Source organism: Rutilus rutilus, assembly GCF_951802725.1.
Source record: "Rutilus rutilus genome assembly, chromosome: 9".
Classification (NCBI taxonomy): domain Eukaryota; kingdom Metazoa; phylum Chordata; class Actinopteri; order Cypriniformes; family Leuciscidae; genus Rutilus; species Rutilus rutilus.
Window position 1 is genome coordinate 23,853,157 of NC_140223.1, and position 288,358 is coordinate 24,141,514.

A 288,358-nucleotide genomic window follows, 5' to 3' on the forward strand; every position below is an offset into this window, starting at 1 on the left:
GGCAAGGAGTCTGTGTTTGTGTTTCTCGAGAGTGCTTCTCGACCGCACGATGACTAACCAGTCGTCGAGATATTTTCAGGGGTGCGAGCGCTGCATTCATGCACATTGTAAATACGCGGGGGGCCTGAACGGCAACACTTTGAACTGGTGTGCGACACCTTCGAATGCAAAACGCAGTAAAGCGCCTGTGATGCGGGGCTATCTGAATGTGAAAATATGCATCATCGAAGACGATCTGGACCTCGCTCTAGGGGGGGCTTGAGACCGTTTAGGCAGGAGATGCGGCATCATTTTAGATTGCTTCAGGGTCTCGGCATATTTCTTCGAGAAAGCCTCCACCGCAACGCCGAAAAGACCCGTCGGGCTTACCGGTGCGTCCAGGAGCTTCTTCTTTTCAGCATCGCGCATGCCAGTCAGCGTCAGCCACAGATGGCGATGCAGGACCACGAGGCTGCCCATATTGTGGCCAATTCCCTGGGCGACCTTTTTAGAAGCGGCCAGAGCGAGATCCGCCACCGTACGCAGCTTTCTGAGGGACTCGGGGTCCGGGCCTTCCTCGTCCAGGGACCCCAGGAGTCGAGTTTGGAAGACCTGCAGGATTGCCATCGTGTGGAGGGCAGATGCTGCATGTCCAGCTGAAATATATGCCTTCTCGGCGATGTGAGCAGTGGCTCGACATGGCCTGGAAGGCAATGGGGTGGTTCTGAATCCGGGAGAAGACGCCAGGTGGGCCGCGTCAGCGTCCTCGACGGGAGGCGGTCGCGCGTACCCCAATTTCTCCGCCCCTTCCACCGTCGTCAGCAGCTGGGTACCCTGTGCATGGGCTCGGGCTGAGTGAGGGGAGCGCCATGACCGGGTGAGTTCCTCATGAAGCTCGGGGAAAAAGGGCGCGGGTCTCTGAGGGGCTTCCGCCTGACGGCCCGTGCCGAGGAAGGACCCGTCTATCCACTTCTTAGACGGCAGTTCTTTTGGGGGCTGCCCAGTCCAGCTCCATGTCCGCTACCGCCTCCGTGAGGATGGCCATGATCTCCGCATCCAGCGAGGCAGGGGTGGCTTCAGAAGGAGCCTCAGACCACGCTCCCAGGTCGGAGGCACTCGTAGACATGGTGTCGTCCTCGCCATATCCGAACGAGACAATTTCCCGTGCTTCCTTCGGAGGGCGGTAACTGGCCTCAGCGTAGGTGAGAGGTTCTGACACGTGAGGGCGACGTGGGCGTTGGGCCGACGCCAGCTCCTTGACAGAATCCATAGACGGAGCTCTCCGCAGTCTCCCAGTCCGCGGCTCGACGGGCCTTGTGCGAAGGATCTTGATGGGGAGTTCCTCACTGGCTCGACAACCTGATCCTTCGAGTGCCGCCTCCGCATGGGCCCGACCCAGACACAGCACACACTGCTCTTGTGCGTCCGGGAATTCGATGGGACCACCACACATGCGGCAAAGTGACATCCTTGTCGTTTTTCCTTAGCAAAAGAAAATCCACCGGAATGCGAGAGGGGATAATATCCACGTTGTCCGCTCTGAATGCGTAAATCCACGGCGAAACCAGACTCCAAATGAAGAAGAAAGATTCTGAGGTTTTTGGCGCCATTGGCTATTTGCAAGCAAAAGAGTTATTCAAATCAGACTTCATAATTTCGAGGAAAATAGATTTCCCCATACGTAATGTCGAGAGACCGACTCGATAAGGGAACCTGATTTACCTTTACTTTATTCAATGCAGAACTGTCTCGAGTTGTAACTGGAAATGCCGATTAGACCATGTCATAGTAATACAAATACAAAATATTAATAATCCTTTGAGCAGGGCTGTGATATTTATGCGTGCGATACAGTTTTTTAAATAACTCCAGTGTTTGTTTTCATACATGATAACAGTCGTGTTATACTTGTGCTTAGGAGTATGCATGCAATATCACGATTTTTGATTGTGGGTTAAAATGTCTCCACGATCTGCTTTTGAAGAAATATGGTAGTATCGTGCTACAGCGCACATTCTATCAGCTGCACTTCTGGCGCCTCAGTCCCAATTCTGTAAAACTCGACATACATTCACATCACATGTTAATGCAGCGGTAGAGTTACTCACAGGACTCTGCACTTATTCACAATCACAAAAGTTTATTATTTGCTCGTGCTTTAAAGCTTTTCTGTTTAGACATTTCATTGGCGTTCTGTTCTGACATTATGCACTTTTTCTGAGCGCGTAACCTACGCCCGAAGCGCGCGCGCGTGCACTGTCAAACAGCGCCTGATTGCTGGACTTTATCTTTCAAATCTGATTGTGCTAATACTGCCAAATACACACAAGGTTTACATAAACACAGTTGGTTATGTCTAAAGTGAACGAACAGTTGAGAGAAAATCGTATGCGTGTCGGCATCTAGATGCGTGCAGGTCTTAAAGTGACAGCACCTAGTAAACATGCTCTCACTTGCCCTTAAAGGATTAGTTCACTTTTTTTTTTTAAATTCCTGATAATTTACTCACCCCCATGTCATCCAAGATGTCCATGTCTTTCTTTTTTCAGTCGAAAATAAATTAAGGTTTTTGAGGAAACCATTTCAGGATTTTTCTCCATATAATGGACTTCAATGGCACCCAGCTATACAAATGTTCAAAGAAGGTTCAAATGTCCATCTCAATGCAGCTTCAAAGTCTCTACACGATCCCAGTCGAGAAATAAGGGTCTTATCCAGCAAAAAAATAAATAAAATGTTTTATACTTTTTAACCACAAATGCTCGTCGTGTACCATCTCTGAGATGCGCCACGCATTGTGTCATCACGTTGGAAAGGTCACGATTCACGTCATCTATCTAAGTTATTTGTCTGTGTACTACGGTTCAAAAAGGTAGGGAAGGGCGAAAAATTCCATCTCATTTTCTCCTCTGCATTTTCTCCTCTCCTCTCCTCTATATATATATATAAATTAGAAAATGACTGATCGTTTCGCTGGATAAGACCCTTATTTCTCGACTGGGATTGTGTCTCAACAATTAGTAGGCTATACAATTAAAATAATAAACCCTATTGAATTATATTGTTTTCTTCCAAAAACGAGTTCCTTGTCTTATGTTTATCTTTAACTTTAAATTAAAATTTGCTACTAACCTTTGTTTTATAGCTATGATCATTGCAGATAGGACCAACACAAGAAGTTTGCACCTTTTTGTCCATGTGGCTTTCATGGGCAGGTTTTATGAGTATTAATATTATTTGTCTTTTTCTATGTTAGTGCTAGCTAACAGTGTGCCAACACATAGACAAGCCTATTTTGTGAAGAACTGCACCTATATGTTAAATAAACTTAAACATTAGCAAAAAAAAAAAAAAAAAAAAGCTATATTTTTATGCTATAAATAAAAATTACTCTGCACATTAATGAGCCAATGTGTTATGATTTGGGATGTGGTGGACTGCTGTTGGCCAGAAAGTCCAGGGCCACTTTTTGGTCCCAGTCCACCCCTGTATATATATATATATATATATATATATATATATATATATATATATATATATATATATATATATATATATATATATATATATATATACACATTAGCCTTTAGAAATGGTCAAGACGGTCTGCTGAAGTCAGACTGAGCCTCAGAATGGGGAGGAAAGGTGATTTAAGTCCATCCGTTTATGACCAGTCTTTCCATCTTCTGATGGCTACTTCCAGCAGGATGACATATCATGTCACAAAGCTCAAATCATCTCAAACTGGTTTCTTGTAAATGACAATGAGTTCACTAAACTCAAATGGACTTCAGTCACCAGATCTCAATCCAATAGAGCAGCTTTGGGATATGGTGGAACAGGAGATTATCATCGTGGATGTGCAGCCGTCAAATCAGCAGCAACTGCGTGATGCGATCACATCAAAATGGACCAAAATCTCGAATGTTTCCACACTGTAAAAATGTATTGTTGGTTTAACGTAAAAAAGTAAGTTACCTGGTTTCCTTAAAATTTTGAGTTAATACTATGAAGGAGATTGGTTTAATTAACATACACTCAAAATATTATGTTATCTGAATATTAATTATCTAAGTTGATTTGACAAAAGATAAAAAGTTGTGATAACAAATCATGAAAATCATTTTTTACAGTGCACTTTGTTGAATCTCTGCCACGATGAAAGCAGTTCAAGAGGGTCCAACCCACTACTAGCAAGTTATACCTAATAAAGTGTCTAATATTTAATATGTATAACTGTAGATGACTTATTCCCCCAGTGATAGATTTCCAACTTATATAATGTTAATGTATTATGCAACAGTCTCATTCTCTCTCATGAATAGGATAAATGATAAATGAATGTTAAGTTTGTTTATTATTTCTGCCAGGATAAAATTACATTGTGTTTACAGACAAGTGGCTAAAAGCTTTACAAAAATATGCATTCATAATTTTATAACATTAAAACCACAATCTCACTCTAGAAATGTACATTTTATGTCTGAGACACTTTGTATATAAAGAGCTGTACAACAGAAGTAAAGTACCTTTTCAAAATATTGCGATGGAAACATATAAAAATTTGTACAAATAATATAAGAAATCTTAGCTGTACAATAAATAAAACAATAGTTCTCTATTGTCTGTTGTTATGGGAACAGTCACTGCAGTCTAAAAGAATCATCCTCTCAATGTTTATAACACCACAAATAAATCACCCAAAACTCTGCATGCACACGCTCACACACTCACTCTGACTGACGCGCATACACGCACACGCACACGCACACACACACACACACACACACACGAGAGGTATTAGACATGAAAAGTTTCTGAACACCATCCTGCTGGGTCAAAATATCTTTCATACTTTATGATATTACAAATACCTCGTCAGGACCCTTAATTTTAGAGGCTCTTTAACTGTCCTGGTAGGGCTCAGTAGGCCAGATTAGCATCTGGTAAAATATTATTCATTTAAATCTTAATTTTGAGCAACAATGTGGAAAAAGGAAGTCACTTCTGTAAGAATACAGTAAAAGGGTTGCAGATTGCAAAAGCATAAGGTCTTGACCACCAGATGTGCAATGGAGATCACATTTCATTCATGTGACGGCACACATGGGGAATTTGAAACATGGCAAGATCTGCTAGCGTAATAAAAACAAGGGAGGAAATCCTATCAGCATATTTTCCATGAACAAAGTTTAGCTGAAATGGCTTTGCTCAGTATTAGAACAGGAAAAGGTTTAAAAGCTAAAGAGACTAAAAGTACTGCTAAGGAAAAGCAACACAAAGGTGAGCAGTGCCAAGATTTGTAAGACGCTCTGTTTATCAGAAGCATAGAAATCAATAAATCACACAGGAAATAAAAGGAATAGAATCAGACATCTGAATCAGTTGCTTTCTTTGAATGCAGCAGCCAAGCTAACGTTAACGGCAGCCGTGGACAAATGGTCGTATTTGTACACATAGGGACAGCGGGAGCGGAGGCCCGGACTGCAGTGCTCGCGCAGACAGTGGTGATGCCATGCACTGAACAGAAGACAGGAAAGCACAGGGGAGAAAATAAAGTGGCGTGTTGGCGGTGAGACAGGAACAGCAGATGACAGAGATGTGATCACAGTAGTTCGGCCCATTCCGAGAATGAGAGAGACCCACAAGAAAAAGGGCAGAAACAACATACAGAAACATTACTTTTTTCTTCTTTTTTTTTTCTCCATAAAAGGCTTTTCAGTTGTTTTTACTGATTAATAATAACAATATAATTACAAATATTGTCATTATTTTATTTATTATAAAAACAATGTTCTGATTGTGCCCATTCCACCACAGACTAAACAATATTATTTAAATATAACAGGTGCATTAACTGACCACAGGCCAGATATTTGGACATATGAACATCTTCAAAGTGTAACAGGTATAATAAATGGGCACCTTCCCTCTGAACCAGAACAGTATCTGATTCTGAATTTCTATATGATGAATAATAAATGATAAAATCACAAGCTTCACACATGTTAGCAAACCAGACCATTCATATAACAGGCAAAAACTTTTGTAGCTGAAAAACACACAAACATACACTCGTTTTTTCATCACTTATCCCGCCCCATATGGTTTGACCAAATATGACACAGCATTCGTTCAGTTGATTTCATGCACAGCATCCTCCTGACACTCGCTACACTAAAAAAATCCAATAGTGTAAAATTAAGAAGGCTCAGAATAAAAAAACAAAACAATGCACAGGTCGGCTCCAAACGATCAGTTAGTTTCCATGCTCACTAAACTACACCCTCCAAAAAAGGGGGATCCGCAGCATGCCAGCGGTCCAGTCTAGGATACATACTCCTCAGACTTCCAGAAGTGTCCGGGGTGCGAGAGTCGGCGATTGAGCTTCGGCAGCTTCTCTAGTAAGTCTGTCAGCTGAGTGAATGTAGGTCTGTCCTCAACTTTAAAGGACCAGCAGGCGGACAGGATCTCCTACAGTGGGAGTACAATTACCATATTATATTATGCATCATATAATCATATATATATTACATGGGCGTGCGGCCCATATAAGCTGTGAATGCTCTGCATACCCAAGCCATTCATGGACTCTCTAATTAACATTAACACTATAAATTACTATAAATTCCCTTGTTGGACATGTATCATAAAGCGTACATGCTAAAATGTTGGGGATACTCTCCGTCATTTATTTATTAGCCGATAATCTGCCAGTTATGGAGGGTTTCGGGTAACCGGATCCACAGCAGCTTTGGCGCCTATGCTGTTGTTATGTATTGTCATCATTGTCCCGCGTTCTCATTGGTTTGCTGTCATTTGGGGGATTTCATGCACAGAATCGCTCACCCAAGAGGAAAAATGTGCAGTTGCTGCCAGATCTCGATCAACGAAAATAACATTGTGTTTGATATGAAGGTAATATGATGCCATAAAGAATCGCATGTGCAGGGTAAGATTTGTGTAGGTGCACATAAGATTGCAAGTGTAAATAAAATTTGCATGTGCAAGAATTCAATCCAATAACGTTAACACCAGCTCGAAATTCAGTATTAACTCATTGTCAGCCTAATGGTAATCAGCTTATTAAGCAATCATGATTAATTTATTTATTTAACATGTATGTGTGCAAAGTACAATTTTGGCAACGAGAACGATGCTGAGCCAAATGAAGAAAAAAGTTCTGATGACTGACGTGTTTACTGAACCAATCAGATAATAGTAAATCGAGAGTCAGAGACGCTCATTTGATTGGCTACATGAAGAAGGTGGACCCGCCCTCCTCTTCACGCTTGCAAAACTCAATGAGTGAGAGAATCGTGCCAAAACTGTAAACGCAGCTAAAAGAATGACGCAACTGTACAAATCGGGTTATTTCGGGAACTTTTTTGCCTCATGTACACAAGTAATTTAGACATTTGCAACAGTTTCTTTTTTTACACAAAGGTTGATTTTACGTGATCAATCTGTTTAGCAGTTCCTGACTCTGTTGTTTTAGGTTGCAAATTGCTGTTCACAGGCTTGCGGTGCTTTTGGCCGTATTTGTGCAAAAAAAACGTGCCAAAAGTGTAAGTGCGGAAAAAAATGGAAGTCAGAAGAACACAGTTCCTATTTATTTTGCGTTAGCACGAAGCTGCAGTTTCAAAATACATGAATTACACTTACGAATAACAGTAAAATGCTGCAAATATTTTTTTCTTACACTTGAAAGGCGATTTACACCTTTACAAATCTTCTCTTGCACATGCAAATTTAATTTACGCTTGCAATCTTATGTACATTACTCAAATGCATGCGATTCTTTATGGCATCATATTACCTTCACAGTTTGATACAAAACTAAATAGACTAAATCAAATGAAAAAAAGAGTCACAACTATAACAATTTTCATAGTAGGCTATTTCATTTTCTCCATAAGGAAATGTATTTTTTATGAAAACTGTTAACCTACTGTAAGTAGACCTACTGTAACTATCTGAGGCTGTAAATCAATAGTCTATGCATTTGTTAAAGTCATCTATTTGCATTTTTTCAGCTTATTTAAAAAAAAAAAACTTATTTAATTTGACTTATATTGCATTTATAACAGGCTACTCATATTTATTATATTATACTTTTTTTCAATTCTTAATAATAATAATAATAATAATAATTAAATAAAAAAACTTCTGGCATACATTTAAATTGACGCCTGTCATTATTTGTCATCTCTGATTTAGATGTGCTGTGCCGTTTAAAGGTGCAGTTTGTAGTTTCTGTAACATTAGTGCCACCTAGCGGAATTACAAAAATACAGCATATTTTGTCCCTTTCGCGCGTCACGCCTGACTCAACTGCTTGTGAAGGCATCAACAGGTAAATGTATGCTTCTTTCAATAAAAGGTCAAACATATTAGGAATACTTTAGCTGTGTTGCTATGCGTCATGAAAGTAAGCAACTGAGCAGCTAACCACACTGTCTAGATCGAACGCGAGCGTCTCACTTATTATAACCCATTATAAACCCATGATCCAATGGATCTGCACCAGATGCATTTTTTTTTACAGCGCCACCCAGCATGCCCGGTTAAAAAAGGTCACCGCTCGCCACTGATATAATAATATATCATTTTATTTGTACTGGGCCTGGACTCACCGTAACCTCCTTGCCCAGGCTTGTACCCTTCTGGGCCAGTAACGTTCTGAGGCCTTCTCCACTTCCCAGCTGATAGATCAAAACTTCAGTTGGTTGGTTGATGATGGGCCAGTCCTTGGCCTGGAGTTCAAACCAGATAGTGCTAAGAAAGACACATTCACAGGCAACTGATCAACTCCATTGTTGGCATGCAATATATTGTTTTCAAAATGCATTTAAAGTGATTGATCAATCAGAAAAAGTATAGTGTTGACTTGTGAGAAAAAAGTAAGCAGAAATGAAACATTTACACCCAAACCAAGCTTTTGCATTATAGGCACATTAGGTGAGATGCAGATGTGATAACAAAGATGTGGTTTTTACCCAAAGGCGTAAACATCAGCAGCTTTTGAAAAGGGCAAACAGTCTTCTTGGTTTCCTGGTCCCATCTTTTGCACGATCTCTGGAGCTAAGTAATAGATCCACCCCCGTGGCAGCTTCAGTTCATTTTCCCGCCTACACACAGACACACACATGCGTTAATGAAGCTCTTAACAAAACATACTGTGTGATAAGATTATTAATTTGTTATAATACTGCAGTCATGACATGAACCCTTACCTGCCCTCTTGGACCACTCCAGACATCCCAAACAGGCCAAAATCTGTGATTACTACTTTGTTTGAATCGTAAAACACATTCTTGGACTTTAAATCTTTGTGCACAATTCCCTTTGCATGAAGGTAACCCATTCCCTGTAGAATTTAAAAAACAGTTAAAGCAAAGACAGTATAAGTGCATAACCATTGCACTCAATATGGCGGCAATAGAAATTTAAGTCCCTTCTTTAATTTTCTTTGGATAATAACATGCATTGATGAATCATTTAAAATAAAACCAAGAACATGTCTTGCATGTTATGTTTCATACCTTTACAATTTCCTGAGCGATTTGTCTTATTTTGTTGATGTCAAGTTTAGAGTCCCTGACAACAGAGTACAGCGTCCGTCCTTTACAAAAGCTATGGATAGATAAATAGATCAATCAAAATCCAAACACACATATGTTCCCATATTAAACATTCAAAACATATACACTAGCATTCAAAAGTTCATTTTTTAAGTCTCCAATGCTCACCAGGATGCATTGCAACAATACAGTAGAAACAGTAATATTGTGAAATATTATAATTTTAAATAACTGTTTAAAAAAATGTCAAATTAATTCCTGTGCTGGCAAAGCTTCTCCAGTCTTCTGTGTCACATGATCCTTCAGAAATCATTCTAAATATGCTGATTTGGTGCTCAAAGAAACATGTTGAAAACATAATTTTTCCACAATATTTTTGTGTTTGAATATAAAGTTCGAAACAGCATTATTTCAGACAGAAATCTTTTGTAACATTATATGTCTTTACAGTAACTTTTGGTCAATTTAAAGGTGGAGTCAGTAATTTTTGAAATATGCTGTTTGGAAGTTAGTCGGCTGACACAACAACAAACGTGTAGCCAATCAGCATTAGGAGGCGTATGACGGTGGAGGAGAGAGAGAGATTTGAAGAAAGACTGCAGAAAAAGAGATGAGACACAATACAAAAGAGAAAAGCTCAGAAGAAATCACTGGAAAATAAAGGGTTATGTCTGGACAAGAGCTTTAGGACCCGTGTTAATATTAGAAACGCTGTCCAGCGCTGGAGAGAGCGAAGCGGGAAGGCCCGAAAACAGACGCGGATGTCGGGTCCACACGTGACGTGAGTAACACTGGGTTTGAGTGTCATTGTGTGTCTGGAGCTGCTGTTGGCAACTAACAACCAACTCTAATTACTATTGTGTACTGTACATTTATTTTTTGTGGTTCCTTGTCATTCGTTCATCATCTACGCTTTATTTTTCGTGAAGCATTATTTTGTTGCCCTTCTGCTATGACAAACAAACATCCTCTCTTCGATTCTGTGCGTAACGGAGGACAGCTAGCGTGAGTCTCGCTGACGACTGCTAGTGAATGCGGCGTTTAGAGTCATTGTTAGTTCACTCGACTCGCTTGCAAGGGGATCGGGGTTCGAGACCGACTCGGAGCAGGGCTGTTAGGATTGGATTGTGTGTTTTGGAGGCGGAGCAATGAAGACGGGGTGTGTTTGTTTGGGTTGATTTTGAACATCAACATTGGCCAACAGCATTTTCCAAAACAACTTACCCCACCTTTAATGCACCTTTGCTTTAATTTCTTCTTCAGAAAAAAACAACACTTTTGAATGTCAGTGTACATGAATGACACAACATTAAGAGAGAGCAGAAAGAGATGAACCTGGTGATAATGGCCAGATGGGGCGGGTTCATGCAGGCCCCCATGAACAGCACGACATTCTCGTGTCGCGTTTGCCGGTAGTTCATCACCTCCTTCTTGAACAGCTTCAGGTGCTCCTGATTGTTACCGTCAATCTCCAACAGTCGAACGGCCACCTCTCCGTGCCAGCGGCCCCGGCACACCTTCCCCCAGCGGCCTTTACCGATCAGCTCTCCCAGCTCCAGCTGCTCAAACGGCACATCCCACTCCCGCAGGTCAACGCTAGTCTGGCTGGCCTTACGGCTTATGTGGTCCTTCCAGTAGCCCCTGCAGTTGGGCAGGTCATCCACTTCATCCCCTTCACTTTCATCATCCGATCCCTCCTGTTCCTGACCGTCATCCCCTTGCTGTTCCTCATCCTGAATAAGAAGAATAGGTTTTGAGTTTACACAATTCAAAATGCAGATGTAAGCTAAAAAGTTTAAGTACTGTCTCTTTAGTTTTCAGGGTCACTACACGTAAACCCACTGACCGCAAAAAAAGCATGTGACCACCACTATAAACTGGAAACTATGCCCACAAACACTTTCAGTTCCTGAGAGCTCTATGGGGGGTAGGTGTTTCTTGCAAACTCACCACAGCTTCCCTCTGGCCTGTTGATGTCTGCTTAACATTACCCTCCAACTGGTCTGTTTCTCTGCATGGGAGAGAAGACACGCTAGACTCAACACATTTAAACATTTAGCAGTATATAAATACTATGTATGATCTCGATCATTTACAAGGGATAGTTCACCTGAAAATATAAATTCTGTTATTTACTCACGTTTTTCTGAACCCATGTGACTTTCTAATGTGGGTCACAAATAAAGGAAACATTGATGTCAACTGTTTTGTCTCTGACGTCAAAACCTCATGTGAAACATTTGAATTAAATGATATTTGAGACAGCATTATTTTAGTAGTATTATATACTATTATACTATTAATATTTTCAGTTGTGCTTTTGTTATTTTAATTAGTTATTGTATATGTCTATGTAACTTTAATGTCTTTTATTTCAGTTTTATTCATTTTAGTACTTCAACTTCTTTTATTTCAGTTAGTTGCCAAGGCAACATTTATAATTTTCATATTTCATCTAGTTTTTATATTTTGTGTTATTTCAGCTTAATTTCAATTATAGCGAAAAACAACAACTTTTTTAATAGTTTTAGTTTCCGTTTAAAAACTTCAGTGTTTCAGCATATAATTAATTAACTTTTAGCTTTTTCTCATTCAAAGGTATCAAATGACATCAGAAGACATGTTAAGCAACTTTTATGGTGCTTTTTTGGTGCTTGGCATCTAATTTTGTGTTCCACGGAAGAAAGCCAATCTAACAGATTGGGATCGACATGTAGGTGAGTAAAAAGCTTCTGAATGAACTTCAATGAAGCATGCATAATAAGTTTAAACTTGCAGTGGAAGTTCAGTGCTGCTACACTGGTTCCGTGGGAACTTAGTGAACTTAATGATTAATTTGTGATGAAGCAATAACCAAAAATGTGTGCAGTCACTGCTATAGTTCAGGAATATGGACAGAAAATAAAATGAGGAACCAAAACCAATGACACTTGCATTAAGCTGGTCCGGGGTCAAAACACTTTTAGAAATACTGAAAAAACAGTAATTGAGAAGTCTTGCCTTACCCAGTGTTGCAACTACCATCTGGATGCGTGGAACTGGATACGTCTGTGATAAAAAAAGGGATTCTTAGTGTGTGATTACATGAGCTGTGTAAGTGTACTTCAGAGTGCAGAAGTTCACCTTCAACATTATACACCAATGTTGCTACTAATTTTGTGACAGTTGTGCTGCTTGATATTCTTTGTGGAAACATTTTTTTTTTCAGGATTCTTTGATGAATAGTTCAAAAGAAGAACATTTGATTGAAATAGAATTCGATTGTAATTTTATACATGTCTTTGCTGTCACTTTTGATACATTTAATGTGTCCTAGGGATTAAAGTTAAGGATTTGAGCAATAGCAATAGTTTTTGCGTGTTAACAACTGTAAACTATACACTAGATTTTTTTCTAGCGTTTCAGATTCTCCATGCATGTACACAGAGAGCTGAAAATGCAAAATACTAAAAAAATAAAGCAATTCCCATAGATAACCCCTAGGAGGCAGCACATCACAGTCTAAACACTGTTAGCAACACTGGCCCTGTCCCAAATCCCACACTTCTTGTGCACTTGCGATCTTGTGGACTTGCAAAGGACACAAGGCCGTAGGATGTCCCATTTGTCATATTAGGTTTCAGAAGGGTGCTCATGAAGGGTAAATAACAGAGTTTTATGGTGTGGATGAACTCACCAGGGAAGACAAACTGTGGTCTATGCTGAAAGTAGCAGGCAGCTAATGAATGGGACAAACAGACAGATGTCCGCAAGGAAAAGAGAAAGACCCAGTTAAACAACTAGCGTGTTATGCATCAGTAAGAATTCCTTAGTAATGAAACGATTTAGAAATGCTTTAGTAATGCAGAACGGAACATTAAGGGCAGATATTAGTAGGTTAGTATACATTCATCCAAGAGGTTAATTCTGAGCACTGGAGGACAGACAGACAACGAAGAAGTGCCTGCTGTGCTTCAAAAAGAAAGTCCTTCTTGTCGTGTCGAATTTTAAAAGGTCTTAGACGCGGAGGGTAAATGAGATTCCGTGATATCTGTGTAAACGAGACTGACCTGGGAAGTGAAAGCGACTGTCAACGTGACCCTTAGGGGAGGGGTTGGGTGGCGGGGTGGCACTCGGGGGGTTGCTCTGACTGGACGGGGCAGGTGAGGAGGGGGTGGAGGAGGTGGTGGAGGAGGGGTTACTACTGGAGTCCAGGTGACTCAGGGATGGAGGGTGGTCCTGAAGGGAAAAACAAATCTTAGAAAACGTTCTCCAGAAACAAGGTGTAAAAATGGATGTTTGAAACAGTTATGACAAATTCTGAAATAGAAGTCGCATGCTAAGTCACTAGCATGACCAATTTGAATTGAAAAATTAAAATAAAGAAATAAAAATGATCTTAAATAATTTAAAATGATCATTACATTTATATACTTCTTATTAATTCTTATTGAATTATTTTTAAAAATGACACTTCAACTTTAAGAGACTTATAAAACCACTGAGTCAGCACATACAAGGAGTTAGCATAATGAGAATTGCAACTTCCTGGTTTGTGTGGTTTGCTACATGCCTTTTTGTTTATTGCCTTCGGCAACGTTCCGTACTGCTGCGACTCTGCCGGTCGCTCCACCTGGTTGTTGATACCTGATGGTACTGATTCTGTTCTTCTGATCTTGTTTGGAACTGAAAGAACAGGACAGAACTTTAGATCATCTGCAGCACAAATCTGTCTGAATATATATTACAACTTTTACAAAATCTTACGTTGTGCAAATGAAATCCTGCACTTAGGGGCCTCTTTAGTACATTTGTTGTGGCACTTCACCCTAAAAGAGTTGGAAGCAAACATTAGCAGGGAGAAAGTCAGATGTGGTTTTCAGAAATGTTTCTTGCCTTCACTTACTTGCAATGTTTGCATTTAACACCGAACATCATGTTCTTCTTGCACACCTGGCACGTCTGAGACAACCAGGACTTGGTGGAAAACCTGAGGAGGCACAATAAGAAAGCCAATTTCATTTGTGCTGGAAGTTGAAAGACAAACTAGTACATAATAATGAAAACAGGAAAAAGTTCAGTGGTCATTACCTGTGTGTGACATCCAGACCGATATCCTTCCTCATGATTAACGGAGAGCTTCCGTGGGTTGCAACATTATCTAGATGATGTTAAAGACACACGGATTGGACTCAAAATTAATTAAAGTTTAAGTTTAAGTTTAGTGTTAGCATGTTGCTAAGCTAATGTTGTGATACTCAAATAAGCATACATACACTACAAATCTCAAAAGGAAGCATAGCATTGCTGTCTTTGGATCAGCCTTCATGATGGAAGCACATTTGTGATTACTCAAAATGCTGTCTAGGTACACAGCTAGTCTTTTACAAGGGCTAAATAAGAAAACGTACTTCTTATACCCGCAGGATCTCCCAGGTGACTGGGCGTATTTGGTAGGATGCAGGGGGAGCGGGCAGACAGCAGTGGTGACCGTGAGGGTGAGTCTTCCCAGCCATTTCCTCCACCGTTTACCTGCACGTTCAGAAGCGGCTTATTTTTCTTCCCACTCCTGCAGGTTGAGGGACACAAAACTACATTTAGTATCTGGGTAGTTGACATCAAAAGTAACTATTATGCTATTTTAAAGGTTTCTCCTATATACATCCAAGGTAAAAAAAAAAACTTTAATTTTCTCATAATATACATTTAAATCTTCATCCTTTTGAAATACATGCAAAGTGAATTGGCTTTGGCAGCACAGAAAACAGCATCTTCTCGACATGTCGACAACACGACCCAAACTCTTCCAAGCCTCAGCTACAACTACAGTGTTTGAGGGCGGGTAAAATTAAACTTTGTTCACCAGCAGCCAATGAAGACCATAGGATGGCATTATGCAAATTTGTTACAAACCTATGTAGGTTAGTGCAGGAAGTAAGGCTGGAATTACACACGACTCGTTTCATGCAGTTCAGAATCGATTCTTTCTATTGAGAGACAATGATTCCATTTGTTGTGCACTTTGATTTTTGAGACCTTTTAAACGTAATCATTAAACAATTAATAATTAAAATAATAAATAATTTGAATAATGAATAATAAGTACAATAATTAAATATTTGACTTTAGTTTCATTAATAAAATAAAATAAAAATAAATAGCTAAAAATTTATAATAATATAAAATATTTTGCATTTTGAACAAAATAATTTGTTACACTGCAGAAACATTTAAAATGAACTATTGTGACAATTTACAATTTAACCTGAAATCATTAAAGGGCACCTATTATGCAAAATTCACTTTTACATGGTGTTTGAACATAAACGTGTTTGTTGGCAGTGTGTGTACACAACCACCCTATAATGATAAAAATCCACCCAGTGCTTTTTTTTTAAATCCCCAAAAATCATAAGCAGTGTCTCAAAAGAAGCCGTTTGTAGTTTCTGAGTGAGCTAAACACAGCTGAGTGAGCTAGTGTCGACGTCGGAGCAGCTGTAGACAAGAATGTCTCCTAAGCGATTGAGGTGTTTTGTTATAAGATGTAAGAATGAACATAGCAGTCATCATTTACTCTCGTTGTTACTCGTGGATGGGTCTGTACCAACTTTTCGTGATCCAGCTTATAGTCTCTGGTGCGTTACTTGTCACGACAGTAATGAAAGGGAGAGCGCGCACTTTATTACAGTTCATCGGAGTTGTTTTACGGATATAAAGTCTACCAGTTTATTAGGCACCCCCTGAAAAGCTGAGTATATATTTGTTTACTGTTAGTTGTAACAAGTGTTTTGTGTATGTCACTGTGTATGTTGATGATAATGAAAGGGAGAGAGGGAGTGTATGGATAATACTTTAATGTGCACTTCTTATACTGTGTTTATTCAGCTCTTATGGTGATTTTCTGGAGTAAAACTGACACTTCATCTTTTGTGTGATGTACAATAAACTTCATTAAACTCATCAGTATATTTATGGCCATCATTCGGATGCAGTCCGCTACAGCAGGCTTGGATAAAAGCAGATGACAAATAAGTTAGAACCATAACCATCATTGTCCGACTCCGGGTCGAAATGAATACTGCTACTGAGAGTTCCTGTTTTGAGATGAGATTGTCCTGCTAGCGTTAGCTGGTGAGGCTCCGCCCCCTGTGCCGGCAGCAGCAGCTCATTTGCATTTAAAGGGATACACACTAAAACGGCACGTTTTTCTCAGCCCCAAAAAATGACCATTTAAACATGTTGTAAAAAATATTTGAGCTAAAACTTCACATACACACTCTGGGGACATCAGAGACTTATTTTACATCTTGTGAAAAGAGGCGTAATAGGTGCCATTTAAGACTGTTATTTACCCTAATCTGTTTTATTGGAATTATTACAATGCAAACAAATAGAATTCCCAGAAAGCTTACATAATGACCTCCTCCCAGCAAGAAATCTTTCTATAGAACTTCTATAAAAACACATCTGCAACTTGGCCAGCACAAATATTAAAAGAATGTTGTACAAATGCAGGCGTGCAGCTTCACATGCAGGGATTTGCGGTGGACTTCAGTTCACACACAGATTCTGAGGAGGAGCTCCAAAAGAAGACTTTTACTGGCTCAGAGAGAGGAGAAGAGCGGGAATGATCAAGCGCAGGACGCCAGTGAGTCTGAGAAGGGGTCTGACCTCGGCCTTGTGCTAACGGGAAACACTGGGGCTACGTGAAGGGGCGGAAGGAGGGGGAGTGTTGAACTATTCCACCCCCGTCCAAAACCTGCCTGGACCTTGGCCATCAGTGATCTCAGATGACACAGCAGTCCGCTCCCACAGACCCAACACACACGGGGCAGGGCAACATTGCATGGTACACATATGAAAAGCATGAACTAAAATATAATGAAGGACATTTTGTCTAAGAAGGATTTCTACATTCATGCTGCAGGGCAAAATATCATTCCAAATTTTTGGAGTTGAGGCAACATGTTACGTGAAGCGAATGTTGTGCAACATATAACTGAAAATCCTCTGGATTTTTTAAAGAGACATAGATGCAATGTAACAAAGATTTTTGTCCTTTTGTGGAACACAAATGGTCACTTTTTTTGAATTTATCCAGGCCACTCATGTCAGTGTAATGAAGAACGGGGTTGTCAAAACTCCAATAAAGCACCATAAAAGTATCATAAAAGTGGTCCATATGACGTTATTTTAAGCTATGTTCCAAGCTTTCTAAACTCCATAAGATAGCTTTATGCAAACCATCCTTTAAGTTGTTATTCACTGGCAATTTGGACAGATCTCACCGATTCAATGAATAAGTCACAGCCCACTGAATGTAAATTATAAATCTCATTCTGTTCCTTTATGGCTTTATCATATGGCTTTAGAAGACTAGGAATAATGTACACAAATCATCCGTATATGACATTTGATGGTGCTTTTGCATAATTTTCGAAGCTCGAAAGCTCCAGTGCCCATTCGTTGTAAGTGCATGGAAAAGGTGCAACCAGCACTGAGGAAACAAAGTCAGACAGGTTTGGAGGAAACAAAGTCAGACAGGTTTGGAGCAACATGAGGGTGACTAAACAATGACAGAATATTCATTATGTGTGGAATGGAGTCTGGAAATTCACAGTTACATCAAGATGTCAGCATATATTTCTGTGTAGTTTCATGTTACTGTTAGCCCTGTGACTAATGCTTTAGACTTTATTGTTAAATAGTCACACCCTTCAGATTAAAATATTCCACTCCCATCACCTCCTCAGTGCATTACTTCATGAATGTACAATGAGGTAAAGTGTTTCTGACATCATTATAGAACGACATTATAGAATTAGGCTGTATCAGAAAAAAAAAAAAAAAATCAATAGATGATGCAGGCTAATGTCCAAATGGATGCATTTTTGTTACAGACAGCAGTGAAAGTGCCATCAAATGGATGTAAATGGATCTACACTACCATTCAAAAGTTTGCGGTCAGTAAGATTTTTCTTAAATGAATCGCTTTTATTCAGCAGGGATGCATTAAATGGATCAAAAGTAACAGTAGAGACATTTGATAAGGTTTAAAAAGATTTCGATTTCTAACTTTAAATGAATCAAATAATCCTGAGAAAATGTACTGTAAGGTATGGTAAGAGACTTTTGATTGGCCTTTTTGTTTTTTTGCATGCGTTTAATCATTTATAGCCACACACACAGTGACTGTGTGATTTCTGATTTCTGTGTGTAGCTGACTGACAACTTATAGGTCTGATAGGGCATTTCATTTACACAGAACCAGTGCCAGCACTTGGATTTCCTTCTGCAATTTCCGAAATGCAAATCTAGTTTGCATTCAAATAATATGCAGGTGTCAAATAGCGAATGTTGCTCTAATCTAGACAATCACTTTTAAAGTCCAGAAGCACACTCACACAAATCCTGTCATACTTAACAATACTTAACCACTTATTCATCAAAAAAAACCCTCTCAAAGCAAACTTTGAGAAGAGATCATCATGCCATGGAGCAATACATTGATAAATGAAATATTAACGAGTGCTGAACTTACTTGTTGGGTGTAGGGTCATCTATCCGGTTGGCCAGTTGGCTCTGGCTCTTGCTGCGTGTGAGGGTGATGCTGGGAAAGAGGTTTAGCAGCTTGCGGGAGGGGGGTGGTGGAGTTCGTGGGGGCTTCAGCTTGCCGGACTTTTTGGGTGGTGGGGTGGCTGGAGGGGTGCACAGCAGCCGGGAGGTGCAGTGGTTCAGCTGCGGGGAGGACGAGAAGGGGTCCGTCAGCACATCACAGCGAGTGTGGACAATTGTAGGGAAGTCCGTTGAGGGTAGGGCAGACACGGAGACGCAGGAACGAGGGGCAGGCAAAGCAGAAGAGGGGGGCCAGATGACTGGGTTGGGACTGTAAGACTGAGGTGCACGCATAGAACAAGACAGCGGGTCAGCAGAGGTACTGTCACGTTTAGTGGGTTCTGCAATCCACGGGATGCCCTCTTTCCTGAGAAGTCCTCCTGTTAAAACACAAAAAGCGAGAGACTTTAGGACAATTCAGGAACAGGTGGATGATCACTACAGGGCAGCAGACCTTGACTAAAAGTGGTATTTTTAGTATTATTTATAAACAATTATAGCATTTATTAATAATTAGAATTTTCTTTTATTTTTCTATTTTGAGATTCCATTTTAGTTAAAATTTTAGTAATTGTGTTATGTGCTTTTGTCATTATTATTATTAAATATTTAGCTTTCATTTAAATTTAATACATTTTTATTTAAGTTTTTAGTTATTTTAGTACTTCACCTTTTCCATGTAATATTGATATTTTATTTCAGCTTTATTTCAACTGACAAATAAATAATTTTTTATAGATTTTTAGTTAATAATAACTAAAAATCTTATAACTAAAAATAAATTAATAACTACAAATATTATTTATTTAATAATAATAGCACTGGGTCATAATAATAACAATGGGTTATAGTTATTAATAACACTGGGTCATAAATTAAAAGTTTTGCTTCCAATCTTGCTAACATTGGCGATAGTCCGAAATTTTTTGTGCGCTTCCATATGAGATTTTGTCAAATATCATCTCAACATGCGCATCTCATCATCATCTATTTGAATATATTGTAAAAAAGTAATTTATTCCTGTGATGTAAAGCTGAATTTTCAGCATCATTACTCCAGTCTTCAGTGTCACATGATCCTTCACAAATCATTCTATTATACTGATTTTGCTGCTCAAGAAACATTTCTTATTATTGTCAATGTTAAAAACAGTTCTAGTGCTGCTTCATTTTTTTTTTTTTTGGAAAGCAGTGATGTTTTTTGTCTATTTGAATTATTTTGATTTATTTGAAATCGAAATAATTTGTAACATTATTAATGTCTTTACTGTCACTTTTAATCAATTTAATGCACCCTTTTAATTTAAAAGTATATTTTTTTCTTAAAAAAAACAAAAAAACAAACTTAAACTTTTGAACAGTAGTGGCACAAAAACAATCAACCAATTTGGAGCAAATGTACACATAATATAAATTACAGAATTGAAGGCAGGTAAAAAGCCTAGAGCGGTGCCGCATGAAGAGTGGAAAGAGGAAGGAGTCAGCGGTGACCTGTGTCAGTAGCGCTCTTGAGACAGGAGAGGGCAGCGGTGATGCGGGAACACTCCTCACTGCTAGAGCCCAGTTTTTTCATGGTGTCTTCCACCTGGGCACTGGACATTTGCAGCAGAGCATCCAGGGACAGCTTCGCAGGGACTGCCTGGAAGACAGAATAAAACAATAATCATTGCATATAGTCAGAAATGGACACAGATAATTAACTGTACATTATTCTTGTAAACTGGTATTTATTCAGTAAACAGCACCAGATATTACTTCTTGACTCAATATTGTCTTATTTGACCAGTCTTTGGTATTTCTGTGCAGACTGATGTGGCTCTAGTAAACAGACAGAATGGAGTCTATATAGTAATTAGAGAAAGTTTAGGTGATAAAGCCCCCTACAATCCCCTCGCTGCCACTAAGACTGCTGGCATCGCATGGCACCACACTGAGCCAATGTCCAGATACCCTGCACAGTCCAGTTTTCTTTCACTGTCCACCATCTCTGTTACATTCCTCCACCCTACAACATTCCTGAGCTCTTTGGCGTCTCCCTGCCGTATTTCAATTCTCACCCAACACACACACGCTTACTCAAACGCATGACTGAGAAGCTGCCCGGCAACAGTTGTCGCTGTGGTCAGTGTGATCTCCATGGTAAATGAATAGATAACAGGACGCATGAGATAGGGCTAGGTTAAAAATATAGATTTCTCAAATTTAATTGATACTCATTTTAAAGAGCTGAAATCGATTCTTAATTTCAGTTGATGAATGAAAGAAGCTTTGTAGCATACCTCCCATCCAATACATTTTGTTACCTCTGATATGAAACCAAATCTCAGCTTTCAATTTGTCAATTTTATTTGACGAAATTCAAACAATAAATAAAGATACAGAAATCCACATCATGTCTCATGTAACCGCTCAACCCCCGAAAGACGTCAATAAAACAGCTCGTAAACAATGTCACGTAATATTAGATTTACCTCAGAAAAGCCATTCAAAACTTGTTAGTCAGCTAGAAAAATGAGCCCTAGAGAGGAGCATTTTGCTAAATGTATGCATTATATTCCAAATTCATTGTATTTTCACTTAACCTGTTCTTCAATATTGAATGTATTTTTGAATAAATCAGTCATGTTTTTCATGACAGCCACCATTTAAATGTTTATATTTTAAAAAAGTAGAATTGAGTAGAAACATAAATATTTCATTAAACATTTATTATATCATTATAACTTTTTTTTTTTTTAAATGCAAGTAGCTTAAAAATACAGTGCCTTGAGAAAGTATTCAAATGCCTTAATTTTTTCCCATTTTATGTTGCTGCCTTGTTCAACTACTTTACATTTTTTCCCCCACATTAATCTACACACCATACATCATATGACAAAGCAAAAATAGTTTTGTGATAACTTTGCAAATTTATTCAAAATAAAAAAACAGAAATAAAAACATTGCATAAGTATTCATACCCTTTTCTGGGTCTGGGACACTTGAAATGAAGCTCAGGAGCATTCCAATTTCACTTGTGGATGTTACTACACTTTGAGTTGAGTTAACCTGGGGCAAATTCAATTGAATGGGTATGATTTGGAAAGGCACACACCTCTCAATGAAAGTTCTGACAGCTGAAAATGCATATCAGAGCAAAAACCAAGACATGATGTACCGAGACATGTTGAAGGTCCACATAAGCATGTAGCCTCCATAATCCTTAAATGGAAGATGTTTGGAACAACCAGGACTCTTCCTAGAGCAGGCCTTCTAGCCAAACTGAGCAATCGATAAAGAAGGTCCTTGGTTAGAGTGATAACCAAGAAGCTGATGGTCACTTTGATTACGCTCCATATGGAGATGGGAGAAACTTACAGAAGGACGAACATCACCGCAACACTCAACCGATCTGGGCTTTATGGCAGAGTGGCCAGACACAAGCCTCACCTCAGTGAAGACACATGAAAACCCATTTGGAAATAGCAAAAAAGCACCTAAAGGACTCTCTCAGACTGAAAGAAACAAGATTCTCTGGTCTGATGAATCTCAGGTCCAAGCATCACGTATGGAGGAAACCAAGCACTACTCATCGCCTGCACAAAGACGAATGTAATACAGTATAGAATGTTTGAGCAGAGATTAGTCTGGGTTCATTCTGGCACAGATGAACCCAATGTGCTTCATGTACTTTGTCACTGCTATGCTGTGATAAACTTCTTCATCAAGATCTTTAAAGTCCTCATCATTTTTCCTACATTACTGTAAGAAATTATAGTCTGAAGACCCAGCTTTCACTCCAAGATATGTATTAGAATATGCTCCTTCCCTAAAAAGAGCTTAATTATCATAGAGACAATTCCTCCTAATCTCAGTAATATGTAAATAGTACCACTGGAGTGATACTATATCACTTATAGCGTGGGAGTGGCCATCAAGAACCATCCTGTGTTAAAAAAGGATGCATGAATATGACTATCAGGGATTTCAAACAATCTTATCACCTTAACATTTGGGTGTTCCCATCTGAAAGAATGTCAAAGATGTGGGACCGGAAGGCTATTACTTTCATTATTATCCTCAATTTACGTTTAAGACAAAGCTTAATTTATATGTTGAGCTGGAAGACGAATGTAATACAGTATAAAATGTTTGAGCAGAGATTATTTGTGATTCATTTTTGGATTCCAAAATGCTTTGTGCACTTTGTTACTGCTATGCTGCAATAAACTTCTTCATTGAAATCTTTAACGTCCTCCGATTTTTTTCATACAACAGCTATACATTTTTTTTTCTGGGTCTGAGCAGTAAATCGGAATTGAGCACAGTAAGGCTTGCAGCGTGAATGTAGCCTCGGAGATCGAACATTCAGGAGCACAGAAACTTATCAATGCTGCACAGCGACTTTGAAGTAGCTTCGCTACTGAATTGCTACATTATATTTCTAAGCGACAAGGTGGTAACATCACTGTTTTTTAAGTAATTAAACTCACAGCAAAGTTGTTCATTGAGAGAGATCCTGAAGAAACAGGTAATTCACACATGCATCTCTCATCTCTCTCGCTCTATCTCTCTCGCGATAATTAATTCAAATAAATGCTATAGTTCATTCATTCAAATAAATGTAATATTATGCACTACTTTATCTCTGCGTCTGATTCAAAGCTGGCAGAATGCTAGATCTAACAAGCAAATTTTTTACCCTTTCAGTCAAATATTGCACTGCAAACATCAGTAACAACTTTAAGTTGTCAATGCCATGGTATAACCGGGATAATCAACAGCTAGCTGTGCATTAAAACGAGTCGGGTGGTTCTTTGCCTCCATGTCGTGCATTAAAATCGTTTAATGCACAGCTAGCCGTGGATTATCCCTTACATAAACTATACTAAAAAGAAATACATCAATTATATATTGATAAATATATATTGTTTTTAAAATACAAACATTTTATAAATATGTAGAGTTAAAAATAATAGCAATTAAATGTCAAATAAAAGTGGCATGTCCTTCTTTACACATGTAATTGTGTTTGTATTACAGCACAACATAAACAAGTGAAACTGCCTTCTAAATGGCATGCAGGGCACTCAGGGGAATGGGAATCTTCCAGCATCCTTATAGAAACTTCCTTTTTGAACAACAGCCAGAGATCTCAGAATTAAGAGCACAGATCTCTTCTCAACAAATACTATCCACACATTTTCCTTACAGCTGGAAGATCAAGAGACCAATATTAACATAAGCGGAGCCTAAGTCAAACCAATAAGTGCGATCTTTCCATAAACATAAATAAAAATGAATCTAATGGACATATTATTGTTTATTTCTCCATTTCTCTATTCTCACAACAGGGACATGTACATAATGAGAGTGTAAAATACGCATCTTGGTTGATCTATACGACTTGTATACATCTGAGTTAATAAGTATGTGAATTGCTGTGTTAAAAACAGACAAGCCGGGGCAGAGAGCAGGTGAAATGACACATACCGATACCGAGGTGATGTCTGAACATGCCTTTTACCTGAGTTTATGAGCTGACGTAACACAGGGAGTGATGCTTGAACATAAAAGCAAGACGCAGCATTTTATGCAAGTTTCCGTCCAAACAAACACACACAAACTCCCACCCACCACAATTCAAATCATCCAGGTAAACTCCCCCGACAAATAATTATTACGAATAAGTCGTTGACAGTGATGGTTACTGCTGGTCTGTTAGTAGAGTGAGACTACAATCAATCAGAAAAAGTGGCAAAATGTGTCCTCACAAACAAAATAAATAGATAAAAAACACAAAGCCTCCCTCAAAAAGCCTTTCAGTGGAATTTTAACTTGATAAGCATCTCAAACAAATAGCAAATGAGGAACTTCCTCACAAGCTTGTGAGTTTGCAAGCCTCTTGACATAAGCCTGATGTGTTAAAACATAGCGTTAGTAGATATCTGCCGTTGCTAATTTCGTTTGCAGACTTTCTATGACCACAGAGGCTCTTGATACTCCACTTGCATGCAGGCAGGAAACCGACAAACATCAAAAACAAAACAGTCTTAAAATGAGACTCCAAAACATGAAGCAGTCAAGAATACTATACCACAAGATATTCTCCACTGAAGTTGTCCTTTCCTAAATCTCATATCCCAGAAACACCAAATCAAAGTCTCTCCTCAGAAGTCAGTCACGCTGTGAGAGCTGCTCCCTTCCAACCCAAACTTCCCCTCCTACTCGCCCCGTCCCTCCTCCCTTTCCCCAACGTCCCTCCCATCTATCCTTCCTGTGAACATGCCTGGGAAGTTTCTCCACAGCTCTGGACACTCCTCCTAAAAACACATGGTCACCAACTGAGCCGTTCAGTTTCCTGTGTGCAGATTAACATCCCTTATCTCAACTAAGTATGGGTTGCAGTGGTCAACTAGTCGGCTCAGGGGCAATATGCAGCTAACTAACTGCATTATTTATTTATTTGGAAGGGGTATAGTGGTAGTCCAGAAGAAATACAACCAAAAACACTTTATGACAACTTTTGTGTATGACAAATTTGTATCATTTTTTTAAATAAATAAATACAACTAAATTTGACAGGTTTGACATATCGTTTTCCATGCGGTTAAAGTGGTCAATTGAGCCACAGTGCTATCATTTAATAATCAAAAGACCAATTTCTCCCAGAAATAAAATAGTCCTGAAGAAAACCTCCGACCAAAGATATGAAAGACGATTTTGAACAACTTGTGTGTATGACAAATTAGTATATTTTTTAATCAGTCAATCAATCGATCAATCAAAAGTTCTAATTTAATTAGGACTAAATAAAATTTCAACTAAACTTGATAGCCATGCAATCAACCATGCAATTTCCACAGGAAAAGGTGGTCATTTCTGCCACAATGGCACAACTTAATTATCAAAGGATCAATTTCTACCAGAAATAAAATAAAATAGTACTGAAGAGAACATGCGCATGAAAAATTCACTTATTAACAACTTTTGTATGACAATAGTATAGCAAATAAATTGCAAATAAACTTGATAGCCAGAGTACCATGGACTTTTAGCTTTGACATTTTGTTTTCCACAAGCAAAAGTGGAAAACTAATTATCAAAAGATAAATTTCTCTATAAAAACATAAGATAAAATAATAAATAAAATAAAATAAAATGCTTTTTGCATTTCTAAAATGCCACTTCAGGTTCAGAATAGTTCAAATGTTCAAGACTCTGCATCCATTCGGTTTCTCTTGTGTAAAGGCCCCCTTAGAAATGCTTCTGACTGGGGTCAGGTGAACTTGAAACCAGCCTAATTCTACAAAGTTTCCTTAAAACAGATTATCCGACTAGTTGTTCAGGCAACCCACTGAACAGTTGATTTCAGAAATATGCAGTTTTGAACATCCTTGTCATCACCACAACCGCTAACTGAGCCGACATCACAAATTCCACATGTTCTTCAAAAAGAACCATTTATGATGCTATTAACTGAGCAGGATGTCTTTGTGACTGTGTGAAACTAAGATTAATGAGGGTTAGGCTGGCCTAAGTCGTTCTTTGACCTGTCACCATCCATTTTGTGCATGAGTGATCATCCTGTGCCAAAAGAGAGGCCACATTAGAGGAACAAAGAAGAGCAAGAAAGGGGGTACAGCACAGGAAACAGAGGTTTGAGTGAGATTGCTTTTGTCACAGACTCTTTTTTTCTTTCTATCTCTTTCTCTTTATCTTTGCCTTAAGGAAGCCCTGTAGTGGATCCACAGGATGTGACCCACAAAAAAGAAATATGACTCAGACAACCACTCCTGCCTGTGCCCTTTAGACTTACTCCATAACACACGTTGGCATGTTTTGGACTGCCTAAATTCAAACGCTCTAAACCCTGGTTAATTTAATATCAGCATTATATACCATAAGCAACTCATAGTCAGTCACCACCACAAAATACAGCAACAAGAAATAGAGAAACACAAAATTGAATGGTGCATCATGGTTGTTGCGCCACTCACTCACTGTTATTGAGCAATGGGAAATCCCATCAGACTGTGGCAGCTGGGAACATCAAGGAATGAGTCACAATATACAAAATAAAGTGTAGTGACGTCAACTCTCGGTTATTGCTCATTGACTCTGGCACACAACAGATGCGTATTAATCTGTGTTATTTTAGTATTACTATTATATTTTGTATTCATATTTTGAATTAGCTTTCATGTATATTTTTTATTTTATTCTTTAGTAACTTTGTTTTGTGCTTTTTTGTCTTTTTTAAATATTACTATTTAGATTTTATTTTATGTCAGTTTTTTAACATTTATTTCCAGTGGTTAATTTTAGTGCTGCATCTAATATTTATATTAATAATTAAACTATTTCAGCTTTATTTCAATTAACAAAAATGTTTTTAATATTTTTTTATACTTGATGATAATAACCTTGGATATGATCAGATGGTTACATATGCCCCGAAAGTATTTGGACACCTGGATTAAATTCTAAATGTTATTGCCTTACATAACAAATGTTTAAACCAAAGTACACTGTAAAAAAATTCTAACCTCTCCAAGTCAAAATGTTCTAGTGACTGGTCACATCTAAATTTTTTAATTGGCCCAAGTGCAATTCTTGTTGCAATAGTCTGTTAACATTGGCTCAATTGAAAAATTTAGATGTAGTCATGCAGTCACTAGAACATTTTGACTTGGGGATGTTTTTTTTTTTTTTTTTACAGTGTAGTGTTTATTTTAAATAAACATAGCATAAGCATTATTTCAAGCAGTGACTTCATATAAACACAAAAAGCACCGTATAAATAATTAGTTAAAAAAGAAGAGTGACATTAGTTATAAATAAAAAGTGCTAGTACCATTAGCTCACAGATGCTATACATACTTGTGTGCTTTAATGCCTAATACTTGTAGGTCAACTGTAATTTCATATAGAGCATGATATCAGATGAAGCAGGTTGTGACATCATGACGTCAGTATGACTAAACATGCTCAGATATAAAGTATGATAACAGTTTTTATATAACAACACATATGATTATAATCAGTCACAGTATGATGACACCCTAGATAGTTCTCCATTTCTAGTAACTGCAATGTAAACAAATACTCACAAAGCAGTAACAATATCAAGGGTGTTTCCTAGCAGTTCTGTAGACGCACCAGGAACCACAAGCCACACATATGCAAAATATCTCCAATGAAACCCCTAAGCTGTCTAATCATGCAAATACAACCAAATTGGCCGTAGTCCCACCTTGATGGCCACACACTCTCAAAAAAAAAAGGTCACTGTCACTGGGGAGGTACCCTTTACACCTTTGGTAACTAAAGAGTGCAAATTAGTTCCTCAAAGGTACATATTTGTACCTTTTTAAAGGGTCCCGTCCCGGGTACTGCTTTTGTACCATTTTTTTCTGAGAGTGCAAGAGGAATAGCATTCCTCTGCTCTTCCTGAGAAAGTTCTATCCCATTCTGTCCTCTCTGAGAGGGGCAGGCTGCCTATGGGTGTCCTGCCACATGCATGCATTCCTGCCCTGTGAATCACTCTCTAGCAGCCTGGTGTGATACAGCAAAGAACAAACTTAGTGAGTTAGGGCAGTGATTAGGGCAACTTAACTCAAAATTGGGTCTCAGACTATAGGAATAAAATAGAATAATAAAACAAAATAAAAGTCAACATAACTGTAACTATACTCAAAGTAAATCAAAATATTTTCCAGACTACATTAAATGTATTTTCTTGCAAAAAGAATAATGCTGACCACAATGTTTTGTGCGGTAAATTACTGACTGCCAATATAATGAATTTTTTTAATTATTAATATAATCATACAATTACTAATATCAATACATTTAATTTAATTTAAAGACATTTTTGTTTACTTTTGTACAATACACAATTTTGTTACAATTGGGTCAGCACTTGGACAATCTGGGCCATAAAGTGAAACCAGGCAGACAGACAGAAATGGACTGTTTACAATGACAAGGCAAGTATTTTGGGACATCTAAGAGAGAGGAAAACTGGAAGAGACAATAAAAAAACACAAGGAAATAAACATGCTGTCCTACCGCAGTGACCGAAGTGAAGCAGTCAGCTAATCAGAGGCAAGCCGCAAAGTGACCTCTCTCGTCCCCACTAGGAAAATTTGTTTTTATTTTTAAAGTTTTGTTCCTCAGTCTTGTATACGCTCTTTATTTCCTTGTTTGTGTGTTTCCTTGTCTATTGAAGACAAATAAGTCTACGCATTTGCCAGGCAGTCATGAATGCAGTGCTGTTCTGGTCAGCTTTGTGTATGACAGTATGGGGGCGAGGGGGGGAGGGAGGTTTGGTTGGCAGAGAGAGAGACCCCTTTTGGAGTCTAAAAACAGACCGACGGGAGAGTTTAACACAGTGGCTGACACTGCACATTCTGAGCTTTGGAGTGGGATCAGGTGTGTGGATCCACCGAGGGCTGGAACGCCACAGAGACCACAGCGAGGAGCAAGCAAGCAAAACATCTTTCCTCCCCTGTCCAAACCCTCCAATAACAGACATTTTGTAAACAGACATTCTTTAAGAAGAAGATACAGTTTAACAAGCCTGTTTTTAAAGAGAAGAGATTATATTGTACTTTCATGCCTTACATATTGCTGTATAGTAAAATAGACAGAAACAAACTTCATGTTTTAAATATTGCTGTATAATAAAATAAACAGAAACGTGCCTTATGTGATGTTTAATAAAATGGTTAGTAGATAATGCAAAATTGAGGGAAAAACGTAAAAATATTATTCTGAATGTTATCCTATTTATTTATTTATGCATGCATGTATTTATTTATATTTATTCTACATTCTTAAAGTGTGAAAAAAACAGTCTCTTATACTGTATATGTAAAAAAAAAGAAGCAAATACAGGTCATGAAGCAGGGAAATATGGTCAACTTTAAAATTCCTCAAGGCAATAACGGAACTAAGACACAAATGCATTGAGTACAAACACACATATTGCTACCTCTATGAGTTCTGTCCGGAGGTTGATGGTGTGGAGCCAGTCTGTGAGGTGTGGGTAAGAGTCCAGCACCAGCGGTCGCTCGCCCTCTGGAACACTCTGCTTCCACTCTAACTGTTTACTGATGTACTTCACCAGCTTCACCTGTAGATGGCAATCACACACAGACTGCTGTCACAACTGATTTGAGACTCACTGATGTCATACATCTGTTTGCTTTTTAAAATGACACAATCTGTCCTCTAATTCGTTTTTATTCCTTAAAACATAAAGAAATGAACTTTTCTCCTTTACTTCATATGAAGCTCTGTGGATTGAAATCCTTGGAGAAAAAACAGGATGACATCAGACGTTAAAAAAATATCATGCCAAATTTCATGTTTCACAGGACTTCAGAGAAAAAGAGCTGTTTCAAAGTGACTAATCAGATGCCACAGAAGATTGAAATAAGTACGTCAATGAGGGACAAGCATGTGATAATTAAGCATAAGCATTTTTCTCTAAACCTTCGTGTCCGCAAGCGAGCGTTGCACGCTGAATGCAAAGTGAGAACAGAGCAAAGGAAATCCCCATGTGTGACTTCATTGTAAACGGGTGGGCGATTAAAGTGTTGTGTGTGTGCGTGGTGTCAGTTAAACAACCAACTACAGTGCACACAAACACTGTACACAAGCACGCCATGTTTTCTTGTTCAGTTCAAATACCAGCCAGTGGTTTCTCCGGTCATTATCTTATCATCACTAGACAGGGTGAAGAACAACAAGCAAATTATGTTCAAGGCTTACTGGACAAAGAAAGACGCTTCAGACGGTGCCCTCCCTTTGTTGCCGTAACGCTCCCACTGCAATAAACAGTGCTGTCTATAAATAGACACTGGTTATCATGGCAAGGGAGTCTGGACTCTTTCTCACAGGGGCGTCTGTTCTGCCACTATGGCAACCCTGGCTGGAACACACTCGGGTCCCATGTGACATCATGGAGCAGCAAGACACTGCGGTCCGCAGGTTAACAGAAACCACCACACACCTGCCTCGCAGACAACCACAGCTGCAAACTGTGCTCATAAAGAAGAGCTCGTTTCACTGACTAAAAAGATTGCTTGAAAATAAAAAGGTTACTTTAGGTAAAATTTGTTAATTGGTCCCATAGGATGTTTGGTGGTGCTTTTTTTTTTATTCACTTCATTGACTACAAACTGCATGAACTGAAACAATACTGGTACTCCCCTTGTTTACATATATAGATATATATAAATAGCTGTAGATAAAGATTTAAACAGCTGTAGAGCTAAAGTTGTAAATATAGATGTAACGAAAGCTAGATATAGATACAGCTAAAGTTGTAAACATAGATGTAACGAAAGCTAGATATAGATACAGCTAAAGCTGTAAATATAGATGTAACGAAAGCTAGATATAGATACAGCTAAAGTTGTAAATATAGATGTAACGAAAGCTAGATATAGATACAGCTAAAGTTGTAAACATAGATGTAACGAAAGCTAGATATAGATACAGCTAAAGCTGTAAATATAGACAGAATTATAATTATAGGTACAGCTGTAGATATGGATATAGCTGTAGAATACATATACACTACTTTTTGAAAGTTAGTCAGTAAGAAAAAAGTTTTGTAATGTTTTTTACTGTATTTCTGATCAAATAAATTCAGACTTGGTGAGCACGAGACTCAAAAAAAAAAAAACCTTAAAAAAAAAAATGATGGTAGTATATGTATACAAATATATGATAAACTGTTAAAAATGTCATTACACAATGTGCAGATTAACCAAATTAAATTTAAATCACATTAATATTTGCTCAGAAAGGCCCAGAATGAAGATAATTGTAAGACATTACACTATAGCAAATGAAAACAATATAGTATATACATTACAAAAAGTGGTATTCTTTCAAATGTTTTTTTTTTTATTGCGTCAATTTCTTTATAACTATTTGCATGAACTTAACCCTCTGGGGTGCTGCTTGCATAGCGGACAAAAATGACCTTTAAAAATATCTAGTACAATATCGAACTAAAACAACGTTTTTATTTTATGGTACTAAATTATATTTATGGAATAGTTATGATCCCTTTACTACTTGTTAACCATTTTTTGAGCATGCATGAAAATGAAATTTCCAACTTAAACAGTCCTAAATATTGAATGCTTTGGAGCACAGACTTTGGAGCACAAAAAAAAGTTATTTGTTAAAAGTTTATTATGAAAATGGCACAACAATAATATTTTTATATTTTATATGAAATTCATATTTTCCAAAACATGATTTACTGTGAGAAAATCAAATCCATAAATCTAAAAAAAGTTGTGCTCCAAATTTGAGGTTGATATCTAAAAAAAAATAGCTTTTTTTCAGTAAGATTTTGTTTGGCTGCAGTACCAAACGTTTCCACTAGATACAATTAATCTCCCATTCATTTCCAATGCGGTCATTTTTGACTGTGAACAATACAAGTGTGACTAGTTTTCCCATGACCATTTAACCTTTTTGAATCATGTCCATACTTTTGTGTGTGTGTGTGTCAAGTGGCAAAACCTTTACAAAGTAAAAAAAAAATACATAAAGTAAATTTTTGCGGCCAAAAATGACAGAACAGCACCAGAGGGTTAAAGACGCAGTATGTTATATTGACAGCTAACGGTTGAAATGGGTACTGCAGGCCAAATTCAAAATATTGGAGAGAGTTGTTTCCCCCGCCCCGTCCTCCTCAGACTCGACGCTCACGCGGGTAACCTGGTTCAGGACATGCAACAGGAAAGAATGCAACTGACAATGGATAGCATAAGTTGATCAGCTAATGTAAAGTATACGTGTGCAATGTTTTTATTGCAGAGATTCGTGTGCTGGCTTCAATGGCTGCAATACGCTGTGTTTTCCATCAACTGGCAACCGGTGTCGAAATACTATTGGGTAATTTTGGCAGTGTGGGCGGGATCACACAGACCAAAACAAAAACAGACATTCAGACACGGAGCAAGCATTTCAACAGCATTTCCTTCAGAGAACCCAAATATTTGAACTTAGCATATTTAATGTCTTAAATTGAATGCGCTACCTACTAGATATACCCACATATTTTTTCAGATGTTTCCGATATACCTGACCTTCAACATCATACATAAAACAAGCAAACAGTCAAAACAGTCAAAATAGTCAAAATTTTAGCCTTTGTCTAATAAGAGTGACAAGGCAGACTGTGTCGTCAAGCAGGGAAAGAAGAAGTACCAGCCATTAGCCTAATGAGAACCGCAAGTGTGTGAGAAAAATTCGAACTGTTTCTAGATTTCACACACTGTTTCACATTAACATTTTTATCAAAACTCACAATCTATCTAAAGATCACCACAGAGAGAAATACACTCTGCAGTCTAGGTCACTGAGACAAATCAGCCTGCACCTGTAGCCCAGCAACCAGCCACCTGTGCAGATGATGAGCTCTTTCCATTCGCATCTCTATATAAGGTCACAGCACTCTGGAAGAACGCAGCTGCAGTATTGGAGTGCCTTACTGGCTGTTAATTCCACAGAGACACGACAGCAGTGGATGGCTTTATGTATGAGCGTATTATCACCTCACCCTTGCAAAACCGCCAAGATAGCAAGCTAGTCTTCAAAAGAGGAGCAGTGTATCATTAAAGTTTCAAGAGGTCTATAGCATTCTGAGAAGGTGCGCTGGCTCTTTTCTCAAGGTACTATTGTGAGAATGCCCCCAAGCTGATTTGATGCATCGGTCGGCCACGAGCGAACCTCAAACACAACAGGGTGTTAGCTTCCACCAGACACAGCCTGGCACAATGTGCAGGAGTACGCCTGTATTCAATGACGCCTGTATCTCTCCTCTCATCTGCCGTCTCCATTACACCTCTCAAGGGGAGGCTGGCGTATGGGGCAGGGGGGACCTGCTTAACTAAAGTGTCTGCGTGAGACCTGAGAGGATAAGTTGAGAATCTTTTGTGACATTCAAAAACAGCCGTCCTCGCAAGAGAGGCTCGTAGATGCAAAGCAAGAGGTAAGAGACACAATCCACACGGTACGATGGTGTCTGTTACGAAAGTTATTAAAGAGTATGTTGGAAACCAAGAGTTTAGCAAGTGATTTCATCATTATGGTTCCTGGCAAAACGGTGCAACAGTCATTTCAGGAAGAGGAGTGTTTCTGGCATGTATGTGTGCATGGAGAAAGACACATGATTAGATGACGTAATTTCCGCATCTTTTGTGTCGGCATGCACTCATTACTGCGAATTCACTTCATTTCATCAAATTTGACAAGCTTTGCATAAAGAAGTGCCATGGTTGTACCAGATGATAAGGTAACTGTAGACAGTAGTGGAGTGACTTGGATCCTGTTACACACTGTGTCACCAATACAAGCAAACCCGCTCCTTTGGTTTCTGACAATAACATAAAGGCATATGGGATATTGAATGCTATGTTTAAACAATCCTGCTAGCTCCAAAATCATGATAGGTCTATTAAAATCACTTGAGTAGCGCACATGGGCAACCACAAATGTGGCAATAGCAAAAAAAAATGGCTTGTCTCAATGATGATAGAATTCAAAATCAAAAAGAGAATACAAACAGAATGTTTAATAGAAAAGAACATGTATGCACATATAAAAAGTGAATAAAAATGGAGGCATTAGAAAATAAAGTGCAAGGGTGTGTGGAACGTCACAAGACACGAGAAAAGAGAAAGGGGGGAAAAAACTGTTGAAAAACCCGCATGGGGATTTCCTGATGTGAACAAACATTAGCCGGTTGAGAGGTCTATGCTTCACCGCATCTAATGGGCCTCGCAGCGATGTGTTAACTTTCCATCCATAGAAACAAAGAGCAAATGAGCCTTAAAAAGCCTTTGATGAGCTCTCACGCTACCGGGCAAAAGACTTGCATTTCCAAGAAATCAAAACTGAGACGCTAGGGAGTTGTGATTCTTCAAAATGTGTTTTTCCCAGATCTCTTCAGTCAATTATAGGGTCTATTAAATGAAAGAGCATCATCTAGGAAAATCACTCATGTACGATTAGCACTGCCCTATCTTGGATGTATTAGCTCACATCCAACAATGTGGCAATCCCTTTTCCCATCCACTGCAAATTTAATGATTCTGCAATAAGCCACAGGCCTGTACTCAAGGTAATTGGCCCAAAATGGTTCTTGCAGATGGTAATTTAAAAGGAAATCAGGTAGTTAAAATATATTTGTGTCACAAGTCAGCATACTTTACAGGTTAAACAATTTTGCAGTTTGTTAAATCAGGGGTGTCCAAAGTAACAGCCCGCAGCTTGTCTATTAAGATGTGGGCCGCCACGCATAATTTACAAATCATGCCGTTGCAAAGTCAACACAAGGTGACAGCACTAGATTTTAGGCCAGGTGTAGCAGTAAACCATGAGTGACAACTTGACAATTTGAAAACTGATTAGAAACATACATAATGTTAAGAAACATTAAACGCGTCAAAAGCAGAACGAAACAGTGCTACTCGTTTGAACCGTGCAGCACATGGATGGACCATTTATTAGCTCTGCCCAAAATGCATTTACTTGCTGACCGGTCCCGATCACGCTACCACTAAACAGAGATCCAGTGAGAAGCACAGAGTTCTCAGAATATTTCTTACAAACCACAAATATCTTGGTTATTTACACTGGTTTAGCCAGATGAAACAGTGCTGACATTATCAATAACACTGACGTGGAAAACAAGAGAAACATTGTGCGACAACAATCCAGTTATAATACTTTTCAATCCACAAACCAGCAATATTTACTATGGATTTGCTGTAGTAACACTTACTGTATGGTATTGTAGCAGAAATGTGGGAATATTAATATCACATTTTTATTATATTATTAATGTAGACATGTAGTAATGAAATATAGCCCCCAAACTACAAAAGTTTTGGTTATAAGCAAGCAGTTTTGTGCACTTTGTATATTGTGTTTGGAATAAACATCATAAAGCCATTTTAGATACCATAGAAACCATATTGCTATGTGCCATGTGTGGTTTTACCTGTGATTATCATGATCTAAATGTATGATATTATGGAAGACCAAAAGTAATTTTCATAAAAGTAGAGTCTAACTTAGTAAGAACATTTACATTTTATCCTATAAAATTTGATTGTTCAATTTTTTACAGATGTTACAGGTTTTGTTAATGAACATATTTACATATGCATCCAAACTCAGGTTTTTGGTAATGAACATATTTACATCTGCATCCTAAACCAAGCTACTACTAGTGACAACTCAACCTACTGACAAACTGCATTTTCCAAGAGACAAAACATGTGATATCATTAATATTACATGTGCGGTGATCCCAAATCTGTAGAAAACCAGTCTCACATGTTATGGAGCCTGGTATATATAATTTATTATTATCAATCATTATTATTATTATTATTAATATTAGAATTAAGGCCCTGTGTGTTTTTTGTAACACAAAAGACATTTCAAAAGTTGCCTCAGTGTTGTCGTTGTTTTCTTTTATACATACAAAGAAAGTCAATGGGACCAAATGTTCACCTGGACCCTATTGACCTTCATTACAGCCATATAGATTTGGAACAACGTAGCATTGAGTTAATGATGACAGGAGTTTCATTTTTGGGTGAATTATTTATTTTAATATGCTCTGATAGTAGTGTATTTCTGTTAAAACACAGATGACACATTATACATTTCCCACAGCAGATATCTCCCACCTTGTCTTCAGATGGGGGAGACACCTTCATTAAAAGTAACGTCATTGCAGCATGCAGGGGCAGCACCAGCACCAAATACCCAGCAACACGAAGCACAAATCTTTTTGTCAACACGAAGCACGACCACACATTTTTTTTAACCACCCTACTACTCAAATCCTGGTGAATAATTAGATAAAATAGGTCAGTCAAGTGACATCATTTCCAGACCAAAAGTTCTCAGACTACAGATCTTGGACCGACGTCATTTTTAATTTGTTCTTAAACCTCTCAAAACTTGCAAGCCATTATAACAGACGGGCTGAAGTTTGGTGAGCTGTCGGTAGATACTACACTTTTGATACTTCGTCGAGTTTATTCGCCAGCACAAAACAAGTAGAAAATGTGACTTCAATGCACAGCACTTCCTGACCAATAAAAAAACCTTGCATTTACACATTTTAAACCGATGCATGATTTGCTTCTGACAACATGCAGACTGACAGACTCTGACCACAGATCTGTACTGAGCGTGGAAAACATTTAGTGATAGCCAATGGCGTTACTGAAAGACAAAGAAGAAGTGACTCTAACACAAATTTTATTTAAAGGGCCTTCCACTTACCTAAATGTGAAGAAATAATGTGCAAGATTAAGTGGTAGACTTTCACACTTGTGTGCAGGCTGACAGACATTACGTTCTGAACATAAACTGCATGAAACTAGGGATGCGCCGATACCAGTAGATGGAACGGCCAAATTGAACTGAAGATGTGCGTATTTCACATGCAACATACATGATCCTGACTTATGACTATTAATGCCACTGGAATTTTAAATAAGTCATAAGGGTCTTCATGATTTGCAGCGACAAAGTCGTGCATTTTCAATGAATGTTGGCAACTAGCACTGGGAGATGCACCTAGGGTGATCTGTTTCCTGATACAACTGAATACTGTAGTCAAGCAGAAGTGCCTACTGGTACAATGACTTGGTGACCTCCAGACCGCCAAATCACGGTTAATATGAATGCCTGACTTCTTTACAAGGAGAGAGTGTGGGTCTGCTCCCAGACAGAGACGTAACACTCGTCTCATTGGTTGTTTAGGTTATTATGTAACACATGGTTATAGGACATCTACTAGTGTCCAGGTCCGCATCTGTTCTCCTTACTAGATCAAACAAGAACCTAAGGATTTTCTATTGTTCCACCATCAAGACAGATAAAAGAGATGTCAAAATGCAAACTGCTTGTCTTCTCCAATATCAATAAACACACAGTCTAGTTTATTCTGAGTGCTTGATGTAACCCTACTCCTAATGCAATTCGGCCTGTCACTCGCAGGCTTATTGTTCAGGCGGGGAGAGGGAAGAATGCATTGCCTGGACTTTCCAGTACTTTTGTTCTTCGGCCCTTTGATGGATGCCCTCGGTCTACACCAAAGTGCTTAGTGGAGTTGCGGCATTGCAGGGTTGTATCGTGCAGAGTCAGACTCACTTTCGCAAACCATCCCTCGGATTGGGGAATCTCGCTCACTAATCACATGCATGTGAAGTGAGCATGCTTGCTAAATATAGGAACAGCCACAATAGCACAAACACATAGCAATCTTTCCAATGACCAGAGAAGACAAACAACTAACCAGAGATTCTCAGCTGCCAGAGAGACAGCCAGTTCGTCCACAGGAATTTAGTGAGATTTTACTGACAGGAATCTAAACGAAAATTGCCATTTAGCACCATCTCTCTGTGTTTTGCTTTGAGTGTCTGGAAAAACAGATCGCCATGGTTATCAAAGTGTGTCCAGAGGGAGAAAACAAAGCCCTGCCCAACTGTTTCGGTCACACTGATTGGGACATTTTTTAAAAAGGCTATGGAAATTAAAGGTATAGGTCAACCAAAAATGAGAATTAGCCCATGAAATCATCCTAGGTGTATATGACATTCTTCTTTCAGACGAATACAATCGGAGTTCTATATAAGAAAATGGCCTGGATCTTCCAAGCTTTATAACGGCAGTGAATGGCTGTTTCTGTTTTGCTGAATGCTGAGGTAGCGCTAAAAAAATTCATATCACATTTTTTTCCCCAGGAAAATCACAAACGATTCAAGATTTTTTTCACTGTGACTGAGCAGTACAGCAAAACTAATTACCCTATTTGAAAAATGTAGCCTTACAAGGTAACACAATATGAAAGAAAAAAGAATGACAGACCATTTAGGCCAAAATAGGGGTGAGCGAAGATTAAAATCTTCATTTCATCTCTTATTAAAAACAAGAACAAAGATGCACATTATAATTACAATATAATAAAAAAAATGAAATAAAGAGTGCTTTATTTTTTCACAGTAGGTGCATTTAACAGTAGCATTCAAGTAATTGAAATTGAAACTGAATGAACAAATGTAAAAATAAAAAACTACATAGACTTCACTGTATAAATTATATATAGTATATATACTGATTCTTATTAAAGCTACTGAAGTTATTCAGTGAAGAGCAGGTCTTCAAAGCAGATTGTGGAGACATTTTTTAATCGATCACAATAAAAAATCGTGAAACCACACACCCCTATGTTGAGGTCCAATGTGTGACGGAACGATCACTTCTCCTGAAATCAGAGGTGCCCAATCCTGCTCCTGGTGTGTTACCTTCTTGCAGAGTTTAGCTCCTGACACATCAGAACCAGCTACTCTAGGGCTGCGTTCCAGTCCACTTTTAGACACGCACTTGCGAACTTCCCCAAGCACTTCCCCTCGGGCGAATCCCTGCCGCCATTTTGGAGGGCGTTCCACTTCGTGAAGTGGACGAGGGAAGTTTATATGGACAGACCCTCGTTCCCTCGATTTTGACAGAGGGAGCGAGTCTACTTCATATGTACACTTCAGGCAGCTCTATATACCACAATGCAGTACGATTGTGACGTCACCACAGATCTCGTCTAATCACCACCACAACAAACAACTCTATGATATATTAATTATATATTTTTTTTAATTTAAAACAACCCAAACACACCCATCTACATTTGGATGCTGCATTAAATTCTTAACTGGAAAAAAAATGTAAACAATAAATCAACTTCATAGCTGTGATCAAGGGCTTAGGACGTTCCAATTCAACCCATTGCAGTTTCCGCCAGTAGTGGGCACTCGTGCAACGTAAGCAATGACATACGTCCTAGTGAACGAGACGGAGGGAAGTTAGTGAGTGAAGGGCATGACAATTTTGGACTGGAGCCTAGGTCTTTAGCATTAGGTGTGTTGGAGAAATTATAAGTCCATTGTTGAGGTTCATTATCCTGCAGAGCTGATCTCCAACCATGGACAGGTGTACTCTGCAAAAACTTAGCTCTCCAGGAGTAGGACTGGATTGAGACTTTGTGAGAGGGATGTGCTTGCGCCCTCTGGCCACATTTTGGTTACCTCTGGAGATCGGGATCTTCACTGGGTATGCAAATTGTATCCTTGCAGGTCCAGGAAGTCTACAACTGTCCACTGAAAGCTTTTAATACTGCTTGCAGATCTGGCTACAGAGTGTGCACACTGGACCTACGTCTCCACAGGTATCAAAAGAGTCATGGCCACCTGCTGTTTCTTGACTTCAAAGTTAACCTTTCTCAACACCGGTGTCACCAGGGTTGTGTACACACCTTGCAGACCCAAAGATCCTAACATAAAAGCAATTACATAAGCTGATGACATCAACAAGATGGCATAAAAAAAGTCTGATGAAAAGAAAACAATCACAAAATGATATGATTGGAGAGGTCAGACAAACCAACTGCTCACAGTGTCAAAGACGTGCACCTTAACAGTGACCTCAACACATGGACCCTGATCTCCTCTTCCCCTTAGGGGAGACTAAATGGGATAGTTCACCCAAAAATGAAAATTCTGTCATCATTTACTCACCCTCAAGTTGTTCCAAACCTGTATACATTTTTTGTTCTGCTGTACATAAAGGAAGATATTTGGAATGTTTGTTACCAGGGAGATCTTGCCCCCCAATGACTACCATAGTATTTTTTTTTTTCGAGATCTGCTTGGTTACAAACACTCTTCCAAACATCTTCCTTTGTGTTCAAGCAGAACAAAGAAATGTATACAGGTTTGGAACAACTTGAGGGTGAGAAAATGATGACAGAATTTTAATTTTTGGGTGAACTATCCCATTTAGTCTCCTCTATGGTTAAGGGGAAGAGGAGATCAGGGTCCATGTGTTGAGGTCACTGTTAAGATGCACGTCTTTGACACTGTGAGCAGGTGATTTGTCTGACCTCTCCAAGTGTTTTCTTTTCATCAGACTTTTTTTTATGCCATCTTTTTGATGTCATCAGCTTATGTAATTGCTTTTATGTTTGGATCTTTGGGTCCGCAAGGTGTATACACAACCCTGGTGACACCGGTGTCGAGAAAGGTTAACTTTGAAGTCAAGAAACAGCAGGTGGCCATGACTCTTTTCAGACTATCCAATGACTGACAATCAACAAATGGACTGTCCACCCCCACCCAATGCAGAAATGCAACCCATACTCCTGACTCTGCTTGTTATTGTTCTACCTCAGCACAATCCTTGCCGCATTACAGTCATTTTATGAGCACTAGAATCTGTATACGTTTACATCTGGCAACACAAATCCATTTGACACTGTCTGCACTGTTTAACACTATATTTTACTTTATATATAGCCCTCTAGGTACTTATTGCTTACTATTTATTGTATATTGCTTGTAATTACAGTTCACTGTGTGGCCTTGGTTACCACCACACATTATCATACTCTGTTATATAAATGTTGATGTGGTTTCAAACAACATGTATTTCATTCTCTTTCTTGCACTTGGCTTATAATAATAAAAGTGAGACAAACATGACATGACCTGACTTGAACGAGTGCTATTTCTGAATTTAATCATGAGAAAAACTTGAAGCGCCTCCCTAAGACTACACAGCCAGTAGATAAGTATCTCCAAAACAAGCACCAAAACCCACCACAAAGTAACAATTACCTGTGTCTGTGAGAACTAGCATCATAAAATCTTCAAAGTTAGATAGTTTATTTAACAAAGCCTCAAGCCCAACTTGATTATTTAAAAGTTTGAGTCTGCAAGCATGAATATCTAGCAGGGAACTTGAAAGCCATGTTTTGATTCAGAGAAGAAGGTGCTTGACCTTACTAAGCAGATAAGTTTGTATTCGCGGAAAAGCCACTTGTGTTATGGTGTTTCAAAAAATGCAACCATGACTAAAAGTGACACTGTTCCACAGGTTCAACCAACTTTGGATTTCAGTTCACTTTTGTGGGAGGGGTTAACCACTGTTACAAAATACCTGCGTATGGTTAAAAATAGCATTAACACTCCACCTCTGATATATGCTCTTCTTGTTTGCAGAGCTAAACTCAGATAACAGGCTGTTTGACATGATGGAACATATTTTTAGATCAGCTTGAGGACTTTGACTAGTTTACTCATCTACAATAGACTATTGCAAAAGTATTCCACTGTAGTGATTATCATGAAGATGAGTATGACAGTTATTGAATATGAAAGCATTTACAACATCATTATTGAAAAATCGCTTCAAAAAGTTCATAGAGAGATCATAGTACAACTAATCCATTTGAATTGAGCGATTAAGTCCACATTTTCTGAGGAGACACAATCCCTATGATGAACAGATTGAATTTAGGCTTTTATTCACGTTCACATTCGCATGTTCACTTGACGTGCGAGAACCAGTGAGGTTAATTTCTGTGTTACGCAGCAAGTTTGAGCTTCCACAAGAACCAATGAGGTTCATTCGTGTTACGTAACACGTTTGAACTTCCGCAAGAACCAATGAGGTTTGTTCTCGCACGTCAAGCAGGTTCAGATGAGCTTCTGTTTATGTCCGCTGATCAATGTTTAAATGTGAATAAAAGCCTAAATTAAAGCTGTTTACAAAGTGATTGACAAGCTTCAGAAAATTTGGACTAAACCGCTCAATTCATACGGATTAGTTTTACGATCTCTTTGTAAACTTTCTGAAGTGTCAAAGTGTAGTTGCATCGCTGTCTATGGAGAGTAAAAAAGCTCTTCATTTGTGTTACGAAGATGAACGAAAGTCTTAAAGGGTTAGTTCACCCAAAAATTTAAATTCTGTCATTAATTACTCACCCTCATGTCGTTCCAAACCCGTAAGACCTTCATTCATCTTCAGAATACAAATGAAGATATTTTTTATGGAATCTGAGAGCTTTCTGTCCCTCCATTGACAGCAACATCATTGCAACTTTCAAGGCCCAGAAAGGTGTTAAAAACATTGTTAAAATAGTCCATGTAACTACAGTGGTTCAACCTTAATTTGATGAAGCGACGAGAATAGTTTTTGTCCGCAAAATAAAGACTTTATTCAACATTCTCTTATTTTAGTTTTAGTTTTTTGTGCACAAAACGTATTCTCATCGCTTCATAACATTGGTTGAACTAGTTACACATGGACTATTTTAACAATGTTTTTACCACCTTTCTGGGCCTTAAAAGTTGCAATGACATTGCTGTCAATGGAGGGACAGAAAGCTCTCAGATTTCATCAAAAATATCTTCATTTGTGTTCCGAAGATGAACGAAGGTCTGACGGGTTTAGAACGACATGAGGGAGAGTAAATAATGACAGAATTTTCATGTTTTGGTGAAAAACATCCCTTTAAAGGTCGGTTTGTGCTTTGCAAAGCACTGCCTTAAAGCACCATATATCATATAAACATTTTAATTTTCATGACACATCTGGTCATGTGATCACAATATAAAGGAGTGACCCGCTCCATGTTATTACTCAAAATAAGTGCTGTTCATTTCTTCAAGTGCAAAACGTTTCTACTTCACAACAACATTACACAAGTAAAACTTGACATCAGGATAGGGTAGGCAGATGTAACCTCAATATCTATCTCAAGAACCAGGAAATAATGTGAGCCAAGAGGGGGGTTTCCGTGACCCTAGCATTTATGACGTTAGTGTCAATGTATTAGGCCTAATAGAGAAGAAAAATGAATGATGATTGATGATGGTTTGCACCTTCAAAGCAAACATTATTATTAGGACATATCAATAACTATCATTCGCAGTCTGAATCACCCTAGTGTCATGTCATGGTACAAACTTGTTAAGTAATAACCTGCAACCTAGCATGAACAGTGTCTAGATGCACCTAAGCTTGATATTACAAGACACATAGGCAAAAACTGAATCCTACGTTACCTCAAAAGCGCGTATCTCGTGTTGGGTCAGGTCGTTAGACGCGGCGCACTTGGTCCGGAGCCCCTTCAGACTAGAGATGGAGATCTCGATCAAGTTCTGGATGAGTTTGCACTGGTGAAGCGCGTCCATCCCCGCGTTACTGCCATCGCTCCCGTCCAAATGCTCCTCATCACTTGCGACCATGTTTCCACCTTTGCTAGAGACAGTATCCATTCCTCGGCATTGGCACGGGTTTAGGGGCATGAGCGCGAACTACAGCAAACACTAGTCCAAAAACATGTTTGTGAACGCATGTAGACTAAACGGAGGTGACAGTCCTACTCCAAATGAGTTATGTACTAGTTCAGAGCGCAAGCATACTCCTCAAACATACTCGTGGTCTGGTTTGACAGCAAGACAGAACGCCTTGTCAGCTTGTTCCGCCTCAAACGTTGTATGCAGACTATATCCCGCGGAGCCCTGAGAGAAGCGCTCGCATACGTTTCACCCCCAGTCAGCTGTTTGATGTAGCGTTTCGTGCTTTGCAGTGTGGGAAATGAAGTTTTGTTTACACGCGCATCGGACCGTTTGAGATCACTTACGTAATTTTTTTTTTTAAACTTAAGTTGTTGCTAAGTATGTTAGGCTACTGCAATACGCTGTACAGCGACATTGTTAAAATCACTTTATAAGTCAATTATTATTATTAAAAAAGTTTGGGCAGAATAATAAGCTATAAGACGACATCACTTTCGTGTCAATTTTGAATTGTGCAGATGTTTTTTTTTTTGTTGTTGTTGTTTTTTTACGGAAGTGAATTTAAGCATCACATGCACATTATTGATTATGTTTTTATAGTTTTTAGATAAATGTTTGATAAAACAATAAGGAGTATCCATAAATAAGTATGACATATGCGATCTAACACCGTCCAATCCTGATAGATAAAAAAGTCTATAATTTACAAGACTCCGCCATCGTGCGTCCCTATAAATGACAATTTGTAGGACACTCATTTCAGGTTTTTCCCACCAAAACCTTACCCACCTCCCACATTTGCATAGGCCTACTCGGACCAATCAGATCATCTGATAGCCTACATTACAAACAGACTATTGTGTAGGGCTATACCATTTGAGAGACACCATTTGACCTGACAACACCTTAAATTTGACACAATGAAAGTTAGATAAAAGTTTTCCCAAGAACGAATTTTTAAATTAATATAGGCCTAAATATAGGCTATTATATAGGTTTACAATCCTATAGAACTTGTTTTGTCTCATGTCTCTTTTGTATTGGTTCAGTGTTACAGTGTTCCCATTATGTCATCAGATTCACACTTTGTATAAAAGCTGGAAAAACATGTTGTGTGTGTGTGTGTGTGTGTGTGTGTGTGTGTGTGTGTGTGTGTGTGTGTGTGTGTGTGTGTGTGTGTGTACGCGCGCGTGTGTGACTATTTACAGGTAGCCTAGGCCTGCTCTCTGCCCACTCAGACGAGAAAATACTTTTTTTTAGACTTTCCACTGAGTTAGGCCTACAACTTACTGGGAACCCTTTATGTTAATGTATTGTGTTGCTGTAATGAAATGAATATATTCTGTTCAGGGTTTGTGAAAGTGTTTACACTACTGTAATACATGAATTGTAACAGAGAGGCATGATGAAATGCTACAGCACCAACTTGCTGTATGAGACACACACTTTCCCATGGGAAAAATCTCTTCTCCTCTACAGCTTGCCAAGAAGGAGACATCATTTTAAAATGAACAGTAAGGAGGACTGAAGCCAGAGAAGAGGCACTGTAAATTGTCTTTCCTCATGAGACAGTGAAGCAGAGACACTTTTAACCAACTGAAAGGAAAAACTATAAACAGTTTGTATTAAAGCTTACAAAGAAGCTTTAGCTTGCTAAGAAAAAAATCATATATTTGGCAATAATTATGTCCACATCAGCTGTATGACAGAAGCTTTGATGTTTCTGCGGGCTGGTTGAAATGCTGCTCAAAACCGAGTCACACACACACACCCGGTATCCTCAGAGTAATGACACCGCAGAACAGGTTAGGCTTCATAGATAACAAACAACACAGACACTCCCTCCATTCTAGGGAAGCATGGGGTTTTTCTATGTATCAGTCAACATGTTCACACGCTGGGAATAACTGTAGCCTATAGATGGAGGACAGGCAGTTGTTCAAATATGGCTCTGCACATTATTAGCGGGTTATATAAACTGTAGCAGTTTGCAAATTCTGTTATGTGAATTGATAGCCATCATGCCTAATAACTCAGATAGCAGTGTTCAAAGCAATACATTCACAATACTTGAAGTAGTAAATGTAAATTATGCTTTTAAACAAATTATTTCTAAATAAACAAAGAAAAAGACAAATGCTGTTGTTTAAAATCACTTTCACTGCCATTTGGATGATAATCCTGAATAGGTGTATGAGTGTATGAATATGAGTGTGCATATAGTGCCTCCTGCTGGACAAAGAAGGTAAGGAGCAAATTTAGAATTAAAACTAGCTCACTCTAAACTACTTGAACGATATGTAACATAATAGTCGCATATTGTTGATGTCACTGTTGAAGTTTAAGATTTTGTTCCAGAAAATTCGGTTTCACCTTAGACATTTCACGTGATCTACGCAGAATGTGTCCTTGTGTGTGCAACATCAAGACAGGAAGTGATTCACAATCAGAAAAATATTTGGTTCACAGGAAATTATGACAATTGAAGGAAGGCAAAAAAAAAAAAAAAAAAAAAACACAGCTCTTTTTTCTCAACTGTAGAAAGCATGATTGCTACAGAACCTTAAAGGTATTAGGGTTTAACTTTCTTTCCAAGAATTATGTCTTAGAATTATGAATGATTGTCAGTTTATCAAAATAAGTTTGGCTTTTGATCTACAGTATACATTACATTTGTGTTATTAAAATGTTTGCTTAAGCGAATTAGCTTGTGACGTCATTTGACTAATGATCAAATGCCCCCCTTAAGAACAATGTGAATCTACTTTTAATGTAAAATTAATGTAACATTAATGTAGGCTGCCATTAATGTAAAATACTAAATTAACTATTCTATTTAAAACTGAATTTTGACAATTTAGTTGAATAATTGAATAACCGATGACAGACAAAGCAGAATCCCAGTAAAAGTGATTAATATGAAAGGAACAATTATTCTATCACTTATATACAGGCATATGAATATTTATATATTTAACTGCCCATATTTTAATTGAAGATGTGTCATAATAGCAACACTATGAATGCAAATGTAATGTTTTCACTCAACCTATAGGTTTTAATGAAATAAATAAAGAAGAAATGTACATCTAATTCATAGAAATACTGAATAATAGCCCCATTAATTACAATAATTATTAAATTAAAAAATAACAACACTAGTAACAATATGCCACTCTGGCCCTTTGTGCCAATTCTGAGTGGCTCATCTTACCCCAATGGTCTAATTTGATCTTATTACTTCAAAATAAAACTATAACTTCTACTCCACAAATCTAAAAACATGAATGTGTCCACAAATCCCTCATTAACAAACAGACACAAACAACTTTGATATTTAACATAATAGTAAGATCCCTATTTTCCAGAGACACAAAATTAGATAAATTAACCTCAAAACTGTTTCGACTGACTAAATATCACAAATTCATATTCAGATGAAATTACAAAATTAAAAATAGCGTAGCCATTCATCAAAAGTGCTGAGATTAGATTTTGTGTCGTCTATGGTCAGGAGAAAAAAAAGAAGGTGGGCCTATAGGCTATATATATAAACATGACTTTTTCCTTCTAAAAATGACATAAGTAGGCAGGCCTAAAAATACTTTTTACAGGCTTAAAGCTCACTGTAAAAATGTATTTGCTTAAACGCCCCACAGAATATCTGTCGCATGCTGTCTTGAATGGGAATTCATTCATTCATGAGTTATGAGGCTGAGTGTGACTGCAGTAGCAGCTAGAGAGCGCGCGCTCCCTGTGTGATTTTCACTCACACTATCTCTGACTGCAGCTCGAGCCCAGAGCAGTAGCTGAGGGTACGCGCATACACACACTGTAAAAGGACACGGTCACACCGATTCTAGTCAACTTTGACAGCATTTACGGACTGGAATTTCTTAATGGTTGCTTTGCGGTATGGTATATTACTATCTTTTATATTATAGGCCTAATTAAACACATATTTTGTCTAATTTATCACTAATTACTTTTCTTTCTTTTTTTTAATACAAGGCGTAATTATGTAAAGGATAATGTAGGTAGGGCGAGGCGGTTGTTATAGCGAATACAACCCCGACAGGCTGATCAGGTCTTCAATCAGCCTGAAGGGGTTGCTAGCAACTGCCTTGCTCTACATTATCCCGCTTATTACATGGCTACCTACCAAATAAATCAATAATTTGACACATAATAATGATTTAAAAAGGAGTTTATTGATTTAAAAACGATTGTATTGTTTCCGCTAAAGAAAAATAGTCCGTTCAGTCTCTATGGAAGGGGGTCGCACACCGGATGAGAAGCCGCCGCGTCGCGTCTTGGACAACTCGAGGTAGGCTATTGCACACCGGACGCGCACTTTCTCAGTTTATGGCCAGCAATATTGTTATGTTTAAGGACATTATGGAATTAAGAATGTCTGTAGCCTACTATGTTATGATTGTAGCCTACTGTACAATTAAATACAATCGTTGTGCTACTTTCGCGACACGACTGTCGCTTGGTGTCGCGACGCCTCCCCACAATTGTACGTTGATGGGCGTTCCTTCAGAGTACCTCTATGGGCGTGGTTTTGACCGAGCGGGAAATGTTGCATACCTGCGAGAGACTTTCCCCCGTCTCCATATGTTCTACTTCTATTGGATAGTCGCGTCGCGTTCAACGGAATGCATTTGCATAAAGATGGGCATCGGCCAGCTTTTTGACGCGCAGCATTTTTCCAAATGAAGCGCCGCCTTCCCGGAATGCTTTGCGGGCGCTTGACGTCACCCATAGGAATAAAGCGGAGGACTATTTTCAATCGTTTTTAAATCAATAAACTCCTTTTTAAATTAATATTTTGAGTCAAATTATATAACTTTTTTTATGCAATAACAAATACAAAACAAGACGATAATAAACAATGAACAATACACAATACAAAGGGTTACATTAAGTAAACATAAAAAATATTAAACTAGCTTAAATGATTGACACCATTGCAGAGTATTACAAGCAGCAGAGTTTTTAGAGTACCTCAAAGAATTTAAATATAATTTAAATATTATAATTTATATAAATGAAAAAAGAAGGAGTTTTCTTTGAAAATTTGCACTTGTGAATATAAAATTTGGCAAGAAAAAGTAGCAAGTTGAAAATAAATTTAACATAAGGGTCTAGTTTCAGAGACTCACCAAAAAACAAAGAAAATGTTTTGGCTTATACAGAAGTTTAAAGATAGATACCTTTTAACAAAATTTGAAAAGTCAACCCAAAAGATTTTGCAATATATACATTCCCAAAACAAATGAATAATTGTCTCATCAACCTGATGACAAAAAGAGCACAAGGGGGAAATACTATTATTAAATGTAGAAAATGTATAATTAACTGGGTAGCAATTGTGAATAATTTTAATAGAAACTTCAACTATATTTGATAAAAATATTTTTTTTTTCTGTAGGAGCCAGAAATCTTCCCATACTATATCATCAAATTTGTTATTCCAAAAGCTTACACTAGCAGGTAAAGAAATTTGATCTCTGTTAAGAATTGAACGAATTTTCTTGTTAGACAATCTGCTGAGAGGACGTTGATCAACAAATAGATTAGTGTTGTCAAATATAGGTGGAGAGCATAAAGGACCTTTAGGGCCAGGTTTGACTAAAGGTTTCACACAATCAGGAACTGCCCCAAAAACAATGCCACATTATCTAGCATAGCATATTACATAGCATAAAGTGTTCATAAGAGAGCAAGACACCCCTTTCATCTAAAAGTGTATTTATTTGTTGTTTATTTGAATAGGGACAGATACAAAAAAACATAGATTATTACATAAAGAACAATCCGATGCCTGTATCACAGTGTTTATAGCCATGGCTAATTCGCAACACCTGTCCCTATAAGGGCTTTTAACAGTTAAGATAATAAAGAGGTTTTTTTTTTTTTACAGTGAATACAGTAACATGTCCAGAAACCATATCTCATATGGCATGATCACTTTGCTGCTGCTGCTGTATGAACCAGGCTTTTGTTAGTTTTTTAAAGGTGGACAGTTTAGTTAAAGTCTTTATATTTGTAGGAAGACAGTTCCACAGATTGGCTCCTTTCACAGGAAAAACATTTTGGGCAAAAGATGTTTTACAAAATGGAACTTTAACGGTCTGGAGGGTTCCAGCCTGTTCACAGATTTACAAAGTGGCTCAAGTCCAGTCAAACATTTAAAAAACAACTTTATGTGTCTAAGATTAACAAAATGAACAAAGTTTAAAAATGTATGTTTACTTAAAATGTAACAGTGATGGAATCGAATGGGCTTTTTATCTAAAATTTTTAGGGCACGGTTATAAAGCCTCTCAATAGGCTTTAGGGTAGTTTGGCTAGATTGGGACCAAACAGTGGTGCAGTGCGACAGGTGGGACAGGATCATAGTGTTCAGAAAGACATGAGCACATTCAAATGTTAGACCGCTCCTGATCATTCTGAAACAGTTCATACTGGCCTTCATTTTTCTTAATATGACTTTTAAAATTTAGCTGAAAATCTAAAATCACTCACATATTTTTTCTTGTTCTACCTGATCGATGAGTTCACCATTCATTTTTATTATCCGCGTTCTTGTTATAGAAAAACACATAGATTTAGTTTTCCTCAGATTAAGTGTTAAACATGATTCATTTAGCCAATTAGACACTTTCTCAAGACTTTTGGTCAGTGTACTGCCGATAACAACAGGGCTTTTGCCGGACACATAAACCACAGTGTCATCGGCATACATCTGAAGGCCAACTTCAGGACACACTTCAGGCGGCTCGTTCACATACAGGCTGAAGAGAACAGGCCCCAGTATGGTTCCCTGAGGGATTCCAGTCTTAATTTTACATGGGGCAGATTTTACATGATCAATAACTACACATTGTTCTCGGCCCTGTAAATATGACTCGAACCAATGATAATGCCTGGTGTGACGTATTATAAGATGACAGTTTTGAGATAAGACGGCTATGGTTTACTGTATCGAATGCCCTCTTCAAGTCCAGGGATACTTTCCTTTATCAAGCGGCTGCACAATATTTTCCAATAATGCGCAGATGGCTGATTCAGTGGAATGGTTCTGTCTGAAACCATACTGTTGAGGGTGTATATACTGATGTGTTTCTAGCTGTTCTGAAACTCTTTTTTCTAGTATTTTTGACATTACCGGAACTAGACTTATTGGTCGATAGTTACTAACGTCTGTGGTATTCCCGGACTTAAAGATGGGTTTAACCAGTGCCTTTTTCCAAGCATCTGGAAATATTCCAGTAGAGACATTTATAATGTGGGTCAAAGGTTGAATGATAATTTGAGCATATTTTTTGAGGAAAGTTGCGTCTATGTTGTAGTTGTCTTTGGATAAATTGGTATTCAGGTCTGAAATAGCTTTCAATACCACTGCCTGATCCACTTCTCTAATTTTAAAGGAATTCTCATTTGCTGATGACAATATGTTTAAGTTGCTACTATTGGGCTCGCCATCTAAAAAGTTAGAAGCAAGATCTTAAATCTTAAAATTAATGACTTTTTATCAAACCAATTATTTAAAAAAAGAGATTTATTTTTATATTTAATATTTTGGTTGTTCCAGATAAAATCGCTATATGGTGAAAACTTATAATTATTTACTAGGGACCAGCATATTAAAGCTTGTTTATGAAAACTAGAAAGAGGTAAAGGTATTTTAGAGATGTCATAGTTGCAGCGCAACAAAAAGAGTAAACCTCCAACTGAACTGAAAATATAATTTGGGATAATATTCCAAAAAGATGTAGGATTGTTCAAAAAAGATTTTATCCACTTAGCCTCGAAAGAATTATTAAGAGTGGAAAAGTCCACTAAGTCAAAACCACCCATCCGATCAGCTATCATAACACTCTTTTTAATTAAATGACTCTTAGATTTCCAAACAAAGTTTACTATCATTTTGTCCAGCATTCTACAAATTTCGACAGACACATCCAGAGCCATTGCAGGATAGATAACTTTGGAAAGCAGCACTCTACCTGTTATAGACAGATCACGCTGTAATCAAGAATTTAATTTGCGTTGAATAGAAAGAATAAGAGGTTCAAAGTTCAGTTGTGATCTTTACATATAATTATACCGAAGTATTTAACTTCGGATTTGACTGGAATGTCACATATTTTATCATCAGTGGAATGTTTAATAGATAAAAGTTCACATTTGTGAATATTAAGAACTAAACCAGAAGCAGATGAAAAGAGATCAATTATATTTAAGGCTACAGAAACTTGATCTTTATTTTTCAGAAACAGAGTTGTATCATCAGCCAGTTGGCTTATTAATAATGATTGGTTTGCAACAGAGATACCTTTCAAATTACTAGTTTGAATGTGGATGGCTAATAATTGCATAGGAAGCAGAAAAAGATACGGCGATATTGGGAAGCCTTGACGGATGCCTCTGTGTATATTAAATCTATGAGTAGTACCATGCTGTAATTTAATTGAAGCACTGGCGTTATTGTACAAAGTTTGAATTGCATTGATAAAGTTAGGGCCAAAACCAAAAATACTCAAAGATTTAATCTACATTATCTCTTACATAATGCATCAAACGTGGAAATGACGTCATTAGAATTGCTATGACATGACTGATTGAAAAGTGTGCTCATAAAGTGACCTAGGCACACGCGAAGATACAAGCAATAATCGTTAAAACATTGTGTCATGACTGAACTCCTTTTGTCAAGGAATTGCAACTTGTGATTTTTTTTTGACGAGCGAAAAAAAGGCTATCATATATATATATATAAAACAACTTTTTTTTTTCTTTTTTTTTAAGTTGATCTATATTTGTATATGAGGATGCACACATTTATACTGGTGTGGTGTGTTTTGACTTGAACCTCAGGCTGTCTAAATGATTTGCAGCTTTGTGAATCTACACTTTATAAATAGCAATCTTTCGACTCCTTAGATTGCTGGATATACAGTGCTGGTCAGAATTATTTGCCCCCTTGGTAAATATGATCAAAGATGGCTGTAAAAAATAAATCTGCATTGTTTATCCTTTTGATTTTTGATTTTTTTTTTTTTAAAGGCAAAAATCTAACCTTTTATTAAAATAATTGAAAGTGGGGGAAAAATCACATTATGACATAAATGTTTTTCTCCAAAACACGTTGGGAACAATTATTTGCCCCCTTTATTAAATACTTTTTGCAACCTCCTTTTTCCAAGATAACAGCTCTGAGTCTTCTCCTATAATGCCTGATGAGTTTGGAGAACACCTGACAAGAGATCAGAGACCATTCCTCCATACAGAATCTCTCCAGATCCTTCAGATCCATGTTGACGCGTCTTCTCTTCAGTTCAGCCCACTCATTTTAGGGTTCAGGTCAGGGACTGGGATGGCCATTGCAGATGCTTGGTTTTGTGCTTAGAGACCCATTTGTGTTTTAATTTTGATGTTTGTTTTTGGATCACTGTCCTGTTGGAAGATCCAAACATGGCCCATTATAAGGTTTCTAGCAGAGGTTGTCAGGTTTTGATTTTTTATCTGTTGGTATTTGATCGAATCCATGATGCCATGTATCTGAACAAGATGACCAGGCCCTCTTGGATACTCTAAATGAAGAGTATTTCATTTTACACATGTACAGGGATAAAAAAAAAGGGTTCATACAGGGATAAAAAAAAGTAAATTACCGTAAATTTAAATTTTTTTTTTTTTTTTTTTTACAGCATGTATGAAATGTGACTATGACACATATGCACATATTTCACAGCATGACAGTATGTCTCATTCTGTGGAGTCAGTCATTCATTTATTATTCTTGTAGCAATCACAGAAAACATGGAATATTTTTTCCTTCTCAGGGCCATTAAAATGTCTTTGTGTCTCATATGCTTTATGCTATGGAAACATCTGGAAGTTGAGCCACTCCAGAGAGGTTGCAACATACAAAAAACAAGCTGATAAACACAAGAAAATGTTGAGATTGATCTGGCCTCATATTCCAGGCCGTAATGTGAAACGTGCTGTACTGATTTTGTCTCTTTGAAGCTTTGCTTTTATTGGCAGAAGGTCTTAATATTTAACCCGATAGCATTACCGGTGCTAGTCAATAATAAACCCGATAACGACCTTTCATGCCTTTTGGACAGTCTAAAAACACTAAAGCTGTTCAGTAAATTTCCACACTTTGTGTTATGTAATCTCAAGAAATTATATTATTTCTTTAAAAAAACTGTTTTGAATGAATAGGTCACCAATTAAAGTGATCATTCCATATCTAACTGCAGCAGTTTTAAGGTTGAATGCTCTTTGTAAAGGAGCCTGGGAATATTAGCACAGCTGTGAAATCTCACAGTGATTCTTGTTTGTACAGGCACCAACAGGGTCTGATGTCCCACTGAACAGGGAGCGTCCAACCCCTGGCTCCTAATTCAAACTTTTTTTTTCTTGCTTTTTATGCATAACATTTTTCAGTTATAATACTACTATATAAATATTCAATTATAAATAAATTTGCAATTACTAGTGCAAAATGCCCGTGCAAAATCAGTTTTTGTGTGTGTTTTTAGTAATTGTTGGTTTGGTGTGATTTAATGCTCATTGTTACAATTACACAGCAAAAGTTCAGTGACATTTTTATTTGTGCATGGTAGAAAGCACACAGTGAACTCTGAGAAAACGCTATGCTTGAGCAAACAGTTTGTGAAAAGGCAACTACAAATGATGCCCGTGAAAGAGACTGTGAACGCATTGAATAGGATATGTTTAGTTGGTGAATAGCATAGGCTACTATTACACAGTAGCGATAACGTTAAGCGCACCAGAATGAAATATAATATTCAGAAGTAAACAGCATAGCTAACATATAGATTCAGTTTACATCCACAAATGAATAAGCGTGTCGATTCAGGGAGCAGTGCAAAGTGCCCGTGCAGAATCAGTTTTTGTGTGTGTTTTTAGTAATTGTTGGTTTCTTGGTAAAGAAAACACATTTTACTCAAATTAATCAAAATGGATTTATCACATTTTGGAACCAGACTATAATATTCAGAAGTAAACAGTGTAGCTGACAGATTGTCAGAATGTTTATTTTTAAACCACAACCTTCTTGGGGCTTCTTTGACCGATACAACCCTCTAATGTCAGATTGTTTATTTCTAAACCACAACCTTTTAAAAATGATATATTTACCGATATCTTTAGCATTTCTCATCCAAACAACGTCAAACTTGGCACTGCACTTACTCGTGCCCGTGGCGAGACACCCGTCAAGTTTGAAATCCATTGGACTAACAGTTCGAGAGATATGCGGTTAACAGACAGACAGACAGACAGACAGACGTTCCTGTAATTTATAGATAGACTAGTGCAAAATACCCGTGCAAAATCAGTTCTTGTGTGTGTTTTTAGTAATTGTTGGTTTGGTGTGATTGAATGCTCATTGTTACAATTACACAGCAAAAGTTCAGTGACATTTTTATTTGTGCATGGTAGAAAGCACACAGTGAACTCCGAGAAAACGCTATTTTTGAGCAAACAGTTTGTGAATAGGCTACTACAAATGATGCCCGTGAAAGAGACTGTGAACGCATTGAATAGGATATGTTTAGTTGGTGAATAGCATAGGCTACTATTACACAATAGCGATTAACGTTAAGCGCACCAGAATGAAATATAATATTCATAAGTAAACAGCATAGCTGACATATAGATTCAGTTAACATCCACAAATGAATAAGCACGTCGCGATTCAGGGAGCAGTGCAAAGTGCCCGTGCAAAATCAGTTTTTGTGAGCTGATCGCCGTCAAAAAAGTTCAGGAGATATTTCTTAGCAACGGCTGATTTCAACAGTTTCAATATGATAGCATTTTGAAGAAAAAAGTGTCATGAATTTATTGCATTTTTGGGGAAAAATAATCAGTTTTTATAATAAATCTTTGAAAATCCAAATCTGGATTTGAATTTTTTATGATATTATAACCTAAAGATGCTATGTGAAAGTTTGAAACAGAAAATAGTGGTTTTCATCTTGCCACTTTCTTGGTAAAAAACAAACAAACACATTTTTACTCAAATTAATCAAAATGGATTTATCACGTTTTGGAACCAAACTCTAATATTCAGAAGTAAACAGTGTAGCTGACAGATTGTCAGAATGTTTATTTTTAAACCACAACCTTCTTGGGGCTTCTTTGACCGATACAACTCTCTAGTGTCAGAATGTTTATTTTTAAACCACAACCTTTTAAAAATGATATATTTAACGATATCTTTTGCATTTGTCATCCAAACAATGTCAAACTTGGCACTGCACTTACTCGTGCCCGTAGCGAGACACCTGTCGAGTTTGAAATCAATCGGACTAACGGTTCGAGAGATATGCGAGGAACAGACACACACACACACACACAGACAGACAGACAGACAGACAGACAGACGTTTCTGTAATTTATAGATAGATATATAAAATACACACATATTAATATGTATTATATATATATGTGGATTTAGTTTTTTTTAAAATACTTTATTAAATTGATTAATAAAGACGTTTATAATGTAACAAACGTAAATGCCGTTCTTTTAAAATGCATTTTCAAAGAATCCTGGAAAGTTTTTACATAAATATTAAGCAGCACAACGGATTTCAACATTGATAAGATTTTTTTCTTTAGCATAAAATCAGCACTATTAGAATGATTTCTGAAAATAAAAGACATGCAATACTGATACTGGCTGCTGTAAATTCAGCTTCACTGGAATACATTAAATAAAAAAACTTAAAAGATTCCTTTTTATAAATACATAAATTATATTTAATACATTAAATATTAAAACTTTCTAAAAACTGCTTCAAGACAACAAAATGATGTAAAATACTTTATTTCAACAACAATCCCCAAAAAAAAATGAAAGAAAGAAAAGTACAGTCTGGTAAAATTACTTTTGTTGACAAATTCACTTGCTCCTGGTGAACACAGGATTAGGTATTCTGTCTGAAACAGATGGACAAATTAACTAGTTACAAAGCATCTCTATAATATTCATTAATGTTCATTAATGATTGAAAAATACCCCCCCCAAAAAAACTGCAATTCTAAAAATGTTGTCGGAACACTGAAGTGCATCTAATGTATCCTTTCTAGAGTTACTTTATAAGAATTTGTCTAAAGAAAACCCAATCTGTTGAACATCAGCATTCTTCATACACCCAAGCAGAATAACAGACATACATAAAGACTTTCAAGTTTCAGCCATAAATGAGGGAGAGGGAAAGATAAAACTGACTCTCACATCAATAAGAACCCAAGGGGATCTTTGGCATCAGCTTTTTCAACACATTTCTATTGCCAAGACTGCTTGACTGCGGCACATTCTGATTCCCACATTCTTAAATAAGACCAACTGATTGACAGGCAGGGTCACGTGCATATACAAACAAACCGAATAATTCCATTTTGCTCCAGGACATCCAATAATCTAAGACCCCCAAAATGACCAGTTTCTCAAAACGAGGGGTAGATGAGACACACAAAACCATCTCCACAAAACACACATGGCTATTCATCTAGAATGCCGAAGGATGAAAAGACTGAGGTTTGATTGTGAGTTGGGAGATAACGGTCAGGACGAGGCAATGTGTCGGGCCGGGTCCCAAGCACGGTTAAAGTGCCATATTTAAATAATAGGAGATACAGCAAATGGAATGAGAAATCAATAGTGTGGCATCAGTTTCACTACTAGTTTGGTAACATCTCAAACTAGCAGGCAGTCTCTCCTCAAAGCAAACTTGTGTCATTCCCCTACAAACCAAGAGAAAAGACCATGTACGGCAGACTTTCAACACAAGCATTATAAAGTGAAGGAAAAAAATTGGAGCTACATATATACATTTATACAAACATATGTATATATATACACATACACTCAACAAAAACGTGCCTTTACAAATCTCTGTACAGGTAAAAAATATACAGTTTCTGGAGGAAACAAATTAGCCCATGCATTACTATAGTTTTAGGTTTGTGACGATGAACATAAGGCCACTACTGAAGCAGCATAAGCGTGTGGATGAGTTTATTTTCTCCAAAGAGGCACGTAAAGGGGAGGCACTGCCTGTGTCCCTGAACAACCAAAACTCAGCTCCATCTAACACAAGCACGTATTCATACACACTTTCACATTGTCACTTCCCTTCAATCCTTCTCATAGCCAGCACGAAAAAAGAAAACACTGCAGAACATTTGGGAGACAATCCCCCGTCACATTGCTTTAAACTCAGTGGAGGAATACCTTGAACTGAGGCAAAGAAAGCACCACTTTCACCCATCTTAGCAACTCTAAAGACATGTACAAGTTGTGCCAGATGAAAAAAAAAGAATCGCAAATCAAAAGGACAAAACGTGGTCCGCTGATATATTAAGGCTGTCTGTGAAGGCCACTACCTGATATGGGCATAGAAAAAAAAAGAAAGAAAGAAAACAATCTCAACAAATAAAAAGTACTGAAATATACCTGCAACTAGAAAAAGTACATTTTCAAAATAAAAAAAATAAATAAATACAAAAAGACCTGACCTCACCTACTTCAGGGGGTCTGTATGAGCTGAAAAACATATTTTTATCTTTGAAGAAAGAAAACGTATTCCTTGGTTTCACAGAGTGCCGTGGTTTGCGTTCCATGTTATAGTGTCTTGTAGGCCAGGTAGTCTTGCATGGAGAAAGGAATGGGAAGCGTATAAACCTGCTGGGTGGGCATGACTCGCCGCAGGGTCATACGGCACAGGTGCTGAAGGCTCGCAATGCTGTGTGGGGAAGCCCAGAAATGCACACTGCCATCACGAGACCTGCAAGAAGACGAACAGAAGGATTTAAGTGTATTCGACTTGCCATTGAAACATTCTACTGTTTTAGTACATCATGATCAAACTGGGTCTTGCTGTGTTAGTACAGTACTAGTCAATTGAACTGTCAGATTGCAGCCATGCAGAAAAGTTTGAGGGTTTACACCCCCGCATGTGACAGCCAGTCGAAATAAAATTAATATACAAAGAAAGCTGCAGAACCGGTTTGCTGCAAGTTATTTTTGGTATCATACCAAAACCGAACAGTTAGAAAGGCAAGACACATATTTAATAATTTATGTAGTAACACGATCCATCAAACAGTGGAACAGATTCATACCCAGCAGCTAAAACACTTCCGTCAGTAGAAAAGGCACAACAGAGGCCATTAGTGAGAGGGCCGATGGCTTGTGGACTCTTCTCACCGATGCTCCAGAAACGCACCAGCCTGAAAAATGTAAATACGCGTTGACTTTTATTCACAACTGTGGTTTGCATTGTCTTGCAAATGTAATTTTAAAGCATACAAAGCATAAAACTCAAAGTATGACATTTCAATTAAGGATAGTATAAAATTAGACAAAACTTTGGGGTCAGTAAATTTCTTTAAAAGAAATTAATACTTTTATTCAGCAATCAAATCAGCATATTAGAATGATTTCTGAAGGATCACGTGACACTGAAGACTGGAGAAATTATGCTGAAAATGCAGCTTTGCCAAATTACATTTTGAAATAAAATAAACATCTAATATTATAATATTTCACAATATTAATATTTTACTGTATTTTTGACCAAAGGAAGCATAAGTTGCCTCGGTGAGCATAAGTGAACTGTAATCTAAAAACAAAATAAATCATACATTAATTAATGTAACGTTCTTTCTCCGCCATTTTGTAGAGCACAAATGCATTCATTCTCTCAGTACAAGAGAGACGCCTCCACCCAGAATCGGCAGGAGGCGCACCGAAGGCTAACTGGGCGCCTCATAGTGATTAATGGATGTCATATGAGAGGCATGTGATCTTTCCCAGAAAGAGGCCCTGCTACAAATCACACACTCCTTCCTGACCCCGTCGCTTAATGCAGGCTACTAACTGCAAACGAACTATCGAGTATTTAAGAGCAAATAAACAACGACTTGCATGATCTCACCTGTCATCGGTGACGCTGGCAATGTGACGACCGTCGTGACAAAAGGCAACGGAGCGAACCCATCGATCATTTGCTCCTCCTGCAAATATGGGGGAGGGAGGAGGGAAGAGATGCCTGAAGGGAAGACAAGAAATCAGTCAAACAACATGACCACACCAAGCAGAAGTTTAGAAAGGAAAAGGTGGGGAAGCAAGTGACATACCCCAGCTCGAACAGAACAGTGGCTGTGTGAGGGTCCCACACTATGATACGAGTGTCGTAGGAGGCGGTAGCCAGCAAGGCCCCGTCAGGAGAGAACTCGCAGGACACCACGTCGTTATGATGGCCCTCCAGCTTTCGGATCAGAGTATACTTATCCATGTCCCACAGGAAGACCTGCAATGGAAGAAACGTGTTATAGCCAACTGTGTTTTCCACACAGATCAGAGACAAAGAATTCAAAAAGAATTAATTAAAATTAAACAGCAAGATCAAAATGTGCTCAGTGTCATTTAAGCAAAATCTTAAGCGCTAAAAACCAAACCCAGTAAAAAGTAGCACATGCCAATGAAACAGCAAGGCTTAGTTGCACAAATGTCAATCTCTAGCAAGACTTAATAAAGAAATAACATCACAGCTCAATTTTGCAAAATTAAAATGTAAGCTACAAATGTGCATTGAAACACATACATATCAAATTATATTTAAAACATTTTTCCAAGAATTACTACATAATGTGGAAATTTAAAAAAAATATACAAATAAGTAGTAACTTAAGGTAACATAATGTTACTCCACTGGCATCCCCTTTCAGTTTTAGTTCACTTGAGTTTACAATAGGCTTGCACCGCGCCGGCGGAGGCCTACGAAGAGACACAGATACTGCAAAAGAAGAGAACATTTGATGGCCAAAAGGTTGACGCCTTTGGCAAACACACAATACAGACACGTCACAACTGCAAACTCTACTAATGAATCAACCATGAGTTTCTAGTGCTTATAACTTTCTAGTGCTTATTTTGCTCCAGCACAATTTTATGACTTTAGAAATTATCACGATTTAAGAAAGTGTAAAGGTGTGGTCACATGCTGTTGGTAAATTTTCATGAACGAAATATAGTAATTTTATTAGGAATTCATGCAATCGGGAAATCGAGTGTGGGCGAAAGATTCTCGCTTAAGCTGCGTTTCCACCGCAGGAACTTTACCCAGGAACTAGGGATTTTTGGGTGGTACTCAGTGTGTTTACACCGCAGGAACCAGGGTCTAAATGAAGTTCTGGGTAAATATTTCCCCCTCCGAAAGCCCCTACTCGCGAGGTAGTACTTTTTCAAAGGTCAGGAACTTTCAGGGGTGGGACTTGGGCGCTGAACATGCTGATTGGTTGAGTTCATGCCGTATTTTGATTGGTTGACTCCACGCAGCATTTTATTCAACCACCATCTGTTACGGTGAGTGCAGTAACAGTCGTCTGCTATTCGAATCAACAATGGAGTTTAAAAAAATATGACAGATGGACCGACGACGAGGTTCAGGCTTTATTAAGCTTAAATTCAGAGGATGAAATCCAGTGCGAACTGTAAAGTTGCGCACAGTCCTACGTCACCGGACTATTTGCCTACTCTTCACGGTACTTTAGATCGCGGTGGAAACGCGGCTAGCAACAGATCTGGGGGAAAAAAAGTTCCTGGGACAAACTGTTCCAGGTCATTTCGGTGGAAACGCGGCTATAGATTCCACAACAGGTTAAAAAACAACAGAAATAGAAAGCTGCTTGATTTGACAATAGACAAGAAAACCTTTTTTTACCACAACATTTCACTAATGTGACCACACCTTAACAGCGTATTTCTGAGTGCCAAGTAGTCAAGCTTCCTTTATGGTTATTAATATTAAGGAAATATTATTTTTTATTTTTCATAAGCTACAGACATTGCACTTGAGCAAAAGTGTACATATAATTCAATAGCTATTTGCAATATAAACATTTTGGTGCTGGTGTAGAAACTACAACGGTGCGTACACAAGGCTAATGTCCCATTTTCTCTAACTTTGCAATGTGAGATGAAAGGGCTTCAGGGTCCATGACTACTGCATTCAAGACTAAGCCAAGCCAGATATCTTGCACATAGAAGAAACATTACAGCCTTTTTTGGAAGTTGTACTAGTGCAATTTTAACTACTGTTTCAACATCATTGAAACAGACTCTGCTTTGAGAACATGATAAATTAGGTTATTCACAAATGGAAAACAAAATGTGCTTTCAAATAGCAATTAGCAACCAGCATGGAAAGTACCCACAGGTCTTGCTTCTGGTGGCTTGACGCAACTGGGAATGATACATTTGCGTAACCCGTTTTCTCAATCAGAGCAATTCCACATTAGACTGACATAATCAATATGCAGGCAGCCTGTTGAGGCACAAGGAGCCCTTTCATTGCTCACACATACAAACAATGCTCCAAATCCCCCCCTCAACTATTAACCCCATTACAAAAACATCTGACTAGGCATTACGTACAGAAAAATTGACCAGCGGCTGAGCGTTGCGACTCAAGGGTGTAGTGAGTTCAGTTAACAAAGGCACTAATGAGTAGGAAGGGGCTCTACTGGCTGGCTTGTGTACACATACAGCAGACACAATGCCTAGATCTCCTGCTTTAGGGTAAATGTGGAGATGATAGGAATGCTACTGGATATATAGAGATGGAAGGAAATTAGGAAGGGAAGTAGGGGGTAGGAGAGGAGGGGGATCTCACTGTCAACTCTTTTGAGAGACAAGGTAAAAGAAGTGAGAACTGTGACAGCGGGAGGTAGACAGACATGGAGCAGAACCTACGTACAGGAAGCCCTTGTGGGCAGGAGCATGGAAGCCCCTGGGGCGTGGGCACGGGCACATGAGCGTCCAACGGGGGCCGCGATGGCAGCCGTGCCCCGCGTGGTCCGCACCGGCTGCTCTATATGTCAGCGCGGCGCTTCCCTCAAAATCACTCAAACACAGAGCTCTGCCACCACCTGGGACAGGGAAAGCAAGACACTTATGGACACACACAACCGTAAAGTTCAACCACTGCAGCCTGTTCATGGGAGGAGAGTTAAATAGGATCCAGAAAGACTCGTCCTGGTTTCAGAGACGTCTTATTGACGGCTGGCAAACTTTGCTTGTTGTGCCTTTAAGGGCTTTCACATGCAACCAGCATGACAACTATGTCATTCTATGTAATTTACTGTTCAAAAGTTTGGGACTGGTAAGATTTTTTTTAACATTCTTAAAAGAAGTCTCTTATGCTCACCAAGGCTGCATTTATTTGATAAAAAAATAAAAAAATAATCGCTTCTATATTAATATATCTTAAAATCCATTTTATTCCTTTGATGGCAAAGCTGAATTTTCAGCACCATTAATCCAGTCTTTAATGTCACTTTATCTTTACTGTCACAATTTAATGCATCTTGCTGAATAAAAGTAAATATTTCTTTAAAAAACTTTTTTTTTTACTGACCCCACACTTTTAAGCGCTTGTTATGTTCTTGATGCCAGTTGATAACAGAGTTAATATAACTAGTATGTACATGGGAAAAATCATTACTACTGTCATTATATATTATTCAAATTGTTTTTTTAAAAGGGATGTATATCGTGCATGTCTTAGCATGTATTAGCATGTTATTAATGGAATAATGGAGTGGAGGAGAATTGTGAGCTTTTTGCATTTCTATCAACATGTGCATAATAATCAGGCACCCATTTGTTTGAACAACAACAAACCAGAAATCAAAACTACAAGCAGGGTTTATAGAAGCAGGTTATGGCACTGAGCATTGTGATGATATAAAGATTCATTTAGCACTCATTGATTGGACTATTAACAGAGAGAAACACACCAAACAAGTAATAAAGAGGAGGAAAGAACTGCAAAACATACCGCTTTGCCTGCGCCTACGGAACAAAGGACCGATGAATCAGGTGAGAAAGCACTGCAGTAGACCCAGTTTTGATGACCACGGAGTACTTTCACCATGTTACCTATTAGACAAACAATTTAGAGTGTTAAGGGTATAGCAATAGCTTTAGCTAGCTTTCTGTTCAAATTTTTAGTTGGTTATCATATTATTTCATAGCAAAAAACTGTTAAAGAAAAAACTGTTTGCAAATGCAGTGAGCTCCATTTTATCTCACAGTTTCCAGCATATAAATAAGATTAATCTGATCCTATTTTAAAAGCAAGTTTGTCCTAGGATTTTGCAAGAAAGAGAAAATATCAGCAAGCATTCCTTTGGGCTTGACATTTAATTATTTTCCATCTAACCCCCCCCCAGCCCAAGTGCCAGAATCTTTGAGTGAGTGTGCACATGCAGACTTGAGCAAGTATGTGTGATGGACTCCATGGAGATCAGATGAAAATAAAAACAAAGCAGGTTGCCGTGTAGGAAACTTCTACTGCAAAGACTTTTCAGTTTGGGGTTACACCAAATAGCCGTAGCCTGTTAATATTAATATGTAAAGAACTTAAAAAGTTGTGCCATTTTACAGAACAAATTATTCCAATGTGCCAAATTACTCAAACAAAAATCAACATTTGTTACTCACCGTCATCTTTGAGGTCCCACACACGTAGGGTCTTGTCTCTCGATGCAGAAACCAGCACTAAACTCCCATCTGGGGCAAACGTCAGGTCCCGCACAATGTCTGTGTGGTCCATCAGGTTCAGCAATAGCTTTCCTTTACACAAGAAAACAAAACTGAGGATAAACACTAAAGCACAAAGTCCAGGCTAATCGATTCAAACTGCATCAATATTAATATCTTGGGAGCTGCATTTCACACAAATTTCATTTCACTTTTTAGAAAATATTTTGTCTTCTTAAGAATCAAAGAGAGAAGGATTATGCTTGTGGCTTTACACTTATGCAGGAGTCAAAAAGGCATTTCCCAAGGCGTCTCAGAAATACAGTAGGTTATACACCGGATTAAGCTCTTTCTTTGTGAACAGTATTGAATTGCCTTGAGGCATATGGAAGTACAATCACTGACACCTGCCAGACTAATCCACATTAAATCCCTACAATTAGTTGCACCTACAATAACAAATCTTTCACATGTATTTCTGGAAATATAATTGGGGCTTAGCAACAGGGTATATTTGCAACCTGTCAAACGTGATAACATACATTCACTTAGCTATGTGAATGACGGGTATATGTGGCACAAATCCTGTCAAGATACTTTACAATACACTGCTATCAGATTTCCAGCATGTTTTCAAAAAGGGGAAAAATATATAAAGGCTGCTGGAGGAGGAGTCTCGCACCCGAAAAGAACAAGTCTGCTGGGTAAATTTATGACATTGCTGGTTTAGCTAGAAGGGAGGTGGAGTCATCAACTGAAGAAAACATCTCTATCCCCTCAGAACAACCAATGGCAATGTCTGTACAGGACCTGCCCACCTATTAATACATTTTGCAGCTGAGCGAAAATTAATTGTATAACTTCGAAGAGCTGCCAGTTTTTCCTGAAGTCAACAACTACCTCTTAGTTTTAGGTTTTCCGATAGCAGATTTACACGTTATGATCATTAGAACTGTGAAAACTGATCAGAGGCACAAAAGCAGAAACTCTGTGGCCAAGGAACGAATGGCGAAGCGGTTCAAAGGTTCATAAAGTAGAGAGATTTATTGTGAAAGGGAACAGAGGACCTCAAAGGCTGAGCAAATATGTACTAAAAATAATTTATTACTGACTGGCGACTGCATACAAATAAAAATAAATTGTCAGGAGGTGTATACAAGAGACACATTTGGAAAACATTGATGGAAGTACGATTAAGATCATGTCAGCACCTTATATAACCACCACCTCCCCTCTCTCTTACACACGTGCGCACACACGCATCTGTTGGGAAAATGAAAAACAGGAAGTGGGCATAGAGAAGTGTTAAGAGGGGAGAGAATGGGTGGACTGTGATTTCTAAAACACATTAACTCAGTAGCACTGAAACATCAAAAAACCACAACAACAACTCGATGATTAATAAACACATTAACCTACCTCTGTTTAATAGTATTAATTGTTAGGATTCTGTAAACAAAGTCACCTGGACAATTGTTAATGCTGAATGACCTGCAACCTCACTAATACAAATTTTCCAGTTGCTTAAACTGATTAACACAGTAGATTAGCCTGTGATGCTTGAGTCTGACACACCGAGAGGAACCTCACCTGTATAGACGTCCCAGATTTTGATACGGCCATTGTTGAGACCGGTGGCAAGCAGCAACTGGTCCTGTCCGAACTTGAACCGGTGCCATTCGATATTAACGCAGCGACTCTGCTTCTCGGGAACAGAAGAGCCAAAGGCCAGGCCCCACACAATGTCACCACAGTCGATAGTGTGCTCTCTGGGCTCGCCTGGCAGCAGACTGCCCTCACTGTTCTGCCGGGAGAGTCGTTGAGGACCTGCACAGCTCGACCGATCTTCCTTCCTTACAGAACTAGAGTTAGGGAAAGAGGGAAAAAAATATTGCTGTGTGTTGTTGGTATGAGAATCATGTCTCCTCTGCTTGATGTAAACTGACAACAAATTCTCTTTGATAAATTAAGAACAGCAAGAGGATGTTTTACTTTTTAAAAAGGTTATCTAGTACGTCATCTGTTGAAATAAGCTTAACGTTTTAACTCTCAGGAATATTTGAACACTGGGTAAACTCCCAGGCAGCTTAAGAGATTACAGAAGTGTTGCATCAACTTTGACCCATTTAACGTCCCTTACCCAAATCTACAAGCTCTTGTTCATGAAACTCAACAAGTGTGAGGTACTGGAATCATTACAAGAGGTTATTATGTGAATACATAGCAGGCGCTGCAGACCTGAAACAGATAATGCCTGCCACGTGTCCACTCAAGCTTTTAATGGTTTCTGCTTTAGCATTAAAGGAACTGTCACTCAAAAATGAAAACTCTGTCATTACTCACTCCTATGTTTTTATCCTTTTTTTTTATTTGTTATTTTAGTGCATCAAGTTCAACTAAACAAAAAATAGCAGTGGTGCCTAGGCAACTAGCTGAAATAAGTTCTTTATTTTATTTCAGTTGACAATTTTTTTAAATGGTTTTAGTTAACTATAATAACCCTGACTGCAAATGCATTTCTCCTTATCGTTTCTGAATTTTAGTTCAGTAATAACCATTCCTAACTAAACTTAGGCTAATTCATTTAACAGCTGCCACATATTGTCCTTTGTGTGTACAACTACTAATAAAGTTACTACACTTAAATGTACAACGACTGAAAAATGTTTTACAATACCATACTTCTCTTTTATGGAGACAACATAAAAAAAACTGTTTGTTTTACTTCAAACTATTGTAAATTCTCTGTTAAAATTTTACCCTGTGTGTATTTTTGGTGTTTTTATGAAGGCTACTAGCATGAGCACAACAATTCTGTAATAAAAGCACAATATACCTTCTTTTCCCAGAAATGCAGAATAACATTTAATATAGTGACTGCAGAAAGAAAAGTTAGGATAGATCATTTTGCAGCCAACTCTATTTACATTCATATTGGCAAAGAGAAAAAGAAAAGAAACAGCCCCAAAAATTGCTTAGTTCAAGGCATGCAGCCAAAGGACAATGATGTGAACCTCATAATGAGGACTTCACATTCAGAACAGGACAAAGGCTGGTTGGCAGTGGTCTCTAAAAACCACAGGGTAAGGTGAGATGACCTATGCTGTGCTACTGAATGCTAAACAGGCCCAAACACTGGGCACCACTGTGGTGTAGCCACCATGTGAAAGCCCAGAGGACCAGACCAGACAACCAGCACACGCGTAGACTGCCTTTGTCAGTCCATCAACAAACAAGCTGTATTGTAACAAATCACCATAGAGGGAAACAAAGAGATCAGTGTGTATACTCACAAGCTGGCTAAGCAATTTTTCCATGGTACAAGTCTCACTATTCGATGCCCTTGAGACCAAGCAAAGTAAGAACCATCAGGTGCAAAAGCTACAGTCCAAGTCTCCCGTCCAGACTTCTGGTCAAAGGGAGCAACTGGAGGTATGAGTTCCCCGATGAACTTAGCTTTACCTGTTGCAACAGAAAGCACAGTTTAAGCCTTTAAAACACAGAGCACATTTTAAGCCTTTAAAACTTTTTATTAAACATGCCCCTGGTTACAGAGACAAGGCTTAAGACTAAAATGCATGTTTGAGCTGGTTTAACTGAAAGCAACTTGCACTGATATATCTTTAAATGTGTTAGTGCCATTGTTGTCTCAAGATGAACACCAGTAATGTTTTTTCTAAATGTAGGCTATGTTTTGTAAAAGTCACTTAAATGTCCTTATTGAATTAAGGGCTAATCCTGGCTTAATCTAAGCCCTGTCTGTGAAACCAGGCCAAAATATTTAATGTGTTACAGCAAAATGTGTGAATTCTAGTTATATTTTAACTGCATTTTCACCTACTTTTGCGAATTAAAAACCTATTCAAAAAAAAAAAAAAAATGGGTTTACTTACCCATGTGTCATTCCATGTGTCATGCATGCCTTTCAAAAAATATGTTTGTAACCAAACAGTTTTGGTTACCATTGACTTCCAATGTACGGACAAAAACTTTTCTTTTCTTTTTTCGCAAAATATATTTTTATGCTCCACAGACGAAAGAAAGCCAATGTTGACCGAATTTTCATTTTTGGGCAAACCATCCCTTTAAATTTAAATTCCTTTATTTAATCTAGTATCATCTAGTAAGCAATCCAATAGTTAATTCACTAGTAACTATTCATTAGATTCTAGTACTTGTTACAATAGTAAATATTTAACAATTTCAGTGTCATTAATGTTAATGTCTGAACCACAAATCCTGCAGAATTCAGTGACATTAGCAATTTCTTACCAGCAACAATAAAATAGTTACTTGTCTCTACCAGGATAGTGACTGGGAACATAGTGACAAACTGAATAGATACTAGACACTATATGAATTCGCCAAGGATATTAGAATTAAAAAAACACAAGTAACATACAATTGTTATTTCTCCTGAAATGTTAAGTTTATACGTAAACGTGTAACAGTTAGCTCACATGGTGACTCGCTGGTGATGGTGAGTCATTGTGAGTGTCTAGCGGTGGGGGAGGGTTACTGTCGACGCAATCTGGGTGTGTGGACATTGGGCTCAAGAAACAACAACTGAATATTTTAAGTAACGGCCAATGTTTTTCCGTCATTTTAATAAACGTAATACGTTTGTGTGAGTGCTATCATTAATATGATATAGCCTAGACACGACACACTGAAATGAGTAACGTTAACGTTACTCCAATTCATAGCTGCACAAATGTAAATACGCAATATATAATATATTATACACACGGAATACACACGTTTCAAAAGGAAGACGCGTTTAAACTTAACTAAATCAAGACCCGCCCCCATTCAAAGCAGTGGCAAAGAATCCAAAAACTCACCTATTTCATTTTCGTTGACAAAATCTGGGAAGCTTGCCATCTAAATCGAAGCAAGTCTCTTCAATCTAAATCTTCTTGGTTAACTAAATAAAGGCGTTGAAATGTTTGCGTGGGACAAGAGGAATAAGCAGTTTTCGCGTGTCTCCAGTGAATGCGACGCGTCGCACGTCGGCGCAACGCTGCCTCCTGCCTATATTTACATATACGACTGTTTGGAAAATAGACAATTGTATGGTCTTTGAAGTACAACTTGAGTTTAATAAAACTGACAATTAAACAAAGAAAATGAGCGAATAATAGACTAGTCCCTTAAACCGCGTAGCGCTCAGCTTGAATACAGTGTATTGTAATGGCTGCGAGAGTCCTCCTAGTCCTAAGGTTTTGAACACACACACATTGATGGGCGGGATACTCTAGCGACGTCATAACAGTTGCCGAGGCAACGGAGGAGCACCGCTCTCTGATTGGCCCAAAGCCGTTTACGCGTGGCCTTTGATTGGCTGGTCATTCGAGAATATGAATGGAATGGATTCGTGAAATACGTGCTGATAAGGAGTGTGACGATGAAACGCTAATCCAGTGGTGAATTCAAATCTTTGTCCCTGAAAGAACAACATAATCACAAATTAGTAGATGAAATTGCTTGATAGGTTTCAGGAATTTAAAGTAACATTTATTTTGTGTTATTATTTATCCACTGTCCCTGTAATGACTCGTGTTGTGAAAAAGTCCACGTAAGCATCTAGAGAACAAAGAAAGTTTTGTTAGTAGGCCTATATGTTTTATATAAATTATTTAGTTGATCAGAAACTGCTGTTGAAGTAGGCCTATTTCTCTACAATGTTACAACAAAAAAGTTTCAGTATTTCTCTATAATGTTACAATGAAAATATAGGTGTCTTCAGCGTCATATTGTTCTTCAGAATTTTACTTTTAAAAATCTGAATATCAATCACTGATTAATTTACTAACAGTTTAACACCTTAGTAGGTATTTAATACATTAACAACATATATATGTTATATATAAATTTTATCTTCACCATAATGGTACGTTTGCATATAAATTATAGGCTATTACAATTTTTTTCTTAAAATAAATCCATACAATATGTATCTTATTTTATCATATTATTTTTCAAAGTTGTAAATAAAATACAAATTATTGGAGTATGTTTTAGAAGAAAATACTCAGTCTGTATACTTCAACATTTCACATTTAATTAATTGTATTACTTGCCGTCTTTGTCTTTGTTTTTAACTCTGATGTTCTTTGAAACAAAATGGGTGGGAAAAAAACAATATTGCACTCTAACATAAAAGAGACTTCTACTACACTGAGCGAACAAGAAAGAAGGTCAGCTGTTGCCATGTGTCTTACAACGTCCTGAAACAGGAGAAAATAGCCATCAGGCTCTTCAGCGTTTTACAGCTTTGACCTCTTAAGAAGAGGTTGAAACCAGCTACACCCAAGCAGCCCAGCACCATTCCTGTAGATTGCTAGAAGCCATATACAATAACCTGAAACATTCTGAAAGAAAAAGTGGTACGATAAGTCTAAAATGGAGGCATTTGGCTTCAAAGAAAAGACGTAAACTACATTTGTGCAATCCCTAAAGTCAAATATGTGATATGAGAATATGAGAACTTGGAAAGTGTGTTCCTATCAAAGGCAAAATAGATGGCGCTAAAAGCAGGTGGTTCCTGTAAAACATGTTGTATAGAGCTGAAACAAAAAACAAATGCAAACAGCAAAAGCTATAGAAATGGTTTGGAAGAATGATTATTCACCAATTTTGTCATTTAATCACCCTCAAGTTGTTTCAAAGCTGAATGAGTTTCTTTCTTCTGCTGAACACAAAAGAAGGTATTTTGAAGAATGTGGGTAATCAAACATATAGGGAAAAAAATACTATGGAAGTCAGAGGCTACCGTCAACTGTCTGGTTACCCACATTCTTCAAAATACCTTATTCTGCGTTCAAAAGAAGAAAGAAACTCATATAGGTTTGGAACAACTTGAGGGTGAGTAAATTATGACAGAATTTTCATTTTTAGGGGAACTATCCCTTCAATGCTTGTATAAATAGTACATCAAATAATCTTTCTTCTAGAAGAGGGTTTCATTTATATCAAGGACTCAACATACACTAGCCAGGACATTCAGCACAGATGTGACAGAATAATAATGCATGATTATGTTGTGATAATCTATGATGAATGCAATCAGTTCTGTCTGTTTATCTTTATGTGGTTAAATCTATTGGACTTGTTTCTATCAAAAAGTCAGTATGCAAGGATGATTATTGACAAAGAGTTTTGGATTAATACCAAATGGTTCAAGAGAAGTGCATGTTTATTTCTTGCCAGATTATTGTGTTTAAGAAGGACATTTCTTAAAGGAATAGCCGAGTTCACTTAAAAATGAAAATTCTGTCATAATTTGCTCACCCTCAAGTTGTTTCAAACATGTATGTATTTCTTTCTTCTGCTTGAAAACAAAAGAAGATATTTTGAAGAATGTCGGTAACCGTACAGTTGATGGACCCCATTGACTTCCATAGTATTTTTTTCCTCCTGTTGAAACTTTTGTTGTTGAATTATTATTACATTTTTCCTGAATAGACACATATATGATGCTAAGTGTAAATAATGAGGAAAAACACTTTATTACTTTATGTTTTGTGTTTATTTTGAAAGATTGCAATGATGTGCACCCCACCCTGATATACTTCAAGTATACATACTAAGTAGCCTATACGCTGATATCTTCATTGATTCAGCCATGTCAAGAACTCCAGTTGTTGTTTTTCTGAAGTAAACAAACTAGAAATATGACATCCATGTAAGCGTCTCAGTTTTCTAGAACTTTCACTAACACCCAATGGAAGTCAATTCAGCCTACATCAACTGTCTGGTTACCAACATTCTTCTAAATATCTTCCTTTGTTTTCAAGCAGAAGAAAGAAAATTCTTACATGTTTGAAACAACTTGAGGGTGAGTAAATTATGACAGAATTTTCATTTTTAAGTGAACTATTCCTTTAAAGGTAACTTAGTGTGTCAAACAGATAAGTGTTAGATACAGGAAGTTTTTTTTTCCTGCCATGTTAGCTCACTTGATGCTTGATAGTGGAATGTTTTTATTTAGTCTTTGGCTGATAACTGATGGAGCCGTGACCATGGAGTTGTTGGATAGGGCTCTGCCTAGTAATTCCAAGAAATACCAGTTCACATGGTCAAGATGGTCAAGGGAAGAATGTAAATCATTTAAAAGAAAAATGTATGTAAATTAAATCTAAAAATGCAGCAAAGAGGAAAAACAAACTCATGATAAGGGACTGTGTACTGCCCTCTACTGGTTGCAGTTATATAGAACAGGGGTTTCAAACCTTTTAACTAACACACACACACACACTAAAGATGTTTAAAGTTTTTTTTTTTACACTTTGTCTGCAAGTTATAAATACTTTATTTGTATCGTTTACATTTTCTATTGACACCAACTCCATGTACTCCTGTACCTAGAATCTTTGTTGAATACTTGACTTTTTGGGGAAGGAAAAAAATGACATGATCATTCAGAGTACAACAATTTTATTATTTATTCCAATAGCTAATAAACATCTGGATTGCAAGAAAAGTCCAGAACTTGAAATAGTCTTAAGTGAATGATGTGATGCGGGACAATCACATTTATTTTGGACAAATAGAGGAAGAGTCAACTTAATTTGGTGAGAATAATATTCTTCAAAAGAAAGCGGACCGAAAAAAATAATTGCAAGGTCAAATATTTTATGTTAAAAAATTGCCAATTACTATGTACAGTTGTTTCCTTCTAATACAGTATAAATATTACATTCCACTAATTGTTAAGAGCCACTTAAAATCACGTGGCTCGCACACGACACTCTCTGAACACATCTTCCTCTATCTCTCCCATGTAAAGACAGAAGATGAAGAAGTAGATCTTGAAAACATTTCGGGTAAACACGCAAGGACACGTGATCAAAAAAAGGAACTTGGCTACATACCGAAGCAGATCATCCACACAGTCCTTGAATTGTTCATATCAACCTCATGACTAGTAAACAGACGGCGCTACCTTGCATATCAATGAAGCATCTGCGCTATGAAGTTTTCAGTTTTAGTTGTGCTTTTAGCAGAAAGTGAAATGAGAGCAAGTTCCCTGAGAGGATAAAATATGTTAAAAAGCAGGATGGAAGGGAAAATATCACACAGTCCAGCCCTAAATCGCAGATGACAACGTTGGGAACATGGGCTCTACGGTATGCGTTGCTACTCTCAACAAGGTTTTGCTCTTACAAAACCTTTGTTCTTTCAATTCACATCATTTTCAAAACTAATTACTGACTCTGTGCCATCCATAAAGATCTAAAAAAAACCATCATGCAAATATGCATGGCACTGGCACATATTTCATAAAGGCTATTACACTTCACAGAACATATAATTACTGTATGTGAAATATACGTCATTGATGATGCCTATGGATACCTATATAATCTGTAATAATGGCAAAAATCATTTAATAACATAAGTGACATGAACATGATCATGACTTCATATACTGTACATAATGCCCTTTAAACAAAATTAGCAAGTTTCAATAGCCATTTCAGGAGCTTGAAGTGTATCAGTACCATTGAGGAATCCAAAAAGTGTGCTTCGGCACATATAATACTGTGACTAGGTGGTTTCAAACTACCAGATTTACCAGTTGGACAATCTGACATACATAAAACACAAACAAACATCATAAATGTCACACAGTGTCCTCCAATTGGCTACTTTACACTGAATCAATACTGGGATGCACAACACTAAAAGGAACATAATGGCACATTCTTATTGGTGGATCACAGTTAGACCTCTGACCTTACGACATAGTCACGTGACCTACTGGAAGCACAGCGTTAGGGTAAATCATTCAGTGTGATTTGCAAGAAAAAGCAAACCAGCGTTTTGGTTGGTTCAAAGACAGAATCATTAAAAAATGTACTCCGCTTGCTCTGTTCAAAGATAAAAACAAAACAAAAAACTATACCGGCTCAAACAAACAAATCGAATCACTTTTCACAAAGACCCATTCAAATATTTTATAAAACAGATATGGCAGTGCAAACATGAGAAGCAGGCCAACCTTTGGGTTGATCTGCGATTCGCCTTTCTCTTTTTCTGTAAAAATGACTCAAATCGAATTTTGGCATTGACAGTGTGCATTGCCTTTCTTGGCCGGAGACCACTTAAGAGAGGTCAACTCATCTAAATTAACTCTGTTTTGATTTAATTGTATGAAAAAAGTAAAAATGGGCCATGGAAATGGACTATTCAGCACCCTAAAATCACACCACACTAAATGGAGACCTGAATAATGTTTTTTTCCTTGATAGCAATGATTAAGAAAGGATAAAACAAACCCCTAAGAAACCCGAACCCTTTGAGTAATAAACGTGACAGTCTGGGTACATTCTTTGAGGAAATGCTGTTGATGTTTAATGTGCAGATTAGACTGAGAGTGGCAGGGTTCATTGAAAATAAAGAAATAGTTATATACTAATGCGCTGAAACAACTGACAGTTAGTTGTGTCACTTCTGGACAGTAATAAATCAAATATTTGCCTCTTTTCTAATGGTGACAAGTCAAATCAAACTTAAATGGGGAAAGAAACTCCTCAGGTAACTGATATTTTTAAACAAACATAAAAGGGAATTTCTTTTCAGATGATTAGGGATAAAAAAGGAAAAATACATAGGAAATCAGTACTATAGCTGTTGAATTTTACATATGAAACCAAATATTAACAAACAGTTACAATACAATAATTATTATAGTAATCAAATGTAGGTAACAATAATCTTAGGCTTGCAAAAGGCTGCTACAAAATGATCATACAGTCCTGCCTGGGCTGTCCCTCTCGAGTCTGGGATTGCCTGCACTGGAGCCGCTGAGATAAGGAGCTATCAGCCATGGGTCATTCTGAGGTCACCATGGAAATCCTAATTTCCCAAGAGCACAGAGGAGGGATCTGGAATGAAATCTGCAAGAGGTTAGTTACTACTCGATATCTATGTCAGTTGCAGGATTTTTATTCTAGCGGAACGAATTTGAATATCATCTCTGAGATGATTAATTATTGGCACTGAAGCCCATGTAGTTGGGTTTAGAAAATACACAAAAGGACACAAAAAGGAAAGTGAAGAATCTCACTACATGAGCCACTCACCATGATAGTGGTTCCTTACGTGGCTCCTCCTCTTCCTGTGCAGCCAATCGTCTGAGCTGACTTTCTTCATCTAGAAAGACACACCCCGGCATCCCGAATTAAAAATGTAGTCCAAAGCAGGACTGTACAATTAACTGAATTCACAATATGGCCTCATTAAATTATTAAATTAAAAGACAGACAGACAAATAGACAGGTAGATAGATAGATAGATCCAAAGGAACAACTTCATATTGGCTCACACACCTCCAGAGGATGTGACATCTTCACACATTAAAAGATCACTGATCATAAGATCACAGGGATTCTGGAAAATTCTGATGTGAAGATGATGATGCTGAGCTAGAAGTCTTCAAAGGAGCCCTAAGCTTGTGCAAGGCTGCGGCCTTGTCTTTTCATTCACCAAAGATCCTCTGACTCCAACTGGTTCTCTCTCATCAAGACAACATCAGCAAAGATCAAGTGGAGCCTCAACAAATTACATCAGGACACTTTTATTCAAAAGGGTGAGACATGCAAGTATCAAACTTAGTCTAATTATTTGATCCATTAAGTATCCCTATTCCCTACCCCTTTTAAAGAAGGGTTTGTTAGACTAGAAACTGATGGTTTGCTCAAATGCTACAACTTCTCGCTTTCCTGTATTCTGCTTCAGCTCTCTTTCCATTGCTAAACTGTATTCATGTATGAGGTTAATTTATTGTGGTATGAATTCTGCTACATCAAGTTAAAGCAATAATTTGAACAACAATATGAGAAAATCGTGTTTTTTTTCAAAGACTACAACATGTGCATAAGCAATGCTTCTATCACTTGTTTCTACAGTACTTTTTGACTGTTTTGATCCGGAGATTCTGTACTATTTCAAAAGATGGGTAATAGCGCCTTCTACCGTATAACAGCGAAAACATAGATTGCCAGAAAATTCTATCAATGGCAGGAAGAGTACATCAGACATTAAGAAAAAATGGCTTGGAAAATTGGAGAGAAAGTCTTACCACATGGGTTTCCTTCCACGTCGTCTAGGAGGTTGGCAGTGGAGTTGGCTGTGCCCAATCTGAGAAAGTGCAGTCAAAGTAAACAGTCAACACTAAATTTACTCGACTGAACCAAAGTTACTTTGCCAAGAACCATAAATAGCATTTGTTGGGGAATTCGCTGAACACAAAACAGGGGAGCCACTGAGTTCAACATTAAAAACACAGCATCATAACTCATAACTCATTTTTGTCCTATTTTCGATTTCATGCTTGCTCTAAAAGTTCTGATTTCACATAGTATTTTATTTTTTACACTCCCACTGTTTTGATTTAAGCTAAAGTGGTTCTGGCACATTTTGAAGGATACGAATGATGCCGTAGCAACGTTCTTCTTTTAGACTTCCTCCGCTTCGTCTTCTCTGAGAACCCTCTGGCGATTTCAAACAGCTTCTTCCTGGTTGCTGCAGGTGAGAATGAAGAATGTTTCAATTCAACAGAAATGTTAACGTTCAACAAGTATCTTTAATAAACAATTATTTTCAGGTGAACTTACATTTCCCCATGTGCTTTAGCTTGTCTCTGAACAGAGCGTCATCTGAGACTGCTGTGCAGGCCTCTACAGATCCGGAAGCATAGTGGTCACCTGTGTTTCAGGGAAAAAAGTAAAGCATCTTGATTTCTACAACAAAAATGTTGCAAAATGGGTTACATTTTTAATTTGACACTTTCTACCCTTCATTATGAATAACCGTAATAGTGGTGCTTTTACTATTGAGAATTTAGGGGTTTTGAAAAGGGAAAATGTGAAATTTACTTCAAGCGAAATTGAAGAACAAACTGGCGTGATGTAATTTCGGACAAAATCACGTCAAAATTAAGTTCGTGTCTGGAGTTCGCAACTTCGAAGCGAAAAGTTCGCTCTGGCTGGTAAACACCTCAAACTACCATTGGTCGGTGGCGATTACATATTAGGTACGTGTGGTCTGTGGCTCCTTCCTCTTCTGTGTGGAAATCTTCCTTGGTTAAATTTCTTCTGTTCAGTCCGTCAAGGTCAGACGTCATGAGAGAGCCAACTAGTGAGCGGCTTTATAGTAGAAACTGAAATTCTGATAGAGTCACTGTTTTTTCATGTTTAATACCGTAAAGCTGCTTGCTTTAAAGCAATCTGTATATAAAGTGCTAAATAAATGTAGCGTGTTGAATTGCAGAGCTCGTGCAAACATATCCACATCCATATCCATATGATCAGAATGCTTTCGTAACTGCTGTTTTCTCACCACTGTCATTTTTTTGGGGTGTTTTTTTTTTTTTTTTTGAGAGGAAAGCACTCAGAACATATTTACATATTCAAACAGCTTTGGCGGTGTCGGGACGTTTGCTAACAGTATACCACTGCAAAGGTATTTTTAAAACTTGTTTTAGCCCTAAGTGAAGAACATAAAAGACCTTTGCTGTGAGCATATCAGGGCCTTTTTGCTTATACACACAGACACAGCGTGACATACATACTAGGGTTGTGCCGATAGACGATAGTATCGTGTATCGACGATAGACAGAGATATCGCCGATGGCAGATGCCTTTGACGATATCAATACGATAATTGGCTCGTTTTCCTATTAATGTATTAAATCATTATTATTATTATGAAGCTAGTATAGTTACAATTATATTTGCCTTGCCTAAATTCATAACGACATCTCACCACATAACCACACTTGCGACATCACATAACCACACATGCAACGTCACCGACGCGCGCGTATGAGGACTCCTCAAAGAAAATATTTTTAAAACAGAAAAAAATTACATCCCACAACGAAATTGAATTGCAAGGTGATCCATTCACAAATTGCCAAGAGTGCTTGTTTTAACAGACGCATATTCTTATACAGAGCCAAGATGAAGACGCGGCATCGTTGTTCGTCAGTATTTTGTTTCCATAGCACATTAACAAAATATTTAATGACAGTAAAAACACTAAAAACAGTAGGCTACAATTACAAAATATTAATTATAATAATAATATCAATAAAATTATATAGGCCGCCTATGCCTAATAAAGTCTTTAGTAGGCTACACGAAGCATCTGTGAAACTCTGCCTGTGGAAATCACAAGCAACTTCAAACTTGTTTAACAAGAAATATTCTTCTATTTTTTTTTCACTGTCAATAATGTAAGTCCACAAGAGAAATATTAAGCCAGTAAATTAAGATGCTGTAGCCTACCGTTATATCCACCGTCGTCTCTGAGAGAACGCGCAGTTAATGCAGTGAAAGCGCAGTCCGTTTCTGCTTTCGTTTTCAGGGAATGATCGCGTTTACATGCACGTTATTAACTCGATTATGCTGAATAAACTGACAATGCATGTGGTCATGTAAACGGATTAACCCATTTTCCTTTATCAGAGTCAAGTCATAAGTAAGTACCGATCGACTTTTAGATTTTTGCCTCTGATTTCTCCCGGCATTTAAAACCCGCGTTATTTCGGTTTATTGAAGTGCGGTGCGCATAAGTGAAGTGCATCCAGACAGAGAGAGCACTGGTAGGAGGACATATCGCAGACTCCGACTCTTTCTTGACCCAATAAATTAAAACGTGTTCTCATGATCTCGTGCAGAAGCAGCCTACAGTCAAAATGCTGCATCAGTAACGGCATGAGGGGATCATGTGTGTCCGTAAATTTCCCGCTGACATGTTGAAATATACAAGAATGGTCAGATACAAGAATGATTAGGATCTTTTTTTTTTACCTCACTATACCAGGAAACAACCTGATTTAGCCTATTAATAAACACTCCACCTTTGCTAGCAAAATAGAAAAAGATTCTCATTTAAAACGAAGTAATAAAACAAGCAAATTGATGAGTAAATAAGCAAGTTAATAATCAAATAAGTAAGCCCCGCCCCCCTCACGATAATATCGTGTATCGCCGATCTCACAGGCTGACGATAGGACGATATGAAAATGGAGCATATCGCGCAACCCTAATACATACTCACACACGCAAAATGCAAAACCACAGTTCAGGTGAATGATATCTACCTGTGGAGTTCTCCATGCTAGCTGATGAATGACTGGATTTGGATTTCTTTGACTCGTATTTTAATCGATCTAAAACATAGAAGGCAGGTGTTATGGAAGTCTTTGACATTCTGCGTTCAACGAGGATATGAAGTCATCCAAAGAAGACCACTCATAGGCTCAAGGTATATCAAACAATCTGTGTGGAAAAGCACAAAATGTGTATGACAAAGCATAACAAAATCTTGCTGTGAGGAATAGACACTGCTAATGGCCTTGGAGAAAAACCAAAACCATTAACGTTCACAGCCGGGCTGAGTAAATTTGCATAAGAATTCACTCTTTAGGATTTGTGTAGGTGGAACTGTGAAAGGAAGGGAAGTAGAGTGTATCAGAAACTGCTCATTGTCCCATTTAGCGTGTGGGCGTCTTCCTACCTCTTTCCAACGCAACGAGGAACTCTCGGTTCCTCTGCAGCTCTTTCATGAACTCCTCGTTCTGCAGGAAGAGAGCGATACGCTCATCCTCCAAATATTGCTTCAGTTTACGTTCCTGCTCTGAAGCTCCACCTGTTCCTGTGGCGGCCGCCACAGTCGGGTCCTTCTGGGGTACTGAGGAGGAGGAGGAAGAGGAGGAAGAGGGCATGGAGATGCTACTCTGAGAGCCCTGCAGAATATTGAAGGGTACGGAATATGTAAGAAAATCAGACTCGCTTTCATTAAAATCCAAAAGAACTGGCAAACTTTAAAACAGGGTTGTTTTAGTGCAGTTCTCTGTAGTAAAATTTTGTAAATAAACAGTTTCTGAAAACAAATATTTTAATAGAAAGCAATGCATTTTTTATTATTTTTTCCAAAGTTTTGACAACTCCGTGTTAACTAAAAATTGTTGCAAACTGGTACTACCAACAAAATATTAGTGCATTCCTGGAACTGGGCATCATTGCACTACATCCTCCTTATGCATCACTTTCTGCCAGGACTTTTACGGGCTTTTCCCAAATCACAGAAGTGACCTCGACGTCCGGGTTAGCGGTAGCATAAGCCATCAGCCAAGTGTTGTTTAAATAAACTCCTGATGTACTCACAAACTTTCCAATACCTCGTTTTATGAGTACAGAACCTACATAGAAGTTTGGTACCATTCCGGGCATTATTAGTGGGGTAATTTACGTGATACAACCTTGGATCCATTAGCCCCTGCACTAAGCCATTCTGCTGATATCTCTAAATAAGCTCTAACTTTAATAATGTTCGACCAAGGGAAAAAAGGCTTCTGGGGGGGTGTTTGGCTCGAGGTCATGGTGCAAAGGACCCTAGGTTGAAATTACTCCGAACCATCCCTTTAAAGGGAGGAACATATGCTTAAAAACAGGGTGTTTTGTTATTCCTATATTTCTGTTTATTTTTAGATGAATATATGACCCAGACATGTTGAGAGAAGATTCACTCTCCTAAAAACACATACTGTTTAAGTGTGAACTTTAATAACATGAGACTGTCATGCTGTCATAGTGAATATCAAATACATTGCTTTATGTTTGAACACTCATCATATGCAGGACAACTGTATATGTACAATGGATCAAGGACACCATTATAGTTAATCTAGCCATTAAGAGAGCATGATATGGCATAAGAGCTTAAAAGCAACTACACAATGGCCTCCCTGCGGCACTTCTGCATTGCATTAGCATGTTTTAATGACCAAACCTCTGTACCTCTAAAGATGTTTCTGAACTATTAATGTTTTTTTTTTATATTGTTGAATAGCAAAAGAGCCCAGAGGGCACTTAAAAAAAAAAAAAAAAAAAAAACCTGCCTGGATTCAGAGTTTGTGTTAGATAACTGAGAATACAGACTGTGCTTTAACCCTTAAACAAAAAGGAAAAGTGTTAAAGGCAGTGTGATACTCTAGTTCAGTCTACGATACATTACCATTCAAAAGTTTTAAGGTAACTACGATTTTTTTTAAATGTTTTTCAATGTCTCTAACCAAAGGGCCGTTCACACCAAGAAGGATAACTATAACAATAACTATATTAGCATCCACACCAGCGGACGATATCGTTCTGTTTATTCTAAATGTCCGCTGCAGTTTTGACATCTGCTGCTTTAAATGCTCGAGCTCTTTAAAGCAGGATGGATTCTGATTGGTTGTCAATGCTTTTATCGTTAATCAGCTGGAAAAAACGTTCTGAAAACGATTCCAATGATATCATTTATCTGTGCCGTTATCATTATAGTTGTGGTGTGGACTCTGCTTTTCTGTTATATTTAGAACGATTATTAGGACGATATCTTTATTGTTATCATTATAGTTAAAGTCCTTAGTGTTGATAAAGAAACAGTAATATTATTACAATTTAAAATAACTTTTCTATTATTTAAAATCTGATTATTCCATTTTATTATAATATTCTAATTTATTCATGTGAGGCAAAGCTGATTTTTCAGCATCCTTACTCCCTGTCAGTGTCACATGATCCCTCAGAAATCATTCCAATATGCTGATTTGATGCAAAATAAACATTCCTTGTTATTATGAATGTTGAAAACAGTTGTGCTGCTTAATATTTTTGTGGATTTTTTTTTTTTTTTTTTTAGGATTCTCTGATGAATATAAAGTTCAAAAGAGCAGCACTTATTTTGAAATATAATTAATTTGTAACATTATGTCTTTATTGGCACTTTTGATCAATTTAAAATACATTTCTTATTGACCCCAAACTTTGAAACATTGTTGCATCACATGACAAATGCTCACCTGTATACTGTCCAATTGTTGGGGCAGAATTCGCAGGAAGTCATCAGGCAGATTGCCAAGTAATGGTGGGTTCCAGTTTTTGTAACCTTGGACTTGCCTGTGTCCAGGGGGAGGCTGGGCCTCGAATCTGAAAGATAACAGACCCCAATGGCACTTGTTTCAATACTCGGAATGCTCACATCAGTCTAATAATTCAATTATAGCTCCTGCATTGTGTCTGACCCAATAAACATTTGTGAATTAATGAGTATTACATCTGTGGACAAATGGAATTACAAGCATCTTGGCTATTAAACCGCAAACAAACGGCTCAACAGGAATTGCAATATGGTTTTTGAACACCAGGGGGCATCAATTTAGAGAACCGTGACTAAATGAACAAGGACCTGTGATGACCCTATTTCCTAGACTGATGATGTTTCAGTAATTCTTTTAAAATTGCTCTCAAAAACGTTTCTAACCTGGGTGGAGGAACAGGAGGAGCATCAGGATATTTCCTGTCATATATGTGCATGTCATATGTTGGTGGTGAGTAGACAGGGGGTGGCTCTTCATCTGAGCTGTCTGGCTCGAGGGTCCGCTCAAGAATCTGATAAAAGCACAAGAGAAAACAAATGCAATTAGCAGTAACAAGAAACTTTTATTGAGAAAAAAATAAATGATTTTTCTAATGCACAGAATCATTCATTTGTTTAGTATTGGTCAGCTATTAATTTAAAATGAGTAATGGTAGAAGGAATGTAAAAAAATATGGATGCTTAGGCACCAAGTTGATAATTAAATAAAACTCGACTAGTCTTTGCTTGAACAATACAAGCCATTGTTTTAATTAAATTTGTTAATATTTAAATTCAATTTAAAAATAAAAATAAATTTTGGTATTGTGACAATCCTAAATGGTACTAATGGATCTTTTTTACACAATGTAATGATAAATAAAAATATTTAACATTTTTTTAATGAATCAATGTGCTGTAGGCTACTGCAAAATCATGGCAAACAGAATATGAATTACTGCACATGTAGACACTGCTCACACATTCAACTGTTGATGCTCAAATAAAAATAAATAAAAAAGTAGTGTTTTTATTTAAAAGCTCCAAGCCATTTTTTATTGGATAATATTTAAATTTAATTTAATATCATATTAAATGTAATTAAATTGATAATTAAATAAATAAAAATATAATTTAATTAAATGCAGGTGATATAGTAGACTGTTATTGGTGTGACCTAGTGAAAGAAAATTGACCTAAAACATTTTTTTTTAATGCATCTCAGGTCAATGTTTGCTGTGATTTTCATACAAACAGCTTGCACAGTAAAGCACATGCACATACTGTTCCAACACATCCCCATATAAACAGAAGATTATAAATAATGCAAGAGAAAAAAATACACCAGTGGGGAATGTTCTTAAAAGCAGCTACACACAGAATCGTGGCAGAATGTATAAACAAAATGCACTGCAGTTTATGCTTCACTTAGGATCGCATCGAAGTCTAATGGCAGAGCATCTCCACTGGGCCATGAAGCAGATGGAGAAACAGACAGATACACCGTAATGTGTCTCAGATCCGTCTCCAAGCCCAGTCCTGACACAGTTTCTTATCAGGGAAGTCAGGTGTAAGAGGACTGTCACAGTGGGTGAGAAACGTATTGATTATTACACCCCGCTTAAAATAAGGTGTGAAGAATGCGACAAAAAACATAGTTTGCTACAGATTCAGCTAAGTGCACAAGCTGAATGGACCGCTTTTAATTTATTAAAATGTCACATTTCAGGAGCCAGTGCAAAAGATGCTTGGGACAGTTCACGAAATTGTCACTGTTAGACCTACCTGAAAAACTAAAAGCATCTATTTGTGCTATTGCTAATTTATTTATTTGTTCTTATTTTATTACTGACTGTTTACTTGTCTTTAATAATGTTTGAAATGTACATTAGTTAGGCAAGTAGTTAATTGAGAATTGTTCAATTTCACTGGTATCAAAATGTTTGGAGCCATAACTGTATTTATTACAAGGTTACATGAAACAATGAAAAAAATAATTATTTTATTGTATTTTTTGTTGGGGTGCAGGGCACGTCCAAATTTAAAACACTGGCCTTGACCAGGTCTGCAGAAAAAATCCTTAGCGCTGAGCACTGCTTTTGTCTTCCTCTGAAGAAACGCAATCATATGGGGAATATAGGTACTTCAAAAGACACTGACCTCTGGTGGGATGCTGTCATCCGAATCCGAACTGTCATCTGAGCCTTGCCCGTCGATGCTCATCTGCAGGAGCTGGTCGATGGTGGCATCCACAGCCCCATTGTTGGAGCGCAGGACGCACTCGATCACCTCATAGTCCATGCTAGGGAACATGGTTTTAAAGTCCTCCATGGCCTGGTTGAACTCAAGCCGTCGAACTTGCCGGTTGGGCCTGGAGTTGTTGAGCTCGCCTGCGGCCGAGCCTCCGCCACCCCTAGACCCTCCATTACTGCTGCTACGTCGGAAAAGGCTGGTCATCCCCGTTTCCTTACCCGACCAACGATGCCACGTAAGAAACGATGGCGCCCACTTCAGCCCGATGTCCCCCACAAAAGTTCTAGGTCCGTCTCACAGGTTTTTTTTTGGTTTCTGGAACTATTCAAGTTCACTTTTTCATCATACCGAAAACAATCTAGTCCGCTGGAGTGAGAGAAATCCTTTCTTTCTCTTCTTCTGCTTATTAAGCTGCATCCAACACGACAGTATGGAGTCCCTGGCACGAAGGAAGTAGATGATCTGGTCTTGAGCGTTCTAGCTTTGTGTCCGCCTGTGTGATCTCCCCATTAGTTCGGCTCAAACTAAAAAACAAACACAGAGGCATGCAGTTAACAAGACGGTTTGAAACGAAACAGTTCATTATAAAAACCTTTGACTGCCAAACATCAACCAGTTAATGGTCTGAAATTCATGCTTCTCATTGGCTCGCTCTGGAGACTAACCACCCTGTATTTAGTCCACACACGTTGCTACAAAGCCATCTATCCCTGAAAGATGGCAATAATGACATCCGCAGATATAATGACACTGGCAGAAATAAGCAGACGAAAGAGAAGGAAGAAAAAAAACCCACAAAGCTAGTGAGTAGAGCCGAATTCTAGAGTAGGAAATAAATAAACGGGTGAGAAACCAGGGGCTAGATGACAGGAAGGGTATCCAAATACTACATATGGAAATTATTACACTAAATTCACGATTTAGAAACATTTTTGAACATTTGGAATCTGAACATTCACGCCAATAGTTCAGATTTGTACTTACCAACATTTTAACTGGCCCCACCACAAATGTATTTTATTTGATATAACTTTATTCTATTATTATTATTATTATTAATATTAATACAAGTTATTTTTATTTGCAATAATAGCTGCTGGAAATAAATCCAAATCCATGATGGCTATAAATTCATAAGCACATGTACACTTTTGTTCAAAAGTTTGGGTTTTTAATACTTTTAATATTTTTGAAAGAAGTCTCTTAAACTAACCAAATCTGCATTTAGTTGATCAAAAATACAGGAAAAACTGTAATATTGTGAAATGTTATTACAATTTAAAATTAACAATTTTTTAAAATGTCATTAATTCCTGGGATGCAAAGCTGAATTCTTAGCATCATTACACACTATAGTCTTCAGTGATCCTTGATCCACATGATCCTTCAGAAATCATTCTAATAGGATGATTTGGTGCTCAAGAAACATTTATTTTTATTAATGTTGAAAATAGTTGTGCTGCTTAATATTTTTGAGGAAATCATGATACATACTTTTTTTCAGGATTTTATGATGAACAGAACAGCATTTATTTGAAATGTACAATGTAAAAGTATTTACTGGCACTTTTGATCAATTTAATGCATCCTTGAATAGAAGTACTAATTTATTCAAAAGTCTTCAAAAAATAAATAAATAAATATCTTACAAACCCCAAACTTTTGAATGGTAGTAATACATTCTTGCAGTTTCAGTGCAAAACATTATTTATGTTAGCCAGCTAGACACTGTAACTTTATTTGCAAATCTGCAATATATATATATATAATTTTTTTTTATATATATACTTAAAAGTTAAAAATACATAAAAATATATAATATTTAAATATATTATTAAATGTATCAATTTATAAATGTCTAATTTTATAATCCTAAAACATTGTTTATTTTCAGGTTTAAATAAACCTATTTTCAGTGTGTTCTCTTTAGGCCCTACACCAATCAGTACTAGTGTGACAAACAGCAAAATCTATTATTGCCAAGCTCAAAACATAATTTTAGATGCAAGTGCATTCCTTTACCTTCAGACTACTGAAAGCAAATCCTGACCACTCTCAGGCCCCAGTCCTCTCGACATCTAGTTGTCCAAACCACCTGCTTTCTGTTAAAATGCGAAACAAGAATGCTAAAAATGCACGAGTCTGCAGAACATGGCTACAACTTTGCTGTGATGTTCTGGGATCTCATATGCCTTGCCCCATTTCCACACTCCCTTTCCTCTCTCCTCTCAGTGCAGGGCAGAGAAATCCCTGCTTCATTGAAACAATACACACAGCCGAGCCCGAGCCAAGCCCACATGGCACTGCCAGGACCCAGCACCCCTCACCAGCCTCTCGTTGGCATGGAGACATTTTTGTGATGTAAACAGGATGCTTCGCCGTACACTGACATGAAAGCGTATGCATGCCTGCAGGGATGCCGTCAAGAGAGACGGGGAGCACGGTTTAGTGACCGAGGAAAAATTCCTCTCGTGGCCAGTTTCAGTGGCTTGAGGATTGTGTTTTGAGTGAAAAGGTATTGTTATAGTTCCCTACTGAACTCAGTGCCTGTTTTGCATCTACTTACTCATTCGGCTTAGACGCTGCGATGCCTTGACGACGCACAACAAGAAAGGTCACAGAAACAAGAGCGGTTTTCTAAGAGTATGACCTACTTGGCTAGTAGCAATGGCAACTTAGAAAAATAAGCCGAGAAGAACTGCGACTTCTGGAAAATCCTGATAATTATTTAACAGTTCACTATAGTGCTTTCAAGGCAGTGTCGTATTGAAATTCCTCAAACATGCTTACATGCAAACAATGCTACATGAGCATCAAATAAGCACATTAGAATGATTTCTGAAGGATCATGTGACACTGAAAAATGGAGTAACAGCTTTGCCATCACAGGAATAAACTACTTTTAAATATATATAAATAAAACATTTACTTGTAATAATGTTACTGTTGTTTCACTGCATTTAAAAAATACAAATAAATGCTGCCTGGGTGAGCATAAGAGGAAAAATTAGGGATGCACCGATTTGAACATTTTGCCCGATACCGATCATTTTTTAGATTTGGAAGCCGATAACAGATATATTGGCCGATAAATCTAAAACCAAATTTTTATATCATTTTTGAGAACCTGGTTACAAAAACAAAAGTCTCACCATTTAAAGCCATGGCCCAAGCACAACATTTTAAAGTTCTCATTATAATTGTATATATATATGACAGACTATTTTCCTTTTTTGAAGTGATTCCAATTATATTTCAAGCAATTCAAAACCATCATGGTGAACAGTGCGCATCTGAAATGTCTCAGCTGAAGGAAATAATACATTATTTATCGATTTTAATTTATCGGCCGATTTTTCTTATCAGGCCGATAACGATAACGTTAAAAATGAACATACAGTGGGTATGGAAAGTATTCAGACCCCCTTAAATTTTTCACCTTTTCCTAAAATCATTTAAGTTAATTTTTTTCCCCTCATTATTGTACACACAGCACCCCACATTGACAGAAAAACACAGAATTGTTGACATTTTTGCACATTTATTAAAAAAGAAAAACTGAAATATCACATGGTCCTAAGTATTCAGACCCTTTGCTCAGTATTTAGTAGAAGCACCCTTTTGATCTAATACAGCCATGAGTCTTTTTGGGAAAGATGCAACAAGTTTTTCACACCTGGATTTGGGTATCCTCTGCCATTCCTCCTTGCAGATCCTCTCCAGTTCTGTCAGGTTGGATGGTAAACATAGGTGGACAGCCATTTTCAGGTCTCTCCAGAGATGCTCAATTGGCTTTAAGTCAGGGCTCTGGCTGGGCCATTCAAGAACAGTCACGGAGTTGTTGTGAAGCCACTTCTTCGTTATTTTAGCTGTGTGCTTAGGGTCATTGTCTTGTTGGAAGGTGAACCTTCGGCCCAGTCTGAGGTCCAGAGCACTCTGGAGAAGGTTTTCGTCCAGGATATCCCTGTACTTGGCCGCATTCATCTTTCCCTCGATTGCAACCAGTCGTCCTGTCCCTGCAGCTGAAAAACACCCCCACAGCATGATGCTGCCACCACCATGCTTCACTGTTGAGACTGTATTGGACAGGTGATGAGCAGTGCCTGGTTTTCTCCACACATACCGCTTAGAATTAAGGCCAAAAAGTTATATCTTGGTCTCATCAGACCAGAGAATCTTATTTATCACCATCTTGGAGTCCTTCAGGTGTGCTTTCATGTGTCTTGCACTGAGGAGAGGCTTCCGTCGGGCCACTCTGCCATAAATCCCCGACTGGTGGATGGCTGCAGTGATGGTTGACTTACTACAACTTTCTCCCATCTCCCGACTGCATCTCTGGAGCTCAGCCACAGTGATCTTTGGGTTCTTCTTTACCTCTCTCACCAAGGCTCTTCTCCCCCGATAGCTCAGTTTGGCCGGACGGCCAGCTCTAGGAAGGGTTCTGGTCGTCCCAAACATCTTCCATTTAAGGATTATGGAGGCCACTGTGCTCTTAGGAACCTTAAGTGCAGCAGAAATTTTTTTGTAACCATGGCCAGATCTGTGCCTTGCCACAATTCTGTCTCTGAGCTCTTCAGGCAGTTCCTTTGACCTCATGATTCTCATTTGCTCTGACATGCACTGTGAGCTGTAAGGTCTTATATAGACAGGTGTGTGGCTTTCCTAATCAAGTCCAATCAGTATAATCAAACACAGCTGGACTCAAATGAAGGTGTAGAACCATCTCAAGGATGATCAGAAGAAATGGACAGCACCTGAGTTAAACATATGAGTGTCACAGCAAAGGGTCTGAATACTTAGGACCATGTGATATTTCAGTTTTTCTTTTTTAATAAATGTGTAAAAATGTCAACAATTCTGTGTTTTTCTGTCAATGTGGGGTGCTGTGTGTACAATAATGAGGAAAAAAAATGAACTTAAATGATTTTAGCAAATGGCTGCAATATAACAGAGTGAAAAATTTAAGGGGGTCTGAATACTTTCCGTACCCACTGTATATCGGCCGATATCGATATGGTGTCCAATATATCCTGCATCCCTAAAAAAAAAAAAAAAAACTCACTGACCCCAAACTTGTGAACTGTTTATATTTAGCTATAAATAACAGCAAGTTTTCACTACAATTAGGAACATTTACCAGTATTAATAATAATAAAAAAAATACACTTTTAGTTCAATTTCATGGTCATAAAACACAGCTTGGTTACTGGGCCTGTAAATAGATCCTCCTCAAAACCAATACTATATTTAGGTTGTCTTTTGGAATATTTCAGTATGGAATTCTTTCTGCATTATTTCAACTCCCATCAGGGATCCTTAGAGACAGGAAATTGGGAACAGGATGCTCCATAACAAAGCCTTTAGAAGTACCAGAAACTTGTAGCATGGTTAGTGCAAAGACTATAGCCTATTCGATAAAGTAAAATGAATGTTAACAAATCAGGAGCCCCAAAGATTTAGTAAACTACTGGTCACAATGCAGGGCTGTAAAACTGGAGCTTGATGCAAAAATGTACAAAGAGCTGTAGTCAATATAGATGAGCTTATCGTCAGCTGAAATTCTAAACATCTTACTTTCCACTAACCCTTCCTTGCTTGAGACTCTCACTTCCTGTTGTGAAGTACCCGTCTGACCCATCACTAACACCCGATATCAAAGAGCTTTGAACTGAAGGTGAACACAGCCTAGATGACTTGCAGTGCACATAGGCTATATGCGTGCGCTCAGAGTTGGCACGGATTGCACAGAGCGAAGGCCATGCATTCCACTGAGCTATTTTTTACATGACTATGATCTGCATCCGAGAACCTTCTATATTTACTAATGGGAGCCAGAGCTCGATTTTGCTCTTCCAGAAAACCAACCCACTGTCTCCACTGCCAATGTCATGACAAAAAAAAATTCAGAGCAGATGTAAGCCAGTCATGCTAAATGTGCTTCATAAATCTGTTCTGTTACCTGCTTAGGAATTGTGTTTAGTGAGATGTTTTACAAACAAGCAAAGGTTATGGAACTTTGGGCAGTTTGTCTTTTTACTAGGCAATAAGTAACTTAAAAAAAGAAGAATTCTAGTCCTTTGACCACAATCCACTTTACTACATGCTTTACAGCCTTCATGTCTGCTGCTTAACTATTCTTTGATGAATAGAAAGTTTAAAAGAACAGAATTCATTTGGAATAGAAATCTGTTGTAACATTACAAAATGTTTTTTTTTTGTGCCATTTTTAATCAACATAATCCATTAATGCTGAAGAAAAGTAAATAAAAATATGTATACACACTAACACAATTTTAATAAAACATATTTAATCTACTTGACAGCAGCAAAGAGTTTATTTAAAGTTTGTTAAAGTGTGTACACACACACACACACACACACACACACACACACACACACACACACACACACACACACACACACACACACACACACACACACACACACACACACACACACACACACACACACACACACACACACACACACACACACACTTTAAAAGGCACCTATTATGCCCCTTTTCACAAGATGTAAAATAAGTCTCTGATGTCCCCAGAGTGTGTATGTTAAGTTTTAGCTCAAAATACCCAACAGATAATTTTTTACAGCATGTTTCAATTGTCATTTTTTGGGGCTCAGAAAAACGCACCGTTCTAGTGTGTATCCCTTTAAATGCAAATTCACTGCTGCTGCCGACCCAGGGGGCGGAGCCTCATGAGCTCGCGCTAAGAGCCAGGACAATCTCATCTGATAATATCAAAACAGAAACTCTCAGTAGTGGTGTTCTGAGCCGCACCGTAATGCCCACAGAGTCAGAGAATATATGCTGTATGGAGATAGAACAGGAATAGTTTAGTTTAATTACGGTTATTTGTCATCTGCTTTTATCCACTATTAATACAAGCCTGCTGTAGCAGACCCCGTCCGAATGATGACCAAAATATACCGATGAGTTCAATTAAGTTTATTGTACCTCACACAAAAGATGAAGCCTTAGTTTTACTCCAGAAAATCACTAAGAGCCGAATAAACAGTATATAAGTGCGCATTAAAGTCTTATCCATAAACTCTCTCTCTCTCCCTTTCATTATCATGGAACATACACAGCGAAATACACAAAACACTCGTTAGAACTAACAGTAAAGAAATATATACACACCTTTTCAGTGGGTGCTTAATCAACTGGTAAACTGTATATCCACGACTGGATGAGCTGTCAAAGTGCGCGCTCTCACTTTCATTTTTGCTGTGATCAGTAACGTTAGGCCTGTCGCTCCAGAGACCGTAAGCTGGATCATGAACAGTACAGATCCATCCTCGAGTAACAATGAGAGTAAATGAAGACTAAGGCTGCGTCTCATTTCTCTGTCTTACCCCTTACTCTTACCCCTTCCCCTCGGTTTTGCGCGTTCATGTGAGGGGAAGTGGTGTCCCAATTCTCATTTTGATTAAGGGCTAGGGCCAAGGCGTAGGGCTACATAGCCCTTGAAACGAAGTCTGCGGAGGACCACACTTGAAAGAGAGGGGTAGGAATTTCTCAGAAGTGAGTCGCACAAATGTATGTATTTTCAGCAGTTTAATGACACTCGTTTTTTATGATACCTTTAATAAAACGTTCAAGCGGTTTTAATTGTAATGTTTTTATTTTGAATCACTAGTTAACCGCTAGCTAGCAGCTATACGCTATTTGCCGTTTGCTAATGTTTTGCTTATGGTGTCGCCGGCGCCGCCGTTAAATACAATGAAACAATGTCTTTGACTGATGGCACACAAGCGTGCAAAGATAAAGAGAGACCAGGCAATCGATATCACAACCCGAGACGACGGCATCTTCGTTTGTTTATGTCAACGCGTATCGCCTCTGTTGACGTAGCAGCCAGCTAGCAGAAAGGGAAGATGACGCAAACGGTAATCGAGTGGTGTCTCATTTCTTAGAGAAACGTTCTTCCCCCTGCCCCCCTTCACTCGGTATCGAAGGGCAAGGGGAAGACGCAGACAAAGGGGTAGGGGAAGGGGAAGGGGAAGGGGAAGGGGTAAGACAGAGAAATGAGATTGGCCCCAAGTTCATTCTTACATCCAACAACATAACACCTCAATCGCTTAGGAGACATTCTTGTCTACAGTTGCTCCAGCATGGAAACAATGGTGGACTGTGTCCAGCTCACTCAGGGCAGGTCTATGCTCAAACTGCAGTGTCAATCAACAGTCGTGGGAGGGGCCTGTGCAAAGTGACGTCACATTGCCCTGAATCTGAGAACAGCTCGTTCTGAGACAGTGCTTATGATTTATGGGGATTATAAAAAAAGCACTTGGTGGATTTTTATCATTATAGGGTGGTTGTGTACACACACTGCCAACACACATTTATGTTCAAACACCATGTAAAAGTGAATTTTGCATAATAGGTGCCCTTTAAATAAACTCTTTGCTGCTGTCAAATAGATTCAATGTTTAAACAAATAACAGAAATAAAACAAAAACAGTGAACATGAGAATAACATTGAACAATTTGTATTTAACTGCACAAAGATAACAATACATAAACAGCAATACGTACCTACATATCTTTTGTCTTAAAACATTCGAAGCATGCAAATTACCACAGTTGAACATTTTTCAGCGATGATTCAAATAAGTCATGAAATAAAATTTCTGAATCAATTAATTAAATAAACAGTTCATGTACTGCCCCCTTGTGGGAAGAGTTATTTGTGTTTTGAGTTTCTTGCGTTTTGTCCACGCAGAGCTTCCGTAGTTCAGTGATTCTCCTAACAGTCCCACAGCAAGTCGAACTCCAGAGTGTTAAAGTCTGTAAATTATTATTTTGGTCCCTAAAAAAGATCTGTCTGTAAGTATTTGTTTGATAGTGATCTTAGCTTCTTTTAGATACCAAATTTAGTAATTTTAACATGTTTTCAATTCGTAATTTGTAAGGAAATATGTGGCGCTAGTATTGTTAGCTTCCCTATGGCATTTTCCATGTATATTGGCATCGTGCTTGTCGCTCGCTAATGCAATCTTTTTGTGAGGTTTTTAGTTTATTCTAAGCTACTTATTTTATATTTGCATTGTATATTCACCCTATTGAGATTGTAATATGCATTTTCTTTGTTTCTGTATGTTACAGTTTTACAGTCTTTCCAGTAAAACACACCAACAGAGCACGGTGCTTCCTGGTTCTTTATTGGAGATTGTTAGCTATCTGTAAAGCTAGTTCACACACACTAGTAAAGGCAGAATAGTAAAAAGACAGATGGAAGGTCAGCCAAAAGTCAATACAGAAGACAACACTGCTGTCCCGGACCACCAAAGTACAGTCAGCAACGTTGGTGACCTGTGGGAAACGAGATCGAACTGTTCTAACACCTCACGTTCCAGTCAGCGGTCACGGGCCAGTCAAAGGTCCAATGCAAGCATTTTGGCAGCAAAAGCACGTGCTAAAGCAGCTGCCGCTCAAGCACAGGCATCATACGCCGAAAGAGAAGCAGAGGTGATAAAAGAAAAAGCCCACATCGAAGCTGAAGCTACAAAAAAGAAAGCAGAGCTCAGTGCTGACCTCCTCAAACTGCGTCTACAGAGTGCAGCTGCAGCCGCCAACGCCGAGGCAGAGGTCCTGGAGGCAGCAGCCGAAGGTGAAGGTGGAGATACCTGGTTTCCAAAAAACAGTGACAATGTCGTCCAGCCCATACCAGTTCCACCTCCGCCGGCTAATACCCACTTTGACTCCACACAAGCTACCACACTAGTGCTTCCAGCAGCTCAGCGAGGAAATTACAGTGGTGATTTTGTGCAAAATAAAGTCAAAGAGCACAGCGTACAAAACAGTGAGATTAGTGAATATGGGTTTCAAGAGCTACAAGTGGCGCATTCCTCACATAATGGCATCACCAGTGGAGCAGATCGTTCTTATGCCCAAAGCTCATTCAAAAATGCTTTTTTCACATCTCACTCGCAGTATCCAACCCCAGTTACTACTGACCACAGATTTCAGCCACGCTCTATCCATCAGTCTCCCCCTTTCCAGCCCAGGCTATCGTCTCCACGCCCTGCTGTCAGTGCGAACGAGCCCAATTCCCCAGCTACATCAGACTTAGCCAAATATTTGGTTCGCAGAGAGTTGGTTAGCTCAGGGCTTCTGACGTTTGATGATAAGCCTGAAAATTACTGGGCTTGGAAGGCATCTTTTTTGAATGCTATAGAAGGACTCTATTTATCCCCAAGAGAGGAGTTGGATCTCCTCTGCAAGTGGTTAGGCCCCAAATCATCAGAGCAAGCAAAACGATTAAGGGCTGTACACACCTATGATGCCACAGCTGGTGTCAAAATGGTGTGGCAAAGACTGGAGGATAGCTATGGGTCCCCGGAAGCGATAGAGAATGCTCTCCTGAAAAGGTTGGAAGATTTTCCCAAAATCGCAAACAGAGAAAACCACAAGTTGAGGGAGCTAGGTGATCTCATCTCAGAGCTCGATGCTGCCCGTGTAGATGGTCTCCTACCTGGCTTGAGTTACCTAGATACGTCCCGGGGCATCACTCCTATTGTTCAAAAACTCCCATTCCACCTCCAAGAGAAATGGATTACTTCAGCATCCTACTACAAAGAGCAACACCATGCTTCATACCCGCCATTCCCTGTTTTCGTGAAGTTTGTGTGCGACAAAGCTAAAACTCTCAATGACCCAAGCTTTGCCCCCTTGCTCTCTACTGGTTGCCCAAGTGTTTATAGGCCTGAAAGGCTGAACAAGCCCAACTTCAAAACTGCAGTATCTGTTCGAAAAACTGAAATAACTGCTCCAAAAGGCTATCGTGACTCCTCTGACCAAAAGATGGTTGATCCAGATAAACTGTGCCCGCTCCACAACAAACCACACTCCCTCCGCAAGTGTCGTGGTTTCAGAGCAAAGACCTTGGATGAGAGAAAAGCCATTCTGAAGGAAAAGAACATTTGTTACAAGTGCTGTTCCTCCGTCGACCACATGGCAAAAGACTGCGACACAAGTGTACATTGCAATGAGTGTAAAAGCGACCACCACACCACCGCGCTGCACCCTGGACCAGCACCCTGGAAAACGGAAACTCCAGGCTCTGCAGCCTCAGACGGGCATGGCGGGGAGCAACGAGAAAGTTCTGTCCAAGCCATTGTGTCCAAATGTACTGAGATCTGTGGCAAAGGTACCAGCTCACGCTCATGCTCCAAAATCTGTCTAGTAAACATTTATCCTGCTGGACACAAAGAAAAGGCAGTGAAAGCCTATGCTGTGTTAGACGAGCAAAGCAATAGGTCTTTAGCAAAGACGGAATTCTTTGAGATCTTTAACGTTAACACAGGCACCAAAGTTTACACTTTGAAAACCTGCTCAGGTGTAAGTGAGACAAGGGCACGCCAAGCTGACGGTTTCATAGTAGAGTCTCTCGACGGCAACACTAGCGTCCAGCTTCCCACATTAATCGAGTGCAACATGCTCCCAGATGATCGATCTGAGATCCCGACGCCAGAGGTCGCAATACACCATACTCACCTCAAGCATTTGGCAGCCAAGATTCCAGATTTGGACCCTAATGCTTCAATACTGGTCCTCCTTGGTCGGGACATACCAAGAGTGCACAAGGTCAGAGAACACTACAACGGCCCCCACGATGCTCCGTACGCCCAACGCCTCGACCTTGGCTGGGTCATAATAGGTGAGGTCTGCCTTGGGGGTGCTCACGTGCCAAGCAAAATCAGTGTTTACCGCACAACAGTGTTGAACAATGGACGCACATCTCTCTTGGACTCTTGCTCCAACTCATTCCATGTCAAAGAAAAGGTCCTGAGCACTGTCTCCCCATTTAACTCTTTGAGCATGACCAGCTTGATTGACATAGATGAGAACGACTGTCTCACCAACAAATTGTTCATGAGAACGCCACATGATGACAAACCCGCTATGTCAGTGGATGATGAACTCTTCCTGGAGATCATGGATGAGCAGATGTTTATGGACGAGTCCAACAGCTGGGTGGCGCCACTACCCTTTAAACCAAACAGGCACAGACTACCCAACAACCGAGACCAAGCGGTCAAACGTCTCAATTCGCTGCGTCGCGTGCTTAACAAAAAGCCCCACATGAAAGAACATTTCTTGAACTTTATGCAGAAAATGTTTGAGTCAGGACACGCGGAACCCGTCCCGCCACTCGACAAAGAACAAGAGTGTTGGTACCTACCGTTCTTTGGTGTCTACCATCCTCGCAAACCTGACCAGATACGTGTAGTGTTTGACTCTAGTGCCACTCACGAAGACACGTCTCTGAACAATGTTTTGTTGAGCGGCCCAGACATGAACAACACACTTATCGGGGTCCTCTTGCGTTTCCGCAAAGAACCTGTGGCAATCACTGCGGACATAGAGCAAATGTTCTATTGTTTTGTCATTCGTGAGGACCACCGCGACTTTGTGCGTTTCCTGTGGTATGAAGGTAACGATCCCACAAAAGTCATCAGAGAGTACAGGATGACTGTACACGTGTTTGGAAATAGCCCGTCTCCCGCCATAGCAATTTATGGCCTCCGGAGGGCGGCGCTGGTTACACAAGAGGAGTACAGTGACGAGGCCAAACAGTTTGTTCTTAAAAACTTTTACGTTGACGACGGACTGGCTTCCTTTCCTTCAGATGCCAGCGCCATTCAAACTCTGAAAAGCACCAAAGAAATGCTTGCAGACTCTAACATTCGTTTGCACAAAATAGCCTCCAATAGCCCAGGTGTAATGGAAGCGTTTCCATCTGAAGAACGTGCAAAGGAACTGAAAAACCTTGACCTTGGTGCAGAGCCCCTGCCCTTACAGAGAAGTTTAGGACTGAACTGGGATTTGCAAAATGACTGTTTCACCTTCCTCGTGTCAAGAGAAGACAAGCCATTCACAAGAAGGGGCATTCTTTCTGCTGTTAACAGCTTGTATGATCCCCTGGGGTTTGTGGCCCCCATCATCATGCAAGGCAAGGCTCTCATCAGAGAATTGTGCTCAGAGAACTGTGAATGGGACACTCCACTGCCAGCAGAAAAAGAGGCACAATGGAAATCTTGGAAAAACTCGCTTGTTGACCTTGAGAAACTACAAATCCCCAGACAGTATGTGAACACGTCACTGCAATCTACCTGTCAAAGAGAGCTGTGTGTCTTTGCAGACGCCTCTACATCAGCCATATCAGCAGTTGCGTACCTTCGAGCCATAGACACCGAAGGTCACGTCTACGTAGGCTTCTGCATGGGTAAGTCCAAATTAGCTCCTAGACAAGTCCACACAGTACCTCGTTTGGAGCTATGTGCTTCAGTTCTGGCGGTGGAGCTGGCAGACATGCTACTAAATGAACTTGACATCGAAATTCACAAAGTGAAATACTACACTGACAGCCGAGTAGTCTTAGGCTACATCAACAACACCAGCCGAAGGTTCTATGTCTACGTGGCCAACCGTGTTGCTCGCATCAGAAAGTCATCTGAACCCAGTCAGTGGCACTTTGTGAGCACGGAAAGCAATCCTGCCGATCATGGAACACGGCATGTGCCAGCTTCATTACTGAGTTCTACCAATTGGTTTACTGGTCCTGAATTCTTGAGGAAAAGTGATGGAGAGTGTCCTGTGCAACCAAACAGCTTTCAACTTGTTGAACCGGCCACAGACACTGAAGTCCGCCCACAAGTCTCAACATTTGCAACAATGACTGTGACAAAATCGCTCGGCTCACACAGGTTTGAGCGCTTCTCCAGTTGGAAACGTCTTACACAAGCTATCGCCAAACTCATTGAAAAGGTCAGATCTATCTCAAAAGCTCCTGAGTCAAATGAATCAAAGATGGACGCTCTAACACAAGCAAAGTTAGTTATTGTACGGACAGTTCAAGGCGAGACATTTGAAAAGGAAATAAAAACTTTGAACAAAGGAGAGGACATACTAAAACACAGTCCACTGAAGAATCTCAATGTGTTTTTGGACAAAGAAGGACTGGTGCGAGTAGGAGGACGTGTGACTTCTGCAGAAATAACTCAAGAACAAAGCCAACCCATTGTTATTCCAAAGAAGCATCACATTGCTGCTTTGCTGGTCCAGTTCTACCACGAGCAGGTTGTGCACCAAGGTAGACACATCACAGAAGGAGCCATCAGGTCTGCTGGACTGTGGATCCTTGGAGGAAAAAGGTTGGTGACAAATTTTCTCAACAAATGCACAACCTGCCGCAGGTTAAGAGGAAATGTACAACAACAAAAAATGGCAGACATTCCAGCTGATCGTCTCATCCAAACTCCTCCTTTCACACATGTCGGGGTGGACGTGTTTGGACCATGGAACATCAGCATCCGCCGGACAAGAGGTGGAGTGTTAGAGAACAAACGCTGGGCAGTAATGTTTACCTGTTTAGTCACACGAGCAGTCCACATCGAGGTAGTTGAGTCCCTCTCAACTTCAAGTTTCATAAATGCTCTCAGAAGGTTCCTGGCCATAAGAGGCCCCACAAAGCTCTTTCGATCAGATTGTGGAACGAACTTCGTTGGAGCGTGCAAAGAGCTTCAGATAAGTTCAGAAGATCCAGAGCTTCAATCCTACCTCAAAAATGAGGCATGCACTTGGAAGTTCAACCCACCTCACTCCTCTCACATGGGAGGGGTGTGGGAAAGAATGATCGGAGTGGCCCGACGTATTTTGGACGCTATGCTGCTGAAAGTTCACTCTCCAAATCTGACTCATGAGGTTCTTGTGACGCTCATGGCAGAGGTAACAGCCATAATGAATGGTCGTCCATTAGTACCTGTGTCATCCGATCCTCAACAACCCGACTTGCTGACACCAAGTGCCCTTCTCACTCAGAAAATCTGTCCCGTCTCTGTTCCACCTGGAGACTTTGATCCTAAGGACTTGTACCGTAAGCAATGGAAACAGGTGCAAAGTCTTGCCAACTCGTTCTGGAAACGATGGCGAGAAGAGTATCTTGCAACGCTTCAACCAAGAAGAAAATGGCAAGCAGATCAACCAAACTTAGCCATTGGTGACGTTGTTCTCCTAAAGGACACTCAGGTCAAAAGAAACGAATGGCCTACTGGACTTATTGTGGACACTTATCCTGGTCGAGATAAGAGAGTACGTAAAGTAGATGTACGGATAATTAAAGAAGGTACTGCTAAGGTGTACACAAGACCTATTTCAGAAATTGTGTTATTAGTTAAAGGTTAAGAGTGTTATAGCAGTATACCAGGCGGGGAGTGTACTGCCCCCTTGTGGGAAGAGTTATTTGTGTTTTGAGTTTCTTGCGTTTTGTCCACGCAGAGCTTCCGTAGTTCAGTGATTCTCCTAACAGTCCCACAGCAAGTCGAACTCCAGAGTGTTAAAGTCTGTAAATTATTATTTTGGTCCCTAAAAAAGATCTGTCTGTAAGTATTTGTTTGATAGTGATCTTAGCTTCTTTTAGATACCAAATTTAGTAATTTTAACATGTTTTCAATTCGTAATTTGTAAGGAAATATGTGGCGCTAGTATTGTTAGCTTCCCTATGGCATTTTCCATGTATATTGGCATCGTGCTTGTCGCTCGCTAATGCAATCTTTTTGTGAGGTTTTTAGTTTATTCTAAGCTACTTATTTTATATTTGCATTGTATATTCACCCTATTGAGATTGTAATATGCATTTTCTTTGTTTCTGTATGTTACAGTTTTACAGTCTTTCCAGTAAAACACACCAACAGAGCACGGTGCTTCCTGGTTCTTTATTGGAGATTGTTAGCTATCTGTAAAGCTAGTTCACACACACTAGTAAAGGCAGAATAGTTCAAAAAGAACTGATTCAAGGGAATAAATTAAACTTCACAACTCTATTGGCATCTTTGTTACTAAGATTTAGGCTAAACCAAAGATGGTTAAAATATCTCAACATATAGCTATCATATTCGCAAGAAAAAAAGATACAAGCCTTAAAAAGAGATTTAAAAATCTACACAATGCTACTTAATTTAGTATCTGCAGCAATATATTATTGAATATATTGAAAAAAAAACAAAAAAAAAAAACATCCAGCACCTTGTTATAATCTGAGAGATCAATGGAACTGGATCTGAAAAGAAATCTAGTACAGATGCCCGTGACACAGAATAAGAAAACAACTGCCAACCACAGCAGTCATGAACTCTTGAACCAAGGATTTAGCAAACTCATCCAGGTTAGTTAATAACTCACATGGTGCACAGACGGTTTCCAGATCAAACACATGATGTGAATTATGGGAAAAGAAACGCATCATATCCTGTCAGCAAGCTGGCTGCAGTCCAGTGGACATCCAGACGCTGCAGTGCTTTAAAAACTCCATTTAGAAAAACCTAAACACCATCACCTGCTCTGAGGATACATGGATGTGAGATGTCCACTTTCACATGCATTATATAACTCTGTTCAGTCTTATCGTTTAGACAGAGATGGATTAAAGTGGGTAGATCTTGATGGGGGACACGAAACGAAAGAGTGTTCAATACTTAACACCAAACTATGCTTGCTAACAGAAAGCAGGCTTGTAGTTAATAGGCATCATAATTGGCAGACCTGCAGTTTAAGTGTATTTTTGAGTGTACAAATTCTGTGGACAGAATCTGCACAATTCAGAAGAATGGATTTACAAATAGTAAAGACATCCAGGCTAGACAAGAAATATAGTGTATAATAAGAATATTTAATACATAATTTGTCTCATTATAATGCCAATTTGACAGGAAAGCAAAGATTTTCAGTTGAGATGCAAATAAAAATGATGAATATACTGATATCAAAAACAGTAAAAAAAAAAAAGAAAAAAAAAGGGAACAATCATGCATGCCCTTACTACACTGGTTAAATGTGACTATAGTTTCTATGAACCTTTTTTGCCATTTCATTATAAAAACTATTTAGAAATTGCTAAATGAATTATAAATGAATTCCTAATGTCACTGGTAGCCGAAAATCATCAAATTATCTATCAATCGCACAGAAATCGATTTCAGCAACGTTCCCAACTGCATTGTGCGAGTAAATCACATGCGACGTAAAGCCCAAAGCTCACAGTTTGTGTGCTCACACTATACAGTCCGATCATCGAGCTGCGACTCGTAGGCTCACACTATATCAGCTATCGATAAAGAGGATTTATGTATTAAAGTATTATTTTTTTTTTATTATTAAATTGATATTACAATTAATATTCCCCGCATATTTTCATAGACAGCGGTTCACATTTCCCATGATAATAAAATTAAGTAAATTTTAAATAAATGAGTAAATAAAGTGAAAGTTAAAAGTGAAACAAGTAGCTAAATTAATGATCAAGTACATTAATAAAAGGGTTGCTGGTGCAGCCTATATGCAGGCTACACGCAGGTGGCTTGGAATATGTGGGTAATATGGTTTATCCATTTTGAAAAATGAACTGAAGGTAAGCAACAGTAAATTGCATCTAGTTTGATGGCTTCAGAACTTAAAGATCTCACTCTTCGTTTTCTTTCTTGCTGCATTAAAGATGAAATGGTTTAACTTCTGTTTTCGCGCAGGCACAGTGAGAGAAAAAAAAAAAACATTGAGTTTAGGGCAATTGGTTCGTAGCTCTGCTTCAACTGTGCGATACCCTCACGAGCGGCGACATGCCAGAAATTCATCCGACCATCCGATTGCCGATCAGAGGAGGTTTATCGCCTCTCGTTTCCCCTGTACACTGCACGAACAACGCATGACAAATGATGCACGACAAAGCTGAACATCGTCCAGACTCAAATAAATAAATACAAAATAAATAAATAAAAAAAGAAATCGCATTTGCGGCAAAGCCACATTACTTTTTTTGTTGCGCATTGACGGATTTATTCAGTAAATGTGTTTCCATCGTAGTTTATTTGCATGTCTTAGGCTATTATCGGATTTAAAAAAATGTATCCACCTCAATTGAGAGCATACATTTTTTTATGTGCATCTTCGCATTTCCATCCAGTGTTTTTTATGCAAAATCACAAAATCCACATAAAACTAAGTGAATGGAAACATTGCTAATGAAAAGTCAAGGAAACATTAACACATTTTGGGTGTTGACCCACATAAATCGCACCATCGCCCTTCTACAGTGACTCCAGCCATCCTGATTGTGGATGCCAAATTGGTTGCACTCAGCTTGTTTTGACAGCCGATAAAGGCCAATTAAAGACTGCAGGTTGTATTTTCACAGGCCTTGTCTACAGGGCGTTTTTCCAAAATAGGTTTCACTTTGCATTAATAACGGTAAATCTGACAGACCTCCAAATGCTGTGAGGCTGAAGGACTTCAAAGGAACATAAAAAGCATTATTGGCAGGCGAGCTTTCATATAATGATTCCTCAAGTGTGTGCTGTGATCAATATTTAACAAAGCTATAATAACGTCAAAGTGCTTTTAATATAAGAGTTTGTGTGAGAGCAGCTATGGTTTAAACCTGCTCAAAAAATGCTGAAGACCCAAATGCCATCTTAGCAGACCATGTTAAACCACCGCGCCACTTTTCAGATTGGAAACTATCTAGCAGCAACATCAGTACAAGCTAAAAAAGATAACAGCAACAAACCAGGGGGAAAAAAGAAGCGAGAGAAACTCTCTTTCACCAAGAGCGAAGAGAGGAAGGGAAAAAACACAGGCTTGTTGACAGAAGATCTTTTCCGAGCAGTGCGTGCCATGATCAAAAGAATGCTAAATCTGGATGCTCAAATATCAGGGCGTTGCGTTCCTTCGACACAGCCTGGCTTCAAACTGTCAAACACAGATTAAAGACAACGGTTGCTCTGTCGGGTGCAAAATCAATCTAGGATAAACAGACAAAAATTAAGTTAACAAATAGACAATGACAATATTAGGTCTGGTGATTTTATTCTGAATCAAAAAAGGCAAATGTAGCAGTCAGAAGCAAAAAGATGGTTGTTCAGAAAACAGATGAACAGAAAGGACCCAAGGGGGGGAGAAACTGGAAAGCCTCCACGAGTTGAGTGAGCCAGTCAGCTCCAACACCTTGGCAAGAGCAAAACTAATTGCAAAACAGACCTTAGACAAGAGGCACAATCAATTACGCCGTCTGCGATGTCTGGCTGCTTCTGCTCATATGTGTTTCTGAATGAAGGATGTGTGAAGTCTGCAAAAGTAGAATAATTAATGGTTGAAAGGGAGTAACTCACTGCTATCTGTAATGGGATGTGCATCAATGCATCACTGACTGGATAGATGCCACAAAGCCATTCATTGGCAAAATCACTTGAATAGAGACACAAAACAGTTCGCTTTGATTCATCACTGTTTTTGCGTTCATTCTGGAAGCAAACTCGAAAAGGCTTGTGTGTGAAGTTTATATCCGCAGTATTTTTGTGGAAAAGCACTTTCGTTTGTGTCTCTAGGTCAGATGAATGAGCAGAAATCATTCAGGCAGGCACTGAACCAAATAGCATAAGGGCTTGACAATCCCCTCCTCCTCTCCTTTCTTCCTCCTTTCCTCTGACCTGGTTCCAAAGCCATAGCCAACATGAGGGAACTGGGCTTTCTGAAACAGGAAGGAGGAAAGAAAAAGGCTGACTTGACTATGACACCCCCAGCATGTCTCCCGTCACACTGCTGGAGGATCTTCTTGTTCCAATGCATTCTTATTTTCTTTATGTCACATTGATCTTGTTGCCACAAACTCTTGGCCAAAACTTAAAATGGCATTAACATTAACCCCCCGAGTGCATCTATTTAGGCTCGCACCATAAACCCATTAAAGATGATCTTAACAGACCTTTTTTGGGCCATCTGCCACATAAGGAACAAAAGTCTGCCATTATCCCCTGGGAGCCCAACACACAAAACATTTGCTAAAGACAGTGTCTGAAAGCACATTAGCACCTTTTAACCTAACTTCCACTACCCACTCAAAATACATAAACTTATTGCAAATGCAGTGAGATGACAGGTGTATAAAAGTTCCAATCTGAAGATTTTTTCAGAGGGGATGCATTAAATTAATCAAAAGTGACAGCAAAAACATTATAAGACATTTGTTACAAGGGATGTCTATTTCAAATAAATGCTGTTCTGTTGAACTTTCTATCAATTAAAGTATCCTGAAAAAAGTATCACCGTTTCCGCAAAAAATATTAAGCAGCACAACTGTTTTTAACATTAATATGTAAATGTTAAAGAAATGTTTCTAGTGCAGCAAACCAGCATAATGATTTCTGAAGGATCATGTGACACTGAAGACTGGAGTAATGATGCTGAAAATTTGTAGTGAATGTAGCTGAGTAGTGAATTTTGCTATCACTGGAATAAATAACATTTTAATATTTTAATAATATTTTTTAATTAATTTAAATTAATAATACTTCTTTTAAAAACATAAAATCCTCTTCTTAAATAAAGTATTAGAAAAAAAAAAATCGTACAAATTCCAAGCTTTTCATGAAAATGTATCATGTACAGGATAATCCACAGCTAGCTGTGCATTAAACAATTTTATTGCACAACATAGAGGTAAAGGCAGACAGACACAAATCCGTTCAAATTTCAAATCGTTTAATGCACAGCTTGCCGTGGATTATTACGCTTATACCATGGTTATTTGCCAGCATTGACAACTTAAAGTTGTTACTGATGTAGGCTATGCAGCACAATATATGACCGGAAGGGTAAAAATGACGGTTATTTCCGTCAGTCAAGGCTTGTTAGATCTAGCACTCTGCCCGCTTTGAATCAGACACAAAGATAAAGTAGTGCGTAAGATATTAAATGTATTTAAATTAATTAATTATAGTATAGATAATGAACATAATGAGTATATAATGAATTCATTATCGAGAGAGAGATATGAGAGATGCATGTGTGAATTATCTGCATCTGTGTGCGGCGTCTCTCTCTATTAATAACGAAGCTGTGAGTTTAATTACTTCAAAACCAGTGATGTTACCACCTTGTTCCTGAGAAAAATAATGTAGCGATTCAGTAGTGAAGCTATTTTATTAATAAAAGTCACAGTGCAGCATTGATAAGTTGACGTTGACGTATTTGTGTGTGCACTTCAATGAAAACAGTGCATTAATATAGAACGGAATTGACCTGGAACTACCTGCATTCAACGTTTTTATTGCACACCTTCCAGCCAATCAAAACCAAGTATTCAGATAGATAATGGTATAAATGAAAACAAATGTGTAAAAAATGTGTGACACATTGTTATATGCAAAATCAATAAGAATACTGGCGCAATTAATAATACTGGCACAAAGTTAGCTTTATGTATTTTTGTTTTATGAACACTGATGAAGACAGACAGCCAAAACGTTTGTATTGGTTTTTAATCTCCTTTTTTTTTTTTTTTTTTGCATTTTTTGACTATAGACCACTTGGCATCTAATTTGCGCGCGGTGAGTGCTTTGATTGAATATGAACACTGAAAATAAACATAACTTGCAGCTCAGGAAGTGAATAAGATGTTGCAACATTCGTCAGACTGATTCAAACTGGTGGTAACTCGTCTTTTAAAACTGTTTAATATAATAATTGGCACATAAGAGTAATTTGTTTGGAAATTAGACTGCATTGGTCACGCACGCTGTATGGTTTTGCTTTTGATTTCCAATGTTTTTGATTCAAACATCTTGCCTGAATCCAAGAGAACACAAACATAGAGAAGATCTTTTTAAACATTCCTTGTCAGCTTTAATAACTACAAACCAATAGCCTTGAAATATTAAAATGCTTATTTATTAACATTTGTATACAGTTTATCAAAACTAATCTGTTTATGATAATTGTTTGTATTATGACTCCTATTATTTAAAAAGAGGCTTGGGAGTTTGTTGTCCTAGGGTCATATTTTAAAAATGCAGAGGCTTAAACACATTAGACAGTGATGTGCTATTTTTGGGACTAAACTCATTTAGGAATAAATCTCTCTGAATATGTCCCACAGCAATACTGGCTGCTCTGCCTGCACTTAATTCCCAAAAGTCTGACCAAATTCTCTGACTGCAACTATTCACATGCTCACAAAAAACACATTAATAAATAAACAAGCTTTTTAATGCATGTAGCCAATATGAGTGAGCGCTGACATTGCCAATAAGGAGGGGATCTGAAAGGGCCAACCTACATCCAGTTCATCACCCCTGAGATCCTGGTGGATCAAGCGACATTCTTAAGAGCTTTCAACGGGATAATGCCATACAAAATGGGAGGTGTGTAAGTGGATAAGATGAGTCCATCAACCACTACAACATCTTCAAGAAGGGCAAAAAACAGGGTCAGTGGCCATATGCAAATCTAGAGTCTCTTGAAAGGAAGAGGAGTGGACACAGCTGTCCGACAGACAGACCTTCACCACCTCCTTCATCATTTATAACACAGTGAGAACCATGAATATGGCTGCTGCCAGACATCTAAGGGCCCTATTTTAACGATCTAAGCGCATGGTGTAAAGCGCACGGCGCAAGTGCACTTAAGTCGTGTCCAAATCCACTTTTGCTAGTTTAGCGACGGGAAAAATGGTCGGCGTGCCCAGCGCATGGTCTAAAAGGGTTGTCCCTATTCTCTTAATAAGTAATGTGTGATTTTTGGGCGGAACGTGCAATAAACCAATCAGAGTCTCATCTCCCATTCCCTTTAAAAGACAGTTGTGCTCGCGCCATGGTGGATTCGCTATTTACGTGGCGGAATTTGCAAGCGGAAAGACTGAACACTTCTCCAGAGAGGAAACAGATCTGCTCGTGTGCGTCTGTGCGAGGTTAAAGCGCGCAAACAGACCATCTATGGGACAAGGCGGATTCCACCATATCTTTATGTACACAATAATAATCTTTTATCTTGAAATCCTTTTATTTTTAATATCTGGCGTGTTTGTGTGCTGCTACACTGTGTGTGCACCCGCCTATAGGCTCATATTACTAATGCGCCCTTTACATAAAAAAAACATACTGCGCCATTGACTTTAGACAAGATTAGACCAGGTTTCCTCAACGTGCCAACAATGCACCTGAACACACCTCGTTTTCAGACCAGCACAAACAGATGGGCGCAAATGCATTTGCTATTTAAACAATGTGGCGCAGGACGTGAAAATGATAACTGCGTCAGGCTGAAACTAGCAAAAAACACTTGCTGGCACCGCATTGCACCGGGTGTAGGATAGGGGCCTAGATCTTTGAACTCAGCAATGTGCTTAACAAGCCAAACAAAGGTTTCTTAAAATGTGATGGTTGAGTTCTTATAAGGATTGCATTAAAAAGCACTAAGTACACTTCAGAAAATAACAAAGAAAGGTTTTGCTAGATTGACTGATTAAAAAGCAAATTCCAACTGTGCAAAACTAAATAAAAATATTAACTTTAACTTCTTGACCTACATGAAGTTAAACAGTGATTATACAGAGAACTGATTTGTCAGATCTGAAATCTAAGGAAAAACTAAAGGCCTCAAACAAAATGGTTATTTTGTGGTTGGAACAGCATGTCAGCCAAGAAAGCACAAGAGACATCTAGTCTCAGATTTTTTTTTTCTTTTAACCAAGCACTAATAAATAAGCTAAAATTGCTTCCTTTGTGTAAAGTTGTTAGGAAGCTGTTAAAAGTGTAATGAGTAAAAACATTATATCTACTGTTGCCTTTACTGAGCCTCTGTGTGCATGCTGATTTATACACTTAAAAGAAAACAGACATATGACGCCCAAATAATCAAATAATCATTGGTTAAACAGGAATCGAACGAATCGAACATGTCCCAGAAGAATCAATGACTCAATAACAACTCGAACCGAATCGAATCTCTTAGATTAAAAAAGACACTCGAACCGATTCCATTCGATTAAAAACGAATCGTTGAGAGTTTTGCAAACAGGTTTAACCGATTCACTAAAAAGATCCGATTCAAAATAACGATTCGTTCACGACTTGGACATCGCTGTCGTACGTACCAATGCAGACCAACAAATTCCATTCGAACTCTATGATGTACAAACAGACTGTTTAGGCAGACAGCTTTTAAAACGCAACCAATCAGATTGATGGCAGAAGGACAGCGCTGGTCAGATCCAATATGTGGACTTATCAGACTTTAATTTTTAACAAGCGTACAGCAAAAACCCACTTCACATATAAATAAACATATACTACTGAAGTGTAAATAAGACGTGAGGCCGCAGCAGTTCGCAACACTCCTCAACAACAGACAAAGACGTGTAAAACAACCATAAAACATAGTCATAGCGATTGTATCTGCGTAGTAACTACATACCTGTTATATAACGCTAACATAATGTGAAATGCGCAGAGTAGAATGTTAACGCAAGCTAGTGTAAAAAAACAAAGCTACTTACTCTTGGTGAACAGAAGCAGACTGCCCCAGTGCACGTTCCCAATCCTTCTCGTTTTCCGCTTTTATCAAAAATATAAACACTATTTGCTCATTTTCGCTGGATTTATAAGACTATTCACATCTGCATGTATCATCTCCATCGACACCGATTCGGTACCGGTCGGCGTGTTCATGCCTTAGCGCCTGAAATCCCCACAGAAAGGGAACTAGCAGTGTGTTGTTGTATATGGGGATGAATCAAAGAGATGGGAAAAAATCTGTCACAGCCAGAATCAGTGTGTGGAGGAACAAAGAGCCACACGGCCGCCTAGTGGACAGAGAGTGGAATTACACCCACTGAGCCCAAATGAAAAACAAACAAACATCAAGACTGCTGGAAAATGGTTGAAAAAATGAGCATGAATATAATTATGTATTTCTAAAGAAGAATATGATTAAAATAGGAATAACTAAGTTTACATTAAAAGTAATACAATTAAGTCCACATATTTTGTAATGTTTTAATTACCTGTACTTACACGTGCTACATGCATACCTGTAACCTGAAATATATTTTGTCAATTTAATTTTAAAATAAAATAAACAAATGTACATTTTCAGTAATACTGTAAAGAGTTTTAATTCTTTGTACTTAGGTGTTCAGTTTTCAAATGCATATCATGTACAATTATTATGCATAAGTTTAATTATTTATATTGTATAAAAGTGTTGTACTCAGCCTGTATTTATAAATAAGTGATTATCTGCATTGCAATTCTTTAAAAACATTACAGACAAAAAAATATAGAGAGCCTTCAGTGTCCTTGCACTAATACTAAAAGTTTTTTTAAATGGTTATGTAACAGGAATTATGTCTAACAATAACACAAAAATACTTTACTATTGATTTGTATCAACTGCATTGCACTTTGTAAACTGGAACCTAGATTTACAGATCACAAACCTATATACACTCCTCCGTCATCATCATTATTATTTCTCATGGCATTAGAAGACAAGACACAATATTTTGTCATTCTATATGTTGACATCCACAAATATTGAGTTTAGTATTGATGGATGGATGCATTTAAATCCCTATGACATTACCATAACCAAACATATACAGGACACATGAAAGCAGTGCGTCGCTATGGTCAGATGCCTAGTGTATGCACTATACATTAATTGTATATTATCATTCAAAAGTCTGGATTTTATTTTTTAAAGAAGTCTCTTTGCTCACAAGGCTGCTTTTATTTGACCGAAAATACAATAAAAAAAACAGTAATATTGCAAATAAATTATTACAATTTAAATGAACTGTTGTTCAATGTAATTTCTTCCTGTGATGGCACAGCTGAATTTTCAGCATCTTTACTCCAATCTTCAGTGTCAAATGATCCTTCACAAATTATTTCTATGCTGATTTGGTGCACAAATAATATTTCTTATCAATGTTAAAAACGGTTCTTTAAATATAAAGAACAGCGTTTATTTGAAATACATATTTCTTTACTGTCACTTTTGATCAGTTTAAAATGTGTTCTTTCTGAATAGCTTACTGACCCCAAACTTTTGAACAGAAATGTAGAAACTGATAATAGAACATTTACTGAAAGATACTCAGTTTGACAATGTTCAGGTAAGATTATACTTGGGAAGTGATGCGAACACACATTTCTTTTTGTTTGCTGTTCTATTAAATCAATTTGCAATAGCAAAAGCTTTCAGAGAATGAGGCAAATCATACTTGACAGTTTTCTTTTATTTAGACAACCCAAATAAAAGGCACATAAAACATTGCGCAATGTGTTTACATAATTATTCTTGACATACACTTAAAAAAAAAAAATTTAGGAATGTTTTTTTTTTTTTTTACCTTTCTGCTAACCAAAAAAAGCCTAGTCTTCGTATATACAAAATTACCAATGTTAATGTTCTAATACAAAAGGTCTTATAAAAGGTTATTTTCCTTGCATGTGTCTATCATAACTACCACGTTCTCTGAGCTAAATGTTTTTGTACAAAGATATACATTCATTGGCCTTCACATGGGTTTGCCAATTTAATCAAAAAGGACATGAAAGGACTGGACTCATTTTAAACTCTCCAATCCAAAACCAAACACAAAGTCTTTTCTCGTTTTTCCCCATTAATGTTCTTTAAAAGATACTGATGCATAAGGAGTAACTTCATTAGCAATACTTTATAGGATATAAAAAAAATAATAACAGATTCTTAATTCCTCAAACATGGCAACTTGATATTTCATATGCAAAATAGATTCTAAATCTCCACACACATTTGGTAAACAGTTAAACTGCAGTTGGCCGCCCAGTTGTTTCCATCGCTGAGCACTGCTCGTCTTGTCAGAGAGAAGACTGATGTGTTTCACGGTGGCATTTTCAGACATGCAGTTCAGGCACGGAAGTGACGCCATTGCGGAAGGACACACATTTAATCACGAGCACAATTAAAAACGCTTTCTTGTTTTTGTTGTTGTTGTAGTGTTTTCAGTCACATTCCTCGAATTCCAGTTCGCGAAACTCATCCGAAACAATCCGCCTCGACTAAAGGCAACATTTAAAACAAACAGAACGAAAAATGAAACAGGCCATTGAGTTATTTTAGCTTTCGCATGTCTACATGTAAGTCCATGTAATACTAACTTAAGACCGCAAATGTTTTTCTACCAGGTCAACGCCGGTTGGGAAACAATGGGAGTGCGAGTTAATACAAACTAAACCTTTTTTCAGCAATTTACACCCAGACGGTGGTAGCTATGACATCTTCAGTTAAAAGTACGATCACATTCAGCTGGTTTTACTCTTTGTTTGAGACTCATTCACATTACACAAGCGCACGCAAGCCCAGTTTAGAGGGCGACACGTGACAACATACCTTGCATCAGTTTCCCCATATCATAACACATAAAATGGGCTGGCAGCTGTCCGGTTGGGAGGACTGAGAAAGGCATATTGCTTTTATATATCCCACTGAGAGAGAAAATCAAAGAGAAAAGCTAGTTTGGGGATAATTGCGATGGCCGATTCTGTTATTTCGAACAGGGTTACTCTGAACAAGATGACAAACCCTGCAAATTTGAAGGCAGTTTTGGTTTTCACTGTGACTGGGGTAAACAAACAAGCAACAGAGGTTAACTTAATGCTCCTGTGATGGACGATCACGTCAACAGCTAAAGAGTATTTGGCACCTCGACCTCTTGAGGTGCGTCTCAGTATTCGCCAATAAAGGAAACAATGTTAGTGTGTGTGATAATTGCTAAGAAATTCAGGCCTGGAAGAAAGCGTTAGGCGTGATTCTGTACACTACAGGAGCAGAGTAAGTTGGGACACCCTCAGCATATTTCCTGAGCAAAAGGTCCTAAGGAAAAACAGCCCTCGTCCTTCAGAAAGGAAGAGCAGAGACGTCACGGCTACAAAACTAAATGCTCTTAAGATAAGATTCAGGATAAAAATGGACCTTTCAGTGTTGAAGTCGGCCACTTGGTGACCAGGCATCTATACGAACACTCAAAATATTTGATCTAAGATAATACTGCCGTCAGAATAGTCACTAAAGAGATGTGTGTTCAGTGCAAGAGTTCATCAGATTGTTACTGTAAATGTTCAACCCCACTAAGCAGAAGAATATCCCAGCTACTGAAACAGAATGCAATTATTCTACAATCAGGAATGACCAACTGCAAAGATTACCTATAAAAAAATAATAATTGTAATAAAAACACAGCTACAGATTAAAAGGCTTACAACGTAAGGAGGCCTTTTAAAAATGTTTTCTAAATTTTAGTTTTCCTCATTTGTAGAGTATTGTCTCAAAAATAAAAAACCCTCTCATCTTCCATTATTGGAAGCCACTGTCCCTTTTGTTGTACGTGACTCATTAAAATGCATAAAACTATGAAATACTGATAAGCAAGCTAACGTAACAAAAATAAAATCCTCACAGTTAATATTTGCCAAAGTCCTTAAACCGTTAACACTAACAATGAAGCGGCGACGTGCTCCGCTTCAAACAGTCGACTGGCAAGGATTTTCTGGCACTAGAAAAGTGAAAGTGAAATCACCAAACATACAGCATGTCAGTCTTCCACTCCATGCAATAACTATTTTTTCTGTCCGTCACTAAACTCTAGACAATCTGGATCTGCTGGTCTCTCTGCCGAGCGTTGGAGACGCAAAGCGCCAGCTAACTTCCGCATGATTCCTTGCCGCTGCGGACTGTTGTTTTCCTATACTCGCCATTCCTCCAGGCTCTTTTTTCCCTCACAGCTGGAGAGGAAGACTATAACGGGAGACATGAGGTTTACGAGGAGAGGCCGGGTGGGACGTTCGGTTCTACCAGGGCGGGGAGGAAGGCAGGACTTGCGAGAGGAAAGGCATGCTTTCCATCGGCCTCATGGCGATGTTGAGCGGACCGGTGATGTTCATTGACATGGGCGAAGTGATGGCGACGGGATGGGCGATGTTCATGGGCCCCGTGGCTGGGATGTTGACAGAGGCGATGTTGACGGGAGTAGTGATGGTGACCGGGTGCTGAAGGCTGACAGGGGAGGTGATATTGACCGTGTTGGTGGTGATGTTCATCTGGGCGGCGATGGTGACGGGGTTGCTTGCGGTGCCGCGGTTCATGGCCGTAGTGTTGGATGCGGTTGAAGCAGTGACTGACGTGATTGAGGCAGAGTTGCACACGTTGTTAGAGTCTAGCCAAAAAAGGTGGGAAAGAAGAGAGTGAATAAAACATTGGAATGATTTCTAGGGTTTCTCTACGGGCAAGACAGACAACACAAGGGTTCATTAATACCCAGGGTCAGCGTGAGAGTGGTTCAGGCTAGTCGTACCATGTTGCCAATTTGACATTAATTGATAGTGTGCACTGTGCATCAACTTTTATGCCCTCCAAATGTAAACATTGTTTACTGTGAGATATTCTACGCTGTTGTGGCAAATTCTGCTGATTCATTCATCACTAAATTTTAATCAAAGTGGCTAACATATGAGATTGTCAAAAAATTACTTCTGATAGTCTTGAAAGAGTCAGTAAGATCTACAAACTAATCATTAATGTTTTGCATTCCACACCATCGTTCTCCAGCAAAAGCATGCTACGTTTGTATTTTTTCCTTTACAAAAATAATTTCTTTCTTTTTAATTTTTTTTTTTTTTTAAATATGAAAAATGTAAATACTATTTATTGGAAAAATAAAAACACATTATTAAAAAGAAATGATTCTAAAGAAAAAAAAATTGTTTTTGTAAAAACGTAACATGAAAAATATACTGAAGAAATCTGAAAAAAATACTTACCGTTGAGCCCTGACTGTCTTATTTTGATTCATCTCTACAAATATCTAACATTCACAGTAGACAGTTGACTTGTGGACTTTAAAAGACCAAGTTGGGGGAAAAAAAGAAGACTTTTAGCACGTAAAGGCCACATCAAATCACACTTGTGGCAAATGATCAGGAAGCACTAATGTATGTGGCCGGATCAAGAGACTCCAGTGGCACCTCTCTCTGAGTGTTAAAGTCATCCTGGAGGACATTTGAAAATTGTTGGAGAATTGGTATACCTTTGTTACAGGGGGATGTGAAGCCGGCCTGCCCGTGGGTCTTGAGGTGGCTGGTGATGTAGGCGGCACTCAGCATCTTCCCGCAGATGTTGCAGGTAACCTTGCCTTCGTGCCGTATCATGTGTGAACGTAGACGATCTTTGGTGGCAAAGGCGGATGTGCAGGCCTGTAGTGGAAAGACAAATCAGTGTGAAAGGAGTGTGATAGACCAATGAAACTCACAAGAGAGCATAGGACATGTGATCTTATGTTACTTAGCAGGGATGAAAATGTTTTTCTGTAAAAATTAAGACAATTATACATATTTATAAAAATACAATGTTAAAGAAAAAATGTTTCCAAAGAAAGAACATTTTGCAAAAAAAAAAAAAAAAAAATTCTCCTCAAAAACTATTACATTTTATGAAACATAAATACATATTTTTTTTCCAATAAATATAAAAATACACTCAAAGTAAAGAAAAATATTGTGGATCCTTTGTGAAAATGTAACCTTTTATGACAAATATAAATATTATTTTTTGTAAATATAAAATGTTTCTAAAGAAAAATGTAAAAAAATTCTTTGCAAAGAATTTTTATTTTTTTTGTAAAAATTAACATTTTATGAAAAATAATAAATATATATTATTTCTAGTAAATATAAAATGCACAGATTTTTTCAATTCGTAAAGAATTTTTTTTGGGATCTTTTGTGAAAATGTAACCTTTTATAGATAAATATATCTAGTAAATATGAGAAGAAAAAAGTAAAATACATTGTTAAATTATGTTTCTAAAGACTTTAAAAAAAATCTTTGTAAAGAACTTTTTTTTTTTTTTTAAGTGTAACATTTTATAAAAAATATAAACAAATCATATTTCTAGTAATATAAAAATACATTGTAAAAGAAAAAAGCAGATTTTTTGTGAAAAAGAACCGTTTTATGAAAAACACAAATGTTATAGTAAATCTAAAAATACATTGTTAAATACAAATGTTTATAAAGAATATTTTTTACATTTTCTTTGTAAAAAAAAAAAAAAAAAGTGGACTTTTTCTTTAAATGTAGCATTTTATGAAAAATATCATTATTAGTGTGCAGTCATACCGTTACTTGGCATTTAAAGGGTCGTTCTGTAGAGTGTACGTGCTTGACATGACAACTAAGATGATCCGGCCTGTTGGAGAGGAAGTTGCACACAATAAAAACAACTTCAAAGTACATGCAAGACATATTAAACAGTTTTTTTTTTTCATGAGACCCAGAAAGAAAATAATGTTGCTGTTAAGTCAATAGTGAATTGCTGAACCTACCGCGAGAAGCCTTTCCCACAAACGGAGCAGATATACGGCTTGTGCACGCCGCCGTCGTGCGAGCGCACGTGGTAGGTCATACGGTCCTTCCTCTTGAAGCGCTGGTGACAGATGGGGCATTCGAAGGGCTTCTCGTCCGAGTGCGAGAGCTTGTGGCGGTTGAGGTGGTAGACGTCACGGAAGGCCTTGCCGCACATCTCGCAGCCGTGATTCTTCTTCACAGGTTTGGGGGGTTTTTTGGGCACGGCCGGCTGCTGCTGAGGCAAGACTGACATGATGCCTGCGGCCGTGGACGCAGAGGTGGTGGCCGTGGTGAGGATGCCCGCCATCGTGGAGACGTAGGAGGGGTTGCCGTTGTTGTCGCGTGGCACAGTGGAGATGAGAGGCACCATGGTGGGCGCTGTGGTTGTCTTCTTGGGCCGTGACACCATCTTAATGCCCGTGTGACAGGACTCGTGCCGCCGGAGGTGGTAGCTGTCCCGAAAGGCCTTGTTACAGTAGCCGCATATGAAGGGCGTCTTCGACTTGGGCTCCTTCTTTATAACCACCGGACCACCGCCGCCACCACCTCCACCCCCTCCGCCCGTCCCGCCGCCCATGTTGTCTTTGAGGAGGTCAGCCGCACTGACTGGGGGCTTCTGGTCGAGCGGAATGGGAAGAACAGGCTTTTGATCCAGCGGCTCAGAGTTGAGCAGAGGCAGAAGACTGTTCTGCGAGACCTGATGCTGGTGGTGGAGGGCTTCATTGGCCTGCTGGAATAGAGGAAGAAAAGACTTTTAAAATGTTGAACATTTTATTAAAGCTTTTACCAAAAAACAAAAAATTTGTTAAATTTAAACAAAACCAAAACATTAATATAAACTACAGCTCAAAAGTTTGAGGTTGGTACGATTTTTTTAAACATTTGTTAAAAGAAGTTCTTGTCTTATGCTCATTAAGACAAAGGAAAACTGTCTAAATGCATTTACAAATTTTTTTTTTTCTGTGATGACAAAGCTGAATTTTCAGCATCATTACTACAGTCTTCTGTGTCACATGATCCTTCAGAATTAATTCTAATATGCTGATTTGAAACATTTCTTATTATTAATGTTGAAAACTGCTGTACTGCTTAATATGTTTGAGGAAACCTTTTGAAACATTATAAAAACTCTTGAACTTTTTAACAATTTAATGTATCCTTGCACACATTTATTTAAGCCAAAAAACAAACAAACAAAAAAAAACACACAACAACAATATTAAGCGATATTATTAAATAAATTTGCCTCTAATAAAACCTGACTGTATATCATTTGATTTGAACACACGATGCAAATTCATAGCCCTAGCTGTGTGAATCGACTGGCTGTGATATTATGGGCCAGTGTTGCTATTGGCCAGCATGAAGTAGACACGACATCAGCTGAGAGACGGTGTTAAATGTTTTGCAAAAATAGAAACTGACTCATTTCCAGGGCATCTGTGCAACTTGGAAAACAAGAGAAGCCCTGACTGGGACTTAGCAGGGGGACGAGTCAGCTGTTCAGCAAAGTGCAGGATGACTAATGAGATATTGGAGAGAGTGAGAAAGCTAGACAGACAGTGAAGGAGAGAGAGAATGAGAAGGAACTATCATTTATTTAGATGTAAGAGAATATGCTGAAAACTGTCCATAAAAAGCAACCTACTCTTTAAGAAAACAGCAACACACTTCAAGAGGAGAAAAAGCAGAGGCATACATTTTTTTATTCTTGGCCAACCTAATCCTCGTGTGACTAATAGGAATTTATAGATCACGTTAGGGCAAGAAGCAAATGTGCAGACGTGTGTATCATATCAGAGACTCCAGCGCTTTTGCAAAAGAAACTGCCTGCAAACATAAATCTACTGCATGTAAAATAATCTGAGTCTGTAATGAAAGCAGTTTCTCATGTGACTGGCCTCACAGGCTCAGGTCAGGACGCTCTGCTAAACTTACATATCATAGACAACAACGACTGCAATACACATATAGTGAGATTACATGGTCAGCTGAGCAAGTTTAAAGGCAGAATGTTCACATGATGGCTCTTTTCCATACAATGAAAGCCACCCGTCAAGCTCCAAAACTGAGAAAAAACACTGTAAAAGTATCTAGTGTATTCCATAAATGCAGTTCTCAAATCTCATTTGCACATTCAAACATGGCAAATAAAGACATTTGTATGTTAATGCTGCTAAACATTCTTGGTTCATGCATGTTTAAATATGTGGAAGTGCAAATGACATTTGAGAGCTACTGCGGAGGGGAAAACAATCTGTTTATGACAAAGAGCTATTATAAATACCTTTAATAAAAAACAAACAAACATGGAATATAGTGCATGGCTACTATTACAGCATTTTCAATTCATTTTTGGATCATGACAGTGTCTGTTTGCACTTACTTTGATTGTAAAAGGGCAGCACGAAAACTCTTAAACTTATGTAGTGCTCCACAAAAGACAGAATTAGGGATGCACCGAAATTTCGGCCGCCGAAAACAAGTGGTACTCACTGCAGAGTCAAATGACGTCCAACTCCTCCTCTCTGGACGTCTAATGGGGTGGGGATAGTCCAGATCCACCTCTCTGAATGTCTAATGGGGTGGAGGGATAGAGTTGTGGGTAGGGTTAGGGTTTGGTTGGATATTCTAGCTCCACCCATTAGGCTCAAATTACATTCGCTCCTCCTCGCTGGACATCTAGCGAGAAGGAGCTAGACATAAGCTCCACCCATTTGTTCTACAGTGAGCAGCCTCTTGCCAAAAAAGGCATTTTCGGTTTTTGGCCGAAAGAGAAAAAAATACATGCTGTCCCGCCCCTCATTGTTCAGCTGAGCAACGCTGGTAAAATGCGGTACAATCTCGTTCACTGATCCGCTCTACACTTCTTTGCTCACATGCTCTGAAAATAATAGCTTTGTAGGACTATACATTATTCGGATAATTTTGGTCAAAAAAACGTAGCTGTTAAATCTGATTCTGTTGAATAGAACTAAATAAATTATATATTGATATTTAATATGAATATATTTTCTGTCCAATTTTACAGTTACTTTCAATAAAAGTGAAAAGAAAAATATTTTATTGGCTTGTTAAAGAAAATAAAAATAATTATATATAATTAAAATGCTTGATTGTCATCAAAAAGTTTAATATTAATACAATTATGCAAAAAAAAAAGCTAATTTAAAATAAAAAATATAAAATTTTAAAAAAGCATTATCGGTTTTCAGCCAAGTGCACCCAGAATATTTGGTTTCGGCACAGAATTTTCATTACGGTGCATCCCTAGACAGAATCCACATGGGTTTAAAACAACATGAGGTTGTGAAAATAACGAGAATTATATTTGTTGGGTGAACCATTAAATACCTCATTAGATAGCAAAGGAAAAATTAATGCTTTCTTCAGTGTTGGCCAAAATTTGTTACAGATAAAGGAACATACTTATAAATTAAAGATACAGTCGACGAATAGGATTACAGTCATATTTTATCCACAAATGGATGAATTAGCAAAAACGAGAAAAGCTGAAACGAAACAAACAAAGTGGTATAATCACAACAACAAAGCAAGCATTGCAATATAAAAATAATACTCTCAATAAAAATAAAATAAAGAATTACAGATATATAAAAGTTGTAAAATAAAATGTAAAAAAGAGCTACATTTGTCATCTACTACTACAAAAAAGTATTATGGTTGAGAAAAAAAAAAAAAAAGTGAATGGAGGTCATAACTTGCTCATAAGGTGTGGGGGGACACTGATAGCAGGGCCTAAAACAAGAGCAGCTGAAAGATTACACAACTATTAGGATCCCCGTTCTGCAGCTGCCTGCATTGTCCTATTGGTCACGGCATCCAGTTGGTGGGTGGGGATGGCCATTCACGAACACAATTGCGCCTCTGAGGAAATATAGTAAAGCCTACAGTAACGAGAGACCTGCAGGCTAGACCTGCCTCCGACGACGGCTGGGGAAACGCTATAAACGTTAAACCTTACAGGCTTAAATATCCTAAAAGTATGAAAGAACATACCCGTTTTGGTTTTGGTTTTTACCTAAAATCCCCGTAGGAGGTCTTTGTGAGCTTGATTAGGTAATCTGGCTCTACAAAATGATTTGAACACTGTTGTTAACCCAGCATTATTTGGTAGGGATAGTACTTTTTTTAAGCGACATGGTTCTGAGAGTATATTTGTATATATGGACCCATTCAAGCAGCAATAAACGTTCAAACCGTGACAGCAACTTGCTCTTCATGCTGCTTGGATGCTTTTGACACAAATTCGCATTGAAGGCTGAGGTCACGCCAATAGAAATAATATGGAGGTTGAGCAGTGCACATAAAAACACAAGAACACTGTAGACACTTTGAAACACAGACCAATATCTGACAAGCATGACAAAGCAAAATGAAACCTGAAGCAAACTAATTGCATTTAAAATGTGGTGCTATTGTCAGTCTATATTTAAATGACGGTATTGGTATATAGGTTAATCCGCACTGTGACAGGCATAATGTAGGAATTGGACTTGACAAAAACGGTCTGTAGACACTCTGATCTGCAGCACAAACTTTAGCCGTGATCTGGGAAGATGGCAGATGCACGGATAAATCTGTTTAAGCCTATTACAAGCCTTGTTGTTGGCGGAATAGCTTATAACAATGATAAAATTAAACATCGGTGGGATGTAAAAACCAACATATCTCCTCATGTAACCTGTCCAAAACTGTAGGTAAGAGCAAGAGCGAGCAGAACTCCTTTACTCCAAAGACAGAACACAGTGAATCAAATTCTTGTTTGCTGCAGACGGATTAAGAGATGCCTGTTGGGAGCCGGACAAAGCCTTGCTCATGAATAACCTCAGACGCCTGCAGAACAATGAGGAGTGACGCGCTAGACAGTCGTCTCATTAGATGCCTCATCACATGGATGAAATCAAGCAGAACAAATGAAGCACTTTTTAGGTCTACAAACCAAATAACTGATGAAAGTTTGTAGCTACCAACATATTACATATAATATAAAAGGCACTTGGAAATAAATTTGAGCAAGCTTTTAAAAACAAACATGGTGTTGCTTACACTATCTCCTAAATGTTCAGTGAACTCTGGTTACTGACAATACCCGGATGAGCAAGTATGGTTAGGCTTACTCGAAATCACATATGGATTATGATCAGCGCACGTAAGATGTTGGAGGATGGCGATCCGATTGAAGAAACTTCTAAGAACAGTAGACAAACATGCATAATGTGATCAATAAAGTTTCAGATTGTGTGTAACAATGAATCAATTAGGGATAAAGCGGTCCCAGTTTGACGATAAACCACAATAAAAAAATTCATATTTTAAAACCGTATTTGATGATCATAATTTGAACATTTCACGATAATTACCGTTCAGCATTAAGCAAAGATAGCAACAGTCTCGCGCAGGTGCAGCACAGGTTTGTTTTGTGTGAAAACATGACGGAAGGCAGAGCGCATATGAAAGAATGTAAGTATGAATTAATTATATGAAGGAATCTCTAACGGGGAACCGACTGTCTTCAGGAAAGTTTCAATGCCATTTACTTTTCAGCTTCCCTCCGTGTTATGCCTAATAAAGTAGTGTTCTTTGTTAACGGAGGTTACCAGGTAAACAGCTCTATTGTGCAGTTCCATATGCGCCACCTACTGTCAGAGAGTGGATTTACATTTTCATTCAGCCTGTCTGTCGTTTTTGTTCTGACCAATGTGAAATCAGGCCGCTTTTTGTTGTAAATTTTAAGCAGCAGATGAAAAAATAAGCGAATGTGCAGTCTAAAAATCTCAACTATGCAGATATAGAATTGGTAATGGAGTGGGTAAAATGCCTATAGTTTATGATTTTGATTTTTTTTTCATTTTATAAAACTTTTTTTGGGTCAAAACTTTACTTGAACATGCAATACATGTTAGTAGATAAGTACATGCTATAAGTCACCTAGCTCATTTTTTTTTTTGTTCATTTCAAATCCGGCCATCGTTGTTAATGCTATTATTTTAATGTTTATGCAAACAAAAAGTGAATAATGCTGCTAATTGTATTTGTTTTTGTTGGTTTTCGACATGAAACTTGGTCAAATGATCAGCATAGCCATGTTTCCACTGAAATTACCTGGAACAATTTGTCCCAGGAACTTCTTTCCCCCCAGACCTGTTGCTGTCTGCGTTTCCATCACGGTCTAAAGTACCATGAAAATAGGCAAATTAGTCCAGTGACGTAGGACTGTGCGAGACTTTCCAGTTCCCGCTGGATTTCGTTCTCCGTATATAAGCTTATTAAAGCCTGCCCTGAACCTTGTCGACGGTCCATCTGTCTTATTTTTAAAACTCCACCGTTGATTCGAATAGTAAACAACTCTTACACAGCAACAGACTTTTAGAAATAGTGGTTGAAAAAAAATGCTGGGTGGAGTCAACCAATCAGCATGTTCAGTGCCTAAGTCCCACCCCTGAAAGTTCCTGAACTTTGGAAAAGTGCTACCTCATGAGCAGGGACTTTCTGAGGGATTTTTTTTTTACCCGGAACTTCATTTAGACCCTGGTATCTGTGGTCGAAACACACCGAGTACCACCCCAAAGTCCCTAGTTCCTGGGGAATGTTCCTGCGGTGGAAACTTGGCTTATCAGTACTTTCTGAACATTTCCAGCACATTTTAACAATAGCGCATGATCATTTTGATAAATGTGATCGTTTTGGACACTATTATTGTGAAATTAATTTTCATATCATTTCATCTCTAGAATCTATGCTCACAGGAGCTGATTGCAATGACAAAAATATTTCAGTACATGTCCAATTAAAAATAAGATGATGATGATGAAACACAAGATGCAGCATGCCTTTCCTACAGTTAACATTTTTCTGCTTCTATTCCAAAAGTAAATGCATTTTGGCAAACTTTTCTGGAACAAATCTTAGAGTCGTGGAGCGCTTCAAATGCGTTTCTCTCCCAGGGGAGAAGTCGATAGAAAGAAAACACTACTTCCTTGTACCTCTAGAAAAGAAAGCATAATTGGACTAAGATGAAGTTTAAATGTCTTGACTACATGTAATAATTGGGGTTTGATCAATAGGTTTTTTTTCTTTTACCAATATTTATTCTTTGTAACTAAATTAGTTTTTAACAGCTCTAAAGAATAGCACCCAGTGCATTAAACAGGAAACAACAGTTTTCACAGGTAAAGTAACTTTCTTATTTAACTTTTCTTTTCTAGGCTAATTTAACTTTCTTATATAATTGATGGAGAAAAGCATAGAAATTAATCTTAACTGTTGGACAGCCCAAAAAGAATATGAAAACAAATCTGTCAAATAAACCATTTAGATTGCAAAACAACTTTGCATAATCAATACTACTACTACTAATAATTTTAAATAAAAAAGTAGCATGATTATTATTGTGTGAAAAGGCAGAAATAATACATTTTAAAAACATCTATTTTGCATATCATTTATCATATATGTAAAAAAAGCAGCATTGGTATTGATAGCCTATTGGTGAATCTCTATGCATTTGCATTTATTCATTCATTCAGCAAACGAGCAATTTAAAAAAATAAAAATAATAATAATAATTCATAAGAGTCAAGAGTAAAAAAGGAAAGTTAATAACAGCCAATACCTAAGTGTTGCACTTTCACCATAAACATGCACAGATTCCTCATACATCAACATTTGCATCACACTTACATAAAGCATGCATTGCATTTGTAACATCATTACAAGGCATAATCATTGCATGCATAAGATTATGGATATCAGTAGCCTGAGATAACTATAAAGCATAGTTTAAAATGAATTCCAAATGAGCACCTTTTTAAAGTTGGACAGAGTATAAGTCAACATTTAAGATGTGTTTTCAAATGTGTGACTATTCATTACGACTGTGAGAAATCAACCTAGACAAAATTAATAATAAAAAATTAAAAATAAGTGTTCCATACAGTATTCTGTCCATAATGTGCACGTTCTGTCTCGATTAGGATGTCTAGGTGGGCAGGTCAGAAGGTTTTGAAACACAGCCATTATCCCCATGTTCCCTCCAATAAAAGTAACCAAGGGAGCTGCGTTGACAACAAATAAAAATAAAGAAAAGGAAAAGCGGTGAAACATGGCGATCGATAGGGAAAGATAAACTAAGTATTAAAACGCTGTGCCAAAAAATGCACCTAAACACCGTTTTCTATTATTATACACGCAGACATGGACGTTGCGTCTGGCCAAAACATCCAAATTGTGTCACAAAATCAATGAGTACCTAAAACTAAGGCATAAGCTGCCAGCGTAAAAGTGTTTAACTTAAGATAAAAAAGGCAAAAGGCACGTAAAAAAGTGTGAATGGGAAGGAGAGGTGGAAAAGAGGGAAAGAAATCCCTTTTACGTCTCCCTCATAGTTCACAGCTGGAAGTCTGGGGAGATGCAGCATTAGCGGCTAATGTGAGCTAGCTTAGCTACCATTGTTTTTACTGCCTTAAAATCCCGCTTTTAAAGCTTAAATCTCCGCGCAACGCGCTGTTTTTAAGAGTCCCGATCGATTTTCTATTTTTTCCCGCGCGGTTGGTATTTATTTCGAACGGCTGGCTTACCTGAAATAAAAATGAACTCCAGCTCGGCTCCATTGCAACACTTAAAAAAATCTGCAGGAAACCTACAAGAAATCTACAACAAAGCAGCTAAACATGGCAGCTGCTACAACTTCCTGTAACCCCGAGGGCCAAACCATTTCATCTGATATACGCTGCTGCTGCTGCTGCTGAGATTCTGCCAGCTCACTCCATCACAGCACTGCACTCACGAACACTTTAGAGCAACGATACTTTTTATTTGTTATCAAATATGTATTATATCATTAAACGATTTTTCACACGACAAAGAATGACCACGATGTGTAAATTAATTATCATATAGGCTATACTAAAAGGAAAATGTATAGCATATTTTAGGTGCTATAAAAACATCTGACTTAAGAGTAAGATTATTGAAATTGTTAAAACATTAGCTACGTATTTATTTTAATAACATCAAATATAATCTATCTATCTATCTATCTATCTATCTATCTATCTATATATATATATATATATGTCTATCTGTCTGTCTGTCTTGTACGTCTGTCCAGTTCTTTAAATTGTACAGGCAAGAGCTTTTTTTTTTTTTTTTACTCCACAGGTTGTTCCATAAAATAATAATATATATATATATATATATATTTTTAATTAGGCCTATATTAATGATATAAATTAAAAAATATTAAACATTAAAATAATAATAAACACAGGGTAAAAGGCACATATTATTTATACAAATAGCTTTCTTTAGGTAAAATAATATATGTTTAATAACGTATAATGTATAATAAGTTACTTGTCCAAAACAATCACTTTAGCAAAGTTTGTACTATTTTCTGTTTATTTTGATAAATAAAATAATAATTCTTTGTTCAATAAATATGTAATTAAAATCTTAATATAAAAATATATTTTATAAATACAGAAACAAAATTATCTAAAAAAGTAAAGATTCTGAAAGCATTGAAGAACCCATACAATTTTGATTTAGATTTACAGTAGTAACAATAAATTATTTTAATGAAATGATTCAGATCATATTTTTAAATATGATGGTTTCATTATCAATATGGCGATTATCTCTAAGGTGTCCACCTAACTTAATATATGATATTTACCATCTGAATCTAACAATGTCATGTCAACAGATGGAAAAGTCAGCCAGAAATGTATTATCATGTTAATTATTATTATTAATTATTATTATCTTTCGCCCCAACAGCAGGGGTGCCTTTGAACCCAATTACAATACTTTTACACATTTTTCCATTATTGAAAAACTGTTGCTTTAATTAGCTTGAACAATTCATGAATTGTTGAAACTGAATTTCATTAAGAAGACCTTTGTCTCAAAATATATTCAATAATTTTGCAATTCTCATTTGCTACTTAATTCTATAACATTTTAAAAAACATCACATAAAGCAACTTTGCGCTGCTGCCCGCGATCACGTCAAGGATCAGCCAAATTTCCAAGTGCATCTTGAAAAGCAGATGTTTTGGAAAGTGCTGCCATACAAACATAGTAAGAAATACTCAAAGTACAACAAATGATACATTCTGTTTTGGTGTGCATGGAGTGAGAGAACCAAATGCAAAATATTATAATATGTATATGGAGTAATCAAGGCAGATATTGTGCGTCGGGCAGATGGTGTGGTATGCAAAATGTTTACAGTAAAGTGCATCTGTCTGTCTAGCTGTTTAGCTTGCTTGCAGTTATTTGCTATATAAAATATTTCCATCCTCTAGCACAGAAACACAAATGGTGAAATGTTGTGTTGTGTTTATAATACATTTCAGCATAAGGGAGCCAGCGTTGACTCTATAATGTAATGGGTCAGTACTTACTTTACATTTGGATCATTTTCATATTATGGCATATGAGTTTAACGATTTATCGTGCAGAAGAATAATTTCATTAGCTTTCACATGTTCAGAGCAGGTATATGACAAAATCTCTCATGAATTAGCATTGTTTGCCCATTCCAGCAGGTTCTTTTAAACAATTTGTTTGACTGTTCAGGGACATTCATAGATGTTGCATCCCATTGTATTTTGAAATCTTTGTGACATTGTACATTGGGACGCTTTGTCTGAATACAGTACAATGAGGGTTTTGGATGGATGCCTGTGGTCAGCCCATTTCCCCCAGCTCTCACATTGAGGTCCTTTCCCAGTGACAAACAGCCCTTTTTCAAATGTAGCAATGAAATTGCTCATTTTGTCAAAGTTGTACGAAAAAAAGACAAATTAACCAAAGGTAAGTGTTTTTTTCTTGTCTATTTTATTATATTCATCAATGTAATGGTCATGATGTTGTACAATTTCATTAAATGAGTGAGACATTTTATGGATATTGATTGACCTATACCAAATAATGATGCAAAGAGATAGATTACACAAAAAATTCAATCAATTTTATATCAATTATGCATGTTGAAGAAATGCAAATATCAACATGTTGGGCATCACCAACCGAAAGTTTCTGATAATTTGCATTAACAGTAGGTTATTTGACTCTCTTAAGAAAAACTCATTTTACTTAATATATTAGATGACATCATAACTCAATTTGGTTGCCTTTTTCACCGTTTCCTTGTTTTCTCCAGATTAAAAAATGGGGGACTGGTCTATTCTGGGCCGCTTTCTAACAGAGGTTCAGAATCATTCGACGGTCATCGGCAAGATCTGGCTGACGGTGCTCCTGATCTTTCGCATACTGCTGGTGACCCTGGTGGGAGACGCCGTGTACAGTGACGAGCAGTCCAAGTTCACCTGCAATACACTGCAGCCAGGTTGCAACAACGTCTGCTATGACACCTTCGCCCCCGTCTCACACTTGCGCTTTTGGGTCTTCCAGATTGTGCTGGTCTCAACGCCCTCCATCTTCTACATCATCTATGTGCTGCACAAAATCACCAAAGACGAGAAGCTGGAGACGGAGAGGGTCCAGGCAGAGGCCAAGCACCCTGGGCGGCCGGAAGGGAAGAGTGTCAAACTGGCATATGGACCCCAGGGAGAAGAATGGGGTGGTCAGGATGAGGAAAGTGTGGAGCAAAGTCTACTGCAGGATGATTTCGGTGAGGTCAGCAAGGACCCAACCACACTCTCCAGTCAGGTTCTCCTCATCTACATTGTTCATGTCCTGATTCGCTCCGTCCTTGAGATCACGTTTCTTGTCGGTCAGTACTACCTGTTCGGATTTGAGGTGCCTCATTTGTTCCGCTGTGAAACATACCCTTGCCCAACACGGACTGATTGTTTTGTGTCTCGAGCCACCGAAAAGACTATCTTCCTTAATTTTATGTTTAGCATCAGCCTGGGTTGTTTCCTCTTGAACATTGTGGAGCTTCACTACCTCGGCTGGATCTACATTTTCCGCATGTTGTGTGCCGCCTGCTTTCTGTGCTGCAAGCCAGAGAAGGAGCTGTACCCTCAACACAAACCTTTATTGCTACGCCTCAGACACTCAATGCGGAGCAGGCTGGTCCTGCAGTCACCAACAACCACCCTGTCTCAGGAGAAGACGGGGACGGCTTTGCTTTCCCACGGCCCAGCCATCTCGTTTGAGACCGACTCTACACTTGAGTGCACCTCAAAGAGAAACCCAGAGGAGAGGGAACGCATGAGGCTGAAATTGGCCAATATGGCTAGATTTACTGGCAAAAAGTCCTGGTTGTAATGTGTACTGATGGTTTTTAATTTCTCGTTACATAAGCTTGTTGTACCTTTCATTCAGTGGCCTGTTTCATCTATTTTGGGGGCTTTTTGAACAAGTTACAGCTTTTACAATGCATGCGGTGGTGCTGCGTCCCAGAAGAAACAATGAAAGTGAACGTCAAGGCGCATTATATGCTGAAATCAGCAGAAAATAGAATGAAAGTGCTTACACTTTTATCTGAAAAATAAAGTTACATTTATTTATCATCAACATAAGAGCAACATACAATGATGGAGTGATCTATTCACCCATTTGTTTGAAAAAAGAGGAAATACACACTATGAAAAGTCTGTAAAAATTAGGCCCGATGTACTGTGTTAATATGAAGACATTTTCTGCATTGTTTTTTTTTTTTTTTACACAGGTGTTTTACTCGTATTTTGAATTACGCATTGCATTGTGATGTGTTTTAGGGTTGAGGGAAATGTCTGTAAACTTAACGGACAAGATACTGGTCATTTTTGCCCGGACATCCTTTTTTTTTTTTTTATAAATTGTTTTCCTACAGTGTAGTAACCCAGGCAGGAATCAGTGTGAAGCTCAACATGAGCCTGCAGGATGTATAAAACAGGCCTGAAACATTTCAGTGATGAATAATGTTATTGTGATCGTGTCAGCTGAGCAGAATTGTTGTGTTGTAATGTTCTGTGCCATTTTGTGTTTGATTCAAATGCTTTCAATGCTTGACCTAAAAAAGTTTCACCCTTTTAGAGCTATGATTATAAATCAAGATAAGCACCTTTCAAAATTTTTGAAATGTCATAAAAATTCATATTATATACAAAATGTCAGAATTTGATTATCAAATTATAAATGTATATTATATCACATCTACTTAATTCTATGAATACTTGACTGTTATTTCACTAATGAGATCCAAGAAATAATGACCATGATTTAATGTTTATTTTCTTTTTGATTCTGAGACACATGTTATGTATTGCCGCATGCACAACAACTCTTGGGCCAGTGCTTTATCTGTGCATATAATAATTAACACATGGTTGATGCGAGTGTTCATTTCGCTTTGTATGCAGTGCAAAAGCTTCTGTATATGCACTGCACAGTGAGAGTGCAGAATTGCTTGATTACCATATGTAAACGAAGCTCAATACAATCAGAAGGTGCTTCTATACTCAGAAAAAGAGAAATACATTTTTATTTTTTGAGAAATTGAAAAGTAAATATATTTTAAGCTGAACTTCTCTTAGATTTCATAGTATTGTTTATTTTAAAAATAGGTGATAGTATCAGACATTTATACACTACCATGCAAAAGTTTGGGGTCAGTAAGATTTAAGAAATGAATACTTTTATTCATTCATACTGATCAAAAGAGGCAAAGACAAAAACTTCTATTCTTTTATAAAAAAACAAAATATAAGTTCTTTCAAACTTTCACGGTATCACGGTTTCCACAAATATATTAGGCAAAATCATATTTGATTAATTTCTGATGGATCATGTGACACTGAAGTAATGGCTGCTGAAAATTCAGTTTTGCCATCACAGGAATAAATTATATTTTAAAATATATTAAAGTGTAAAACATTTATTTTAAATTGTAATAACATTTCACTATATTACTGATTTTACTGTTTTTGATCAAATGAAAATATAAGCATAAGAAGCTTCTTTCAAAAACATTTAATAATCTTAAAGACCCCTTACTTTTGAAAGTAGTGTATGCTTATAGGTTTTGTCCATCACCAAAAGGATGAAAGAGCCTTTAACATAAAACAATGCATGCATGATCAGAAAATGATTTCCAGAAACATTTCCAAATTCATCTTCATTAGCTTCTTAGGATGTGCAAACATAAAGTCAATGGCTTATTTTACATTTAAAATGAAAAAGAAAGAAGAGGAGGAACAAAAACACATAGAACGATAAACAAAAAATATGGATTTTCATATTACCCAGAATTTTAATGATATTGAGTACTAGCAACAAGAGCTGACCTCCTCAGCTGACTTCTCTCCACCAGGCCATAGGGGGGCACTGTTTATTTTGGATCCCATTTTAACAGTTTCATTCTGAACACTCTCTGTCCCGATCCTCTTCTGGATTTCAGAGGCCATTGTTAAAAATGCCTTCTCTACGTTGTTTGCATTCTTGGCACTTGTCTCCAGGAATGGAATTTTGAGTGACTCAGCAAATTCCTGAAGAAGTACAAATTAAATGTAATATATACATTTAGATTAGATTTGCCAATCCTGTAAAACAGACCTCACCATGAATTTGCATAAGCAGAGAGCTTACCTTTGCTGTGGTAAAGTCTACCACCTTTTTTGAGGAAAGGTCACACTTGTTACCGACTAGCAACTTGGAGACATTTTCACATGCGTAGCGATCAATTTCTTCTAACCATTGCTTCACATTGTTGAAAGACTCCTGTATAAACAAAGTATTTCATTAATCATTATTATTAAGAAATTCTCCAGGACCATACACAAAATGTTAAAATACTAAACATTCTGTAATATTCAAAAGTATTACCTGCTCAGTGACATCATAGACAATTATAATCCCATGAGCCCCTCGATAATAGCTGGATGTTATTGTTCGAAATCGCTCTTGCCCTGCTGTATCCCACTTCAGGACGGAGAAAAGCATGGCACACGTTTAAAAAAAGCAAAATGTTGTTTGCAAAAACTCTGAGAAGATGTCAATATCAATCCTTATGCAGGCATTTAGGACCTTTTTGCTCTATTGGGACCAACCCAAGTGATTGGATAGTCATTTCAGTAAAAGTTATTTTACAGTTATTGTTACTGTACAATAATAATTCGATTTTAAATGTTTTTGTTCCTTAGGGGTTTGTTTAAAACAGAACTAATAACTGGATCAAACAAACAAAAAAAGCAACTCAGACACAGCCAGGCACAGCCAGGCACAAACCAACTAGCTGACTCTGAACATGAATTGAAATACATTTCTTTACTCACAATCTGCAGTTTGACAGTCTTCCCCTCCATTTCTATAGTTCTGATTTTGAAATCTACCCCAATAGTGCTGATGTAGCTCTCTGTATAGGTGTCATCCTGGTGGAATAAGTGTTTTTCATCAACAGAAGAATCAACTAATTTTGTAAAAAAAAAAAAAAAACATATAGATTTAAAACGCCATGAAGGCGAGTAAATATTTTAGAATTTAGATTTTGGGGTGAGCTACTTTAAAACCATCCAAACAGAAAATGCCAGGCACTGAAATGTTTTCTTTCCTTACAGCAAACCGTAGGAGTAAACATGACTTTCCCACACCAGAGTCCCCAATCAGCAGCAATTTGAACAGGTAGTCACTGAAAAAAACCATCATATTATTAACTTTGCATGTTACTCTACTGGTGTTCATGCTCAATGCAAGCTGCATTTACTCATTCATTATAGGCACAACAGATAATACTGGCATTAGTGGCACAAACTAGAGGCCATTCTTCTCTCTAGTCATTGTAATTGAAGCAAGTCTGTTGACCGTTAGCAACACAGTACCAGTAATAAAGTAAAAATTCTTTAGAGGGATAACTACTTACTACTCAGGATTCATCCTCAAGGTTAATTGATCGCAGAATGCTGTACAAAAGTGCTTTTAGCTCGATTATCTTTGTTCAGCTGCGTTCTGTCCTTGGAAATGCAAACAGCAACAACCGTGGCAATAGTGAACCCAGATACTGCTCCATCATTTATTAAAGCCTCTGATCAGGTTACAAAGTGGCCATTACCTGTTTCTTAAAGTTGCAGCCTAGTAGCGACAACAAGTGTCAAAGGCATGGCACTCAGAAAAAGCATGTTGATTTCTTCCAAATTCTTAAGTCTAAACAACTTCTGAAGATATGAACTTGTTAAATTAATTATGTAACTGTACCAACAGTCTATCCAACAAGCTGTTATCACAAAAAAAAGTTATAAAGCTCATGAAATTTATATTAGCAAGAAAAAAAGAGTGCACCCATGACCATTACTTTTTTAGTAGGCCTAAACAGTCAAAAAAACTAACTTGTAATAGTAAACTACTGCCGCTAGAGGCCGCTGAAGAATAAGAAAGAGTCCACTCATCTCATTGCTGTTAAACATTGTTCAGTGTCAGATATTCAATGTCAGATATTAAATCCCCCCCACCTCCCAAAAATGATTTGCATTACAAGAAAAGCTAATAGAATTGTCTCAATAATTCTCAATAAGTCACATTTTGTTTGAGAAAGGGTGGCTGAAGAAAATTAGAAATTTGACAACATTTTGAAAAATAAAAAAGTTGAGTAAACTTAAAAAAAATAAAAAAATAAAGCAACTGGCTGGCTGCAAAGCAGTTTTGAGTTTTCTCATTTCCAGTAGATTAGTTATGCCAACCAATTTGCCTTTTTCTTTTTTTTTCTTTTTACAATTTGAAGTCCCCTGTGGTGATAATCAAGTTTTTAAATGTTGTTTATATGTCTATGTGGTGTTTTTAATATGCTTTAAGACAAACCATGTACAAATGCATAAGTCAGCACCGTTGCTGAATATTTTCTCCTTAAAACTGCAGAACCAAAGACAGTCTCAAAAAAGCAGTTTGAAATAGTTGGTGTTTCTGACGTCAACGTGTGATCATCAACGAGTGGATCTCTGAGGCTGAGCTGGGCCCTGTCCCACATGACACCCTAAACACTCGTGGTCTTCCTTCGAGTCCGCACTTTTGTGACGTAATGCTGCTTTGACTGTCGGGAAGAAGTCTGCTGTGGAAGTGCGCATCAAGGGCGCATATCGACCGCAAAGGGGGTGCTCGCAAGCATGACAAATGGGACACCCTACGGTCTCACGGACACGCGCATGCGGCAGCCATTGTAGGTCCAAAAGACCGAAAGTGCATATGAAGTGTGCCATTTGGGACAGGGCCACAGTTGCACTTTCGGTCTTGTAAACTTACAATGGCTGCCGCGTGCGTGTGTCCATTAAGTCTATGAGCCCGGAGGGTGTCCCATTTGTCATTTTAGGTTTCAGAAGGGTGCTCGCGAACGGCGTACCTGGTAGGTGATTTGTTCCAGAACAATTTTTATTGTTATGCTGGTTGAAAGTCTCTTCACATCCTGATAGGAATCACTAAGTTAAGTGGTCTAAATGTATTTATATATATCGTATGTGGAAGGTATATGATCATAAAATGTTTGTCCAATCATTGCATTTGGTCGAAGCACTGCTTCTTTGGCGGAGTGATTTGCTTGCAGCACCTGAGAAGCCCCGTGGTGAGGAGCAGAGAGTTCGCTCAGAGTTGGAGTAAATCACTCCACAGAAGTAGCAGTGCTTCGCCTTCTGAGAATATAGTTCCCAGTATGTATACGGTTAGAAGATGGCTGTGTCTCATGTGACCTTGTTATTTGTACATTCTGTGACTATACAAATCACAACATGTAAATAGGAAAATGTTGGCGTTATTTTGTCAATTATTGGGAGCAGTAGGCTAGATGGAGCTGTTTACCTCCAGTATTTGTGCTAAGCTAGGCTAGCGGTGGGTGCGTCAGACGGAGTTACGGCACGCACGGAGATGAGAAGGGTATGTATGGACTCATCTAACTCTGGGGGATACGGTGAATAAGCTAAAGTCCCAAAAAGTCGGCGTGTTCCTTTAAGTTATAAACAGGACATACCTTTGGAGTGATGGTGTTCCCGAACATGTTCTATGTATTTCCTCCTTTTGCAGCTACTTTGCATCCTCGAGGACAACCATGTGTTCGTTTTTTATATATACGTAGTATTCCCATACTGGCCAGGGGTTCGCTGTTAGCAATCTGCAGCGCACTTTCAGAAACCCTCCACTTTTGCCAGCTCCGCATGTATAGATCTGCTATGGAGGTTATAGCAAATAAGGGCAAGTATTTGAATGGTGAGCCACAAGCTCATTGGCTGCTGATGCAACAGCAATCAATAGGCTGCACTAATGCATGTAGATAACAATGTGATAGCTAACAAATTGAGTTTAGCAACCTATCAGCCTGCACCATCTAGAGTTTTCAATGAGAAAAATTGGTTCTGTCTATTATAGACTACACAACATTATAATTACTTTCAATTAATTTCAAAAGAATTATTATTATTATTTATATAAAACACATTTCCATTTATGTTGTAATTATTAATTTCCCTGCTTCAACAGGGTGCTCTTGCAAGAAAGTAGCAATGGCTGGTTCAGATTTTCAACTTTTCGGGCCCTATTTTAACGATCTGAAACGCAAGTATCAAGCGCGAAAGGCAAGTAACTTTGTGGGCGGGTCTTGGGCGCTGTTGCTATTATACCGGCGGGATAAATTACTCTGGCACCCAACGCAAATCTAAAATGGGTTGGTCTGAAGTAGCTTCATTATTCATAGGTGTGGTTTGGGTGTAACGTGAAATAAACCAATCAGAGCGACATCTCACATTCCCTTTAAGAGCAGGCGCGCTTGTTCCATGGCGGTTTGCTATTATAATGGCGGATTTGCCAGGTGCACACCAGGAGCGGTTCACAGCCGAGGAGACCGACGTTCTCGTCAGGGCCGTAAAAGACAGAGAAGTGACATTGTATGGGGATGGGAGAAACCCACCCAAATTAGCTTGGGTTAAAGGGATACTCCACTTTTTTCGGAAATATGCTCATTTTACAACTCCCCCAGAGTTAAACAGATGAGTTTTACCGTTTTAGAATCCATTCAGCCGAACTCCGGGTCTGACGGTACCACTTTTAGCATAGCTTAGCATAGATCATTGATTCAGACGAGTCCAGTAGCATTTCTTTCAAAATGACCAAAGAGTTTCAATATTTTTCCTATTTAAAACTTGACTCTTCTGTAGTTAAACCGTGTACTAAGATCGACGGAAAATGAAAAGTTGCGATTTTCTAAGCCTATATGGCTAGGAACTACTCTCATTCCGGCGTAATAATCAAGGAACTGTGCGGCCGTAACATGGGTGCAGCAGGCGTAGTGATATGACGCAGCGCCTGAAAATAGGTCTAATAGGTTAGACAAACTTAGTCCCGGTCACGTTGGAAGAAGTTACCGAGCTGGGGACTATTTTTAGGCGCTGCGTCATATCACTACGCCTGCTGCACCCATGTTACGGCCGCACAGTTCCTTGATTATTACGCCGGAATGAGAGTAGTTCCTAGCCATATAGGCTTAGAAAATCGCAACTTTTCATTTTCCGTCGATCTTAGTACACGGTTTAACTACAGAAGAGTCAAGTTTTAAATAGGAAAAATATTGAAACTCTTTGGTCATTTTGAAAGAAATGCTACTGGACTCGTCTGAATCAATGATCTATGCTAAGCTATGCTAAAAGTGGTACCGTCAGACCCGGAGTTCGGCTGAATGGATTCTAAAACGGTAAAACTCATCTGTTTAACTCTGGGGGAGTTGTAAAATGAGCATATTTCCGAAAAAAGTGGAGTATCCCTTTAAACAGGCGTTTAATAATTTGGGTAAATGTGTAAGCTAGATTTATGCCTATTTTTTCACATCTTCATGGACACAACAATGATTTCCCTCGTGTGTTAATATTGTTCCTTGTAATAATGTATGGTTTTCTAAAAATTAGATCTGCTGCATCAGTGTGTAGGCTAGATGAGATAAGCAAAGTGCATGCGCTACATTGATTATGGCCAAGCATGTGCCCTTAAAATAGCATATGAATAACATGCGCAACGCGCCATTAGACTAGGTTTTTCCTGGTCAGTGGCGGAATTGTTTTCTAAACCTCCAAAATAGCACCAGGGAACATTTGCGCCGGAACACGCCTCCTCTTTTTGCTGAACCGCCCCCGGGAGCGCAAATTCATTTCCTAATTTACCGACGTGTGTCTGTGGAGGGAAAAGTCCGCTGTGCGCGGGTGCAAAATAGGAATGATACATGCATCGGTGTACAAAGTCAATTGCGCTGGGTGCAAGATAGGGCCCTTCAACTGTTTATGCTACATGAAATAAACCTGCTCCTGAGCAGGTATGAGCTCACAGACTTCTTTCTATAACAGTAACTCGATGAGCTTCGAATAACCTAACAATCCTGGATCACGTCCAGAGATGGGCATAAATACATGGAAATGTATTTAAAATACAAATACAAAATACAGTATTTTGTATTTTGAAAACACACAAAATACATGTGAAATTGGCCATCCAGTGCAGGTATAGGTCACAGTGAATGAAGAAACTACATAGGCCTACTGACTTTTCATTCCTAACCTCATCTCTGCCCTTTGTCTTTCTTTCTTTCTTTCTTTCTTTCTTTCTTTCTTTCTTTCTTTCTTTCTTTCTTTCTTTCTTTCTTTCTTTCTTTCTTTCTTTCTTTCTTTCTTTCTTGCAATTACAAATAAACTTATGCAAAACAGCAGCCATTTATATACTTATTTCTGGTTACAATGTAGTCTATTGCTTGAGGTGAACACTATTAAAAAAATTATACTGTATGTAAAACAGTGGGAACCTTTTCTGCTATCTAGCAAAGAATATGGGTGGGCGATATGACCAAAATCTCAATTTTACTTCACAGTAACAATATCATGTTTGTTTTTTATTTGTTTATTTGTTTCTATAAGTTTATTAAAATTAGAAAGTGCATCTAAAATGTAAAATTAGAATTAATTTAGATTCATTTGACACTATTTACCCCTTTTTTATTATTATTTTTTATGTACAATAAAACTAAAAGCTGAAGATTTTTGTGGTGTATCATTCATCAGTGCTTCTTTTCCTGCCCACTAAAAGCTGCACGGATAAATTTGCTTACCCCACAAATAGGCCTATCTATGTAAACGATTTAGAAAAAGTTCCATCAATTCACACTTTATATCACTATGATATGTAGTGTCATATCACCCAGCCCTAACATGCAGTAATGCTTTAAACACATTTGACAAGCTAGTTGATAAAAATCAACAACCGGTCAAGACTGATTGGCTAATGCTATTTTCCCACTTGTCTGTGCTCTTTTATTCTTTCATGTTAACTGACGTGAATAATGCACTATATTAACTTAAATCAACAAGTAGAATTGATCATGACATTCTCACCTTATTCCAAAAAAAAAATCGCTGATCCAATGCTGAGTTAGTGAATGTCTGAACTTTGATGCACAAAATCAATACCCTGATAAAGAGGTTGACTGGCAAAAAGTATTTTATGTATTTTGAAAATACAAAAATACTCATCTTAAATGTATTTAATACAAATTACATTTGATTTTTTTCCAAAGGCTTTAAAATACAAAATACAAAATAGTATTTTGTATTTAAAATACGTATTTTAAATACATGTATCTGAAATACTGCCCATCCCTGATCACGTCAAATCGTCAACAGTAAAATCCAGATAACTGAGTAATCTACATACGATGAACAGGGCCCGATGATGTTGGTTAACTATTGATGGGGACATAATCATCATCTAGGGGCCTGATTCACTGATTTCAACTAGAATCTAATCACTGATTATATGGGAGTTGAAATACTCATTTCATATTATTAATGATATTAGTCCTGTGATTCTACAACATGAGGTCCAGCCGTGGATACTCAACTTTTTACTCAACTTTTTATTTTTTACATGTGAATGATTGAAAACATCTCCATAACACATGATTAAATAATGTACAATCTAAAGAATATACTTTTATTGTATTTTACTTCACTTTATTTCATTTTTTAAAGTGTATTATTTTATTATTTCATATTATGCTTCACAAAACATCTTTGATAGTTTAACTCAGGCAAACATTTTCAGGTCTATCAATGTTAGTAAGTGCTGTTGCTATTGTCATTATTAATAAGCCCACCGGCAACTATAGTTACCGCAGTGCATAGTTGTCATTTTCCTTTTGTAAGTATTTTTCTAGATGTAGTCCATGTTTTATTTCTCAATGACATGCAAGCAAACAACCAAATAAAGGATTTCAAGAAAAAAAAAAGGTATTCACTTCCTCCTTGTCACACGAGGCTGTCAACTTCCTACCCCTACTTCCAGGAAGCATGGCGAAGGCAAACCCTCCCAAAGAAAGGTCATTTTCATGTTACTAATAAGTATTTTTTGTTGACATATACATATCTACATAATCATGAAGGTCTCTAGAATCATCCAAACAAAACAAATCTTACAAGAGATCTAAAGTTTTTTGTACACTTAGGCAAAAGTCCAAGCGGCAACTATAGTTGCCGGTGGGCAAATGCCTTGTAAGTACATACAGTATATCATGGGAAAATGGGGTATACTGTGTTAATAGGTTAATAAATCAAGGTTATTGGTCTTGTTCAGTGCATAAACATAACTTAACCCTTTAAATTACACCTCTACTGTTCATAAATCGTCTGTATGTACTGTTATTTTTGTTATTTGCCTTTTTTTTTGTTTTGTTATATATATTTTTTTTTTCTTCATTCTATTTATTTGTATTTATTTATTTTCATTTAACGTTTTGATACACAATGCCCTGTTATGGCTGCACTTTGTTCTGCACTATGTTCCACAACTTTAACCCTTGTGCGCTGTTCGTTTGCGGTTTACAGTCAGGCTGTTTAGGGTCTGAGAGACCCCAGGCAACAAAATGTAATTTTGTAACAATATATATATTTTAAACAAATGTAATTTTACTCAGTTTATTAATGTTTTTACTCCACATTTGGACATTTTTACTTCTCAAAATGTTCAAAAAAAGAAAAGAAAAATTCTCCAAAAAGAAAAAAATCTTTTTATGTAAAATTCGCCTTATAAAATACCCACATTTCTAACTTTCATTCATGGGGATAACATGGATAATAAAAAATAAAAAATCACGTTAACCAGTAGATGGCTGCAGAGCTCTAAAAGTACTAAAAGTTTCAAACTAAAAGACATCTTTTCACAAGTTTTTCCAGTTAGATTCACATTATAATGAAATCACAATTATAACAATAAAAGTTACTTTTTGTCAAAGTTTAGCAGTTTTTGTACTAAAAAAAAAATCTGTTTTTCAATAATGTTACATTATGATTAGAATCAAACCTGATCAGGATGTTACAAAGAGAAAAGTTGGAGTTTTTAGAGTTTATCATTTATTTCAAACATCTGTTTTTCATATAATTCTACAAATTTAAAGTGTGCCAATTCATTTCTGTCTATGTGTGTTCTGTGTTGTTTCTGATAAAATTAATTTGATTCTAATCATAATATAACATTACTGAAAAACAGATTTTTTTTTTCAGTACAAAAAGTGCCTAAACTTTGACAAAAAGTACATTTTATTATTATAAGTGTGATTTCATAATATGTAGATATGAATACAACTGGAAAAACTTGTGAAAAGATGTCTTTCAGTTAGTCAAATAGCAAATAGTTCTGCAGCCATCTACTGGTCTAAAGTGATCATTTGTTACTTTTAAAACAGCATTTTCCAAAAGATTGGCAAAACTCTTACACTAAACCATGTCAAATTATCCATGTTATCCCCATGAATGAAAGTTAGAAATGTGGGTCAAAAAGACCCTGAACAGCACACAGGGGTTAAGGCAAATGGATTTGTTGTTTGTTGTGTTTTCATATTCAAGAGATTATAAGCTAGATGCAGTTTTTTTTTGGTTTGCATCAAATGTTCTTCGACTTTTATACATAATAAATTTGTTTATGAATAAAGATTGATCTGTTGAAAGCAGTTATTTTGAGGTAAATGCCAAATGTTCTCCTCCTATTCATATTTTACATTGAGGGGGTGCATACAACATATTTGCCCACCGGCAACTACAGTTGCCACACATTCAAATATGATTTTCAAGAAAAAAAAAAAAAAAAAAAACTTGTGAAAACATGTTCACATAGGACACTATTAACACGATTATATGCATGAAACCATTCAGAAAAATTTGGCCACAAATGGGTTAAATATGATTTTATTTTCAGACTTTTCTTTTTACATTACAGTTGTTTTGTTTGTCTGTATGAAATAACAAATACAGTCATTATTATGGAACAGTTGCGACAATGATCTCGCTGCTAACAGAAACAGTAACAAAAACAACGCAGACCTGAGATGAGGTCCAAGAGAGCCAATTAATGTGTTCCCTGGACACTAATACACTCAAGAGGCCTACTGGAAATAATACAACAGAAAATATGTATTGTTTTTCCCTGTAAAGCTAAGGAGATCCTTCTACCTCTACAATATTTGAAATGATTTGAACATTGTTTCTTTTTTTTCTTTCTTTTCAGAAATTCCAGAAATAAGACTCAAACTGTTTACAGTTCCACATGCAGCACATTTCTATGTTGTTTCTGTCTGTTGTAGTTCTAATACAGAGTAATCAGTTACATGATATGAATGGGTCAGATGATTGGCTCAAAAGATGTTTCTTAACTCATTGATCATGACATAAAGATGGCAGCAACTCAAAAAATGTGACTATTATAATGCACAATCCTAAAACTCACATGCATGTGCACATTATGTGCAGCATAATAGTCAAATTTTTTTGAGTGCTAATGTACCTGGATATTTTGGCACCCCCATTCATCTCAGTTGCCGACATGGCCTGGTAAATATCTTGAATGCTGCCATCTTTATGTCATGATCACTGAATTCAGAAACATCTTTTGAGCCAATCATCTGACCCATACATATCATGTCACTGATCACTCTGTATTAGAACTGCAACAGACAGAAACAACATGGAAATGTCTGTTTTGTTTCTATGAACCCATAGAAAAATGAGAAAATTAGACATACAAAAGTATTTTATCAAAGTACATTGCTAATGTCAATGCTTTCAATGTAAAAACACATTTTGGACACATTTTGGTGTAGGTGAATTTACAAACTCTACCAGCAGGGACAATGTTCAGTAACTCTGAACTCCTGGTTCCACTTAGGCCTCTCTAATCCACAAGTGGCCTACTCTACATTCATTTAAATTGACCTGAGGCTTAATTCACTTACTCAATTCAGACCCTTAGTCATAATCAGCTCACAGTGGCTGTCCCCTGACCAATGTTTCACAGACTTAATTAATATGATTCCTTTCTGGTCTTTAGTCCCAGTAGGGTCAGTGTTTTCATTGAAATAAACTAGAGAATCTTTGGTAACTGGATTCTTTTAGACCTGTGCTTCTCAATACATTTCTTTTTATATGTCTAACTAATCTGACACCCTCAAATCAAGGTCAAGGAGCTCTGTGCCAATGTGCTAAGGAATAAATGAGCCTGTTATACGATTTGCAAGACACAAATGTGACCCTGGATCACAAAACCAGTCACATGTCGCACAGGTATATTTGTGGCAATAGCCAATATTGTATGGGTCAAAATTATTGATTTTTATTTTATGCCAAAAATCATTAGGATATTAAGTAAAGATCATGTTCCATGAAGATATTTAGTAAATTTCCTACCATAAATATATAAAACATTTCTTTTTGTGAGTGAATGCAGCACAATCGCGAACATAAATGGACAAGTTTAAAGGCGATTTTCTCAATGTTTAGATTCTTTTTGCAACCTCAGATTCCAGATTTTCAAATAGTTGTATCTCGGCCAAATATTGTTATATCCTAACAAACCGTACATTAATGGGAAGCTTATTTATTCAGCTTTCAGGTGATGTATACATCTCAATTTAAAAAAATGGACCCATTTGACTGGTTTTGTGGTCCAGGGTCACAAATAAGGTTCTTTATTAGCATCTATGGAACTTTTGCATTGCACAAATGTTTCTTTACAGTGATTATTTAGATTATAATATTTCTATAAAGAAATATTGAAAGGTATTTTTGTGGAACCCAAAATGGTTATTTTACAGCCTACTTTGGAACCTTTATTTTTAAGTGTATAATGGTGATTATAATGATACGGATTTATAAGTTGTTCAGTGACTGAATTTGTTCATGTTATGCATTCTCAGTACAAACAACAGGATGCAGAAATTTGTGAAGTAAAGCCTGATATCTGACAATAACATGTTTTAGTTCATGATGGGAATATTTCTTGAAAGCAAGTGTGCAAAAACTGTTTTTCCAAAGTTTGTTGTTTAAGAAATTGTTGTTATGATTAAAAAAAATATTTAGAATAATTTTCAGTAGGCTCACAAATCCCCAAAGTTTTATTAGCAACATTGTTTGCTATTAGGGAGTTGGATAAACCTAATTGGCAAGTCTATTTGAAGCGATTTAAGAGATTTATCAAGGGTTTATGATATGTGATAAACAAAACTGGATGCCATTAAAAAACTCTCCCACAGGTCTCATTAAGATGTTTCAAGATGATGAAATGGTCTAACCAAAAGTCCCAATGGCCCAATAAATATATGCCAGGGTGAGTATTTTATATTATTCAGATTTGGTTTATTATTCAGATTCAGTATTCTAAAAATATAATGTAGGCCTACTGATTAAGTGGAAACCTTACCAATAATATTTCTTTTTTGAGTAATTGTATTTATACATTTACAAAATAGGGATTCATTTAGGCAGTTATTGTGGAGTGATGGCCATTAAAAGAGTTAAATATATTTTATTTGAAGTTTAGGCTATATACTGTATATCACACAGATATCATTATATTTTCAATGCATTATAACATTTACATAATTGTCCAAGCTGCCATGTGAACACACTCTAGACACGGATTTGAGTCTGATCCTTGAGTCTAGGCCTTATTTAAATTCAGTCACCATGGCATAAGGAGCAATAAAGCATCACTAGATTTAAATTATATGAAGATCTTTCTTACATACTATCACAGAATGGTGGCTGTCCAAAGTGCACTATGCAGGAGTAGGCTATATCATACAAACGTCTTTAATCCAAAAAATCAATAGATCACAGGTCATAGAAACTCAGGAGACTAAAACACACACTGCTGTGAGGAAGTAAGACATGCTGCTGCTGTACAATACAGAGAACATGAATGTTCGGTAGCAAATACAGGTGGAAGGTGGAGGGTTTCTGAAAGTGCGCTGCAACTGCTACAGCAAATGCTAACCAAGTATTTGAAGGTTGAGCAGGGAGCTCATTGGCTACTGTTATAGAAGGAACCAATCAGCTGTGCCTTATAAAGAATGGTGTGATTGCAAGCAGGTTGAGTTAAGGAGTTTCATGACAGAACTTTGCATATATACAAAAAGTATATATTTGGGTAATACAGCCTGTGGTTATTTTTGAGAAAATCACCACAGGCTGTATTACAGAAACTTGCTATCTTAATTCTTCACTTAAGATTTTAAAAAGTTCTAAATGAAATTACCATGGTTACTAAACAAATAGGGTAGAATTCTGAGTTTGGATGTTTCTTTGTTTCATACAATCATTATTTGATTTTATCAGATTTAGGCAAAAGATTCTTGTTTATCTCTCAGTGATCAATTTCGGCCCTCTCCTTTAGTTTTGATGGTACTCTACGAACACACAATTATCAGTTGAAATTGCCTGATCTTTGACGTGCAAACAGTGAATATAAGGCCAGACACATCAGTCCTTAATTTTTTAAAGAACAACAAGAACACCACAAATAGCAGGCTTAAAGGCTTAAGAAATCAAAGTGGCTTGACACTTTTTCCAAAAGTGTTCCACCAACAAGTGCCTGTGCCGTTGTACTTTGAAGATCAGGAGCAAATTGATGCTATCCACACTCAACTGACATCAATTCTGAGCAGCACACCAACACACACCCACGGTGCCAAGATCAAATTCACCTTTTACATTTTTTTAATGTTTAATTTTTTTTTTATCAGTGAGCAGGAGCACTTTGACAGGAGGATAAAAAAAAACAGTTAAAGAAGAGTGGCAAGCCATTGGGGAGTCATCATAATTCATAAATGGTGTTAATAAATAATTTGTGAACAACATTGTCTCTTTCTTCTAAATGGCCCTTGGAATTTTAGAAAAGGGATAAATTGTGTTCATCTTCATAAAATGCTATGTAGAACACTGTTTTGTAGCTGTATGACGACCAATAGAGAATGGTACAGCAGATATTTCATAGAGGATCCATATGATTACACGGTACTGTGGGCTAAATATGGTTAATATCTGAATGTAACTTTATATAGCCTAAATTCACAACATATTTCACTCAGTCTCCTGTATAACCTACGGTGACTGTAACTATTCTACAGTAGGTCATATATCACTTGTCATCTGATCCAACTATGTGTATTATGAATTTTTTAATTCACAAAAACAAATAGTCTTCTGTAGGCTGAGTGAAGGGAGTGAAGCCCAACTGAATATCTACAGATATTTTAATCCGTAGAGATCTACACTGTAACGTTTATATTTACATGAACAAAAAACACAAAGTCTATGGACGGGACGGTTATTAATGTGTAAGTTTCGAGCGTCGATTTAATGATGTTCTGTCAGGTCCATTAAGTCAAGAACACACATGACAATAAAAATGATTTAGGAAATTTTTATTGAATAAATTGCAATTCAAGTTGATAAATCTGAATTAAATTTTGGCGGTATGGCTCTGTTCAGACAGCAGCAGCATAGGGAACGCTCACACAGTTTAGGACTGGGAGAGTTGAACTATTCCCCCTATGAACAGAGCAGCAACGATGACAGAAAAGCAAATGCCACGTTATACACGACAAGGAGGAGCTGGGGAGGTGGCGGGCTGCAAAGCAGCTAGCATCAGCAGTTAGGAGTGCATCTCAGCTAAGCAGAATCAGCTGATGAGACCGTGTTGTTGGCCAATAGCGTTAGCAGCATCTTGACGACCTGGCCTGCCAGAACTGACGCTTACGCTTAATTTATTTCACAGTATGTCCCCCTACTGGACACATCAGGTACAACAGAGGTGTAAAACTGCCTGGGGCGTATATCTACCAGCTCCAGGTCTGCAGCCTCCCCATATTGCAGTGGTGGGCTGTCAGGGCCATCAGGGCCTTCTCTGCTGACCCTGTCAAAATATAAATTATATTATACAAAATAGATATTTCTCATAATTAAATTAAATGTGTGTCTGAATGTGTCTAAATTCAATTGCTGTCTATTTCAGTACGTTACAATTATATTTCCAGAAAGAATATGGTTATTTTTTGTGAGGCCGAGCAGGATTTTCCATATGTCATCTAAACAGCTCCGTGGACCAGTAGTATAGCTAGCCTTCTGTTGAAGCTGCCATTTTCCAATTGATCATAACTTTGACTGACGCGTGTTATCAGCCAATCCAGTAGTGGGCACTCCTGCAACATAAGCAATGTCATACATCTAAGTGAATGAGTAAGAGAGAAGTTAGCGAGGGGAGGGCATTAAAAAAGTGGCATAATAAATGCAACACCCTTAGTCACTTGGAATCTGCTACCCCAGACTTAGGGAAGCCCCCATAACCCTTAATGCATGAATGTTTCGCCAGCCATGTTTCATCTTTAGCGACCTGGATCTATATCTAACATGGATTGATCTCTACCTGTTGCGATAATATAAAACTCCTGATATTAGAGTAACAAGTACAGAAGAATAAAATTGTCAGGTTTAGAGATGAGTCAGACAGGCGAGTAAAATAAACAGTAGTTTTATTTTGAACAGAAGCTCAGAAACATCAGATATTGTAATGAGTTGATAAATGAACTTAGCTGGAGAATTAACAGAATGTCTTTTGCAGATGGAGGGAGACCAGGCTGGTGAACTGAGGATGAAGGAGATCAGCGGTGATGGCAGATGGTAAACAGGAACACAGACTGAAGATGAGTATCGCAGGGAAGTAGACCAGGTAAGTCTTGGGAGTGAGTCTAGCATGTCTTGGTATAGACAAGACCAGACAGTGACCTGAAGGTGAAGTGGTGTTATATAGGATACTGCTGATGATGAGGTGCAGGTGAGGTGAATCAGTAATCAGGGGAGAGTGAACGAGTGGGCGGAGTGTGCAGAAACCCTGACAAAAATAAAGCCTATTTTGTAACCTTTTGGAGCTTGGAAGAGTTTGAGCATATGTTTTATACCATCATCACTGTTTTTGTCAGAGCTCATTTCCCAGTACATTCAGCATCTGGCTCATATTTGCGATCTCATACATATTCTCAAAACTATAATTTTCAGCATTCAAAATCAATATTTTGATCACTGACAGCTTTCTTCACCAGGGGCCTGTACCATGAAGATAGCTGAACAAACTCGGGGTTACAGGATTAGTTTTGAGTTGACAAAACCAAACCGATGCAATCAGGCTTTATTGGTACCATGATGCAGCTCATCGACTTTCTCTGTCAACTCAGGCTTTGATCTTAAGCTATGATTACTCCACGCGCGCGTGCACATAAAAGAGTGACGTCGACACTGAACAACCAATCGCGGGTAGAGCGAGAGCGATATATTTTTCCGCGGAGGAGCAAGAGATAATCATTCATAATTACGATGAATTTAAATATGTATTTCAACCTCGAAACAATACGGTCTCTGCTGCCAAAGCAAGAGAAGACTGTTGGAGAAAGATTGCTGATTGTTAATGTGTAAGTTAAACAAAAAGCCTACGTTCTATATTTATGTAAAATTATGTATATGTATGTGTAGCCTATATGTGTAATATAGCCTATAGCCTATTTTTATAATATATATAAAAAATGTGCATGTATGTACTAAGAGATTAATATTCTTTTTTCTTTCTTTCTTTTTTTGATGCACCCAACTCCAAATGTTCTTGGCAGCAGATAAAGACAAAATATAAAAATATAATTCAAAGTGGTGAGTATTTACCACAACCTTTTATTATTTTTGTGAACATTTTATCACAAACACTTGTTTGCAGCAAACAGAAATAAAGAGTTAAATTCAGAAAACCAGAATACACTGTGCTATTGGAGTTGGAGTTGGCTCTGAGTAGCAATAAGGGACGGCCGATTATGGATGTGATTACAGGTGCTGTACAATCTGACCCTGGTGCTGGCTCCTCTAAGCAAGTAACACTGGGTACGTGTGCAATACATTACTACTTTTAAGTTTTAAATATGGCTGACTGTATGTTCTGCAGGGAAATACAGTGTCCCTGTTGAAGCCAGCACACACACACACACACACACACACACACAGTCTCCCACACAGAGGTCAGTATGCAGCAGACAGAACACCAAACATAACCTGCTTTACAACAATTATGCTTTATATTGACCTACTTTTATTTATTAAGGTGGAAAAAATGAAGACACTCTGTCTGTGTGTTCTCAGACAGTTGCTGATGTGAATGCACTGGGCTTTTTATTATGGCAAACATTTGAATGTGTGGCATAAAAAATGGACTGGCCCTTACACATCTTTTATTGTAGGGTTTTTCACAACCTGCCCCAGAAACTGAGGCCTCTACCTCAATGGCCTTCAGAAGAAATGTGAACAAGGTAAGGATTTAAAACCCTTGACATAAATTACAGTCAGTCCTGTGTTTGTAGGAAGTCAAGGAACTTTTTTTTTTTTTTGAGCCTCCAGAAAACTTGTAATGATCATGTTTGTGGTGGAATTATGTTTTAGGTGGAAACAGACTCAGTCAGGGCCCTGTAAAAAAGGAGACTCGGAACTAGACTGTTCACTAAAGGAGACTCAAACTAGACTGCACACTAAAGGGGACTCGAACTAGACTGCACACTAAAGGGGACTCGAACTAGACTGCACACTAAAGGAGTTTTGAACTAGACTGTTCACTAAAGGGGACTCGAGCTGGACTGTGAGCTGAGGAGTCTCCAAAAAAATTCAAAAAATAAATTGGAGATCAAACAACTGGATAAAACTGTTCTCAGTATGTGAACTTATTTAACCAAGTAACACTTTAGTAATGCAACTTTCTCTTGCTCTCTTTCTCCCTCCCTCCCTCCCTCCCTTCCTTCCTCCCATCCCACAAAACCAATAAAACAGTGAGACCTATCTGCAGTTTCAATGTGCTTTTATTAAGTGTAATATTGTATGGTGATTGCATCTACATCTGCACCAGCTGGGTGGTCAAGTGTGATCGGGTCAGTTTCATCGGGGAGAAGCTGGTTTTGTGGTGTTTCTCACTCCTTTCTACTGGTGGCTATATTGTGCAGAATGGCACATGCAGCCACTATCTCTGATGCCCGCTCTGGTGACTCTTAAGCGCCGAACACAGTTGAAATGTGCCTTTAGGAGGCCAAAGGTCATCTCTATCTTCACTCTGGTTTTACTGAGGGCCACATTGAAGCGGTGCTGTGGCCCTGTCTGAGGGTCATGATAGGGGGGTTTTCTATCTCAGTTCAAATTAACAGTGTTTTGTACTGTACCAAATTTAACTTGCTTTCCTCAAAGTGCTGACACAACACAGAATCACGGAAAATTTGTGAGTCATGCACTGAGTCAGGCCATTTGGCATCCAAGCTTGTGATCATATGTTCGTGATATGTTCGTGACCACAAGTCATCTGCAGATGAAATGTTTAGTAGATCATTGTTATATCTGTTAATGTTACTATTAATTTAAAGATTCATCTCACAGAAAATAATCATCTCACATATTCACATCATCTCTACCTGAACATTAAGGCTGTGATAGGACTTCCTTAATAGGTTAATACATAATCTGCCTCATGTTCCCCTAGAGCAGTGGAGATTGGAGCAATAGACTGCATACATGCAATGACTCTAGGGAATCATATCATAAGATTAACAGAATAATAATAAAAAAGATTTATAATAATTCTTAACATGTATTGTATTGTATAGTAGGCTACATTTGTGAAATTTGCTTAAAAAAAAAAAAAAAAAAAAAGTGTTCATGTGATGTCACCCTATCAATCTTACCGGCAATTTTATAAAAGCCCTCTTTTATGGATATTGTCGATAAATGTCCGGGGAACACTATTAATGAAACTATTCACTCCTGCAGAGCGAGGACCCTTGCGAATGGTTCGACAAACCGTGTTTTCCCCTAGCTTCTGTGCGTCACCCACCGTGATCCGTGAAAGTATATAGCCTACCACTCTTGCAAAAAAAAAAAAAAAAAACCTTAACGCAATTCCATTTGCGGTACAGTAAGTGCATGAATTCGACGTGTTAAATTCTTTATGTGCGGCTCAAGAAGTTCGCAAAGATAAGACATTCCTTCCGCGGAAAATCGTTATCTTTTTCATACAAGTAACTATCAGGAAAGGCAAGGGAATTTTGTCTGGCTATAAACTCTTTCTCTACGAAGTGCTCGTCTAACAATTTGCGCTGAGATGTCCACCGGATTTGGAAGAAAATGTGAAGCCATACAGACACTGGGAATAAGTTACGTCACCTATATGTTTCTTTGCTCTCAGCTGATTGGTCAAACTTCAGTCTGAGATCTCGAATCCAGAACATAGCCTGCCCCGGAGCAGGTTAGCCGTGCAGCATAAGATACCATGGCAACGAACACCGATTAAAGCCGAGCTACTTTCATAGTACCTAAAACCCCGGGTTGGCGGAAACTAAGCTGAAACATAGCTGGCTAGCCACCTAATCCGGCTTCATGGTACAGGCCCCAGATCCACCAGTGACAGTGACACTAATATTTTATTGCGTTCAGTACTTTCTCTGCAGTGAATCTCTGAGCCATTTCAAGTTTTGCTGATGATATTTCCTATTAATTTGTTTTCTGCCTGTGGTAACTATGAGTGAAAGAACACTTAATTATGTATCAGACATCGACATGTATCAGATTGGTTTCAATACAAAAAGTCTTTAATAATAATAAAGTAAACACTGGTGTAACAGGGTGTGCGTGAAACAAATGCAGACACAAACACCTGTATTTACCAGAGTTTACTTTATTATTATTAAAGACTTTTTGTATTGAAAACAATGGAATCTTCTTCATCTTAATCTTGTGACAGATGGACTGACCATCAAAAGATGGATTATGCCGCTGAGTGCCCAGGAGAGCGTTGATATTTTTTTTGTTTTTACTGAAAACTTCCCCTCCCAGACACCTCTGGACTAAGCTGGAGGGACACCATCATCCAGTGTCTGGAGAGTGTCTACCCCCGCTCCAGAACACAGCTGGACCCAGATACTGCTTCACCACCTACTACCACGCAGGAATCGTGTGAGCCCCCTGGAGACGGAGAGCTTCCACACGCCGTGACACATCAGCCAGAGCCTGGGGATAAGAGGAAAACGCCAACCCTCACCCCGGAAGAGGAGTCCCCCAGTGAGTCTGACCTGGGGTGTGTGAACCCACCACATCTGTGGGTGAGTGTATTGGTGGAAATGGAGACTGAGGACTGGCTGATGGACTTCAGTACAGAGGTATCGTCTCCCACCCTATCCCACCCCATTTCATGTTCCTCATTACTGTTCCTAGACAGCGCTGTGGACTGTTTTGACGGTAATTTGTTTATTTGTCCGGAACCTTCATCGCTCTTTCCAGACAGCACTAAGAACTTTTTTGACACTTATTCAGGTTGAGCAACCTCCATCAGTGCCTGAGTGAGTGGATCCTGTGGCTCTGCCTCCGGCCTCTGATCACCTTGATCATCTTGGCCCGTCAACCTTTCGGCATCGCCCTGGCTTCTCCCACCTTCGGCTTCATCAGACACCCTCGTCCCATTGGCTCCCCCTGGGTAAGTCGTCACTCCACCTTCGCCACAGACAATCCCTGTCTGATATCTGGACCCGTTCGTTATTAGTTTCACTTTCACTGCCACTCATTTGTTTCCATGGACACTAACCCTTCACCTCAGCTGCTCATCATTTAGTTCGTCACCACTGTTTATTTAAGTTCCTCCTTGTTCACGCTTCAGTTGTTATTTGTATTAGTGCACGCTGTTACGCCTGCTACCTTCTAGTGTAATAAAACCTTGTTTATGTTTTGTAATACTGTCGTCCGTCTTCATTTTCTTCTTCATCTTTTGACAGTTATGGCTCATTTCCACTGAGCGGTACGGTACGGCACAGTACAGTACAGTACGGTTCGGGTCGGTAAACCACGAATCGGCTAGCGTTTCCACTGCCAACAGTACCCTTACTTGATAGGCGTGGTGTAGCCTATGCCGGAAAAAAGCAATCAACGTCCTTTTCGCGCGAAGAAGAAAACGACATAAACAACAGTGGATGACATACAGCAGATCTTGATCTTGCTTCTCGGCATGTTTGTCACAAGAAGCCAAACACAGACAATAGGCGTTTCTCAATACCAAGTACGCAAAGTTCGTACTTGCCAAGTCCGACTCAGGAGAAAGACGAATTATATCTCATGTTTAACTACTACTGAGATGTCAGAGTCAGCGGCAAATGTCAGAACGACTAGCCGAGGAAAGGCTGCTCCAGGGCGGGGTACATGAGCGCCTAGCGCCCGGTGATCGCCTAGATCTCACAACCTGGATCTCACAACCTGGATCTCACAACCTTGATCTCACAACCTGGATCTCACAACCTGGATCAAATTTTCATAAATTTTTATCAATAAACCACAGATTTGAGCTTTAAACAACTACATTCTCACCTGAAAAACTCTTAAAACTACATTTTGTGACACAATAACAGTATTATATTTCAACTGTATATAAAAAAATGGCGCTTCTTATGTTGTCATTCCCCTTGTAGCACGCGCAAGTTACGATACTCTGTCAACCAATCAACTTTCTGCAGTGAGTCTAGCTCCACCCTTTCGTACTGTACCACTGTGCTATTGAATGAATTGATTGAGGAATACTAAGTTGAAGTTTGATGTCTAACTTTAAAAAATGTTTGAGGGAGAGGGTAGTGAATGATGTCCCGGGTCACTAAAGACACAAGGGGCCCTATCAGGAAAAACCTGGTCTAAAGTGAGTAGCGCGTTGCGCATGTTATTCAGATGCTATTTTGAGGGCGCATGCTTGGTCATAATAATTGATATTAAGTTCCGTATCAATTACAAAGTATTACTAATGACCTATAAAGCCCTAAATGGTTTAGCTCCTGGGTATTTAACGGAACTTCTATCGCCCTACAATCCATCGCGCTCTTTAAGATCACTAAATTCGAGGCTTCTGGTCATTCCTAGGATATTTAAGTCCACTAAAGGAGGGAGGGCGTTTTCACATTTAGCTCCTAAACTCTGGAATGGCCTTCCTGATATTGTTCGAGGCTCAGACTCGCTGTCCCAGTTTAAAACTAGATTAAAGATGCATCTCTTTAGCCAAGCATTCACATAATACTGACCTTTTATACTACAGTTGAATCAGATTGAATGCATTAATATTATGAACAGCAGCTACGCTAATTATTTCCCATCTGCTTTTCTGTTGTTATCTCGGGACGCTAGTTCGTCAGCTCCAGTTTGTATCCAGCCTCCCATGGAAACTACAGATGCCCCAACACCCGTGCAGAGACGACTCGAAGCCTGTGAAGAGACGACTCGACGCCTGTGAAGAGACGACTCAACGCTGGCGATATGTTATGCCCTAAATTAATACATTAACTAACTGTATTTTTCTATGTACATTTCTGAAATGCACTTTCTGTAAAGCTGCTTTGAAACGATATGTATTGTGAAAAGCGCTATACAAATAAATTTGAATTGAATTGAATAATGTAACGTGTGCATAACACGCATACACTTTGATTCTCTCATCTACACAGAAGCAGCAGTTTTCATTTTTGCAAATCATAGGCTACATTATTACAAGGAAAAATATGAACACACGAGGGAAATCATTGTTGTGTCCATGAAGATGTGAAAAAATAGGCATAAATCTAGCTTACACATTTACCCAAATGATCATACGCCTTTTTAACCGAAGCTAATTTGGGTGGGTTTCTCCATCCCCAATGTCACTTCTCTGTCTTTTACGGCCCTGACGAGAACGTCGGTCTCCTCGGCTGTGAACCGCTCCTGGCGTGCGCCTGACAAATCCGCCATTATAATAGCAATCCGCCATGGAACAAGCACGCCTGCTCTTAAAAGGAATGTGAGATGATGCTCTGATTGGTTTATTTCACGTTACGCCCAAACCACTCCTATGATTAATAAAGCTACTTCAGACCAATCCATTTTAGATTTCCGTGATCCGCCCACAAAGTTACTTGCGTCTCGCGTTTGATACTTGCGTTTCAGATCGTTAAAATAGGGCCCAAGGTATGTGTTTAAGGGTTAAAGGGTTAGTTCACCCAAAAATGAAAATTCTGTCAGTAATTACTCACCCTCATGTTGTTCCAACCATGTAAGTCTTTCGTTCATCTTCGGAACACAAATTAAGATATTTTTGATGAAATCTGACAGAATTTTGACTCCTCCATAGGCTTCCAGTGTGACCGAAACTCACCGGCCCAGAATAGTTATTAAAACATCGTTAAAATAGTCCAAGTAACTACAGTGGCACTACATTAAGTTTATCATGCGACGAGAATACTTTTTGTGCACAAAAACAAACAAAAATAACGACTTTATTCCACTTTTCATTTCCTTGTGGGGTCTGAATTGCAGATTGTTGGTCGAACTTGGTGTCTCCCTTTTGAAAGTATCATCATAGTGGATCTGCCGGCCCCGACGAGCTGAAGTGAAGGTACACTTTTCACTGTTAAGCGGTGTGTCATTGTAGTGTCTGACGATTGAAGTGAGCACGTTGAATATTTAAAGTGGTTTGATACATGCATGAGTGTTTGAACGTTTGATGTTACCAGCACTCTGAAAGCTTAGTCGGAGACCGTCTAGTCTGGTGGAGTACCAAGAATTAATGTGAACATAGAGAACCTGTTATCCGCCACTGCATACTGCCCTCGCTACCCTGTGGTAAGAAGACTCAGTTGTTAACTGCTGGATTCTGTACTCACCACTGTTGTTCTGTGAACATAGAGAACCTGTTATCCGTCACTGCATGCTGCCATCGCTGTTCTGTGGAAAGAAGACTCAGTTGTTAACTGCTGGATTCTGTATTCACCACTGTTGTTCTGTGAACATAGAGAACCTGTTATCCGCCACTGCATGCTGCCCTCGCTACCCTGTGGTAAGAAGACTCAGTTGTTAACGGCTGGATTCTGTACTCACCACTGTTGTCCTGTGAACATAGAGAAACTGCTATCCGCCACTGCATTCTGCCATCGCTGTTCTGTGGTAAGAAGACTCAGTTGTTAACTGCTGGATTCTGTATTCACCACTGTTGTCCTGTGAACATAGAGAACTTGTTATCCGTCACTGCATGCTGCCATTGCTGTTCTGTGGAAAGAAGACTCAGTTGTTAACTGCTGGATTCTGTATTCACCACTGCTGTTCTGTGAACATAGAGAAACTGCTATCCGCCACTGCATGCTGCCCTCGCTACTATGTGGTAAGAAGACTCAGTTGTTAACTGCTGGATTCTGTACTCACCACTGTTGTCCTGTGAACATAGAGAACTTGTTTTCCGTCACTGCATGCTGCCATTGCTGTTCTGTGGAAAGAAGACTCAGTTGTTAACTGCTGGATTCTGTATTCACCACTGCTGTTCTGTGAACATAGAGAAACTGCTATCTGCCGCTGCATTCTGCCATCGCTGTTCGGTGGAAAGAAGACTCAGTTGTTAACTGCTGGATTCTGTATTCACCACTGTTGTTCTGTGAACATAGAGAACCTGTTATCCGCCACTGCATTTTGCCATCGCTGCTCTGCGAGGGATCCTATTATCTGTCGCTGCACCCCAACTGCCGCTGGCCTGTGAAAGGAAGGTGACACCCAGTTATTTGATGCTGTCCTGTGAAAAGAGAAAGCCCACTGTCTGCTGCCACCCACCTGTAGTCCCTTGTACCCTGCCCGCCACCTACTGCTGACTACTGCATTCCATCTGATGGTCATTGCCTTCTGCCTACCATATACTGCTCATTGCTCTCCACCAAAAGGTCCTGGTCCTCCGTCCAATCCCCGCTGTCCTGTGAAAGAGAGGTGACACTCAGTTATCTGATGCTGTCCTGTGAGAAGAGAAAACCCACCGTCTGTCGATCCTTACCTGTAGCCTCCTGTGTCCTGTCCACTACTTGCGTTGGTCTGCTGCCTGCCATCTGAAGGTCCTGGCCTCTGGACCAATCTGTCCCTCGTCCCCCCCCCCCCCCCGCCAGTTGAGGTGATCAACTGGCGGCTGACCTGAGCCTTCCTCCACTGAAGCCTCGTTCCGATGAGTGGCCCCTATGAAGAGTTCTGTGGCAGTGACATTCCTTTTAAAGTGTTTTTATATTCAACAAAAAGAATCAAGCTTTTACATCACGTCGTTGTCAGGCTTTTGGTGTGTCTTGGTGTAGCTCCTCCGGAGTGGTGGTTGTCCTCGGCCCTAGCGGTGACAATATCATGGCTGCATAGAAGAAGGATCCGGGTACTGAAATGGCCAGCCTGCAGTCCAGATCTTTCACCCATAGAAAACATCATAAAGAGGAAGATGCGACAAAGAAGACCTAAGACAGTTGAGCAACTAGAAGCCTGTATTAGACAAGAATGGGACAACATTCCTATTCCTAAACTTGAGCAACTTCTCTCCTCAGTCCCCAGACGTTTGCAGACTGTTATAAAAAGAGGGGATGCCACAGTGGTAAACATGGCCTTGTCCCAACTTTTTTGAGATGTGTTGATGCCATGAAATTTAAAATCAACTTATTTTTCCCTTAAAATTATACATTTTCTCAGTTTAAACATTTGATATGTCATCTATGTTGTATTCTGAATAAAATATTGAAATTTGAAACTTCCACATCATTGCATTCTGTTTTTATTCACAAACTGTACAGTGTCCCAACTTTTTTGGAATCGGGTTTGTACTACGAAAAGTGTTAAATATTGTAGCCTTGCTTTTATATCTGTCAGTATGTCTGTCTTGTGAGTTCTGTCTTATATCACTACATTTTCCCCTTTTGGGAATCAATAAACCCTCTTTTCTATTCAAGGAAAACATGCTAGTCGCCAAGTCGCCATGAATTCAAAATTGACAATTGATTTTAACTGCAACATTTCAGATGTACACTTTTTTTTTCTTTTTTTTTTTGTGCTGGATATAATTAGTATACGTGATATGCATGTGTGTAAAGGGTATGCAAGAATCTGTGTCATAACATTACCAGCCTGTGAAAAGGATTTTGCATTCTCACATAATTTGTCTTCAGGGGTTATAATGTGGATGATGTCAGTAAGATGACTGTCTATATAAGACAAAAGCATTTCAACTTGACCTTGTAGTATGACATGATACTATAGTGTCTTTTTAAAATTGAGAGATAATAATCAAGGGTGCATGAAGTGAGTGACATACATCACTGACAAATGCTTTAAGGCTTATTTTAAGGGGGGGGGTTAATGAAATTAATGTCAAAGTACTAATTTGCTCTTATTTTCCACAGATTCCAGAGTCACAATGGAGAACTTATCCATCATAGTTAGTTTTGAGCTAACCCTGGATCCATTTTCCATCCCTCTTGGAGCAAAATATCCCATATTTCTCTTTGGCATCTTTATCTACATTTTCAGTGCCTTTTGTAATTTGACCCTGTTGGTCCTCATCATTATGACACGAAGTCTCCATAAGCCAATATACTTCATTATGTTCAGTCTTCCACTGAATGATTTTATTGGAATCACTTCCATGCTTCCTAAGGTTCTTTCTGACATTGTGACGGAAGCCAATACTACATACTATCCCCTCTGTGTGCTCCAGGGTTTTCTGCTCCACATGTATGGGGGTGGTGTTTTGTTTATTCTGGCTGCCATGGCTTTTGATCGCTATATTGCTATATGTATGCCTCTGCGATACAATGCTCTCATGACACCAAGGTTTGTGATGGGAATTGTTACTTTTGTATGGGGCCTTGACCTTTTTTTCGTTCTTTTGCTGTTTTCTTTGCAGGGCAAGTATTCCAGATGCAGATCTATCATTATGAATGTGTTTTGTGATAACCCCTCTCTCCTTAAGCTGACCTGTGACACTACCACAGTTAATAATGTCATAGGCTTGTTCAACACAGCCATGATGCAGATTATTAGTGTTTCCATTCAAGTATTTTCCTATGTGAAGATTTTGATTACCTGCTTGGTCATGAGTAGGTCTGATGCAAAGAGCAAGGCCATCAACACCTGTGTTGCTCAACTATCCATTTTCATCATATATGAGGTTGTTGGAACTTTCACTATCTTGTCACACAGGTTCAAAAACGTAAACGCAGATGTGCAAAAGATTATGGGGATGCTAATTTTTCTTGTCCCTCCACTTCTGAATCCAATTGTTTATGGATTGAACAGTCATGAATTACGAAATAATCTGCTAAAACTCATGCGCAGGAAAATCTCAAAAATGTAAAATATCTGTCAAATGTATTTTTTTTCCACTGTTTATGTCAAGAAGTCCAATAAAACTCTTTAAATATTAGTTTTATTTGTGTAGCAGTATGTAATAACAACATGACTATACTATTTAGACATTTGTGATCACAAAAAAATGCACTTAATCACAACCTAAAATACATAATCTACTTCATTTTTCAGGTTGATGCTTTGACATTTCCTATACTTACACTGCTAGATTTTTCAGTACCAAACCGTATTTCGTATTTTACAGTATGGTACTGTAATTGTGTAATACAGTGCATTACTGTAAAAACGAAGCTAATCAGTACACTACTGTAAAAAAAAAAAATTTGTTCTAAACATAAATTAGATTTCATAATTTTGATATATGATTAATTTTATTTTTATCCTACATAAGTACTACTGACATACAAACCAATTAGACAAAGTTATCACAAAATACCATTTTTTTATTTAAACATTTCATATATATATATATATATATATATCACAAAATAAACAGTCTGCCAATGCTGGAAATGATGTGATTTTTACACATGAATGGGTGAGTTTAGGGATAAAGTTTTTTTGTGTTAATTTTAACTCATTCATTCTGTTAATGATTTTAACAAAGTAAATCTGTCAGAAAGGTTAGCACAAATATGTGTAAACAAATTATGTGCTGTCCTTCACTGCACACATTGTTAAAAACATACATAAAACCATAAACAAAATGTTAGCATTTGACAAAATGAATGTAGAGTCATTGGTTGTTTAGCTTACAAGTATTATAATGAAATATCAACCATTACATTCATAAAACTGCAGAATATAAATACATTTTTAAGCAGTCAAAAAGGAAATGTCCAACACAGGACAAAACACAGTTACTTTCACAATACATGACACATAACCCCACCTTAAAAATAATTTCACTTATTTACAAAAATTTGTTGGATTCATGTACACTGGTGGCCAAAAAAAGTATTTAAGTGTCTTAATGTTTTTGAAAGAAGTCTCTTTGATGCTCAAGAAACATTTCTTATTATTATCAATGTCTGACTGTCTACTCCTCCATCTTTTCTACAGCATAGGAGTAAAAGTCATCATCAAAATAATCTTTAAAAAGCCAACACAATGTTTTTGTCCACCTTTGCGAATAAATGAACTTCTCCAAAGATTGGTTCCTGTTCAGAACTTGATTGACAACATCAGAATGTTCCCTGGTCTGTGTGCGTGTCCACAAACACAAATGTACTCTGTCATTCAGAGGAGATCCTGGTTCCAACACTATATAAAACACACACAGAGAGAGAGAGAGAGAGAGAGAGAGAGAGAGAGAGAGAGAGAGAGAGAGAGAGAGAGAGAGAGAGAGAGAGAGAGAGAATATTAGTGTCATATTATTTTAAACCTCCTTTTTTTACATTTTTATTATTATTTTCACAAAAACTTAAGAATATATATTTGTAAAAGCTTTTGTCAATTAATAACATACAAAATAACTAAATTAAATTGTGCCAGATTAAATTTTAATACTTACAAATCCTAAATTCTGTCCAAAAATGCTGAGATCCATAGAGAGAAAGACTGAAATCGATGATTTTAGCCCATTTCAGCTTGTCTGCAGTGAAGGGGTACCTGTTTGAGACAAATACACAGTAAGACACATGCAAGAAATCACTGTGTGATGATGGTTGCACAGTAGTTAACCCACCTGTGCGCTGAAATTAGGACCTTCCTGTTCAGGTGGGACTGCAATGGTAGAGAGTCTTCTGCCTAATAAAATATCAAAATAATGCAAAAATATAAACCTAAGTAATTTAGAATGCTAGATTTGGTATGAATGAATGTTTTACTGCAGTGCTTACCTAGTTACATTTAATCTGGTTAGACTGAACACAGAAAATGGTCCATCTTCTGAATGGTTCATTTGCTGTGTAATAAATATAAAGTTAGACATGATGCAAAGGTCACTTATTTGATATAAAGTTAGCCAATTTTATAGAGATTTTATAAGATATTGTAAGCTACCTAGTCTGCACCAGTGGCTCCAAAGCACTTTTCACATATTGCTAATCATTTCAGCAAACTTATCTAAAAATATATCACAAATGGCTAACCTCCGGAATCTTGCTAGAAGTCACTGGCGCAAATTGGCGCTTTATTGCAGTTGCCTTTAAACACATACAAAAATGGAAGTAAATATTAAATTCCATAAAATAAAATAAAACTATAATGGCCTGGTTTCACAGACAGGGCTTAGACTAAGCCAGGATTAGACCATAGATCAATTAGGACATTTAAGTAATTTTTATAAACATGCTTAGAAAAAAAACATTACCGATGTGCATCTTGAAACTAAAAAGGCACTGATATATTTTTAAGATCAGTCAGTGCAAGTTTATTTCAGTGGAAACAGCTCAGACTTACATTTTAGTCTAGGACTAGTCTTAAGCCCTGTCTGTGAAACCAGGGGAATATGTTATAGTTTGCAAACTAATGCTAAAACTATAAAGGTTCTCATCAGTAGGCCAACATTATCTACAACCAAAACAGAATTTCACATTAGTTAATTTATTGTTAATGTAAACTAAGCGTTGCTCGTTTGCATATTTAAACTCGACAATTCAATAATCTAACAAAGTCTGTAAAATTAAACGTTAGCGCAGTTCTCTTACGAGAGGTTCTCTCGTATTGCGTAAGTTGCTTGCGCTACGGGTAAAGTTGTCTTTTCTCGAGATCTGAAGCCAAAAAATTATCCTTAATTTTGTATTTATTGTCAACGCAGTGCGGCAGCCAGCAGACCATAGCAGGCTGTATAAGCGTGCTCATTGGCTGCCCTGCTTCGCGCCCTCCATGCGCCTCAGCCCGTCAGAATGGGTGTGGCTAGCGTGTATAAAAGAGGGGCTCACAGGCTGAAATTCAGATTTTCATGTCTTCAGCGAAGCTCTACGCATCGCTGGACTCTGAGAGAAGCCGCCGCCGTTGAATTCAGCGACCAGCAAGCTTAGGACAGCGCCTGGAGAAGACGGTCGTCTTCGCTGCCTTCAGCCTGGCGTGCCTGCTACGCTATCCGGCGTCATATCCTTTTTCTGCGACACACATTCTGTCTAAAAGAGAAATTTCCTACAAGGCGTTGCTGCAAACTAACGCAGACACATAACATGATGCTCGCTTATAAGCTTGCGCTACCAAAAGCTTATGTATTCTCCCCCTGTGGCTCAGTGGCGTAACGTTAGGCTTTCGCGCCAGAGACCCGACTTCGAATCCGGATAGGGCGGCAGATAAAAGTTATGCTGTTCACTTCTCTGAGCTCGCAGCCAGCTTTCTTACATACAGAAAGCAAACCCGCCTCTCGCACCCTCCCACTCACAGGATGGTGCTTGAGTATTTTTGAGCGTCTAAACATATGAGCCGTCAAAGCATTTCGCTGTCAGTCCCCTTAAAAAGGCGACTGCAGATGTGTATTTTGCAACCAACGAGCGCGTTATACAACCCGCTCGCCTGCACCCAAACACCGTCTTTACGGCACCCCAGAAAAAAAAAAAAAAAAAAAAACCCTCTGTCAGTCCCCGTTGTCATGGCTACTGCAGGTGTTTACCTCGCAGCCAACGAGCCGGTAAATCAACCCGCTCGCCTGCACACAACCGCCGTTATCAGGCCGACCCAGAGAAATCTCAAAAGGGCATAATGTCTGGGTGTCCGGCTCACGCCGCATGTGTTTCAAGTGTAGAAAATGTGCCCACGTTTCTGTTCACCCCTACACACAAGCACTATAAACCCCGTGTCTCTCTCAGAACCCACTCTCATAAAGCGGACAAAACATCCCCGTGCCCACACCTACTCACTGCCCGCTCTGTTACACGGCCTCTCACTACCGGTCAAATGTAAGTCCTGTGCCCGCCCTCGAGCACTCACACATACAGACAAAAACTTCACCCCCGGCGCCGCTCTTGTGCGCCGTTCCTCGCACAATATGTTCCCCATCATATGCCACCGGGACATTGTGTGTAAACAGGCCAGCCATCGCTGCATGCGAGCCGCCGTATCCAAGCACCGAGAGCGCTCGCTCTGCGCACACGCCTCCGAATCAGGTTCTCGAGTTCGCGGAACGCGGCAATCAGAGCCCGGAGGCCATTCTGCCCCTAGCCATACATGCGAAAGCGTGGGAAGCTATTCCGGGTGCGTCAGAATGGGTGCTGAGCACAGTAAGAGAGGGCTATTCATTGCAGTTCGCTCGCCGTCCCCGCGCTTTCAAGCGTGAACCGAGACGAGAGTGAATGAGGAAGTTGTACACCTACTTCGTGCAGAAATAGCGAAACTTCTTTGCAAGGGGCTATAGAACCGGTACCCCCTTCTCTGAGCGAGTCAGGCTTTTACTTCCTCATAAAGGCATTCCAGGCGTTATTTCCTCGTGCCCAAGAAGGACGGAGCTCTCAGACCGATCTGAGATATTTGAACAAAGCTCTTATGAAAAGACCGTTCAAAATGCTCACAACCAGACAGATCCTCGCGCAGATTCGCCCGAGGGACTGGTTTATTTCCCTCGATCTGAAAGACGCTTACTTTCAGATTCAGATAATACCCCGTCACAGGCCATTCTTGAGATTCGCCTTCGACGGTCGGGTATATCAGTACACCGTCCTGCCGTTCGGCCTGTCTTTAGCACCCCGCACATTCAAGTGCATGGACACGGCTCTCGCTCCCCTGAGAGCTCAGGGCATGCGGGTTTTGAACTATGTGGACGATTGGCTGATTCTAGCACAGTCAGAGGAAGAACTTATCTCTCACAGTACAGTGCTTCTCAGCCACCTGGAAAGCCTGGGTCTCACGGTCAACTGGACCAAGAGCTCATTACTGCCCAGTCAGTCAACCTCTTTTCTGGGTTTGGAACTGGACTCTGTGGCAATGACGGCCCGGCTGTCGACACAGCGCGCGCGCCTTATCCGACACCTGGCCGCGTCTTTCCAGTCGGGCAGTGCCGCACCTCTAAAAACATTTCAGAGGATGCTGGGTTGTATGGCATCAGCTGCAGCAGTGCTTCAGCTGGGCCTACTGCGTATGCGCCCGCTACAACGCTGGTTGAACGTTCGAGTGCCTCACCGAGCCTGGGCGTCCGGCGGCATACGAATCAGAGTGACTCAGAGCTGCGTTTCAGCACTGAGACCCTGGTTAGCGGCCGACTGGTACCAACGGGGAGTGAGAGCCGGCAATGGGAGCCGTCTCGCACCGAAAAGTTATCTCGACGGACGCATCCAACTTAGGTTGGGGCGCTCTTTTTGAGGGCAAACCGGTCTTTGGCCTGTGGTCAGACCAGGAGAAATGCCTCCACATAAACTGTTTGGAGATGATAGTGGTCGAGAACGCGCTCAAGCGCTTCCTCCCATATATACGGGACCACCACGTGCTAGTCCGCTCAGACAACATGTCCTTGGTGTCCTACGTGAACCGACAGGGCGGTGTCAGATCCAGGAATCTCTGCAAACTGACAGAACGCCTTCTTGTGTGGGCTCATCGCTCGTTGCGCTCGCTGAGAGCCGTGCACGTGCCGGGCCACCTGAATGTCGGCCCAGACAGACTGTCCAGAGACAACATTTCCCCGGGAGAATGGTCCCTGCACCCCCAGACAGTCCAGCTACTGTGGCGCCTGTTCGGCAGGGCGGAAGTCGACCTTTTTGCGTCGAAAGACAACGCTCACTGCCTGACGTTTTTCTCAAAGAGCGAGGACGCGCTGGCCCAAACCTGGCCCAACCGCCCGCTGTATGCTTTCCCTCTGATCTCGCTGTTACCACAGGTGATCAAGATGATCAGGGAAACGCGCCACTCAGTGCTCCTCATAGCCCCGCGATGGGAGAACCAAATCTGGTACCCAGAGCTAGTGAGGCTGTCGCACTTACCCCCATGGCCGATCCCGGTGAGGAAAGATCTCCTCTCTCAAGCCGGTGGATCAATCTGGCATCCCCATCCAGAGCGCTGGTCTCTGCATGCGTGGATAATCATGGATACCCGCTGATTTGCCAGAAGGGGTCGTAAACACGATCACGCAGTCTAGACCTCCTTCCACGAGAAGGCTCTACGCGTCTAAATGGTCAGTGTTCTCTAAATGGTGCGCTAAGAGCCTGGATCCACACACATGTGGGGTTTCACGGGTGCTCTCCTTCCTTCAAGAGCTGTTGGACAAGGGCAGGTCCCCCTCCACGCTCAAAGTGTACATTGCGGCTATTCCAATGTTCGCGGAGACGACGCGCAGCCGTGCAATAGGAAGGAACGAGCTTATCATCCACTTCCTTAGAGGAGCCAGGAGGATGAACCCGCCGCGGCCCCCCTCGGTTCCTATTTGGCATCTTTCTCTGGTCCTAGAGGCCCTGAAAGCGTTTCCCTTCGAACCGTTAGAATCTGTGGATCTGAGATACCTCTCGCTCTAAACCGTTTTTCTGACAGCTCTGTCGTCAGTAAAACGCGTGGGGGATCTACACGCTCTGTCTGTTAGCCCTGCATGTCTCGAGTTCGGACCAAATGACTCCAGGTCATCCTCAAAAGCCTTTAGGCGTTCTGAGCAGCTCTTTGTTTCGTTTGGTGGGCGCACCAAGGGTCTCGCCGCCTCGAAACAGAGCCTGTCCAGATGGATAGTGGACGCTATTGCAGCAGCTTATGCGTCCAAACACCTGCAGTGCCCTTTGGGCATCAGAGCCCATTCCACTAGAGGCATGGCCTCATCGTGGGCTTGGTCCAGCGGAATTTCTATTCACGACATTTGTATGGCGGCAGGCTGGGCCTCCCCCTCTACATTCGTGAGATTTTATAATCTGGAAGCTCCCGCCTTGCAGGCTAAACTGTTATCAGTTTAAGCGATTTGTATGTTCTGCCCAGTCGTTCATGTGCAGACTACTTTCGTGTACAACTAGCTTTTCTGGTGAGCTGCACTAAGGGATGAGATTCTCTATATACAGACCGGCGGAGCCGCTCTGTATTTCCCCCATCACGCGCTTGTGCACTGGTGCTGGCCCGCGTTGCTGGCCGCCTATTCTCCACTCAGCTGCGCTAGGGGTTATACTCTCTATACATAGAGTTCTATATGTTCTTCCCAGTCGTTCATGTGCAGACTACTTTCGTGTACTACTAGCTTTTCTGGTGAGCTGCACTAAGGGATGAGATTCGAAGCCGCTCTATATTCTCCCTATGATGTGCTTATGTACTGTGCTGGCCCGCGCTGCTGGCCGCATTCTCCATGCTTATACATAGACCGGCAGAGCCGCTCTGTATTCCTATGAAGTGCTTATGACATGTGCTGGCCCGCGTTGCTGGCCGCCTGTTCCCGCATGTTGTGTTCCCCGGGCTCCCCTGGGACTCATGCAATGGATGCTCGGCGCGCACGGCATTGACAAGGGGTTCCCGTAGCGTAAGCAACTTACGCAATACGAGAGAACCTCTTGTAAGAGAACGTACTCGGTTACCTAACGTAACCTCAGTTCTCTCTAGAAGAGGGAACGAGTATTGCGTAACCTGCCATGTCGCGCCACGAGCTTATCCGCTTCAGTCTATGAAAACCAGAATTTCAGCCTGTGAGCCCCTCTTTTATACACGCTAGCCACACCCATTCTGGTGGGCTGAGGAACGTGGACGGCGTGGTCATTGGGCGTGACGTCACGCAGGGCTCACTGATAGGCTGCTGCAGTTGCCGCAGGGCAGCCAATGAGCACGCTTATACATCCTGCTATGGTCTGCTGGCTGCCGCACTGCGTTGACAATAAATACAAAATTAAGGATAATTTTTTGGCTTCAGATCTCGAGAAAAGACAACTTTACCCGTAGCGTAAGCAACTTACGCAATACTCGTTCCCTCTTCTAGAGAGAACCGAGGTTACGTTAGGTAACCGAGTACGTTTACCGTGGTAAAGTTCGTTACCGCCATGTTGACGAGTAGGCTAACATTATAACATAGGTTAAACTGAGCACAATCCTGTCAACACACACATAATGTTTTTGTTTTTTTTATCTTGCTTGCTGGTCTCTCTCTCTCTGTGAATTCCTTCTCTTCCCCAGGCCAGACACGAATGGCGCGATCCAACAAAAGACAGTCAGAACCCAGTGATATTACACTGCATGCTCCGGCGCGACACGACAAAATCCCAGACAGTGTATAGTGATGCGCCGTTATATTTCGGACGTACGGTTCTCCGAGTCCAAGCGTACGAAGTTCATTCAACTTTTATTTCATCAAAGAAAATATCATTCATGAAAAATTTATTACTCTTCTGGGGGGCCTCAGAGACCTCAGGTAAAAACATGAAATTTCACATGATTTTCTGTTTACACACTGATGCGTTCCTGTAAACTGTTTGTTTTGTTCACTTTTTGTGTGTGTATGTGTGCATTCAGCATTCCTATAACTTTTCATGTTTCTGAAAAGTGCATGTGTAAAGCAGCATGGTAAAACGGTGAGCTAAAGCTTTTAACCTTTTTTTGTTGTTGTAATAAATATGTATGTACAACATAAGTGTCTCAGGCACCCCAGACATAAAAACATTCCATCTCAGCCCATAACAGTCCAAAAGAGATTATGGGTTAGTCATGTTTTATTTCTATATAACAATAGATTCATAATTACTAAGTCTAGGGAGCATAACCTTCAGTGGATATTCATAACTTGACTGTGGGAAGAAAGAGTGCTGTTTCATGCTTTGGCCTAAATGTACAGTAACTATACTCTTGAGCTTACTTTTTTAAAATAATCTCCGTAGACTGTGTAAGGCCTGCCCAATCGGTCCAATGACAGTTTCCGATAAGCGGGTGAAGGTTTACTGCGTGTTACTGTCTTTTCCGTGTGGCAAAGTAATTTGATTCCAATTAAGCTTTTATCTGACTCCATTTTATCACAACCTCGAATTTAGGTTGGAATGCCAATTTGTTATTGGGCATTTATATAATAGTTTAGCAATACATTTGATAGTTCTCTTTAACTCTTAACTCTTATTAATCGTTCATTCGGGTGCCAAAGTCGCACAGGGTCCTCGCACCAGCCGTTAATATTATGTGGGCCCGCGATCACAAACTCGTCAGTTTTTGATCACTAAACAGAGGTAATAGGCTAATTCCTTAGGCGGTCGCATTCACACTTACTCAATCTAAGATATTTTGTATAGCCTCCTTGGCTTTATACACTTGAATTAAAGTAACTTTTTCTTTAGACAGAGGTCATGACCACTTCTACAGATATAAGCCGACCAATATTACTTCTCTGGTAGTAGCTTTGGTTTGGTCATGCCATGGTTTCCCACATACACTTAACTAAAGTAAAATTATATTAAACAGAGGTAAGACTCACCCTATTTGGGCTGGTCAAGCAGCATTTTGCTGTCCTAAACGGAAAGTCCCTTTTTGTCTTTACATCCCAAGTACACTTGAAGTAGTGCCAAATATTAGCCGGCATTTTACAATTTATCAAGTCTTACAACTGTATGCATAATTTTCAATGTTATTGCTATTTGTAACACTAATTTCAAGGCATATACTTATAAATATATTTTATTAAACATGCATACGCCTACTTAATGCAACAGGGCTTTTATTAATTTTTTTTTTTGCAGCAGACATGGTCTGAAACAGATAGTGGCTGGAGCAACAAGAAAGACCAGTGAATTAGACTCAATCTTTACTAACATTTCCTCCATGTATGAGTCACCAGAGGTTGGCTCCTCTGACCATGAGACTATCCTGCTAAATGCTGGAAATTGGCCCACCAAGCCTGTCAAGCACATTTTTTGTAGAAAACGTACTCCTGAAACAAATAGGCAATTGGGCCTTCTCATGAATACTTGTGTCTCACATTCATGAGGCTACGGACCCCGAGGCTAAGGTTAGTGCCTTCACTTCCATCAAGTCTATCTTAGATAAAACAATTCCATTTAAGAAAGTTTCTATCACAAATAATGATAAACCTTGGATGACCATACAAATTAAGGATCTGATAAAAGAAAGACAGTGTGCCTTTTGTTCTGGCAATAAAACATCTTACAGTAAACTAAAACAATTACTGCCCAAAAAATTAAGAATGCAAAGAAACTATATTATAAACATGAGTTTAAATTAGGTATATAAGGTTGTCTTGAGTGTGTTCGGTTTGATACATTTCAGGGTTTTGTCCTTCAATATCCTGCCTTGTCAAACTCTAAATAAAACTAAACTAAACAAAAAAAATTCAAACATGTTTGACATCTTGCGACTGGATGGAATAGTAGGCTAAAACTGGATGGAATAGTAGGCTAAAACTAAAATGTCTCTGACTTGCTCTGACTTTCGGCAACTGGCGTTGACTCCAAGAATCTTGGCAAAAGTTTTGTGGTGTATTACAGTCTTTAGTGTTCAAAATAATGTGTGGTATTCAAAAACTGTTTAAGGGTTTAAAGACCATTGAAATAATAAGAAAATAAGCATTTTCAAACAAGCTATTTCACTATTCCAAAATGGAAATTCCAGCTGAAACAGTGTTTAAATGCAGTGTACATCTTATTTCTATTTTAGGCATAGAAATGGCACCACCTAGCTTCAAAATGCCTGAACTATGACTTCAAGTCCCAGGACTCCAATGTTTTTTTTTTTTTTTGTGATCATAAATCTGAATAAAAAGGCAACACTGCACCATACCTTACAGTATGCATGACATGACAGATGTATTCAGGACATACAAATAAAGGATTGTTGTGATATACATTGCAAAGGTAAGTATGCATATAGATGAACAAATCTTTCATTTTTACAAAAGTGAAAAAATTTAACTTTTTAAATGTAACCCCCCTCCCCCATTAAGGGTTTTAATGGCTGGAAACCTTTCATATCCTACTTTCACATTCAACCTTAAAATTGCAAAATTTGATGTCCATCCCAATGCAACATATCCTGTGTTCTTTGCTGGAGCTCTGATCTATGTGTTCTCTGTGCTGTAATGGAAGCATTCTTGGACTGATAATCACCCAAAGAAACCTTCACAAGCCAATGTTCTACATCCTGTTCAGCCTCCCTTTAACCGATTTAATTGGAATCACTTCTGCTCTGCCCAGGGTGCTTGTGGACATTATAACAGAAACAAATGATGTGTATTACCCTACGTGTGTTCTTCAGGGTTTTTTGGTACATATGTATGGAGGTGCAATACTTTTTCTACTGGCAGCCATGTCAATAGACCGGTACATAGCAATATGCAACCCACTCAGATACAATTCTATTATGACTCCTGGCAGAATATGTGGACTCATAACACTGGCATGGAGCCTTGACCTTGTCTTGATACTTGTATTATTTTCCCTTCAGTCTAGAATGGAGAAATGTAAGTCTTTCATTGCTAACGTGTACTGTGACAACCCATCTTTGCTTTTGCTTTCATGTGGAGGGGATTTTACTGTGAACAACATTTATGGCTTATTTATAACAGCATTTATGCAGATAATCAGTGTCTCTGTCCAGCTGTACTCTTATACGAACATTCTCATCACATGTATAAAACAAACAAACACTGATTCAAAAGTAAAGGCTGTAAATACATGCATGGCCCAAATCACTACATTTTTTCTCTTTGAAATAGTGACAACCATTGCTATATTATCATATCGGATCCCCAATTTCTCTTCCAGTGCACAGAAGATTTTTGGTTTGATGATTTACACAATCCTTCCAGTTGTCAATCCAGTCATTTATGGAATGAAAACTAAAGAAATTAGAATTGCTTTATTTTTGGTTTTGAAAAAACAACAAAAAAGTTGGTCAAGGTAAACACACATCTGTTGTTAAAAACAGTTAAAAATTGTTTTATTATAACTGAATGTAATCATTTTTAAAAATGTTTCTTGAAGTGGTATTCTGGATGTAAATGTACACGACTTTATGTCTGCTTCAAAATAAAAGATTTCAAGCAGGTTATATGGTCAGGAATAAAATACTTCCATTTTCCAAACAACTGTATCATCAGATAATTTAATAATAATAATATAATTTTATTACATCATGCTTTGGTACAAATAATGTATTTGTAATTGTTGTGAAGGCATTAAAATCATATCTAAATAACTGTTATAATCTTTGCATACTTGTTATACTAGGCCTTTTTTCTATGAGTATAAATGAGCAATAAACAAATAAATAAATACTTGTGGAATATTTGTTGGATTTAAGGATTTGTATATTATTACTTTATGAATAAAGTGCTTCTGATTCTATTTTCTCATATAGAACAGTCATTAGACCTGCAGTTAATATTACATTACAATAGTAAGTCATGGTGAGAGAATGAAAGTAAAGTTTCTTTGTCATAAAATAAAGAGAATTATGAACAAATTGTGAAAATAAATTATTATGAACCCTAACTCTATAGAGAAAGATTATTTCTCCATTAAGACTATTGATGTTGTTATAAAAGTGTCTGATTTGTTTCCCCTAAACTGAGAGAACCAATAAAAAAGAATAAAAACCAAGGGCAAGATTTGGACTTATTATTTGTATAATGCTGACAGACACAATGATAAGCAGTAAAAATGAATCAAGATATTTGCCATTGTAAAACAGGTTTTTAAATTAACATATTTGAAACATTTGAGGTTTTGGTGACCTTTATTCCTGAATATATTTTCTTAACGTGTGTGTGTGTGTGTGTGTGTTTGTGTGAACTTATGGTTGTCATCTCTGGCAATGAATAGTTTAAAAGTTGTTTTTAGTGATTTCAATAGTAGAAAACAAAGCATTACTAAAATAAAAATAAAATAAAAATGGCCACTACATAAAATTTACATTTACAAAAAAGAATAGTACAAATATGTTGAAAATTATGTACACACATGAGCATTGCAGTTAAATCAGTATAGTCTAGAAAAGCTTTTATCTTACATAAGGCAGGTCATCCCCTGATGGTATCATCACATGACCAGCATGAATACTCACTTTATCCTATTTTCGGAGCAAATATCCCTGTAAAAAAAGTCATTTCTACAAGGGCGTCTGTCAAAATGTTATTTGAGTATTTATAGGTATAACATGATAAATGGATTAAGCAGTCAGCTTGTATAACAGAAAAAGTTACACATGATATCGCAATATTTCACATAAGGAGCCGTTTACATTAGACACTGCTTATTTTGTTTTTGAAAAAGGTGTGAATTTTCTGTCTGATCTCTTTAGTTTTAAAACCATAAATGAGTGGATTCACAAGGGGAGGAAACACTAAAACTGATATAGAAAACACCCTGCGCAGGTGAGCAGGAACACTCTCAGATCGATGTGCAAGAAGAGGAAAAAGAGTGTTAAACTCTAAGAAAAGGAAGACGACCAAATGAGTACCACATGTCTGAAGTGCCTTAATCTTTGCATCAGACTGCTTATTAGTAATACAAGTGATTAGTATATGAATGTATGTAAATGCCACAACAGAGAGCGAAAGTCCGTGGTAAAAAACTATACAACACAACCCATAGATATTGTTCACCTCTGTGCCATCACATAAGAGTTTCATTAATGCTGTCTTATAGCAGACAAGATCTGTCATGTTTGTCTGGCAAATCCTGTAAGGTATTAGAAGAGAGAAAACTACAATTATAGCAGCAAAATTAAAAAGCCACATTGCAGTTATTATTTTCACCACGTTATTGGTTGTCATAATGGCTCCATATCTCAACGGGTAGCAGCAATATATCTGTATATAGGCCATAGCAGTAAGAATAAGATAAGATGCTCCACCATTCAGGTGTACAAAAAAGCCTTGAAGCAAACATGCAGAGTAGAATATTGATCTGTCCTGAGACCATATACTATACAGCAGCTGAGGAAAAAGGCTTGTAGCACCCAAAGCATCATTGATAGGCAGGTTAAGCAACAGTATGTACATTGGTTTGTGAAGATTTCTGTTCAAGCAAATTGTAATAATAATTGTTAGATTGCAGAGTAAGATAAACAAGTATGTTGCTACTCCAAATATCAATGCAGGGTAAATGTTCGTCTCAGGCAGTTCCAAAGAGTGCAAAGTCAAGACCAGTGAGAAGACAGATCTATTTGGATACATGGCGAAAGTTCTTACTATTTACGGCCTGACACTAACAAGCTGTTAATTATATAACAGTAACAGTAGTGAAAATCTTGCCAGAAGCTGGTGTCCAACATATATGTTTCATCCCTTCATCTTGCCATATTCTGGATCATTTTACTCAGGCTACAACCTGAAAAAAGCAACAAACATTAAACAACGGTTAAATTTGCTATTATATATTTAATAAAATAACTTAAAGAATATTAGTCAACAGATTAATAACGTACATCACTGTATAATTTCAATTATAATTGTTTGTACCCATTTGCTTAAAACAAGTTGTTGAGATTTGTAATAATGAGGCCTTTTTGCACTAACTGTCATGCATAATCTCATAAAACTATTCAGATTAATTCAAAGATGCATTCATTAGAATACAAGTTGCTCAGACAAACTGCATCTTGATGCCTCAAAAAAGCACTTGTAGTATTTAGTCACCTTAGGTGATCATCCTTCAACACTGTTGAATTCGCCTGTAGGCTAATCATTTATACTCACGGAGTTGGGCAGAAAACAATAGGTTACTATCGTAACCCCGGTTCTCTGAAACATCGAGTGGAGAGATCCACCTATGGGAAGGGCATCCGTACCTGACCTCAGCAGAAGCATCCAATTGCACCAAGTTTGGCTAGACAGACAGAAGCACGCAGCCAATGCCAGGTAAGGCCCCAACCCCTTACCTGAGGGCATATAAAGCCTAATAGCGAGCAGGCGCACGTCACTGTTACAGAGCGGCAAAGATCGCGTATCGGGTTGAAATGTAGTGACAAAACACATTTCATGGACGCTCTCATTCTCAGGAGTCCCAGCGGCAAAATCTATATGGATGAAGCCATAAGACCCTGCAGTCTGAGGCATGTGCATTATTGTACTCTGAACTGCGACAGACATTTCATTAGAGAGAGAGCGCCCTCTTGAGAGAGACGCATTCGCATGGAGACTGAGTTCAACTCCAAGCCCAGGAAAATCACATTTTGACTAGGTGTAAAATTGCTCTTGTTCACATTCACCCTGAACCCGAGAGATGTGATGTGCGCGAGCACGCGGCAGGTGTCCTGCAACACTTTCTCCGCCGATTCGGCTATAATGAGCCAATCGTCTATGTATGTCAAAATCCTCAGACCTGACATTCTCATGGGTGCTAAGCCCGCCTCCGCACACAGACAGAAACTCAGAGGGCTTAATGAGAGCCCAAATGGCAGAACAGTGAATTCGTAACATGTGCCTTGGTAGGCGAAATGAAGAAACTTCCTGTGTGGTGGATAAATGCTTATGTGGAAGAAAGCATCTTTCAGATCGACCGATGTGAACCAGTTGTTCCATTTTATGGTGCGGGCGAGCGAGCCATGAGTTAACATTCTGAAATAGTTTTTCCTCAAATGTTTGTTCAACACACAGAGGTCCAAGATTGGGCGGAGAGAGCCATCCTTCTTTGGGACCAGGAAATAACGAGAATAAAATCCCTGATTCATCAGATTGGGGGGCACCACCTGAATCGCTCCCTTGTTAGAAGGGAAGATATTTCCTCTTTCAGAATATGCGCTCTCCTCCGTGTGTGAAGAGTGAACGTCGTTGAAATGCGGGGGTTTTATTGCAAACTGCAGTCTGTAGCCCTGCATTATTCTACGCGTCACCCACTCGGGAGCCGAAACAGTTTGCCAAGCCAATTCGTGACTTGCGAGTGTACCCACCCGAGCCGGAGCGGAGCTGTGTACGCCCAGCTGGCTCATTTGTGATGCAATGGCGCCCCCTAATGGACAAACTAGGGGCGACATGCAGGGGTTCAAAGAGATTTTCTCTCTCTGCAGGGAGATGATTTCTCTCTGCGCAGAGAGATCCTCTCTCCATAACAAATTCATTTGATTCGTTTGTTTTAATTTGTTTTTGTGTTTTTTTTTATGTGTTTTGTTGCAGGGCCTTTCCTTGCCCTGATGAAAATTTCATCCCGTGACAGGGGGGTTAGGCAAATGCACAGGAGGCACCTGCCGTGGGGTTGCCTTCCTAGAAAGGCATAACTTGAAGGCCTCATCCTCCTCCTTTTTGTCGTCACATCTTTGCTGCATCAATACGACGGCGGGGCCAAAGAGAGCCCGGCCAGGCTCTACCGAAGCGCCCGCGATGATGAGCCTTTTCTCGCGGTCAGGAAGGCCCAATAGGTTAAGCCAGAGCGCGCGCTATCCCACCACAGAAAGCGTCATAGAGCGCCCACAGGCTTGGACGGCCTGACGAGCGTTACGGAGGACGAGGTCGGCAACCGTAAGGATCTCCTTCCACAAGGGTAGAGAAGGGTAAAGAGTTGTTTCCTCGGACCGGGAGGGGGTTCCCAGCATTTTCCCGTCGTAAATGTCCCTTTCCTGGTTGGTAGCGCTCTGTGGAGCCGGCAACTCAATGTTGAGGCCGCTAGCTCACACACTTCCAGGAGGATAGACTGAGGCAAGGCAGTGGGGGCGTAGTCCTGGGGAACGCCAGAGGGCGGGAACTGGTCGATTCGTTGGCGAGTGGGAGATTGCCTGTAAAGATGTCCTCTTCGAGGAACGCAGGATTGGGCTGGTCAGCCCAAATAAGTAAAGTAGCGTCCTGGGAGGCCCCCGGTAGCATGTCGTCGTCACCGTGTCCCCCATCCGAGTCAGAAAGGCTGAGCTCGGCACAATGGGTCGCTGCGATTTTAAGACGGTGTCGCAAAAGCTTCCTGAACAGCACAAGGCACTGACTGCAATTCTCCGGGTTCTCCAAGGGTTCTTGAACATGTTTGAGGCCCAAGCAGACCACGCAGAAAGAGTGAAGGTCCTTAGCGGCGATCAGCGCACCGCACGCGGCCGGGCAGGCCCGTGATAGGCTATTCCCCGGAGAAGCAGCAGATTTAGACAGCGACATACCAGTGAAAATCTAAAAAAAATCTGTGGCGGGCAGCTGTGGCGGGGAGCAGGTGAGAAAAGCAAGAGTGCGGGCAGCTCCGGATGCAGAACACAGCTAATCGGCTGAATGAACGACTGTCACATCTGGTGGAGGCTGATCAGGCGATATGTCCTCCTGAAGACATGCAAATGTGCAGTGTAAATCCAATCGTACTGTGTAAGTGCAGAGATCGTGAGAAGCGAATGTCAACTGGAGAATAGCAGCACATGCAGGCGTTATATGCCCTCAGATAAGGGGGTGGGGCCTTACCTGGCATAGGCTGCTCACTTCTGTCTTACTAGCCAGACTTGGAGCAATTGGATGCCTCTGCAGAGGTCAGGTAAGGATGCACTTCCCATAGGTGGATCTCGAACACAAGATGATGAAAGAGAACTCCCATTTATGTTGGTGCCAAGGCTGCAAAACCCTCATCAACACCAGACCCTTCAGCTCTATCTAATTACTTTTGTGCCAATAATAATGAACGTAACTTTTCAAGAATCTAATGAAAATATAAATTGAAACGGAATAAAATATCTTTGAAACTGAAAAAGAATAAATCGCAGGCAAATTTTTTTACTTCGTTTTTAATAAAATGCATGTTTTGCTAACCGGTTTCTCATCTTTCTTTCTTTCATCTTTCGATCTGAATTTACAAATGCGCTTCCAGAGTTTTCATTTACACTTCTGAGGTTTTCATTTATGCTCCCTGAGTTTTCGTTCCCGTTCTGGCACATAGCTCTTGTGGGGGCGGGGCTAGCAGCAGTGTGTTCTCATTGGCTACTGAGTTTTGATTGGCAGCTTCTTGACCTGGAAGTGAAGATGTCAGTGTTGTGTTTATGTGTGGATGTGAACGTCTGTAAGCGCAGCTTTCTATTTCATTTTATTGCTATAAAGTTTATATCTGTATTTATTTGCTGCTACACTACATTTTTGAGATGATTTCTTATAGAAGGAATAGTACAGACGAATGACATCATCGTAAGTCATCGTCGCTATCAGGATACTGGATACTCGTGGTATGCTAAGTCTGATTATTATTATTATTATTTTAAATATACTATACTAATACTATTTATTATTCAGTACTTGCTTTTTCAGGTGGAGAGGCATTTTAGAGCTCAGTGAGAACCCATAACATTACACAGCAGTGTTGTCTTGATTTAACTGTTAGCCCAATTATTACATGACTTGTTTATCTACATACAGTTACAGTCTTCGATTAGATCATATTTGCTTCTATTAGATCATATTTCCCCTCAGCCAGCCTAACTTTGGGCTAGATTACTGTACAGTATCTGTACTGTAGCCTACAGTACAAAAAGTACTGTATCAGACAATGACCGATGCCATTAGACCAGAGCGCTGTCAATCACTGCCTGATTCAACTTTGGCAATGTAAAGCCTTTTTTTTTTCTTTTTTTTTTACCATGCCTGTACTGACTAAGTCCTAAACGAAGTCTAGTACTGGTTGCTAAACGGATTAATTTTAGACGTGTGCCCGTGCAACCTCACACAAAACAAACGGAAAATTCAGTAATGTTAAGTATTATCTAGCAAGTTTATTTTCCTCCATATATCATACAGCGGCAATATCTTAACTCATAATACATATAACAAAAACAACAAACCGAATTGTTCACCACAAAGGCAAGGCACAAAGACACTGGGCACAGTCGAAAACTGTTTGCTTCCCAATCAGCAACACCTGTGTCTGGGTTTCCTCTAAGTTAAATGGCCTACCCGGGCTGATCCGAGATCAGCTGAGCCACAAAGCACATACAGCCCCCTAGTGGCACAGGACAAAATTACATAAAATACAAAATGAATATGGCTCATACACTCCAGCCCCTAATTGCGTCTGCCAGAGCAATTACACCAAATTCAAAAGAGCCATAAATACCGAAATATAGCCCATATGAAATGGGAACCAATTACCCTTTAGCTTCATTAAGCAAGCATATTTTAGTTATGGGTCGTTCAATGATGTTTGTCTTGGTCTTCAAACGAACCACACGTACCAGACCTCTCTTATCAGGGAAGGTTTCCAGGACTCTTCCTAGCATCCATGACCCACGTGGTGCTGTGGAGTCCGCAACCATGACCAGGTCTCCAGGAACAAAATTCCTCTTCTGCTGGTTCCATTTTTGACGCTCCTGTAAAAGCGGTAAGTACTCCACCTCTTCCAAAAGAGATCCGAGATGTACTGGGTTTGTTTCCACCTTCTTCTTGCGTAAACATCCCTTTTGTCGAACAGTCCTGGTGGGAGAACTGGTTTTCCTTTGAGGAGTAGCAGATGGTTTGGCGTCAACGCCTCAAGATCATTGGGATCCTCTGACAGTCCTGTGATGGGGCGATCGTTAAGCATAGCTTCAGCCTCACAGAGCACGGTATGGAACCCTTCGTCATCCAAGGTTTGCTGACGGAGCACAGAGCACAAGATCTTCCTGATCATCCGTATCATGCGCTCCCATGAGCCACCGTGATGTGACCCAGCTGGAGGGTTAAAACTCCACTTGATTCCCTTCTTGGACAAGGCTCTTTCAATGCGGTCATGATTCAAAGAGGCTGAGGCTTCTCGCAGCTCCCTTTCTGCACCCACAAAGTTGGTGCCATTGTCAGATCTCAAGTGCGAGACTTGTCCTCTTCGACAGATGAACCTTCGCAAAGCGTTGATGCACGAGTCTGTGTCAAGAGAATAGGCCACTTCCAGGTGCACGGCCCTACTTGCCATGCAAGTGAATAATACTCCATATCTTTTCACGATGCTACGCCCTCTTTTCACGTCAACTGGCCCAAAGTAATCTACGCCAACGTTAGTGAACGGTGGTAGATCAGGAACCATTCTCTCTTCTGGCAAGTCTGCCATTTTTTGCTCACCAGTTTTTCCACCATGGAGCTTACAAATGAGGCATCTTGATATGATCTTCCTCACTGCAGTAGGTCCACTTGTGATCCAGTATTTTCTCCTTGTAGCGGAAAGAACATGATTTCTACCTCCATGTCCAAGCTGTAAATGGACATGACGGAGGATAAGATCAGAGATATGTTGGTCCTTTGACAAGATGAGGGGGTGTTTAATGTCCTCAGGGATTGCTGCCTTTTTCAGCCGTCCCCCAACTCGTAGAAGTCCTCCTTCTAGAAATCCTCTTCCTTTCAGCTTAATGAGCCACGCAACTGCAACTTTCAATCTTTGCCAATCAGAGAAATGGGTCATCAGTTGCGATGTGGCATTGATGTCAACAAGTATGGCATTGACCGTCAGACTTCTCTTTACTTCTGGGTCGTCGGCAGTGACACTTATATCCACAGGAAATGTTGGCCACGTTTCTTCAGGTTCCCATAGGAATTCTGGGCCTTCTATCCATCTTTGTTTTATAAGATCTTCTGCCTTCAATCCACGTGAAGCATCGTCAGCAGGGTTCAGGGATGTGGGAACGTATCTCCACTGCTCAATTTCCGAGTTGTCCCTGATGGTGGTTACCCTGTTTGTTACAAAAGTTTGAAATCTTCAGTCCTCATTCTTTATGTACTTAAGAACTGATGTGCTGTCAGTCCAAAAGCAAGTCTTCTTTAGTGGAAACTGGAGTTCCGATTGAAGCATCTTATCCACTCGTACTGCAACAACGGCAGCGGTGAGCTCTAAACGGGGAATAGTGACAGTCTTCAGGGGGGCTACTCGGGCTTTGCCAAATAAGAAAGTAACATGAACCCTCTCATCCACGTTCTGCATCCTCAGGTAAGTAGCCGTACCATAGCCGTTCTCGCTCGCGTCGGCGAAGTGATGCAATTGGGCGCTGACAGTCCTCCCAAATCCTGCAGGCTTCACACATCTGTGGATCTTAAAATATGCCACCTTCTCAAGATCTGTCAGCCATTTGTTCCACTTCTGCTGGAAAGCTGGAGGTATTGGATCGTCCCAATCACATTTTGTCCTGCATAACCCCTGCAACAGCAGCTTGGCCGGGAGTACTACAGGTGCCAGGAACCCCAATGGATCGTAGACGGAACTGATGATAGATAGCATGCCTCGCTTGGTTGCCGGCTTCTCTTTGACTTTCAGCTTGAATTTGAAAGTATCCGTCTCGATACACCACTGCAAACCCAAAGCTCTGTCCAACGGCAGCTTATCCCTGTCTAGATCAAGCTCATGCAGGTTCTTGGACTTGAGATCCTCTGGGAGGCTTTGCAGCACTTCTCGACTATTACTAATCCATTGAGTGAGGGTAAACCCTCCTCTGCCGCAAATGGTTATAAGGTTCTTAACCATGATGACTGCATCTTCTTTAGAGGGTAGACTCTTCAGTAGGTCATCCATATAGAAGTTTCGGTTGACCGTTTCAATCACTTCTGTTGGAAAGTTGGCCTGATTGTCTTCAGCGGTTTTTCTAAGAGCAAGGCAGGCGACACTAGGTGATGAAACCGCTCCAAATAAATGGACAGTCATGCGATGCTCTACAAGACCTTCCTCCAGGTTACCTTGAGGCCACCATAAGAATCTTAAATAGTCCCGATGTTTCTCTGCCACCTTAACCTGGTGGAACATAGCCTTTATGTCCGCCATTATGGCCACCTGTTCCTGTCTGAACCTCATAAGAACTCCAACCAACGAGCTGGTGAGGTTTGGTCCTTGCAAGAGCTGACTGTTGAGTGAGATCCCTTTGTACTCTGCTCCACAGTCAAACACCACTCGTAGCTTTCCTTTCCGTGGATGGTACACGCCGTGGTGCGGGATATACCACACCTTCCCTGTTGGCGTTTCCAGCTGATGCTTCGGCACTTCTTCGGCATAGCCATTGCTAATGACATCAGCAAGAAAGTTGTTGTACTCTTCATGAAAGCTTGCGTCTTTCTGAAGTCTTCTTTTTAGACCACTAACACGTTGCATGGCAACACCGAGGTTGTTCGGCATCGAAACATCTTTCCCTTTGAAAGGCATTTGAAACGTGTAGTGTCCGTTTTGAAGCTGAGCAGAGCTTTCCATTATCTCTACAAACTTCTTTTCTTCCCTTGACATTTCTTCCTGTTCTGCAGAAGCTTGCTCATTGAAGTCGTAGTTGTACTGGCTGGTTAACAGTTCTTCAATTCTGTCAATGGCAATTCTGTTGGCACAAACTGAAGGGTGGTCACTTCCACAGTCGCTACTTCCCCGTAATGGACCATTTATTACCCATCCCAGTAGGGTTCTGATCGCGTAGGGTCCTTCACCTTCACAACTGTTAATCACCTCCCAAAGCTCCATCAACTTGGAGGCATTTGTGCCAATTAACAGGTCAACATCAGCATTTATATGGGGAATTTTTACATCCTCTAAATAAGGCCATTTTCTCAGCTCCCTTTCGCTCATTATGTTGGCTGTAGAGACAGGCATCTCTTTCTGGGTACACACTTTGGAAAGTGGATAGAAGCACTCACCAGAAAATCCAGAAATTTCCAAACCGTCAACAACGGAGCTTTCTACTGCGTTATTATGGCCCAAGGTGCGGATATGAATCTTGCATTTGCGTCCTTCCATGTTCAACTTATCAATGAGTTTCCTGGTGCAGAAAGTTCCTGTACTCCCTGGGTCCAGAAAAGCATAGGTTTCAATAATCTTGTTTCCCTTTAAGCACTTCACCTTAACAGGCAAAATGGGAAGAATTCCATTGCAGTGGCCAGCCCCTGTAAGACAACAAGCGGAGGATGCTGTACAGCTGTCAGAAGTATTTGACTGCTCAATAATTTTCTGCTCACCATCCTTCTGATCCTTTTGAGTAACCCTTTCCTTCTCTCCTATGTGCAAAACACTGGGATGCGTTCGGTTGCACTTGTTGCAAATGATGCGGCTGTCGCAATTCTTACTCAAGTGTCCTGTGCACAGACAACTGAAACACAAACCTTTCTCCTTTAGATAGTCCAGTTTCTCCCTGTGTGTCTTTCTTCCCAGTTTAAAACATTGTTCCAAAACATGATTACCAGCAGCACAATACAGGCAGAAAATAGAATCAGTCTTGGTAAAGGATGTCACTTTGTTCTGAGCCTTTTCCTTCTTGTAACTATCTGGTTTGCTGTATCCATCCTCAATGACCACCTGTGTTGCAAAGCTGTTTCTTCCCAGCCGAGGTTTCACCTGAGACTTACTTGCTTTTGTAGCTCCTTTGATAACAGGTGAAGTGTCCTGTATGTCACCAAAGACTGGATCTGAAGTGATTCTGACCTGGCGTTCAATGTACTCCACAATGTCTGAAAATCGTGCTCTTCGACCAGTTTTCTCCAGTATCTCACATGCCTTTGCTCTCCACTTGTCTCTGAGTTTATACGGAAGCTTCTGACTCAGAATCTTTATGTTTGCTGGCATGTTAAGTTCCTCCAAGTACTGAAGATCATCCATAGCGTTGGAACACTCACGGAGGAAGAGTCCATAAGCTTTGAGCGCTTTGGGGTCCTCAGCTTTGATACTTGGCCATCCTGTGACCTTCTCCATGTAGGCTTCTGTTATCTTAAACTCATTTCCAAAGTGCTCCTTGAGCAATTTTTTGGCAACATCAAATCCTTTATCTGCAGTCATATGAAGGCAGCTGCGCACAATATCCCTTGGCTGCCCCATAGTAAATTGCTCAAGATAGTACAAACAGTCTCCTTTACAGCTGGTCTTTGCTTCCACACAGTGTTCAAATGCCTTTATAAATGTATTGAACCTTAGAGGATCTCCATCATAAATTGGAATTTCTCGGCGCGGCAGCAGTTGTAACGTTTGCATTTTGACAAGGAGAGCTGTTATGTCATTCTGTTGTTGCAGTAAATTGTAGAGACCTGCTGTCTGATGTTGGCTTTGCAGGGGTTGAAACACTTGTTGGTCTAGAGTGGGTTGAAAGCTTTGACTGAAGGTTGTCTTTGATTGTAACTGAGGGGTTTGAGAGCCTTGAATGACAGTTGGCTTTGGCAAGATAGTTGGCGTGGCTAATGGTGAAGCATTGCTTTGGAGTGGTAGAGATGCATGTCGCTGTGAAGGCAGAGGCACAAATATGGAAGCCTGTGGATTGAGAGAGGTGGGCGGGAGCTTAGATCTAGCCCCTTTCCTGATATAGGAAGCCATTCCATCAGCTTGCCTTGAATGGACGCTGCTACCAACCTGTAGCACTGCTAGCTTAGCAGAAGTGGCAGCTATCTCAATGTCCAGCTCAAGCTGCTCCCTTTTTCTCCTCAAAATGAGCTCCTGCTCCTCCAATGCATGCTTATCCTTTAAGGCAGCAGCTCGAGCCAAGAGCGCAGCCTGTTCCGCCTTCGCACTGCGTCTGGCTGAAGAAGTGGAGGATCTGCTACTGGAGGATCCGCTACTTGAACCATGGTGCCTTGACTGCACGTTTGAAATGCTGTCTTGAGGTTGAATCTGATCCTCCTCTTCCTCATCCTTTCCACCAGCAGCTCCTCTTCCATTGCTGGCATCAACCTCATTTCCATTTTCAGCATTGACATCAACAGTTTGAGTTTCAATTTGACCCGGCAAATCATCATGATCATCATCCACTTTGGTAACTGAACAAGCTTTAGTGTCATACAACCATTGATTTGTACCCACAAAAAACTCATTGAAACTCAACATTTTAGCTTGGTACCATATTTCATGTTTGTTTGCTTCATCAACAGGCAATAAACCCAATAAAGATGTATGTACATGCTTTATCTCATCACACAACTTATTGAACGTGTTAAATTCATGTTCAACCTCATTTACATGCTCTTTATCACCCATCAATTTAGCAATAGAATTTTTTGCATTCAACAGTTTACTAAATTTAGACTTTCTTTCCTTTTCTAAAGTGCTTATTTTTTCCAACAAAGCTTTGGGTGTTAATTTAACCACACGTTTTTCAGTTACAGATTTTACCCCTACACCCACACAAAGTTCAGTCTCATGGCCAAGTTGGCCTTTTTCCTTTTCTGCCATAATGACAACGAAAAAGTGAATTGGCTTATTATTCAATAAGCACGCAAAATAGTTTTGTGTTGCGCAACAATTAGTCTAGACGCGCAAAGTTATTTTTAGACGGTTGTGAGTTTACTACCAATGCATTGGTTTTACGCGAATGTGTGCACACAAATTACCATGGCCATTCATAATATCAGCGCTGATCACCACGTACCCCAATAGAGCGTTGGCCGGCTTTGATGAATGGTGTCCCGATGTGATAATGCTGGTATTCCGTTGACCCTTTAGCTCACTCTGGTGCAGCTCCTTTGAGCAATCGGCAACTCCAAACATTTGCCCACCTCACATCCGTGGTTTCCAAACGAACACCGTTAAATCCACAATAGTATAACAGGTCCGCGTCCTCACGATGAATGATCATCCAAATTGAAGCAGTTTTCGACCTAAATGTACTGACTAAGTCCTAAACGAAGTCTAGTACTGGTTGCTAAACGGATTAATTTTAGACGTGTGCCCGTGCAACCTCACACAAAACAAACGGAAAATTCAGTAATGTTAAGTATTATCTAGCAAGTTTATTTTCCTCCATATATCATACAGCGGCAATATCTTAACTCATAATACATATAACAAAAACAACAAACCGAATTGTTCACCACAAAGGCAAGGCACAAAGACACTGGGCACAGTCGGAAACTGTTTGCTTCCCAATCAGCAACACCTGTGTCTGGGTTTCCTCTAAGTTAAATGGCCTACCCGGGCTGATCCGAGATCAGCTGAGCCACAAAGCACATACAGCCCCCTAGTGGCACAGGACAAAATTACATAAAATACAAAATGAATATGGCTCATACAATGCCAATAAAGCTATTTAAACCTGAATTTAATGCAGAGTCTTTGAAAGAGGAGAGCCACGACTTGACCACAGACCACGTCTCTGTTCATAATATGTAAACACTGTAAGAAAAAATGATATGGACGTCGAAGATCTCAAAAATGAAGTTTATTACAGCATAGCAGTGGAAAGGTACACAAAGCACCTTGGGTTCACTGGCGTCAGAATGAACCCAGAACATCCAAATCTGAAACCTTTTATCCTGTTACAGTTTACAACTCTTAATGTAAATTAAGTTGCCCTTGTTGTAACAGCTGTGGTCTGGATGTTAATGAAGTTGAGACACCCCATTGTCTGAGAAGGTTCTCTGTGTTCCACACCCAGTCCTACAATTGACTACCATTTTCTCAGGATGTGATCAACCCAAATGGTCAAGAAACAATATAACTTAACTGCCTTAATCTCTATGATAATTAAGCCATTTTGGGATGAGCTCATTCTAAAATATATTTAGGAGTGGAATCTGGGTCTCGGCAGGCTACAATTTCTTACAACACTCAATTATTTAAGTATTGCCCTGGTCGCAATATTTATTCTGATTACTTTTGTGTGATAAAGACGACTGATAAAGCTATTATATGTAGCTATTATGAGTAACAAAATGCTTTTTCTGTGTCCACATTTATTTCCTATAAAAACCACACACAGTGACCGTGATGTCCAAGCGACCTCAGTGGATGAATCAATGCCTTCTGAAGTGAAACAATAGGCTAAGAAAAATACTAATAATGTAAACTGTTTTAACTATTAAAAATCACTTCCAACCAACTGTCATACGTACATGGGTTACAATCCACTTGTATTATATGGACTTAAAAATCTTTGTTTGTTTATGTGAAGAAAGAAAGTCATATACATCTGGGATGGCATGAAGGTGAGTAAATGATGAGAGAACTGTTTTGTTACTTGTAATGTAACAGGAACTGTTCAAAGGATCATTGCATCATTTAAAATGTATATGAATTTTAAATATGTACTCTGTATTTGTTCTTGTGCATTTTGTATAGTAATGTATATCATGATAATACTGTCCATTATAGTATGCAGTTAAAGGTGAACTAAGTAACTTTTTTACCTTAACTGAACAGCTTCGGAGTCATTGGAATGGTTATAATACTTATTTCGGGTTGAATGGTGGTCGTTTCGCACCCCCCTTGTGCCCGTGAGCGGAAAATACGCACTTGCAACTTTGGGGCGGCGGGCCACCGGCCGCCGCGTCAGGAAGTATCGCGTGATATCAGGTCTCGCGATGTAAACAACTGCTTTACGGCCAAAAGAAATCTGCTAAAATGCTGTCATTATCAAACAGTAGCAGTCACCTGTCCCTTCCCAAATCATCTGGTCTTGTTCTTACCAGCTGTACAACTTACCTGGCTCCTTACCCGTACTACTTACCTGCACTATTTACCTGCTACGATCACTTCTCTTCATCCTCCTTAGTCTTCCTCGTTTCCAGATAATCGTCACCGCACCTGCAAGAAACACACAGACTGTTATAACTCAAGTTAAGTCTACCAAACGATCTATATGCTGAACACTCACCTGCTTATCTCGCTTGCTCTCTGCTACCTGTGAATAAACAACTGTTACCATAGTTACCTGTGTTTATGCTTGCCAACCGTTCCGTATAATACGGAATCGTCCCGTATTTGACACATAAAAGTCTTGTTCCGTATTGAACTGATTTTTGAGAATCAATTCAGTGCAAATCCATGACAGACACATAGCTTCTAATATATGTCACACTATGAACGAAGACATTTGTAGGCTATGATAAGAAAAAAAACCGACGGTGCGGTAGATACTAATTTCTCTCCGTTTGTCTATGATCAACGTAGCGTTTTTAACATCTTGGAAGATCATCAGAGAATGCCCTTTTAATTGGTCGTTTCAGTCATTGTGAGTCACGTATCGTAGCAACGATGACGACAAGTGACAACAGCGGGAAATGTAAAAAAGACTACCTCCGAGCAGCCGTTGAAAAAGAAAAGAGCACAAAAATATACGTATACAGGTGTTGTATTGCTTGAATGCAGTATTTGAGTGCAATATTTTATATTTTCTTTATTAGCTGTTTTTTTTATGTATTATTGTTTTGCACTGGAAAGAAAGTTAACTATAATGGAAGTATAATTATATAAAGATATTTGCACTACACTTCCTTAAAATGTTGTCTAATTAAATTAAAAATATTATTTTTTTGCACTGGAAAGAACATTCTAGAAGTCTAATTCTATTGAATAAGTTCGCACAAGGCTACAGGAAATTGTTGTGTTTATTTTTCTTCAAATGCAGTCTAAGCCGGTGAGTTTTGAATGTTATTGTATGTTTAAGTTAAAAATAAAACGTATTATAAACTAAACAAATCCATGGTTGGCAAAATGATCATGATAGCCTTTTTATTTCACATCTATGTCGTTCAGTCTTGTATATTGATTAGGCCTAACGTTACTTTGCTATTCTATAAATATATAGGCCTACTAAGTTGTATTATAATATGCTATAATGTATGAAATATATTTATCTAAATGTATAAATTAGTTTCCACAATATTCACCAGAAGTCATCATTTCAGGGGTTATTTTTAAAAAAATTCTTCCGTGGGGGCATGGTAATCCACGCCTCCCGTCCAAGGCCTGTAAGTTTTCGTCCGGTCTAATGGCGAAGGCTTACAAGGCCTGTGGACAGGCTGCTTCCGCCCTCCATGCCATGGCGCTCTTGCAGGTCCACCAGGCCCAGGCGCTCATGGACATGAACGAGGGTGGTTCTGACCCAGAGCTCTTTCGGGAGCTCCGTGTGGCAACCGACCTCGCCCTCCGGGCGACGAAGGAAACCACACGTTCAGTTGGTCAGGCGATGTCCACCTTGGTGGTCCAGGAGCGCCACCTTTGGCTCAACCTGGCGGATATGAGTGACACCGATAAATATCAGTTCCTGGATACCCCTCTTTCCCAGGTTGGGTTGTTCGGCGACGCGGTCGAGAGCTTTGCCCAGCAGTTCTCGGCTGCACAGAAGCAGACGGAGGCCATCTGGCACATCCCCCCCCTCCGTCTACTCGTCGCCGAGGTCGGCCTTCTGCGTCGTCCTACGCTCCCGCTAAGCCCCAGCAGCAGCAACCATCCAGGCCTCAGCGTGGAGCAAGCCGTAGGAAGCCGGTGGATCAAGTTGCTCTTCAGGAGATGGCGAACGCGCCACTCCTTCCCCCGGTGGAGGGCCGGGCGGAGAATCTTTTGTTTCCTTTTCTTTTTGTTCCGCCACTGACACCATGCCTTGTCACTCCCGAGCCCTTCTTTCATCGCCAGCGGGCAGCAGTGGCTGTGTCCTGGATGCTCTGACGCCTCCGCACACTCACTCTGCCCTTCGTCGGAAGCAGGTATGTGTTGCACCACACACTTAGACCCCACTTCGGGCCGCTGTGCCGTCCGAGTCGGGTCCCTGCATTCCGCCGCGCTACCCCACCTCGGGTACGTCTGTGGTGCCGTTGGTCCCGCTTGCTCGGTCTCTGGGAGCCTGGTTAACGCTTCCCAGCCCGTCTCGCTGGCTCATCCGTACCATCAGACTCGGCTATGCGATTCAGTTCGCCCGACGCCCTCCTGCTTTCAAGGGCATTCTGTTCACCTGTGTTCTGGCGGACAGTGCCCCTGTGCTCAGGGCAGAGATCGCAGTCCTACTGGCGAAGGACGCGATCGAGCCCTTCTACAGCCCGTACTTCATTGTACCCAAGAGAGGTGGTGGGTTACGACCAATCTTGGACCTGCGCGTCCTGAACCGGTCCCTTCACAGGCTACCGTTCAAGGTGCTTACGCAGAAACGCATTTTCAAGTGCATCCGTCCCCAAGATTGGTTTGCAGCGATCGACCTGAAGGACGCGTACTTTCATGTCTTGATTCTCCCTCGACACAGACCGTTTCTTCGCTTTGCGTTCAAGGGACGGGCATATCAGTACAAGGTCTTACCCTTCGGGCTGGCCCTGTTGCCCCGCGTCTTCACGAAAGTCACGGAGGCGGCCATTGCTCCCATGTGCGCGCGTGGTGTTCGCATCCTCAACTATCTCGACGACTGGCTTATTCTGGCCCAGTCGAGAGAGCAGTTGTGCGAACACAGGGACATGGTGCTCAGTCACCTCAGCCACCTAGGGCTTCGGGTCAACTGGGAAAAGAGCAAACTCACCCCCGGGCAGAGGATCTCTTTTCTCGGTATGGAGTTGGACTCGATCAACATGACAGTGCGCCTCACAGAGGCCCGTGTCCAGTCAGTGTTGAACTGCGTGAGGACGCTCAGACGCAGAACAGCGGCACCACTGAAACTTTTTTTCATCTGCAGCCGTGGTTACGCCGCTCGGATTGCTGCATATGAGGCCACTCCAACACTGGCTCCACGATCGAGTCCCGAGATGGCCGTGGCAGAGCGGCCCACCTTCGTTCCTGCGGGAAGGTGTTCCCCTGGAACAAGTGTCCAGGCACTCTGTGGTCTCCACGGATGCCTCTGCCACCGGCTGGGTGGCCACGTACAACGGGCATGCAGCTTCAGGTCTGTGGACGGGGCCTCAACTGCATTGGCACATCAACTGCCTCGAGTTGTTAGTAGTACGTCTTGCACTGAGCCGCTTCAAAATGCTGCTTCTTGGCAAGCACGTACTGGTCCGTACGGACAGCACTGCGACCGTTGCGTACATCAACCGCCAAGGTGGTCTACACTCCCGCCGCATGTCACAACTCGCCCGCCATCTCCTCCTCTGGAGTCAGAAGCATCTGAGGTCGCTTCGTGCTGTTTTCATTCCGGGCCTGCTCAACCGTGCAGCCGACGAGCTCTCACGGCAGCAGGTGCTACCGGGAGAATGGCGACTCCATCCCCAGGTGGTCCAGCTGATTTTCAGGCGCTTCGGGACCGCACAGGTAGATCTGTTTGCCGCCCCGGACACGTCTCACTGCCAGTTGTTCTATTCCCTGACCGAGGGGACCCTCGGCATGGATGCTCTGGCACACAGCTGGCCCCGGGGCCTACGCAAGTATGCGTTTCCCCCAGTGAGCCTTCTTGCACAGACCTTGTGCAAAGTCAGGGAGGACGAGGAGCAGGTCTTGCTAGTTGCGCCGTATTGGCCCAACCGGACCTGGTTCCCGGAACTAGTGCTCCTCGCGACAGCCCCTCCCTGGCCCATCCCTCTGAGAGAGGACCTGCTCTCTCAGAGACGGGGCACCCTATGGCACACGCGTCCAGACCTCTGGAAACTCCATGTCTGGTCCCTGGACGGGACGCGGAGGTTCTAGGTGATCTACCCCCTGCGGTAGTTGACACCATCACTTCCGCTAGAGCCCCCTCTACGAGGCGCCTCTATGTGTTGAAGTGGAACCTGTTCATTGACTGGTGCTCCTCTCACAGGGAGAACCCCCGATCTTGCTCGATCAGAGCCGTGCTTTCCTTCCTGCAAGAAGGGCTGGAGCGAAGGCTGTCTCCCTCCACCCTTAAAGTGTATGTTGCCACTATTGCTGCACATCACGATGCTGCTGATGGTAAGTCTTTGGGGAAGCACGACCTGATCGTCAGGTTCCCGAGGGGAGCGAGGAGACTGAATCCTCCTCGCCCACTCTCTATACCCTCTTGGGATTTGTCTCTGGTCCTTTCGGCACTTCAGAGACCACCCTTTGAGCCTCTGCAATCAGCTGAGTTAAAAATCCTGTCCTGTAAGACAGTACTCCTGGTTGCATTGGCCTCTATCAAGAGAGTAGGGGACCTGCATGCATTTTTGGTCGACAAATCGTGCCTAGAATTCGGCCCGGATAACTCTCACGTGATCCTGAGACCCCGGCCCGGATACGTGCCCAAGGTTCCTACCACTCCCTTCCGGGACCAGGTAGTGAACCTGCAAGCGCTGCCTTCGGAGGAGGCAGACCCAGCCCTGGCTTTTCTCTGTCCCGTTCCCGCTCTGCGTCTGTACGTGGACAGAACGCAAAGCCTCAGGACCTCAGATCAGCTCTTCGTCTGTTACGGAGGCCAGCAGAAGGGAAAGGCTGTCTCCAAGCAGAGGATGGCTCACTGGATATTGGATGCCATCGCCTTGGCTTACGAAGCCCAAGGCGTGCCCTGCCCGCCCGGGTTGAAAGCCCACTCCACTAGGGGTGTCGCTTCTTCCTGGGCGCTGGCACACGGTGCCTCGCTAACAGACATCTGTAGAGCTGCGGGCTAGGCGACACCTAACACATTCGCTAGGTTTTATAGCCTACGTGTTGAGCCGGTTTCTTCCTGTGTGCTCGCTTCTACCAGCCGGTAACACCGAAGTTCCCGCTCTAGTGTCGGCTTGCTGCGCCATTGCCTTCCTCGGAACGGATACGTGCGCTTTTTGCTCCAGTCGAGTTCCCCGCTTAGGCGAACCCTGTGAGTTCCTCCGCACCCCTTCGGCAGTTGGACGTTGCGGAGCGTCCGACGCCAGGCCTAGTGCTCGTAGGTTGTGTAACTTGTGCTAGGCTGGGTTCCATATGTGTGATATGCGTATTCTTCCACGACCAGCTCCCTGCGGTGAGCCCGTGTCTTTCCCTTGGCAGTGTCTGCTCTGCCGTCACTGTCCGGTGTGTCTCCCCCTTCGGGTGACCCCAGTGACATTCCATATGTTGCACTGCCCCTTCGGCCAGTCCATATGTGTATTCTCCACATGTTACCTCCCTTCGGGCAGGATGTGGCTGCGCAGCGTCCTTCCCCTGGAAAGGCACGCTTTCCCAGTGTTATCCAAGAGTTCCACTGTGTGGGGTGTAATGGAACAGCAGTTGAACTCCCTCTACGCAGGTCTTCCGCCCCAGCAGTTGGGGGTCTGAGAGTCTTGCGTAGAGCTCTGGATGTGGCAGCAACCGTGGTGTTTTCCATGGGATCCCAATTACGTCTCGGTTACTAATGTAACCCTCGTTCCCTGAAGGAGGGAACGGGAGACGTAACGTCCCGTCGCCACCGTTGCTGACTATCGCTGCATGGCCGTCACAAATCTCGGCTCCTCAGCGAAAAACAATGTGTGCGTGCGCCCGCTTCCTGCTTATACCCGCGATGCGGGCGGGGGCGCGTGACGCAATTCACGCACGCCAACGTTCATTGGCTCGTTCTGTAGACACTCGAAGTTGATAGGGCTCCCTGAAGTGATCCCAATTACGTCGTCACGTCGACATTACGTCTCCCGTTCCCTCCTTCAGGGAGCGAGGGTTACATTAGTAACCGAGACGTTTTTGAAGCTCCATATAAACTATAATCACTGACTTCTGGTAACGGCCATACGCGAGTCTAGTTCCAGCAGAAGAGTGACCTCTGACCCTACACAGGCTCTATTCACTCCCATAATAAAGCTTGGAAGAGCCAGGATATTTTAAATATAACTCCGATTGTGTTTGGCTGAAAGAAGAAAGTCATATACATCTGGGAAGGCTTGAGGGTGAGTACATTTTGGAATAATTAAAATTTTTGGGTGAACCAACCCTTCAAGGTCACAAAACACTGGACATTTGTTAGTACCTTGGTTCTGTCAGGACCACTATCGTCAAATACGATTGGCAATTGGATACAGTTAGGATTGGCGGTATGGTTCTGTTCTGGGCAAGAACTCCATGCGCATCCATGCAGCCTAGCATGGATAAGAGCAGGGAGAGCAGCAATAACACCCCTAGGATAAACAGAACAGAACCAACATGAATGTATTGCTGATATCATTAATTCAAGATTTTAAAGCACAACATAATTCAAGAATTTATTCTGATTCAAGGGGAATCAGAATGCCATACTGACTGACGAGAGGAGGAGCTGGGGATGGAGGAGGGTAATTAGCTCCTGAAAAACGTGATAGCTGCTGATAATGAAGGAGCTTATATATGTATACAGTGATAGGCGTCATATTCCTATAGACGTGGATCAGCTGAGTGTCAGCTGATGCGAGCTTGACTAACGTGACCCGCCAGATCTGACGCTACACTTAATATGTGTAAGTCCACTAAAGAAGGGAGAGCATTTTCGCATTTGGCTCCTAAACTCTGGAAAACACACTCCCAGTTTAAATCTAGATTAAAGACACATCTCTTTAGTCAAGCATTCACATAATGCATCTCATACTCCTGTTTTATCAGATGAAATGCACGTACTTATCTTTTGCTTGAAATGGTATGAACAGCAGCCACACTAATTATTTTTCATTCGTTTTTTTGTTTCTATCTAGGAATGCCCATCACTAGAGATGCCCATAACTCCAGCCTCTTACAAAGATTTCAGATGACCCAACATCTGTGAAGAGAGGACGCCAACCCCTTTGAGGACTTCAGATGACGCCAACTCTGAATCAACATGCACCACTACCAAATTTGTCTATGTATTGTAGTCATTATGTTCACAACTTGTAATAATTACTGTAACAAGATGATTGTTTCTGCCTAAATAAATACATAATGTTAGCTTTCTGCTTGAGTATATTATCTGTACACTTCTGACATATGGACATTACTTGGACACAGTCACCTCTGATCACAGATCACACAGATTACTCTAAATTGTAATGTAGAAACATGAATTTTCTGTAAAGCTTATTTGAAACGATATGTATTGTGAAAAGCGCTATACAAATAAATGTGAATTGAATTGAATACATTTCAAAGATTAAAAAGCACTTTTCTTCCTTGTAGGTTGTTAAAGATAAATAACCATATAGGCTAATATATGGAAATAATCATTTTAATATATCATTTGATCAAATTATTATTTAATATAACAACATTTTATCGCACACAGTTTCTCTTTCTCTTTAAACAGGTGGCAATTTTCTGTCTAATTTCCTTAGTTTTAAACCCATAAATAAGTGGATTCACAATGGGAGGAAACACAAGAATAGATGTAGAAAACACCCTGGAACGTTTTCAACGAGTATTGAAATGAGTAGGCTATTGCATGTCTGAAGTGCCTTAATCTTTGCATCAGACTGCTTATTAGTAACACAAGTGATTAGTTTATGAATATATGCAAATGCCACAACAGAAACTGAAAGGCCGTGGTATAAAGATAAAATAAACAATCCATAGATATTGTTCACTGTTCTGTCTTCACACATGATTTTCATTAAAGATGGGTTATAGCCAGAGTTGGAAAGAGTTGCTAATAAAATATTCTACTCTACTAAAAGTACTACAACTTTAATGAAATTTTATCAGTCTAAAAATCTACTCAAGTAAAAGTAAAAAGTAACTAATTTAAAATTTACTCAGAGTAAAAGTTACTGAGTTACTTTTTTAACAGCGGGGGTGGGGTGGGGGATTCTCCCTATAGGGTTGTATTTTCTAACGGTATAAGATTTTCACAGTATCATAACATCTCAGAAAATATCTCGGTTTATGGTATTAATCAATTATTAAATAAATGATATTATTAAATTATAGTTATTATTACAGTTTTTCTCAATTGCTAAAACACAATTTCTGAAACCGTGCTCCATTTTCTGAAAACATTAAACACAAAACCTCATCTTCAAGCACTATTTACAAAACCTCTGACTCCTCTTGCAAAATTAAACTTTCACCTCAAAACAGTTTTACCTGTGTTCAAAATCAAACACTGCTCTCAAATCATAAACAAAGTGATCAAAATGATATACACTATCAAGCAGTTAGTAAACAATACACCAACAAATAGAAAACACATTGTTCAAAATTGTTCACATTGTGAAGGCCAGAGCACTTCGTCGACGTCACAAGCAATATTATCCCTCCTCCTTTCTTGCCCTAGAAAACTTATTTTTAACATTAACAATTTATTAAAATGTTTAAGAATATTAGAGTCCAATGAAATGTATTTGATTTAGAAAATTAATGTTTCTTTTTATGATTTAATACAAATATATCATCAAAGACGGTGGTAATCAAATGAAAAAAATAAACTTTCATCCTTTTATTTTCAAAAGTAAACCATGGACAAAAAAAATATTCCTTAAATAATGTTTAAATAAATTGTATTATTATTATTGTTGTTATTATTATTATTATTATTTTGAGAAGTATGTTCTGTTGTTGGCCTACTACACTGTAAAAAAAAATTACATCCCCAAGTCAAAAATTTCAAGTGACCGATAACATCTAAATTTTTCAATTAGTCTGACGTATTATTTCTCATTGAGCCAATGTTAACAGACTATTGCAACAAGAATTTCACTTGGGCCAATTGAAAAATTTATATATTTGTCATGAATCAGGCTCCTTCCTCTTTCTCATCTCTTTCTCTCTTGCTCCCTCTCCTGGTCTCTTTTCTCCTTACACCCCTTCCCCGTGTCTTTTCTTTCATTCAGCTGTTCTCTATCTCATCTCGTTAACACTCACACCTGTTCTCCCTTCCTCCTGATTTCTCCCCCTATTTCTTCTCCCTCTTTTCCTTTGTTCCCTGCCAGAGTATTACCTGATATGTGTTACGTACCTGATGTTTCTCTATCGTTCTCTAGCCTTGTCGTGTCGTGTCCAGTGTGATGTATGCTCTCCTGATTGTTACCTCTGATCACCATCTGCTTGCCCGCCTCTGGCTGTCGGCTCCGACTATTGCTTGAAGCTGTTCATCCGCTACCCGGAGCCCTCTCCGCACCTTTTGAGGTTTTCCTGATTCTAATCGGCGGACTCTCTACAGTTTCCTTTTTCCAAGTGACTTTCTGTTTTGAACTATTATTGCCTGTCGGCACCTGTGTTCTGGTTTTGCCTATCAGCGCTTCTGAGTTATTAAAGAGACATTTGATCTGCCTTTGCGTTTGGGTTCTCTCTCCACACTCTTCATGACAGAATACTCTGGCCAGTTCATGGACCCAGCAAAGGAGAGTCATTTCCAGTCCGCCCTTGAGCTTCAGGGAACCATGCTGGGCCGTCACGAGGATGAGCTCGCTGCCTCCCGTCATGCGGTGGAGTCTCTCGTCGCACAGGTGAACGACCTAACCCAACAAATTTTGCATCTTCGTGTTGAGACGCCCGTTTCCAGCTCCCACTCACCTCCGGAGCCCAGAGTTAACAACCCGCCCTGTTATGCTGGTGAGCCGGCCGAGTGCCGATCATTCCTGACACAGTGTGAGGTTGTTTTTTCCCTTCAGTCTACCACCTATGCCAGGGATCGCTCCCGTATCGCCTTCGTCATCTCCCTTCTCTCCGGGCGAGCACGCGAATGGGGGACCGCTGTCTGGAGCGCTGGCTCTGAATGTCTCAACAGTTATGACTATTTCAAGGAGGAGATGTTACGCGTCTTCGACCGCTCTGTCCATGGTGCTGAAGCCTCTCGACTCCTCTCCTCTCTTCGTCAAGGCAAGAGGTCTGTAGCCGATTTTTCTGTTGAATTTCGTACATTGTCGACTTCCTGTGAGTGGAATGAACCTGCTTTAGTGGCCCGTTTCCTAGAGGGATTGAATGCCGATTTAAAGGACGAGATCCTCGCCCGTGATTCCCCCTCACGCCTGGATCCCCTTATTGATCTGGCCATCCGCACAGAGAAACGCTTCGATTTACGCCGCCGGGCTCGCGGCTTGGAGAGATCCCTCCTCCCTGCACCTGTCTCATCTTCTCCTTCTGTCCACTCTGATGCGGAACCCATGCAGCTGGGAGGATTACGGATTACCGCGGCAGAGCGTCAACGCCGAATAACCGAACGCCTCTGTATGTACTGTGGATCTGCTACTCACTTTCAGTCCTCTTGTCCAGTAAAAGCCAGAGCTCACCAGTGAGAAGAGGGCTACTGGTGAGCGCTTCAACTTTAGTCCCTCCGCCATGCAATCGCACTACTTTCCTGGTACATCTCCGCTGGCCGGGCTCGGCCGTCACCTGCTCTGCGCTCATTGACTCGGGCTCCGAGGGAAGTTTTGTCGATGAGACTTGGGCTCGCACTCAGGGGATTCCCCTTGTTGATTTGAAGGATTCCACTCCTGTTCACGCCCTCGATGGCAGTATCCTTGCCAGGGTACGCCGTTCCACGGTCCCGGTGAGCCTCACTGTCTCGGGTAATCATCGTGAGAGTCTTTCCTTTTTAGTTTTTCACTCCCCTTATACCCCCGTTGTTTTGGGACACCCCTGGCTAGTCAAGCATAATCCACAGATTAATTGGGCCAGAGGGTCCGTTCTTTCTTGGAATTTATCGTGTCATGTAAATTGTTTAGTGTCTGCCTCTCCTCCTGTGTCTTCTGTTTCTGTGTTTCAGGAGGAGCCCGGTGATTTGTCCGGAGTTCCGGAGGAGTACCATGATCTGCGGGCGGTTTTCAGTCGTTCCCAGGCCACTTCTCTCCCTCCCCATCGTCCGTATGATTGCAGCATTAATCTTCTACCGGGGACCGCCCCTCCCCGGGGAAGATTATATTCCTTGTCGGCGCCCGAACGTGAAGCTCTCGAGAAGTATTTATCTGATTCGCTCGAAGCTGGTACCATAGTTCCTTCTTCCTCTCCTGCGGGGGCCGGTTTTTTCTTCGTTAAAAAGAGAGATGGTTCGTTGCGCCCCTGCATCGATTATCGTGGGTTGAATGACATCACAGTCAAAAATCGTTATCCCTTGCCTCTGATGTCATCCGCCTTCGAGATCCTGCAGGGGGCCAAGATCTTCACTACGCTAGATCTTCGTAATGCCTATCATCTCGTCCGCATAAAGGAGGGGGATGAATGGAAGACAGCTTTCAACACGCCCTTAGGGCACTTTGAATATCGCGTCCTTCCGTTCGGGTTGGTCAACGCCCCTTCCGTGTTTCAGGCTCTTGTCAACGATGTCCTTAGAGACATGTTAAACATTTTTGTTTTCGTTTACCTCGACGACATTTTAATTTTTTCTCCCTCTCTCCAGATACATACTCAGCACGTTCGTCAGGTTCTCCAGCGCCTTCTTGAAAATCGCTTGTTCGTCAAAGCTGAGAAATGCACGTTTCACGCTACGTCCGTCACGTTCCTGGGTTCAGTCATCTCCTCCGAGGGGATTGTTATGGACCCCACCAAGGTTCGCGCCGTCACGGAGTGGCCTGTTCCTGATTCCCGTGTTGCGCTCCAGCGGTTCCTGGGGTTCGCTAATTTTTATCGTCGTTTTATTCGGAATTTTAGCCAGGTCGCCGCCCCACTCTCTGCTCTCACGTCTGCCAAGTCGCCTTTCTCCTGGTCGCGTTCTGCTCAGATTGCCTTTGATCGGCTCAAATCCCTGTTTACTACCGCTCCTATTCTCGTTACTCCTGACATCTCCAGACAGTTTATCGTCGAGGTCGACGCCTCCGAGGTGGGCGTGGGAGCCATTCTCTCCCAACGTTCCGTGTCCGATGATAAGGTCCATCCATGCGCCTTTTTTTCTCATCGCTTGTCTCCTGCCGAGCGCAACTATGATGTCGGTAATCGCGAACTTCTAGCCATCCGTTTGGCTCTCGGCGAGTGGCGTCATTGGTTGGAGGGTTCTTCCGTCCCGTTTATTGTATGGACTGATCATCGTAATTTGGAATACATTCGCTCGGCCAAGAGGCTTAATGTGCGTCAAGCCCGCTGGGCGCTTTTCTTTGCCCGATTCGATTTTACGATTTCCTATCGCCCCGGTTCCAAGAACCTCAAACCGGATGCTCTTTCGCGACAGTTCACCTCTCCAGAAGCGGCTCCTACACAGGAGGTTATCCTTCCTCCGGCTATGGTTGTTGGTTCGGCTGTCTGGGGAATTGAACGAGTCGTCAGACGCGCACTTTCCCACGCTGTCACTCCTCGTCTTTGTCCTAGGGATCTTTTATACGTCCCTCCGGTCGCGCGTCTCGCTGTCCTTCAATGGGGGCATTCATCTAAATTATTCGCCCATCCTGGCGTTAGGGGTACTGTCGCTTCTATTCGTCAAAGGTTCTGGTGGCCCACTCATGAGCGCGACATTCGCCGTTTTGTTGCTTCTTGTTCTGTCTGCGCGCAGACCAAGTCCAGCAACACGCCGCCCGCTGGTTTACTGCGACCCCTCCCACTTCCGTCTAGACCATGGTCTCATCTCGCTCTAGACTTTATCTCAGGTCTTCCCCCGTCCGAGGGAAACACTGTTATTCTCACCGTAGTTGACCGTTTTTCCAAGTCCGCTCATTTCATTCCTCTCCCTAAGCTGCCCTCCGCCAAGGAGACAGCCCAAATTATCGTTGACAGAGTATTCAAGATTCACGGTCTTCCGTCTGACATTGTCTCCGATAGGGGTCCTCAATTCTCCTCCCTTTTCTGGAAGGAGTTTTGCCGACTGATCGGGGCTTCTGCCAGTCTGTCATCCGGTTTTCATCCACAGACCAACGGCCAAGCCGAGCGTACCAATCAGATCGTGGGTCGCATCCTACGCAGTCTCGCATTTCGTAACCCTGCTTCTTGGTCTGAGCAGCTTTCCTGGGCTGAGTATGCCCATAACTCCGCTCCCTCCTCCGCGACCGGTTTATCCCCGTTCCAATGTTGCCTTGGTTACCAGCCTCCGCTCTTCGCCTCGCAGGAGACTGATACCAACGTTCCCTCGGTCAAGGTTTTCATTCAACGTGCTAAGCGTACCTGGAGAAGGGTTAGGTCGGCCCTGTGTAAGACTCGTATTCGCACTCGCAGGGCTGCCAATCGTTTGCGTATCAAGAGCCCCCGTTATGTTGCCGGCCAGAGAGTTTGGTTGTCCACTCGCAATCTTCCGCTCCAGTTTTCGTCGCGCAAGTTGGCTCCTAAATTCGTCGGGCCATTTCGCATCCTTAAGGTGCTCAGTCCTGTCGCCGTCAAATTAAGGTTGTCCTCCGATCTCCGTCGTATTCATCCTGTTTTTCATGTTTCATGTATTAAACCCGTTGTTCGTTCTCAGCCCTGTCCTGTCACCGTTCCTGTCCGCGTCTTGGACTCTCCCACATATAGAGTCCGTAAATTACTGGATGTGCGTCCCCGCGGTCGGGGCCACCAGTTCCTTGTCGATTGGGAGGGATTCGGCCCGGAGGAGAGAAGTTGGGTCCCGTCCCGGAACATCCTGGACCGCTCGCTGATTGATGACTTCTACCGTTCTCGCCAGGCCTCCTCCTTGGGAGCGCCAGGTGGCGCTCCTTGAGGTGGGGGTACTGTCATGAATCAGGCTCCTTCCTCTTTCTCATCTCTTTCTCTCTTGCTCCCTCTCCTGGTCTCTTTTCTCCTTACACCCCTTCCCCGTGTCTTTTCTTTCATTCAGCTGTTCTCTATCTCATCTCGTTAACACTCACACCTGTTCTCCCTTCCTCCTGATTTCTCCCCCTATTTCTTCTCCCTCTTTTCCTTTGTTCCCTGCCAGAGTATTACCTGATATGTGTTACGTACCTGATGTTTCTCTATCGTTCTCTAGCCTTGTCGTGTCGTGTCCAGTGTGATGTATGCTCTCCTGATTGTTACCTCTGATCACCATCTGCTTGCCCGCCTCTGGCTGTCGGCTCCGACTATTGCTTGAAGCTGTTCATCCGCTACCCGGAGCCCTCTCCGCACCTTTTGAGGTTTTCCTGATTCTAATCGGCGGACTCTCTACAGTTTCCTTTTTCCAAGTGACTTTCTGTTTTGAACTATTATTGCCTGTCGGCACCTGTGTTCTGGTTTTGCCTATCAGCGCTTCTGAGTTATTAAAGAGACATTTGATCTGCCTTTGCGTTTGGGTTCTCTCTCCACACTCTTCATGACAATGTTATCGGTCACTTGAAATTTTTGATTTGGGAGGGTTAGAAATTTTTTACAGTGTATTAGTGGCCTAATATATTTCTGTTATAATTCCTCCTAGTTAAACCGAACTTTTATTTTGACGGGTTGTAGTGAAGAGCTGTTAAAGAGTGTATTTGACAATGGTTTTTCTCAAATAAAATTATGAAAATGCTCATTAGGCGTTCTCTCAGAGCAGCTTTGGAAATGTTTAGTGCAGGACTGATCAGCAGTTACCGGAAACAATGATGCCGTTATTGCTGCAAAAGAGGGTCACGGCAGATACTAAAAGCAAGAGTTCACATATAAAAATATGCCACACAGATATTTAATACAGGATCATTTTCTCAAAAAATAATTGACAAAGTATATTATTTTTGTATCATATGTTTGATTGGGCGCTCTTTGTCTACTTTTAGGATTTTTGTGAACATATGATGATGTTTTGGGTCATATTTATGCAGAAATGGGCTGCATTTGTATCAAAAAATATATGGATATTATGCAGAAATATATTGATATTTGTTTATGTCAAACATTGTTATTATGTTTGTGAACAAATACTTGTCTGTTTTCATCAAACACAATAAATTGTTCTGCCTTGGAAATTACTTTCCTTTTCAAATGTAAAAAAAAAAAAAGAAAAGAAATATAATATATTTCAAATAAAAAGGAAATGCATATTTGTACATGTAAAAAACATAAAATTGAATTCTCCCTAGAAATCTAGACCTATATCATTTTATTGATAATTTTGTTATATGACAAAATATACTTTATTCATATAATTTTACTTTTTATTTACTTGAAAAAGTCTGTAAGTACATTTAAAAAAGCATTATAGAGAAAGGAGTTTGATGACTACTTTTGTTGTCAAACTGGCTACTGACTATAAATAAATAAATAAAAATGAATGTTTAGTGACTGAAAACAATAACACATCTGTAAAAAGGAAGAAAGTCTATATAATAATAATAATAATAATAATAATAATGAGTCAAAAAAGTTGTACACATAATTTTTACACAAGCCTATGTTTATAAACATAAAACCTGTATAAACAATCTAAACATTTTTGTTTAAATTATTATAAACAGACATTTAATTTATGGTAAATTATTTCAATCTTATTAGAACTTGGAAGTTTGTCTCTTTCCAAAATATGCCACCCTTTTATTCTAACATATGCAACATATAATCACTCTTACAAAAATAAGAAACAATATTTTTTTCAACAGCAAGTTAGATTCTCCATGACATATAAAACAAATTGCATAGCATAATATACAAGACAGACATTGTAGCATGTCAGCAGATTAATGATTAAAGAAGTTACATTTTAATAGTTAATGCCCATGAAAAAGTGATATTTCAGTCATGACAACTCTTGGGATAGTTTGTAAAACATTTTATTAATGTAAATGGAATGTACATAGGTTTTGTCTTGGCGGACTAGATCTACTACGCTGCTGAATTGCTTCTGCTAATTGATCATAACATAAAATTAATGGAAACAGGCTGTTTCTACTAGAGAGAGGTAGACTGTGCATAGCACAGATAGTGTATCCTTTGAATGCGACATGGTTATAAAGGGAAATGGTAATGAATACATGAAATTGATTGGCTGAACCAATCAGAATGCGAATAGAGTTTCATGACTGAACTATTTATTTTTGTGAGATATGAAATAATGTTGCATATTTGACTGCTGCCTATAAATGAATAAACACATATAGGTGATTGAAAACAACTCACATCTCTGAAAAAGGAAGACAGTATTAAAAAAATAAAAATAAAAATAAAAATATGAATAATAGTTCAGACACTGATTATCTTCCTCTTAAAACAGGTGAGAATTTTCTGTCTGATCTCTTTAGTTTTAAAACCATAAATGAGTGGATTCACAAGGGGAGGAAACACTAAAACTGATATAGAAAACACCCTGCGCAGGTGAGCAGGAACACTCTCAGATCGATGTGCAAGAAGAGGAAAAAGAGTGTTAAACTCTAAGAAAAGGAAGACGACCAAATGAGTACCACATGTCTGAAGTGCCTTAATCTTTGCATCAGACTGCTTATTAGTAACACAACTGATTAGTATATGAATGTATGTAAATGCCACAACAGAAAGTGAAAGGACGTGGTATAAAACCATGGTAAACAATCCATAGATATTGTTAACTATTGTATCTTCACACATGAGTTTCATTATAGATGGATTATAACAGACAAGATCTGCCATGTATGTCTGGCAAACCTGATGAGGCAGAAGAAGAGAGAAGAGTACAATTATAGCAGCAAAATTAAAAAGCCACATCCCAGTTATGATTTTCACCAAGTTATTGGTTGTCAAAATGGCTCCATATCTCAACGGGCAACAGATAGCGATATACCTGTCAAAGGCCATAGCAGTAAGAATAACATATGATGCCCCACCATATAAGTGTACAATAAAGCCTTGAAGGAAACATGCAGCGTAGGATATTGATCTGTCCTGAGACCATATACTATACAGCAGCTGAGGAAAAAGGCTTGTAGCACCCAAAGCATCATTGATAGGCATGTTAAGCAACAGTATGTACATTGGTTTATGAAGATTCCTGTTCAAGCAAATGGTGACAACAATTGTTAGATTGCAGAGTAAGATAAACAAGTATGTTGTCATTCCAAGCATGAATGCAGGATAAATGCTCGTCTGAGGGAGTTCCAAAGAGTGCAAAGTCAAGACAAGTGGAAATATAGATCCATTTAGATACATAGTGAATGTTGCCTATTGACGCCCTGTTTAAAAATATTAAACCAGTTTTAAAAAGGTTGAATATATGATGGTTTTTTTATTTAAAAAAACAATAATTAAAAATTTTAATCCTAATCTCAACACACCTTTGAAGCTATGTTGCTGTCTGAACTCAAACTGTCATTTTTTCATTTTGCTTTATTGCACCTATATACCCTGGAAAAAGGCAGCTGTAGATTTCTAACAACAGCGCATTAAATTACCAAACCAAGTAAACAAATGTAGTCAAAATAAAGGAGGCATTTTATCATGCTTCAGAGCTGGTGAAAAACTCTTTGTTGATGTCATCCATTGCCATCTGATTTATACTTGTTCTCTGTTCATTGTAGGTTTGCTATGGGAATAGGTGATGTTATTTAGCATGCACACATTACATCCAAACTAAGTGACATAGCCTACTCTACAGATTACAATTTCACAGTCATGACGCAAAGTGATGAGTTGCAGTTTATCCTGAATCATTTGAGCATATTGCCCTCTGCTGCCCATTAAGATATAGTGCAGATAGCCTAGTGTATGCATAAGTACAAATAATGTCTTATTTTCAAATGCATCATTTTAAAACATAGAATAATTGTAATATTTAGAAATATATATTTCTTTATTAATTTCTTTATTATGGCGTTGCTAGGTGCATTATTTTCACATATAATTAATTTTACATAATAAATAAGGAAGCAAAGTCCTCAGTGTTTTTAAAATGTTTTTAATCCAATGTAAATTCATGTTCCAGTTACTCTCATTTTCTGTAAAATAAATAAACAATGCTTATACTATCAACAACAACAACAAAATATATTTAGTATTTTTACATGAATGCGATAAATATTCTTGTTTATTAAAACCAGGCCTTTAAATCTAAGAAAGTTAGTGTTTTAAGCATTTTTACACTTAATCCAAAATAATAACTATAAGAACACTCTAACCAATTTCAGATTTCATTGATATCGGTTACGACTGTAACCTTGGTTCCCTGAAGAGGGAACGAGACGCTGCGTCGATAGGGAATGCTCTGCATGATTGCACCATGAAGCACGTGTGAAATCAGTCCAATGGTGTGACAAGACATCAGGTGGGTGACGTCATGAACCAGGAAACTATAAAGCATGCCCAAACAGTATAACGATAGCTTCTAATAGGTTGAAGCAAGTCGCTTACTGGCACGCAGGAGATATGGCAGGGCGACGCAGTGTCTCGTTCCCTCTTCAGGGAACCAAGGTTACAGTCGTAATCGAGGTGTTCCCTTTCAAGAATACTCACGCTGTGTCGATTAACACTGTGGGAACACCTATACCCATGCCGCCATAATGGCAATTGTCTGTCTAGTGTGAAATCATGAAGAAAGCACTAAGACAAGAGCACCTGAGCCCCTGGTGTCCAGGTAGTAAAAACCTCACGAATGTGTGCGGTGAGGACCAGCCTGCTGTATCGCAAACATCTTGTTGTGAAACTCCTGACAATAGAGCTTTAGAGGCAGCCATACTTCTAGTAGAGTGGGCTCGGACTACCAAAGGGGAAGGTAGTCCGGCGACTCATAAGCAAGAGAGATAGCCTCAACTATCCACTTGCTCATCTTCTCTGTAGATGCTGGGGACCTCTTGTTAGGAGGCCAAAAACAGATGAACAATTGATCAGATTTACACCACAGAGCAGCTCTGTGGACATAGCAGATTACTGGAAATAGCTGATTATTTCTTTCCTGGTCTGAATCCTGAAATGGAGGAGGACAGAAGTCCTGCAATACAATAGATCTGGCCACATTATTGGAGACCTTTGGAATGTAACCTGGCCTAGGGTGAAGGAACGCCTTTACCATGCCGGGTGCAAAGTTCAAGCACGAAGGCGCAACCGACAGACTTTGCAAATCTCCAATCCTTTTAAGAAAAGTGATAGCTAAGAGAAAGCTCACAGATGACAGCATCACACAATCCAAGAATCCAAGATGGCAGCACTATGTTTGTCTTGTCTGACCTGCTGATCTGCAGTCTTCTCCCGTACGTTTAAATGTTGCGTGTTTTATTTCAAGAAGGCTTTTTAAAATCATGCTCTATCTTGCATTGAGTCTGGATTCAAGTCAGACCTGTTTTAACGGACTTTTAGTTACCTACAACCTGTTTTGCGTTGGGTGAAGTGTGTTTACCTGTTGCACTACCCCGGGTCGCCATCCATTACCACGTTTTCGCTTTGGAAAGCGTTTGCGTTAACAACGGCGATCGGACAGTCACAGTTGTTCCTTGAAGAACCCCCTGGATACTAAACTAACTGGAGCTCACAGATCATCGCGGCGGTGGGGATACTTGCAGTTAAGGTCGGTGATGTTTTCTCGCCTTGTCTGAACTCTCCAGCTGTTGTTCTGCCACACTATCGCTCTGCTGTCTGCTCTTCCGTCGAGGTCGTGGAACAGTCTGTGCGAGCTTGTCTCGGAGCTTGTCTGTGCGATTTTCACTTCAACGCTGGTATCATGAAAGTGCTGTTTTTCTGTGTGGTAATTTCCATGCTCGGACTATGGGACATACCAAGGAGGATGGAAGACAAAGCGATTCATTTGTCGCGTCTCCACATGCATCTCTCATCAAAATGTACGGATACTATCTTCATATTTCGGGCTGCTAGTAATCCCGTGTTAATGGATACAGGGACAAATAACTCACTCATCTTTATTCTCATTCCTAAGAACCCTCTTTTCATGTCGAACTCTCTATTGGACTCTCGTAACAAACAATGTAGTCCTCCACCAAAAAATCCAAGGCAGCGATATCTGATAATGTTGTTGCTCTTATTGGCCGGTATTAATCCAAATCCTGGTCCAGTTGGAATTGTTTCAACTCCTTTGGATTTTTCAAATAGATCAGGCCTTGGCATTGTACACTTAAATGTTCGTAGCCTGTTACCAAAATTAGACCAAGTACAAATATGGGCCAAGACGACCAAAGCAGACATTTTGGCGTGGCTTAAAAAATCAATCTCAAGCCACGACATTGCATTAGAAGGGTATAATGTGTTTCGAGCTGATCGTAAAAGTAAGGGGGGTGGGGTTGCAATGTATATTAAATCAAAATTTCATGCAACTGTTCTTAAATCAGTTTCTCTCCCTAAACAGTTTGAGTTTTTGGCTATCGATCTGGAATATGGAAAGGATTGTCATTTATGTATAGTTGGCTGCTATAGACCACCTGCAGCTATCAGTGATGCTCTCACCTCACTGTCAGCTGTTTTAAGTGACCTGCTTTCTAAAGATCTTGTATTATTGGGTGATTTGAATTGGAATTGGTTGACATCAAACTCAGATCAGTTTAAAGCATATTGTGATTCTGTGAATCTTACTCAACTTATTGATTCACCTACACGACCTAATCATAAGAACCCAAGCAAGTCCACTCTAATAGATTTTTCCTGATGATGTCAGTGATCATTGTACTGTAGTTGCTATAAGGAATTGTAAAATTCCCAAGGTAAAACCTAGAATTATTACAAAAAGGAGCTTTAAATTGTTTGATACTCAAGGGTTTCTGCATGAGTTGTTTGCATCTGACTGGGATAGATTGTTTTTAATACCTGATGTGACTATTGCATGGCAGTATTTTCACACTTTATTTTTGAAGATTGTGAATAGGCATGCACCTGTTAGGATATTCAGAGTAAAAGGCCGTGATAATCCATGGTTCTCAAATGAATTATCTGAACTTCTTCATGAAAGAAACCTGGCTTGGGCCACAGCAAGGAAATCGGATATAGAAAGAGATTGGGTAGCATTTAGAAAATTGAGAAACAAATGTACAGCTCTTATACGTAGATCAAAGTCTGAATACTATCTAAATGAAACCTCACAAAATCTAAATAATCCTATTAAATTTTGGAAAACCATCAAATCACTTTCTCCCTCCACGTTATCTAATGATTTTCCTGATCAAATTTTAGTAAAAGATAGTCTTATTACTAACAGGACGGATATGGTAAATAGCTTTAATAAGCATTTCATTTCTTCAGGTTCTATTTTTAATGAAATTTCAGTGAGTGATATATCAAATCCATCTCCTCTTCTGAGAGAAGGTAGCCGGACTTTTAGATTTTCTCCAATCTTAAGAAGTGAAGTTTTAAAGGCCTTAAAAAACCTGGACATTAAGAAGTCTGCAGGGCCTGATGAAGTTGAGCCATATTTTTTGAAAGTAGCTGCTGAGATCATTGCGGGCCCACTAGCTTATATTTTCAATTTATCATTAGAACAGAATGTTGTCCCTGATGTCTGGAAATCTGCTCTGGTTGTATGATAGGGCCTCCCCATCTCGTGAGGGAAGCATCCATCCTAAGCATTTTGCGACGACAAAGAGCTTCCAGCACGGGACCTTGGGATAGGAACCAGGGTTTCTTCCACATAAACGAGGCACGTAAGCAGTGCCGGGTGACCTTGATCATGTGAAAAGGATTGCCCCTTCGGGGAAAACCCCCTGGTCTTGAGCCACCACTGTAGGGGTCTCATGTACAACAGGCAAAAGGTATCACGTTGGACGCTGCTGCAATCAGACCCAATAGTCTCTGAAACAGTTTGACAGTGAGTGACTGGCCTAGCTTTAGTCGGTTCACCGCTGACAGGATTGACTCAATGCGCGCTGGAGAGAGACATCCTTGAGACGCACTCAAATCCCATATTACGCCTAGAAAAGTGGTCCTCTGTGCTGGAGAAAGCACACTCTTTTTGGCGTTTAACCTCAACCCCAACCTTTCCATGTAAGCGAGAGGGACATCTCAATGCCGAACCACTAGCTGATGCGACTGAGCTAAAATCAACCAATCATCAATGTAGTTCAGAATGCGGATGCCCTGATGATGCATTGGTGAAATTGAGGGGTGATAAAGCTAGGCCGAATGGAAGAACCCGATATTGTTATGCTTCGACCCCGAAAGCAAACCTCAGGAACTTCCTGTGTTGTGGAAGGATGGATACGTGGAAGTATGCGTATTTGAGATCTATCGTAACAAATAAGTCCTCGGATCTGATCTCTAGTACAATCTGTCTCAGCGTTAATATTTAGAACTTGAGCTGCATTACTGACTGATTCAGATTATACAGATCCGAAATGGGGCGCAACCCTCCATCTTTCTTTGGAACGATAAAATATGGGGGGAGGTAAATGTTTTATGGCCCCTTTCCCCAGCAAAGTTTTTACCTCCTGTACCATAACCAGAACCTGCACGGGGACCACCACTGTGTGTAGGACCCCCATAAATCTGGGGGGTCGAGACCCAAACTGAATAGTGTAACCCTTTTCGACTGTGCACAGAACCCATCAAGATATATTTGGCAGTAGCTTCCACGCTGCCAGAAAATATACTAAGGGAAACAGTCTCTCGAGACAGGCCTCTGGTGTTTTTCGAGCAACCACTTCGGTGCCCTGAAGCTGAGCACCGGCAGGGAACAACTGAACTGGTAGCTCTGAGACCCTCCTCGTAGGGGGCAAGCATCTCAGTGCCATTACATTTCCGAGTGGACACTGAGATATGGGCTCGCTGTATACCGCTGCGCCCTGAAGCACGCGAGGTGGCAGGGTTGGCAGAACGGCCCCCTGAGGGCACTTAGAGGAAATGGACACCGTATACTGAGGTGTTGACCACTTCCTCCCAGAGGGGACTACCCTCAGAGGTCTGGTGCCATTGGCGTCAGGACCTCTTTCCTGTAGTCTTCTTGGCGATAAGGACGGTCCTCAGATACGTCTAACCCAGGGGTCTTCAACTAAAATTGCTTGAGGTCCAGTAAATGAACCCTCCTCACCAGCCGAGGTCCGGACAATTATATACCTAAAAATATGAATTGATGGGTTTTTACCAGACTAAAGAACTGAGTGTAGATAACAAAATATGATAAAGGAAACTGTGCAAAATGCCTTCATCTCTAAATCTGCACTGAACATACATTAATTTCAACATTAACAACTTAAAAGGAAAACTAAAGTGCTTTTTTCGGTGTGTGTTGTCAGTGCTGTGACACCTAAGATGTCCTCAATGAAATCTTTCTTCTCTGCATGGTAAAATCTGATGTACACCACAAGCTGAGCATTGTCATTAATATCAGTCGATTCATCAACTGCCAAAGCTATGCAAGGTGCAGTCTGAATAGCAGCATCAAGTTGTGACTGCACATCCTCTGCTAACATTTCAGCTCTTCTTGCGGCTGTTGCAGCTGAAAGTGGGGTTTGTTTCATTTTTTTCTCTCAGTTCATGTCTTTCTTTTCCATCTAAAAGTGTTTCACAGGCAGCCTCCATGCACTCCTTTACTATTTCACCACTTGTAAAGGGCTTGTTATGTTTACCTAAAATCCACTGTATTCTCAGTGAACACTCATAATGCTCGTTGTTGGGCGGTGAATGAGTGAGAGAGGACCTGTGTACCCATACACAAAAGAATTGTATTTGAAATATATTTTCTGGATATGTTTTGGAATATATGCAAATATTTCAAATTGGCCCAATAAATATATTTCATACTTATATTTCATATATTTTTGTTATATTTCAGAATATATTTCAATGTATTTTTTTCTGTACGGGTCCCCAAAAGTGTCAAAAATATATGTGGCATATATTCCAAATACATTGAAATATATTCTGAAATATAACAAAAATATATGAAATATAAGTATGAAATATATTTATTGGGCCAATTTCAAATATGTGCATATATTCCAAAACATATCCAGAAAATATATTTCTTTTGTGTATGGGTAGATCGCTCATACTGGGCTTTGAGCTCATTTATTTTCCGCGCCCTTACCTCGGACTGCTGAGGATAAGTCTCTTCAAGGTGTCTATGTTTAGCTTCGTAATGACGTTTAATGTTTCCACTTTTGACAACCGCGACAAACTCAGAGCAAATGAGACACACAGGCCTCGTACAGCTTGATGCAGGAAGAATAAATGCGTATTTTTCCACCCATTCATCTCGGAAAACTCGGTTTTCAGCGTCAACTTTCCAAATTTTTGAAAATGCCATTATTTTTCACTCACCGAAAGTTTTATCTGTCTGCGTTTTTCACTCGCTGAAAGTTTCATCTGTCTGCACACTCTCTGCACTCTTCACTGCACGCATGACTACGCGTCTGAACGTAGCAACAGTGAGCATAGTAACTGTAGTAGCAACCATAGCAACCCGTTGCGCTGTAGGACCCAAACGGCTCTACTGAGCTGACTATATTGTGCCTGATATAAATGTGATTTTATTAGAAAATAGCGGCATTTATTTATTTCATTATGTCAAAAGGCTTCACGGTCCGTATGGACGCATTTTGCGGTCCGGATTCGGACCGGAGTCCGCCAGTTGGCGACCCCTCCATTGAAGGCTGCTGTTGAGAGTGCATCCCTGATACCCCTTCTTTCTGGGGGGTTAGATCGGGTGTAACTTTGTAAGTACATGTCAACTTATTCCAGTCTACTAATACAACTTATAACCAGTCTACTAATACTCTACTAACACTCTAATGAGAGTTAGTTGACATGTAGGTGCAATGTTACTTTTAGTCAACAGAGTGTGTTAATGGACCATCAAAATAAAGTGAAACCGATACTCCTCTCGGAGTTATGACTAATAAAATTCCACAGGTGCTCAGGCACTAACTAAGAACAAATGTGTAGCTTTCACGTGGCGTTTTGGCTCATAACTTCATGAAACATGCACAGATTGTAGAAAATGGCATATCAGTACTTACAGTGGATGCTCCCGACTGAAATGAGTCCCAAATCGACATAATCCATTGAGTCGATAACAATATATTCCTCACGGAGGTAGAACAAATAAAAAAATGTCCATTAGGGGGTGTCAAAGGCTGAGCAAAAAGGCTACATTGGTTCCAAATGCTGTAACTTTTGATTGTTTTATGCTATCACCACAACATTTAATCCAGATGCAGCTTACCTGTAGGGGAACTTCACCAAAAAAAGAGATGTCCTCCTACCTTTTTAGTTTACCTATTGCAGTTATTGCATGTCAAATAAGAAAGATATGTAAAGTTATAATTAAAAAAAGATTTGTCCAAATGTAAAAAAAAATTCTAAAAATGTAAAAAGTTTTCTATCAAACAATACCAACCTTTTGACTCTCCTTGCTATGTTTTTGGAGTTATGAGTCTTTACTTTTGTGTATGTCAAAAAAAAAAAAAAAAAACTTTTTAAAAGGTTAAAGGTAGGGTAGGTAATCATTTTTCAAAAAAAAAAACATTCCAAATTTGTTTAAACTGTCTTTATATACCAATACATAATTAAAATGTAAGTACTCTGAAAAAGAAAATATAAAAATCGAGTGACTGTAGACCTTTTAATCTGCAATAAACACAGCTCATTATTTCCATTCACTCCCACCCCCTCCCTTCTGAGCTCCTTCCAAAGCCACGCCCCCAAAACACATGAACGCGCGACGCCAAACGCTCAGGCTGGAACAAGACGCATTTATTACCTGAGACGAGTGGAGAGGAAGGAGCGCAGTACATACAGTGACATCATGTCAGAATCACATGTAATAAAATACCTAACTTTATCACTATGAATATAAACAAATAAGATTTATTTTAGTATTCACTATCAAGCTAGCATATCGATAATGGTAAAGTTTCATTCGGTAACGAGCTATATTTATAAGGCAAAACTAAAAACAGGTTGCATTGATACACGTTTTTCCATTACCATCAGTTACACTGTGATGAAGGTGAATTTCGTGTAAGATTCATAACATATACTGTACGGTTGCATGTAAGAGTTTCCATGATGAAAACATTGTTGACTCTAAATAAGACTAACGTACACTCCGAGTCCGGAGACAAGTACCGCATCGTCGGTTCGAGGACAGGTCCGGGGTTGAGGGCGAAGCAGAGGAGGTCGTTCAAGAGTGCGGGCAGGGTCCGAGGAAGTAGTTTTTGCCTTGTTTGCCTTCGCTGACTGCATATGCAGGTGCTTTGAGCTGAATATTTCCGGGAACGGTGACATGTGATGAGTGCACGCAGGGCAGCGCGCGCAGTGGGGCTCGGGGCGGGCACGAGACATGAAGGCATCTGATTGGTTCTTTACATTCGCACCGAATGGCAGTGATTGGTCAGAGTTTTTACTGTCCTGCAGCTGCTACAGAGGTCTGATTTTTTTCATTCCTTTTTCTAAACACATAATGTATTGACTACTATCAGGATGGAAGGACCATTTCACCCAGTATAAAAAAAAGTGTTTCTGAACAGGATTACCTACCCTACCTTTAATTAACCTTTTTTTTATAATAAAAAAAAAGTTTATAATATTCTGTGTTGGTAATAAAACTGCATAAATGTTCATCATTAATACTGATACTGTCAGCTGATAAAACTTGCTCCAGAGACCATATCCGTATAACATCTTGACAATGACATCGTCCTAGTGGGGTTTTCCCCTCAGGTTTATAATTAACCTTTTTTCTCTTATTATTATTTGTCCTGTAGCCATTCCTTGATGCTTTCCCATGCATTTAAGCTGATACAGTACCTAGCCTAAGTTTGACAAGGGTTTTGGAAGATAAGTGTGCTTGAGAAGATGTGGACTTCTTTTTCATAATTCAGTTCATAATAATCTGTGTTGGTGATAGAACTGCTATCAAATGTTCATTGTTAATACTGATACTGCCAGCTGATAAAACTTGTGCTCCAGGGACCATATCCATATAACATCTTGAGAATGATGTCGTCCTAGTGGGGTTTTCCCCACAGATAGATAACTTTAAGACAGTATAAAAGACCCAAGATGAAAGCGCATACACACTAGTTAGGACAGGTCAGGTTGCTGCATGACTGCTTGGTCAATCAGTCAGACAGTTAGCAACTGCCATGTTATTGACAGCTCATATTTGTCTCTGTCTTTTATGTAGAAGAGCAAAGCATTTCTAAATGTACAGAATCTGTTGTAAGTATTTTGAATATTACACATTTGTCCATACAGTATACTATACTCCATATTGGTCGTGCAGTAATATATTTGCTATATTTGCTCTTTTCTACTTTGTTTAGAATGATCATGTCTTCAGTCGGCAATGTCTACAATGTATCATCTGATCTGTCTCTTCAGGGCTTCGATCTGTCTCCTGAGAAGGCCATTGTTGCGTTTGTCCTTGCCGCTCTGAATTATATAATCATATTGTTCTGCAACTCCTTCCTCCTGTTCACTATCATTACCAATAAGGCTCTTCATGAACCAATGCACATTCTCCTTTTAAATTTGCCTATTAATGACCTCATCGGCTCCACTTGCCTCTTCCCTCACATCATGCGGGAGCTCCTCTTTGACACCAGGACCATGTCGTTCTCCATTTGTATTACTCAGGCTTTCTTTATCCATGTGTATGCCGTATCTGTGGTCTTCATCTTGACTGCCATGGCATATGACAGATATGTTGCTATCTGCCAGCCAATGAGATACACTACCATTATGAGCAACGTTCACATCATGAAGATCATCTCATTGGTTTGGCTCTCTAATTTGACACTGATGGCCATACTTTTCATTCTTCTCCTGCGTTTGCCTCGCTGTAGGTCTTATCTTACCCATCCGTACTGTGACAATCCCTCCCTGCTTCAGATGGTCTGTGCAGACACGACCATTAATAACGTTTATGGTCTGTTGTTGACAGCTGTCTGTCAGGTGGTAACAGTGGGTCTGATTTTGTACACATACCTAAGGATCCTCATAGCCTGCTTCCACAACAAAAGCTCTGACACAAGGAGTAAAGCTCTTCAGACTTGTGGTACACATCTAATTGTCTTTATCTTGTTTGAGTGTTTGGGTCTTTTCACGATAATCTCATACAGGATAAAAGATATCTCTCCTCACTTAAGAAAATTCATTGCGGTTGCTGCTATGATATTGCCACCGACGATGAATCCTGTTATATATGGCCTGAGAACTAAAGAAATCAGGGTCAAAGGGATCAAATTTTTCAAGCAAAAAGTTTTTGCTTCGTGAAGAAATAACACTAGAGAATACTGGAATATATTTTTTTAGAAAGGTGTCATACTAAATATAATTTGTACAAAACTTACTTACCTTTTCAGTTGTATATGCATTAATGTGACATATTAATCTGTCTTTCTGTCAAATCTTTCTCTCTCCATAGCTGTAATGGTTTTTGTACTGTACAAACTGTATAATCTATCCCCCTACACTTACCCTACATAACCCATCGCATAAGACCTTTGGCATTTTTACATTTTTAATAAAACATTGTTTAGCATGTTTGTAAAGCCATTTTAATTACAATGACTCAAGAAATGTTCTCATAAACCACGTTTACATTGTAACACCAGTGTAATACCCATGCAATTATACAAATTTGTGTCCTCATGAATCATATAAACAAGCACACACACACACACACACACACACACACACACACACACACACACACACACACACACACACACACACACACACACACACACACACACACACACACACACACACACACACACACACACACACACACACACTTGCTTTATAAGCCATTTCAGTAGTAACAGCAATTTGTTTACTTTTTAAAACGTTAAAGTCACATTTCTATTGTGGTAAAACTTGTAGAATTTATTTGCCATTTTTAGAATCACAAACTAACAATTTAGCTGGTTGAAAAACATACCTCATGCTGGTGATATTTTCTGTGGAAAACATTTATATAATTATAGCCTTACATCCTAAGTGCAGAAATAGCTCACAGTAAGATGCAGGTGTTCAGGGAATAAAGGAGGCTAAAGCTGGACAGTGTAGCACAGACCAGAAAAAAAGGATTCCTTTCTTTTCTAGAATAGTGACTAAATTCTGCTTAATTCAGTATGTGAAGGATTATAGAGGTCCAGTTTGAGGCAATCTGCACAACAAATTATATTTTAACATTATATTGTAACATTATATGTATTTAATGGTTTTGTTTTAATTATACTGCATTTCAGGAGAAAATGTTTGTTTTGCTCTCTGCTCTCAAGAATGAAAAAGCTATGTGAAAAAAGTAATAGGCCTATACATGAAATTAAGTTCAGGTTAATTATCATGTTACTGTAATTTCAGTTTTACCATAAGCAGAATTGTGGGTGTAAGTGTACCAACATATATGATATAAACTGTGGCTCATGGTTGATGTGTTACTTGAAGAAATTGATTCAGGGGAATTGCCGGTGTAGGCCTTAGTATCATTCAGTGAAGGTCAAGCATTGTATTTTATTTTATTAGGTCTACAGATGTCTTGTGTTTTACTGCAATAGGCTTGTGTACATTATATGTATTATAATAATGTGTAATATATAATATATTATTGTACTGAATTCATTGTCATCAGAGGTTTAAATGTTTGGTAGTTTATTTATTGCCATTTGGCTTTAACTTTTATTTTATATTAATTAATGAATCAAAATTATTAGTCCAGAATACACATGGATCAAACAGATGTTAGAGACATTTATGTCATGCAATGTTTTAAGGTTGGTGTGAATTTCTGTAACATGTCCAAATATATAATAATAATAAATCCGTAGGCAAAAACAGTCTTGTGTCACAGCAGACGTCTGCTCTTATTGGATCTCAAAATACTGTGTCATCAGGAGCTCAACTTATTACCTGGAGACTTGTTAGATGTTAGTCTTGCATGTCAACCTTTTGTATACTGTAGCAACTGTAATTAGTTATTAGTTTAATGAATGTGCTTTCTTTATATTAGTCATGTTTGTTTCTGGGGGTCTCTATAGGGAATCACTGTAGGTTTGTCAAAACAATATAATGAGTTTCTTAGGGACATGCATGATGAATCAAAAGTTTCTTAACAAAGTTACACTAAGTGGATAGAATACTTTGACATTACTATTAGATGTTAAATCTGTTCATCTGTTGTCTTATAGGCCTGTAGACTCAATGCTTAGGTTTTTATGTATACAACTGCTTTTGTTGATCCTCATAAGCATAACAAAAACTGGGGCATATTTGACATTTTAATTTTGTTTTGATATTTTTGATTACATATGGCCTTTTATAAAGCTCAAAAAATCGAATTATCTGAAATATACTCATGCAGATAAAATTAGCAGAAATTTCCTTTTTACGTTCTTTCACCTTTTATTATTTGAAAGGTACAAGTATGTTATGTGTCAACAGCCTTTTAAAGCATAGCCTTCTGGGTTATGGGTAGTGGGTAAAGTACCGCAGATATGATGGGCTCCTTATTGACACGTACGATCACACTGGTGTGATCAGTCTTGGCTGGCCCCTGGAGCATATGATCACATGGGTGTGATTAGAGCGTCCAGTACATCACGTGATCAACTGCTAAACTCAAATGGGCTTCCCATTGGCGGGCGCTGAGCCAGACGCACTCAGCACTTGAAATATATGACAACTATTCAGTGTTTTCAACCACAAAATGTTTATTTTAGGTTTCAGACATTTAAATGCACATAAGTACTAGCAAAACAATACATTTATACTTTGTAAAATACATAGGCCTACTGATGTCTATGGAAGCAGCAAAAATAATCCTTTTGTAATGATTCCTCTGCAGGCAAGCTAGTAGAACCCAAATGCAGTTTATTTAAACAAAACATAAAACAAAAACATGGCGTTGCATGGAAACCTCAAAATGAAGATATGTTCATGTTCATGTCTTCATTTTGAGTTTTTCATGCCATGCCACGCCATGTTTTTGTATTATGTTTTGTTTAAATAAACTGCATTTGGGTTCTACTAGCTTGCCTGCAGAGGAATCATTACACCCTTCTATAATTTGACGACTTGTTTCATTCTTATCAGATAAACATTGTATAGGACACTATATAGTTTACCAGTCACTTACTTTCATGTATTTCAGGAGAAGTGGATGAATTTATGTGATATAGATCTGACAGATTGATTCTCTGGAGTACAGAGCAAGCTAACATGGCAGCACCCATCACACATTATAGATCAGCTCACGTGTCAGGATTCAGATACGGGAGACTCAGACGTAGAATGAGCAAGGGAATGATATTTATTAACAGAAGACAATACAAGATAGGGTGAGGCAGGAACAGTCCAAACAGAAGGGTCAACGGGAAACAATGACAGTACAGCTGTGGGTGACTGCTGGAACCAACTCCAGAGGACAACAGGTCAAAGAACTGCTGAGGACGTGACCAGGCCAAGCAGATGGTTGTGGTGAAGACAGGGCAAGGAACCATTATTCAGAGATCTGATACTTGCTGCACACAGACTCTGAACCAGTCTAACTGCCAGGCAGAAGGAACCAGCAGGCAGGGAATCTCAGGGAGCAGGCAGGAACCAACACACAAGACAAGACTCAAATAAAAAAACAAAATAAGAGCAAAATAAAAACTGGCAAAAACTAGAACACCAGAAAACAAAATAAGAAACTAAATATAACCGGAGATATAGCAAAGTAAAATAAATTCTATAAATGAATAACTGGAAATAGTAAACAAAGAAATAAAACAAGACCACAACCTTGAAGGGAAGCTAAAGACAAAATAAGTAAAATATTAGTTAACAAAAGAAAAAACGAGAGATAGCCTAAACCAAAAAAATAATCTTAGGAGTTTTTTTTAAAAATGACAAAACACATTCACGTATACATATTTGAGAATCGGAATATTAGAAAGTTCATGATATAATTAACAAATGTGTGAATATTTTGAATAAAAAGGGAAAAACGAAATAAAAGCAATACATCTTTATACAGCACTATTGTGGCTGCGGTGTGTCACGTGAGAAGCGTGACGCGCCGCCATGGAAATAATAAAGTGATAGGCTATGTTCCAAAATAACGGTCGCCTACAAACAAAAACTACCCCGAGGGAAAAAAATGTCTTGCAACTTACAAATGCATTGACTAGCGCTGTCATTGGAAATGTCATCATCCCCTTAACTGTTGAAAGGACAAAGACAAAGACATTGCTTTTCTCAGTGGACATTTAAACTGATTTTGTGATTGACCAGAAGAAAATCAGCTAGGTGCATGTAATGCACTCGCTTAGTCGATCACTCTCTCTCATTATACTCTTCATAATACAGTAGTTCTCAAGTGACATTTTCGAATTAGAAACGAAGGCTTGGGCCATGGCGGAAGGAAGTAGTTGCGCAAAAAAGAGGGTTTTTAAAGGTGCTCTAAGCGATGTCGCGCGTTTTTTAGGCTGACATTTTTTTTGTCACATATAGCAAACATCTCCTCACTATCCGCTAGCTGCCTGTCCCCTGAACACACTGTAAAAAACGCGGTCTCTGTGGACCGCCCAGGCTCCACAAACGGCAACAAAAACAAACTGGGCCCCGAAACATAACAAACAGTGTTCCAGCCAATAACCAACAAGAATGATTTGGGGGTGGGGTTAGTGCACATGAAGGGGGGTGTGGGGAGTGGAGGAGAGAGAAGCATGAAGAGGGAAGTTAGAGGAAAGATGTCCTAGACAACGACAATTATATTCTCTTGAATTTTGATATGGCCGACACACGACCAAAGAGATGACGTTCCGATGAACAAATAGCAAAGAAGGGGGAAAAATAGAATTTACGCGCAGAGTCCCGAATTTATATTAGATAGGCCTTCGAAAGGCGGCAAGAACTCCGCTTCCAATACGAAATTCAGGTGGTTGTTTTTGCTGGACAGGTGGGTAAATCCAGTTTGATTTTTCTAGATGGACGTTCATGTTCGCCTTACCAACACAAGGATATAATTCATGACTGTTTCAGGAAGCACGGAAGGGAGGGGAAGGGGACGGGATGAGGAGGAGGGAGGGTCGAGAAGAAGTGACGTCACCCAACATCGCTTAGAGCACCTTTAAAGACACTCTGTTGTTGTTTCTTATTTATTTACACTTGTGTCATTGAACTGTTATATAAATGCAATATCACACTCGTAGCCATTGTATATGGCTCTATATCAGCACGGCTGTACTTGCCTAAGGCCGAATCACAGCCATGCTGATATAAATCGATATTGCATGGCCACGAGTGTGCTATTGTTTATATTATGCTTTTATAATATGTTTTTATTGTCTTGGATGATGACAACATCTTTCCTTTGTTACTAAGAGAAAAAAGATTTTGTTTTTCTCAATGGGTCAAAGTGTAAAGACCAACAATTGCTACTTGGGCAAAATTACTAATTAAATCCACAAGAGAAACATTTTGTTTAATGACAAAACTTCAAACAAGGTAATTATATTTTGGTTTGCACAATAGTGGTTAATTAGACCCATTAGACCCTGGTCATCAGTTTAGCAGGCCTTTCAAAATCTCTTTTCCTTTGACACAACCCGATTTGAATTCAAACTCAAAGCAAGATTTCAAGAGAGTTTGTTCATTTAACTTCCATTTGCCATTAACACTTCTAATGGTTTTGTCTGTGTGTTTTCTGTTACAGTACAATGTCACTTTTCTTATGATTGTATGAAGATGTGGAATCAATATGATACTTATTTTATTTAATTGAAATAGAAAATAATAATGAAACACTTCAGTGTTAGTTCACTCCCTAAATCCGCTCATATTTTGTGTTGTCAAGTCACCTTAATTTATATAGCCCTTGAAACAATATACTGTAGATTGTTTCAAATCAGCTTTACAGTGATAATAGAAAATTAAAGTAACAGAGATTGTTTTGGCTTTACAGTAGCTTTTTGAATAAAGTTATTGTCCAGCTAAAGTAAGTTTTTGTTTGATTCACTTCTGTTGCAAAGATCATTAGTTATTAACTTAGGGGCCGCTTACATAACACCGTTTTAACTGAAAGCAAAAAACTTTTATTGCGTTCTGGCCGTTCATGTCACGGTACGATTGATGAGGATGTAGGCGCAAGTGCAAAGTAAAAGAGAGTTTATTATAAACAGATAAACACACAACACAGGAAGGAGGAATGATGTAATGTCCAGATAGCAACAATGATGATCAAAGGATAACGGTAGTAGAGAGTGCTGGATGATTGGTAGTGGCGTTGGTGGAAGATAATCAATGGTGAAAACCAGGAACAGACCGGAACATCCACACGGAGACGACACGGTAATCCAAATGAATATAGTAAATACATAAAACTACAACACCATTAACACAGAAACTGAAACTCAGACAATGAACCAGCAACTGACACAACACAAGACAGAGTATATATACACATGACCTAAATGAGTGGCAGCTGGAACAATGGAAGCAAGGAACAGGTGTAATCAGAGTTAATGACTCCAGGTGAACACAATCAACACAGAACCAAACACAGAAAACACAGAACACAGTATATACTGTGACAGTACCCCCCCTCTAAGGAGTGGCTTCCAGGGCGGAGACTTTCCCTCGGGCGGCCAGGGCGGAGACTTTCCCTCGGGCGGCCAGGGCGGAGACGACCCTTCAGGCGGCCATGGCACAGGAATAGACACCGGCTCAGGAACTGGAACAGACACCGGCTCAGGAACTGGCACCACCGGCTCAGGAACTGGAACAGACACCACTGGCTCAGGAACTGGAACAGACACCACCGGCTCAGGAACTGGAACTGGCACCACCGGTTCGGGCACTGGAACTGGCACCACCGGCTCGGGCTCAGGCACTGGCACCACCGGCTCGGGCACTGGAACTGGCACCACCGGCCCGGGCACTGGAACTGGCACCACCGGCTCGGGCACTGGAACTGGCACCACCGGCTCGGGCACTGGAACTGGCACCACCGGCTCGGGCACTGGAACAGACACCGGCTCAGGAACCGGAACCACTGGAACAGACACCACCGGCTCAGGAACAGACACCACCGGCTCAGGAACTGGAACAGACACCAGCTCAGGAACTGGAACCACTGGCTCAGGAACTGGAACAGACACCACCGACTCAGGAACAGACACCACCGGCTCAGGAACTGGAACAGACACCACCGGCTCAGGAACAGGAACAGACACCAGCGACTCAGGAACTGGAACAGACACCAGCGACTCAGGAACTGGAACAGACACCAGCGACTCAGGAACAGACACCACCGGCTCAGAAACAGGAACTGGCACCACCGACTCAGGCACTGGAACTGGCACCACCGGCTCAGGCACTGGAACTGGCACCACCGGCTCAGGCACTGGAACTGGCACCACCGGCTCGGCGGCGGCCATCTTGTCCAAAGACACAGGCTCGGCAAACGTAACGTGAACAGTCTCTGTGGCGGCCATCTTGTCCGAGGACACAGGCTCGGCAGGAAGTTCAGGGAGCTCGGGATCGGCCATCTTGGGCCAGGCAGAGAGTTCAGAGAGCTCAGGATCGGCCATCTTGGACCGCACACTAGGCAATTCACTGGGCAGCACACTAGGCAGTTCACTGGGCAGCACACTAGACAGTTCACTGGGCAAGACAGAGAGACTTTGAGAGTCGTGCACGACCATTTTGGCAAGGGAAGAGAGTCTATGGGGCTTGGAAGCGACCATGTCAGCTGACCCACAGGATACTGGAAACTCAGGAGTAACCATCTCGGCCTTCACAGGAAACTCAGGGAACTCGGAAACAGGCCTTATGGTCAGGACAGGAAATTCAGGAGACTTGGGTTCAGCTAACTTGGTCGAGATCAGAGGCTCAGGGGACTCAAATTCAAACCTTTCTGCCATGATAGGAAGTGCAGGAGACTCAGGTTCGGACCTCTCAGGCGTGACAGGAAATGCAGGAGACTCAGGTTCGAACCTCTCAGGCGTGACAGGAAGTGCAGGAGACTCAGATTCATGGGTTTGAGAGACCTCTTGTGAAACAAAAGAGCAGAAAGCAGACCACACACACCACAGAGCCATAGCCAACACAGGCAGCACAGAAGTCAAAGGACATACCTCAGGCACTGTAGAGACCACAGAACTGGAAACAAATGGACTTAGGATCCCAGCCGCCCGTATCGACATCATCTGGGTATCCACCAGACTAGACATTAACCTCTGGGTCCTAGTATGCACTGGAGAGGTGGATGAGGCGGTCATCTTGTGAAATGGCTCGGGTGTAGCAGCCATCCTGTGAAGTGGCTCGGGTGTGACAGCCATCTTGTGAAGTGGCTTGGGTGTAGCAGCCATCCTGTGAAGTGGCTCGGGCGTGACAGCCCTCTTGTGAAGTGGCTCGGGTGTGACAGCCATCTTGTGAAGTGGCTTGGGTGTCGCAGCGGTGGTCCTCCTTTTAACAGACTCATGTGTAGCCATCCTGAGGATAGGTACAGGTAAGACAACGGCCCTCTGGGAAACGGATGCAGGTATGGCGACAGCCCTCTGGGAAACAGATGCAGGTATGGCCACTGCTGTCTCAAACACCGGTCCAGGCATGATGACGGCCCTCTTGAGAACTGCCACCGGTTTGGCCGTGGCCATCTTTAAAACAGGAGTTGACGTGATAGGCCTTGTGGAGAAGGGTGTTCTTCCAATTGCCAGTCTAGAACCTCGCCCTGGTCTAGCTGGTGTGATCGGTTCTAGACTGGCCCTCCTAGGACTAGGAGTAGGACTGGCAGCCATCTTAAGAACAGGTGCAGCAGTGGTAGCCATCTTGTGAACCGGCTTGGATCTCCTTTCCACCTCTCTTTCTCGTGGTCGACGCTCGGGAAAGAGCGAAATGATCATGTCCATCGCACTCGCTACATCCATGAGGGGCTGGTTCATTCTGTCACGGTACGATTGATGAGGATGTAGGCGCAAGTGCAAAGTAAAAGAGAGTTTATTATAAACAGATAAACACACAACACAGGAAGGAGGAATGATGTAATGTCCAGATAGCAACAATGATGATCAAAGGATAACGGTAGTAGAGAGTGCTGGATGATTGGTAGTGGCGTTGGTGGAAGATAATCAATGGTGAAAACCAGGAACAGACCGGAACATCCACACGGAGACGACACGGTAATCCAAATGAATATAGTAAATACATAAAACTACAACACCATTAACACAGAAACTGAAACTCAGACAATGAACCAGCAACTGACACAACACAAGACAGAGTATATATACACATGACCTAAATGAGTGGCAGCTGGAACAATGGAAGCAAGGAACAGGTGTAATCAGAGTTAATGACTCCAGGTGAACACAATCAACACAGAACCAAACACAGAAAACGTACTCGGTTACTAACGTAACCTCGGTTCTCTCTAGAAGAGGGAACGAGTACTGCGTAAGATATCTTACGCTAGGGGGAAAATCCTTTTTCCGCGAGATATTGAAGCCAAAAATTATCCTTAATTTTGTAATAATGCAAAACGCGTTGCGGCAGCATGCAGACATAGGCGAGACAGCTCGCGCGCCTATTGGCTGCTCTGCGGCAACTGCAGCAGCCTATCGAGCGAGGCCTGGCGTGACGCCAGACCCAATCAGGGCACTTCGCGCCCGCTGCGTCACGTCCCGCCGACATGGGCGTGGTCTAGGCCTATAAATACCGCTCGCAGGCAGCTATTATCTGGTTTTTCATCATCGAAGCAACCAGAGCGTGTGCATGCACGGCAAGATACGCAGTACTCGTTCCCTCTTCTAGAGAGAACCGAGGTTACGTTAGTAACCGAGTACGTTCTCTTACGAGAGGTCTCTCGTACTGCGTAAGATATCTTACGCTAGGGGACCCAATGCAAAACGCCGTGCATGCTGAGATCTGACACCAAAGACCCAAGGGCGAAAGCCCGGGGTACATATAGTGCACAATCACTCAGGGAACTCACAGGGAGTCCAGGAAGAGGGAGGGGCGAAGCCGCACTCTTCCACATATGGTAGCGTCGCTGTGACACGAATTTCATCATACAGACAGGGCGGGGTACGGCCTGAACTGATGGGGGAATGTGGGTCTTACACAGTTTGCCCAGGCACATCTCGTGCTGCTACTTTTTTACTGTCGAACATTGAGCTGTGCTCAGTAGACGCAGCATTCTGAGCTGATCGCATCAGGTCAGATAATACTGGTAAACTTAGACCGACAGCAGCCTGGCCTGCAGGGCGGGAACCTCTAGGTTATAAAACCTTATAAATGTAGACGGGGAGGCCCAGCCTGCCGCCATACAAATATCTTGCAAGGCAATCCCACTTGACCAGCCCCACGAAGAGGCCATGCCTCTCGTGGAGTGCGCTCTGACACCCAACGGGCACTGCATGCCCTTGGAGGCGTATGCCAGCGCTATAGCATCAACTATCCATCTGGATAGGCTCTGTTTCGACGCGGCTAGTCCCTTAGAACGTCCGCTAAACGAAACAAAGAGCTGCTCCGTCTGTCTGAAACCAGACGAGTGAGACACATAAGCTCGTAATGCCCTGACTGGGCAGAGGAGGCTCGCGTCTCTTTCCTCATCAGGGACCAGTAGGGCTGACAGGGAGATAACCTGCGCCCTAAACGGTGTGTTGAGGGATTTCGGAACATAACCGTGCTTAGGTTTGAGTATAACTTTTGAGTCATTAGGCCCAAACTCCATGCACGCCGCGCTCACAGAGAGCGCGTGCAGATCCCCTATGCGCTTCACTGAAGCGAGAGCTGTCTTGAAAGACAGGTGTTTCAAATCGATTGACTGTAAAGGCTCAAATGGCGCACCTTTCATGGCTTCCAGAACCGTAGAAAGGTCCCATACGGGGACTGAGGGAGGTCTGGGAGGATTCAGTCTCTTAGCTCCTCTAAGGAAGCGGATGACTAAATCGTTCCTTCCTATTGACTGACCAAGCGTTGTTTCTGAGAACGCTGCTATAGCCGCCACATAAACTTTGAGCGTGGAGGGGGCCCTGCCCCCATCCAACAGCTCTTGTAGGAAGGAAAGCACCTCCGCCACACCACAGTCTGTGGGTGACACACCACGGGCTGTGCACCAGCCCGAAAACACTGACCATTTCGAGGAATAGAGTCGTCTCGTAGACGGAGCTCTAGCCTGCGTGATCGTGTTTAATACTCCTTCAGGGAGTCCAACATGTACCCGTTGATGGCCCAGACATGAAGGGACCACAGTCCCGGGTGAGGATGCCAGATCGAACCGTGGGCCTGTGAGAGGAGGTCTCTCCTCACTGGTACTGGCCACGGGGCAGTACTTGCTAACTGCATCACGACTGGGAACCAAGGTTGGTTTTTCCAGAACGGTGCCACCAGCAGTACTGAGCATCCTTCTTCCCTGATCCGTTCTATCACCTGAGGCAGGAGAGAGATGGGGGGAAAAGCATAGAGCGGGCGGCGGGGCCACACATGGGCCAGCGCGCTCCTGCTCTTTGAGAAAAATTCCTGACAGTGAGCGTTTTCTTGAGACGCAAACAGGTCTACTTCCGCTCTGCCGAATTTCTTCCACAGCAGTTGGACTGTCTGTGGGTGTAGAGACCACTCGCCTGCCGGAACATTGTTCCTGGACAGTCTGTCCGGTCCTATGTTCAGGAGCCCTGGCACGTGCGCTGCTCTGAGCGAGCGCAGGTTGCACTGAGCCCATACCAGGAGGCGTTCTGCCAGCCTGTACAGGTTCTTGGACCTGAGGCCGCCCTGGCGATTTATGTAGGACACCACAGACATGTTGTCCGAACGGACCAAGATGTGGCGTCCTTTTATCTGGGGACAAAAACGCGTCAGCGCGTTGTCTACTGCCAGCATTTCGAGGCAGTTTATGTGCAGGAGCTTCTCCCGTTCCGACCACTGGCCGAAGAACGGTCTGCCCTCGAGCAGCGCTCCCCATCCCGAGGTGGACGCGTCCGTGGACACCACTTTCACCCTCGAGGAAGTCCCCAGGCTTACACCTAATTGGTACCAGTCGTTCGCTCTCCAAGGTTTCAGAGCTGTGACGCACTTCTGATTGACCCTGAGGCGAAGCGAACCGGATGCCCACGCTCTGCGTGGGACTCGCGCTTTCAGCCAAAACTGCAGCGGGCGCATGCGGAGCAGGCCCAGCTGGAGCACTGACGATGCTGAGGCCATGAGACCTAGCATCTTCTGAAATTTCTTGAGCGGGACAGACGCGCCGCAGCGAAACGCGTTCGCTGTGCGCTGAATGTCTACCGCGCGCTGTGGTGATAGTCGCGCTATCATGGACAGCGAGTCCAATTCTGTGCCCAGGAAAGATATCTTCTGACTGGGTAACAGAGAGCTCTTCGCCCAATTGACACTGAGACCCAAATCCTCGAGGTGATCGAGTAAAATGGTCGTGTGTTCTATGAGCACTGCGCAAGATTGCGCTAGAATCAGCCAATCGTCCAAATAGTTCAGCACTCGTATGCCTCTCATTCTGAGGGGTGCGAGCGCCGCGTCCATGCACTTCGTAAATGTACGGGGTGCCAGGGACAAACCGAATGGCAGGACTGTGTACTGATATGCCTGGCCCTCGAAGGCGAATCTCAAATATCGCCTGTGACGTGACGCTATCTGTATTTGAAAATACGCGTCTTTCAGATCTATTGACACAAACCAATCTCCTTGGCGAATCTGCACAAGGATTTGTCTGGTCGTGAGCATCCTGAACTGTCGCTTCACAAGCACTTTGTTCAGTTGCCTTAGATCTAGTATGGGTCTGAGACCCCCGTCTTTTTTCGGTACCAGGAAGTATCTGCTGTATAGCCCTCCTTCGCTCTGAACTTGAGAGAGAGGCTCTATGGCCCCTTTGCTCAATAGTTTCGTCACTTCGGCTCGAAGTAAATGTGCTACTTCTGTTTTTACCGTGGTCTCGACGCGCGCCACATAGCGGCGAGGGCGTCGGCGAAACTGCAGCGAATAGCCTCTTTTTATAATGTTCAGCACCCACTTCGAAACCCCGGGCAGCTTTGCCCATGCGTCTGCATGGATAGCTAGGGGTTGAATACGAAGCGCGCTCCGCTCGCTCAGCGATGGAGAGGCTTCGGCGTGCTGCAACACAAGCATCGCGCTCGTGACATTTGAGGCATGGGGCGCGCTGATAACAGCGGGCAGATTGCCCGCGCTCGACTCCTCTGCGGTGGTCAGCCGCGAGGGGGAGGGCTGGGCGGTTCCCGTGGGAACTGTCATGTCTATGTGTGGATGTGGGCGCGGGACAGCGGGCACATTTATCACACCGAAAACATCGTTCGCTTGCGTGAAGCGAGTGCACGTTGGTTTCGTTTTTACAGAAACCGTGAGACATGCACAACGCGGTGTTAGTGGGCACTGGGTAGTGGGCACTTTCACCATGTTTGAAGCGCAACCGATCTGAGTCGGTTTTATGTGCGCGAGCCCTGTGTGACAGGCTGTGCTTGTGTGTAGGGATGGGCACTGGGCAGTGGGCATTCTTACTACACATGAAACACCATCGGCCGTAGCCGGGACACCAGAAAATACACTCTTTTGGGGATTTATCTGGGTAGCCGTGAAAACGGCATTTGTGTGCAGGCAAGCGGGTGACAGAACCGACTTGTTGGCTGCAGAAAACACTGGAACAGTCACATTTGCTGGAACTGGACGAGCGAATAGCTTTGGTGTGAGTCTGGCCGCAGCAGGACTTAAACACCGTCGTTTTCCTAGCTGTGCTAGGACGACTTCGGGGCCTCGGGCTTCACCGTAATCCTAGGTCGCGGGCCACGTACAGCGGGGCGGCGACCGGATGAGCGGGAGCGCGGTCTCGCGCTTCGGGCCTGGCGGCGCTGTGAAGTGGAGGCAGTGGACGGTGGCTGTGGCTGTGAGCTCTGAGCAGACGGTTTCGCACGGCCTGCTGCAGAGCTGGAGCGCTTCGGGAGGAAGTGCTTCATAGCCTGTGACGCTTTCTGTACCTCTGCGAATCTCTCCGCGAAATCCTTGACGGAGGATCCAAAGAGGCCTGTGGCGGAAAGCGGGGCGTCGAGGAACGCGGTGCGCTCAGACTCGGCCATTTCCGAGAGCGTCAGCCAAAGATGTCTCTCAGTCACGGTGAGAGAGGCCATATTCCATCCAATGGCTTGCGCTGCAGACTTAGTAGCACGGAGAGCGAGGTTCGTGGCACTCCTTAAGTCCGGCACGCAGATCGCGTCAGGCCCTTCCTCATCCAGTTTACGGAGGAGATCGGCCTGGAAGATCTGAAGCGTTGCCATGGTGTGCAGCGCTGACGCAGCTTGCCCGGCGGCGGAGAAAGCGCGGCGGAGCAGGCTTGACGTCGTGCGGCAAGCTTTAGAGGGTAGGGCCGACTTAGCACGCCGTCCAGCAGAGGGCGGGCATAAGTGGGCCGCTATCGCCTCTTCGACCGGCGGCAGCGAAAGGTATCCTTTGTTCTTGGCATCGTCAACAGCGGAGAATGCCAAAGAAACAGCAGGACGCACTCTAGCCGAATAGGGGGCGTTCCAGGACTTGGCGACTTCTTCGTGTAACTCAGGAAGAAAAGGCACCGGTCTGGACGCAGGCGAAGCGCGCTCCCCAGGCAGGAAAAATCCATCCAGCCGGTTGTGAGCGGGCTGCTCAGGCGAAGACCACTCGAGGCCGAGGCTCGCCGCGGCCTGTGCGAGTACTCGCATGAGCTCCGTCTCGATGGACGCTCTCTTGCCTGAAGACATGCGGGCAGGGGGCGCGGGGTCCTCAGAGCCCGCCCAATCCTCACTGCCTGACGCCAGGATAGAGCAGGAATCATCCTCTCCCAGCAGGGCTTCCTCATCCACGATGTCAACGGAAGCGGCGGCAGACGGCGGCCGCTGTCCGTCAGGAAGCGAGGCTGACGAAGCCGGGGAAGCAAGCGGGCGAACCGGCGAGCTTTGGCGGCTGAGGGAGGGTTCCGGGGCCCACTGGGCACGGCGCTTTTTACGGCGCGACGCCGCGGCGGGCGGGGGAGCAGTCTCGGTGAAGAAGGCTAGGCGAGTCCTCAGAGTCGCCATTGCCATCAGCTCGCAGTGAGGGCAGCCGCCGTCAGTGAGCGCGAGAGCTGCATGTTCCTCACCCAGGCAGGAAACGCAAATCACGTGGCGGTCCCCGTCGCTGAGTGTGGCTCTGCACGAGCCGCAGGAAGGCATCTTTAAAAAGACGCTAGCTCTTTTAGAATGTGTGTCGCGGCGGCGACACACACACACAAAAGTACAGTGTAATAAAAGGGAAGGATATAAGCGCCGGAAAGCGCAGCAGGAAGGCAGGAAGGCGGCGCGGCCAGCGACTTCAGTGACTCGTCCCGCTGAAGGTGCTCTCTCTCAGACGGCGCGGCTTCTTCTCCGGCTCCAGCGATGCGTGTGCTTCGCTTGAAGGATGAAAAATCGGATAATAGCTGCCTGCGAGCGGTATTTATAGGCCTAGACCACGCCCATTTCGGCGGGACGTGACGCAGCGGGCGCGAAGTGCCCTGATTGGGTCTGGCGTCACGCCAGGCCTCGCTCGATAGGCTGCTGCAGTTGCCGCAGAGCAGCCAATAGGCGCGCGAGCTGTCTCGCCTATGTCTGCATGCTGCCGCAACGCGTTTTGCATTATTACAAAATTAAGGATAATTTTTGGCTTCAATATCTCGCGGAAAAAGGATTTTCCCCCTAGCGTAAGATATCTTACGCAGTACGAGAGACCTCTCGTAAGAGAACACAGAACACAGTATATACTGTGACAGTTCATTTGCACGGCAACAAGAATGCAAACTTTGAAATAGGTTCCAAGGTGCAAGTTTTGATTATTAATTTTTTAAACGTTATCATTTCCGTGTAAACTTCAAAAACGTTAATCTGTGAAAATGGTGACGGCATGCACATCCATATTACGTGTTTAGTCATATGCGTTGAATATGTATGTGCGCAGGCGCGTTGTGTTTCTTTACAAATTGACATCGCCAAATTACTTGTCTGGCCTGAATAATACAGATTTTTTTGTTGTTTCCGCGTATGCGAACTGGAATCATTTTGATAACGTTTTATCTGTACAGAGGTAAATGGAAGGGAAGGAGGCCTTCACAGGGGAGAGTCTAGTGAAAGACAAAAAATGTAATTGACTTTTCAAAGTGGCTTTTCATAAAATATTTTTGAAAATGAATTGGTTACAGGTTATTTTAAGGTGTCATTGTTACAGTGTAATTATATATTTAAGTACTGAGTAATAATAATTAACAAAATGTACTTACTATAGTACAGGTCTATTGGTGCCAGTAAAGCCAGACTGGCTAACAGCCTGTACCCATATGCAGTGAGGCTGCTAAATGATGCCCTTTCCCCCTCCCCTCTCCTCCCCCCTCCCATGGACAGTAAACCATACCCTTTTCTGTAATAACTGTGAACTGGACTTTGCATTGTTGCATTAACTACATCTATATCCAACTCTGACCATACTCTCTGTTTTGAATGCCTATTAAGTTGTTTTGTTAGTCTTTTGCTGCTACTAAGAGTGAATGTCACTGGTTCTGTGTCTTAACAACATATACTTTGATGTGCATGTTTACACAGGGGGTATTTTTGCACTGGTGTTAGTGCACTTTAAATATACCATGTACTGATGTTGTATGCTCCAACATAATTTCGTTGCTGTTCCTTCGAATGACAATGACAATAAACGTGAACTTGACTTGATGACTTGATAGGGTTAGGGTAGGATTAGGATTTGGTTGAAGGTTAATTGCATGTAATTATGCATAATTTACTATTATTACTATGGTAAGTACATGTACCCTATGTAACAAAGACACTGTAAAATAAAGTGTTACCAATTAATTTTTTTAGGGCTGAAAACAATTTAATTGTGTAATAATAACTTTTTGTTTTTCAGATTTGAAAGAGTTCAAATTAATTTTTCAGTTGCTTTCAGCAATGGAACTGATTCTTTCAGTGAGGGATTTTATCTAACTGCCTTCCACTCTTTGGCGAACAAAAACTATCTAATTTTGGCCTTGGCGATTATCTATATCATCACCTTGCTGGGTAATCTTGTTCTTCTGATTGTCATTCTAATGACCTTCAGTTTACAGAATCCCAAGTACCTTGCTGTGTGTAATCTAGCTATTGTCGACATTTCAATGAATAGTGTTATAATTCGTCAAATGGTGCCTGTTTTTGTGTTCAATCAAAATCATGTTTCATTTGGAGCATGTTTCTCCCAAGGCAAGGCAAGGCAAGTTTATTTATATAGCACATTTCATACACAATGGCAATTCAAAGTGCTTTACATAGAAGAAATTAAAATAATAAAAGAAATAAGAATAATTAAAACAGTTTAGAAAAATAAAATAAAATACAGTACAGTACAGTACAAACAGTCGGACGAACAGTGGCACAGTGCTCATTCAGTAAATGCAAAGCTAAACAGAAGTGTTTTGAGTCTGGATTTGAATGTGACTACTGTAGGAGCACGTCTGATCTCCTCTGGAAGCTGGTTCCAGCTGCGGCTGGCATAATAGCTAAAAGCAGACTCACCATGCTTAGAGTGAACCCTTGGTATTTCTAGCTGATATGATCCTAATGATCTCAGTGATCTGTTGGGTTTATATTCAGTGAGCATATCTGCAATATATTGTGGTCCTAGGCCATTGAATGATTTATATACCAGTAATAATACTTTAAAATCAATCCTAAATCTAACTGGGAGCCAGTGTAAAGACCTGAGGACTGGTGTGATGTGTTCATATTTTCTGGTTCTGCTCAGAATCCTGGCGGCAGCGTTCTGTATGAGCTGCAACTGTCTTATGGTCTTTTTGGGAAGGCCAGTGAGGAGTCCATTACAGTAATCCACCCTGCTGGTGATGAAAGCATGAACAAGTTTCTCTAAGTCTTGTCTGGAAACAAAGCATCTTATTCTTGCAATATTTTTCAGATGATAGTATGCTGATTTAGTTATTGCTTTGACATGACTACTGAAACTAAGGTCTGACTCTAGTGTCACACCAAGATTCCTGACTTGATGTTTAGTTGTTTGACCCCTAGAGTGAAGGTATGCGTTCACCTTGAGAACTTCATCTTTGTTTCCAAACGCAATGACTTCAGTTTTGTCTTTGTTTAACTGAAGAAAGTTTTGACACATCCAACTGTTGACTTCATCACAGGGTGTCAATGGGGCTGTAATCGTTAGGCGATAGGGCTAAGTAGAGCTGTGTGTCGTCTGCATAGCTGTGGTAAGCAATTTGGTTCTTTCTCATTATTTGGCTCATTGGGAGCATATACAGGTTGAACAGGAGTGGCGCAAGAATTGAGCCTTGAGGGACTCCGCATGTCATGGATGTCCACTCTGACTTATGGTCTCCTATACTCACATAATAACCTCTCCCATCTAAGTATGACCTGAACCATTTTAGGACTATCCCAGAAATCCCCACCCAGTTTTCCAGCCTGTCCAGAAGTATGTTATGATCGACAGTGTCAAATGCAGCACTGAGGTCGAGTAGTACCAGCACTGATAATTTGCCAAAATCAGTATTTAAGCGAATATCGTTTATTATCTTTATGAGCGCTGTGTCTGTGCTGTGGTGCGGTCGGAAACCAGATTGAAAATTGTCAAAGGATCCATTCAAGCTCAAGAATTTGTTCAGCTGATTGAAGACAACTTTTTCAATGATCTTGCCTATGAAAGGAAGATTTGAGATCGGTCTATAGTTGCTTAATATGGTCTTATCCAGATTGCTCTTTTTCAGGAGGGGCTTGACAACTGCAGTTTTCAGGGGTCACACAGATCAATCCACCTGTATCCCAAATGTTCTTCATGCATTTTTTGGGTGAAATGGAATCTTTCTCTCTTGCTCTTTTGGAATATAACGGAGGGATTTGATCTATGGTTATTCTGTTGGAGATTTTCCCAGTCAGCCTCGCTGCCAGGCTTCCCTATTGTGCCTCCAGAGAGGTAAAGAGCTGCTGTTGTGAACACGGTCCAGTATACAATTTGGCTTGTGCAGACACCTCTTACAATCGTCAGCTGGGTACAGCTAAGTCATTGACCGTTTTGCTAGACCCCTTGACTTTTATTATTTTCACCTATGTGATTGTAGTGGTTGCTGTGATGCGGATTGCATCTACAACACAGCGCTGGAAGGCCTTTCACACCTGTTTCACTCACCTGCTGCTGGTCCTGCTCTATTACATGCCAGTCATGCTGGCATACGTACTAGGGAACCTGCGTTTAATTCAGAATGTGGATCTTTTCACAGCAATTCTGACTGTTTCTGTTACCCTCCCCCCAATGCTGAACCCAATCATCTACAGCTTAAAGACTGACGAACTACGAGACAAGATAGTCAAGCTTCTGGGAAAGTCAAAAGTGGCACAACAGATCATTAAAAATGAGGCCAGTGATTAACAAGAGTTTTATTTCTCTTATTGTATAAAACGTTTAGTTTGCTTTGATTTCAGTCCTATGTTACACAGAATTAATGTGATGTCCAGCAGATGAGGATGGCAATGTTTCCCAAGGATAAATTATCTTTTTCATATTCCCTTGATTCAAGCCCATTGGCATTTATAAATATTACATATCTAGATTTTTTATTCAGTCATTTATACAAGACTAAAGGAAATCAAAATAATTAGTGATGAAATTAGTTTGATTTCATCACAGAGGTAAGACCCACTGTCTTTAGAAAACAGTTAGCAATACTGTGACTTTAAAATGAGTTAAATACATTAGCAACAAGCACATTAAAAGTACTTCTCATACAGTAATCTTTAGTAATGTTTATAATCATTTAAAAATGTGAAAATGTTTGGTAATTTTTGCGAGTTATTGTCTGTGCATTCAGAATGGAGCACAAAACATTTAAAATGTACTAAAAATAAAATGCATTTCATAACATATTTTACTGAAAAATCACAAAAATGAATACTCTTGCTTTCCCACTAGATGGCAGAGAAAGACAAGAAACAATGCCTCTGCACTGACTGCTATATTCTCTGTTTAGATATGAAAAGTGTTCACAATTTTTATGAGAAGGCCTTTGTCCTCTCCTTACTCGTCACAGGACCAAGGAAAACATTCCTTATGCTACATTCTCAAAGAACATTCCATTCTTCATTCTGATTGTTTAGTGTTGGCATTCAGTGGTCAGATATAGCATTCAACGTAGTCTAGCAATGCTGTGTATTAGTTTGCTCATCTGAGTAACTGAAGCTGACTGTTATCCTTTACATATCACAAAACAATAATATTGTTTTCTTATAGTGGTTTCCATTAGAGCTGTGGTGTTTGTGCAAGGAGACCATGCATCATGTTTTGATGCAATTCTGTACAATAGTCCATTTTCACTGTCCTACAATAGGCTATATAATAAAAATTAAATATGTATATATAATACTTTGAATATGCATAAAACACATGTTCAATCAAACAAAATGTTATATAAATCGAATCAGGGTACTATAATGACAATGAGTCTCTCTCTCTCTCTCTCTCTCTCTCTCTCTCTCTCTCTCTCTCTCTCTCTCTCTCTCTCTCTCTCTCTCTCTCTCTCTCTCTCTTTCTTTTTGGCAGTTTAAATTTTTTTTGCTATATACTAGCATTCCAGTGGTTGAGGACACGCTGGCCGCCATAGGCGGAGGGTGAACCAACTCTAGGTTAAGGCTAGACGTGATTCCTCCTTAAAAACACATTTAAAGGGTAAAGTAGTCATAAACTGATAATTAACATTTTCCTTGATCTTTAGACAGATAAGAGGTCGTTATACTATAGAAATACCCTGTAAGTTTCAAAACTCAAAACTTCCTTGTAATTCCGAAAACTGCTTTAATTGAAACCAAGGCCAGAAAACCATCGGATCTAAAAAGTGGAGACTTATGATGGCACAGAGCAGCGAAGGACTGCCATTGGAGAAGAATATCAAAGCCTACGTCAACATCACGGCGTCTTTGGAGCGCCCACTGGAGCGTTAGTGATTAGTGACATGAGAACGAGAAAAGATCGACACAGGATCAATAACATTACCTTCCAAGGAATCCTAATGCTAGGATAGTGTTTTTTTTTTTTTTTTTTACAATGCGAATGTCTCAGCAGTGCATTATTTGTATTGGGTAGCCTACATTTTTTGCACGTTACGCCCAAAACACACCCATTACTCATTAAGAGAATAGGGACAACCCTTACAGACCATATAGACCAACCACGCCGACCATTTTTCCCGTCGTTAAACTAGCAAAAGTGAATTCAGACATGCCCTAAGTGCACTTGCGCTTTAGACCATGTGCTTAGACTGTTAAAATAGGGCCCAAAGTGTCCGTTAAGGTTTTCACATTCAGAGATGAAAATTGTGTGGGTTAGGCAAGAGAGGATGACGCAACAGAGAAAAGTTGGGAAGGAGAAAGTGAGCACAGGTTTTGTCTGAAAGTAACTGGTAGAGCGGTTGGTGGTGCACAAGTAGTAAGTTGTAGATTAACAGTGATGAAGAAATTATCTAAAATATGCAGAGGTTTCACCAGAATGTTGTCTGTGATGCAGTTGCACATGTAAATTAGGTCCAGATGGTTGCCTTATTTGTGAGTTTGAAATCAAATGAGGCTAGGAGAGAGAGGAAGTCTGTAGCATAAGGCTAGATGCATTTTGAAATCGCCAAAGACTACAAGTGGACTGTCAGCAGTGGCACAAGAGGACAGCAGCACATCCAGGTCCTTTAAAAATGTAAATTACCACAATATGGTCTGTCTGTGATGTCAGTCTGTGTCAGTCTTCACACGAGGAGGCTGAACATGAGGGCTGAACGCTTCTGCGGCAGCGCACACACACTAAATAAATATTCTGCTTTTCAACACTTGAGTGAAGACAGCTGTGCACACCCTACAATTACCACTGTAAATGTCTTTCACGAGTTCACACTTACAAATAATCAGAATAAAATAAACATATGCATATTTGGCATGGTGTCCGAGGGGAGGGCTCCGAGGTTGGACTTTTGCCCGAACCCAGAGTACTCCCCCCGTATCTCTGTTTAGGATAGTAACCAGGCAAGTGTGAGAAGATGGGGTGGTGATGGGATGTGGAAAACCGTAGAGGAACATGTTACAGCTATGTATATATAGGCCATATCTCTTGTTGATTGGTTAGGTAATTTTGGCGCTTTTCCACTGCATGGTACGGTACGGCTCGCTTCGGCTCGCTTTAAATGGTACCACCTCTGTTGAGGTTCCAAGCGTACCGTACCGATACTAAAATGTGACATGAAAACACTGCAGATCACTGATTAGTCAGACAGAAACATCACTACCAGCGTCATTGTATTTACAACAGGAGACACTAAACCCGCTAGATTTAAATAGCCAGTAGACAACAGCCAACGCTATGGCACTTGTTTTAAAAGTACTTGTTTTACTTGTTTTAAAAGAGTATAAACTTCAAAAAAAGAAATGGCTGAATCGTGGTCAGTGGACGAGGTACGTACTTTCCTCTCGTTGGTTGCCGAGGAGCGGATGGGGTAACACGAAATGAAAAATTCGCATTTAATATGATGATGTCTTTGCAGTAAAGACGGCAACTATAACGATCAGTCCCACCCACTTTGAAGCGGTACTAACTGCAGTGGAAAAGCAACCGAGCTAAAGCGAACCGAACCGTGCCGTACCGAGTCGAGTCGTACCACGCAGTGGAAAAGCGAAGCGAGCCGAACCGTTCCGCACCGAGTCGAACCGTACCGAGCCGAACCGAGCCGTACATGCAGTGGAAAAGCGCCATTAGAACGTGTTCCTCCCGAACCTTGTTAATAAAACATCATATAGTCCATGAATGGCTGAAATCGAAACTAATGTGGGACAGTCCAGCACTTAAGTGCATAACGAGCATTAACAATAACAAAAGGCAAGCAAACGCAACTGTTATTCTAAATAACAATACGTATAATTAAAATACAAATGAAAATGAAAGTAAAAATAGAAATGATCATAGAATCAAATTAATTAGTCCTTGCAGCAAATAATTAATTAAGCAACAGAAACTAACCAGGTATTAAAGGAAGCAGTTACGCGCTCTCGCAGTCTCCATGGTGACTGATCGCTTCTTCAACTAATTGTTTAAAATAGTACAAATTTGCTGCATATTTGTGTATGCAATTAGATAAAAAAAAGAAAAACGAAAACTAATAGGCCTATAACAAAACTCCTCATTGAAGGCCTTTACGATAAACATGTATTTTCATTAGTGTATTTGTGTGTCTATAGCTGAATACGTTATAAAATTAATAGAGAACACACTTGTAGTTTTGATGTTTTTTTTTTTTTTAAAAGATACAGTGCTTCATAATGCAGTAAATTTGAATTTAAATTTGTTTGGCTAAGTTAAGAGTGTGTTTAGTTGGCTGTGTTAACTGTTTTTAGAGCAGTGACCTGAGTTTGGAGAAATGTGTCAAATCAATTGAGAAAAACTGTAACCGTAATTAGATAAAGAATCATATTGCCTTGGTTTTTAAAATTTCTCAAAAATGTCCCTAGTATTCTACTGTCATTGTGTTCCTGTGAAAGACATGTATACCCTTAGATGAGAAAAATAAAATTTGCTTCTGTCTATTGTCACAGAACACTGTGAAAAATAATCCAAGATTCAAAGACCCGTAATGCAGAATGAAATATACAAGGGACTTTAATAAACACAAAGAAATACATAGCACACTACACCTGCAACATTGACGTTGATGACATCGAACCATGAATAGAAAGAACTCAGGGCTTACATACACAGGGATTATAATCAACAGAACAAAAAACAGGTGTGTAATGTGTATCTCTATCAGAAACCATGGCAACAAACGAAAACTCAGGCAACAGTGACAGGGAACACAGGAAAGCGTAACAGAACAGAACATGACCACTACATCTGGGTTTCTGTTATGTACACTTTGGTTGATTTCATTTAAAACTTTCATCTTTCAACAAATTTATATATATATAAAAAAATCACATTCAACTTTTTTTTATACATGCCCTTATAATTTAGTTTTTCAGATGCCTTATAGATTTTATTGTTTTACATTTGTCTTAGACTAGACCCAATTTTTCAATCTTAAAAAATGTAAATCCATCATAAAACATGAATTATTTTATGTTTTAAATTATGATAATATGTATATAAATGTATAATCTATAAATTATAAATGAGACATGAAATTTCATTGGACTATCTTGCCTTTGTTACAGAGAGCAAAATAATTGTTTTGATCTTGTTTGGCTCTCTCGGCCAAAAGAGAAAAACATATTTTTACACCTAAATACACCAACAGCTTAATGGACATAATTACAACAGTAATTAAATACTCATGAGAAACTTTTTTGTGTGTGTGAGTTAAATAACAAGACCTCAGTGAAGGTAATTATTTCTTTGTTTGTACACAGTGGATAATTATACCCATTAGACCATGTTCATTAGTTTAACAGTCCTTTATAAATCTCTTTTCCGGTAACACTACAATATTTCAATCCAAAGCAAGATTTGCAGAGTACTTGGTGGGTATTATTTGTATTTGTTTGTTTAATTTCCAGTTGAAAAGGAATGTAACACTATTTGTCACTGTTTTTATGTTAAGTGCTTTTATTTGGTTTTATAAAAGTTCATATGCAAAAGCCTCTAAGTGCCATCTGAAATTTTCCTCTAGAATGATCATTTTTATCAAGCTCGTATATTTAAGTTCAATAATTTCACTTAAATGGCAATGCAAATTACCTATTAATTGTCATTTAAGTGAAATTACTTAACTTAAATATACAAGATTTATAAAAATCATTATTCTAGAAGAAAATTTCAGATGGCATTTAGAGGCTTTTGCATCTGAACTCTTCATATGATGTCAATATAAGATTTAAAATTCTGTCATCATTTACTCATTTAATACTTACTTTATAGTACTTTTTTTCTCCATACTATGGAAGTTAATAGGGCACATTACTGTTTGGTTACCCATATTCTTCAAAATATATTTTGTGTTCAGCAGAAGAAATCCATACAGGTTTGAAACAACTTGAGGGTGAGTAAATGATGACAGAATTACATTTTTTTGGTTGAACTATCCATTGAATGGGAAAATATAATTAGCTGCTTCAGTGTTAATTTACACACCATTTCATCTCATTCTAATTGTGTATTTCTTTCAGATTTGAAAGAGTTCAAATGAATTTTTCAGTTGCTTTCAGCAATGGAACTAATTCTTTCAATGAAGGATTTTATCTAACTGCCTTCCGCACTTGGCCGAACAAAACCTATCTAATTTTGGCCTTGGCGATTATCTACATCATCACCTTGCTGGGTAATCTTGTTCTTCTGATTGTCGTTCTAATGAACTCCAGCTTACAGAATCCCAAGTATCTTGCTGTGTGTAATCTAGCTATTGTCGACATTTCAATGAATAGTGTTATAATTCCTCAAATGGTGCCTGTTTTTGTGTTCAATCAAAATCATGTTTCATTTGGAGCATGTTTCTCCCAAATGTTCTTCATGCATTTTTTTGGTGACATGGAATCTTTCTCTCTTGCTCTTTTGGCGTATGACCGGCTGATTGCAATCTGCTGGCCCCTGCGTTACTCTACCATAAACACCAAACTGAGGATGCTGCTTATAATAGGAGGGATTTGGTCTATGGTTATTCTGCTGGAGATTTTCCCAGTCAGCCTCGCTGCCAGGCTTCCTTATTGTGCCTCCAGAGAGGTAAAGAGCTGCTGTTGTGAACACGGTCCAGTATACAATTTGGCTTGTGCAGACACCTCTTACAATCGGCAGCTGGGTACAGCTAAGTCATTGACCGTTTTGCTAGGCCCCTTGACTTTTATTATTTTCACCTATGTGATTGTAGTGGTTGCTGTGATGCGGATTGCATCTACAACACAGCGCTGGAAGGCCTTTCACACCTGTTTCACTCACCTGCTGCTGGTCCTGCTCTATTACATGCCAGTCATGCTGGCATACGTACTAGGGAACCTGCGTTTAATTCAGAATGTGGATCTTTTCACAGCAATTCTGACTGTTTCTGTTACCCTCCCCCCAATGCTGAACCCAATCATCTACAGCTTAAAGACTGACGAACTACGAGACAAGATAGTCAAGCTTCTGGGAAAGTCAAAAGTGGCACAACAGATCATTAAAAATGAGGCCAGTGATTAACAATAAATAATTTGTATTCCTTCCATAGAAGAAGGTGCTTCCATAGTAAAAAATACCATATCAAAATGTATTTAAAATACATTTATTTCATACTAAGTATACTCCAACCATTAACATATTGACTGACATTGAGACTTAATGCAGAATGACTTGAGACTTACTGATATAAATGTTATAATTAAACTTTTTTTGGGAGTACTTCTTTATTGCACAATGTACATTTCTTAATATTAAGCCTAAAATGTGTTTTATTATACTATTAGTAAGGATAGTATCACTGCATAATATATTTAAAGTGTACCTAAAGTATACTTGCAATATTTCCACTTTAGCACAATCAGATATACTTAAGTATATCTTTAGTTGGATCTCAGCACTACTTTCGGATAACTAAAGTACATTAAGTACAAAAATAGTTGTTCCAGAAGTACAATTGCAGGGTATTTATTTTAAGTACATACATATGTAAATGTATTTGTAGTATACTTAATAAATGTATTTAAAATACATTTGGGTAAATTTATTTTTCACTATGGTTAACCTGTCAATTTTGTTTCAAATATTCTTACTTTGTTTAAACAACAATGTTTTCACCCAGTGCATAATGTATTATCATTTCAGTGCATTGAGGGTGAGTTACTCATCTCTCAGTGCAAATTAAAATAAATGATTAAACTACTAGTTGGTTGATTCAGTTTTATTTACCACAATGTGATACACAGATTTAACATTCTGTGATAAGCTTCTGCTTCATCCTGCTCCTTTTCAAACAATATTGTAATTATTGTTATAATACTTTATAGATATTGTTTGTTTTTTCTTTCGGGATGTTGCAACATACTTATTGTATTTTTACATTTTATTTTATTTGTATCTTTTTGTTGTTGATTGAAATAAAAAATAAATGAAAATGAAATGAAACATGCCTTTTTCAAGTGCAGAATTTTTTATATTCACTTAATTCTAGTGCTTTGGTATTTATAGGCCTATCCCATATCTACATTTTCATCTAGTACATAAGCTAATGTAAAACACAGACAAATAAAATGCAAGTAAATATTTCAGTGTGAAATCATGAAGAAACATTTTTCTCATTGTCCCACAAGATGGCAGAAAAAGACAAGAAACACTGCACTGCATGGCAGTTGAAGATTAGCAGATTATGAAAGGAATATATGCACTTTGAATAAAACATTTCTCTGTGTAATATAATCAAGCTCCTTAGTAATCATCTGATGAGTAAATGTTTTATAACTCCAGTAAATATTTTAATTAAAATGCTAAATTATTTGTTTAGTTATAAAAGGAGCTCCTGGAATTTTGAGGTGGATTCCCCTAATCAAGAGGGTATGTCCTGTTGATTAGGGGAATCCACCTCAAAATTCCAGGAGCTCCTTTTAATATACTTACAAAATATATGCACTAAACAATAAAAGGGTAACACTTTACAATAATAGTACATGAATAATCATGTACTAATACCTGAATTAATAATTACTTTACTATGAACTAATGATGAGTTAAGACATGTACTAATGAGGAACTAACCTTAACTACGACATGAGTCATATGAATTCCTGCATGAATATACCATCTTAACTACACGTTAGTACATGCTTGTTAATTAATGTATTAATTAACATTTCAGGTTTAAACTAAATCAAACATGTTCCAGATCAGAAGAAAGATGTACTAAAAGGGCACAATGTAAAATTGTTCATAAATTTAACACCAGCAACTGTCACAAACATCATTGAATGACTCTAGATGTCTTGCAATGTTTACATTTAACCTTACTCATTGAACACACAATGATGCATTCATCATTAAAAACGATTTAATCTCATTCTGTTTTAAGTGATTCCACTGCTGCCATCAAGAGTGAAATACCTACACTAACATATTCATTAAGCAGATGCCATTTTCAAAATTAAAATCAGTGTTAGCACAGATGATGGTTATTTATGTGGTAATTTTATGGATTGGTTTACTGTCTTTATATCATAATGCAGTCGGATGTTAGTCAGTTAGGTTTCTTGCTCTTCTTTTAGGACACAAAATGTGTCCATTTTCTAGAGCAAGTTTGATTTAGTTTACCCCGAAAGTTTAATTAATACATTAATTAACAAGCATGTACTAACGTGTAGTTAAGATGGTATATTCATGCAGGAATTCATATGACTCATGTCGTAGTTAAGGTTAGTTCCTCATTAGTACATGTCTTAACTCATCATTAGTTCATAGTAAAGTAATTATTAATTCAGGTATTAGTACATGATTATTCATGTACTATTATTGTAAAGTGTTACCAATAAAGGATATAAAAAGGAATTTGGGGCTGTATTAGATAAACGTTCTGACCATAAACTGTAAAAAAATAGGTTCTAACTCTTAATCATATATCTGTTTAGTAACCATGGTCTCACAGAATGTTTTCAAATCGTAAATCAAGAATTAAGATATGAAGTTTATTATAAAGGGTAACTACACAGTGTGTGACACTACATCAGACTGAATTACTTTAAAAGAACAATAGAATAATAAAAAATAAAACAAATTTATACCAACAACATTTACCCCAATGTTGTCCCAACTAGCATCAAAGAGTAAAGAGTATTTGTTAAGGGTTTGCAAAGCTAACATGCATTTTAGTATGAATAATGTATGTGGTTACTGTTATGACATGATTGTTTGCTGACTTTATTTACGTTGTTGTTGTTGTTTTTGTCGTCACTTGTCATAATAGTTTGTGTGGTAATGTTTGCGATTAGGATTTACTTCATGATCTTTGATTTATTCAAGTGTATACTGTGAATATTAAAACATTTGGGGTACGATTTAAAAAAAAGAAGAAAATAATAGTTTATTCAGCAAGGACACGCCAAGCTGATCAAAAGTGATTTTAGAAAAGGTTTCTATTTCAAATAAATGCTGCTCTTCTGAACTATCCATTCATCAAAGAATCTGAATCAGAAATATTAAACAGCACAACTGTTTTCAACATTGATAATAATAAGAAACATTTCTTAAGCAGCAAATCAGCGTATTAGAATGATTTTTGAAGGATCATGTGACACTGAAGAGTGGAGTAATGATGCTGAAAATTCAGCTTTGCCATCAAAGGAATAAATTACATTTTAAATTATATTAAAATAGAAAGAACTTATTTTAAATTGTAATAATATTTCACAATATTTCTTTTTTTCAGTATTTTTGCTTACATAGATGAAGCATTTGGTGAGCAAGAGCGACTTTTAAAAACATTTAAATCTTAAATCTTACTGACCACAAACCTTTAAATCAGGGGTATCCAATCCCGCTCCAGGAGGGCCACTGACAAGCAAAGTTTAGCGCCAATCCTAATTAAACACACCTGAATCAACTAATCAAGGTCTTACAAGGCATACTAGAAACTTCCAGGCTGTGTGGAGGCCCTAGACTAGTGGCCCTCCAGGACTGACTTTGGACACCCTTGTTTTAATATATTTACATACAAACATATTACATATTGTTTACACATTACATATAAAAATACAGTATGAATGATTTAGGAGAAAATCATCCACTGATCACAAATTGTCTGTGCTTTACCAAGTCTTTATTTAGGTTCAACTTTGGACACAATTCTAAAAATTTTGTTTCTGATTTCTTTGGTTCTGAAACAGTATATGAAAGGATTTACAATACAAGGGCAGAGGATGGACCCTACCAGTAGTCCATTACGTTCCTCTAATGTTAAAACCACACCAATCCGGGTCAAGACTATTCGTACGAACATCGGAGCATAAAAACCAACTATCACTATCAAGTGAGTAAAGCAGGTATGAAACATTTTTTTCTTGTCACCCTTTGAGGTCATTCTCATAACAGCGATCACTATCCTTATATAGGACAGGCAGATGAACGAGAATGTCCCAAACAACAGTGCAAAAGTCAAAGTGGATATCATAGTAAAATAAGTATTTGGATTCACACAGGTGGCCCTCACAAGAGAAGCATACTCACAAAACATATACTGGATAGTGGAAGGGCAGAAGGGCAGAGGAAGAACAGTAGCCGGGATGATGGTCAAAATAGCACTTGCCACCATCCACAGCGACACAGCAATTACAACAGTATGAGTGGTTGTTACGGCCCTTTATCTAATTTGGCTCGTTAAAACACATGTAAGACAAGGACCGTACATATCAAGAATCACAGACGATTGGGTGAAGTTTCAAAGTGTACATCGTTTCTTTTAATGAAACATGAGAGAGCGCACCAACAATAAACAATAAATCAAACTAATAGCACAGGTAGGGTAGCAAAAGGAAAACAGAAAGCCTGACTATCTAACTCTGTAAGCAAGATCTTATCTGCTCCCGAAGAAAACAACAAACAGAGTGAGTCTTCCGGACCACTGCTTTCCTACGCTGTATCAACTAAATAATAAAAGTGATCAAAGAAAATACCCACTACCTGGCTTGAAAATAACCAAAATAAAAACTCAGTCCATGATCTGGAACAGCCGAGGCGAAGACCGTGGACTGCTCGCCATATGGCAAGAAACCCCAGCTGTTACTGATCAGAAGGGTAGAGGCAGCTAGAGCAGCGAGCGTCGCGAGAGCCGAGAGAACCGAGAGAGCCGAGAGAGAGACCAGCCTCAATTCCGGACCGGCTTAAATACGGGGTTTCCCATGACGTCATTCATGACTGCACCTGCGATCTCAGATAGAACAATTAACATTCAGCAATTTAAAGCACCACCACGTAACACCCTCACCCTTAACTAATTAATTGTAGGGTAAAAATATATATCTTACCTCAGAGCCTGCAATTAATTTAGATGCGAGATAAAGCATCCGCAACCACGTTATCCTTACCCCGAATGTGACGAATGTCAAGCTCAAAAGGCTGTAGGAATAAACTCCAACGCATCAAACGTTGATTGTTATTTTTCATCCGATCAATAAAAATCAAGGGATTGTGATCCGTATAAACAGTCAATGGGTACGAAACAGAACCAACATAAACGTCAAAATGTTGAATAGCAAGAACAAGGGCGAGCGCCTCCTTCTCAATAGTCGAGTAACGTCGTTGAGGTTTATTAAATTTACGTGAAAAATAGCAAACAGGATGTTCGACGCCAGTGTGATCTGATTGAAGGAGAACAGCTCCAGCACCGGTGTTACTTGCATCAACAGCAAGAGAAAACGGAGTGGTAAAATCAGGAGCAGACAAAACGGGAGAATTAACTAAAAGGGCTTTAACTCTCTCGAAACTCGATTGACAAATCTCAGACCATTTAAATGGAACCTTAGGACTAAGAAGGTCGGTTAAGGGCGAAGCAACTACAGAAAAATTCTTACAAAAATTTCTGTAGTACCCAACCATACCCAAAAACCGACGAAGCTCACGACGTGTATTGGGCACGGGAAAATGAGTGATGGACTCTACCTTAGACTCAACGGGTCGAACCTGACCGCTACCAACAATCTTTCCCAGATAAGTGACCGTGGCTCGGCCGAATTCGCACTTCGCTAAATTAACCGTAAGGTTAGCTTGAGACAAACGACTGAAAAGCGTATCGAGTTGCTCCACATGTTCTGGCCAAGACGCGCTGTAAAGGACCAAGTCATCCAAATATGCTTCAACGTTATGCATGCCTTCGATGACGCGATTGACCAGTCTCTGAAAGGTTGCCGGGGCGTTTCGTAAACCGAAAGCCATTACGGTATAATGGAGAAAATGATCTGGTGTTACGAACGCACTGATTTCCTTCGCACGATCTGACAACGGCACCTGCCAGTATCCTTTAAGCAGATCGATCTTCGTAACAAACACAGCATTTCCTACGTGATCCACGCAATCTTCCATGCGAGGCAATGGATAACTATCTGGTTTGGTCACAGCATTAACGCGTCTAAAATCAGTACAAAAACGAAATGTACTGTCCGGTTTTTTTACGAGCAAACAGGGTGAGCTCCAAGGACTAAAACTTTGCTCTGCGATGTCATTCTCAAGCATGAAGGTCACCTCATTTTGCAACAACATTCTCTTTTCAGGACTTACCCGATATGCGTGCTGTTTAATAGGCAACGAGTCACCAATATCGATGTCATGCTCTATTAACGAAGTACGAGATGGAATATCGGAGAACAAATTACTGTACGTCCGAATAATATTAGTCACATCAGCTCGTTCGGCAACGGTCAAATGAGAAAGATGTGAGTCTAAGGTTTGAATGATCTCAGAATTTTTCAATCTTCCCGCAACCAGTTCGGTAGAAGGAAACTCTACATCCTCATCGAAAGAAGAATCATCACCGCTGTCCGATACAGCAGAACACAATGGGTGGATCGAAGATTCAGGACTGGACAGCGCCTTGGTGTCAAGTATATCAGCACTGGACAGCCTCTGTCCTCCGGCCACCGGAAAGTCTGTGGGTGAAACGGTTAACACAGCCGACTTTTTTTCAGACAAATCTGGCGATCTTTCAAAGTACGGCTTGAGCATGTTAATGTGACAGAGACGAGTTTTCTTTCTTCTGTCTGTCGTCGAGATAACATAATCAAGCTCACTCACCTTTTCTTTCACTCGATAGGGACCAAAATAACGAGCCTGCAAGGCAGACCCAGGCACTGGCATCAGCACAAGCACCTTGTCACCAGGAGTAAAGCTACGAAGTTTAGCACGACGATCAAAACGCTGCTTCATTCGTTGCTGTGCAATCTCCAAATTCTCTTTGGCCAATTCGCATGCACGATGCAACTTAAAACGAAAGCTTGAGACATAGTCAAGTATGTTATTTTGAGGTATATCACTAGTCCAATGATCTCTGATCAGCTTCAGTGGGCCACGAACAGTATGCCCGAACACTAACTCGGCCGGACTAAAACCTAACGACTCCTGCACTACTTCTCTCACTGCGAACATGACCATAGGCACTCCTTCGTCCCAATCTTTTTGAAACTCAAGACAAAACGCACGCAGCATTGATTTTAAAGTCTGGTGGAACCTCTCAAGTACTCCCTGACTTTCCGGATGGTAACAACTTGAGGTGCAATGTTGGATATGCAGCTGATCTAAAGCTTGCTTGAACACACGGGACATAAAATTCGTGCCTTGGTCCGACTGAATAGTACGTGGAAGTCCAAACAGTGAAAAGAACTTTATAAGTGATTTTACGATCACTGGTGCAGTGATTTTACGCAGAGGAATGGCCTCTGGAAAACGCGTTGACGTGCACATTATAGTGAGCAGATATTGGTTTCCCGACTTCGTGCGAGGCAAAGGACCGACACAATCGATCATCACACGCTCAAATGGTTCACCGATAGCTGGAACAGGATGCAACGGAGCAGGTGAAACATTCTGGTTCGGTTTTCCCGTCATTTGGCACACATGACAGCTTCTGCAATAACTTGCTACATCAGTTTTCAGGCCAGGCCAGAAAAAATTTCGGAGTATTCGATCGTACGTTTTATTTACTCCTAAGTGACCGGCAAACGGGCTATCATGCGCAAGACTCAAAATTTCAGAGCGGTACGAGGAGGGAACTATTATCTGTTTGACGATTTGCCACTCATCATCAGCAGATGCAGTAGGTGGTCTCCACTTCCTCATCAACACTCCATCTTCTACAAAGTATCCTTGCGATACGTGTTCGAGTTGCTCAGCAGGAACAACAGCTTCAAAGAGGGATGACAACTTCTCATCTCCTCTGTTCAACAATAAGCTGCTCGCGAGACAGAGACAATTTAGTAGGCCCCATAATATGTTCATCTAATTTTTTAACGGCACTATCTGAACCGTCAACAAAATTTGAACATCTCACTTCACAAAAATCAGAATTAGAAAAGAATGTATCACTCAAATCAAAATTACACTCACTTTCTGATTCACTAAGGCTTTTACCTTTTAGTCTCTGAGTCATAGCGCGAGTAATAGCACATGAGGGAAAAACCTCAGGATATTCCTGAGCTAAGGCATCAGCAACAGTAAGACACAGAAAAGGATCATCAGTTACCTCAGGGCTAGCAAAAACTTTTCCTCCCGCTAAGTCATTCCCTAAGATAAACGTGACATCTCGAACGGGAAGACATGGTCGCACTCCAACAACAACGCGGCCAGACACAAGGGAAGATTCAATTTCGATCTCGTGCAAAGGTACCTTAACGAAGCCCATCTCAAATCCTTGTACTAAGACACTTGAACCAACAGAGCTCTCATCAGACAACGGCAATATTCCTTCCAGAATAAAACTCTGAGCAGCGCCTGTATCACGAAGTATCTTGACTGGTTTGCGCGAAGCACTACCTGACAAAGATACAAATCCGTCCATCAAAAACGGCACATATCCCTCATTTTCACACATGTCAGCTTCCGAAGCCAACAACTCAAGTCCTTTCACTTGTGGCATGGACGTCATCAATAAACCTACCGGTTTAGGAACACGGTTTTTCTTTTTGAGCACACTGCACTCAGAAATAATGTGTCCGCGTTTCTTACAATAGAAACAAACGGGTGAGAACACAGACTTATCAGAACTTAGCGCCGCTTTATCAACAGGCAGGGGGCGTTCAAAATTACGCTGAGAAGACCGAGTGCTGTTAGCTGAAGGAAACTTCGGTGCGACACTAAACACGTTCTTATGTGTGAGCACATATTCGTCAGCCAATGTCGCAGCAACAGAACATTTAGAAGCTTTTTGCTCATTAAGATAGATTACAACGCGTTCTGGTAAGCAGTTTTTAAATTCCTCTAAAATAATCAGTTCACGAAGCTCTTCAAAAGTGGTCACTTTCATGGAAGCACACCAACGATCAAACAGTGATTCTTTCTCCCGAACGAACTCAACGTAAGCCTCATCAGTTTTCCGTAAATTACGAAATTTCTGACGATAAGCCTCGGGGACTAGCTCATACACTCTGAGAACGGATGTCTTCACTTGCTCATAATTAAGAGAGTCTTCGACTGATAAAGAGGAAAAAACTTCCTGGGCTTTACCCACAAAAACACACTGTAACAACATGGGCCAAAAAGTCTTCGGCCATTTCATATTGACAGCGACGCGTTCAAAAAGAGCAAAAAATTTATCAACTTCTTGTTCTCGAAAAGGAGGAACAATACGAATATTACGACTCACGTCGAAATCAGAAGTGTCAGATAAGCCCCTTTCACGAGCGCTTAACTCAATCTCTTTTAGACGGCACGCTTGCTCCATTTCGAGCTTTTTCAGTTCAAGTTCATGTCTCTCACGATCTCTAGTTCTCTCTCTCTCACGCTCCCACCCTTCTCTCTCTCTCAACAAAACTATCTCGTGCTCTTTAGCTTGCAACTGCAATTTTTTAACCTGCATCGCAAGATCTTCGGAACTACCTTCAAATTCAACATCAGGATAATCCGTCATCTTTTCCTCATCACCAAAAACGCCTTGTTCATGCAATGAATCAACAAGCAGGATCTGAAGCTCATGTTTAGTTGAAGTCTTACGAAAATTGACCTTAAAATGAGCAGCAACCTTCGTAAGATCTACTCTATTAATTTGAAACAGCTCAGCTTGCGTCGGTTTCGCAATGAAGTTCGCTAATTCAAACATGATTAAAAATAACGTCTGGTTATTATAAGGAAAAAATTTAACGAGCACTACACGAGAAAATATACACACACACCAATCGACTGTGATTCAACAAAGTTACTGAAGTTACTCAAGTAACAAATACAAAGTGTGAGCAGATCAAAAGATCAAACAAAGCCACACAAAATTCGATCCTGGACGAGTCCCCAAATATGTTACGGCCCTTTATCTAATTTGGCTCGTTAAAACACATGTAAGACAAGGACCGTACATATCAAGAATCACAGACGATTGGGTGAAGTTTCAAAGTGTACATCGTTTCTTTTAATGAAACATGAGAGAGCGCACCAACAATAAACAATAAATCAAACTAATAGCACAGGTAGGGTAGCAAAAGGAAAACAGAAAGCCTGACTATCTAACTCTGTAAGCAAGATCTTATCTGCTCCCGAAGAAAACAACAAACAGAGTGAGTCTTCCGGACCACTGCTTTCCTACGCTGTATCAACTAAATAATAAAAGTGATCAAAGAAAATACCCACTACCTGGCTTGAAAATAACCAAAATAAAAACTCAGTCCATGATCTGGAACAGCCGAGGCGAAGACCGTGGACTGCTCGCCATATGGCAAGAAACCCCAGCTGTTACTGATCAGAAGGGTAGAGGCAGCTAGAGCAGCGAGCGTCGCGAGAACCGAGAGAGCCGAGAGAGAGACCAGCCTCAATTCCGGACCGGCTTAAATACGGGGTTTCCCATGACGTCATTCATGACTGCACCTGCGATCTCAGATAGAACAATTAACATTCAGCAATTTAAAGCACCACCACGTAACAGTGGTGTTTAAAATGGAGTGGTAACGTAAAGGATTGCTTATGGCAATCAAACGATCCAGTGCCATTGCAGCGATTGCAAACATCTCCATTACTCCACCTAAATGGAAAGCACACATCTGAAGAACACAAGGGATATAAGATATGGCTTTATAACCGACGATAAGGTTGCTGATCATACTTGGACAGGTACTGCTGCTATACAGCATGTCCACTAATGACAAGTTGCAAAGGAAAATGTACATGGGTTGCTGGTGCAAATGCTTGTCCATGGCAACAAAACATATGTTTGCAGTGTTAGCAAGCATTGCAAGCACATAAACCACCAGCAAAACAACTCCAATGGGCAGTTTGTGCTCTACTGTGTCAAATCCCGAAATTACAAACTCAGAAATGTTTTTTGCTGAAATATTTTGAGAGGACATGGTCCTTTGTAGCAAATCAATCTTTACAATAATAATAATAACAACGTTAGTAACCAACGAAATCTTCAAAACAGTGAATAAACAAATACATTATTAATTCTCTGGCATATTCTCTTGAATTGATTACTTGGCATCTAATAAATAATGTCCACCATTGTTTCTTTTCTTTTCTCTTCAGTCACAGAAAGGTGTAAGGCTTCTCTTCAGATTTGCTTTTTTTATCGGTCTATCACTTGGATTACTTAAAAAACAAACACATTATGTCATTCTTCCAGCATGCAAATGTCAGATCTGTATGGGTGATATATAAATGCCTCTCTCATATGTGTATTTATATATTTATGGCCCCATAGCAATGGGATTCTTGTTTGTTTGACAATTTTTCCTTTAATAGAAACTCACTCCATTGAATCGTGTGTTTGTGAGAGAACATTGTCGAAAAGTTCAAAGTTCAATGCTGCAATGATGTGCCCTATCCTTAGAGAATACTGAGGGGTCGTGTTTCTTTATGGCTTCATCCACTGCAGGTTTCAGCTCATCAAGAGGAAAAAACAGGTAGATTAAGACTTTGGGGAAACAAGACTCATTAGTGTGTTATTGTGCCACAGTACCTGCTTGATTGGCAGCTTATGCCATTCACTCATTCCCCTGCTATTCATTGTAAATCAAGCCTTACAGCTAAACGAATCAGTGATGTTCACAATAATACTGAACAAAGAGTAAGAATGAAATTAAGTATTTTTATGTATAATCAAAAATGTTTACATTATTAAAAAACCATACACAATTTCAATTTCAGGAAGTGGCCCTCCAAAGTAGGCCTATTTTTATAGTTTATATTTTCATTAATACTGTCCAAAGATGTAGGATTATTGTTTAGCTTAAAATGCCATCTTAAAAACAAGCATGGTGAATAATTGTATTAAATCATTAGTTGAATGATGCTTAGGGATTTGTTCTGGAGAATTCTAAATGATCTCCATGGATCATTTATTAAGAGAGTCTCCAGACCTTAGGTCCACTTCCATTTAATCTTTTTTTCCAATGGGAGTATTTCATCATGGAATGGATAAACACCTTTGTGTGATTTATTTTTCAACAAAAAACGTGACAAATGTGACAGATAGCCTTTTCACTATACGATCAGTTAAAATTTTGAACACACTTTTCTGTTTATTATATATTTTCTCTTTATCTTAAAAAACTTTTAAATCTAAAAGTGTATGCTTAAATACTGGAAATTATTTTTGCAGAATATATTTTGCCTATGAAAAACATCTATTTTTTTCATTTTAAATTACATTTTTTTAAACCTTGAATGTATTCACATTTCTTAATCACATGTTATCAAAAGCTACCAGGTTGATGCCAGGTTTAAGCTATAATTTAAGACAAAAATAAGACATTTAAAACTAAATTGGTGTTACATTTAATGTTGAACTGCAAAGAAGTCAACAAGATGCTATAATAGATAAAAAAAAGAAAAAAAAGAAAGAACTTTCCAGTACTTGTCAATTTGCAGAAAACCAGGTGATTGACAGTCCCTTTTAAAAACAAGAGACTTGGTTATGTTTAAGAAAAAATGGTTCTAGTACCAAATTAGGGTTCTTCAGCTTGTAACAATAGCAGAACCCTTTTTGGTGCTAAATATAACCCTTTTTTACAAGGTTCCATATTCAGTGCTACATAGGACCTTAATGGTGTAATAAATAACCTTTTTATGAATAGTTTATTTTCATTAATATTCGTATATTAGTATCTTTATTTTATTAATATTAGTATTATTAATATTATTTTTTATATATTATTAATATTGTTTTTACCCCTCTTCCTTGTCGTAAAATATCTTGTGGCCTCTATTTTGGAGTTTGCATAAAAAAACTGTATGTTGTGTCAATTAGGTACTTTTATTTTTTATTGACATGGCAAATTGTAGCAAAAAATGACAGTGCTCTAACAACAGTTGTTAACTGAATACACAATTAACAATTGACATTGAACATGATATAGATGTAATGAAGACCAAGTTCCAGTGAAATATTTTCTCAATCCTCTGACTTACATCCATTATTGTGTGTATTGTGAGTGGGAGTTTCTCTCTGCAGATGATGAGGTTGTGTGATGTGACAGCATCTAAAATACACAATTGGGTTTATAGTTACAGTGTGTCTCTTCCATTTGTTTATGTAAAAACAATTGTTTATGAGGCCAAAATTAGCAAAAATGGACAGTATGTGAGCACTCCACAATGTTAAAATGAAAAAGTGATATAAAGTCATGGAATAGCTTTAATGTTTTTGTGTGACTGGGTATGTTTAGAGAAGAGAAGAAGAGAAGAAGAGAAGAGAAGAAGCCTATTCTTAACTGGAAAACCTGCTCACACTTACATGTTCTGTTAAACTAAAAAGAGAAAAAGACATAATTGGTAGGAAACCAGTTACAATTTGAAAGTTAAAATGTATAGATATTTTAAGAAAGAAATGATTTACCTGTTGAGAGTATGTTGTATGTGTAATTGAATGGCTGAGCTCCAGAAAATCAGTAATGAGGTGGCTTTGAAAGTTACAGATTTGAAAAAGAAAAAGGCGGTGGAAAAAATAACCCTAAACTCTAACACAAAGAACCATTTCAGAATATAAAGGGTTCTTCAAGACGATACGGTTCTAAATAGAACTGTTACTTCATGCAAATAACCTTTAACGAACCATCTTTATTTTTTAGAGTGAAGGATATGAAAAACTAAGAGTAGCAGATTTATGATATATATCACATACTATACACTTAGGTTATTCATTTCTTTCAATGTGACAGAAAAATACAGCATGGACAGTAGCACACATACATCCGAAACAGCCAAATTAATGTTAATCATACCAGCATGTAGTGATGGTACAAATCAGCATGACAAAAACAGGACATGCCCTGCTTGCAGACATTATTTTTTCTTTTTAATTTCATAAAGGTTTGCTGTATCTAGCTTAATTACAACAAGATGAATACAAAATGAAAAACACAATAAACAACTTATTTGAGAAGATGCACAAAAAACTTTTTGCAATCAATCTGAATCACTGTGAGCAATGGATGCAGACTTCTTTTTAATCATTGTCTGGATAAAGTTCCTAACTTCAGCTGTGTTTAAAACATAAATGATGGGATTTAGCATTGGTGGAACAGCATATGCCAGAGACGTACTGATGATTCTCACATTGGTAGACAGAGAAAGCATGATTGCAGCAATGTATGTGCAGATTATGGGAAGGAAACACACTCCAACTAACAGCAGGTGAGAAACACAGGTCTTTAGGGCCTTAATACGCCCCTCCCATGTTGTAATTTTACTTAAGGTAAAAAATATGCAAAGGTAAGACAGGAAAATTGTCAGTGGAGCAGCAAAGTAGACAGCTGTGCTGAGTTTTGCCATAAACGAACTGATGCTATTGTCATTGCATGCCATTCTATATACTGGACCATGATCACAAAAATAACTCTGTATCTCATTGGACTTGCAGAATGAAAGTCGGGTGACCAAAGACACCGTCGTTGCCACTAGAAAAGTGTTAAGAATCCAGCATACTGAGAAAACTGTACACATGACAGCATTATTTACAATGGCATGATATCTTAGTGGCAAGCAAATAGCAATAAAGCGGTCAAATGCCAAGACAACAAGGCTGACACATTGTATTGTATTAAAGAAGTAAACAAAAAACATGTTGGCTAAACAAGCATTGAAGGAGATGTACTGTGAGTCAAACAGAAATGTCTTTATCATGTTAGGAATCAGTGCATTAGTTTCACCAATATCAGCCAAGGCCAAGTTAAACACACCAATGTACTTTGGACTGTGCAGGCTCCGGTCAAGAGCTATAATTAAAAGGACAATAGAGTTTCCAATTACAGAAATAATATAAATGAAAAACAGGAACACATAGTAATAGTTGCTGTATGGTATTCCTGAAAGTCCACTGATTAAAAAGTATTCAGGATGCACAACAGAGATATTTGGGGAAAAACTGGCATTTAAGATACCCATGGAAACTTTTTCTTTGATATTTTGTCCTGCTGAAAATAAAAGAAATATAAAAATATCAGAGTGTGAAAATATTACATTTCTCACAGAGTAGCCAATTTTAAATAATTATCTAAACTATTTCAGTCTTAGCCTATATGTAGTGTTCAAACAATCTGGAGGACACGTTCCTATACAAATTCTGACATTTTTGCACTGAAGCCACTTATTTGTAGCTTGGACACTAAGTTAAATATGCAGGCTAGACATTTGCAATTTAATGACACTTCAAGGCCTTATTTTAAAATAGAGGACTTTTCGTGATGGCATTAGCAGCCACACGCCAATCTAAACGTTGCACTTTCTTTCTTTCTATATAGGCTACATACAAATATAAATTAAAATAAAGGACAAAATGACCCTTCTTATTCCATTATGTTGAATATCTATCCCTAATTATTTTAAGACAGATATAGCCTATCCTTCTGAATGTTTAGTGTTTACATAGGCTACTTCGTTAGGCTTATTGCTAGTGATTATTTATCTGAATAGAATTTAAATCGATTACCAGTGCAATAATTTTCGTAAAAATAAAAATGTATTAACAAGTTAAAACTGAAATGCGCGAATTTTAAACTATATTCTGCTTACAGGTTACGGCTGGTACAACCATTATCTGCTCCTTATTATACGAAAGTAGAATATGATTATACTGAGCTTTAAATAGGCTATAGGCTATGACTCCACGCGAACAAAGTCACACAGTCACTGTTCTCAATCAATGAAATTAAATCGTAAGTCGGAAAGACAATCCTGTTGTTCATTATCCTTACGCACGAGATCTGCTCCAGCTATGTTTAAAGTAGAGACCGCGTCGCTGTAAGTTTATATGTTGTTTTTCCGTTTATCATGAACCCTGTCAACATGTCTGAGAAATTAGACATAAATACAATACTCTGTGCGCAAAAGTAGGCCTACAAGTGCGAGGGCACTAAAAATAAGATCTGAGGCTATAAGATGCATCTGGCGCACTTCTGCGGTACACTCGGACTTATTGAATGAACAGCGTGGGGCGTTATTGGCACATTGGGCGTGACTTCTGATTGTGACGCAGTAAGAGGGCGTGGTCTTTACCTTGAGCGTCACAACGGGGTCAGTGTGGGGAAAATAAAAACAAAAATGTATAGTTTATATGAAAAGGATGAGACCTTTCTGTTACTAACTTAATGAGGGGAATTTCACTTCAATTCTACGTCTCTTCCCCTTTTGCAATATACTTTATTTTTTATTTGGCTATGTACTACAGTACTTGTCAATTCTATTTATCTTTGTGAAATCATAGAAATGCACACACACACTTGAAGCAAAAAAGCGAAAATATGTTTGGTCAGACAAATGTCCGGCATTGCTTCAAATCTTGCTTGTCCTTACTGAACTTTTCTGTTTAATTGCTTCCAAGTCACTGACTCAGGATGACACTGTATTCCAATTTATATCTGCTGACACATCTCATGAGAGCATTGGAACTATAAAGTGATGCAATATATGTTTAGTTCTCCTTTGTGGTAAAAAAAAAAAAAAAAAAGACAAAAAGACAAAAAGATGATGACAAAAATCATGAAGATGTCTTAAGAAAAAAAAAAAAAAAAAAAAAAAAAAATCATGCATAGAATCAAGAAACATAATTTTTGCTTCTTCTCAAGACGTAATACTCATAAGCAAATGAGTATTATATATATATATATATATATATATATATATATATATATATATATATATATATATATATATATATATAAAAACCTCATAATACATAAGCAAATGATGTAAAAAAAATAAAAATCCTAACTTGTACAAATGAAACCTCAAAATGTTGGATAAAAGCTGTATTGGGAGTATGTGTCTTGTTCGTGCTATTATCACTATTAGTCGCACATTATAATAATCTCTCTGGAGTTCAAAATATCCTGAGATATTATATAAGATAATACAATGACCTTCATTCTCAGCTCACATAGTCACACAGTGACGTAAATATCACATTCATATATTAAACTGATTTATTTAATTTTTAATGATTTTTTATTTAAATGATAACAAATTACACATAACTACTACACATAGATGTTCTTTTGCACCATTTTCTTTTAGCTTTTACAAAGGTTTACTATATATCCATCCCCAAATCAAGAAAAGTTGGGACATTTTGTAAAATGCAATAACATCAAGAATCTGTGATTTGTTCATTCTCTTTCAACTTTATTTTTACTGACAAAAGTACAAAGAAAAGATTTCTGTTTTCACTGAACAACTTAATTTTATTTTGTAAATATAAATACATTTAGTTTTTGATGCCTGCAACACACTCCAAAAAATACACAATATTGTGAAAAAATTCTGGGAATCTGTTGAATGTGTGTGACCTTTGAGCCCTCAGATTGCATTGCATGAGAAACTATCATGCTACTCTGTTAAATAGCCACATGGGCTCGGGAGTACTTTGAAAAAATGTTGTCACTTAACACAATTTGCTTCTGCATCAAGGAATGCCACTTGAATCTCTGTTACGCAAGGAGAAAGCTGTACATCAGTTCTATGCAAAGATGCAGGCGAGTTCTTCTCAGAGCCAGAGATCATCCAACGCTATCTCACGACCAATTCGTACGAATTTGTACGAGTGAGTAAAATGTGACTGATGTGTATGAATTTGTACAACCTCACTCGTACGAATTTGTACGATTTGTCTAAACCCCAGTGACGGTTAGGTTGAGGGGCGAGGTCAGGGGTGGGTTATTCGTACGAATTCATACGAATTGGGCAACTCGTAAAATATGTACGATTTAGCAAAAATCATACAAATTCGTACGAGTGAGGTCACATGAATTTGTACGCATTAGCCACCTTGTAAAATTCGTATGAATTGCTGTGAGATTGGGTTGCACTGTTAGACTTTTCAAGGGTTTTTTATTAGATTTACATCTAGATTTAATTAAGATTTACAGTACATTACCGTATTTCAGTTTTACAGTAACTACATGGTACTGTAATTGTGTAATACAAAAACGAAGCTAATCAGTACACTACTGTAATTATTTTTTTATTTGTACTAAATATAAATTAGATTTCATAATTTTGATATATAATTAATTTTATTTTTATCCTACATAAATACTACTAACATACAAACCAATTAGACAAAGTTATTACAAAATACCATTTTTTTTTATTTAAAACATTTCATATATATCACAAAATAAACAGTCTGCCAATGCTGGAAATGATGTGTGAAATTTTTACACATTAATGGGTGAGTTTAGGGACAACGTTTTTTGTGTTAATTTTAACTCATTCATTGTGTTAATGATTTTAACAAAGTAAATATGTCAGAAAGGTTAGCACAAATATGTGTAAAAGTGTTAAATTAACACATTATGTGCTGTCCTTCACTGCACACATTATTAAAATCATACATAAAATCATAAACAAAACGTTAGCATTTGACAAAATGAATGTAGAGTCATTGGTTGTTTAGCTTATATTATTATGAAATATCAACCATTACATTCATAAAACTGCAGAATATAAATACATTTCAGTCAAAAAGGAAATGTCCAACACAGGGCAAAACACAGTTCTTTTCACAATACATGACACATAACCCCACCTTCAAAATAATTTAACTTTTTTACAAAAAATTGTTGGATTCATGTACACTGGTGGCCAAAATAAGTATTTAAGTGTCTTAATGTTTTTGAAAGAAGTCTCTTTGATACTCAAGAAACCTTTCTTATTATTATCAATGTCTGACTGTCTACCCATCAGTCTACTTCTACTTCTACGAGTAAAAATCATCATCAAAATAATTTTTAAAAAGTCAACACAATGTTTTTGTCCACCTTTGCGAATAAATTAACTTCTCCAAAGATTGTTTCCTGTTCAGAACTTGACTGACAACATCAGAATGTTCCCTGGTCTGTATGCGTGTCCACAAACACAAATGTACTCAGAGAGAGAGAGAGAGAGAGAGAGAGAGAGAGAGAGAGAGAGAGAGAGAGAATATTACTGTCAAAATATTTTTAACCTCCTTTTTTTACATTTTTATTATTATCTTTACAATAACTTAAGAATATATATATATATATATATATATATATATATATATATATATATATATATATATATATATATATATATATTTGTAAACAGCTTTTGTCAATAGCATATTCAAACATTTCAACTGAACTAAATTAAATTATTCCAGATTAAATTTTAATACTTACAAATCCTAAATTCTGTCCAAAAATGCTGAGATCCATAGAGAGAAAGACTGAAATCAGCTCGTCTGCAGTGAAGGGGTTCCTGTCTGAGACAAATACACAGTAAGACACATGCAAGAAAACACTTTGTGATGATCGTTCTCTTTCCTACTGTAGTTAACCCACCTGTGCGCTGATGTTAGGACCTTCCTGTTTAGGTTTAGAGTCTTCTGCCTAATAAAATATCAAAATAATGCAAAAATATAACTTAAGTTGTTTAGAATACTAGACTTGGTATGAATGAATTAGTGAGAGTTTTAGTGCAGTGCTTACCTGGATACATTTAATCTGGTGAGACTGAAAATAGAAAATGGTCCATTTTCTGATTGGTTCATTTGCTGTGTAATAAATATAAAGTTAGACATGATGCAAAGGTCACTTATTTGATATAAAGTTAGGCAATTTTATAGAAATTTGATAAGATATGGTATGCTACCTAGTCTGCACCAGTGGCTCCAAAGCACTTATCACATATTGCTAAACATTTTAGAAAACTTTTGTCAAAATATATCACAAATGGCCAACCTCCGGAATCTTGCTAGAAGTCACCATAAGTCACTGGCGCGAATTGGCGCTTTGTTGCAGTTGCCTTTAAACACATACAAAAATGGAAGTAAATATTAAATTCCAAAAAAAAACTATAATATGTTATAGTTTGCAAACTAATGTTAAAACTAGAAAGGTGGTTGCTAGCCCAGGGGCGTTGCCAGTGGCGTAGCAAGTCAGTCCCGGGCCCATATGCAAAATAAATTTTACGGGCCCCCCCGCCCACAAGTAATCGAAGATATAGATATAGGCTAGACGTTCATATATAGACGTTCACTGTAGTGTATCAAGAAAATACCATACTAAACAATACCATAAAAAACACACTCTACCCAACAATTTTTCACAACCAGAACGGAACAAAAACAAATCTAAAACAACCAAGGCACTGCCAATGTCAATAATAATAGGCCTACTGATCTTGGCACGGCGGCCCAAACTGTAAAAACATAAAACTAGTACTCACTCATTTTAGTTGCATTCACCGGGCCTTTCTTTCGGCAAATTCATCCACGATGTCAACAGTAACAGGGACCTTCGACATCGTTGTCATTTACACTAGGTTTGCACAAAAAAACGGTCTATTTTGGGTAGCCTACTTTTTGTGTCGCGACTATAACTTCTCCACCCTCCTTTTTCTCTTTAATGCCCCACTTTTATGTTTGTATTTGTCCATCCTTTAATGTTCAATTAGCTAGCCGATAGTAACCTCTCACTCTGTTTTCTTTTTTTAATTTGGCGCGGCGATGTAGTGTGCGTCATATAAAAAATGACAGCGTAGTTCTTCTACGTCAGCTGCGGGGTGCAAAAAAAAAATGCACACCTTAAATGTCGGAGAAAGTATACATTAGGGAGAAACAAGAAATTACTACAGATGACAAGCATACAAAAAATAATGAAATATATTTATTGTGGCCACGAATTTAAAATTAATTTCCTCGTTTTAATTTAAAGCTCCTCATGGGCGGGCCCCCTATTGGCCCGGGCCCATTTGCACGTGCATACCCTGCATGCCCTGACGCTACGCCACTGGGCGTTGCTAGACCCCTTTTACTGGGGCACGTGCCCCAGAATAAATCTGCTGTGCCCCAGTAAATCTGAAGTTTGAGTTTAAGAAGTTTTTGTTTTTGTAGTTTGTTTGTTTTGTACAAGTTTTTGTACGAAGCAGGGACAGGGAAGCAGAGAGGAGAGATGATGAGTTTGAGGGAGGTAAGACTTGATAAACAATTTACATTATCAGACATCAGATGCAAAAGCATCAAGCCTCAGAAAAACCCATATGAAAAACCTCTGCCAAGAAATGGAATTGCACTTTACTATAGGAAAATACTTTTTTTATACAGAAAAACAGTGCACTAGTCTCGAATTAGCCTACTATGAATGGGAGAAAGTGCAACATGCAATATGGCGGAATAAGTCCAGTATTTTGTTCCGACCAGTACTGTAAAAGAAGATGGACGACGCCCCTTCACTCTCTTCCATTGATGAAAAGTGAAGCCGTTTATAGTGCATGTATATATATATAACAAATATTTATGTGTACATACTACACATACATGCATACATACACACACACTCACACAGCGCTTTAGAGAGTTTCTGACTTGGCATTTTTGTATATATATATATATATACACTGCTCAAAAAAATTAAAGGAACACTTTGAAAACACATCAGATCTTAATGGGGAAAAATATCATGCTGGATATCTATACTAATATGGACTGGGTAATGTGTTATGAACGAAAGGATGCCACATCGTTTGATGGAAATGAAAATAATCAACCTACAGAGGATTTAATTCAAAGACACCCCGGAAATCTAAGTGAAAAAATGATGCAGCAGGCTTGTCAATTTTGCTGAAATTTCATTGCAGCAACTCAGAATGGTACTCAGTAGTTTGTATGGCCCCCACGTGCTTGTATGCATGCCTGACAACGTCGGGACATGCTCCTACTGAGACGACGGATGGTGTCCTGGAGTATTTCCTCCCAGATCTGGACCAGCGCATCACTGAGCTCCTGGACAGTCTGAGGTGCAACCAGGTGATGTCAGATGGACCGAAACACAATGTCCCAGAGGTGTTCTATTGGATGTAGGTCAGGTGAGCGTGGTGGCCCTTCAATGGAATCATTCCTTCATCTTCGAGGAACTGCCTGCATGCTCTCGCCACATGAGGCCGGGCATTGTTGTGCACCAGGAGGAACCCAGGACCCACTGCACCAGCATAGGGTCTGACAATGGATCCAAGGATTTCATCCCGATACCTAATGGCAGTCAGGGTGCCATTGTCTAGCCTGCAGAGGTCTGTGCGTCCCTCCATGGATATGCCTCCCCAGACCATCACTGACCCACCACCAAACCGGTCATGCTGAACGATGTTACAGGCAGCATAACATTCTCCACGGCTTCTCCAGACCCTTTCCTGTCTGTCACGTGCTCAGGGTGAACCTGCTCTCATTTGTGAAAACCACAGGGCACCAGTGGCAGACCTGCCAATTCTGGTGTTCAATGGGAAATGCCAATCGAGCTCCCTGGTGCTGGGCAGTGAGCACAGGGCCCACTAGAGGCCGTCGGGCCCTCAGGCCACCCTCATGAAGTCTGTTTCTGATTGTTTGGTCAGAGACATTCACACCAGTGGCCTGCTGGAGGTCATTTTGTAGGGTTCTGGCAGTGCTCATCATGTTCCTCCTCGCACAAAGGAGCAGATGCCAGTCCTGCTGATGGGTTAAGGACCTTCTACGGCCCTGTCCAGCTCTCCTAGAGTAGCTGTCTGTCTTCCTGGAATCTCCTCCATGCTCTTGAGACTGTGCTGGGAGACACAGCAAACCTTCTGGCAATGGCACGTATTGATGAGCCATCCTGAAGGAGCTGGACTGCCTGCGCAACCTCTGTAGGGTCCAGGTATCGCCTCATGCTACCAGTAGTGACACTGACCCTAGCCAAATGCAAAACTGGTGAAAAACAGTCTGAAAAGATGAGTAGGGAAAAAATGTCAGTGGCCTCCACCTGTAAAACCATTCCTGTTTTGGGGGTTGTCTCACTGTTGCCCATCTAGTGCACCTGCTGTTAATTTCATTAACACTAAAGCAGTTGAAACTGATTACCAACCCCCTCTGTTACTTAACTGACCAGATCAATATCCCAGGAGTTTAACTGACTTGATGCTATTCTCTGATTAAAAAGTGTTCCCTTTATTTTTTTGAGCAGTGTATATATATATATGAGCTACAATATATTGTTTCACAGCAGCTTCACAATAGTAACAAATAAAAAAAAATCGCCTGAGAAGCAGCTTGGCCAACAAGCCAATGGTGTCAATATTCAGTTACTGTAATAGTCACTTCAGTGTTGATTCAGTTCAGTTCAATAACTGTAACATTAATGAAACATCCTGTGTAATATATACAGTGTATTTGTGCACATACATGTACGTGTGACAAACTCCTATACACTCCACTGCACACTGAGAAAGCAAAAGACACAAGATAGTAGTGTTTTACATAATTCATATATGTGTGTAGTTTGGTGTGTATGTGGGCTAATCATTTTATGTTTGTGTGTAGAGTTACTACGCAATTTTTTTTGGAAGAGTTAAAATAGTTTTTAGTTAAAAAAAGTTTGTGGATCATTCATTGCAACATTTATCCTCATTCTCACATTTAAGAATCTGTTATCTGCTTGATAAATCATTTATTTTATAATTGATTTATCATTGATTAAACATTGATAAACATTGATTAAATCATTGCTGCCCACTAACAAGCTTTTAAAGCTATTGTTATCCAATTTTTTGGCCTTCAAACACCTTAAAATACACATATGTAGGTCAGAGAAATACAAATTTCCCCCGAACCCCCCTAAGTTACCCAACTACCCAGCCCGGTGTTTTTGAAACAAACGCGACTCTGCAGTGACACTGCTGACGTAAGACGCTGCTGACATGCACACTTACGCACCATTTTAAAAGATATAGCAATACCAAAATACAAACAATGTAGAATAGCTTGAATACAGCGTGCGTCTCCCTCAGACTGTAAACGAAGCTCGGGCGCACCAGATAAAACGTCAGCAGCATCACTGCGGAGTCGTGAACGCGGATTGACAACAGAACCGGAAGAGAATACAATGCTGAATAAAGTCGTAGTTTTTTGTTATTTTTGGACCAAAATGTATTTTCGATGCTTCAAAAAATTCTAACTAACCCACTGATGTCACATGGACTACTTTAGTTTTTTTAACATGGACTACTTTATTACCTTTCTGGACATGGACAGTATACCGTACATACATTTTCAATGGAGGGACAGAAAGCTCTCGGACTAAATCTAAAATATCTTAAACTGTGTTCCGAAGATGAACGGAGGTCTTACGGGCTTGGAACGACATGAGGGTGAGTCATTAATGACATAATTTTCATTTTTGGGTGAACTAACCCTTTAAAGTCCAAACAAGCACTGACACATGACAGTAGTGTAACGAACAAGTTCTTGCTGTTTTCATTTCTATATACAGACATTGTCATGTAGTATACTTGATTAGTATGCCACCAGAGGCTTTGTTGATGACCTATGGCACCTCAGAGACTTTTGAAACTGTATGTTTGCTAACGACGGCACATTCTCAAAGCTCATTGGGAATTGAGAAAAACAAGTCGCAAATGAAGACTATGGGGAAATGGCACACATCACTAAGTTTATGATACAGTGTCTGTTTGTATCTCTTACGATAAACAGCATATCATGTAAAAGAGAGAGGATGGCAGAGAAAGAAATGGACATATAAAGCAACAAAGAGTCAAATAACATTCTCTGTATATTCATAAATCAATTTATCTAATTTTTCCAAATAATCCCACTTACTCTTTGCTGTGAGGCAGAACTGTTGCCAACTTTAGCACCCGTTTGATTCAGTGGTAGTAAACTGATGGCATTCTCATGCTATGTACCCTTGTATCTCATGTACCCTTTTTTTCTGTAGCTTGTTTATTTTATTCACAGCTCATCGGCACCAACACCAATACGGCCCTCTTTACAATGTTGTGGAGTTTAAGTGCTGCTTGTTGTCTTATTGGTGATGTGTCAATGGTTATTTGTTTATATATACTGTATATTTTCTGAATTTCAAATACAATTAATGTAAATGTGTATGATGTACAATCTAAATTATATAATCACATTTTTGTCTGTGATTATATAATTTAGATTGTACATCATAAAATAGTGATATGAAAACTGAAACTTCTTTTTATTTCGATCAGTTTGTGTCTTTTGCGGCATATAAACAGAAGATGTAATGTTCAATAATGAATTCACAAACATCACTGCTTTTGTCTGCATTTTTACTAAAGCATATGATTTCATTCAGTGTATTTTACAGTTTTTCTCAATTGCTTGAACAAAAATTTCAAAACCATAATGCTATTTTTTTTTGTTTTTTAAAAAGCCCAGCCATTTCTCTAAACTATAAACACCATTACCCTGTTTTGACATAATATGAGTCAGATTTGTTGAACTGTCACTGCAAAACTACAAATCCCTTAATTTCTCAACCATGCGGTCATTTAGACCATTTAATATTGTTCACTCAAGTCATCACAGCTTTCGCTCAGTTTGCACACAATTACCCAAGTGGAAACACTAAGAGTCCAAATTTACACCAATTTAGAACCTTCAATAGGGGCCCGATTCATTCATAGGGGTCAGTTCACTCAGTTTTGGAACAATGGATCCAGAGAGACGTGAAGGAAGAGGTCGATGACACCAGAGAGGAGGAGGAGGGCAATGGCAAGGGCAAGGAGACAAGCAGTCTCGGATAAAAATTGTGCCGCTCTAGTTGACCATGTCCTTGTCCATGGTATGACTATGAGGGAGGCTGGGCAGTGAGTTGCTTCACCGTCGCCTCGATCATACGAACCTTCACAAATGCAATTTATTCAAATGCAATGTGATTATAATATAAGGTTTTGATTGTACTTTGTTGTACACTTTATTACTTTATTATTATTATTATATATATTTTTTTTGTTAAATGAATGTATAAATAAAATAATTAAAAAGGTCAGAAAACAAAACAAAAAATTGAAATAATTTAATCTAATAATTTTTATAAAAATTAAACGAATGAACAAAAAAATAAATAAAAGATGTGATATGATTCAAAGACTGGGAAAAATAGGAAGAAATCTGACAATGACTTGCTGATATGCACGAAAACCAGCCATGTATTGGGAATTTCTTGGTTGGCCATCATGTGGTCCCATGCCATCTTTGTCCTCCTAGTCTTCCACCACCTCTTCATCTTATTCCTCCCTGTTAAGTAAGGACACTCTCCTATGCCCTGACAACAACTACAAACATTATCAAACTGCTGAGGTGTTGTGGCTGCAGTCTGGACAACAGAAGATGGAGGCTGAGGCCTGGGAGGGTTGTTTGGAGGACTAGGAGATGGTAGGTGCTGGGAGATGGCAGATGAAACTGATGAAGGACCTGACTCAGGCTCAAGCTGTGTTACCCCTACTCCTCCATGGATGTCAACCACAAATGCCATCTGAAGCACTAGTTGTGCCAAGCATTGACAAGGCCTTTTCTTCCTCTACTGTGAGAAGGGAGAACTCATTGGGCACTACCTGTTTTATTAAATGTTGTCCTCTGCAGTGCTCTTTTCCTTTTAGCAAGGCTGGCAAAGTCCTGCCACTTACTTCTTTCTAGCACTTTAGACACAGTTGCTCCTTTGCGCTTAAAGAAGATTAAAGAAAATAGTCCAACGCCGTGGTACAACGAGCACACCCAGGCCCTTAAGAGAGCAGCCAGAAAAATGGAGCGCAACTGGAAGAAAACAAAACTAGAGGTATTTCACATTTCATGGAAGGAGAGCTCGATTGCATACAGAGAGGCCTTAAAAGCTGCTAGATCTGCTTATTTTTCAACCCTATTAGAAGAAAATAAACAAAACCCTAGGTATTTATTTGAAACAGTGGCTAAACTAACGAAAAATAAAGCTTCAAGCCCAGAAGTTTCCAAGCAGCACAACAGTAATGACTTTATGAACTTCTTCACTTATAAGATTGAAAATATCAGGGAGAAAATTATAACTATGCAACCGTCTACTACAGTATCGCATCAGAGAGTGCATTTTAGTCTCCCTAAGAAAAAAATGTATTCATTCATTGCTATAGGAGAGGAAGAATTCTCTAAACTCGTTAAATCATCTAAATCGACAACATGTATGTTTGACCCGAAGCTACTAAAAGAGATGCTTCCAGAGGTCATATATCCTCTTTTTAATATCATTAATTCATCTTTGTCATTAGGATACGTACCAAAAACTTTTAAGCTGGCTATGATTAAACCGCTTTTAAAAAAAACGCAACTTGATCGTACAGATTTAGTCAATTACAGGCCGATCTCGAATCTACCTTTTCTGTCAAAGATTCTAGAAAAGGCAGTATCCTTACAACTATGTTCCTTTTTAGACAGAAATGATATCTGCGAGGATTTTCAGTCAGCATTAATTGCATACTGAGACTGCTCTCATTAGAGTTACAAATGATTTGCTCTCATCCGATCATGGCTGTATCTCGCTATTAGTGTTACTTGATCTTAGTGCTGCATTTGATACTATTGACCACAACATTCTTTTAAATAGACTCGAAAATTATGTTGGCATTAGTGGAATTGCATTAGCATGGTTTAAATCATACTTATCTGACCGTTATCAGTTTGTAGCAGTAAATGAAGAGATGTCTCATCGATCACAAGTTCAGTATGGCGCACCACAAGGCTCAGTACTAGGACCGTTGCTGTTCACTCTGTACATGCTACCCTTGGGAGATATCATTAGGAAGCATGGAATCAGTTGGTTCGCACAGGTTCGCATTTTTGAACTTTACACAGAAAGAACTTAAGAGTTTTCTGTTAAAATGGTGTCGTGTTAGCAGCCCCTAAGTTAATAACTAATGATCATTGCGACGGAAGTGAATCAATCAAAACTAACTTTAGCTGGACAATAACATTATTCTAGAGCTGCTATAAAGCCAAAACAATCTCTGTTACTTTAATTTCCAATTATCACTGTAAAGCCGCTTTGGAACAATCTTCATTGTTAAAAGCGCTATATAAATGAAGATGACTTGACTAGACAAAAGAATATTAAATGAACAGTTACACAAAAATGCTTGTGTCAGAATGGACACTTAGATTCAAAATTTAAAGAGGAAAACCTTATATTATTTACAATAAGTTGTCAAGCTTTTGATCTTAGGATTTTACACAGAAACAAATAACATACACCATTTTGAATTTACCACTAGATGACAGTAAAAGACCATTTATGTGGCTGTGATTTTACAGAAATGTGTGACATTGATTGTATCATGAAATGTTACTTGAAAGACTTTGGAAACGTTTTTTCTCCTCTTCGTTTTAATTCTAATTATTACTAATTAGAATAGTACTTATTAATTAATAAAAAAGGCATAACATAAGGTAAAGGGGAGCATAGGCTCAGGGGAGAGCAAGGCCTAAAATAACAAACAAAACATCCCACTAATTAATTTTGGGAGTAGTTCTAATTAACCTAAAATAAAAATAAACATAAACTTCTCTCAACTCCCTTGCTGTACAAAAACAGGGACAAAAAGTAGTATCAAAAGAAAAAGGCACTCCAGCATCAGTGATACTTAGCAGTTGTATTTCTGATTTGAGCTTGAGATTTAGAAATGCTTGGGAAAACGTAGCTTGTGTGGATGGTACCGCACTACTTCATCAAAAGTAGTTTTGATCACAAAGCAGCTTTGCTACTGAAAAGCTATTTGATTCAGTAAACAGCGACGCTACCACCATGCTACTGAGAAATGTAGTTAAACTAGAAGAGTGACGCTACTGCCCAACACTGCCTAGGATGACTTGAGGGTGAGTAAATCATGGGCTAGTTTTCATTTTTGGGATGTGCCATATTAAGTCAGTTTCAATAGTCTGGTAACCATGGGAGCCAGTTCATTTAGTGTTGTGGCTCCCAGGTTGTGGAATGCTCTTCCTCAAGACATCCGTCAAGCATCCACCCTTCTCTCCTTCAAAAACCTCTTAAAAACAAACTTCAGCTCACAGTCTGTAAATTTTACCATGTTATGAATATGTTATTTGTTTGAATCCCTCTTTGTTTGCATATTTAACCTAACTTTGTAAGTGATCTCTGTATATTACTTTCTGCCCTTGGTATGTGTATTGTGCTTTGATGTTGATGGCCCTAGCGCCCTCTGTTAGCCAGCCGCCTCTATACTTTACCACAGCTGAAGTGAAATAAGTGCAATATTTGTCAGATACACAGACGTTTCAGATACGTTTCCATTTAATACTTTGTTCTTTTTTTTTTTTTTTTAATCAGTTTTATTTTGATAAACATATTGTTTGATACACAATATAACATTGCGACTACATGAAAATAGCTTTTACTGTTATAAAAAACAGATTTGTGAACATTAGTGGAACTGAAGGTGTTCAAATAAACACGAAACACGCATGATCGTTGCCATGTGGTGGATTTGGACAATCGTGGAAAAGTTGTGTTGTCATCAGAGCTCGTGCAGCCGCTCTGGTGAAGCTGCGCAGAATGAATCAGCTGGCTGGTCTCGAATCTCTCTTGCGGTACTTTGATGGCATACGTCACAGTCATGTGGTGTCGGTGCTATCTCAAGTCGGACACAATTTCTAACCAGGATGCACTGCTTCAAGTCAGCAGCCGATCAGTCTACGCAGCCCTGTATGAAGTCGAACAAGCCTAGAGACACACACACACACAGCAGGCAAAAACACAGACACAGGGCACATAACCATGCCCACACCTTTGTATACCAGGAGTAAAGCAAATTAAACAAGTATTAACCCATTTAATCCCAAATTTTTCCCAGACACAAAAATATCCAAATCATGTGTCATTAGTATCCCTTTGAAACAATCAATCATAATTTTTTGAAATTTTCATGGAAAAGTGTGTGAAAAAGTGTGTTTTATGATCGGTCACAATTGTGACCGGTGGGATACTGTGTTGTATCAACCATTGTACAGATTGAATATAGGTCTATTTGACCTGTGCAGTGTATTTGTGTGTGTGTGTTTGTGTGTGTGTGTGTGTGTGTGTGTGTGTGTGTGTTTTTTGTGTGTTTTTGTGTGTCTCTGTGTGTGTGTGTGTGTGTGTGTGTGTGTGTGTGTGTGTGTGTGTGTGTGTGTGTGTGTGTGTGTGTGTGTGTGTGTGTGTGTGGCGATCAGACATCAGAGGAGACGTGATCATGTGTGAGTTTGTGTGTGTGTGTTTGTGATGGTGTTTTTGTGTGTGTGTGTTTCTGTGTGTGTTTCTCTGTGTGTTTCTCTGTGTGTGTGTGTGTGTCTGTGTGTGTGTGGAGATCAGATATCAGAGAAGACGTGACCGTGTGTGTGTGTGTGTGTGTGGAGATCAGACATCAGAGGAGACGTGACCGTGTGTCTGTGTGTCTGTGTGTGTGTGTGTGTGTGTGTGTGTGGAGATCAGACATCAGAAGAGACGTGACCGTGTGTGTGTGTGTGTGTGTGTGTGTGTGTGTGTGTGTGTCTGTGTCTGTGTGTAAAATTAGGTAGAAAGTAAGGTAGAACAGTTAGCCTATGTGTATTAGTATGTAGATACAATGGGTTATCCCACCGGTCACTATTGTTGCCGTTGACATGTTTGTGAGTTCTATGACCACATTAAACAAAGTTGAGTAATTGCAAATGCATATATCAATACTAGACACCTTAAACATGATGTGTACCAAAAATCTATGTCCTGTCTTTATGTTAACATACTTTACCACCCTTTTCTTTTGGGAGCTTTCTTGCTGCCATCCTCTTCTCTTGGCGCAAACAGGAAGTAAACAGCTCTGGTCATGTGACAATTTACAGTAAACATGCGACACTGCACATATTTCATTGAGACCCTTTATTATTTCAATATCTGCTGGAAATGCATTGATAGATCATTCAGTAACATTTGTATAGCCTTAGGAATGAAAAAAAAAAAAATTACGGTCACTGTTGTGACCGGTGGGATTGTATCAAATTATAAAAGTACATTTTCATTGTCCTTTTTTAATCAAAGCCATAGGCCTAATATAATTGTGATTGCCTTTTAAAAAGGGTGACACAATAAACTGAAACATGCACATGTGTATTTGTGTCTATCTGCGTTCTTGTTCCTTTTTTTATTACTGTACAGAAAAACAAAACAAAAACAGAAAAACACCAAATGAGAAAATCAAAAAGAGCCTCATCAGCAGATCTCAGACCAACATGCTCATGTTGAAATGGACCACTTTATTACAAATTCAAAAAGGAATACATTGTGAAATATTATTTTATTTAGTCATGTCTCATCAGTTGATTTAGCAGAAAATCTATCAAAATGCATTTATAGATGACAGTGAATTATGCGTTTAAAGTAACATGAATATGTCAACATAGTAACGAAAGCAAATATTTCTTTCAGAATTTTAAACAACTTGAGTTCGTAATGGAATATAAAGAAAATATTACTTATCTCGGTAACTCTTTCAAAAGTACATTTTTCAAAGTATGTGTTTCTGGAAAGATATTGTTCACCTCTGTGAGGCTTCAGCGTGCAGTCTTCATATGGCTAATTATTTTTAAAGATTTTTTATTTTTCATTTTTAAAAGCAATTAAAAACAAACAGACATTTCAGTCATTTTGAAATGTTCTCTCTAATTGGTTCAGATCTGTTTTTAACCACTTTCCGGATTATGTCTTTGATTTCAGCTGTGTTTAATACATAAATTATGGGATTTAACATTGCTGGAACAGCATATGCCAGAGACGTACTGATGATCCTTGCATTGGGTGTGAGAGAAACCAACCATGCAGCAATGTATGAGCAGCTTATGGGGAGGAAATAAACCCCTACTAACAACAGATGAGAAACACAGGTCTTCAGCGCCTTTAAACGTCCTTGCCAAGTTGTAATTTTGCTTAAAGCAAGAAAAATGCCCAGATATGACAGGACTATAATAATCAATGGTACTACAAGGTATAAAGTTGTGATGAGAAATGCCATAATCCTATTAATGCTATAGTCATTACATGCCAACCTATACACTGGCCCATGATCACAAAAGTAACTCTGAATCATATTAGATTCACAGAAAGAAAGCCGGGTGACCGAAGACACCATAAAGGCCACCACAGAAGAATTAAATGCCCAAATTGCTGAGAAAACCAAAACCACACTGGTATTGTTAACAATTGCATGATATCTTAATGGCAAGCAAATTGCAATGAAGCGATCATATGCCAGAACAACTAGAGTATAACTCTGCATAGTACTAAAGAAGTGAACAAAAAACATGTTTGCCAAACAAGCATTGAAGGAGATGTACTGTGAGTCGAGCAGAAAAATCTTCATCATGTTAGGAATCAGTGCATTAGTTTCACCAATATCAGCCAAGGCCAAGTTAAACACACCAATGTACTTTGGACTGTGCAGGCTCCGATGAAGAGCTAAAATCAGAAGGACTATAGAGTTGCCAATTACAGTTATAAAATATGTTATAAATAAGAATATATAGTAATAACCACTATAAGGTATACCTGTAAGTCCAATGATGAAAAAGTATTTAGGATGAACAATGGAGATATTCTGTGAAAAACTTGCATTTACAGAGCTCATGGCAGCTTTGAGTTTGGTGTTTTGCACAAACTGGAAATAGAAATTACAAGACATTAGACATTAGCAAAATCTAGAGAATTTACAAAATTGTCATTTCAAACCTGTAACAGGATATTTTAACTACAACTATAATTTTAAATAAAAAAAATATACCTTCATGTAATGCACAATATTTGAATTACAGATTTGTATGTATACATAAAGTTTTAGAGCCAGAGAAAACTATGACAATTACTTAATGCTTGTGAGCTGCAGATCACTGGCAATCTCCATCCAAATATATCTTCTGATTTATCTCTTGAGAGCTTTCAGACAAGACAATGATGTAATACTTAACCCTTCTGTGTCCTTATGGACAAATTATTATTTTTTTATTTTTATTTTTTTTGTTAATGCCACCTGCATAAATATTGGCAAAAGTGTGTATTTTTATTGGAATTTTACTATTTCACCCCCACTTCCTTTAAAAAATCTATTTTACACTAGTAATACAAAATAGTTACATAGGACCTTCAAAAAAATTAATAATAATAATAATAATAATAATAATAATTTTAAAAAAAAATCCTCACTGAAACCCCTTAAAACGGCTATTTTTAATCCCATGGCCATTTAAATATAAAATGATGCAGTCTTTGTTAATAGGCTTTCATTTTGTGGGCAAGGATTCAAAATAATTTTTTTATTCACTCTCAGAAAAAAAGGTACAAAAGCTGTCACTGGGACAGTACCCTTCAAAAGGGTTCTAATATGTACCATTTAGGTACTAATATATACACTTTTGGTACCAATATGTACCTTTGAGGGACTAATATGCACTCTTTAGGTACAAAGGTGTACCTTTTGAAAAGGTACCGCCACAGTGACAGCTTTTGTACCTTTTTTTCTGAGAGTGTATTTTTTATCAGATGGTGCCATTTTCTCAGGTTTGACCTATACTCACCAAATACCAAATACTCACTCAATTCCTGTTTTCTGCTTCTGCATATTATAGAACCAATTGGATAAATTATGCAGTTATAATTGTGTGGGTGTGTTGTTATGGATGTCAGAATATGGTTTGGGTGTGTGTAGTAAAAAAATTGTGTGTGTGTGTGGGTGTAATATTCGAGAGAGAAAAACGAACAGAACAGAAAAACAACAGTTTTGGGGAACTACTCCAGCGTGATAGCGTCTGAAGCATGTATGGAACTAGTCCAATTTTGATTGGTGTTGCGTCATGACGTCACGTGAAGCTATAAAGGGACGCCGGCTCACAACAGCGTAAGCTTCTGATAGGTCGAAGCAAGTCGTTCTCAGGCACTCAGGAGGTGTGGCAAAAGGACGCGGGAATGTTACAGTCGTAACCCGAGCCGTTCCCTTTTGAGGAAAGACGACACTTTAGGGAATAAAATACCCACTGCGCCACACTGACTAGTGCCTGTCCTGGTGTGAAGCATGTATGGCACAACTCAGGCAGTAAGAACTTGAGAACCCGGCGTGGAGGGCAGATCCAGGCTGTAGTATCTTATAAAAGTGTGTGGGGAGGCCCAACCAGCAGCATTGCAGACCTCTTGAAGGGAGACCCCTGATCAGGGCCGGATTAACAGTTTAACAAACAAGACTCAAGGCTATGAGTAAAAGTAAACCATTGGCTACTGTTGCATGTAGATCAAAGTCAAGATCATGTTTATTGTTTCACAATCAACTATATCAACATTTTATGTTGATGCACTACTATGTATTCTTATTATTTTATTTTAACAAATGGGCCTTACAACTGGCCTCCTTTCAAGACGGAACTCATAAACATACAAACTTTTTAATTATTAGGCCTAATGGCCCATCTTTGCTTTAAAAGGTGAGCCTAACAACACACTGGCATTCCAGACTATATGTGAATAACTCATAGTCTACACAACATTTCATATTAGGCTAATACACGTCTATTAACTCTTATATCTTTTCCTTTTGTTTAACAGGTGACCCTAACACACTGGACTCCTTGACTTTTAATATGTAGCCTAAATCAATGCACAACATCTGACAAATTTAACACACACATCTATTAATTCTTATTATCTTTTCTCTTCTTTTAACAGGTGATCTTAACACACTGGCCTTCTTGACTTTACATGTAAACCCATGCACAACATCTCACATTAACACGCATATTCATACCACAACTATCAACGCTTTTATTATCTTCCCTAAGACACTGCCCTTCCTGACTTAAATTGTGTAAACTCAAAACATTTAGTCATGGTTCATGGATTCACTGACTCGCCCTCGCTATATGTATGCGTGTATGCGTGAATGGGCACGGTTCATCAGTGCGGCTTATTAGCGCGGCTGATGAGCTGATCAGCGCCAGCTGTTTCGAATGCAGAGTCCTATTTATTGTCTGTGATCTCGTCCTGTCTTTGTCAGATCGTTGTTGAGGTTCTCCAGGGATTCTCTCCGTATTCACCATGCTGCGCCCTGTGTCATCATTCCTGGTTCCTGTGGATTTCGCTTCCTGTGCTTCCTTGAGGATCTGCTGCCTTTCAGTGACTACTTTCTGCCCATTGCGCTGCGTTACCGAGCCCGGTTCAACATCTACCTAGTGATGGGCAGATCGAGGCTTTGTGAAACAATGAAACAGTTGAAGCAAATGTGCCATATTGTGTCGAGGCTTCGAAACAATCCGACACCCGTCTCAACGGTGACACCTAGTGGTCACTTGCAGGTGTTGATCTGAAACAACCTTGACAACGAGCCATTTAAAAAATGTGTTTTTATTATTATTGTGTTTTTCTAATATGTGAAGCTTGTAACCTGTAGGCTCCTCACTGTGCATAATGTTATTTTGGTCATGAAAAATGAATATTAATAAAAGAAATCAAGCCACAATGTCTCACTTTTTTTTATAGATTTTTAATCAGAAATGTTAATTTCTCTGCTATGGAAGGGCTTAGCCTACTTCTTTTTTTACAGATAACTTCTCCAGCCTTTGAAAAAAGGGACACTTATTGCTGGCATGCAAAGATATTTTTTAGCAAGGGCATACAAATTATTATATTTCAAACAAAGCATACCTTGCTTAGATGGCCCAGTAGTGTCAGTAGCAGGCCTAGGTACAGGGGGGATGCTACCATCCTCTGCACCCTGCAAAATGGCAGGATGAGTGCTCCTCAAATGGCACATCATGGATGATGTATTGTTGCAGTAGGCTAGCTGCCGATCACAATACATACATCTCACTTTATTTGGGGTTTCCAAATGGAAATGCTCCCACACCACAGATGTACGGCATCTCTTCTGTGGAGCCTCCATTTTTATTTATCTATCTATCTCTTAATCTATGTATCTATCTAATCTATCTGTCTATATATATTTCTATCTACGAATATATTAATGTGTCACTATATGTACTCTGTCTGTCTGTAGCCTATCAGTCAATGTGTAAATTGAAATGTAAGCCTAAAAATAACTAAAAAAATCGCACTATAGTCTATAAATGTCACTATATCACCAAAAATCCGCTATCTCAAAATCAAACTTCTCTCACAAAAACCCACGAGGTCAAGATGCGTTGACTTCACTTTTATACAGATGTGCGATTGTGTGGTCTGTTCCCGACCCTGTCAATCAAACGTTGATTCGGCGGACCATGCCACCTGTCGAAACACTTGTGAAACACTCCGAAGCTTCATTTAGCCGTAGTCACGTGACATTGGTGTTTTGAATCACGCTTCGGATCAGTGATTCGAAACATATGCGCTTCGGGATCTCGAAAAGCTTCGGAACGTCAGTTTCGCGTCAGCCATGCCATCCCTACATCTACTCACCTCGACTCTGACCAGCATGGTCTATTCAGTTACATAAAGTATTGATGACTCCTTCACATTTAGATATTATGCTGCACACATACTATCTAATGCACCATGAATTCACACACAGACAGCTGAATAAAAAAATAAATAAAAAATAAATAAAAAAAATCATACTGTCTGTCATGACAAGTAATGCAGTTTTTGTAATGCCACCAACTTTTAGTATTTTGACAGTCATTGTGCTATGATTGACTATGTGTTCATGTTGGATAGAAAATGAGTGCTAGAGTTTTGACCGAATTATTCGATTTTGAAACGGGTTTGCAGTGTTTTGATGGAGTTAGAGTATATTGAAAAAGTTTTTTTTGCATTTTGAAATGTAGAGTTTGTATTTATTTAAGAAAATTTGGTTTTGGGAAGACAATTTACTATTTGGCTTATTGTGTGATGTAGTTAAGAGTTGCTGTGTTTAGAGTTTAGATAAAGTATTTTAAGAATTGGCAAACGCTTCTTAGCAATTGAAAGAAACTGTAATAGCTATTTCAAATACTGGAAATATACATGCATATAAATTTGCTGCATAACATTTAAATCACAAACCTGTATAAATACACTACTGTATAAATAAATCACTGTAAGTCTTACTGGCATTGAGTAATAGAACTTTGAACACACAAAAAAAATGCATCTTAAAGTGATGTCAGCGCTTCAAGATGGCTGCCAAACGAACTCCATGGGACATTAGTTGACCTCGGCAACATCAAAAATTCTTAACCTACACCATTAGGGTCCTAAAAAACCAGGTTACAAAAAAATGCCAAACGGGTACATGGGAACCTATTTCTCCCGCTAGACTATTACTGATCCAGCATCAGTGATACTTAGCAGTTGTATTTCCGATTTGAGCTTGAGCTTTAGAAATGCTTGGGAAAATGTAGCTTGTGTGGATGCTACCGCACTACTTGATAAAAAAAGAGCTTCGCTACTGAAAAGCTATTTGATTCAGAAAACTACCAGCGATGCTACCACCACGCTACTGAGAAATGTATTTAAACTAGTAGCGTCACTACTTGTTGCAACGCTACTGCCCAACACTGCCTAGGATGACATGAGGGTGAGTAAATTGCTAATTTTCGTTTTTGGGTGAACTATTCCTTTAAGCAAAGATAATCATGTACATTTGATCTGATATAAATGGAGATCTAGGTAATGAGATGCATTATGTGAATTCTTGGCATTATGTGAATATGCATCTGTAATCTAGATTTAAACTGGCGGAGAGTGAATCTGAGCCCCGAACATTAAAGAATGTTGTATGAGAACTGAACTGAGCTGGACGAGGACATTTTCTACACAACTGCTTTATAGATGAAATTATCTAATTCGTACAACTTTGAAACTATGGACTGACTGAATTGTATTCTCTTCCACATTGTCTGATAGACACAAGTGAGCGCATTCCTGAAAAACTCGTTCACAAAATTTCTCAACGCCATATTTCCTCTACTGCGTGTATTTTGAAATGCCTCCTCCTTCTTGGTCGTAACACAACGTCTGTCTATCATGTGACTATAGATAGCACTGACATGCAAGATGCGACCATGTGCAATGGTACGTAAGATGGTACTTCACATTTGTATGCATTATTCATTAATGACATGTCCTTGTGTAGATATTTACGTCACCATTAGTTCAATTTTATTGCCTTGCCGTGCCTTGCCTAAAGACATATTTGTCTTTACGGCCTTCCATAGAGAGAAGGTGTGTTCGACATCGGCTGTGGCTGGATGTAACCAATCTGCGAGAGTTAACGTGTGCAGGCGGGGAGGAGCTGAAAACTGAGACGTGAAGACAGACACTTTCTGCTTTCAGTAGTGACCGCTCATGTGGTGTTTGCATACTTTACAAGTGGCGGCTGGTGAAAAATATCCTAGGTGGGGATGTGCCATATTCAGTCAGTTTCAATAGTCCGGTAACCATGGGAGCCAGTTCATTTAGTGTTGTGGCTCCCAGGTTGTGGAATGCTCTTCCTCAAGACATCCGTCAAGCATCCACCCTTCTCTCCTTCAAAAACCTCTTAAAAACAAACTTCAGCTCACAGTCTGTAAATTTTACTTTGTTATGGATATGTTATTTGAATCCCTCTTGGTTTGTATCTTTAACCTAACTTTGTAAGTGATCTCTGTATATTACTTTCTGCCCTTGGTATGTGTATTGTGCTTTGATGTTGATGGCCCTAGCGTCCTCTTTTGGCCAGCCGCCTCTGTACTTTACCACAGCTGAAGTGAAATAAATGCAATATTTGTCAAATACACAGACGTTTCAGATACGTTTCCATTTAATACTTTAAGTACTTTATGGTTTTTTTAATCAGTTTTATTTTGATAAACATGACACAATATAACATTGCAACAACATGAAAATAGCTGTTACTGTTATAAAAAACAGTGTGAACATTAGTGGAACTGAAAGTGTTTGAATAAACACGAAACACACGTGATTGTTGCCATGCGGTGGATTCGGACAATCGTGGAACAATTGTGTTGTCATCAGAGCTCGAGAAGCCGCTCTGGAGAGGTGCTGTCTCAAGTTCGGACACAATTTCTAACCGGGATGCACTGCTTCAAGTCAGCAGCCGATCAGTCTGCGCAGCCGAAGTCGAATAAGCCTAGAGACACACACACAGCAGGCAAAAACACAGACACAGGGCACACAACCATGCCCACACCTTTGTAAAGCAAATTAAACAAGGATTACATGAACAATAATAATAATATATCCTTGGACGTAACAGTTAAATTGTCATTTTTTAATCAAAGCTATAGGCCTAATATACTTTTGATTGCCTTTTAAAAAGGGTGACACAATAAACTGAAACATGCACATGTGCATTTGTGTCTATCTGGGTTCTTGTTCCTTTGTTTATTTTTTATTACTGTACAGAAAAACAAAACAAAAACAGAAAAACACCAAATGAGAAAATCAAAAAGAGCCTCATCAGCAGATCTCAGACCAACATGCCCATTTTGAAATGGACCACTGTATTACAAATTCAAAAAGGAATACATTGTGAAATATGATTTTATTTAGTCATGTCTCATCAGTTGATTTTGCAGAAAATCTATCAAAATGCATTTATAGATGACAGTGAATTATGTGTTTAAAGTAACATAGTAACGATAGCTTAAAAAACATAAAATTGCTTTTATTCCGTTAGATTTGTCTTGTGATAAGCAACACAAGCCGTACACTTGAAATCAGCTGGATTAATAAATAATTCGATTAGTAAGTATATCAGATAGCATTACTGTTACGTGTATTTTTAAACATATATCCAAATATTTCTTTCAGAATTTTAAACAACTTCGAGTTTGTAATGGATGTTATACTTTCAAAAGTAAATTTTTCAAAGTATGTGTTTCTGGAAAGATATTGTTCACCTCTGTGAGGCTTTAGTGTGCAGTCTTCATATGGCTAATTATTTTTAAAGATTTTTTTTTTTCATTTTTAAAAACAATTAAAAACAAACAGACATTTTAAATAAACAAACAGGCATTTCAGTCATTTTGAAATGTTCTCTCTAATTGGTTCAGATCTGTTTTTAACCACTTTCTGGATTATGTCTTTGATTTCAGCTGTGTTTAATACATAAATTATGGGATTTAACATTGCTGGAACAGCATATGCCAGAGACGTACTGATGATCCTTGTATTGGGTGTGAGAGAAACCAACCATGCAGCAATGTATGAGCAGCTTATGGGGAGGAAATAAACCCCTACTAACAACAGATGAGAAACACAGGTCTTCAGCGCCTTTAAACGTCCTTGCCAAGTTGTAATTTTGCTTAAAGCAAGAAAAATGCCCAGATATGACAGGACTATAATAATCAATGGTGCTATAAGGTATAAAGATGTGTATAAAATTCCCATCATTTTATTAATGCTATTGTCATTACATGCCAACCTATACATTGGTCCATGATCACAAAAGTAACTCTGAATCATATTAGATTCACAGAAAGAAAGCCGGGTGATCAAAGACACCATCAAGGCCACCACAGAAGAATTAAATGCCCAAATTGCTGAGAAAACCAAAACCACACTGGTATTGTTAACAATTGCATGATATCTTAATGGCAAGCAAATTGCAATGAAACGATCATATGCCAGAACAACTAGAGTATAACTCTGCATAGTACTAAAGAAATGAACAAAAAACATGGTTGCCAAACAAGCATTGAAGGAGATGTACTGTGAGTCGAGCAGAAAAGTCTTCATCATGTTAGGAATCAGTGCATTAGTTTCACCAATATCAGCCAAGGCCAAGTTAAACACACCAATGTACTTTGGACTGTGCAGGCTCCGATGAAGAGCTAAAATCAGAAGGACTATAGAGTTGCCAATTACAGTTATAAAATATGTTATAAATAAGAATATATAGTAATAACCACTATAAGGTATACCTGTAAGTCCAATGATGAAAAAGTATTCAGGATGAACAATGGAGATATTCTGTGAAAAACTTGCATTTACAGAGCTCATGGCAGCTTTGAGTTTGGTGTTTTGCACAAACTGGAAATAGAAATTACAAGACATTAGACATTAGCAAAATCTAGAGAATTCACAAAATTGTCATTTCAAACCTGTAACAGGATATTTTAACAACAACTATAATTTTAAATAAAAAAAATGTACCTTCATGTAATGCACAATATTTGAATTACAGATTTGTATGTATACATAAAGTTTTAGAGCCAGAGAAAACTATGACAATGACTTAATGCTTGTGAGCTGCTTTGAATTAAATTACTCCGCTGTACATTTTTGTCCTTATTTTCTCATGCTGCACAGATCACTGGCAATCTCCATCCAAATATATCTTCTGATTTATCTCTTGAGAGCTTTCAGACAGCACAATGATGTAATACTTAACCCTTGAGTATTATAAAACAAATACTCACTCAATTCCTGTTTGCTTCTGCAAATTATAGAACCAACTGGATAAATTATGCAGCTATAATTGTGTGGGTCTGTTGTTATGGATGTCAGAGTATGGTTTGGGTGTTAAATGTATGGTTTGGGTTAGGGCTGCACGATTATGACAAAAATCATAATTCCCGATTATTCCCTTGAAATTGTAATTGCGATTATCAATTACGATTATCACAATTTACATTGCATATATATATATATATATATATATAGACATATTATTATACATGTTTACTTAAAAATTGTGAACACACACACTGTCCCCCTTTACTTAACATACACATAAATTGTAAGGATATGACTAATAGTAAAGACTACTAATAAATAAACATTAGGCATAGATGCTAAAGCTATTAAATAGCAGTCCCAAACTAGCTTTTGTTAATACAATGTTGGTATGAGCCACCAGAGTCATTTAAAACATAAAAAATAACACAAAGTGAAAATAAAGTGGCATTTTGGGGTTAATATTGAAACGACAGTTACCATGATGAATACACAATATTAACACGAACTGTTAATGAAACCTGGAAACTGCTCCTGGTGAATAGAATGAAAATCATCCCTGCATGCAAATCCTTCTGAGCTAACACACGACGTACCAGTAACGTGATTTATTGGTATTTTAGTTTTATTTCGTGACTTACTAATTTACAACATAACAACGTTGCATGCTGGTAGTTTCCTTTGCACTTTATAGACAGCGCGCGCCACCGCATTTGCGCGTGGAATTAAAGAGTGTGCGCTACGAACACAGTAACGTTAGCCTATAACGGCTGGCATGACAGGAACGTCCGTTTTTCTGAGGTAAAATACTTTTTATTTCAGCGTACACATACGTCGCTGCCTGGTAGTTCCTATTGTGCTGGGGTTTCTGAAGTAGTTGTGATTTGCCTCTTATAACATGCTCTAGTCTAAATGCACACAGAGTGTTTTTTTTTTTGTTTTTTTTGTTTTTTGTAATCGCGGCTTTGAACGATTACGTAATCGTGGCATCCATAATCGTAATCGCGATTAGAAATTCGATTAATTGTGCAGCCCTAGTTTGGGTAATAAAAAAAATGTGTGTGTGTGGGTGTAATATTCGAGAGAGAAAAACGTCTCGCGTTATGACTGTAACCCTTGTTCCCTGAGAAGGGAACGAAATTCTGCGTTGAAAAACGACACTTATGGGGAACGCCTCCAGCGTGATAGCGTCTGAAACACGTATGGAACTAGTCCAATCTCAATTAGTGTTGCGTCATGACGTCACATGTGACGGCATAGCGGAAGCTATAAAGGGACGCCGGCTCATAACAGAGTAAGCTTCTGATAGGTCGAAGCAAGTCGTTCTCAGGCACTCAGGAGGTGTGGCAAAGGGACGCGGGAATGAGGACTACAGTCGTAACCCGAGCCGTTCCCTTTGGAGGAAAGACGACACTTAAGGGAATGAAAAACCCACTGCGCCACAATGACTAGTGCCTGTCCTGGTGTGAAGCATGTATGGCACAACTCAGGCAGTAAGAACTTGAGAACCCGGCGTGGAGGGCAGATCCAGGCTGTAGTATCTTATAAAAGTGTGTGGGGAGGCCCAACCAGCAGCATTGCAGACCTCTTGAAGAGAGACCCTTGATAGCAAGGCTTTAGAGGATGCCACTCCACTCATCAAGTGGGCTCTTATTAGGAGAGGCAATGGCAAATTGTGCGCCTCATAAGCTGAAGAAATAACCTCCACAATCCACCTGCTAATGGTATTTTTAGAGACAGGGGAACCCTTTTTAGGTGACCCAAAACACACAAGCAACTGGTCCGACTTCCTCCAGCCCGAAGACCTATGTACATATGCCTCCAAGGCTCGGACAGGACACAGTAAACAAAGCTTCTCTTGATCAGCTGACACATGTGGTGAAGGATGAAAAGCCTGCAGGATCGCAGACCGTGCCACATTAGATAGCACCTTGGGCATGTAGCCCAGCTTAGGGTGGAGAATGGCCTTTACTCCATTAAGAGCGAACTCGAGGCAAGAGGGAGCAAGAGATAGCTCCTGCAGGTCCCCAGCTCTTTTGAGGGACATGATAGCTAGCAGGAAGGCCACTTTTATAGAAAGAAACTTCTCCGACACCTCGTCAATGGGTTTGAAGGGTGCCAGGGATAACACTGCGAGAACCATTGCCAGGACCCAAACAGGAACCCTGGTTTGGACGACAAGCCTCATCCTCCGAGCACCACGAAGGAAATGAACGATTAGTTGGTGCCTCTCCATTGGGCCTTCACTTAAAGGCGTGTGGAAGGCAGCTATGGCCACCACATAAACCTTAAGTGTGGATGGGGAGAGCTCATCAGAGAAACAACCTTGGAGGAACTCCAGCACTGAAGCCACTGGGCAGTTAACTGGGTCCAGCTGATGTTCTCTGCACCATGAAGTGCAGGTAACACATTCCACTTTAAAGCGTAAAGTTTCCTTGTGGACAGAGCTCTAGAGTTTAAGATGCTCTCAACAACCTCGGTTGAGAGACCAGTATGGGGCTACTAGAAGCAGACTGACCCTGTGCCGACGGACCCTTGCTAGAACTTCTGGGAGCAGAGCAATCGGGGGAAATGCATACAGACGCCGCCTCGGCCACACCTGCATAATGGCATCCAGCCCAAGAGGAGCTGGATGCGTGAGGGAAAACCAGAGCGGACAATGTGTGTTCTCGTGGGAGGCAAACAGATCCACTTCCACCTGGCCGAACTCCCTCAAGATCAACTTCACCACCTCAGGGTGGAATTTCCATTCCATTCCCCTGCCTCAACAGGATGTCTGCCCCCACATTTTCGTCCCCGGGAATGAACATTGCTCTGAGTGAGAGCAACTTGACCTGGGACCAAAGGAGAACCTGATGCGCCAGTCTGCACAGAGGGCGCGACCTCAGGCCCCCCTGCTGATTTATATAAGAGACCACCGACACATTGTCTGTTCGAACTAGAACATGATGGCCTCTGATGTCTGGGAAGAAATTTCTCAGAGCCAGAAACACTGCCAACATCTCCAGGCAATTGATGTGCCATGAAAGATAATGGTCCTTCCATAGACCTCTTGTGTAGCGTCCCTCCATGGCCTCTCCCCAGTCTGTGAGGGATACATCCGTAGTCACTATCCTCCTCTGACACGGTGCTCCCAACACGGGGCCCTGGGACAGAAACCACAGTTTTTTCCACATGATCTAAGAATAAAGGCATCTGCGTGTTACTTTGATCATGCGGAATGAGTTTCCCCTCTGGGAAAACCCACTGGTCCTGAGCCACCACTGTAGGGGTTTCATGTACAGCAGGCCAAAATGTACTACGTAGGATGATGCTGCTAGTCTCTCTGGAAGTGTTTGACAGTGATGGCCTGGCCTAGCTTGATGTTGGTGAGTGTAGTCAAGATAGTGTCTATACAAGCAGGAGACAATTGTGCCCGCATTGTAACTGAGTCCCATACTTCCCCAAGAAATGTAGTTCTCAACTGAGGGGTCAGTGAACACTTCTTGATGTTGAGTCCAACTGTGAAGCCCACTAAAAAGATGAAAAAACAATCAACCAAGATACCTGCAACAGTTCTTCACAGGGATGTCAGACGGATAGTTGTCCTGCTTCCAGTTGAAGAGCAGCAGCAGCAAAAGGATCAAAGATGGAGTAACTAAATCCAACACATCACAGTACTGGTGTGACCTCCTTGGGTTGAAGAACCAGGAGGTCAAGTGGGAGGTGTTGTGTCAATTCATGGTTACAAGTTGTACTGAGCACTCCAGCCTAGATTCACCCAGGACACTCAGAGCACTCCCAAACTGCAGGGGGAAATCATGCAACCGGAGTTGGTGGAACCAACTTCTAGGAAGTGCTCTTGGGACCATATTTACCTGCGCACCCACAGGGAGTGCATGGCCATAGATATATATATAAACACTAGATACCTCGTACGCGCTGTTGGCCAATGGAGGTCGATGTCCGCACGTGGCGGCCATCTTGCTACAGTGTACTCGCTCACTACTTCAATGGTGCATGTACTTTTAAATAACCATAACTTGCTCATTTTTCTACCGATTTTCAAACGGTGTGGTTTCTTATAAACGTCAGAGATGTAGTTATGACACTGCATACATACACTGCATACATATGAAAAATTATAACATACATGTTCAAGCATTCGGAATTATAGCCACGTTAATAACGTTTGTAAGAAACCAAACCGTTTGTAAATCCGTCAAGATTTCAGCGAGATAAGAGGATTTGTGTGCGTGCTGATCATTCACCTTAATGCACAGAGCACTGTCACAAGATGGCCGAACGATGATGCCGGAAGTGACTGCGCCATAACACATCTAGTGTTTATATATATATCTATGGTGCATGGCATTGAAATGTTTGGTAAGAGCTCAGTTGGCCCTCTCACCCGTTCCTGAAAAAAGATACTATGACCACAGCTCCTGATCATCCAAAGACACAACTGGTAGGACAGAATGTGATTGAATGTGTTTGAATGTGTTGAGTTCATGCTTCTATATGACTTTTGCTTGGTTGTAACGTGCAATTTAAATTAAATAGTGAAGACTTTATTATGTGAACGTAGAACTTGACAGAAGTAATGTTACTCTAAGCATGTGTATTGTTTAATTATTATATAAGTTTAATTATGGGATTGGTATTTTAATTATTAACTATTAGAGATCCTAGGTTAATCTAAATGACTTTGTTTGGTTTGGTTTGAGGATTCAGTAACATTTATTTATTATTACTTTGAGAAAGTGGTATTGAGATTTATTTGTAACTAATTCATGTTTTTTGTTTGTGTATCTTAGGTTATCAACCTATTCTGTTCCATCCCAATCTATCAAGCCATCTTTAAGAAAAAAAAAAAAATCTAAAAGTGAACAGATTTGAGTTGTCCTTTGCGTTCATCAGAGATAAAGCAGTTTTCAAGTTTGGGCAGAGCTGTGGTCGGTCAGAAAACACACAAAACTTGACAAGTCTCAACCCCAAGCAACGACATCTCGATGCCAAACCGTCATCTTCTCTGACTGACCTAGGATGAGACAGTCGTCGATATAATTGAGGATACGAATGCCCTGAAGTCTCAACGGAGCAAGAGCAGCATCCGTGCATTTCGTGAAGGTGTGAGGGGATAAGCTAGGCCGAACGGAAGAACCCGGTATTGGTACGCTTTTCTCCTCAAAGGCAAAGATCAGGAACATCCTGTTTTGAGGAAGGATCTTGATTTTGAACATCTTGAACCTGAATGTGCGACCACCAATCTAGCGCGTCATTATTCTGCCGTCTGTCTAGTGTTCTGGCTGGAGATAAGTGCGGCGGCCGTTTGCTCGAGCCTACTGAACTGTAAACTGTTAACAGTGTTAGCCTCGTCAGGTGCTGGGCTGTTTGTGGATAAGCACACGTTGTGCTGAGAGTTTGCAGCCATTGGAAATACGTGCCGTTTGCCGGATACCAATGCATGTTATATATATTGCACTAAGTGTCTAGGTGTATTGCTGCTTTGCTTCCTGGTAGGTGTCTTTCTGGCTCTTGTAGCCTTATTTATTTTATTTAGTAGTGTATAGTGATGGGGTTTATCTGTGTATTCCAGCTCGTCTTTGTGAACTCTGTTCATTTGTTGGCTGCCGGACGAATGATGCGATCTACGCAAGTTGGGTATGTGCGATCATTGTACAACAATGATGAATTAATGCTATGTATATTTTAGCTCACATTCGGGCTTTTGCTGGTGAATTAATCCGCCCGTATGGGCACTTGAAGACTGTGCTGTTTGTTTCTATTGTTTTTTTCATCAACATGCTTAGGTGCAGTTGCTCACCTGTGAGCATGCTTTTGCATTGTTGATGTTTGTCTTTTATTTGGTTGTTTGAGTTATTTTGCTTTGTTAGTTGGGCGAGTGCAATTAACCCAGTTTGTTTGTGTATTACTGATTTTGTGTCTACCTTTTCTTTTGGTTCTTGTGCTTGCTTTATTTTGTGATTGCTTAATCCATTATTTTTCTGTATTTTGCTTGCTTTGATATCTCTGTTATTTTTGGGTGCTGTCTTTGTATTTTCTTGTGGTTATTATTTATTTATGTTTTTTTTTTTTTTTTTTGTCACTGCGAGTGATACTCTGCTTGTACAAGGAAAGAGGGATTGTGAGTGGTAACTGACCTGTGAAGCCTTGGTTGGTCGGCAGTGGCCTATTCACAATCACTGAAACCGATGAGTGCAGGTTTGAGTGGATTGCAGGTTTTTTTCTTTTAGTTATGTTAGTTATTTTATGTGTTTTTGCATGTCCTGTAAACTGGGTACCCACATGTAAGAACAATTATTTTCTCCTTTGTAATTTGTATTTCTTGTGTTTCAGGCACTGTGAGTGCGGAGCAGGAGGGCTAGTTGCTCTATTTGGTGGTGGGTCTTGATGAGACACAGTGTGTGGTCTGCAACCCATAGTGATTGATCTTGGTTGACGTGAGTGTGCGTGTGTGTGAAGTGAAGTGCTCCTTGACCATCGCTGACGTTAGTGAAGTCCGGCACTGGCTCGTCCTGCTTCTGGTAATCACGAGTCCTGGGAGTTTGTTTATTGTTATTGTGTTGTGGTTATGATTGAGCCTAATTGACTTGCACTCCAGCATTTTATCTTTGTCCACTAAAGAATATTTTTGTACTTTGTCATATCCACTTCTCAGAGTCTCTGTGTAAGGGAAAAATCAAACCTGTGTGTCCTCATTAGGATACTTCCCTGGCTTAGTGACCAGGGTGACGTAGTCAACTCTCATCCTCCTTTGCTCTCTCTCTCTTCTTGCTTTGTCTCCCTGTCTTTTCCAAGTTCTTTCTCTGTCATCAAACGTACTGCTCGCCATACACTCATAAACATAATTTTCTCAAAACTACAAACTTTTACACACATGCTGCTCACAAATTATTGTAGCAGAGTTTGTGCTGAATACAGTGTAATCAGACTTTAGCCATGAAAATAAGTAACAGAAATAAGCACAAACGTCAGTGCATGGCAAAACACCGCCAGGGCCCAGAAAACACCTCAGACCTCTGGGGGTTAAGGGAAGTGGGTTTCGCATCCTCAACTATCTTGATGACTCTTTGATCCTAGCAGAGAGCAGCTCTGATCCTAGCAAGACAGCGGTTCCAATCAAATATTTTCAGAGGCTCCTATAGCATCCTCAGCTGCGGTAACACCACTTGGGTTGATGCATATGAGACCGTTTCAGGCTTCATGCTTGTGTCCCAAAATGAGCATTGCTCTGTGGCAAACACCGCATGACCGTCACTCTGGGGTGTTGTCACACTATCAGCCCTTAGACAGACCTTTTGTTTCTATGGGTGGGAGATCCATTAGAACCAGCATGTCCAAACGTGTTGTCACAACAGACACTTACAAGACAGGTTGGGGCGCTGTATACAATGCGCATACACGCAGACAGAACCTCGATTTCACTGGCACATTAACTGCCTTGAGTTATTGGTTGTGCTGCTAGATCCGAGCCAGTGGGCATGTGATCCAGGGCAAGCACATGCTAGTCCACACTGTGTTAATTTATGAATTTGTGTACCAGGGCACCCATCTCCTCCTCCAGACTCCATTCCCAGGTGGTCTAGCTCAGTGGTTCCCAACCTTTTTCCTTGGGGCCCATATATATATATATTAGGGGTGTAACGGTTCACAAAATTCATGGTTCGGTTCGATCTGATACACTTTTTCTTTTTTTTTATTCTTTTTTATATTAAAACTAACATCATAAAGTAAGATTTTTTTACTTTGAGCTATTCTAGAGCTATAATTCACTCTTCTTATGTGCATATAAAACAAAACAGCTCCTTGGAAAAAATTAAATGTAATATTGTAGTAGTTATAAACAAAGATTTATTTTATTTCAGATTAACATTTGAGGGCAGCAATTGTATTCATAATGTAAAAATAAAACCGACGTAATGTTACTTGAAGGCATTATAGCCCTACTATTCCTGCCAAACTTCCATGGGTGCAGTTAGTGTTACTACAGTAAATCCATGGTGAATGTTGCTGATCTGTGGACACTGGATAGTTCATTCATGGCACAATGTTTCTTCCAGGTTTCCACGTCAGCGCTGTTTGATCCGTTAATAACGGAGAAATGTGAATGTTTGTCACTAGATCTCGCAGCGATGTTATTACTTCAGTGGCGAATTCAAATGCTTTCTTTACTGGATCTCTTAGCGCTGTGTAGTTACAGTGTCGCATGATCACGATCGGCTCGTGCTGCACTGGTCCAAATTGATAAACGGTCCTTTAACCACACAATAACGAGCAGTTTCGTTCCGCTTGCATTACGTTTGCCATTTGATGTTGGGCAATGTTGTGGTCGCGCCGGCGTCTCTTACAT

General features: G+C 39.6%; 16 protein-coding genes and 1 pseudogene across 25 annotated transcripts; 6 read left to right on the forward strand and 11 right to left on the reverse strand.

Annotated features, from left to right (window-relative positions):
- Window positions 1–4,317: 4,317 nt before the first annotated feature.
- On the reverse strand, window positions 4,318–44,597 carry ksr1b (kinase suppressor of ras 1b). 2 transcript variants are annotated; one of them, XM_084418819.1, is made up of 20 exons: window positions 44,099–44,597; window positions 30,136–30,276; window positions 20,649–20,796; window positions 19,084–19,537; window positions 14,954–15,111; window positions 14,634–14,703; window positions 14,449–14,532; window positions 14,310–14,371; window positions 14,116–14,228; window positions 13,613–13,781; window positions 12,569–12,611; window positions 11,704–11,727; window positions 11,514–11,574; window positions 10,899–11,296; window positions 9,525–9,615; window positions 9,216–9,349; window positions 8,979–9,110; window positions 8,616–8,757; window positions 6,320–6,453; window positions 4,318–5,499 (listed from the first exon to the last, which is right to left on the reverse strand). In XM_084418819.1, exons 1-20 carry the CDS (start codon window positions 44,339–44,341, stop codon window positions 5,361–5,363), a joined length of 2,940 nt encoding a protein of 979 aa, XP_084274945.1. In that variant the 5' UTR covers window positions 44,342–44,597; the 3' UTR covers window positions 4,318–5,360. The 2 variants fall into 2 exon arrangements, with proteins under 2 accessions (XP_084274945.1, XP_084274946.1); XM_084418820.1 differs by lacking the exons at window positions 4,318–5,499; window positions 11,704–11,727 and having other exon boundaries at window positions 5,682–6,453.
- Window positions 44,598–57,199: 12,602 nt separating this feature from the next.
- Window positions 57,200–70,170, reverse strand: wsb1 (WD repeat and SOCS box containing 1). Its single transcript, XM_084418944.1, has 9 exons — window positions 69,785–70,170; window positions 68,234–68,402; window positions 66,531–66,802; window positions 64,902–65,033; window positions 64,237–64,337; window positions 60,533–60,705; window positions 60,331–60,444; window positions 59,516–59,623; window positions 57,200–59,178 (listed from the first exon to the last, which is right to left on the reverse strand). Exons 1-9 carry the CDS (start codon window positions 69,822–69,824, stop codon window positions 59,016–59,018), a joined length of 1,272 nt encoding a protein of 423 aa, XP_084275070.1. The 5' UTR covers window positions 69,825–70,170; the 3' UTR covers window positions 57,200–59,015.
- Window positions 70,171–73,364: 3,194 nt separating this feature from the next.
- Window positions 73,365–109,719, reverse strand: cuedc1b (CUE domain containing 1b; the record flags this gene model as incomplete). 6 transcript variants are annotated; one of them, XM_084418947.1, is made up of 11 exons in its annotated part: window positions 109,457–109,719; window positions 85,017–85,633; window positions 83,262–83,389; window positions 82,801–82,927; window positions 80,472–80,700; window positions 80,056–80,124; window positions 77,564–77,653; window positions 77,378–77,471; window positions 77,029–77,087; window positions 76,031–76,100; window positions 73,365–75,832 (listed from the first exon to the last, which is right to left on the reverse strand). In XM_084418947.1, coding segments are annotated over exons 2-11 (1,164 nt in total). In that variant the 5' UTR covers window positions 85,314–85,633; window positions 109,457–109,719. The 6 variants fall into 6 exon arrangements, with proteins under 6 accessions (XP_084275073.1, XP_084275074.1, XP_084275075.1 ...); XM_084418948.1 differs by lacking the exon at window positions 109,457–109,719 and adding an exon at window positions 87,132–87,393; XM_084418949.1 differs by having other exon boundaries at window positions 75,272–75,844.
- Window positions 109,720–111,181: 1,462 nt separating this feature from the next.
- On the reverse strand, window positions 111,182–125,100 carry vezf1b (vascular endothelial zinc finger 1b). 3 transcript variants are annotated; one of them, XM_084419052.1, is made up of 6 exons: window positions 124,950–125,100; window positions 118,846–118,926; window positions 116,328–117,079; window positions 116,122–116,191; window positions 115,031–115,196; window positions 111,182–114,160 (listed from the first exon to the last, which is right to left on the reverse strand). In XM_084419052.1, exons 1-6 carry the CDS (start codon window positions 124,980–124,982, stop codon window positions 113,796–113,798), a joined length of 1,467 nt encoding a protein of 488 aa, XP_084275178.1. In that variant the 5' UTR covers window positions 124,983–125,100; the 3' UTR covers window positions 111,182–113,795. The 3 variants fall into 3 exon arrangements, with proteins under 3 accessions (XP_084275178.1, XP_084275179.1, XP_084275180.1); XM_084419053.1 differs by lacking the exon at window positions 118,846–118,926 and having other exon boundaries at window positions 124,950–125,098; XM_084419054.1 differs by lacking the exons at window positions 118,846–118,926; window positions 124,950–125,100 and adding an exon at window positions 124,308–124,590.
- Window positions 125,101–127,551: 2,451 nt separating this feature from the next.
- Window positions 127,552–129,505, forward strand: LOC311297646 (gap junction delta-2 protein; the record flags this gene model as incomplete). The annotated part of the gene is made up of 1 exon (XM_084420033.1): window positions 127,552–129,505. The coding sequence occupies one exon, from the start codon at window positions 127,552–127,554 to the stop codon at window positions 128,614–128,616; it is 1,065 nt and encodes a 354-aa protein (XP_084276159.1). The 3' UTR covers window positions 128,617–129,505.
- Window positions 129,506–130,598: 1,093 nt separating this feature from the next.
- On the reverse strand, window positions 130,599–132,263 carry LOC311296500 (ras-related protein ORAB-1; the record flags this gene model as incomplete). Its single annotated transcript, XM_084418325.1, has 6 exons — window positions 132,188–132,263; window positions 131,884–131,956; window positions 131,604–131,699; window positions 131,155–131,250; window positions 130,918–131,049; window positions 130,599–130,817 (listed from the first exon to the last, which is right to left on the reverse strand). Exons 1-6 carry the CDS (start codon window positions 132,199–132,201, stop codon window positions 130,599–130,601), a joined length of 630 nt encoding a protein of 209 aa, XP_084274451.1. The 5' UTR covers window positions 132,202–132,263.
- A 24,601-nt stretch (window positions 132,264–156,864) lies between these two features.
- On the forward strand, window positions 156,865–163,823 carry or71aq2 (odorant receptor, family 71, subfamily AQ, member 2; the record flags this gene model as incomplete). Its single annotated transcript, XM_084419596.1, has 4 exons — window positions 156,865–157,799; window positions 161,809–161,972; window positions 162,457–162,768; window positions 163,585–163,823. The coding sequence occupies 4 exons, from the start codon at window positions 156,865–156,867 to the stop codon at window positions 163,821–163,823; spliced, it is 1,650 nt and encodes a 549-aa protein (XP_084275722.1).
- A 4,781-nt stretch (window positions 163,824–168,604) lies between these two features.
- or71at1 (odorant receptor, family 71, subfamily AT, member 1) lies at window positions 168,605–169,556 on the forward strand (the record flags this gene model as incomplete). The annotated part of the gene is given in 2 exon segments (XM_084419597.1): window positions 168,605–168,726; window positions 168,728–169,556. Coding segments are annotated over 2 exon segments (951 nt in total).
- A 1,339-nt stretch (window positions 169,557–170,895) lies between these two features.
- On the reverse strand, window positions 170,896–171,831 carry LOC311297349 (olfactory receptor 52B2-like; the record flags this gene model as incomplete). Its single annotated transcript, XM_084419598.1, has 1 exon — window positions 170,896–171,831. The coding sequence occupies one exon, from the start codon at window positions 171,829–171,831 to the stop codon at window positions 170,896–170,898; it is 936 nt and encodes a 311-aa protein (XP_084275724.1).
- A 29,161-nt stretch (window positions 171,832–200,992) lies between these two features.
- On the reverse strand, window positions 200,993–201,931 carry LOC311297350 (olfactory receptor 52J3-like; the record flags this gene model as incomplete). The annotated part of the gene is made up of 1 exon (XM_084419599.1): window positions 200,993–201,931. The coding sequence occupies one exon, from the start codon at window positions 201,929–201,931 to the stop codon at window positions 200,993–200,995; it is 939 nt and encodes a 312-aa protein (XP_084275725.1).
- Window positions 201,932–211,984: 10,053 nt separating this feature from the next.
- On the forward strand, window positions 211,985–212,929 carry LOC311297226 (olfactory receptor 52B4-like; the record flags this gene model as incomplete). Its single annotated transcript, XM_084419444.1, has 1 exon — window positions 211,985–212,929. The coding sequence occupies one exon, from the start codon at window positions 211,985–211,987 to the stop codon at window positions 212,927–212,929; it is 945 nt and encodes a 314-aa protein (XP_084275570.1).
- Window positions 212,930–221,539: 8,610 nt separating this feature from the next.
- LOC311297351 (olfactory receptor 52K1-like) lies at window positions 221,540–232,072 on the forward strand (annotated as a pseudogene). Its single transcript has 3 exons — window positions 221,540–221,595; window positions 229,559–229,878; window positions 231,441–232,072. The product of its transcript is annotated as an olfactory receptor 52K1-like (transcript).
- A 5,775-nt stretch (window positions 232,073–237,847) lies between these two features.
- Window positions 237,848–238,834, forward strand: LOC311297352 (olfactory receptor 1f45-like; the record flags this gene model as incomplete). The annotated part of the gene is made up of 1 exon (XM_084419600.1): window positions 237,848–238,834. One exon carries the CDS (start codon window positions 237,848–237,850, stop codon window positions 238,832–238,834), a length of 987 nt encoding a protein of 328 aa, XP_084275726.1.
- A 3,598-nt stretch (window positions 238,835–242,432) lies between these two features.
- On the reverse strand, window positions 242,433–249,648 carry LOC311297353 (olfactory receptor 2A7-like; the record flags this gene model as incomplete). Its single annotated transcript, XM_084419601.1, has 2 exons — window positions 242,433–242,970; window positions 249,215–249,648. 2 exons carry the CDS (start codon window positions 249,646–249,648, stop codon window positions 242,433–242,435), a joined length of 972 nt encoding a protein of 323 aa, XP_084275727.1.
- A 3,058-nt stretch (window positions 249,649–252,706) lies between these two features.
- On the reverse strand, window positions 252,707–253,684 carry LOC311297354 (olfactory receptor 52E8-like; the record flags this gene model as incomplete). The annotated part of the gene is made up of 1 exon (XM_084419602.1): window positions 252,707–253,684. The coding sequence occupies one exon, from the start codon at window positions 253,682–253,684 to the stop codon at window positions 252,707–252,709; it is 978 nt and encodes a 325-aa protein (XP_084275728.1).
- Window positions 253,685–270,232: 16,548 nt separating this feature from the next.
- LOC311296501 (olfactory receptor 1M1-like) lies at window positions 270,233–271,213 on the reverse strand (the record flags this gene model as incomplete). The annotated part of the gene is made up of 1 exon (XM_084418326.1): window positions 270,233–271,213. One exon carries the CDS (start codon window positions 271,211–271,213, stop codon window positions 270,233–270,235), a length of 981 nt encoding a protein of 326 aa, XP_084274452.1.
- Window positions 271,214–278,568: 7,355 nt separating this feature from the next.
- On the reverse strand, window positions 278,569–279,570 carry LOC311297242 (olfactory receptor 52E4-like; the record flags this gene model as incomplete). Its single annotated transcript, XM_084419461.1, has 1 exon — window positions 278,569–279,570. Exon 1 carries the CDS (start codon window positions 279,547–279,549, stop codon window positions 278,569–278,571), a length of 981 nt encoding a protein of 326 aa, XP_084275587.1. The 5' UTR covers window positions 279,550–279,570.
- Between the last annotated feature and the right edge of the window lie 8,788 nt (window positions 279,571–288,358).

Coding starts and splice junctions, on each gene's coding strand:
- vezf1b (XM_084419052.1), bottom strand. CDS start 124,982: ATGGAGCCGAGCTGGAGTTCATTTTTATTTCAG. Junction 117,080..118,845: donor GGACGTCATTTGACTCTGCA/GTGAGTACCACT, acceptor CCTCTATTCCAG/CAGGCCAATGAAGCCCTCCA. Junction 114,161..115,030: donor CACATCCCCCTGTAACAAAG/GTATACCAATTC, acceptor TTTTTTGGCTAG/ACTCTAACAACGTGTGCAAC.
- ksr1b (XM_084418819.1), bottom strand. CDS start 44,341: ATGCCCCTAAACCCGTGCCAATGCCGAGGAATGGATACTGTCTCTAGC. Junction 12,612..13,612: donor CAGTCGCTTTCACTTCCCAG/GTCAGTCTCGTT, acceptor TTTTTATCACAG/ACGTATCCAGTTCCACGCAT. Junction 9,616..10,898: donor CATCTGGCCATTATCACCAG/GTTCATCTCTTT, acceptor ATCTATCCATAG/CTTTTGTAAAGGACGGACGC.
- wsb1 (XM_084418944.1), bottom strand. CDS start 69,824: ATGGCAAGCTTCCCAGATTTTGTCAACGAAAATGAAATAG. Junction 68,403..69,784: donor TGTCAACGAAAATGAAATAG/GTGAGTTTTTGG, acceptor CTGTTGCAACAG/GTAAAGCTAAGTTCATCGGG. Junction 65,034..66,530: donor AATCTGGGACGTCTATACAG/GTGAGGTTCCTC, acceptor TCTTGTGTAAAG/GAAAGCTATTGCTGAACCTG.